Source organism: Sturnus vulgaris, chromosome 4 (assembly GCF_052056855.1).
Source record: "Sturnus vulgaris isolate bStuVul1 chromosome 4, bStuVul1.hap1, whole genome shotgun sequence".
Taxonomy (NCBI): Eukaryota; Metazoa; Chordata; class Aves; order Passeriformes; family Sturnidae; genus Sturnus; species Sturnus vulgaris.
Window position 1 is genome coordinate 73,382,275 of NC_142246.1, and position 273,513 is coordinate 73,655,787.

General features: G+C 47.4%; 11 protein-coding genes and 3 long non-coding RNA genes across 30 annotated transcripts; 7 read left to right on the top strand and 7 right to left on the bottom strand.

Annotated features, from left to right (window-relative positions):
* Positions 1-3,372: 3,372 nt before the first annotated feature.
* On the bottom strand, positions 3,373-112,821 carry SHROOM3 (shroom family member 3). 3 transcript variants are annotated; one of them, XM_088164326.1, is made up of 12 exons: positions 111,840-112,821; positions 81,262-81,416; positions 29,572-29,700; positions 21,865-21,996; positions 18,437-19,748; positions 16,523-18,358; positions 14,341-14,417; positions 10,606-11,493; positions 9,124-9,618; positions 8,240-8,390; positions 5,319-5,591; positions 3,373-4,787 (listed from the first exon to the last, which is right to left on the bottom strand). In XM_088164326.1, exons 1-12 carry the CDS (start codon positions 112,002-112,004, stop codon positions 4,428-4,430), a joined length of 5,973 nt encoding a protein of 1,990 aa, XP_088020452.1. In that variant the 5' UTR covers positions 112,005-112,821; the 3' UTR covers positions 3,373-4,427. The 3 variants fall into 3 exon arrangements, with proteins under 3 accessions (XP_088020452.1, XP_014740364.2, XP_014740363.2); XM_014884878.2 differs by having other exon boundaries at positions 9,124-9,615; positions 16,523-19,748; XM_014884877.2 differs by having other exon boundaries at positions 16,523-19,748.
* A 4,130-nt stretch (positions 112,822-116,951) lies between these two features.
* LOC148224109 (uncharacterized) lies at positions 116,952-122,847 on the top strand. The gene is made up of 6 exons (XR_015803587.1): positions 116,952-117,161; positions 119,103-119,139; positions 119,485-119,562; positions 119,692-119,791; positions 121,648-121,762; positions 122,312-122,847. It is a non-coding gene; the product is annotated as an uncharacterized LOC148224109 (long non-coding RNA).
* A 2,021-nt stretch (positions 122,848-124,868) lies between these two features.
* LOC148224110 (uncharacterized) lies at positions 124,869-144,654 on the top strand. 2 transcript variants are annotated; one of them, XR_015803589.1, is made up of 6 exons: positions 124,869-126,164; positions 127,004-127,071; positions 128,157-128,259; positions 129,030-129,137; positions 130,135-130,254; positions 143,751-144,654. It is a non-coding gene; the product is annotated as an uncharacterized LOC148224110 (long non-coding RNA). The 2 variants fall into 2 exon arrangements; XR_015803588.1 differs by lacking the exon at positions 127,004-127,071.
* Positions 132,541-134,123, bottom strand: STBD1 (starch binding domain 1). Its single transcript, XM_014884862.2, has 2 exons — positions 133,883-134,123; positions 132,541-133,780 (listed from the first exon to the last, which is right to left on the bottom strand). The coding sequence occupies exons 1-2, from the start codon at positions 134,121-134,123 to the stop codon at positions 132,984-132,986; spliced, it is 1,038 nt and encodes a 345-aa protein (XP_014740348.2). The 3' UTR covers positions 132,541-132,983.
* A 778-nt stretch (positions 144,655-145,432) lies between the features above and the next one.
* SCARB2 (scavenger receptor class B member 2) lies at positions 145,433-161,898 on the top strand. 2 transcript variants are annotated; one of them, XM_014884893.2, is made up of 13 exons: positions 145,433-145,634; positions 150,327-150,484; positions 153,827-153,974; positions 155,074-155,262; positions 155,790-155,881; positions 156,125-156,244; positions 157,002-157,180; positions 157,323-157,441; positions 158,088-158,161; positions 158,921-158,972; positions 159,545-159,703; positions 159,859-159,929; positions 161,005-161,898. In XM_014884893.2, the coding sequence occupies exons 1-12, from the start codon at positions 145,518-145,520 to the stop codon at positions 159,886-159,888; spliced, it is 1,437 nt and encodes a 478-aa protein (XP_014740379.1). In that variant the 5' UTR covers positions 145,433-145,517; the 3' UTR covers positions 159,889-159,929; positions 161,005-161,898. The 2 variants fall into 2 exon arrangements, with proteins under 2 accessions (XP_014740379.1, XP_014740378.1); XM_014884892.2 differs by lacking the exon at positions 159,859-159,929.
* An 806-nt stretch (positions 161,899-162,704) lies between these two features.
* NUP54 (nucleoporin 54) lies at positions 162,705-174,638 on the top strand. Of its 3 annotated transcripts, XM_088164328.1 has the most exons (13): positions 162,716-162,877; positions 164,382-164,543; positions 166,550-166,633; positions 166,739-166,879; positions 167,516-167,745; positions 169,855-170,042; positions 170,494-170,690; positions 171,439-171,493; positions 172,043-172,136; positions 172,584-172,691; positions 173,065-173,184; positions 173,400-173,510; positions 173,842-174,638. In XM_088164328.1, the coding sequence occupies exons 1-13, from the start codon at positions 162,826-162,828 to the stop codon at positions 173,968-173,970; spliced, it is 1,671 nt and encodes a 556-aa protein (XP_088020454.1). In that variant the 5' UTR covers positions 162,716-162,825; the 3' UTR covers positions 173,971-174,638. The 3 variants fall into 3 exon arrangements, with proteins under 3 accessions (XP_014740381.1, XP_088020454.1, XP_014740382.1); XM_014884895.2 differs by lacking the exon at positions 164,382-164,543 and having other exon boundaries at positions 162,705-162,877; XM_014884896.2 differs by lacking the exon at positions 162,716-162,877 and having other exon boundaries at positions 164,126-164,543.
* A 1,092-nt stretch (positions 174,639-175,730) lies between these two features.
* PPEF2 (protein phosphatase with EF-hand domain 2) lies at positions 175,731-188,414 on the bottom strand. The gene is given in 16 exon segments (XM_088164338.1): positions 175,731-176,295; positions 176,519-176,606; positions 177,127-177,290; positions 178,176-178,282; positions 178,639-178,781; positions 179,454-179,639; positions 180,361-180,696; positions 181,386-181,535; positions 181,616-181,698; positions 181,701-181,902; positions 182,293-182,339; positions 182,638-182,752; positions 183,753-183,928; positions 184,404-184,461; positions 185,002-185,129; positions 188,254-188,414. Coding segments are annotated over 16 exon segments (2,226 nt in total). The 5' UTR covers positions 188,315-188,414; the 3' UTR covers positions 175,731-176,113.
* On the top strand, positions 181,884-202,548 carry LOC148224111 (uncharacterized). The gene is made up of 3 exons (XR_015803491.1): positions 181,884-183,077; positions 186,535-193,612; positions 202,426-202,548. It is a non-coding gene; the product is annotated as an uncharacterized LOC148224111 (long non-coding RNA).
* Positions 194,315-203,096, bottom strand: NAAA (N-acylethanolamine acid amidase). 2 transcript variants are annotated; one of them, XM_014884894.2, is made up of 11 exons: positions 202,855-203,096; positions 202,568-202,732; positions 201,017-201,143; positions 200,198-200,288; positions 198,419-198,495; positions 197,781-197,953; positions 197,403-197,465; positions 196,783-196,849; positions 196,289-196,317; positions 195,370-195,466; positions 194,315-195,054 (listed from the first exon to the last, which is right to left on the bottom strand). In XM_014884894.2, the coding sequence occupies exons 1-10, from the start codon at positions 203,022-203,024 to the stop codon at positions 195,391-195,393; spliced, it is 1,038 nt and encodes a 345-aa protein (XP_014740380.2). In that variant the 5' UTR covers positions 203,025-203,096; the 3' UTR covers positions 194,315-195,054; positions 195,370-195,390. The 2 variants fall into 2 exon arrangements, with proteins under 2 accessions (XP_014740380.2, XP_088020463.1); XM_088164337.1 differs by having other exon boundaries at positions 198,419-198,492; positions 202,855-203,093.
* Positions 203,097-203,731: 635 nt separating this feature from the next.
* SDAD1 (SDA1 domain containing 1) lies at positions 203,732-215,009 on the bottom strand. The gene is made up of 22 exons (XM_014884882.2): positions 214,823-215,009; positions 214,624-214,728; positions 214,372-214,470; positions 214,151-214,261; positions 213,577-213,648; positions 213,393-213,493; positions 213,059-213,116; positions 212,798-212,872; positions 212,342-212,443; positions 212,026-212,095; positions 211,526-211,629; positions 211,011-211,068; positions 210,437-210,495; positions 210,034-210,110; positions 209,627-209,724; positions 209,159-209,235; positions 208,691-208,823; positions 207,689-207,786; positions 207,004-207,200; positions 206,442-206,526; positions 205,892-206,053; positions 203,732-204,413 (listed from the first exon to the last, which is right to left on the bottom strand). The coding sequence occupies exons 1-22, from the start codon at positions 214,910-214,912 to the stop codon at positions 204,363-204,365; spliced, it is 2,082 nt and encodes a 693-aa protein (XP_014740368.1). The 5' UTR covers positions 214,913-215,009; the 3' UTR covers positions 203,732-204,362.
* A 3,564-nt stretch (positions 215,010-218,573) lies between these two features.
* On the bottom strand, positions 218,574-224,053 carry JCHAIN (joining chain of multimeric IgA and IgM). The gene is made up of 4 exons (XM_014884900.2): positions 223,973-224,053; positions 221,205-221,340; positions 220,333-220,413; positions 218,574-219,699 (listed from the first exon to the last, which is right to left on the bottom strand). The coding sequence occupies exons 1-4, from the start codon at positions 224,034-224,036 to the stop codon at positions 219,498-219,500; spliced, it is 483 nt and encodes a 160-aa protein (XP_014740386.2). The 5' UTR covers positions 224,037-224,053; the 3' UTR covers positions 218,574-219,497.
* A 3,983-nt stretch (positions 224,054-228,036) lies between these two features.
* UTP3 (UTP3 small subunit processome component) lies at positions 228,037-229,745 on the top strand. Its single transcript, XM_014884897.2, has one exon. The coding sequence runs from the start codon at positions 228,084-228,086 to the stop codon at positions 229,680-229,682; it is 1,599 nt and encodes a 532-aa protein (XP_014740383.2). The 5' UTR covers positions 228,037-228,083; the 3' UTR covers positions 229,683-229,745.
* Positions 229,746-233,135: 3,390 nt separating this feature from the next.
* Positions 233,136-263,806, top strand: RUFY3 (RUN and FYVE domain containing 3). Of its 10 annotated transcripts, XM_088164332.1 has the most exons (19): positions 238,356-239,045; positions 246,127-246,180; positions 249,352-249,525; positions 250,213-250,330; positions 251,744-251,845; positions 251,963-252,086; positions 252,285-252,346; positions 252,441-252,506; positions 252,609-252,678; positions 253,626-253,718; positions 254,149-254,229; positions 254,612-254,779; positions 255,472-255,569; positions 258,171-258,290; positions 259,382-259,484; positions 260,133-260,209; positions 261,297-261,324; positions 261,576-261,650; positions 261,964-263,806. In XM_088164332.1, the coding sequence occupies exons 1-19, from the start codon at positions 238,868-238,870 to the stop codon at positions 262,105-262,107; spliced, it is 1,935 nt and encodes a 644-aa protein (XP_088020458.1). In that variant the 5' UTR covers positions 238,356-238,867; the 3' UTR covers positions 262,108-263,806. The 10 variants fall into 10 exon arrangements, with proteins under 10 accessions (XP_014740372.2, XP_088020455.1, XP_014740370.1 ...); XM_014884886.2 differs by lacking the exons at positions 238,356-239,045; positions 246,127-246,180 and adding an exon at positions 233,136-233,436; XM_014884884.2 differs by lacking the exon at positions 246,127-246,180 and having other exon boundaries at positions 238,236-239,045.
* Positions 263,807-263,914: 108 nt separating this feature from the next.
* Positions 263,915-270,620, bottom strand: GRSF1 (G-rich RNA sequence binding factor 1). Its single transcript, XM_014884860.2, has 10 exons — positions 270,426-270,620; positions 270,183-270,327; positions 269,378-269,533; positions 268,978-269,118; positions 268,026-268,155; positions 266,147-266,307; positions 265,903-266,030; positions 265,201-265,336; positions 264,892-264,975; positions 263,915-264,138 (listed from the first exon to the last, which is right to left on the bottom strand). Exons 1-9 carry the CDS (start codon positions 270,582-270,584, stop codon positions 264,917-264,919), a joined length of 1,215 nt encoding a protein of 404 aa, XP_014740346.2. The 5' UTR covers positions 270,585-270,620; the 3' UTR covers positions 263,915-264,138; positions 264,892-264,916.
* Positions 270,621-273,513: the final 2,893 nt, after the last annotated feature.

The window sequence follows — 273,513 nt, forward strand, 5'->3', positions numbered from 1 at the left end:
ACACTTCAGCACTCACTTCACAATGTCAGCCTCAAACCTTGTGCTGTGTTCCCTCAAAACTGCTCTGGGGCAGCACATAGGAGACCATAACCACACCATTCCCCTTTCCCAGGAAATGGGGATATCCTGGGATGGGATATTCCTGGGGTCAGATGGGTACAAAGCCTGTACCTGTCCAGGCTCAGACCCTCATGGTGTGGGCACACTCCCATGCCCACAGGCCAGCACACTTCAGAAACCGAACACCTGACACTCCTCCTTTCCAAACCACAGCCATGTTTTTCCCCCTTGAACCTCCAATCTAGCTGCATGACAATCTTCCCCATGAAGGGGAGAAAAAAAAAGCATAAAAAATTTAGTTTTACTCACCTTTTCAGAGCAGGCTTCATGCTGAGCTGTGCGTCCTCCTGTGCTGCCTCAGGGTCTGTCCGGGCCGGCTGCCCCGGCCCAGCTGTCCCTCGTTAGCCCTGTTTGTCACACAGGTGTTGGCCCTCAGAACACAGCTGGAGGGCGGCCAGGGAGCCCTGCTGCGCTTTTGGGGGGTTTTGGAGGTTTTTGGGGGTTTTAGAGGTGTTGGTGAGGGCTGGGAGTCCAGAGCCCCTCACCAAGTGCAGCCCCCTAAGATGGCGGCGGGGCGGGGGCCCCTTTGTGAGGTAAAATGGTTCCCGCCAAAAATCCCGCGTGAAGAGCCACGAGAAACTTCTACTGAGGGCCCCCTTTGTCTGCCAAAACCTCCCTTCACAGCTTCTCATATCCCAGTTTCTTCCTTGCTTAGCTTTTTTTTCGTTCTTCCTTCTATTTTTGTTTGGGGGTTTTTTTGTTTTTTTTTTGTTTAATCAGTTTTATTTTACCTCAGTAAAAGCCCAAGTACCTCGTGAGCAGTTTCCCACATGTTCCCTCATGCTTTCATCAGCTTTTACACTCCCCAGCTGAATTATGTCCTTTTTTTTTTTCTTCTTTTTTTTCTTTTGTGTTTTGGTTCTCTAAGTTCATTTAGTGGTATAATGAAGAATTTCAAAAGTATGTCTGGATTTTCTCACTTGAAGTCGCCCCGCTTCTCGGTGCAGCCATAGCCTCAGGCTGCAAACCACAGGGCCAAAATCTGCCTGGCTCACATGTGCCCTGTTTCCTGTACGGTATAGGGGAAAACAAGCCCTGTTTGCCAATCCCAAAGCAGGCAGAGCCACACTGACACCTCTCTCTGAGAGAGCAGAGCCTGGCTGGCTCCATCTCCCCGACATCTTGAAACGGGCAAGAAGCAGGCAGATTTCTGCAATGATTTTTGGCACTGAGGCACGGCAGGCTGCACAAAGGCTGGCCACAGACACACACGCAGTTGCACAACACAAAGGCTGCTTGTTCAGTAACACACGGACAGCAAAGCCCCGTAACGCAGCAGAGCTGCACAAGGCCTGGCTGGTGTGCTGAGGCACGGGCAGCGCTCCTGTGGGCACCCAGCCAAGCCTGACACTGGCCACAGCCAGGACACAGCCCCTCTGCACGGGGATAAACAGCTCCTGTCTCAACACTGCCTTGGGCACGGGCTCCACGAGGCACAGGGAAACCTGGGATGGGGTCTCAGTTTGCTCACACTGATTTAAAGCAGGAGGTCTTGATGAAAAAAGCTTGTTCTGTTCCCTGTTTTGCAAAGGACAGGATTTATGTGGAGTGAGTATGGAGTGCTATCCAGTCTGCTTTACTTGCTTCTCTTAATTATTAGCCTAAACAATCACGACAGCAGCTGACTTGTGAAGATGATGGATAAACTGTCACATGAACTGTTGTGCTGCTCTGGCTTTGACCAATTTTATAGGCAACCCTGACAAAACGTCTTGTGTGCAAACTTACAACCAAGAGACCCTGGTATGTAAACACTTCCTACTAGGTTTAGTCTTGAGGAAAGCATCTGATGTGAATTCCTTGTGACTGTCAGTTGCCCAAGGGCTCTGATAGAAAGAGGCCAATTTTAAGTTGGATGAGTAGATTTTCCTGGCATTTGTATCACATGCATGCTGCTAAAAGCACGTGAGGCCTTACTGAGAGCTGGCCTGCTTTGACTGGAGATAATCATTTAAAGGATGCTGACCCAGGAAAAAGGCTGTTCCTAACTAATGTGCAAATGTAACATAATGGTATTGATTTTGTAGAAGGAGATTTTACTTAGAACTGGCACCACGTGTCACAAGTGTAACTGCTTTGTCCTTACCAGGGTTTTCCTCAAGTCACCGAAGGGAGATCCATGTTTTCCCACTGTGCCTGTAGCCAGCTGAAGGTGGCTGTCACATGGTCCTTCAACAGTGCGTGACTTACCTGGAGACAGCTCTGGACAAGGTGCTTCACCCAGGGACCACAAACTGAAGGAGCTGGGACTCCTTGGGAAGGAGCCCCACCCATTGTTACCTACAAACAGAGGCCACCCAGGCTGGCAAACATCCCTGTGCCAAGGTGGCATGTAGGGCATTCCTCACCAATATCCAAGCCAGACGTTTCTGTTATAAAAATAAGGCTCATTTTGAGCAAAAATGAAAACCCCTTCCCTGACATGTGTTTTGGGGAAGGGGTAGCACAGCAGACCATGCTCACTGTATTTGGCTTTCTCTACTGCAGCCACTGCAATACAGGTTCCGTTTTAAAAATCTCATGGAGCCAGACCCAAAATGCAGATTTGTGTCAGTAAATATACAGTAAGGGTAAAATTCTATGTCTGATATTCCTGTCCCATGAAATCATGTAATCAGTCTGGGAATTTCTGGGTTTCCATTATCCTCTAGTTTCATAGCCACAGGAGAAAAGCACGGTGGGATAAAGAGCAATGAACGCACTCCCCTTTTTGCCAGAGGTAAAAAAAGTAAATCTTGTTGCCTGAGAAGTAAATCTTCAGCCTTGCCTGATGTCTCATTACCTTTAAATACATATCAAGGTGTACTTCTTCTAAACTCAGTAAACTCTGCAATTTTCAAACAAAACTGTGCAAAGAGAGTTTTTCTACACTTATCACAAAAACTGTGGCTTTAAGTCATTTCTCACTTGAAAATATAAGCTGTTATTAAAATATCAATGACTATCACTTGCCTCATTACCTGATGTTTCTGTGTACTGTGGGAACACACACAGGACTTGCCTTATCCACCCCAAACTTGCTGGAGGTGCTCCCCCTGAAGCCATGTGGGTTCCTGGAGTAAACAGGCAGATCCTGTTTGGATGGAGCCTCTTCCTGACCTGGGGATAAATGGCAGGACTTGTATTTTTCAGGAAAGAACTCACTAAATGGAAAATACACAAACACCTCCCCTATCTACCATGTCTTTGCGAGTTGTTTTGGTAAGTATAAGATGGAAGGGTGGCTGCAAAAAAAGATCTGAATTACCAGTGTTTTAAAATCTAACAAATTAAAACAGCACCAGTGAATAGGATTTTATTTTTTTAGGGCAAATGAAATGTGTTGATTGGATTGAAACAGCTCCCCCCGCTGTTTCTCTGAAACTCTACTCAAAGAGGGGCCTATAAATCATGGCAGTAGAGATCCTTGTCATACCTGAGGGAAATCTTTCAGGCTGCAACAAAAGCACAGACCACACTGTGAGTATTCAAAATAAAGACAGAATTTCCCCCACATTCCTACAGTGAATTCCTTGCTTCATGCTAACTTGGACTCCTGAGATGCAGGTTGCCATAGAAGATGTTCGAACTCCAGACTCAGCTCATAGGATCCAGAAAAGGAAAAATTTGCTATTTTCATGGTCAAAATTTCCTTTGTAAGGCCACTTAATGGTATCTTCAGCATGTGTTGAAACAGGATGAAGCTGCTTCTGGTAGCCCTTTATTATATTAAAAAACAACCACAACAACAGCAACAAAACCACGATGAGATGTTTCAAGCTACTGCATGACTATCTTTGGGGTTCCCTCTTTTTGTTAAGGTCTTCACAAAATACAAAATTAAATGTCTTTTCTACATACAGAACAAAGTAGAATCAAGTAACTGATTAGACTATGTACAAAAACTTAGACATTCTGTCTTGTTCTTTAAAAAATATAAATATCAATAATGTTCAGTAAAATGGGTTGGTTTTATTTTTAAGGCTTCATTCTTAGATCCTTCATTATTTAATGAGGTGTCAGGTAGGCAGAAAAGGGAGGGAAGAGAGGAGGTCATGTTTTTTATTAAACGTCATGTGTTTAATTCCTGTGAGATTCTTCCTCATCTCTGGCAGGAGGAGATTTCCCTCCACATGGATTTAAGTTTCCAGGAAGCAGAGGTGGAAGGAAAGGAAAATAAAACCTTTATTATTGCTATTTTTTTTTTTCCTTCATTAAAATCTCGGTTTAAACCTGTCTCTGTCCATTGTCTTTGAAGAGGACCATCTGCCAAGCCCCGGGATCAAAGGGACTGGGGCAGGGCTGTACCCAGCTCCACCTGGGCCAGGTTAGAGTGAGGAAGAGGCTGCTGGAGGTGTTTTCCCACCGCCCCCGGAGGAGGTAGCGAGTGCTGCAGCCAGGGCAGCTGCTGCTGCTGCATCCCTGGGCCGGAAGTCTGGGGGGAGACTTTCCATCAGGCACTTGAGCTGCTCCTGGCCCAGTTTGATTTTGTCGTCGAGCTCTCGCTGCTCGATGAGGAGCGCAGACTTCATCTTGACAAAGTGCTGGTAGTCCTGGAGCTGCTCCTCAGACAGGTAGTTGCCCAGGATGTCCAGGACCAGCCGTTCCCGACGGTCCAGGTTTTCCTTTAGCTCGCGGGCGTCCTCGTGCTGGCCAGCCAGCAGCTTGCGCTTCTCGTTGAGGGAACTCTGCACACCAGAGACAGCCCTTGAGTACCACAGGCCCTGAGCCCCGTGCCTGCCTCCCAGCACCACGCCTGCCGCCTCTGGGGATGGCTGCTAAGCTCCCACAGGGGCACTCAAAACCTGGGAGAGGAGGAGGAATTCCTCAGTGCGGAGTGAGTGTGAGCCCCGCTCAACTGGACGCTGAACGTCCTTGCAATGGGAGGCAGAAACTGCTCCCATCAAGTCAGGGAACTTCGCCTGAAAGCAACAACTACCAGGAAAATCTGGTTTCAAAACCACCCCAAAAACGTTAAAATGTGGCTGTCTCACAGCAACGCAGCTGCTCTGTGTCCAGACAAAGGCTGCAAGATCCCAGCCGTTTATACAAACGGGGATTAAGATTGCCAGGGACAATGTCCGAGCTCCTGCTGGTACCCGAGCACCAGGAGCGCAGTGCTCCCTCCTGGCAGCCCCTGGAGGTCGCTGTGAAGCCGTGCCGGTGGCGGCTGTGCCCCACGCCCCAGCAGGCCAGGGCTGTGCCCATACCATACCTACCCGCTCCTCGCTGTCGCCATTGTCCCCCAGGCTGCTCAGGACGTTCTCCACGCGGGCCAGGCGTCCCGAGAGGGAGAGCAGGAGGTTCACCACCTTATCCAGATCGCCAATGAACATCTTGTACTTGTCAAACTCGTTGGGTTTGCACAGCGTGCTGATCAACAGCTCCACCTCCTCTCCCAGAGCATTATTCATCTTAATGTCTGTGAGCAGGCCCTCCTTGGCTTCCTTCAGGATTTCCAGCTTGTGGGTCAAGCTCCCGATGAGCTCAGCCTGTTGGAGGGGAAGCATTGCCACAGTGGTTGTTACCAGCATCACCCTGCTCATATGGGTGATGACAAGAGGATATGGCTGAAGTTCCTGAGGAGCAAGGTCAGGTCAGCAACAGCTGACAAAGAAGGGAGGAAACAGAGAAAATACTGGAACTCCCCCCCTCGTAGATAACCCAAGTAGCCCATCAGGCTGCACGAGGATATCTTTGTTGAATGAACATTAATAAAAGAGATCTCTGATTTGGTGCACCTGTTCTGATACCCAGCTGATACCTACAGATGTTCTTTAAAACCTCTGAGTCAAAAAAGCTGCAGCCATGTCTCTGATGTGCTCCTCGTGCCTAGCCTGAAACACCTTGAACTGCACCAAACAAGTGCCTTGCACGCAGAGGCATCAAGGAAGCATTCACACCTAAGATGCTCTCAATTTACTCAGTGTCTGAGCACAGAGCACACAGCCATTTTGCAAAAACACTGACACCTATTTCCCTGACAAAGAAAAGGAGGCTCCCGGGGTTTGGTTACTCCAGGAACAGCAGTGCTGCATACATGCTGGAGACCCTAATTTCTGCCAGGATTTAGTGGAAAGACATATACCAAAGCAAGTCTCTGGCCTAGGGCTTGCAATTCTTGCTTCTGTTTACTGGGAACTGAGAGCACAGCAAGCAGGAGAAGCTCTCCATACAACGGGTGAGGATCCTTAGTGTCTCCAGTTTGTGCACTGCTGAGGCACAGACATCTGTGTGTTCAGCTACTCTGCACACAAACACCGCAGGATGAAATGAGTCAGTCACGAGGTGGCCTGAAAATATTTTCTCAAAGTCCCCTTCCCATCACAACTGAGCGTCATTCCAGGCAGGAGGCAGTCCCACTTCAGAGGAGGAAGGATTTTCAGACAGTGGTCAGGCTGGGGTCACTGAGCTGGCCCTGGTGGCCAGGGTGGGCTGGCAGTGGGGCTCCCAGGCTGCTTTGGCACTGTATGGCCAGGCACCACTAGATGGAACACTTGGGCACGCATTGCTCTGTGGCTGCACTACAGCCGGCTCTCAGCTGCCACACACGTGCAAAGCCTGAGCAAAAGGCCAGTAACACTCCCTGCAAACAAACATCCACTCCCTGGAATGACCTCCACTGGCTAGCAGGGTAGCTCAGGGGAGAGGGAGCAAAGGTGGTACTAAATCCCACCTCCTAAGGGTCAACCAAAACTCCTGTATGGGCATTCTTCCCTCAGAAGGACCCAGAGACAAAACCCAGCCCTTGCCCTTCCCTGGGGCTATGATTCTAATGCCCCCTTCCAAAGAAAGATCCTCAGCAGCTGATTGCTGGACCAAATCCAGGAGGAGCAAAAGCAAGGATCCATGTTCAATGGTTACAGTTAGGTGGGGAAATCTCTATGGCAGGACTCCACAGGGTGGTCTCCAAGTCTGGCATTAACCTCAGCAAGTTTTCAGGTGGACGGAGCTGCAGGGAACTGGCAGCTGTTCCTCCTTGCTCCAGGAGATTTATCCTCCAACTGAAGCAGGAGGCTATGGAGCTCCTGAGAGTGAGGTACCTTTGCTCTGAAGGCCTGGGAGCTGGAGGTTTGTGACTTAAGCTGTGACTTAGGTTTGTGTTCATTAACCAGTGACTCTCCTGCAATCCCAAATACTAGCCAATAGAGCTCCTTTCCATATTTTCCTTTCCTTTCCATACTTACAGTGGAAATGAGCTTAGTTTAACCAAATGATCTCCCAGAGGAGCTGCCTTCTTAGGTAAGCCTGTGCAAATATTCCTGCACACAGGCCATGAGCAAAGAGGCCAGACTGTGCTGCCTGGGCCTAATCCCTCCCATCTCTTTGTGGCTTTCCGGGCAAATGTCACCTTTGAGGCCTGGGACTTGCCCTCCATGGCAGGCTCATGGTGCAGCATCCTTGTCCTGTTCAGTCACTCTGCACCTTTCACCGTGTTATGAGCAGGCAGGTTTTGAAGGGAATCCAAGGAATGCTATGGATGTGGCAGGGGCTGCCATTCCCTTTGGAGCTGGGTGCCCACAACCAGTGGCTTGGGCCAGATGGTGAAAGCAGCAGGCAAAGGCCCTGGGCAAATGCTTTTGATTAGTGACCCACCTGAGTATTTGTGACCCAGAATCTGTGTAGGGCCACAGAAAGATGAGGTGCTGAACAGAAAATGAAATCTGGGCTGTGCTACTCTGTCTATGGCAGTGTGGGATGGTTTAGACTTAGGTAAACTGGCTTCATGAAGAGGACAGTCCTGGGCAAACATGTGCTGCACTCAGAGCAGTCACTAGCTGGACTCTGTTCTTGTTTCCAACCCAAGCTGGCCTTGCACAACTTGCTTCACCTCTGCTTTTTCCTTCCTTGCTGCAGAACAGGGCTGCTCCTGACAGTCTGTACACTCAGCATTTGGTATGATGCAGGCCCGCCTCAGGGTGGTGCAAGATTGGTACTCAATTTGCAGTGAGTAATTCAGATTAACTCTCTTATACAATTTGGGTCACTCTAACGAAGCTTCACAGGCAGCCTAATCACTCCCATGCAATTTTGGGTGCTGCCAAAAGCTGACATCAAATAGAAATGCACTTTACTTCAGGGCTTATTATTATGTCAGGAATGTGAGCAGCAAAAAAACAGTGTTGTGTGCTGAATTTACCTTTTTCTCATTGATGTCCAGCAGCTCTTCTTCCTCACCTGCTTCTTCTGGCAAGTCCTTGATTTTATTCAGCAGTTCTGCTTTGGGTGCTGAAACGTTGTAGTAAGCAGGACAGGTGACGAGGGTGACAGGAGCTTCCTTTTCTTCTCTCCTACACCACGGTGAAGAAAAAGGAAGAGTTCAGTCTGAGCCTGACTTTTCCCACATGGTTTTCCAGGACTCTCGCTTTGGTACCTTCCCAGTGTGATTACCCACCAGGACAAGGCAGATTCCTGCCCTCAGGGGCTGCTATCACAGCACAGCATGGCCACTGAGTTTAAAGGTGAGTGGACACAGCTCTGCACAGAATTTGATTTTACTTACTGAAGGTCAGCCAGCACAGCTCACCTGGAGGTGACCAGACTGACCTTACCTGACTTCTGGACAATTCTCCAACTGCCACTTGGAAGTCTCTGTCTTAAAAAACCCACAGTGGGGTACTTGGGCTGATCTTGTAATAAGTAGGTACCCTCATCCCTCCTTCTAGAATTTTGTTATCTGTGTGCCTGCCATTATTTTCATCCTGATTTTACTTTTGTATCTCTGTTCCTTTGCTTTGGGCTCAACTGCTTCAGACTACTAAGGTACAGACAGCAAAATCCAATTATATCTCATGAGATGTTTCATTTCCTGCTCTGCTCCCAAGCTCAGCATCGTTTTCTACACAGCCCAGAGAGGTGAGCTCAGAGCCCAAACAGAGCCCAGTTCATGGGAAAGCCTGTTTGGAAATGCCTCACAGCTCTGAACTGCAAAACTCACTCTCACCTATAGACATGCAGAAAAAAATTTGGCACAGGCTGCCCTTAGAAGCAAAGGAGCAGGGAGTTGTGCACAGCAGTGCTTACGTGTCACCCGCCACTGCCGTCCTGCTGCCTCGTGTCTGCGACATCTTCCTCTTCATGTTGTTCTCCTTCAGCACGCTGCTCCCACCAGGGAAAATCCCTTCCATCAAGTCCATGGTTGTCTTCATTTTGGAATCTGGATCCAGGATATCAGCCAGAGACTTGTCCTTATGGACAATTTCTTTTGCTAGAGCCTCTGACTTAATATCCTCTGGGGTCTTGTTCTTTGCCTTCCCTGGGGGTGCTGTGCTGGTTATCCCGGAGTCCAGGCTGGCATTTTCCAATGCTGGCTCTCTGGGGTTACCTTCAGGCTGAGTTATGGGCTGGCTGTCAGTGCTCTGAAGCCCTTCAGAAGAAGCAGGGGACTGGTGCTGCTGATCCACAGCAGATGGAGAGCCAGTCCTCTTTAATGGGGTTGGCCAATTATTTTCATCGGTGCTGGTGCCCAGCCCTGTTATCTCCCTCTCGGCCAGGGCATTGGGAAAGCTTTTGAAGCTGCTATGGACAGAAACATTCTGTGAGATAAGAGAAACCTACCACTCAGGATCACTGTGAACACAAGCTAAAGGCCTACAAGAAGTGAGTTTTCCTTCTCTCTCACTTGTTTTTGTGTCTCGCTTCACATTCCAATATGGAGGGCCCACCGTGTGAAGCCACTGGCACCAGAATTGTTTTGTCCCTTCACCCTGGGCACTGCTGGATTGTCCTTCTAACAAAGAAAGAACTAGTGAACACCAAGTCACTTTGTTTCCTGCTGGCAGGCTGGGATGTTGTGCCTCCCCACCCTGGAGTGCCATCCTGAGCAGCCTCTACCCATTTGTCCTTGCTGTGTTGGAAACACCAATCACTACTACAGCCCCGGCCAGACTGTCCCCACATGGATATCAGAGCAGCTCCCTGGGAGGGAAGGAAGCTGTGCTCAGTTCAACCACCTGGGCACCTCGCCCAAATCCTATCCTTCAGGAGAATTTCCCTATATACAGCCCGACTTTGACATATTTGCATTGTCATTTCTTGGCAGACAGTCACCGTTTTGTAACAGCATTATTTTGTGCCAGGTCCAAAATATATTCTGGGAAATACTAAGTGTTTGGAAAAACGCATTACGGATTTTCACAGCTGTCTCTCAACATCCAGTAACTGGAAGGAGCCAGCAGCCATTCCAGCTCTGTGCTGGAGAGTCAGAAGCAAGTGCACTGAAATCTGCCAGGAGAACCAGCCCAGGAGTGTTCCCCCATGGTCCTGTGTCCTGGGGGCTTTGGGAGGCACCTGTCAGTGCACCTGCTGGTGGACCCTTGAGGCCCTCCTGGCAGGGCAGCAGTGGGTCTGTCTGTCCCTGTACCCTGACAATGTGCAAGCTCCCTGCTCAGCCAGCAGCTGGGGGTCCCCGAGCCCGAGGGACGAGCCCCACCTGTCCCAGCCCTGCATATCTTACTGTATATGGCCCTGCAGCGCCCGAGCTGCCGCGCTCCAGCCTGCCCTTACCTCACGCTGGCCTCCTCTGGGAGCCGGGGGGATTTGTCTCCAGCTGCCCCATGGCCCTCAAGGGGAGGGGGAGGAGGCGGGAATTCCTCCGTGCCGTTGGCAGAAGTGCAAGAGCTCGGCTCGGGGAGAGGACGGGATGGCGGCGGCGGGGAGAAGGCTGTGACAAACACCTCGTCGTCCTCCTCGTCCTGCAGCGACGGCTGGGGCGTGAGCTGCAGCCCCGACTCCGAGATGCGGAGCTGGGTCACGGCCTGGGGAGAAGGAGTCTCTGGGTCGGAGGAAGTGCTGCTCTGCGTGGGCAGGGACTGCCACCTCTGCGAGGCCTTGGGCCCGGCCGCCGGGGAGGACAGCACGGCCCTCGCGTAGCTGCCGTCTTTGGCCGAAGGAGCCCACGCCACCTTGGGCGGGAGGGACCTGTGCAGCAGCCCGGCTTTCCTCCTCCACATCACCTCTTCCGTGGCAGTCTCGGGGGATCTGTCCTGGGCAGCATCCAGAGGCTGTGCCTGACTGCTCCCGTTGCCCTCAGGGGGAACAGCCTCTCCTCGTTTGGCGTGCTGCTGTCTGGGAGCCTGGCTGTCACCTGCGCTCTGCAAGTCTGAGGGAGCCTGGGCGGGTGTGTTAGGGGAAGAGTGGCCAGACCCAGAAGGAGTAAGGTTAAGGAACAAGGGTTTAAAGCCTTGCTTTTGCTCAGGATAGTGACTCCTTGCCTCGGTTGGGGCTGGGAAAAATGCAGAAGTCCTGCTATCCGGCCTGGAAAGTTCTGAGAGCTTGTGATTCTCGGCCAGCGTGGCAGGCCCGGTGACAACCTCTGTACTGCGGAGGGGACGGGGATAGCAACTGGTGAGCGCCGTTTTCTCTGAGAAGCTTCTTTCCTTCTTGCTGAAAGACCTAAATACCAAGAGACAGACCACAGTAAGATTAATAACTCATCAATGAGCAGGAAAATTTACTGTGCACCTCCTTCACGGGCAAGTTATCAAGACTATCAGAGGCCAGCGTCACTGCCAGCTGGTCTATGTGAGGTACAGCTGTGCCTTGAAACTGGAAGTGAAATCCTGAGCCAGATCCACCCCCTCTCACCACCTCCCATCGTTTTCAGCATGTGCTACATCACACACGTAGCAAGCACCACAGCAGTAACTCGATGGAAAAAAATATTAGGAAAAGCTAATGCCTGGCTTCCTTTCCTGCTCTGCTTTCCATTTCGTTTGTTACAGGTGGAGTGAGTAGCAATTGTTGTAAGATAGACTATTTGACATTATCTGCCATCAAACTCCATTCTCAGCTGCTTGTAATCTCAAGAATTTCAGCTCTATGGGCCAAATATTCCCATGATGTTATCTGCTCCATTTGGAAAAGTGCCATTAAAATGATTCAACTGTCTCCAAGAACAAAGCAAGGCCAAAAAATGCACTATTTTGACTATGGAGAACACTGAAAAAAGCTCCTGCAGCCTTGGAATCCTGTTAGAAGAAAGAGCTCCTGCAGACAGGCAGGTGTGACAAACACCAAAGCCAACACATTCCAACTGCAAGAGGATGTTAAGGCTGCAAAGCCAGCAGATGGAATTATTCCTTCCAAGTCTTTTAGAGTGTTCACACGTGAGCCTGAGAAACAGCGTCTGGCCCTTGGAGCGAGGATCCTGCTTGGAATCTAGAGCCAAGACTATTTGCCTGTCTGGCTGTTTAGCTGTAAAACAAACTGAGCAGTAAAAATGGCACTGGCAGATGCAAGAGAAGGTGGCCTGGAACCAGGAACCACGAGGCCATACCATAAACCAGTAAAACACAAGGAAGCTCTGCTGCCAGTGCATTTTGTGTTCTCGAGATGCATTGTTAAATAATCCCCGCACTGCCAATCTGTGATGCTGGAGACTTGAGCCCCAAATTTGTTCTCAGATGTACTGGTACAAATGAAGAATAACTCTGTCAAAGACATGGGTCGTTCTGGCTTAATTCTGGTGTGACTGAGAATAGAATTTGGCAGCCTGTGCCTGGGGGTGGGGAAACTCTCCAGACAGGCTGCTCTTGGTATTGTCTGTGGTTTCTGGACAGTAGCAGTGAGTAATCTTTTCAGATGCTCAGTGTTTGTCGGGAACACCAGATGGCGATTCTCTAATTCAGAGATCTCTCCTACAGAGAAAGCAACTGTGGATTCTAAACCTGGTGGAGCAGTTCCCAATGTCGTGTGACACCTGGGGAGCAGAGGAAGAGCACGTGTGACTGGACCAAGTGACTGCTCACCAAGGTTTTCCTCACTAACCATCTGACTGCTTCCCTCCTCAAGCATGAGAGGTAGGAGGGATGGTCCCATCTCCTCTCCAGCACGGGGGGCAGCTATGTCCCACACAAACTTAGAAACGTAATTCCTACTGCCTGGCTTGACTCCTGAAGCACGGAAAACATTTCTATCCTTTTGTTTTATCTTTTGGGAAATCCAATTCCGAGCAAGAAGGGAAAGCAACCTGCCATCTCCCAGCAGAAACGTGCTTGTGAAGCACACGGGATGCCTATGCTGCACAAACATCATAAAACTGTTAATAACCAATAATCTTTGTGCTGTGAAGCATGAAAATGAGAAACCTGCATTTCGTGCCCCAATAAACTTGTTTTCAGTCTGGGTGTTCAATCCCATTACTTGGAAAAGAGGTTGGGGAAAGTAAAAAAATAAAAGGAAGGCACAAGTAGTGATTGAGCAGCAGGATGAAATGCCATCTCTAGGAGAGAAGGGGAGGTAGGAGGAACTGAAACAGCTACATTGTTCTCTTAGGAAAAAACATGGAAAAAGTTATTCCAAATCAAAGTAAACCAGTCTGTTTTAAATAATCCTACAAGGATGTGCCCGAAGGCAGATTGAGTCCCTCTAAAACAACATTTATGTGTTCTTAGAGGCAAAAATGGCCAGAAGTAAGATCAGCCAGAGTAGGAGCCTTGCTCTGCTTCCAGCTGTCACTCCCCGAGCCAGAGCTGCATGGAGAAACCTTTGGAGACAGCAGTGTTAACTCCCACTGTGACCACAGAGAGGACTGGCATTTACTGCAAGTTTGTGAGGAACAGAGCTCCTTTGTGACCAATGCTTTCAGTCCCTCTTGATGGCTTTTACTGTAATGGGAGTTAGCTGTTTGGACTTAGGGCAAACATCTATTTATTATTTAAATGTAAATACAGCACGATCAACTTCAGTTCTCATTAACTTCAAAACAATCCGGGGCTAAGTGGAGACTTACATAAGTCCTAAGACATTGAGTTTTGTGCTTACACTTTTCTATTTTTAAAAGCATTTCTCTCTCCCCTGTTGCTGAACAAAACATTCTTCCTGGATGAAGAGAAGCAGCCCAAAGGCCAGCTCCCAGTTGAGCAGGACTTTTGGGGAGGCAGCATCCTGGGTGGATAAAATCAGCCAGAGTGGGACATGGAGGTATTTCTTCCTTTAGGATCCTTCAGTTACACTATCATCCAGTGTGAGTTTCAAGAGCAGATCAAACACATCCTAGAAGTTACATAAGTGGAAACTTGCTGCACAAACATGCTCCACGATGACATGAAGAGGACTTGATAGTAAATTCATGTCTGTAGTGAAAGGAAAAGCTTGTAGCAACTCCTCCTAAGCCTGCTGGGCACAGAGCACCTGTAGCTGTGTCTGTGCAGCTCTAGACAACCCATGACAGCTGCTGCTGCCAGAGGGATGGCCAGAGCTGGCCCTGCAGTGACACAGGGGACATGGACATAGACCCACCTGGCTCCTGCGCTCACCACGTAGAAGGGATCTCTCACCATGGGGCTGAATTCACTGCTCTCCCTTCTCAGCAGCTCCTGGGGTACCAAGGCAGCGTCAGCAGCGAGCACAAAGCAAAACAAAATACCAAAACATGGATGAGAATGCCTTCCAAAGCCTGAGAGCAACTCATTCCCCATGGCTATCCACTCCTTCCTATCTCTAAACAAATTCCTGCAGTGACAGTGCAACGTGATTTGTATGCAGCCTGAAAGGAACATCAGGCACTGTACACAAGGCCCTGAAAAATGAACAGTGAGTGAGGCAGAGAAGTCTGCTGCTAAACTGGAAATATACATTTCCCACAAAAAAATCTGAAAAGGCCAAAAGAAATCTAATGAATAATTTAAAACCCCCCACCCTGTCGGTTTGGCTTTGACCCCCATGTTTGTAGCTGTGGGTTTGCATTGGAGATGGGTTAGAAACAAACCTAATGAAGGTTAGGTTAGCACTTCAGCATAGACTTCCCGTTCAAACAGACCCTTGGGATTGGTGTATATGCTGGAAGTCAAGTTAGGATTTAAGAACAGGATTTTCACATGCTGCCTATGGGACTAATCCTTATTCCACAGGTGGTTACAGCTAAATCCCTCTGGGAAACAGCCATAAGGGCTCTCCCCTCTTCAATGCCTGAAATAAGATCCTGTGAGCACGTCTGTAGTGCTCTTCATCCTTCCCCAACTTGGCTTCCAACAGGCAAAACCTCTGGTTTGGCTGCTGAGTGTATGAACAATTAGAAATGAGCCAGGAGGGGGAAATAAAGATCTCTAGAACTGCCCTGTACCTCCTGCCTGATAAGAGTTGGAGAAGGAAAAATGAATTGGGGCTGCTTGTCGTCCAACCTGTCACTGAAAAGAACACTTTGGTGATTTTTGTCTCTCTGGATGTCTGGTTTTGTTGCTGCTCTCACCAACATTGACAAAATGGCACAGCTGGACCTGATGCCTGGCTGGGGTGGAAAAATACTGATGGTGGGATGAGCCAGGGGTGGTTCTGGAAGTGCATTCCGGTCACTTGATATTCACAAGCTGCTTTTTCAATTCACTCTATTTAAAGACGTGGTGTGGGAGCTGAGGGCTGCTAAGGGAGGATGCACAGAACGAAGCACACAATGAGTTTGGGAGGGGAGCTTCTTCCCCCCACCCTGGTTTGGTCCATTTGTGAAATGCTGCCCAGAGCCTCCTCTCTTGTCACTTGACTCAGGACCACTCTGGTGCTCTTGGACGATCTGCTCTGGGCCAGCAGCAAGTGCAGGAGTAGAAGGAGATGTCCTGGATCCCAGCTGCTCTCTAAGTATGTGAGCCTCTCCAAATGCTCAGCCTATTTGGGGCTAGGAGCCTGTCCACACATTTTGGTCATTTGCTGCCTCTCTCTGTGATGAATGGAGCCTGGCATGGAAAAAATAGGGATGGGGCAGCAGACCCGGCACTGCTGTAAATGCATGTGGCTCGACCAGTTGCAGTTTCCTAAATAGGTCTGAAAAGATTTCAGCCAGCTGAAGGGCAGTTGTTCTTTAAGAATTTAGCCTGGTTCTACTGTTTACCATCATTAGAGTCAGCCGAATTCCCCATTTGTGACATCAATGAGATGTTCCCAACCACCAAGCAGGGGACATGGGAGGGCCAGGGTCTCTGTTCAGTTTTTTCTGATGAGATGTTTCCCTCCAGGGCTGGAGGCTAAACATAATGGTTATTTGGCTGTGCCTCTGCCCAGCACTTCCCAGCACTGTCAGCCACAGTGGAAGCCAAGGCAATTCCACGCAGCCTCTAATCCTCTCTGCTTTGCACTGAGGGAAATCACCATCCTAGTGGGACACTCCACCAGAAAAGTGCTCAGTGCTTCTCCAGTGCTGCTGGCAGGTGAGGACAGGACACCTCAGATAGGATGTCCAGAGCAGCAAGAACATAGCAGCATATGCACTGTCATCCCAGCATCCCTGACACAGCCCAGCAGGGAGAGAGCTGAACCTCACCAGTGATCTGTTAATTAAGGTGCACTAAACTGCCTCAGCACGTGCTGAATCCGTCTCTAATCAATGGAGTCCTAGCCATGACTGGACATCAGCCCGTTCCCTGATATCCTCCCCCATTCCCTGGTGCTGAGAGCCCCACCCGTGGGTGCACATGACCCTGCTCCCACATACCTGGTGTTTCTTATCCGCTGTGGGAGATGACCTGGAGCGCACGTGCACGGGGACCGGCCGATTGTCGTACCTATCGAGCAAGTCTTCCACAGACACGGATTTCCCAGATTTCCTGGCGGTGGAGGGCGCTTCGAAGACCTGCTCCTGCTTCCTGTAGCAGGGCTGGCCCTGCATGCCCAGCAGCTCTGTCTGCGTGCCTTTGGTGAGATCTGATCTGGGTCTGTAATCCCGGCACCTCTCTGGTTTGGGCCGGCTGGTGACCAGGCTGTCCTGGCGCCCCGGCCCCTTCTCATCTCCACTGGTGTCCAAGCAGTCTATGAGCCCAGGGGGAAGGGTGGAAGACATCCTTCCCGTCCTGGAGATCCGCTCTATGGACTCCCTGCGGCGGGAGAGGTTCTGGTCCTGCAGGGAGTTCATGCTGGAGGCGGAGGAAAGGCTCTGGCTGTCGGGACCGCCCAGCTGCAGGTAGGAGCTGTGGGAGCGCTCCCGGAGCAGCCCCATGTCCTGCGAGGACGGCCGCCGCCCCGTTTTGCGCTCGATGTAGTCGGCCAGGGCGCTCTGCTGGAGCTGCTTGAGCTCCGGCTTGGACAGGCTGGCTGTGGAGGAAGCTTTGCCATCCCTCTCGAAGATCTTGCGCCGGTCGGCCACCGTGTTCTCTGGGAAGGTAAAATGGATGCTTTTCTTGTGGAAGGAGAAAGGTGATGGCTCCCCGTCCGACATGCCCACCTCGTTCATCTTCTCGGGCTCTGAGTAGGAGCGCTTCTTCTGCTCCGCCGTCAGCCGCTTCCGGCCCCCGATGCGCAGCACCTGCTGCGTCCTGGTGTAGTCCAGGCTGGAGAAGCCTCCTTCCGTGGGGGTGATGCTGTGCCTCTCCTTGGGGGTGTGTGGGGACGCCGCCGTGCTCCTCATGCCCACGTGGGCCGAGGCAGGCCTCTGGGGCACCCTCTTGGGCGTGTTCCCGAACGGGGGGCTGATCCGCCGGAACGAGGTGGCCCTCAGCACCCGGGACTGGGCGTCTTTAATGCTGTTCCTGTAGGCCCTGTTAAAGGACGTGTCCAGCTGCGAGCTGTGCACATCCTGGATGTTATCCTTCCAGAGGATCTCCTTCTCAGGCTCGCCTCCCAGCTGGAATGTGCTTCTGCTCCGTGGAAGCTGAGCTGCCCTTATTTGCACCTCATTTTCAGGACACGGGCTGTAGTACTCACTGGGTCTTGCCTGCTTCACCGAAGCCACCATCTGCAGCTCCACGGGGTGCCAGTCAGCCTCTTCCAGCTTCCCATTCCTGACAGACGGGCTGGAGCCCCTGCCTGGCTCACTGGGCAGTTTGCTCCTCATGTCCTCAGGGCTGTGCACGGAGCACCTCGTGCCGGCGGGCTGGCTCGTCCTGCTCGCCCCATAGTGCTGCCCAAAGCTGGGAATGCCGGCGCTCTGGGGCCGGGGAACGCTCTGCTCCCGCTGCTCAAACTTGTTAACCTTCTCCAGCACCGAGCAGCGGGGCTTGCCAGCCTCTGGTTTGCTGTAGGAAAAGCTTTGGGTGCTGCTAGAGCTGAGCCGGCTCCTCCCGAAATCCAAGGTCTTTGGGAGCTGAGGAGAAAGGGGCTCTTTGCACTTTGGCTCAGCAGCATGGAACAGAGACACACTTGTGCTCTCCTCCTCTTGCCTCGTGAAGGCCTGTGGGTCCACATCGCTCCACTGTCTGTGCCCCTGCTCCCTGTGATCCTTCTCCTCCCTGCTGCTGCTGTTCAGGAAGGACAGTTTGGTGCTGGAATAACCCTCGCCTGGTTGCATCTCTCTTAGCTCGGAGCTGCTTTGCCTCCTGGAGCTCTCTGGGATGTTCTGCAAGGAAGAGAAGCTATACTGTTTGGCCTTGCTGTGACCCCATGGGTGGGGAGCACCAGTGTCTCTCTCGTTTACCTGTGCATTGCCGTTTTTGTCCTCCTGGGATCCAGGTGTCCAGTCCTCTTTGGGCTGGTAATGGGTTTTCCTCTCACTACCATCCCTCAGCTGGGGTTGTGGACCCTGGAAAACAGGCTTGGAGGGCTGTGTGGTACCCGTGGTGTCTCGGTGGCTGTGTGCTGCCTTGTAAAGGGGTAACAGCTCCTCCTTCTGCGACACAGCCTGGAAGAGCTCCGGGCCGGCCACGCTGGGAGGTTTCTGCTGGATGAGTTTGGCTTCGTGCTTCCTCTCAGTGGCAGGGGGCTGATAGAAGACGGTCGACCTGTTTGTAGTGCTTTGGTTTCCATTCTCATCCGAGCCCAGGGTGCTGCTGGCTGTGGCCTTGTCGTAAGAGCCCGGGAGGGCTGGGGAGTACCCGCTTTCTTTGGCCAGAGCTGGGTAAAGCGTCCCGGTGCTGCTGGCGGAAGGCCGGGGCACCTGGGCGTAGTGCGGCTCTGGGGAGGGAACGGCGTAGACACCGGTGGGCAGCAGGGGCTGCCCTGGCTGGGCTGCCTGCGAGTAGCTCTGCTTGGCCTTCATGGTGGGGCTGCTCTCCGGGCTCTTCTCCAGCACGGTGTGCAGGTGCCCTTCTCCGAAGGACGGTTTCAGCAGCGGCCCCTGGGGCACGGAGCTGACGAGCGGTGCCCAGGCCCCTTTGGGCTGGGTCCGGCCGGGCTTGCTGGGCTCCAGGCCGAGGCCGGAGCCGGGCCTCTCGTGGTGCCTGATGGCCGCATAGCTGTCGCTGCGAGCGGGAGGCAGGGGCGGTCCCTTGGGGGACAGCTGGCTCTTGCTGTCCGGCTGCGCCCAGGAGGAGGAGGAGGAGGAGGAGGAGGCCGCGCCGTGGCGGCCCAAGGCGTGGGGCCTGCCGTGGCCGCGGCCGTCAGCGCCGGGCAGCAGGGCCGAGGGCGTCACTTCGTACTCGTGGGACACGCGCTGCTGGGCGTCGTACACGGTGCGCACGTAGCGGATGTCCGCCTGCCGCAGGGCCTCGGGCAGCGCCCCGCGGGACTGCGCCCCCGCCGGGCTGCCCGAGCGCTCCCTGCCCGGCACGGCCACGCCGTACTCGGGGATGCTGGAGTTGGTGGAGAAGGAGCTGTAGGCCGAGTCTCTCTTGCTGTGCAGGTGGGACAGCTGGTCGATGCTGTTGGTGGATTTGGCAGGGGACAGGTGGCAAGGGTGGTAGGCAGGGGAGGAGTGGTCCAGGCTCTCCATGCTGCCCCGCGAGCTGTACTGGTCGGGGCTCCTCCTCAGATAGCCATGCTCGTACGCGGACAGATCGCTGGTGGAGGAGCTGGGGGACAGCGGGAGAACAGTGAAAACCAGCAGAGGAGAGGCACGACAACTTATAAGTGAGCTCAGAAGCAAGATGTTTAGTTTTGAGATGAAAACCCATATTTGGGCCTTGCTCCATCCCCTGTTTGGAGTCATCCCAGTTCACAAAGAGGAACTGCTTGACATTGCAACACATGGCTCTTATTTAGCACAGAAGGGTGGGAGGGAAATACAGACAGAAAGATGGTGCATCCCTGGAGCCAGGGAGGATCAACCCCACCCAGCAAACCCATCCAAAGTCCTTGGAAAGCTGAATGAGCACCGACGCCACTGAGGAGGAGGAGGAGAGGAGCACGAGGGGCGTTCTGGGGAAACATCTAATCTCTTTCTTTTTTTCCCCATTTCATTTCTTTTTATGGAGATGAAGGCTATGCCCTGGCAGGATTCCTGGAAGTTCAGCTGTCCCAAGGATAGTTTGTTTGCTGCGAGAAAACTAAGCTGACAAGAAGAGGAGAGATGTATGTCCCTGTGCCTGGAGGAAAGCAGGGTGCAACCATAGAAACAGTCTGAGAATTCCCAGGAAGTCTGCACTGCCACTTCTTCTTGCAGCTTAGCAGCTGCAGGTACACCTTGGCACTTTCTCTGAGGTGTCCAAAGAGGACTCATGGCCATCAGAAAAGTGATCAAAAAAGAAGAATATTCAGAGATCTTTCTATCCAGGGGAAGGGAGCTCTTTGTGCCAGTCACAGTCCCTTTTTTACATCTCACAAGGGGATATCACAAACTTCTGCAGAGTTTGCCCTGGCTAATCTCCCCTTCCACATTCAAGCGAATACACTGAGGACTGGAGAGTGTAGCCTGAAGATTTCGCTTTTTCCCTCTCTTCCCAGCTTCCCTTCCCAGCTTCCCTTCCTTAGGTATCACTTTCTCTAGTTCCCTGTGCAACTACATGTGCTGTCCTGGCAGAGCCACAGGGAAGCAGCAGGAAGGGACGGGCTGTGGCAGGGCAAGGCACAGAGCTGGGAGCTGGCTCCAGATCACATCCCAAACAAGGGACAGATGCAGGGGAGAAAGCTGCTAAGGATGAGCAAAGGCAGAAGGAAGCCTGCTCACAGGAGCTCTGCAGAGAGATGCAGAGGAACACAGGCAGGAAGAGATATGGCAAATCTCGGGATGAAGCTGATTTCCTCATTTAAATGCACCATTCTATTTTGGATGCAAATCAGCTTCTCCCTGGCAATGCCCAGCACAGCCCCAGCCAGCTGGCCACTAGATGTTCCCCGTGCTCCTCCTCAAGCACCCGGGAGACAGAGCCATGCTGCCAAAGGCTCTGCCAGGAACTGCCTGGGAAGCAAAGCCCCTTGGTGGGAAAGGAGTACACTCCAGCATGAGCTGTGCTGAGGCCACAGACAACACACTTAATTTTCTGCAACCATCTCCTCACTTTCTTTAATGCTCTTTTTTCTCTTTCCTCTCCTTTGCCAAGGATCAGTCTTGCCAGTAGAAGTGATGTTTCAATCCCAGAGGCTATAATGGAGAGTTTCAAACCCTCCTGCCTCTCCAGGGAAAATCTTTCAATGGCAGAATTTAAACTTGTCCTTCCTCAAGCTGCCCTGCACGTTCAGCTGGGATAGAGCTGACTCCTGCAGAAAGCCACTGCCAAGCCAGGAAATCCCTCCCTGAACTCCTCACCCTGGGAGCACTGTTGCTGATGTGCTGTTGGCTGCTCCATTACACTGACAGGCTCTGCTACCCACACCCTTTTCTTCCTTTTTTCAATAGGCCAATTTAGACTTTGGATTTCTTTTCCTTTGCTGGGAAAACAACCATGCTGTGTTTCTCTATGGGGGCATCCACAGAAAGCTCTATCAGCATCCTGGCAATGGGCTCCCATCTTCACAGGAAGGGAGATTTTTAAAGCAATTAATTTCCTAGCTGCTAATCACCTCACAGAGCACTTACAGGAGGAAAGCAAAGCCACTTTATCTGGGAAACCAAACAGGAACTGAAGCCTTCCTAACTCTAATCTGAACCCTGGCTGTTTGTACACCTGTCCAGCTGTATGGAGGTGACTGGTACCATTTTCCCACTGCACCTTTCCCCCTCCCTTCCCTCCACAGCTGTGCAGTGCTTACCTGGAGTGGTAGGACTGATGCCAAGGGGTGCCAAGCGTACCCTGAGATATTTGCATCATGCTGGGATCGGGTTGGTTCTCGGCAAGTTTGGTGGAATGCCAGGAGTGAGGTCGGCCTGGAGGCTCACTCCGCCTAGGGGAAAGCAGAAGGGGTTTGCACATCAGCACCAGGCCAGCTCTCCCAAGGAGGATGGATGTGAACTCAACACCGACATTTCAAACTGCTCGTTTGAAGCTCATTTGTGCTTCACTGCTGTGCTTTTGTCCATTCCAAGCAAGTCCCACAGTGCCCATGTGTGCGTGTCCCTGACATTCCCACAACTCAATCCCTCTGGGGTTTGCACAAGTGGCTCACTGAATGCCACGAGGGGGTGGGAGCCTGCAAAGGGACTTTTGATCTCTCCTCGGTGCTGCTAAAAATGCAGGATGAGACGTGACAACCAAGCCCTGGCAATGTGTGTCCCGTGTATCCCACCCCGGGCAGACAGCTGTCCCCAGGGTGTGTCCCCAGGCGTGGCACGGCACAGCTGCCCTTTGGTGCCTTCAGTCAGCAGCGCCAAGGCCTGTGTCTGTCAGCCCTGGGGGAAAAAAAAACCCACTGACACCTTATTTAAAGCACAGAGGGCTGCAATGGAAAGTCAAAGCAGGGGATTAGTGATCCAGTCCCCTGAAGAGGCCACACAGCCTCTGGGCTTGTCCTTAATCCTCCTGCTGCTTTCCATGAGGGATGGCTCCCCTGCTCTAGCAGTCACTTCCACAGCTTCTCATTCTCTCCCCGGGAGAACGAGGAGCAGCACTGGACCTGTGTCCTACTGACATGTGACAGCTTGCAGGACAATCCTGACTGCAATAAATGCAAGAGGAGGATATGACACATCTCTAACCTTTCTCTCCCTGAAAAATCCACAGTACAGCACGTCCTGAACACATCAGCACGTAGATTAAAATGCCCTTGGCACACAGACACTGAGAGAGCACTGCCTAAGATTGGGAAAAGAAATGGCTCAGGAAAGTGCAAAAAGTTACAAGTGCCTTTTAGGGTCGGGTCCTTTCCTAGCACCAGTTAACATCAGCACTCACTGATGTCCTACAGCATGGAAAAGCATGGGCAGAGAGTGAGAGCAGAGCCATTCCTCCAGCATTGTTTCCATACACATTTCAGAAATGCTGGTTATTTTCTCATCACCTGCTAAAAGAAGGAAGAAAAAGGGACATACTTTTCCCTTTGACATCTGTTGTGGCAGGACTGTCTTAAGGGAAACTGGACTGGAGGTCTGCAAAGGGCAAGCTGAACTCAACACCATTTTACCTTTACATGTGCAGGTGTGTTTAAGACAGAGCTCTTCTGTTAAGCTCCTTGCCCAGAAAAAAAAAGGAATCTGGACACTGCCAGATGGGAAGCTGGCAAAACTGTTAATTAAGAATAACCCACATGCTTGCCTTTTCCACTGCAGACATTTAAAGACTTTAAGCACTTGAGTGCAGTACAAGCCATCAGCATCAGCTTTTCGCTTGGGAAAATGAACGATCCTGTGCAAGGCATGCTATGCTTGGTTTGACCAGCAGAAACAGTGAGGGAGCTGTGTAGCCAATGATCTGAGCCACGGGTATTTCCAACTCTTTTGTTTGATATCCTTGTCATAGTGCAGCACGTGGACAGCTGTGACTTTTAGGCACAAGACATGGTACCAGCTTACCAGCTCTGTGTGGGATAACCTCACACTGTTTCCCCACCTTGGAGATGTGGCAGATCCTGACTGATCCCAGACAAACTGGCTGAGAGATAAAACCTGCAAATGCAGCACCTAATGCCTGACCTGAGTGAAGACAAATAAATCATTACATCTTTAACTGGTGTTACTTTGGTGCAGCTAAGTTGCCTTCAACAAAACCAGGACCAACAGGTGACACTTTGGCACAGAAGGCTGTAGAATTTAAAACTGTAATAATTACAATAACAACAAACCAACCTCCACCACCTTATCTTTTATATATTCTGTATTGTACTTGTAGAGGTGCCTGGACAACCTTATTACTGAAAAATTCTCCACTCCAAATAACAGACAAAGTTGTAAATGCCAAGGCTGGAAAAAGAGACTGCTGGCTCCTCATGGACACTCCCAGTGATCAGATAACCTGGGCATCCAGGTCAGGTTGGCATCAGGACAAATGCCTGGAGTGAAGATACGTGTAGTGGTCAGCAGGACACGATGCAATGCTGGCATCTGAAGGGCAGCTGTAACACAGAATATAGACCAGCTACTGCTAGTTCACTCTGGACACTGGAAAACCAAAGGGAAAGGGATGATCTTGAATCTCATGCAGCTGCTCTTATCTGGGGGCTCCCTGTTGCTATGCTGGTCCCAGTGTTTGCAGATGGAAACATGCCCAGCTCCTCGGTGGCAGCCTGGCACACTCTGGGAGCAGTCTGGGCTGCAGGGACCACATGCACACCTCTGAGGCCCTTCACCAGCAACTGCTCTGCAGCTCTCTCTTATTAGGAAGAGCTGAGTGTGCTCTTCTCTGTAATCTCTGGAGATTAGTTTTATATTGCATGCAAAACAGGAATGGAACTTTACAATTACACTTTGGCACTAACTCTACAGATGAATCAGCATCTGAGGCTTTCTTCACAATATAACTGAAAGGTTATCTTCTTCTCAAGGTCACAAAAACTAAAAACATCCAGAAAAGGGTAGTCAGTGAGATTGCTGTTCTCCACATACTGTTCCCTGCCAGTTCTGGAGTACATGTATAACCTGAGTGCTCTGCAAGTTCTCAAGTACCTCAAGCCCAGCATCCCTCAGGAGTGCAGTCCTGCAATGTGACAAGTCCCATCTTCAACCAGAGCAAGCAACCCGGCTTCTTCAAATTGCCATTTGCATTTTTTCCACATCCTTAGAAAGCTACTAAGTGAAAGCCAGCGAGGGATGTTGTGGCTGATTAAGCAGCCACTCAGGGTCATCAGTGCCCCAATAAACGAATCTTTTTCTACTCCCACATAGCTCGTGGGGAGCTGTTTTCATCATTCTCACATCCATCACAAACATCATCCAGGTGGCTGAAAAGAGAACTGTGGACAATGCTTCTTGTACCACTGACCTCGTGGTCATTTCTCTCTGTCTCCACAAGCTCCAAACCCTTCCTCAGCAGAGAAAAGGAATGCTGAAGATAAAAGCAGCAAAACCTTTCAAGGAAAGCAGAATGCACCTGCAGATCCAGGCAGGAGCAGTGGTCACCAGGACACATCTCCATGACCTGAGGGCATGGCTCTGACTAGGGCTGCTGTTAGTGTGTCCAAGGAACATGGGATGGGGCAGAGAAGAGAAGTAAGGCCAGAGGGTCACTCTGCCATCACTCACAACCACAATCCCTGGCCAGGTGGCTGTGTGGGAGCTGGAAGGGATAGGCATGGCTGGAAGGGAAGAGCCATGGCCAAGCCCATCTTGTGGGGAGGTGGGAAGGGATGGGGGCCCTGCAGCACAGACCCTCCTCCTGCAGGAGAAATGGAAGATCTGGATGCAAGTGCAAAGCTTGTGCCTCCTGGATCTGATCCCAGGCACTGAGTCACAGGAGAGAAAGCCAAGAGGGCAGCTGCCCATCCTTACCACGTCATGCTCACAGCAGTCAAGATTCCAAGCTGGTTTCAGATTTTTAGATTTCAATTCTAACCTAACAAAACCCACATGACAGGGGCACTATATCCTGAGCCATATCCTGTGCATGTAGCAAAAGGATCCTTGTACAGGGAGAGATCCTGATCCCAGAAATTCACCTGCACCCTCCTTGCAGGGTGAGTGTGCACCTGCACCAACACAAAGCAGAACCATCTGAATTCCCACTGAAATAGGCCTGTCTCCAAGACAGACACATCTAAAGGAGCAGAAGCATGACAAGGAGATGTTTTCCAGACATCCAAACATGCTGCTGCAGCCTCTCTCTTCCCATCTATTAGGCAGGAGATGAAGGAAAAGTAAAGCACTCAGAAGCCTATTAGGATTTCCACAGAGTGAGGCCACAATCTACTCAAAGCAACGTCGCTCTTAATTAAGGTTCAGTCATGGTTCTAAAAATAAGCAGAACAGACGAGGCCAATTAGAAAGGAGTGGGGCCAGAATGGCGTCAGCTTGGTGTGTCTTTCACTAAATCTCTCTTTTTAGGCTCACAGAGCCCTTCTGGGAAATTCTGGGGCAGGAAGGATCTGGAGTGAGCTCTGTCCCTTCACAAGTTTGACTAAAAAAAGGGAAGACTCATTAGAAAGACCTGAAGTCTATGAAATGATATTTCACATCATGGATCTTGGCCAATAGTCTCCTCATCTGTAGGGGAAAGGGAGAATTATGCCCACCCCCCACCCTTTAATGCTCAGATGAAAACTTTTCCAAAGTAAAAAACACACTGAAAAACCCTTCACTTGAGAACATTTGGGTGAAATGTTTCAATACTCTCAATATTCTCATACCAGGACACAACCTGCTTTTCCACAATATGTTCATTTTGCAGCTCTTAGAGGACAGCTTCCCACCCAGCAAATCCCTGTGGACTCTCTCACGGTTTTTGACAGCCTCAAAACAAAAAAAAAAAAAAGAAAGAAAAAAGAAAAATAAAAGCTGTAAAGGAAAACCATTCAGGGCAGTCCAGGGCTGTGTCCCAGACTAGTCCAGCCTCACTGCTCTCTCCAGCTCCTGTCCCAGGGGCAGAGGCAGGTGTTGTGCCTGTGTGGTGTTTCCAGCTGACGTGTCAGACACCACTTGTTTTCCCTCTTTGATAAGCATCACTGGGGATGTCTGGGTTGCATCAACCATGCCCTGAGTGCCATGTGGGAGCTGGAACACAGGTACCAATCTCCCTGAAGTCTCTCTGGGATCAGGATGAAGGCAATTAGAGGTTTCTGCTCAGAATTCCTACCATTACCATCACAAACCTTTTAGAAAAAAACTTCCCACCATACCACTGAGAAGAAAATCCCCGTGTGGAAGCAGAGATGACAACCATGTGTGTGGATCTAGAGACAGATTTTTTCTACTGGCTTTTCCTGACAGAAGTGCCCCCAAGCACAGGCTGCAGATGGAAGTGCTGGGATGGCTCAGAGGTGATGGCAGCTGTGAGCAGCAGGCGCTCCTTTGCTGAACTTAGGAACAGTCAAACACTGTAATTAATGATTATTGGTCCTGCAAGTCACACCTCTGTTATCACATATCTCTGGGAACCCCCACGCTGTCTTATCCAAGAAAGAGGCATTTTTCCAGTGTCCAGCAAAGGAAACAAAGAGTGCAGGGCTCAGAGCTGGGCCATGCACCGTGGCTCCATCTTCCCTTCACCCCAGAGCAGGGCTGACAGGCAGTATTTAGATTGAGGACTTTTCCCTCCACAAAGAAAGGGTCCCACTGGCATTCCCTGACACTAACCAGACACAGGTTTCAACAGGAACAGAGGTGATGTATACAAACTTCACTCTTCTTGATTACTGGCTTCAAGGACTTGGTCCTACCAGGATCTTCTGACAGCTTTCTATTTGAAGACAACATTATCAAGCAACACACTAAGTTTGATTTAAATTGCAAAATGAGGAGTATTTCACATCTCTATTTTGAAAAGTGCTTGCCCCCAAGATAGTCCATCTGTGCTGTTCCCACAGGACTGCAGCTTGGACACGGAGAAGCCAGGGGAGTCTTCAGCCTGATACCTAGACCATGCATAGGTTACAATGAGGAGCAGAGGAGCACTTGGTTAAAGACTCTCTGCAACTGTCTTCTTCCTTCTATAATTTTCCTCTGTTTCCTTTGCTGGAAAAAGAGGAAGAAAGAACAGAGATGGAAAAGAAGCAGCTGACTGACTTACAGTGTTTGAGAAAGACCCTATTATTCCCTGTCTCCTCCAGGGATTCACATCATCTCTCCCAGAGCAAGGGCAGAAAATCCTAGCAGCCAGAGCCTGCAGTGGCTTCCCTGCCTGCAGCTCTTCAGAGCTGCATTGATTTATCCAGACTGATGAACTGGCCCCACGGGCTCAATTCAAATAATTTTTCCTCATTCTTCTCCAGTCAGTAAATTAGTTTAAAAGACAGAAACCCAGGCATAGCTTGGATTCTTTCACAACCCGATAGCCAACACACAGCAACTTGCAACAGGAGAGATTTGGAAACAATGGAAGGAATGTGTTTTCCTGGCCACTTTCAGTGCTTAGGAGGAACTGGGTGGCACGCTGCCCCGTGAGGCCGATCATCCAAACGGAACGTGGCCAATGAGGCACGGCAGGTAACCAAGGGGATGTGCAGGGCAAGGCTTCGGGCTGCAGCTGGGCTCTCCTCTGAGCTGCAGGCCTACAAACCACAGGCAAGGCTCCTGGACGAGTGATAAACAGGAGAGAAGCAGCAGGGCCTTTAGGAGGATGTGTGGAGTTAACTGCAAACATCTTCCTAAATGTTACCCCATTTTGGGGGGTAACAGGGTGAGTCAAATATTCTGGGGAACTGCATCTGCTGCCTGGGCCAAAGCAAAGGCTGCTGAGTCTGAAACACCCTCCCACAGGCACATTCTTACACATTGAAGCAGCTTCCTGCTCGTAACCAAAGCTCCAGCCCGGGTCAAACTGAGATGTGCAGACACAGCCTCCAACACTGCTGGAAAAGTAAAGCACAACATTGGCTCTGCAGCCAAAGGCAAATTTATCCAAGTGAAACTTTGGAGCTTCTGTGAAGAACTGCTACTAAATTGATAGACAAGAAGGATTTACACAGGGCATATGGTGAATGACTCACTGTTATAGGGAGGTGGTGGACGTAGGGGAGCTCCTCTCCCAAATTCCCTGTGAGTCACATACCTGGAGAAATGCAGAGTCCCACTCCTCAGTCAGAGCTCAACTTCTCCTCAATAAAATCAGCTTGAGGAGGTATTTCAGCCTCTAAAATCTGTTCTTCCCGAGGCCAGGCAGGGTCAGCATCCATGACTGCCTACAGTGGCCAGAAGCTGGAGCATCTCCACTAAGGTCAGGGAGGTTGCTCCAGAGGTGCATCCCTGCTGATAAGATCGGAATGTGGAATTCCCTTCTCAGCTGCTCACTCACAGGCACGGGCCACATTTTGATCAGCTCTAGGGAATCACTATAGCTTCTTGACTTCAAATAAGTCAAGGTCTGGCCCAAATGCAATGCTGCAAATAAAAGCCACTGCTTCGACCTCATGGTACAAATCTCACAAGACTGAGACACAAAAATCTATGAGGCCACCCAGATTACACCTGACTGATGGAAGAGGCTCTTTTGATGCTATCAAAAGCTGTGCCTGAGTACATGCTGTAGGATTTGGTCCTGAACTGTGTGGCCAAAGGAGAGGAGTCAGGCTCAGCCACAATACCAGCCAATCCAGGGCAGTTCAGCAAATCGATTTCTGAAGACATTTGATCGTTCAAAAATGCAGACAGAAGTCATGAATGCCAAACTCCCACTCAAACTCCCAGACTCTGAAGAAGCCAGGTGATTTTGGAATGCCAGGCACCTGAAGCTGGGAGGTCAGAGAAGACTTACACCACTTCCTCAGAGGTATTTTGGTTCAGCATTTCTGATGACCTTTACCAGCACTGACAAAAGCTTCTGAGGAGAAATTTCAGCACTCCTTCCCCATGAGTGCCCCTCATGGCAGCCAAAGCAGTACCTGTTTGTTGCCCTGTCTTTGCAGATGTTTCAGGGACACAGACAAACACATTCTCACCTGGTCTTCAGCCGTAACTTGACTCCTGCTGCCCACGTGCCTTTGCTGGGCTGGAAGTCAGTGGTCACGCAGTCCTGGCTGAGCGGGCTGGGAGACAGCTCCGTGCATCCCTGTGCTGCATGGGTGTCCCTGCCAAAGAGAGCAAGGACAGGTAAGCACCACCACGCAAAACCTCAGCCCTTTTAGCCAAAGCCTCGTCAGGACTTGAGGCAAGAAGGCAATGCACAGAGCCAGAGGGCAAGGCAGGGGCATCAGGCTAGTTTTTAGAATGTGGGAAGTACATGTCGCTGGCAGCCATGTGTATCCTTGTTGTTCTCTCATCTGGGCAATGCTTGGCTCTGTGGGTGTCCCTCATGACTGTTCTGGAGGAGCTGCTCAATCCCACGGCACAAAACTCATTATCCTGCAGCAGCATTTGGGGACACTAAATCCCCAAGTGTGGAGCTCAGGGGTTCCACTGTGGAACATGCTTTTTCCACATTTACCACCTTACGAGAGCTCAGGGAATGCTCTGAACACACAAGAGAAAAGCCGAGAGAAAGGGTCACATAGGTAGAGGGAGAATGAGAAACCTGTCCTGCTCTCCCTACTGATACTTCCACAAAGTCAGCAAACACCTATTTACCCTGCTCCAAGTCACACAAACACAGTGTAACCATCCTTTCAGCTCCTTCCTTTCCCCTGGAACGCTCCGCTGTTCCCACTCGCTGCCGATTTTAACCCTGAAGCGCAGAAGAGATTTGAAATTTCGGCTCGCCCAAGGAACCCCCAGGCTGAATAAAAGCGCAGTGAAAAGCCCCCTGCGCCTCTCCCCGGCCCGGGATAAGCTGGAACTGCGTCTCGTTGTGTGCTGAGCCCACATGGCGGCATGCGGGGCTTTGGATAGCTGAGATGGCTCGGATGCCATTGCGGTGAGAGACCGGCCGTCTTTGTGTCCGCCTGGGTCCTCCCCCGCGCCCCCACGTGCCACGCAGGAATGTTAAGCCTCGCATTGCGGATGAGATACAGCAGCGAAGCGCAGCAGCACTTTCACCTAGATTAGGGAAAGCGACTGCTCCGGAACGGGTTGCTTGTTTTTTGGGGTTTTTTTTTTGCTCACCCTGCTTATCTTCATCCATTTTTTACCCCAAATCCTGCCTTGGCTGCCTTTTCTTTCCATGTGCTGAATCCCGTCCTGCTTTGTCTCTGCCAATCCTCTCCTCTGAGATGATGTCAAATCTCTGATCAAACTTGAAACTTTCCCTTCCCTGCTCCCATTCCATACTCCTGTACACCAGGAGCACAATCTCCTTTATTGCAGCCAATATCCTTAAATGTTCTAATTCTCATTGCTCACCAAGCTTACCGTGAAAAATTACAAATTTCCAGGAGAGATTTCACTGAAGGAAAGGACAGAAGACGTGTGACAGATGAAGATTTAAAAGATTGCATATAAACAATTTATCCATACAATTTTGTGAGCAGACTATATTCACAGCTTCAGCATTTGGAGGACAGAGCCCTGTGCTTCCCTGCTCGTTTCCTGAAGAGCAGAGTTTGGCTCTGGCCAGGCCACACCACAGCAGCACTCCTGCAGTGGGGAAAGCTGCTCGTGCCTTCTCCAGCTGTCTCTGAGGGAGCCAGTGACAATATGTAGGGCTGGGAAATGGCCCCTGTGCCAAGAAAAGAGTCATCAGCAGCCTGAGGAACTGATAGAAAGGACTAGTAAAGTGTCTACAGCTCCCCAGGAACCACAGCCTAGTGATCTATCAGCACTTCAGCTCTTCTTCCTTTTTTTAAAGAAAAAACAGCTTTTGAAGGATGCTAAGAAAGCAAGAGACAGCACAGGATCTGAAATGCTTTGAGTAGAGTTTTCTGAGTGAGTCCCTCAGCAGCTTGGGTGTTCCCTCTCACAGAGCACCCCGTGCTTGCCAGCATGCACAGCTTTGGGGTTTTACCTCGCCAAGACAAAGACACATTAATTAGCGGCTCCATGGGCTCCGGAGGTGCTGTTGGGGGAAACAAGGAAATGCAACAGGAGTTTTTCCCCAGTCTCTTAAAAAGCTGTAATTGCAGAGCTCTGTGGTGCATGGCAGGCTCAGTCAGACACTGCAAACTAATCAGCCACTCCAGAAACAACACCATGATTCAGGCCCAGTGGGGCACACGAGAGAGGAGGATCCTTCCACCTGGGAAGAACACCCAGGGTAGGGCCAGAGCACAGCCACAGGGACAGTCCCCATGCAGGGCTGTCCCCTGTGAGAGCAGGGCTGGACACCTCCCCAGACAGGACCCCAAACCCAGCACCTGCCCTCCCCTTGCAGCCTTCTGCCTCACCTGGCTGCTTATCCCAGAACATTTGCCGTGGCATTTCGAAGTAAGGCAGCTCAGTCTAACAACTCTGTAGGGTGTCAACCTCTACAAAGACACTTCTTCCACCATAACATGGAGACAGCCACTCTTGTGCAAAGGTGTTGAGGGCCTACCTTTCCTCCTGGCTGTCCTCACACCTTCTCCTTAGAGTGGACCTTCTCCCAAAGCTCCAGCTGCCCCGGGACAGCTCTCCAGCTCCCTGTGGCAGCACCCTGCCCGATGGGATGCTCTTAAAGCCTGAGGCTGCATTTTATTTTGGGATGCTGCAAAGGGCCTCACAATTCCATAGCTAAAAAGTATCCCTGGCAAGGAGGGGCCTGCAGTTGTTCCTTTTGTTATGGTGTTTCTAAAGTTCTCAAGTGGGAGACAGGAAACCCAGCACACACAGTCTATTTAAAACTCCTTTACCTCCCACCTGAGGCTGGCAGCTGCCTCTGAAATCTTCCCTTTTCAGCAAAGTTGCTGTTTAATTATGAATTGTTATTTATACTTGCAGCTTCCATGGTGCCCTTGGTATTTAATACCACACATGTCCATGAGTACCCTCTGCTCAGCTTTTCCCTCATCTAAAAATATGGTCTGCTTGGATGTTTTCCTTGCTGCTTGCTTGACAGTGAAAGAATACAGTGCTAGAGATCAGGGGCTTTTTTCAAGGAAAACCTCCCTCAGAAGTTTCAGTGCCCCCTCCAGAAGAAAGGCAGCACCTCCTGACCCCACATCCATCTCTCCCCACACAGCCAGCACAGCCTTTCCACAGCAGGCATCTGGGAACCTCTCTCTACTTTTCTCCACCTTCCTCAGAGCTCTTCAAGAACACATGGGTGGCCTGATTTTATATGAATCAAGTCCCCTGGTTTGCCAGTGGCTGCCATCTGATGTCACAGAACTCGGCTGCTGTTTCAGGGAGATCCTTGGCCTCTGAGCAGGGCTGACTGAGCTCCTCTGGCCACCTTATCTGCCTCCCGTGCTGACCTCCCGTTACCTGCATGCTTGGAACGTTTCACAGCACTTATCTTAACCTTTTGGGCTCCTGCCTCTTCCTCCTCACTTTCTTCAGTCTTCCTTATCCTTATTTACAACCTTCACATTCCAACAGAGATAGATTTTCTAAAGCCAGCCTGGACAGAAAGTGTGGGTGGGTGCCTCTGCCCAGCAGCTCTCCCCACAATTATCTGAGTCTGCAGAGATCATATTCTTAATTAATTAAACTCCATGTTTCATAACAATAGTTCCCTGAGTAATGGCAGCAGCATAAATCACTGCTCTCACTGAGGAAATGATGCAGTTCAGGCTCAGCTGCCTGGCTGTAATTCCCAGAGAGGAGAAAGATTTTGCACAGGGAAGCAGCACAAACTCAGCTTTGTCTGACATAGCATTTCTTTTCCAGGACAACAGCATTACAGCCCTTCTGGCTGCACTACCATCCTGTACTCTTGGCTTAGCTGCCTGTAGTTCCAGGGATGGATCTAGGATATACCTGAGATCAGCCATGAACAGCACCTGGAACTATGACTAGAAATTATTAACTATTTTTCAAAACAAATTCAGAACAAGAATTTTTTAATAGTTCCATCTCTTGAAGCCATGATTACTGAGTTTAAACCAACACCTGGTTTGCTGTCACAGTAATAGATGACCTGAGTTCCAGAGGATCCAATCCCCAAATGTTAACAGGTTTAGTAATTTTTAGTATCTTGTTCCCTCTAAATCCAGTGTTGTTCTAGAAGAGAGGATGGAGATTGAATTCTCATTTTTAGATAATGTGGGATCAACAGGAGTATGTGTAACCACTGACAGAATTAAGAGCTATCCTAGAAACACAGGTGCTCATACAATGATGCTTCTGAAACAGAGATTAAAGCAGGGAACTCTTCTAACTTCTACAGCTATTTGTAGGCATTTCCTGATAGTCTTCCCTTTGTCTTAAATCAGGAGCTAAGAGGAAACTCCCCTCCACTACAGAAAGAGCCAACAGCACATCACAGACACAAAAATACAGAGAAGGAGCAACAAAGCCTAGCTGGGCTCTGGCAGGCAGGAAGGAGCCAGAGGAGTTAATGCTGCTAGTTTATCCTCATGGCACCCCACGTTACACAATGTCACAGGCAGCCTGACATCCCCAGCTCAGCCCAGTGACACAGGGAGAGCTGGGCAGCTTCACCTCTGGCTATCCTCATCCTGCAGGCAAGCTCTGAGCAGCTCATGAGCTGGAATTACATCTCCTTGGGAATGCCAACGGCACCTCCTGGCAGAGAACAAGCCCTCCTGTCTCCTCCATGCTGTCAGGGAGAGGGGGGCAGAGCAGGGAGAGACCACACTGATCCCAGGCACAGAGACCACACTGATCCCAGGCACAGAGACCACACTGATCCCAGGCACCCACCTTGGCTGTGGCCATCCTGCTTGGCAGATCCTCCCTCTCGGCCTGCAGTGAAAAGACTGCATTGCTTACGTATTTCTTATTTTGTTACCTCCCGTGGCTGTTCCAGAAATAGCCTCTAATCCACATCTCTGTCACGCTCCCAGAATCTCCTTTAGCTGTACTGGAAGGGCCCCATGTGTCAGAGCACTAAGGCCCAGGTGCTCTCCTGTTAGCAGCAAGGCCTGCACAGGTTTGTTACTCTGTCCTCACGGGACCCCCAAGCTACACCAAGAGACAAGGCCAGGTGGAAACATGTGGACAAAACAGCTTTTCATGAAAAAAAAAAAATTCTAAATTGCACCAAAACCTCTCACACTAATAATCTGTAAAACTTTTTCCAGAAGAAGTCTCGGTCCCTGGGTAAAACCTCTAGCTCATGACTTAGGATATTCACCTGAGATGGGAAACAGCCAGGTTTAACTGCACAGTCTTAATTAGGCACATGAGGAATTCAAGTCTGGTTCATGAATCCAAAGCACAACAGGCTCCACCTGTGTAACTCCTGGAAGCATTTTCATCCTAAGCAGAGCAAGACAGAATTTGAAATCTCAATAAGGCTCATTGAGCACATGAATCTTGGGATTGAATTTACACATTCTTTCCAGAGATTCACAGCAACTCCAAGTTCTTAAGTAGAAATAATAATATCCATGTGTAGGATTCAGATGGGTCAGTAGAGCTCAGGGAAAAAAAAAAAAACAAACACACAACCCAAATCCCTTCACAGTGCTGCTGGCTACTGCTTCTAAGAAACAGGGCTACTTAATGCACATTTTCTGTACACATCACAGGCACATCCACCCTGCTATCTGATAAAACAGGATTACTAGAGCTGATCTCTGTGCCATAAGCCAATCCCCAAAAGGGAAAAGAAGAATTTTCCCAGGAACAGTGCAGAGGGGTTGCTTTTCCACCTGCACAGGCCGTCGCTTGGAGGCAAATGACAGAAATCACAGGATGGTGAATTTTAGATGGATACATTCCCCATCAATTTCAGTCTAATGGCTCCTACATGGAGATTCTGAGCACGCAGAATTTCAGGGCAAAGCAAAGAGGCTGAGAAGTCACCTGGAATTAATCCAGACTCACAGCTTTCCTCCTTGGAGGGCTCTTCACTCAGGCAACTGCGACTTAAACAACCTCAATGAGCGCTGACCTTCAGGTCCACGGAGAAAAAGCCTGGAGAATGGAGACCACGTTTTCCCTGTGCAACACTGTCTAGTCCTACTTGTCCAGCACTTCTCTGGCTTCCCCTTTTCTCTGGGACTGGATGGGTTTTAGTTGCCCTGACCTCAATCTCACAATCTGGCCACGCTGTGTTTGCACAGCCCCACACAAACCAGCTGCTCCGGCGCCGTACCTGTTTGCAAGCAGAGAGCTGAAAGGAGCCCTGGCATTCATTTGGGTTCCTCACTTCACTGGCCAAGGGATCTTTGAGAAAATGAACTCCCTCTTTGTCTGTGAGAGAGCCCTAATCCCCGTTTTGCCCTGGAGGATTACTGGGTACTTAGAAAGGCACTCACATGCACATTTTTGGTTCGTGCCAGCTGCATTTGCGCCCACAATATGCAGCGTTCCCTTTGGTCTTTAGCTTTGACAATAAGCATTCCATTGCACCCAAACCTCGACCCGGAGACTGCCACCCCTTTAAAGGCACCCTAAATTCACGCTTTCTGAATTGGGGGCCTCCCCTGCTTTGCATGAGCAGTTGGCCCTCGGAGGCAGCTGGGCACACAGCCCCACACTCCTTTCTTGTGCTGCCCAGCCGGTGTCAGAGCACACAGTTCCCTGCACAGCTCTGCCAAAACGACCTGGATCCTGGCTGGAAGGGAGAACCTGTAGGGCTCAGGCATTAGCTTTTATCCCTAGTGAATTCCTGGCTTTTTGTAATAGCAGTTTACAGTTATAATCTATCCCAGCTTGCTGTTTGTGCCCCAGTACCACCCAGAGAGACTGTTCCCAAAGTGTGCTCCCTGCAGCTCCAGCCCACATCTTCCTAGGACTGTGGCTTAATTCTCTGAAGTTCTAATTCGAGATGAAGTTCAATGGAAGCAAAGGACCCTGAAGCAGTACTGACTTGAGCAGCACCTTGCCTGCTCAGGGGAGATCTCACCTTCTCAGGAGGAGGCAATTAAGAGGTGACAACTGTCCTGGTCTGTCAAAAAGTGATATCCATCCTGCACCCCACCTCTACCTGCATGTGAAATGCTTTCCTGCATTTCCTTGTGCTCAGAGAGATTTAACCCTCTCAAAAAGAGATCTACCTACTTATTGTGTCAAGACAGCAGTAAAACCACAGAGAAATGACAGTTTCATTCTTTTCTACCCCACAACTAACAGGACTATCCTATAGACTTGCTCTTGACAATTACCAAGCATCTCTTAAGGTTTTTCAGAGATGCCTGTGGGGTCACTTCAGGATCAGCTTGGGGAATCAGAGCATTCCCTCTCCTCATGGGCTGTTGAGGACCAGGAGGCTGTGAGGAACAATCCTTCAGACCTGGCCATAAACCATTGGGATCAGCTCTCTCTGTTGTGCATCAGATGTGTTGGGCAGAGGTGCCTGAGATGAAGATGATGCAGCGCTCAGACAAGCACGAGGGTCTTTCACCTGTCCCTTTAACCTGTAAGGGCCATGGCCACTACACACAGGTAAATCAGCATCCTGACAGCTTCTGGGGTGTCCCCACCCTGAATCACGTGGATCTAAAGTCCTGAGAAATGATAACATTTAACTTCTCTTACATTACACACACCAAAGCACTAAATGCTCTAAAGGACAAGTGTAAGCCAAACAAAAAATGTACCTGCAGCTCCCACAAAGAAAAGCACAACAAGGAGGAAGGCAAAGTCATACTCATATAACATAAAGATTAGTTTCCATTTTAGGATTTGGGAATTAAAATGATTCCACAGGAAAAGCCCAGAAGCCTTCCATGCTGAAATAACAGTTATGTTCACAGTAAGAGATGCAATCAGCAGAAGGTATTTCCCCACAATTACTCTTTTACACTCACCCTTCAGAACAGCAATGTTTCCCAGCTACAGGAGGGCCATCCTAGTGGGAATTGAATGTCAGGTCTCACGCGGGACCTGAAAGGCAAGCCCAGCTTTCACTAGGAAACTTTTCTGCCAGCAGCTTGGAGCTGGGACCAGGCTGCATCTGCTGGTGCAGCTCCTAAAATGTTCCATACAAACCAAACTAGGTCAGTTGAGACCAACTATTTAAATGGTTTAAAGCTAAAGATTAAGGGAGTGTTTACAGGAACTGTTCCAGTGGCAGATGGATGAGGTCTCTGGCACTATGAGCAAGTGAGGCATTAATCTCTTCAGCCAGCACAGCTGGATTTCTCTTCCTCACCTGCACTGGTGACACCTTGCACTTTAAGGAACACACCCTGAAATTTTAGCCCAGCAGTTCTCCCACGGAAATATGGATGTTACCAAAGGGCTGCAACAGTGGCTCAGCTGCTTGTTGAAAACTGGTCTCTGTGATTTGTACTAACAGAGTGACAGTGTGAGTATCTCTTCAGAGGAGGCAGAAGAAAACCTCATGATCACATTTGTCACAGGCACAGAGGACGCTCAGCACCAAGAACTCAGGTCTGCAGCAGCTGAGCTGTCTCTCAGCTCTCTAATCTGAGCAGTGCTTCCTGGTATTCCAGATTTTAATTGCAGTTACTTGAGGGGTGGAGTGTACAGGTCTAAATCTTTAGATTAAAAGTGTAGCAATGCTTAATCCCCAGAATATGAGCTGCTCCTCCATCCCACACCAACCTCTTCCTGGACAAATTCCTGAACACCTTACTCAACACAGCATTCCATTTACTTCCTGGGGATTTTCAGCAGGAGATTTGCCCAAGTAAGAAGTGATGATAGATTGATTAAGGAGATGGGGACTTGGCCAGCTCAGTGAGAGAGCCCAAGGCAAGTGACAGAAATGCTGGCTGCTAAGCTAATAAATATCTGTCACTCCAAATATTTTTAGCATCTGCCAGTCTGGCAGCGATGAGCTGGGAAAAGGATGAGGGCTGCAACCACAACATGAGATGAGGGAGGAATCCTTGGCCCCTCTCACCTGGTCCTACACCTCAGTGCATCCCCATGGTTCTCACACAACCCCCCCAAAGGGACAACTGGCCTTCCTGACTCCACTCCCCCCCAGCAGAAAGCCATTTTAGCAGCATCAGCAGTCATCTGCCATCCTTCTGCTGAGGAAATGAAACCATGAGCATCCTTCCTGTGCACAGCCCTGGGTGTGGGACCTCTTCCATGTGCCCTGCCAGCAGAAAAACTCTTCCTCATCACCCTGTCAACTGGGTTTTGGTCTGATGATCCTGAGTCTAAACCCAAATCATACCTTGGGCTCGAAGCAAGCTCTGAGGCTGGGAATTGGGATGTTCTCTGCAAGCACTGCAGAGCTGGATTAGCACCTGCAGAGGCTGTGGGAATCTCATCTGGATGAGGTTGTGGCTTCCCCAGTGATGCTGCCCTCCAGTACCACTGAGGTGAAGCATTCCCAGGAAGAGACAAGAGAAATTCCACTACAGCTTAGCATAAGGCTTTGAGCTCCAGGGAAAAGTCTCAGATCCTCCTGGGTGTTCAGGAACATAAAGGTGCTCCTCTGCAGATGCAAACCTTTCACAGCTCTTGGGAAACCCAGAAAACCCCATGTAGCCTAAATGCCTATCAGCTTTTAATGGGACTTTCCTTGCTTCAGACCCATCTTTAAAATGTAGCCAAAAAACACTCTGCAAGAGCATGAGCTGCATTTCGTTGGAGTGGCCACCCCCAAGCACACTAAGGAAGCACAGAGAGGAGCACTCACAGCACTGCCAAGTGGCAGTCTGACCTGAGCCCTTCACAGCAGTTACAGGCTAACAAGACATCAAAAACTCTTCTTCCCCAGTGGGAAGAGCAGCACCCTCTCAAAGGAAGCTACACCTTCACTAGGGACATGCAGTGATTTGGAGTCACAGCCTGGAAATCTCTGCATATCAAGAGGAAAAAAGGGAGCAACACATATCCCCACTGCCAGCCTCTCCTCGTACACAGCACACACCATGACCATCATCATCACCAACACCCCTCCCAAAATGGAACCCTGGTGGAGCCAGTCCCAAACACAAATTCAAGTCACAAGTGCCAAACTCGTTTGGAGAGAAAGCAGCAAACCCCAAGCCTATTAAGCAGCCATCAGTGTCAATATTTACTCCTCACAAATCAGGGACAAGTAGCCTAATAAACAGTGTCAGGCTGAGCCTGGTGAGATGGAAGAAGAACAGAATAGACAGACTTGGGGAAAGAACATGACATCAATCAGTATCACCCCTGCAAACCTTTGACAGAAACAAGGTAGTAAACTCAGTAACCACTTAGAAACTAAGCTCCCTTTTTGCTTCAACAATGATAGCCCCCAGTTTCCAGCCTGGAGGTTTGGCATCCTTCACAACAGAGCCACTGGGGCCCATAAAACCTTTCCTTTTCAATCCACCTCTCAACATACACCTCTCTCTGTGGCTTAACCACTCCCTCCCCAATACCAAGCAGATCCATCCAAGGTCTGGCCGGCAGGGAATTAAGCACTCCAGCCAGGAGTGAGCGGGCTCCTAGGCAAACAATGTCTGCACAGGAAGACAAACAAATCAAACCATGATTTCACAAGGCAAACTCCTTGGCTGCAAGAGGCACTTCAAATATCCCAGCTTCTCCTTCTCCCAGAGGATCATTTCTGCCCCTGGGGGTGCTATATGCCATTGACTTCTCCCTAGCCTGGATGGGAAAACACAGTACTGGACAAACACACTCCAGGCTTGGTATTTCCATCAGGGCTGTAGCTGAGTTTTCAGAGCTGTGCCTTACTATAGCACATATTTGCTCTCATCCACCCAGGGAAATTGAAGCTGCCAGAGCACGATGAGGATGCAGCCATCGTGCAGGGGGGCTCTGGCCCCATTATAACTGTACTGGCCACCAGTTATCATCACGTCCTTTGCTTAAATTAGGCTGAAATGGAGTCTGTCTCCAGCCTGGAGCCCATTTGTAAGTGCAAAGGAATCTGTGCCCTCTGCAGCACACAGACAGGATTGGGTCACTGCTGGAGAGCACTTGGCCTGGCTATTTTTATTGTCTCCCTGAATACTTTTCTTCAACACCGTTTTGAGTTGCTGAAAGAATAGGAAAGATGAGATTTTTTTTTTTAAATAACAGACACGCTGATAATCCATAGGAACCACGTCCTTTTAACTTTTGGATGTTTCTCAAGTCTCTGCCCTTGTTGCCAGGATGCTGAAGGCATTTTGAAGGCACAACATGATGAAATCTAATCAGGGTGAAGTGGGCTGGTTTCATTTCCATCAAATTCCTCTTTCAAAGGCATAAATTTACCCTTCTGATCCCAGCCTCTAGAACTGAGCCAATACAGCAGTTACTGCTACATCAAAACCCCACCCAATCCCCTGCCCTCACGAACAACTGATGACTGAAATTCCTCATGCTTCTTTAAACCCAAGGACGTTGCCACTAATTTGAGCCCTGGTGCAACTCGAATGTAAAGGATTAGGGAAGTGGCTCTCATCTGAACAGAGGCAAGCATGCAGCAATGCAGCACATCAAGGGTAACCAAGCTTTTCATTCCAGTTTAACTTGAGAACAACCTCCTAAACCACGGTTTCAAACACACAGGTTTTCTTTCCCACTGACTGGAGCACCCTAGTAGTGTGTACCTTGAGATACTGAGTAGTGTGGCTACAGCCTGATCCTGCTGACCATGAGCCATTCTCCACTCCACACCCATTAAAGTCCAGCAGCTTGCCAGCACCAGCCACAGTCACTCTGGGCCTGAACAAATGTTAGCCAAGTGGGAATCACACAGGGCATTATAAACACCTTGTTTGATGTCATATCCTCCTGATTTATTTACTTACACTTCTGCTGGGGTGAACAAGCCCAGGGATGGGATGGACCAGGCCCCATCGTGCCAGCTGCTCTGCAAACACCAAGTGAAGGATGGTTGCTCAGCCAGGGGGCTGACCATTAAAGCAGGGTTCACCCTAACTAAACAAACGCAGCAAGGATGTTTTCCCCATCACTGCTCTTCCCTCTGTAGCCTCCCCCAGTCCATCAGCTCACTGATGCCAGCTGCATCCTCCTGCTAGAGCCCAGCTTTTCTCCCCCTGCTGCCAAGAGGAAACTCTACAGAGGGAGAAGGGCTCTACAACACCCTGCTTTTCTTCTCATAAAAAACTGTTCAGGCCTGCTGAACACAGGGGCATTTGTGGAGGCCCTTGGCTGCTGCAGGACCACAGCTTGCCTGTCTCCCAGAGGCAGGGCTCCCACGTGCCACGGCAGCAGCCCTCTCTGCAGAGCAATGCCAAGTAGGCTGCAGCTGGTCTTTTATGTCCTTATTGCCTTTTGAGCAATGTTTTATAGTTAAACTTCTGGCCTGCTGACCTCTGGAAGATAAGCCTCTGTGATTATTAAATGAACTTTCCCTTAAAATTTACAGTAATCCTGATTTCAGTCGAACTGAACTTTCCTCTTCGATTAAAGAACCAGAGGTGCCAAGCACCATTTAATGTGGGCCAACAAGCTCTCAATCCTCTAAATCCCCACATAATGGACGTGCAGAGCACTCCCTCCCTCTCCTACTTGTAGGCTGGCCTGGACTTCACCTCTCTCAGTCAAAGGAGTTTTAGGGCATTGATTTTTCCCTACTGTTGTTTCTGCTGGTGTCGAGGAAAATCTGGACAAGCACCTTGCAAGAGCAGTCAGGCCCCCACAAACACAGCCAGCTGCTGAGCTTCACCCCTCTGCTGACTGGGCTAAAGATGAGGCTCAGAGATGAGAAATGAAAGTGTGTCAATGGGTGCTGCTGGTGGCACCTAAAGCCAACTAAATTTAAGCCTGGGTTTTTTTCGGCAGAACATAATACCGAGATCAGACTTTAAAAAGCATTACAGCAGGGAATGAGAAAAGCAGACCTTTGGACAGAGGAAGTAGGGGAGAAAGTTGGAGTGAAGGCAAATGAGGTCTGCGGGTCACATTCCTCCCAAATTGACAAAGAAAAACGCTGGCTAATAGTGTTACATCTGAATATAATTCTCTTCTTAGCCATTTTAAGGAGCCTGTAACCAGGTGATAAAACTTCTCAGCTTCTGGCCCGGTATCTCGTTGCAAGGTGCCTGCCAGCAGAACTCCCTGCAGGAACACTACACTGCCTACTAAACCATGCAACACGGTGAGAGCGCACACGAAACGTCCCGCTGCTCTGACACCCGGCAATTGCCTGCAGACACAGAGGAATAAAGGCAGCCTCAAGCCCGCAGCTCTGGCCCAGCTGCAGCCGGACAGGGGATGATGCAGCTCCGGACGTGTCCGGGCAATCACAGCACAACGACGGCGTTTAACTCCCACCTGGAGAACTGCTCCGAGTAATGGGTTTCACATACGGAGAGAGGGAAGGGCGGCACGGCGGGGTCTCATCCCACCCCGCTTCCCTCCCCGGCATGGAGAGACCCCGAAAACACCGACCAAGAAACGAGCAGCTTCTCCGGGAGATTGTGCCGGTGCCGGCCGGGCTGCGGGCTCGCCGCCTTTTGTTATCCCGCGCTGCCCGGCCCTTGGAGCAGGAGCGCGCCTGCCCCGCACCCCAGGCTGCCCCGTCACGCCGGCTCTCGTCCCCCATGGCCCCTCCAGCACCGCACATCCCCGCGCACTCCTCCCGCACTCACCGTGTCCCGGGCCGCGGACGGCTCCGCGCTCGCAGTCGCGCCGGGCGAGGGCGCCGGAGCTCGGCGGTGCCTCCGGCCGCCCCCGGCAGGTGCCGCGCCGGGCAGCCCGCCCCCAGCACCGCCCCGCACCGGGGCAGCGCCCCCGGAACGCTGCCCGCAGCCCCCGGAGAGCTCCCCCATCCCCGCCACCGGCCGGGAGCAGACCTCAGAGATGCAGGCTCCCTCCAAAGCCCCGCCGTTCTTCCCCGGTCCCTGCCAAAGTCCCGTCGCACCTCCCCAGAAATCAGAGGCCGCTGCGGGTGCTTCCCGCCTCGGGAGCGAGTGTCACGGGCCACAGCAAAGCCACGGTACTGCTGTGCTGCCTCTAACAGCGTCTGCTGGCACCTGCTAGGGGCGTTCCATACAGGACACTTAACCAGTAAATGAGATACATGAAATTAATTTTAAAACTACACGAGCTGTGGTGTCTCACAAAGGAAGATGACAGGCAGACACAAAATAAATAAACCCTTTCCATTTCTCGTATCGTTGTGAAAAACTAAAGGAAATCCTTCATGCAGCACAATGATTTGTGCCACAAACAGGAAGGTGTTCAAGTTTCAAGTAAGGATTCGTACTTGTAATGCCGTGCTTTGGGCTGGCATGAAACAAGCACGGTGCTCTCACAGAGCCAAGCTGGTTCGTGCCTGGGGAATTAAAGTCTTCCTGGCTCAAGACTGCAGGATTTCATTTTCCCGTGCCCAGTGGTGACAGATTTTGCAGGTGAAATGAAATCAGTTTCTGCTTTCCCACCTTGCCACTTGCCATCCTCCTTCCTGCCCTTTTGATGCCAAATACCTCCCTCTCCCTTTCTGCTCTTTAAGATTCCTGTTTTTTTCTCTGGCACCTGTTTCTTCTCAAGGGGTGGCTCCATGTTCATCCCTGGTTTTTGGATTTGCACGTGGGTGCAAACAGAGCACCTGCTCCTTTAACAACCCCTCAACTCAAACTTCTCTGAAACCTGCTGGCAGCACCAGAGAGCTGTGAAGAACAAAGATGGCAAGGGAGGAATGTGAAGGAAAGAAAACACCTTTTGAACCAAAAGTGGTGACTGAAGGAGATGCTGGAAAAGTTGATCTTCACAATGTATCTGGTCCATAATGGATCTTTTATCAAGGAACATCCAAACATAAATCAAAATTATCCCTATTTTATATAGAAAGAGACTGGTATTTTATAGAGTGGGGGAAAGGGATGAGATCTTAATCTGAGCAGGAAAGAATCCCTCTCCCAACATGCTCTTCACAAGAGGCCCTGGCCTCCCTGAAGCCATTTGTTCACCCACTGTTAAGCTAACAACATGTTACATAGATAATTTTACTTCTGTTTACATGTAACTTTATTCTGACTTAGCTTAAAATGGTTCCTGTTGGTCTAATTTGAACTAAAACATTGAACAGGTGAAATTATGCTCAGCCAGTGCCACTTTTCATGTTGATGTCTCTCTCCCTACCTGCACACTCATAATCAGCAGCCTGAAATGTTTAATACTTCGTCAGCTGCAGAAATCATAGTGATAAACCAGTGTGGGAGATGCAGAAAAAACACCTGGGGTGAGGTTACAAAGGCAGTGAGCATGACTTCTGAGTCCTAATGACGAAGCCCATCATCAGGTGGCACCTCTCTCAACAGATTAAGGGCCATTTCCTGCATTTTTTCACTTGTGCTTCTTAGGGAGAATATCTGGTCTGTATAAAACCTGGGGTGCTGTCACACACCTGTCTTTGAGCTCTCTCAGCTGGTTTTCCACCAGGGACAACAACAGACCCCTCCCGTGCACGTGCCTAAGGGGATGTGTCACCAGCATGGGTTAATAATTTCAACAGCTCTAGATCACTGCCTTGTGACACAAAAGGGCAGGTTTGGGAAGCAGATTAAACAGCCTGGTAATAAGATGACTCAGGTGGTGCTGCCTTCCTGTCCCCTTTCAGAAGGGCAAAGGGCCCTTTCTGACCCAAGACGAGCACGCCCATCACGCAGCCCTAGAGCTGATGTCTGTACCACCAGCCAGGGTGACCCTGCTGCCAGCACAGCTCCTCTGTGCAGATGTCACCCATTGGATAGCCTTTTGCTATCACCTCTCCCAAAGGCAGGATTTCTCCCCTCTCTGACTGGAAAGCTACATGGAACACTGAATATTCCCACAGCAGCACGTGCAGTGTACGTCACCTGCTCAGGATCATTCCATTAGGACCCAGAAGGACTCATGATAAATTGCTCCATGAAATGACTCCAGATGGTTTTATTGATATTTTAAACACTTTAAGTGTACTTTGCATCTTGGCCAGCCATTTGGCAAGATACTGAGTGGCAAACAGGGTCACAGACGTTACCAGGCAATGAAACAAAGTCCGGGTTTGGGATGTGATCGTAAGAATCCATCAACGCTTGTCCTTGTGTGATAAAAACAACAACAAAAACATTACCACCAGCAGCATAAACCTGAGGCTCCCCATAACCTTGGACTATTTACTAAAGCATGATGGTACTTAGGATAGCACAGGGACTCGCCCTGAGGCAGAGGACAGGCAGCTAATCCAAGTGGGAATTTACTGGGAGGGATCACAACAAGCACATAGTGCTGACAAAACGAAACCTTCAGCACAACTTCCATCCCTGCTGGGATGCAGCACAAGTGCAGGGAGCTCTGGCTGGTGGCAGCCACATCTCAGAGGTGCTCAGTGTCCTGGCTGGAATGCCTCACTGCCCCCTAGACAGATAACCCATCCCAGTCACACCATGGCCTTTGTGCAATTCCCTCCTCTCCCTGCTTCAATGGACAAGTGTTTGTTCCCTGTTCAGTGGAGCAGCCCCACACGGCATGTCCTGTATGGGACAGCACAGCTCAGCTCTCACTGAACTGCCTCCAGAACTTCTTCCAGCAGGACCAGCCTAAATGCCCTTCAAGATTAATTCTGGAAGGAAAAGCCCTTCCATACAAAAAAAATCAAAGTATGTGTGTAACGAAGCAGGATTTCTCCACTGGTGCCTCCTGTGACCCCTGTATCAAATATCATATCCTGCAAGGGGTAAAAGCCAGGGAGAGGACTCAGAGGGCTTTTTAAAATTTTTTTTTTGCAGGATTTTGGTTTTTTACATGGTGTTTGCTTCCAATGGCAGTTTAATGCTATTTCAGCTCAAGAGCAGAGGTCATATAGTCTCCCTCAACAATCACGGGTCTTTTGAAGTTTTCTTCTGTCCTGCTGGTGTTCTCACTGCTTTGAGAACTTGGACTTGCAGAAAACCTAAAGCAATCAGAGCTGGACCCTGCAGCCCGGATGGATTCCTGACCTGTGTCTCCAGCTGCAGGAAGCTGCATTGGAAGCAGAGTGAATTATGGCAGAGACAGATATGAGCTGGTGTCTGGAAGGTCCAGTGAAGCCCTTGCCCATCTCCCTGCCCTTTCCCACCTGCATCAAAAGCATGCAGGTAGTTTCACTTCAGCTCCCACATCACAGCAAACAGGCAGCATACACACTGCTGCCATCAGCTCCTGAGCTGCCAGCTGGGCTGGAGCAGGGACAGAGAGCCTAAAAACTCTGTGTACACACCTCTGTACATTGCCTTTGCTTGCCTTTGGGAGTAGATGAGGATGCCCTAGGATATGGCTGGTTCACAGAGATGGAGGAAAGCTGTTATTTGAAGGATGAAAACATGAAACAGCCCTAAAGGACCCTGTCCTGTGGCTGTTCCTCGTGCCCCTGGCTTGCTGGGCACTGCAGATGCCAGGCTGCAGCACAGTAGGGCCCATCCTGCATTTGCTCGGGCAGCTGGTGTGAAATGTGAGACCCTTGTCATGTCTGCTGGGGGAGGAAGGGAAGGCGTGGGATGGACAGGAAATGGGGTTTGGAGATAAACCATGGGCTGCACTGGAGAAGGATGATTTCCTTTGAGGAGTGTTTGCAGTGCTGACCTACCCACAGACCATGGAGAGTGAGAGCACAGAGGGGCTGGAGCCAGGGCCATCAATCAGGGGGGAACAGAACCCCCAGGGAGGGCTCTGGTTTTCCAAAACGTGCCCAGCCTCCTTTTGGTTTGGAAAACTTGAACCATGAGTTGTTCAGAGCCAAGACTCTTTGAATCCAAGCCTGTAAAGCTGGGACAAGTTTAGAGAAACTCCCTGTCTTGGCTCATCTCCAAGTCAAATTAACTCCTGGAAGGTGAGGAGGTGTTCAGATAAATATCAAATCCCTCTCTAATGGGTCAAGGCCATTTTTTCCAGCGAACAAAAAGGATTTTTATTGGATCTCTCTTACACTGCATATCTCAGACTCAAGATAGCTGTGAAAAAAATTCAGAATAAGGAAGTCAAATCCTGCAGCAATGAATAAAACCCATTATTAAATTTCCTCATGAAGACTTCACCCAAATAAACCAAATGAAAAATCAGTTTAAGATTGAACTGAGTCTGGATGCAAGAGGTTTCTATGGAAGTGCACTGTTATGAGGAAATTCTAAAGATGATTTGGAAAGAAATCACACATTTCCATGTGCTGACGTGGGGAAGCTAATTCCTAATGTTTTTATTCAACTATCCTGTCCTCTGCACTGAAACTTTCTAGACTATGCCCCTAAGTTTGCCCTTGGTTCTTGGTACTGCAGTCACTGTGAGCATCTCTCTGTGAGTGGAGATATCCCTAAGAGAGAAATACATCATGATAATAACGTAAAGAGGAAATAGTAGAAGGCTTTTAAAACATTCCAAGGAGAGGAAAAGTGCAGAAAATAGATGTGAGTCCACTTTTCCTCCAAAATCCCAGAGAGGTGAAAGAAAGGCAGAAAGAACGGCAGTTTTCTCTGGCAGTGAAAAACCCCTCTTTCCTTCTGAGCTACTGACAAAAAGATTTAGGGAAGAGGAGAAAAGGACATTTGTACAGCAAAGAGAAAAGGGAGAAGGCTTTGAAGACCTAATTAACAGACTGTCCCGAGTCACTTCAGTTCAGCTGCATCACAAAAGTCTGACAGAGATCCATGGGACCACAACAACCTGCCCAAGAGAATAAGACACTGTAAACAAAACCAATCACTCCAAAAACCCACCCCCCTCCAAATCCAGGGGGCTGGGAAGGGGAGGGGGCTGCAGCTGAGGGCCTGTTTTCCTGCTCACTAATAAATTTAGTTTACAGAACCTTTTGTGAGTTCTTTTTAAGGTTGTTTGTTGATTAAAGCGGCAAACAACAAACTTAGCCTTAATTTATGCTTCTTTAAACATTTCAAGCTTGGGGGGGTGCTTTTTATAGGAGTTAATGAGGCAGAATAGGTTCTTTAAGGGGAAGATATTTTCTCACCAAATTAAAACCTGTATTGAAAATAAAATAATGAGATGAAGGTGGCTTTTCTTTCAGAAGTAAATAAATCTTGGAGTAGGAAACTTCTCACGCACTTGGAACTGTCCTTATCAGAGAGATCTGAGAACAGCAGGTTCACAAGATGTTCTCCCTCTCCTTTTTTTTTAATTTATTTTGCCTTCTTCCTTTCATGTAAACAGTAATAAAGCATTACTTGCTCTCAATGTGCAAACAGTTCCAGCATGTGAGAGCAAGGAAACACTGGGAACAGTTCCTCTTTGCCACGGCAGAGCCGTGAAAGCCCAAGGCAGGGACTTGGCCCCACCATAACCCAGGCAGGGCAGAGAACTGGGCCACATTGTGCCACCTTAGACACCTGGGCAAGTCTCAGAGTAGCTCCCAGCAAGATCCCAGGTCAGGCTGAATTTTCCAAATTAAAGCTTGCCTCAAATCTACAGCATTTTGGCAATGTGGTGTAGCAGCACAAGGAAAATCAAGTACCAGAGTGGGCAGTGCTGGAAGCTACCGTGACACCAGTAATCAGCAGCAGATGTCATTAACTGGGGACAAGCAGGTACAACAAGGTCCTGATGTGATAGGAGATCATCGAGCCTGGCTCCTCTCACAAATAGGGAAGAAAGCCTCCCTTTCATGGCAGCTCCAAGCACAGTGGAGGAGATAACCCTGTTTGTCTTCACCGGAAAGGCTGCCTGAACGCCGGCTCTGCAGGGACAAACTGGTCTGTGCAGTCCCTGGACATGCAAGTGCACTTGGGGGGGATTCTGGTATTCAGTGAAATATCAGTATTTTCTCTGGAGAGAAGCCCATCTTTTTGGCTTACTCCTTACCAAGAGGAATTCGGATGTTTGTGGTGTTTTGATGAATTATCCCTACTGTATGGGTAAGAACAGGGCTGAGCCTGCACTGGAGTGCAAATACAGTGTTGTCCCTTCCATCTTTGGAAACGTGCAGACAAGGCATCCACGAGCAATCTGTAACTTCCCCCAGGATGCTGGGAGCTCTGCAGGAAGGCTGTGCTCACCCTCCTGCTGCTGGCAGGCTGACCAGGGCTAGGCAAGGCCAGTGCACCTGTGGGAAGCCGTGGCAGAGCCGGTGCCTTATGCAATTGAGTGACAGCTCACCTCGAATTTCAAAGCAGTTGTAAGACTCAGCAGCATGAGGAGGGTATGAATGGGGCTGTTTTCATATCTGCCATGCAGATGTCTGTTAGCACAGCAATGTTATCCGTTGTTAGCCACAAACAGTGGGATTTTATCCGCCGGCCTCCCTCTCTGATCGTGGAAAATGTATACACAGGATAGCCAAAGGAACCTGAGCTGCCAGCCAGCCACTCCCCGTGAAACCACATACTGCAGCAATGAGAAAAGGAGCTCAACAGGCACCAAAAAGTCAACACCCAGGGGAATTCCAGCCTTTGGTAATGCTTGGGAAGATAGGGCCCTGCAAACCCAAATGCTGTGTGGAGCTAACCTGCAAAGCAGCTGTGAGAGAGAGATCAGCCAGAGAATGACTAAGAGAGAGAAAAAAGAGAAATTATGTGCTCTTCTCTCAGTCCATGAAAGCACAGCAACAGTGCCCTGGCATTAGCTGCAGACATGCAGCCATGGAGAGGCATGGAAGCACTTCACAGCAAGGAATGCATCAACAACTCTCCACAGAGGAGTCTCCAAAGGCAGGCAAGCAGAAGAGAGGGTCTCCAAACAGAGACTTCTGGTTGGACTGAGGTGTCAGTGTCTGAAATATCAAGAAGAAATATTTTCAAGCTGTGAGCCAGCCAAAGGCAAGCAATGGAATATGAAGATAAAGCAGAGACTCTAAGGGCTAATATCACATAAACTGGATGAAAGCATTTCCAGCATGTTGGAGTCTGGAGGGATAGGAGGCAAAGCTTCTTCATGAACTTCTCCTCTGCTCTGTTGTGCACATATCCACAAAGGGCAGTATGAAATTCCCCACTGCACTGACCATCAGCTGGCAATGTTTCATGCGCTCTCCCACTGGAAATGAAAATCTAAATAAAGGACAAATCCCTCTTAGGTGCTGTGGACATGATGCCTGCTCTAAAGCTGCTGAACAGAATGGAAAACCTTTTGCTGAGTACCCGTAGCTCCCCTCAGTTATGCCTGCTCTGCACAGCACCTACAATTTCATTTCTAATTCAGAGCCATGAACCAGACTCCAAATCAGACAGTGGCAATCAGCATAACTCCCTTTTTCCTCTATCTCTGGTGGTGCTGGAAGGGAAAATCCCTGTGCTGCCCGTGCAAGTCCCAGGTGTCCCAGTCACAAGGATAAGCTGCACCTGGCTGCAGACACAACCCCCAAGAGCTCTGCTGGGCTGTGGAGGAACAAAATTGGGCCCACGAGCTCAGAGTTCAATCCTCCTTCTCACAGGGACTCCCTGCCAGGCCAAGGCATTGGACCTTGGAATGGGATTGTAACTACAGCTGGTCAAAAATTTACTGCAGACTCTGGTTCTGTTCAATGAAATACCTGCAGGAAACGTCTACTGATTCACTCACATGGTTAAAAATAAACTGAGCTGTTTTCAGCTTTTTTGGAATGGAATGAGAATCCTCCAGATGAGCCTCTCACATGAATGATTTGTTTTGTTTTTTCTCATCACTGAACCCTCTATTTTAGACTTCAGCTCCTTCATTCACTGGGTTTTTTTACAACTCTCTGACTGTCAGTTCCTCCCCCACAACCTTGACTAATTTTCTTCTTTTCTAAGCCCTCTTCAAGAACGGATGCAGTTTTAACATAAAACAGACTTTCACTGTAGCACTTTACATTTTAGACATTATCATGAGTGAATAACCTGAAGCAAATTTGCTCTAACTTTTCCCTCCCGGGATTGGTTCTGCAGTGCTAACAATTATTCAGAGGATTCAGCATTTTATAATCTCTCAGACACACTCTGGTCCAGCCCTCCACCCTCAGTAAATACATGGTGTGTGTAAAGGACTTTGGATTCACCTAATAAACCAATGGATGTCACTGTTGCTCTATACAAACCAGAATGGGAAAGCAAAGAAAGATGATTAAACCAAAATAAAGTTACAGGACAGAGTTCTGTGACCTGGTGTGTGCTGGTTACACTGGGCAATTCTTTCAGGGGCTTCCTAAGTGCATGTCCAAGGTATCCCACTGTAACTACAGAGATAAGGTCAGGCTAACAGCTGGGTGTAAAAAAGGAGGGTTTCAGGAAGGTTCCTGCTGTTTAACCCCTTCAGTTGCCCATGAAACCTCAGCAGCAAGAGGCATCTGTTGATGAGTTTCCTGGGAAGGACCCACCCTTGTGCAGCAGGATGCTCTGGGCTGGGACAAAGTAGGTCACTTCAGCTGTGGCCAGAGCTGCAGCTGCCACATTTCTAGGTCAGTGCTCACTGCTGCTTTAATGGGCTGATAAAGGTTTAAGAAACAAGTGGAGGTTTTGGTTGCATCCCTGTGTGCCAGGCAACAGCTCAGCATCTGATGAGAGCTGCTGCCACTCAACAATCGCTGCTGCAATGAAGGGTGGTTTACACTGAATTACTGACAGAGCTCAGGGAAACCAGGAGAGAAAGGCAGGGTCACCAGAGCACAGAAAATACGGCCCAAAAGTAGAGATAAAAGTTTTGAATGCTGTGAGGGAAAATGAAGAAAAATGCTTCAAAAGTAGGAGGAGTGTGAAGTTTCTGATCCTGGTCTAGTTCTGTCAAACTGTCCTCAGTCAGAACTGTCCCTCATGTACATGGACTCTGCCTCTGTGACAAGAGCTCAAGGCAGCTGAAATCTGTTTCCTGAAAGGAAGAATATTATTTGATCAATTGGGGAAAAAAATGCCTGAGGCTGGTTCAAATTTAATATATTTGGAACTAAAATACACTTGGGTAAGTGTAGTTATTCCCAAGTGTTGGTAAGAAGAATAATTCCATTTCTTGCACATGCTGTTTATCAAGTAGGAACTATGCCAACCAATAAAGCCAAAAAAGGAACCTCAAATGCCAATCATTTAGCACTGGGAGCTGCACAGAACCACTGGACCACACTGCTCCCACCAAGCCAGGAACTCAGTCTGAGACATTGTCAAGATGCCAATGAAAGAAATGAATTTGTTATCCTGTGAGATCCCTTAGGAAGATGTCTGAGCCCAGTCTCAGAACAGGCTGAGCTCGCTGAAGTCTCTCCCAGGACCCAGAAGCCCGTGAGTCACCTAACTGCAGCACCCAGGAAGGAGCCTGTGGTAAAGCCTGTGTCAGGCACAGCTGCACTTACTGTTTGTGCTGCTCCAAGGACACGGGGCTGTTCCACACAACCACGACTCCCTGTGCTGTGCCCTGTCATTAGTCCTCAAAGAGACACCTCACCAACGCCTTCCTGCAATGACAGCTGCACCCACCACGTGTGTCAAGGCACACTTACACTAACTTTTGGTTTTTTAACTTTCAAAACCTGCAGACTCAACGTTCAGGTGCCCGAATTCCCTTTTATAGGAATTTGATAAAAGTTTGGCTTCCTCTGTAGGAATAAAGTCACTATCTGCAAGTCAACTGGTCTCAAAAACCTTTGTGTCTGCTTACGTGCAGTTTTCCAGAAGTTTTGCGATGGCACTTTTGGAACTGGCCATTCCCACCCATATCCATCCTCGTGGTCTGACAGCTGTGGCAGAGGGAAAAGCCCAGGGAGCCACTCCACATCATAACTCTGATGCTGTGATACCGTGATGTTGTTCACCCTGTGCTGACGTCAATGAAACTCTTGTTAGCTTCCAGCACTAAAACAAATTCTGCTTTGTTTACATTGGAAGAGGCCGAGCTGAGGAATTTGCACTTAACGCTTATCAAGTAAACAGCAAAAGAGAAACACTTGACTCTCCAAGTGATCGAGAATGACATAACCTAGACTTGGGTAAAACAGGTAAAAACAAAAATCTTAGACACCTAAATAAAAATGCCTCGATATAAGTATGTCTACTCACAATAATTTCCTTGGGATTGTCATGGATAGTAAACACTTTTGAAAAGCCAAGCCAGGTATATTTTAATTTTCAGATATTTGGTTTGCAAGGAAAGTAATCACTTGAACAGTGATGTTTTCAGGCATTGCACAGTAATTCAAGACTACGTGACAAGAGAGCTCTGAAAGAGGCATCATTTAATGGCTGAAAACAAGCCCGTGCCCTCAATCTGCTCTAAAGAGAGAGGCCACCCTGCCAAAACCCCAGAGCAATTTGCACTAAGTACAGTGCCACTGGCAGGCACGGTGCCCTGGCAGAAAAGGAAGGTGTCCTCTAATTTCATAAGGTCAAGATTAAATTATAAGATACTCTGTTGCTATAAAACAAGGCTGCTCTACACCTGCTATCATTAGGCTCTAAATCGTGTTGGGTGAAAATCCTCAGTGCCACCACAGTTAATTATGCACCCATGCAAAGGCAAAGAAGTTGTTTTCTAGAATTGGATCGAAAGGACTGTAAACTCATTGTTAGGTGTGGAAAACAGATCTCTCTGCAGTCTTTTGTACTTCAGCTAACTCCTGGATCTCACCCCCACCCCTGGGCAAACACACCAGCAAATGGAGCAAGTACCATGCATGTGATAGGGAGGGTGACCAAGCACACAAACGGAGCCAAGGCAGGACTTGTCTGAGTGACACAGTGCCACCTGTGGTCAACCTCCCAAGTGATATGATGCTGTTCTGATCAGCTTGCCATCATCTAAACACCAGAAAGACAGATTCTCACAATATGGAGCCCACACAGAGCAAAGCAGCCAGCAGAGCGCCCCACTGACAGCAGCATGCTCAGGCTGGGGCAAGCTGGCACTGCCCCACAGCTAAATGCCATCTCCTGTGCCCAGCCGGTTGTGCCAGCACAACAGATCCAGCTGTGCTCACCGTACAGGTTCAAGTCTAAAAGAACAAGCAAACGACAGCAGAGAGAACGAGAGGTGACAGCAAAGTGCAGCGTCGCAGCTCACCGAGTCTCCGAGCATCCCACCCCTCACCAAAGCAGGCGGACAAAACAAGCAGCAGTGAATTCCTCTCCGCTGTCACCAAAGGGAGCTGAAGCTTTCCCGAGAGGTGAGGAAGCCCAGGCGGGGAGTGCAGCGGCACAGCGATGTCCCCGATCCCGCGGAGCCGGCTACGCACGGTTGGGATGGTCCCCAGAGGGCCAGGATGTTCCTCAGGACGTGCAGGTGGGGCTGCATGGCAGCGCTGCCCGGAGCCCCCTCCCAGCCCGTGCCGGCAGAGGGGACGCAGCGCACGGGGAGCCGGCCCGGGGGCAGCAAGGGAAGCAGCCAGCCCCGCTCAGCCTTTTAACAGGCACGCAGGATTAATGACAGAGCCAGCAGCCAGCCAGCCATGGCTTTGCAGTAATTGCCCTTGCTGCAGGCACCCAGCTGATGAGACGAGAGCACAGCAGAGCCAGGTGACTAAACCAGGGCAGGAACAGCAGAAGGGATGCAGGAGGGAGAAGTTGCCTTGTTGTTACCCCCCAGAAAAGCACTGCCATGGCTCTGAAGCTAAGGCGGGACCCTGTGTTTTAGTGATCCTGAGTAGTTCAAGCTCAAACACACCAGTGCTGCCTCAAAGACCTGCACAAAGGAGTGATGGCTTAGCCCAGCCTCATCCAACACTTTTTCCAGAGCCTGAAATGATCTTAGAACCGTAAAAGCTCCTATTCCAGTGTCACAGTGGAGTCACAGCTTCTTGGGAAATGATAACAAAAAGAAGCCAAGGTAATGCCAACAATTCTCCATCCTTGGTTTCGATCAGCTCCCTGTGTGATATCCAACACCCATGAAGAGAGCTCAGAAACACATTTTACTGCCAGTTTCACAACCACACCTAGAGGTGCTCTCAGCCCAGCCCTTACATCAGGACCACGGCTGGGTAACAGCCTGATCTCTCCTGGCTCAGACACTGCCTCTTCAGACACTGCGTTTCCTTCTCCAGCAATGAGAACCAGTCCTGGGAAAGCCCTGTGCTTCCTGGTATGGAGTGATACTGCACAGCTGACTGGGGAAAAGCTGCTGTCACACCTATCCTTCTTCTCTGCTGCTGCTTCTCCTCTGCCCCAGGGGGAAAGGGATGAAAAAGGAGCAGTAGGATGAAATTAATAAGGAAACGCCAGAAGAAATGAGAGAAACCACAAAGAAGCACAGAGAAAGGCAGACAGGGGAATCCTTAGAGAAAAGGTCACCTAACAGAATCACACAGGATAACCTTTCTGTGCATATTTGGTGCCATCCTATCAAATTAACCACTAATTGTCTCATAGAAGGTACATTAAAACATTGATTAAAAGGATTTAATGCCTTATTATATTCTGAAAGGTAATGTCTCAACTAGGTGTATCTTGTACCCATCCACATTAAGTTAAATAAGGGCATTTCCCATCCTGGAGGAAACAGGAATTACTTGACCTGTCATATGGATAGTGAAGCTGAAGCACTGCTAAATGTATAGATAAAGATCTTTAAAAAGCAGGTGCTGAAATTCACGGTCTGAGTTCCAAAGCACAGGGCAGTTTGCAGCCCCCCACTGCCTTCAAAGAGTCCGTCTGGCTATTCACACAGTTTTGGAAAAGTGGAAAAAAAGATAAGAATCCCTTCTGAAGAACAGCTTGTGAGTCAGGGCTGGGATGGCAAACAGGGTTAAGCAAAATCAAGGCACGTGACAGGCTCAGCTCCAGTGCCCTGGTACAGTGTGTGTTTGCTAAATGTATGGTTGTTTTCCCATCCCCGTGCAAGGAGGCTGTGTCTCCTCACTGGGTCAGTAACAGCAGATCAGGGTACCTCCTGCTTGGTTAACCATGGGCTGAAATCCAGCATGCTTTCTCTACAGGGTACACATGCAGCAGGGCACTGCTCCCTCTTTGATCTTCAGCCTGTTCCCTCCGGCATCACTTTGGATGTTCAGCTCCTCCACATGGCCCAGAGAACGTGTCACCACAAAACAGGAGGACCAGAAACAAGGAAAGTACAAATAATCCCACTCCCAAACCAATATATTCACTGCACATCTCTGATTACAGGCAGCCAGTTCTGTAAGCCTTGTGCTGGAGACAGGAACGTGTTTAATTACACATGGTTCCCAGACTGCCAGGTAGCCAGCTGCTCTCTCAAATTAGCCTGGTATGGCTTTTCCCTCTTCCCCAGATACATCTCTGGAGCTGCTAATGCTGAAAGCTACAGCCTGGATTACAGATCCCTGTAGATGCCAACCAGGACCTTGTTAATACTTCACTAGATGCTTTGCTGGATGGGCTCTCCATATTGCTAAAGAAAAAATAACATCCTTATAATATAACTTCTCACTCAGTCAACTACATGCAAAATGATTACTCGGATGAAAACCCTATTTTCCCTTCCCTTCATGTTGTGAAAGGGCACAAAGGCTAACATCTAACATTCCACCTCTTCCCACCAGCAGCACAGTAAAATTCCCATTCTTTGAAGGCAACATGATTTCTGAAAAGAGAGCATGAAGGCAACCTGGCATTCATCACTTCCAAGACACAACACAAGGAAACACTTGTACTTAGGTTAGCCTCAAGTGCATGCCCAGGGGCCTTGCTTAAAGCAGGCCTGGGATTCCTTATGCAAGTATTCATCCATAACTGGTGTGGAATTAAAACCCTGTCTGTTAATTTGGTGCAGTATTAGCTATGACCTTCCTGTTTCCTCATGGCAGAGATGCTGCAGAATGACCTTCAGCCATGCTGGCAGGAGTTGCCAGTGTGCTGGGAAGGTTCAGGAAAGGCCAAGTCAGTGTGTATGATGGGTGTCTGACTGCTAAATGATGCTGTTCCTAAGCTTTCACACTTCTAAGAGGAAATGAAATTTCAAGCTAAAAAGTAAATGCTTTGTTTGGAGCAGAAAATGATAATTATTTAAATGAGGAAAGCCAGTGCCATCCAAGCTCTGCCATGGGAATTGATACCACAGCATCCTGTGCAGGTTGCTCAGTTACCAGGTTTGGCCAGGCAGCACCTCTCAGGATGGAAATGGTGTTGGGCTTTTTTATTAAAGCTTGGACATGTGACCGAATATTTCCAAAGTTCAAGCCTGAAGCTTTTTAATTTCTCCCAGAGATGATGCTGGTCTTGTGAGCTGGGCTGGGAGCAGAGATGCAGCATGCCATTACCACGAGAAAAGTAGTAAAAATGAAATAAATTGACTGAGAGTATTTGGAGTGACCTAGGTCTCTCTTTGCAAAGGCCACACACTCAAGGTTTTATTATGCCCTGCATATACTGTACCAAGGGAAGCACAATCATTTCCCATGTACTTGAGAGTAAATGAGAACAGAATCAGACTCCACAGTAATTGAGAACTGGTAGTGAACTTGCTCTGTAAGTCTCTCTAAGCCCCAAGCCACCCATCATGCAGACGGTATTAATTTTAAGGGGATAAATAATGCAGAGCAAAGAAAAAAAAAATCTCACAGTCAACCCACAACATTCCAGAGCTATTTACTGTGTGGGGTTTTTTGTCGTTTTATAGGTTTTTTTAACAGTTTTAAACACTGTCCTCTTGATTCATGAGTTTGGTCTCCAGTGAATAACAGGAGGTTTTTACAAGACCAGCAAACACTCTGCTATTATATTATTTTAACCCCAGCTGTAGCAGTGGTGATTTGTGACAGTTTGATAGCTGATGTATATACAGCGCTGGGGCTTAATTTTTTTTTTTCCTTTCCTCCTTTTTTTTTCCCCCTTTTGGTGAGAGCTGGGGCCAAGCCATGGCAGACAATCTTGTAACGTGCTGATTTGTTCTGCTGGCATCTCTCACCCTCAGCTTGTCACATGTACTTTTCAGCATGCTCTAAAAAACTAATCAAAACAATCCTGCAGCGTGAAAGGTGCAGGCAGCGACTTTCTGACACTTGTCAGGAATTGCCATCACTGGGAATTCTCATGCCCCACCACCCACCCTGACTAACCTTCATAACAAAACAGGGCTCAATGCCTTCAGAAATGATTCAGGTCAGAGCAAATGTTGCTCATGTGTTATCACCCGGGAAACTCAGCCACTTTCCAAGAATGAAGTTCTGGGAGCGGGGCAGGGAGGGAGCTGGGATGGACTGTCTGCCCTAGACAAGGAGCCCTCAGTGTCAAAGCAGCACGTCCAAGGGCAGGCAGAGAACCTGCAGGACACTGCTTACAAACAGGTGCCTGAATGCTAAAGAAAGACACACTGAGAGAACAAGCAGCAAGACACAGGCATGAATGGAAGAGATTTTACAGCCTGGCATGAGGAATTTAAGGAATTAAGACGGTTCTTTTTTGTTTCCCAGCTTAGCAGAAGTATTCAGGCTTTAATTATCATTTGTCTTGCTGATGGAACATAAATCCCCAAGAATCCCGTTCTGGGGCACTCTGCAGTCTTTGACTTACCTGACACCCAGAAAGAATTTGATTTTGTGCCTGACATCGCTGTCAGCAAAGAAGAGAAACCGGTGTTAAGAGGTTTTAGCCTCCTTTGTTGATCTTGGCTTACACAGTTTGAGGACTTGAAGCAGATTGGCATTAAACAAAAAAGTCCAATGTGCTTTTGCCCTAAATTCCAGGGTGCTACTGTGTGACAGGACTGCTGGCAGTGACCCCTCTCCCTTCCTCCAGCCCATGGCCTCTGGCCCCTATATCCAAGGGCTTGATCCTGCAAGGCTGTGCCCGCTGTCCCCACACCAGCACCAGGGTAATCCAGAGCATTTCAGTGCAACTACTCACACTCTTAAAGCTGATCATGACCTGAAAAGCTCTGCTGGATCAAACCAGAATATGTGGCACTCAGTAATTTGGGAACCACTTCTTTTGGTGAATCGTATTCTATGAGCCCTTTTGCTTGAGGAGCCCAGCAAACATCCCCAGTAAGAGATAAAGGCAGTGAAACCATGAGGGCAGCAATTGCCAGAGTTTGGGAAGAGTCAGAGCTAGACTGAATTGTCAATCATCAATTTTTGGCTCGCCTTTGGCTACATCAGTACTTGTGAGTAAAGGAAACCTCCCGACCTCCAGGCCTGGAGCAGCTCACTGAACTGCTGGGGACTCACCACAGGATGCTGCAGGTCTGAGCCCAAGGTGAGCAGAGCACTGAATCTTCAAAACCCTGTAGCTCAAGTTTCAAGGAAAATCTCCCTCTAATTCACCTTTGTTTCTGTTAGAGTCCAAAAGGGTTTAAAGACAATGTCAGGTGAAAGATCTGCAGGGACTTAAGGCCCTACTGACAGGCTGACTTTAATCCCCAGTGGTGCAAGATGTGCTTGGGTCTTTGGAGCTCTGGCTATTCCAGCCACATCCCAGGAGCTGTATTCCACCCCCTTTGCTCAGGCTGTTTCCTCCACTGGGATCACAGGAATGTGACTGAGAATAAATCTGTCAGCTAGAAAGAAACCTTCTCTTCACATCTCTAAGGCCTGATGGAGTTTAAGCAAAGGATTTAGAGCAGTTCACTCTGTTGTTCCTGTGCCCTCTGGCACTGCACATTGAAGGCAGGAGCCAGGTTTTATAGCATAAACAAAGCATGTTGCTGAACAATTGAGCTGACAAACTGGTTGGAAAGGTTGCATTTCCAATTTGGCAAAGAGGCAAGCTTGTCCCTTGACCTCGGGAACAAATCCTGCCCCTTCTTTTAGGGAACAGATGTCCCCACCACCCTCCTGTCCTGTCAGGTGATAAAGGCAGGTGATCAGTACTGTTAGAGATCAGGTCCTGATCAGGAATCCTGCAAGGCATTTTGTTGGGGTTTTTTTAATGCTGGGCTGCAACGTGGGGACATCTCCCAAGGATCCTCTTTCCAGTCTCTACCCCATTCCCCTCTCTTAGTCTAGAAGAAGGAAGTAGCAAAATATCTGCCTAAAGGAGAAGAACCAGAGGCAGAGCTCAGGAACTGGGAAGAGCAGCACAGCTGTGCATCATCACAGTGAAATCTTCCTAAAGGCAACCAGTGTATTCCTTTCCTGGAAAACTTGTAAACTTTACTCATTCCTGCCTTATGGCACCATATACCCCCTCCCTTCAGCATGAACTGTGATTGCCAACAAGCAATCCCAGCAGCAGCTATTACACTGCATTCTTCATTTCCCTGCAGGGAAGCTGGAATGACAGTGACACTGAAAAATAAAAATCTTTTCAACGAGCAAATTTGATTTGTAGTGAATCCAGCTTGGAATGCTAGCCCCTAAGAGCAAAGGTTGGTAAGGAACCTGAAATGTGACAGCATGAACTCCAAGCTGGCAGATTTGAACCAGAGTCATTTTCATTAAAAAGATAAGATCCTTCAGAATTCTTAGGCAGCTTATGGTAACTAGGAACCCCTATTCATTCTTTAAAAAAGCCATTTGTCACAAACTCTCATTCACCCCCCCGGAATAGGGGAGAGTCAGATGAAAGATGTCTGCCTGTTAAGCTCCATGACAGAAAATATGTTAATAACTTTGAAATTAAAGCAAGACCCTCTTACAAACACCTTGACTATGAAAAAACAACGCTCAGCTCTTAGGCCTTTTCCTTAGGCAAAGGTGAAACACAACTCGGGTGCTACCCTGGAGGTGAGGGGCAGAGCTGGGAGTGCAATGGGATCTCCCATGTCTGGCCTGCTGAGAGGAAGGCTGCAAGGGTCAGTGACACCACCTCTGACCAGCACAGAACGGGAGCTACTGGTGTTTGTCAGCCACCAGCAGAGTTTTCAGAACTGGCCTCACACGAAATGTCAGTAATAAAATAAATGTTCACAGGCAAACACTCTGTCAGCAGTAAGCAGTGAGTTGCTGACTCAGCCCTGCAGATTCCCGTAATGCCCTCCAGGCTGATGCTGACTGCCTGATGCCAGACCTGGAGATTGCTGTGCCTCAGGGCCTGGCTCGGATTTTGCTCAGCTTTTATGGCAGCAAGCACTGCTGGCTCCTAACCCACCTGTTTGTATGAGATACAACCACGGAGACAGCAATGAGCAATAACTCTAAGCCAGAGTCCTGATTCCTGCACCCAGCACATCTCTCTGCAGGGCACTGCTTGCTTACTTGTCAAGTGTTTGGTCTTAATCTCCTCACTCCAGCACTGATCCAAAGCACCCACTGGACAGGAACCAGCCTATGAAGTTGACCAAGCTGTTTGTAAAAAAAGATTTAGCACATTGCAAAGAAGTTGCTCCAGCCTGCCACCTGCTAAAACTGAAATTTGGGATTGGTCATTAGTGCCAAGGACAGCTGACATTGCTGGACCCGTGTCCATTATCTGACTGCCCATCCCTCAGAGGCTCTGACAAAACTGGGACAAGGCACAAAGCCCCTTTCACCCCAGAGCATGTTGTAGGTCACAAGGTCGTAAGACACAGCTCAAATTAACATTTTGTCTGCTGCAAAAAGGTTCAGAGCCCTGGAAAATAGTGCTCTGCTCATGTCCCAGATCAGTGCTGGGAAGAATAAACAGGAGTGTGGGCAGCTCAGGCCGGCAAGCTTTACTCACATGAGCAACCCTAATGTCTGATGAGTCTCACTGCACCAGGAGGGAGGGGGTGCCCATGCAGTCCTGCAGGAGGAGGGGAAGAGCCCTTAGCCATGGAAACTGTGCTGAGACATGCATGGGGGCATTTTATCAGCCACTTCTCCTCTTGGGCCTTGGCTGCATTTCCCAGTCCACCCCTTTGCTTTTCCTCTAGTATTTGATCTTGTCAGTGAGGCAAAAGCCCTTAGCAAGTTTTCCTGATGGCCCACACAAATCACAGGCAGGATGTGCTGTGTAGCAATGTTATCATGGAATCATTTAGGTTGGAAATAACCTCCAAGATCATCAAGTCCAATCTTTGCCTCCAATCTTTGATTACCCCCTTGTCAACTAATCCACAGCACCGGGTGTCACATTCAGTTGCTTCTTGAACACCTCATGGTGACTTCATTTCAATGCTTGACAACCCTTTCAGTGAAGAAATTCTTCCTGATGCCCAGGCTGTGGCTGTTCAGTTCTCTTCAAGCTGCATCACCACTCACAGGGCCAGTGCAGCACTTCCTGCTGCCCTCCTAAACAGCATAGGGAGAGGAAGAGGCTCTTGCTTCCCTACTTTCATTGACAGACCCATCTGAGCTGTAACTTGCTTGTTGTGACTTGCTGGCCTTGTACATGTAAATTACATAAGGAACAAAATACCCCAAGAGACAAATGGGCAGTTTGCAGAGCAAAACCCAACTCCACATTGTGCCTCACTGCTTTTGTCCCAGCACAGTTCCCTTTTGGTTTACTCTGAAGCAATACATGTGCCCACACCCACCCACACCCATTCGCACACTAGGAGCTGTAAAAGAACTTCCAGCCCCTTGGCTTGTGATTTATCTTCTACTGCAAAGAAAGATATAAAGGAAGGCATAAAGCTGAGTTTCTCTGGGTTCTGCTTTGCAGCAGAATTGCTTTATGGTATCTCCTTTATGGTTCTTTGTCATGTGTTCTTTATTCCTAGGGAACCCTGTGAGCGCTGCAGAATCCTCAGGGACAGCAAAATGCTGGAATTAAAAGTGACTTCCAGCAGAGATCTCAAGTTAAGCAGCAAAACTTTCAGCCAAGGTCTACTGGGATGACAGGAGCAGAGCAGTGTCCTATTTATTCTCACACTTAGGGAGAGCTACAGGCACCTGGGGTCTCTGTTATCCATACTTTCAGAGGCACTGGAATTATGAGGCACATTTGTAGTGCTCATGGTGGCAGCCCCATTCCAAAGAGACAATAACCACTCAGTCACTGAGGCAGAGGTGAAGCAGGAAGATGAAGGAATGGGCCTGTGAGCAGAGCTCATCTTTCAAGTCTTGGATGGGAGGGAAAATGATAAAAAATCTGTTCCTCTTTTTGCTACCAAAGGCTCTTTCTTGGCTGACTGCAGCAGGGGAAGGCGATATTTTCTTTTCTAAGAAGCAGTTCTCACCATCTACTTAGCAGGAAAATCTGGGCTGCGGTTACAGCAACCAAAAGTACAAAGACATTCCTCTGAAAATTAGAGAGAAAGACCTTATATTTTTCCTTTAATTGCCTTTTCATACCTTCAGGGGTGCAGTGTATTTTACAAAGTGCACCACACATGGCAATTAAGCCTCACAACATCCCTCACCTTAGAAAGAGCTGTCACACATCCTGCCTGGACAGAGAAATGGAAATGCACAGCAGTAAACATCTTGCCTCTCATCCCACTGTGACTATGTGGCACAGGCAAAAATGAAACCCAGGCATCCTGGCCCTCTAATAGTTGCACACCTACTAATCAGGCTTTACACATATAACTACAGGCCTTTAGTTTAATGCTGTCTATGAGGAAAGAAGTATACTGCTGATTTTTTAACAGCAGATATTAATTATCCTTTCCTTAATCTTCCACGGGGATGAAACAGTGAGGAAGAATACTAGCTGCCTTACCCCCAAATTTAAATGTTGAGTGCTGACAGTTTGTGTTTTTCTTTGCCCCTAAACATTCCCCTGAAGGGTTGTTGTGTCTGTGCAGAGCACAAGGTACTCCCACGTACTAACAGTGTACACAGGGCTTATTGAAGGGCTCCATCTCAGACACACCAAAATGCCTCTTGTCCCCCATGGTGCAGAACTGGACTGTGAAAAGATGATAGCTTGGCTCTGGATAAATGGATCAGGTTAGATGCTTCCCCTCAGACACACGCTCAGGCTAGGCTTAACCTTCACACCCTGCCATAAAAGGCACCACAGACCTTCTTAAAACAATCCATGGAATTCTACCCTTTCTACACAGACATGACCACTTCTCCTGCCTGATAAACTGGCACCCCATGTCAGCTTGTACTTATGTCTAATAAATACCCAGGGCTGAAGTCACTGAGATTTGTTTCTGGAGGGGTAAGGTCACTCACTGCCTTGATCCCGGGCCTGGAGCAACATCACTTGCTCATGTCTTTAATGACATCACAAAGCTTGTGCCTTTAAAAGACTTCTTAAGAGCAGCAGGAAAAAGAAATGCCTGAGAGGTTCCAAAAACTCATGTCTGAAGGTTTAATAGGTTGATTTATGGGTCTGGGTCTCTCCCACTGTGGCTCTAAGTAAATGTTCAGTTAGGATTTTGTGCAGGGCTGGTGATCATTTCCTGCTTTGTCAGCTTTACTGAACGGAGCCGCCGCTGTTCCCCTTCCAGAAACAAGGCCTCTCTGATAAGAGTAACTTGGAAAACAAGAGCAGGTCAAATTCCAATAGCACTAATTCATCACTAAGCCCAAACTCCTTTGCATGACATCATGTTTAAAAGTCTATGCCAGGCAAGGAAGACAGAGCTAAAAAACCCAGAATAAAAATGCTTGGATCCTGAACAAAACACAAATGTGCTATACGTGCACAGAGAAAAGGTCACTTTTTACCTGGCAATATCCAGGAAGAACAAGGCAGGGGGGTTTCTCAGGTGATGAACATAAGACCCTTCTGGGGACATAGCATTTGGAAGTGACAAAATGCCTCGTGCTCTCTATGGGTTCACAGCTCTGTTTCCACAGTGTGGTTACTGTGAATAAAATTTTTCCTGCTCTCAGCTGGGCACAATGTATGGGAGGCACATCCCAGGATGGGACATTCACAGTAAACCAAAGGACAAGTGGGCCCTGAGCTTTTACCTGGTTAAAAGCCAGGCTGGGAAGTGTCACAACCAAGCCGGTGTGGATTTTGCTCAGAACCTTCTTGTACAAAAGCTGTTTTCTGAAATGTCACAGGGAACCTCAAGCGTCCTGGAATTTACCAGCATCATCCAAGAGGCACTTAGATGTGTAAATAAAGTAGCTGTGCACTTAGTCCTGGCTCCCAGTGTGTAACCCCTGTGTAGGAACAAATGTTGTCAGCTCTGATAAGGACACGGGCTGCTTACACAAAGGTGAGTGGCCCCACAGACGCACGCTATGAACCAAATGAACTTTACATGGTTTAAGGGCACTGCTCAGTTATATTACTGTATAATCCAAGCCTGAAGCAATCCAAATCTACCATAATCCCAGGAGTTTTGGTTTGGATACACTGGGTACATGCATGTGTCTTTGGAGGACACCTCCTCCTGATTTTGAAGAATTCCTGCTTGGAACGTGTCATGTTCAGGGCTCATCATGCTGAGATAAGCAGGCCAGTGTGTGGCCTCTAAAGCCCAGATATGAAATTAAGCAAGTGCTTCTCTAAGAATGCCTGAAGAAGATGCATATCCCAAGAAACTCAGGAAAACCACAGCTGAACTGATGCCAACAGTGCAACTGAATTACAAAAAGATAAATAACCTGAAGGACCACAGGTAGAAGAGGTGTGAGAAAGGCAAGGGAAAAGGTACAGAGCAAGCTGATGGGCTGTGGCTAACTTTTCCAAAGATAAATCCCTCTAACTATTAATTAATAAAAAACCACCACATCTTTTTCTCTGATGCCCAAATACTCAAGAACAAAAAATGACACTTGGGCTTTCCTGGCTGCACCTGAAAGGCCCCATCACACAACTCTCCTCAAGATGCTCCAGGGGAACTGGAAAAGCAGCAAAGAAATGGCAACATGAAACCAAAAGCTGAGAATTATTCACACTAAATAGTCTCCCCTCAGTTGTCACTCCCAACCTCTTGCTCCAGCAAAGTCGAGTCAAAAACTGCCCTGGAAACAAACCCCTCCCTTTGTTCTCTAAAGACTAGAAGTCTTTTTATATTTAAATGAAAATCTGTCAAACTAATTATGTGAATATGTAATGGTCTCATTTTGTACTCATTAGAGAACATGGTAATGGCCATAAATTCCTCTGACAGAGCGTGTATGTGTGAACATGAATGTCTGCTAACGTCTCATCACCTTCAGGCTGGACCACGGCTTTTGTCTCCGGGTTAGACCTCGTGAGCCAAACAAAAGCCCCAGTATTGCTTCAATGAGATGCAAAGTGCTGTGTTACAGCAATATGATAAGCATGATTCTTGTGCACACAAACAGCCCAGGGATGGTTCCCACCGTGACAGAGACGTGGCCCCGTGTCGCTCGGTGACGTCGGCCATTGTCCCCGGCCATGTACAATTTTCTGCTTCAGGATAAATAGGCACTACAGCTGTTGCTGTGGATTGCTCTGAATGTCCCGTCAGGAGGACCTCAATGGGATGTGGCATTCCTGGCATTTTTTGGAGCTTTTGATAGCCACAGATAAGAAGAAAGAAATATGGACAAGCAGCACCGAAATAAATGTCTATGTATTATATCTCATTTATAATTCACATTCTTCTTTCACTCATTTCTGTTTATCCTCACGTATTGATGTTGAATAACTTTTGAAATAAAACTGGGTTGGCATTAAAATGGATCCTAGTCTGAATTAAACAGATGCAAGGAAAAAAATCGCCATCAAAGACCATCCAGTGCAACATGTTGGAGCTGAGGAAAAAATATTGAAGAACACTGACAATTCTGGAGACGTGCTGCAGTGTAGGAACAGCAACAACAGCAGCGACGTTTTATAGGGAGAAGTGGACTCCTGGGCAGGATGAGCCAGAAGACACAGACTGTCTCAGCAGACTCAAGCCTGCATTCCTAGTTTTGTTTCGAAATGTTATTCTGAATGGTACAAAGAACAAAACTCGTGATAAACATTGAAGAGAGAGAACGAGATTGAATCTTAACAGCCCTCAGTCATCTCCAGCCTTCCTTTGCTGATCCCACTATCCAAAACCAAAACAACCCAACTTGGCTTCTTTCCCTTCCAGCTGGAGCATTGTGGGAGCATCTGTGCCTAGATCAAAGATCTTATTCCACATTACAACAGCTTTCAAGTAGAGAATACAGCAAAGATACAACCTGTTGCTAAGGTACAGTTAAATTGAGCTAGAGTTTGTGACTGCTCAGTGCAGCTCAGAACATCCCTGCACAGCTGGCTCTTGCTCTTGGCTTTTCCCAGCCAAAACACCAACTGCCTTGTGCCTGCAGTTCAGGCTGGCAGCTCACAGTCCCCTGTCCCCAGCAGCTGGGCAAGAGATCCTGGGGAGGAAGAAGAGGCTAAAGAGGAAGAGAGCATTGCAGGACCCATAAGAATACCCATACTGGCTCAGTGAAGAACTAAACATGGCTAAAGACACCAAGTGCTTGATTTTAATTGCTGTTTTCCCCACCCCACTCCCCATGGGGGTTTTTTGGGGTCATTTACTGGGAAGGAGGGCTGCAAAGAGCAAGGTTATGACTGAGTAAGCTTGTGATTAAAGCTCAGATCTCTGGTTGCAGCAGCACTGCCGTTTTCCCTGAATGAGATCAAAAGTAAGAGATAAAACATATGAGGAGGTGAAAGGCTAATGGCTCCTGAAAATAGTTTGGTGGTGATAGGACTGAGATTATTTCTTCGAACAACATTTCTCTCATTAAAAGCAGGTAGGTATCAGATTTTAATGACTTGTTTTTTCCCATCTGGGTAGGGCCAGAAAGACTTTACTCCCCTGTTCTCCACAGCCGTCTTTCAGAAGAAATGCTTTACCTGCCTTCTTATCATGGTTAAATGATACCTGTGCTTGAAAGCAGGATTTCTATCCTTCCCTACAACCTTAGGCAAATATACCTCGTTCTCAGAGAGCTGACAGGAAGGCAAATCCCTTACTGCAAACTGACAGCTGTCAAGTGATAATAAATACCTGTAATCGGGAGAGTTTTATCCCTCCTCCCTGTATGTATCAGCTTTCACTGAAATTATACCCTGCTCCCTGTGATCAAGCCACTGTAGCTGTGTGCCCAGCTTCAAACACAGCCCTGAACACTGGGGGAAAAACTACTGGGTTTCCTCCCTCTCCTCTTCATGACATCTCTTTACAAAGGGCATGAAACTGCCAGTTCTGTGATTCCCTCTTGTCCATGGGGGCTTCTCTGCAAATTCTGGTATTTATTGCATGCTGTTATGCATAGAAACAAAATAGAAAAACAACACTAAAGAAACCAATATATGGTTTGGGAAAGGTAAATACCCCTCACTTCTGAATGTCTCACGTCAAACTCTTGAAACACTCATGTAATTTATGGCTTACAAGTCCTCATCTTAAGGGAATTAAAGCACTTAAAAACAATCCACTTTGCTGAGTCACAGCGAGAGGTTGAGCAATGTGCAGGAATGAGGCCTCAGTTGCTTGACAGCAGGAAAAAAAGGTTAAAGTGTGGGGAGAAGAGAAATCTGCATTTCAGAAGGGAATTTCCAGAGGAAAGGAAGGAGTAAAACCATTCAGACAGACTGACAGACAGTCTGTTCCTGCCCCTGCTGACAGAATAAAGGCCCTTTCAGCACCAACCCTTCCCCATGGCACGCCGCCTAACACTGGTGAACAGGATAGAGAGTTGTTATGTGGCAAAATCTTCCCTGGAATAAAAGCTGGCATCTCTCAGTACCACCAGTGATGCTGAGCTACCTGTAACCTCAGAGAATCCATTCCCACCACTTCATGATGCAGCAAAACCCCTCAGCCACAACAGAAGAGCTCTGGGACCAGAAAATGATGGGCACGACAAATCAGTACACTGGGATTCTTTACATCAGTTATAACCTTGGTATTTGTAATAATAAGGCAGAAGTGATCTCTGTTTCATTGAGGACAATCAAGTGGTTGCACATCCACCGGAGACTTTACTGACCTCATGGCAAATACAGCTTCACACTTGATTTGCATAGAACAAGATTTTGGCAATTAACAATAAATTACACACATGGGCTCATGTCCCAGCACAGAAGGGAAAACGCCTCACCAAACCAAACACAAGCTGAGCTCTGAAAGCCCTTTCTCCTCCAGCACGCATCACTCTGGAGCAGGAATCCCAGCCCCGCTGCTGCTTATTCATGAGTGTGCGCATGCAGGAGCGGGGAAGAGGGCCGGGAAGAATTTCTTTACGGAAAAAAAAAAAGCGGCAGCCCCATTCCTGAGCCGCTGTTGCTATGGGCCCGCGGGGCTCACAACAGATGGCAGGAGAGCCATCCCTGCGCCCGGCTCTGAAGCTGTCCACTCAAGCATGCCATTCGCATTCCCCACATTCCGGCGGGACGTGGCCCCGGCGCAGGGCGGCCGGGCCGGTCCCCGGGACACCGCGCCGCCCTCTCCTCTCCCCGAGGTGCCGGGATGTGAGGAGCAGCGGGACAACTGATCCTGGCGGGATACAGCATTGCGGTACTTGCTCTTCCGAGAGTTTCACTGACTGGGAGAATGTGGTTTGCGAACCGGAGGCTCGGTGCTGGACATTGTCTGTCTCTGCGTCCTTGTAGTGGTCTGATTGGGAGTGAGAAAGCAGCACCCAAGGGCCTGATCCAGACCCTGATGTAGGGCTGTGCATCCTCCTGCTCCCTGCATGGAGGGGGCAGCAGCCCTCAGGATAAGGGCTTGAGCTGGGGAGGGCCGGACCGAGGCACGGACATCCTCTTTGCTGCAAAGACATTGTCGCATCCTAAACACTCGAGGGGACACAGTTCAGAGCCAAGGCCATGGCCAAAAAGGATTCACTGTCCAACAGGTGTTACAAACAGCTGAAAAGCCTGAGAGAAAGTGGGCAGAGAGAAACTAATGTAAAGATGGACTAAGAGAAGCGGTAGTCGGGAAAAGCATGATTTAAGCAGCAGACATGTTCAAGTGTATAGAAAAGGGACACCAAATGCAGCAGCCAAAGACTTCAGGTACAGGGTTCTGCCTTGCTGCTCCATCTAGGCTGGGGTAGGACAAGATTACCTGCAAGAGCCCCTTTAGGATGCAAAACCTTGTTGAGGGCTGAACTCCGCATACCCGGGGAGTTCATGGTCCCCGACTCCCTCTTTTGTGCCCTGCAAATCCTGCCTGGGAACCAAAGCGTGCCTCTGACTCCCAGCAAAGCTGGCGCAGCTCGCAGGGCAGAGCCAGGCTCAGGAGAAGGCGATGCACCGCCGTAATGGCAGCGTTCTGGTCTCCTACACCCAAACAACAGCGGGGCTGGCTCTGCAGCGAGGAATTTGAATGTGATTTGCCTGTCGCTTGCTGATCACACAGAACGGGGCTCTTTGGGGCTAATTTGCATTTGGCTGCTGAAGTCACCGGGTTTTCCTTTTTCTGGGGGGTGTTAGAGCAAGGATGCTGGAGACAAAGGGGCAGATGCTGTGGGCTGGCCGTGTGCAGCTGGCCATCGCATTGTGCTGAGCCGCGGGGCTGCTCCCAGGCAGCCTGGGAAATGTGCTCCCTGCTCGCAGGCAGGCTCAGCCCAAAGGCAGCGCCACTCTCCTTCAGGGATGGGACTCGCCTGACCCTCCTTAATGCCGTCCTCCCAAAGCACCGCAGGGATAATGTTATTTTCTAATGCTATTTCCTAATGTTATTTTCTAATGTTATTTTCTAGCTTCTTTTATTTCCAGTGCAGACACGGAGCAAGCCTTAAGTTGGAGGAAAGAATGTGACTTTTGCTAAAAGTCATTTGGATGGCTGCATGTGCAGTCTTTTCTGTGCAGGCATGCAGGAAATTTTCCCTCCCTCTCACACACACAATGGTTTAGATTTGGTATTTACGAGCTTAAGTTAGAAATAAAGGAGGAATGAGGTTTCCAGGTGGCTTTTTCTTTCTTTAATCTTTCCTATGTTTCTCCCTCCCTGTCTTTTCTATCAGTCTTTAATCAAATTCCTGCTGTTACTTTTATTGAACAAAGGAGATGCTGGCACAGACCTGAAGTGCCTCTGTACATGGGTTGCCCTCTAACAGCCAAGTTGCTACGATTTATTACTAAATGGTCCCTGCAGGCTGTAATTTATGAAAGGCAGAAAGAAATGTCCAAGCTTTGGCAACTGAGGTAAATGCTAATATCTGGTAATTCTTCAGCCATTTGGGTTTCTGTGAGGTATTGCCTTTAGCCCTTTGAAGGCATCCAAAAGACTTCTCTTTAACACAGTATAAAGCACACCAAAGAAAACAGTAGCATCAGCCCGATGATTTTTTTCAATTTGCTTGAAGGGGGTGACCACCAAATCTCTTTAATTCAGGCATCTCTTCAAATTTCAGATGGGAGGTTCCTCTCATTGCTGCAGCCTGGGAACATGCTCACCCCTGTAGGCATCAGGCCTGGCAGCAGGGTGATGGGATCTGTGCTGTGAAACAACCTCTTCCTTTGTGCTCTGGATCCATGTCAGCTATGCTGCCTCAGGAATCCTTAGGGATACTCCCATGCCCACTAATTTTGCCCCAGTATTCCACTAGCACTGTTACACCATTGCTTTGACCTGCCCTGCCAACTTTCCCTAAGCGCATTGGATCACCACAGTTTGGAAGAAAAACCAGTTACAACTTCACTTGAAGTGCACAGCTAAAGCTTTGGCCCACAGTCAAAGATAAAACAACCCCAAACAAACTTCAAATCAAAAATATCCTAATAGCAATGAAGCAGCTAATGAGTTTAAAGATTAGTTAATGGGTTTACTAAAGGAGTTCATGTGTCAGAAAATAATCAAAACCAAATCAAAGTACAATGAACTTGGTTTTATGATTCACGACCAATCCAGAAGGGCAGATAGGTGTGTGTACAATGTACGACAGCTCTTCAAGGAATGCAAATTTGTGCAGGCCCAACCGGAGCTACAGTGATTGCCAGCACTGGAGCTGTACTAATGGCCATCTCTCTTGAGCCAGCCCCTTTCACATTCTCCCTCTGCTCCCTGCAATGCTCAGATTGCCCAAACAAGAGCAAATTCCGGATTGTGGGGCTGGTCTATCTCTGCTGAACAGTGACGTAAAGCACTGACCTGGTATGACACTCATTTTAAATGACTCCCAATTTATAAAAGGTGAAAGTCAAAAAGAGTGCCACGAACTTCTGCATGGATTCTTCCAGACTATAAAACTGCAAACTGCACCCTACAGATCGTGGTGCGGACGTGAGTCAGATCCCTGCTCGCGAAGACTCAGCGTCCCACGTACCCTTGGACACGGAGGGTGGGGATGGCCCTAAACATGCTCACAGCTCTGGAGGCTCTCCCAAACTCACCTCTCCTGTGAGCTTCTGGCACTTTTCTAGCCTCAAGTCTGACAGATTTACTTGGATTGCCCAACAGCCTCCCAGTGACAGACCCTGAGCGCCGGCGCAGCACGGGCTCCCCGTTCGCTTAAAACATCGGCCGAAAAATGTCCCCCCCGGCACTGCATGAACACTCATTCGCTCTCAACTTTACGATGCTCGTGACGTTTAGGACGGAGAGAGCCCTTAAAATTGCCGCCCTCCGTTTTCCCCAGCCCTGCGGCGCGCTCCAGCTGCCGGCCCCGGCACGAAGCCGTGTGTGGCTGGCTCTGCCGTGGCTGGCTCTGCCGTGGCTGGCTTTGCCCTGGCTCTGCCGTGGCTGGCTTTGCCCTGGCTTTGCCGTGGCTGGCTTTGCCCTGTCTCTGCCCTGTCTCTGCCCTGCCGTGGCCAGAGGCCGCTTACCTTTGGAGCCCCCAGAGGCAGGCTCAGGTGTCCCCATGGCGCAGCCCGGCCGAGGGGAGCGCGGTGCTGGGAGCGGGCAGTGGCAGCAGGCTCGCAGCGCCGCACATACAGGTGCTGTGCACACAGGCACCTCGGCGCTAATCCCGCAGCAAAGAGCAGGACGTTGGCTCGGCACAGGCAGCTCAGATTACTGCCCTCCTACCCAGCAGTCGTCAGCAGGCCTGACAGACAGGAGCACGGACCGTGAGCAAAGGGGGAATGTGCTGAGTGAAAGTGCCAGTCCCGGCTCCCCGCGGGTTTGGGCTTGGCCCCTCATAATTAACACTGGGCTTTGCGGGGAGAGAGGAGAAAAGAAATTATATCCAAGGAAAAAGTGTTTCCAGGCAGCAAGGAATGATCTATCGTTTCTCTCAAAGTTCATCCCTTAAATTGCAATTGAAAAACGTAATTGGGGGTAAGGTGGGGGATAAAAACGGTGGAGGAGAGGTGCAGCAGAGATGTCGGTCCCTAAATTGGGGCTCAGCAATCGACTGCAGGACTAAAAAAGATCCACAGGAGAAAGCTGTGGACACTGGATGAAGTCCATGGAAATAATCAGGAAAGCACATGGCCCTGAACCCACTGGACCCATCCTGCTACAGAAGAAGTCAGCCTAATGCAGCCAGGGAGGTTCAGGTGCTCTATACCCAGCCAGGCTGCTTTAAGATCCAAGAGAAAGCTGAAAACATCCGTTAAATATATTAAAATAACATGCTTTTCCTACCGGGAGCAAAACGGTTCATTTCAGGCACAAACAGAACACACAGTTGTGTTTCCATTTAACCCTAAATAGTTCTCTTTTCCAGCCCGGCTGTAAAACCAAACCTTCACAATCTCACCCCTACTTTTCACCACATTTTCTCTACTCCAATATCCCCTTTACTTCAAGTAAAGGGAATACATTATCCTCTTCCATGCAGTTACCTTCTTGAATGCCTCCACTCACCCCCTGACATTTCACCTAACAATTGTAATCATTTTTAAAAGCCTGGTAAACACAAAAGCCTAAGTGGTAACTCTAAGCTAACAGTCTCTTTTCAGCTCCTGAAACATGTATTTTTAACCACTATTTCTGATTTTCATTTCCTTATGCATTCTCAATAGGGGAAAAAAAAAAGGTTATGGGTTATTCTGCAGGTATAACCTACCTAAAAATGTTTTACATACATGCACTGAAGATCAGCCCTGCCTCCCTTCTAATGCCAAAGTCAGGCAGCAAACTGAAGAAAGGGGGATGGGAGAAAAAAAGAGTTCTATATTCTTTGTCCATCTGTGTTTGGGTGGGTTAGTCAGGCTGCTGTGCACTACACACAGGAAGAGTTGTGCATATAAAAGATCATTTGATACTGTCTGTGCAGTGTCTGCTCCTCATTGTTCTTTTGCCTGAGATATTCCATGTATCCAGCCCTAAGGGAGAATCAATACCAAGGGATTTGGATGACCTGTACAAGCCCATTCATAAAAAACGTAAAGGAGTTACAGTAATCACTACACCCTAACATCTGTTTTACTGAAGTAAATCCAGGCAAACACAATTTATATGAGTAGGATTACATCAGTGTTCATTAACCTCTCCTGACCCCACCTCCCTTTCAGAGAAAACCTTGGACCAAGCAGGAAAAGCAAAGATTTTGTGAAATGATTTTATATTAGTACTGAGCAACTAAATATTTAACCTGGCTGTGACTGTGTACACATGTACATCTGTCCACATCAGTGCCACCCAACCAAGGAACCCCTTATAAATCTATATTTATAGTCAGGTCCCAGCATTAAAGCCATGCAACTGCTCCTTACAGCAGGGATGATGAAATGCAGCTATTCTCAGCTTCCCCTGCAGCTGCCCAGTGAAGGTGTCACCCTGCACCCCTCTGCACCTGGCCAGGTAACCAGAACCCCTCTCCAATCCAAGTATTTGCCCTGTGGACTAAAGGTCACCCCAGACACCATCCCAGATAGTGAACGATGCACGGAGTGCTGAGACAACACATGCTTGTTTGTCTGAGTTTTCATACTATTGTGATCTGATCCAGCTCCAACCTAATCCTTGGGAAATTCCAAAAGAAGGAGATTCATGCTGTAAGAAGTACTTTGTACAGCACTGGCAGAATTTCCCAGCTTTTCCAGAGTCACTTGCTGACAAATCCAGCCCCAGGTTGATTATTGCCTGAAGAAGGCAAACTAATCCACAGGCACTGGGTGAGAGGAACAGCTAATTGGAATGGCAGTGGCTGGAAATTCCTGGGTTCCTAATGCAGCTTCAGCTGAGGGATCAGCCTGTAATATCCCAGAGGTGATAACACATCATGGTGGCTGGCATGTATTCCAAGGTATTTGCCCACTATCAATGACCTACAAGGTTTTTTTATTCAAAAATTGTATCTAGATCTTCCTCACATTCTTTACTCCCTGTGGAAAATTTCCTAAAAGCCTGTCAGTCCTGAGCTGAAGCTAACTAAATCTTAGACAGGGAGGATTTGCCAGTGATTTAAAAATTAAATTCTTGTCACCTCTCAGGTCTGTCCCTTCCTAATGAGACAGGAACTGCAAACATTTCAATGAATGCATGGAAAACTCCTCTATGAAAATACTGATGCTTGAGGTATTAAAGACTGACCAGTTTGATCCAAGACACAAAGAAATTTTAAGGCCTTTCCTTACCAGGGCACAGGGTATACAGGCTTTGGAAATCCCATCCAAACAGTGGGTGAGGCCCCTGCTGGGCTTTGGCTGGTCACACCCATTGGCATCACATGAGGAGCTGCAGACTCCAACCAAGGGCCCAGTTTTTTAGCATTAAAAAGATGCACTTTAAAAGAGCTGAGACACAAGGAGACATGAGCAGGGGCACGCTGCAAAGCTGAGGAGGAGTTCACAACAAACATAAAACAGTGCTAGACACAGACCACCCTGCCAGCCCTTGAATGCCAGCTTTGGCCTCTAAGCTGTCAGTCTTAAACATTCCCTGTGCATGAAGCCTCCCTTTCTGCCTGTCCCCCAGTCATCACTGCTGAACAAAACCCAACCACACCACAGAGCAGCTCTCTGGGAAGGAGCTCCTGCCCTGCTGCAGAGCAGGGTGTGGGCCAACGCCAATTCTAATTAATTTCATTCACAAAACTTGGATTTATTCGATGCAATTTTTTGGCACGCTGTCAAATACGGTACAAAATTACATTAGTGTCATAAGAGGAAAGGATTAGTCGACAGACTTCTTTGAAGAATTGTGTTGGCACTTGTCTTTTTGTAAAAATGCCAGCAGCTTCCCCTCTCTCCAGGAATAGCCCATTTTCTCCTGGTCAATGAGGGAAATCACTGCTCAGTGAGGGTCTGAGCCAAAGCCTTTTGGAGTCTGTGGGAATCTTTCCACCGATTTCCATGGGCTTGAATCAGCTCTGAGCCGCAGATGTCAGCTGCACTGACATCTTCCTCCCGCCCTCGACACCTCCACAGGGTCATTTCTCAGGTGGAATGGAAGACTCTTCTCCTTTTTTTTTTCCTAAAGCCTTAGTTAGAATAATTTGCTGCCAAACGAAGAACCACTCTGTAGCTATGGTGCTGAATACTTGCTAAATGCAAGTATTCAGGATGTCTGGGTTTAATTCCTGATCTTGCCACTGAGGTGTTTAAATGAGTTGATTAGAACCAGGTCTGTCTGAAAATACAGCACTGGCCCTAGGAGGCCCACCCAGCCCAGCACCTTCTCACTCCCAGCATCTCCCCCAGGTCCCAGCATTCAGGCAAAGGGGCCCAGGGACAGGGATGCACCAAGAGAATAACCCAAATAACACAAGTGATGCAGGAAATCTGTAGGGAAGCATGAAAACAAACATGCAGATTATGGTCATAGCCAAGGATAAGCTTAATCCTTCCTTTTTGTACAGTTTTTTAGCACAACAGGAAAAGGAGGATTTTTTTCTATCCCCACTCCTCCTTTATTTGACTTGTATTTTTAGTCTGAGGCTCTTTGAGAAGGAAAAGAATTGCAGGCACTGCTAAGCCTGAGGCAGACACAAACCACTACCACTGAAAACAGAAAATCAACCACCTTGAATACTCATCTTCACTAGAATATTGTGTATACCACATAAATAATACTTGAACAGGCTTCTTGCATTCGCTGGTGTCAGAATGACTGGATATATGCTGAGAGCACACGTGCATCTTGGAGTAAACAGTTTTGCTATAAATCACAGCTACTTTGAGATTAAAGCTTTGTCCAGTCTCACTGGCTCTGCAAACACAAGTGTCCCCATGAGAGGCCCTTACATCCCAATCTGTGCTGGCCTGAGCCTTGAAAGCAGCACCCTGGAAGAGATCTGCAGGGCCCTTGCACCTTTGTATGGGCAGAGCAAGGGCCTAAAACTGGTAATTCTCTGCAGCACACCTTCCATCTCTGTTCCACCAGATAATAACAGAGCTTTGCATTAATTAACCCAGCCCGAGGCCGGATCCCTGCACAGTGCACTGTCCCCTCAACAAGAAGGGCTCCAGGTGCTGTGCCCTCTGCCTGCCCTGCACACGAGTGGCCTGTGGGAGGCCTGGCTCAGGCATGTTTGTGCTGGAAAGGGTGTGTGGGACATGTCCCCTGTGGCCCTGGGTCCCCACCACGCCTGGCTGCCCTAATTGCTGCTGTTAGGGACACGCTGCATGTCCAGCCATGTAAACAGTGTGATGCTCCCGCAGCCATTCCTGCCCACTGACCTGTGCAAAAGCCTATTTTTGGCAACTGCTCCAGGCCACTTTACTGGGGGGGCTGTAAAGCACACAAGGCCATGCCCAGGGTTAGAGCCTTATCTTCAGCTGATGAAGGCATGCACAACACAATTAGATCAGCCTGATACCACTGAAAAGAGTCTTTTTTAAATTGCATCCCACTCTGCTTGGATACTGCAGTTGGAGAAGAAGCAACAGAAAGAAACCAGGTTGGAAAAAATTACGTATTTCACAACCAACCATTTAAGTCTTACTGCTTTTGTAGCTGTAGCTTTCAAACAGCCTCTCCTCCACCTGGTTAAAGATCAACTGAGTATCAAAACCTCTGTAAGGCCGTTTGCTGAGGACAGTAGCCAGCCTCCTAAAAAATCCAGCAAACTGGTCTCTCCAGTTTCCCACTGTGATTCACACCCACTGTTCCAAATGGGCAAACCCTGAGCAAATCGACCTCCCCAGCACCAGCCTGTGAATTCCTCAGGCCTGATGAAACTGGTTGTGCTCATGGCCAGGTGAGAGACATTTGTCTCCTGCTGTGATTCAGGCACACTGAGTCACTCCTGGGCTGCAGAGCAGCTCCTACTCCAGCTGGTTCTGGCCTCAGCACAGTGGAGTGTGAGTGGCAGCAAGGTCCCTCAGAGCACACCAGTTGCAGGCCTCAGGTGTACAGGAATGAGCAAACACACACATATCTGAGTCCATTGTCCTGGAAATGAATGGGCAAGCGAGGAGTGGGCAGAGAGGCAGGACCTGGCTTTGGGGACAGCCTTTGAAACAAGGGAGATGTGAGCAGCTGTGCTAAAGAAGAAGAGAAAATGGAACACTTGAAAACTGTCAGTGAGGGCTTCTGAGCTGGGGACCAGACAGATGAAATGCAGCTAGAGATCATCCCTGAAAACTGTCCAACATTTATCTCCCGAATAAGGACCCTCTGAGGGAATAGGCACAGGATTTACCCAGCACTGGGGCTCATTAGCTCGTTCTCTGCCTCTGCCCTACTGTAAGTCTGTGAACAAGGAAGCAGAAAGTGTGTAAATTCACAGCTTCATGTCTCTCCTCCTGCAAGACAGGACAGCAGGATATTGGCACAGAAGTGAAAGACAGACTACTGTCTTAATGTACTAAATACTCTGGTGCTGGTCATTTAATTTAAACCATTGGAATTTATTAATATTAAATATCCTTGTGAGACAGATAATTTTTCCTATCGTTATGTATTTTAGCCTTTTAGCCTTTCCTCTCATCCTGAATTTTCCCTGATTTTGCCTTCATATTCCCTTCATTGAAACTATTCCCACTTTTTCCCTCCATTACACTGATCAATCAAACCTGAGTTGATGAAGACTGATGATGACACATCAGTTCTGACATGCCAAAGGAAATACCACATCATTGCATCAGCCAGTCTGCAGACCTGCAAGGTGTTGAAACATCTACTTTTGCTTAGTAACACACTAAAGGCTTATCTTTGTCCTGAAATAAAAACCAAGATTAAACAGAAATCTGAGTATGCTCTGTGGGCTATGACACAATACATCTGATTTTAAAAAATGTGTGTGCCTTCTGTCTGCTGTGATGGTTGGTGTCACCACTACACCGTTACAGAAAACTTCTGAGGTTTTCATTTGAAAAACAAACAGCTAAACCTTCAAAACCATGCTGACCTGGAATATGCTCTGCAAAGAACCAGAACCACATAAACCAAGCAGGCTTTGCTCTTGTTTGTATATGACTTTTAAGGAGTAAAGTCCATGTCTGTGGGAGTTTGTGTCACTCCATAGGGAAGCATTTCTGTGAGTACTGAGAGCACTGATGAAAAATTCAGGTCACAAACAGGCCAGGAAGTTTTCAAACTGCTGGTACTTGCAGCATGCAGCCCTAATCCATTTAAATTCAATCATTATGGCAAATTTTAAAAAATCAGCATCACAAGCATTTCAAAAAGAATTTATTTTCAGATGATGTAGTACTTCAAATATCTTCTCCAACCAAGCAAACCTGACCCCAGGTGGGAGGCAGGTTAGTACTGCCTTTACCAGGCTTAATGGCTAAACTAATTCTGTCTGGGGTCAAGGTAATCTGCACCTCTTTTCTCACCATTCTCCTCTGGAATCCTTGTTTTATCCCTTCTTACTCTCTAGAACTGGAGACAAAAATCTCTTCTTCTACCCTGGCCAGTGTGCTGAGTCTGGCCACCTCTGGTGATGGGGAGAATTCACAGAAACTTGTGACCCACTGCCCACAGAGCAGTCAGGACCTCACCTTTTCTGATTTTTTCTGCCTTCATGACAGTACTGCAAGATTAGCTGGGACTAGGTCACATTACCTGAAGGCTGGGCTCTTAGCTCTTAATTGCAATTTTCCAGTTGTAAATTTATGGATTATCACTGAGCTTTAAATGTGCACAAAGGACTCGAAGTACCTTGGCAAGGGGATGGTATGTGAATGTAATACCTCTAAAATTTAATGTGCTTGATCCTTCTAGTGGTCATGAATGAAGCCATGAAAGACTCCCAACCAAATTTTCTTCGTGCTCACTACAGTAATCCAAACCAGAAAAACATCAAAAACCCCTTGCATGCTCTTTAAAGAGGTGGTGGGGGGGTGGGGGGTGGAAAGGTCTTGGGAATATAAAAAATGCAGAGAAACTATTGCATTGCAAAACAAGCAGGTTCTGTTTCCACAGTTTTGCTAAGTTAGCTTGAATTAAACATTTTGTTCAGTCAGTACAGTTGGATTATAATCTACATGGGCTTAAAGTAAAAATCATGTATTTTTGGGAAACACTCAAATTGCAATGAACTCCTTTTGCAAATCCTCTCCCAATGGATGCACAAACCATGTAACAGTTCTGTATATGAATATTCAGAATTTGCTGTAAGGTTACCAAAAGATGTTTTAGTTAAACAACCAAATAGAGTCAGCAAAAGCACAAAGTACAGCCCAGAGAGCAGGAGAGTGTTTGAGCTGGTCATACCTGCCCAGCTCAGGCATCACCACTCAGATGTTTCTCAGTTGTTCCAATTTAGTGACCCAAAATGACACCTTTTGTTTAACTAATGACAGCTCCCCAGCTGTGCTGATCTTTACCCAGATTCCTTTTTGGCTAAGTGTGGAGATTGAGGACAGAGCACTCCATAAAGTGATACCAGCTATCACTTAACTGGCACAGAAAGAAACTGGACATGGCCACAGCAAAAGACACAGGGGTAGCATTTCTATTAATGTTTTAAAAAACCAAACAACACAAACATCTTTGATTCAAAATCCTCTATCACTCACCTGCAGAACACCAAACAGCTCCAAATCTTGCTGAGGCCAGTGGAAATGTTTCTGTCATACTGACAACATGCAGCAAATGAGGCAAGAACTATGTACAGAACTGTCACCCTTTAACAGGGAGCCCCGAGCACTTGGGAGGCAGATGGGACTGCTTGAACATCACTGAACAAGGATCCTGGAGTGTCATGTGGCAGAGGAGCAGTGCAAGACAATTGGTGTTTGACATGCTTGGATGTAACAGTGACAAAGGAGTCCTAGAAATATTGGCTGGAAAGAACAAGCATTTGCCCTTGGGCTCATGCCTATGTGCTCAATACAAGGTTTGTGCTAAGATTAGGCCAGGATTCTGTCTCCAGCTGGAGAAGTGAGGGGCGTGGCTGGGTGGCCTGTGGGGCAGAGGAAGGCAGGGAAGGAATGATTGTGGCTCTTGCCTACCTGCGGACGACAAGCTTCAGCTTCTTGTAGGAGCCCTTCACCAGGGAGATGGCTTCTCTCCTGGAGCTGCTCAGCTCCACCTCGTTGATGTTCACCACTTCATCACCAGCCTGCAGCTTGGAAGGCAGGGAATCTGCCTTCCCTCCCTCTTCGATCTGCACAGGAGAGAGGGGAGAAGTGAGATGGGCCTGACATGGTTTGGCTTTCACCTGCAGAGTTGAGCATGTGTTTTTGTTGAACAAACTGATCTACCAGTCCCAAACTCTGTTTATGTATTAAAAAAACCCCTGGTTTCCCTTTTCCAGCCAGCTCACTCAAAGCTCTGTGCTTGCTACCCTACGTTTCATATAGATGGGAGCTTGGAATCAGCAGCCAGATGAGTTCTGCCAAGAAGCACTGTTTAGAATAAGCCTGAAAAGTCTTTGGTATTTGGAAACACTAAACACCAGCAAAACAGCCATGGAACGAATGCCTCTTGATAAGAGCACCCAGGCACCAGCCCAAGGGCAAAGCCAGGATTAGAAGAGTTTGGATGTGATTGTTTTTTTGTTCAAGCTCCCCTTTGGAATCCAGATGCCTGAAGAACAACAGCTTCTTTCTTACTGGCCAGCAGCAGAGCAGGAGCACTCAGGTGTAGGTAGCTACTGAAGTGCAGCATCCCTATAGGGTTTTTCAGCTAGGGAAATAAAGAAAGTAGATGATTATTTGAATTTTATGAGAAAGTAAGCAGCCTCCTCCAGACTATGTAATGGCAAAGCCAGAAGTTCTAGGGCACCTCCCTCTGCTTTGTAGGGCCCATCATGTACACGGCACAGGGACTCCCCATCCATGTGCCAGCAGAAATACATCAAATCTGGAAAGAAGGCAGTGACAAGGCAGAGGACAAGAAAATCTGGCCCAGGATCTCTGAATTGCACCCTTGTGCATTAATGCTCTCTCTCTGCAAAGGCATACACTAGCATAGCAGAGGGCTGGGTTAGGCACTGCAAATGCTGAGTTCCAGGAGACTCAGAGTGCCATCAGTTCCAAGTGCAACTGATAATTACTGTGACTGCACAGCTTGCCACCACAAAGTCTGCTATTCAAAGCAGCCGGCAGCCCCTGCTCGGCAGAGGCTGTGACCTGTGTTACAGAGGTCAGGGGACCCTCAGTGCTGTGTAACATCTCCTGGCACAGCAGTAGAACCACCTCCTTCAGGCACTCACCTTGGCAGACATGCTGCTGAGACAAAGGGCTGCGTCTGGATTGGATTGAGGCAGGAAGGGCAGCTCTTTGCAGGGGTGCCGTTTTCAGGGCAGTGAAATTGCACACATACTTCTGCAAGTTGCTTCTGTTTCAAGTCACGCCAAGCAGTGTGGAACTGAGCCGTGCCCCACACGTGTAACTCAGCACATGCAGACACACTGCCCACCTTTTACCAGGGCACTCGTTTCGGTGTTGAATGGTGATTTCTCACAGGCAAAGCCGGCCTGCTCGTCTAAACCAAGGAATTCCAGGCCAGGTACCTTCTAAAATGTAAAATCTGACTTCACCGAACATCAGCCAATAAATTCTCCAAACTCTCTCCAAAGGGAGGTAAAAATCGTGTCATTCATCTCACCAGGAAGTCATTCCACTGATGAATGAGTTTTTTCTTTTCTTCTTAAGAATGGATAAAACCACAGGAATGAGCCTTCCCATAAAGAGCCTTGTATCACAATTACCAGGAAGGGTGAGAGATGAAACATTAGCCCTTGCTGCCAGTATAAATAAATAACAACTGAAAAATGCAGTGTTGCTGCAGTTTATTGCTGCTGTAAAGCAGAACAGGTGGGTATCATTTCAATGAAATACAATAGTGGGGTAGTAGGGGTTAGATTAACTTGTGATATAGTCAACAGAAGGGATTTTCTGTTTGTTTTTGTTTTATGTTAGAGCACGTATACTGGAGAAAAGTCCTGCCTGGAAAAGTATGTTCTGTAACAAATACCAGCTACTTCAAAGGCTGTGATACTCATCAGAAGCATTTGCATTAACTTGTGCCTGGATGATCCCTAACCTTAAAAAAATCATCAGAATTGTGATCTGTGCTTTACCATCTAACAATTCCAATTGTAATTATATATTTGAGGTTTTTCATTTCACAGGAACATTGTTTTAAGGTTCTCTTTGCAACTACATGGGCTAGACCTTTCTTCTTCTCCTATTTCAGTGAAAATGGACATTCAAATTCTTCCATATTCACCTTTATAAATAACGTGAAATCAAACACTTTCAGAGAAGACGAAACCCTGCAATACTTCTGATAATGCTGATAACTTTATTAACTGCTCTGAAAGAAATCTTTCTTCAAATCCTGATGCATTCCAGCTTATCCCTACACCAAAGGCTCTTACACTGAAGCCTGCAAGGCCAAGCAGCCAGCCACAGCACCAGAGTAAAGGATGCCTTTAAGGAAAGTTTGTGAGCTTGAGTAGAGTCATTTGCAAGTTACTCCAGAGGCTGAAAAGGACTTGCTTTGCTCCTGTGTACTTAAACTGTGCATGAGCAAGACCTAAAGCTAGACCCACATTCTGCCTTTGGAAGCTATTGATGGCAGCATCAAACCTGTATTACTTACAGATTTAGAGAAAATACAAATGGAGATGTGGATTTTTATTTTATTGTTGACACAGTTCGCTCATCTGTTACGAACCCGTCAGCATTCTGATCTGTCATCTATCCAGCTGGGATTACCTGGATACAAATGCCTGAAAGTTCCTGGAAGAAAACATTCACAACAGGCCTGTGATCTGCTACTATTGCTCAGAGAAACAAAAGAGGCAAAAAGACTCATAAGGTTCCATCAAAAGTCCAGAAACAAGGCCTTGTCTCCCAAAGCAAAGCTCAGATGCTCCATGTCCATTCTTCCTCTTTGTATGCCTCTGAAAATATTTGTGTTTAAGGAGTGGTGACATTTCATGGGAAGATTGAGTGATTCAAACAAAACAAGCTGCACTATAAACACAAAGCTCTATCACAGTGTAAAAATTATCAACAAAGCAAACAAACCTCAACATGGAGGTAACCTGTTTAAATGAACACCTGCTTCACTGCACGAGGGTGCAGAGTCCAGGACGGATGTGCTGGAGGCATGGAATCAAGGATGGGAGATGTGTGCACACCACAGCAGCCAAATAACACCAGGTGGGCACCTCTTCTGCCTGTGCTTCCCTGCTCTGAACGGCCTGTGCATCAGATCCCAAGTGAGAAGTTTTCCACTGTTCCCTAAATCCCCAGTGGATCTCAGTGCTGTCACTCAGCCAAAAGCACCCTCAATAATCACTTGTGGCATAAACGTGATGGCCATAAGTGACAGGACCTGGTGCAAGGGCTCAATCAATAGCCAGCAAGACCTCCTCAGGTTTATTTAAGCTGAGAAAAACAAGGTGAAATGCAGCCAGCAAACCTTGTGGGTGTAATGATTGTCACTCATCCATCAGGAGCAGGAGGAGCCAGCAGGAGCCAGCCAGGGACTGAAGTTTTTTTCCTTTTGGCTGAATTAGTCCAACTGCTCTGCCAAGTCAAGCTATGAGAGGTGACTCTGGCAAGTATGGGGTGGAGGAATACCTGAAAATCAGTCTGGCTTTGAACCTTTGGGGCAGGATTCAGTGGCTGGTCTTACTACAGGTGCTGTGAACAGAGCCCAGGCAGTGCCAGGAGGGGAGAACAACTCTAGTCCTTGAAATCAGCAGGAGCATCAGTACAGCAAAACATGTCAATAGCATAAAGACTCTTGTTTTCCACACCTCAATTTCCCACCTGGAAATGGATACAATTGTTCTACCTTGCTCTGTCTTGTCTAATTAATGTGTCACCACTCTGTGGGTGGTGATGATCCAGATCTTGGCTCTTATTCCAGATGTCTCTGCAAATCCCTAGCTCCCAGTCCCTGGCCCTGGGGAGAGTCCATGCCAATTAGAAACATGCAAAGTATCCCTTTCCAGAGGGTGTTCCACCACCACTACTTCTCGTGAAATCCCATCAAACTTCTATGATTCCAGCATGTCCCACACACCTCTTTGTTTCTCCTGTGCACCACAAACCCATCCAGCCAATTCTTTCAGGTTCTTTAGGAAGGGGAGGACAAGGAGCTCCCTGCCAAGCTGGCCTCTCCTAAAATACACACCCTTCAAAAGCCTCCACAGTCTCGTCAGGCTGACACAAACTCCAGTCCTGCCGCTGTCTTTTCTGCAGTAAAATCTTCCATGCCCACTGCCCGCCCTTTGCTGAAAATCCCAAAGGCCACCCCTGGTCCTGCTTTGCATGAACATTCCAGACCATTTTCTTGCATTAGAGGAGGCTTCTTGTCACTCAATAGATCCTGCAGGAGACTTCAAACCCATGTGTTTCCCTCTTTTTTGGCTTACTGTAAAAGCAAGAAGTTGCTTAAGCAGATCACCAAGGATACATAAGACTTACTGCCTTTTGTTTGGCTCACTATGGTTACTGTAGGTTAGTGTAGGAGAACACTGGCTGAGAGCCTTTCTTGATTATTTTAAAGAAGTTTTCTTTATTTATCCCTCTCCTCCCTTTCTTCTAGGAGCTTTTGTAACAACAAATTCTCTGCAGCTCTTAAGATGGATTATTCAGTCTTTGTGTCTTTTCTATGATGAATGGTACGTGTGATTCCTAAGCTGCAAACTTACTTGCTTGAGTTTCTCAACAAAAAAAGAGGAGCAATCAAGCAAAGATGTGTGCACACTGTATGCAGTTGCACAGGTGAGAGCAGAGCCATGCAGCAGGTTAGGACAATTCCTGGGGGACACCTGGAGATGCCCTGGAAAAAACATCAAGCCAGCATAGCAGGGTGTTGACAGAAGCAGCAGCAATTGCAATGACAAACTACTGCCCTTTTCATATCAGGTATTATAGTGATGGGAAGAGAAGCATCAGAAATCGACTGCTGGAGGTGGCTGTTCAGAATTCCTGAGCTGCTGAAAAAGATTTTATAGGAACCGACAGGGTGAAAGAGGAAGAAATTTTGTCCCACGAAGGAATAGAGAGAGGGAGCTTTCTCTAATGCAAGGAGTCCTTGACTTTCCCAGGAGCAGCATTACAGAAAAATGTTCTCTGCTTTACAACTCTTGTTTTCAAGTATTTTTCTGGAACCATTTCCATTCCTTCCAGTGGAAAGATGTGCTTCTGATGAATCTGGGGTTTATCTCTTCACAAGGTCATTAGCACCAGTGCAATGTGAGGGAAAGAGTTAAAGCAGAAAATTTGACTGTATTCATTTCAAATTCAACAGCCAAGGTTTTAGCTACTTTTCAGTGCCCACACTGGAACTTCAAACTGGGAAGACTGGGATATTTCATTTACCTGTCCACTATGAGGTGTAGCAGAGCCACAGCAGACCAGTTGTGCATTGCACCCAATGCAGAGCAGGGCTTGCTCGTATTTTGGCTTGCTCAGAAAACTTGCTGAGTTGCTGAATTAATGTGGGCTTTGTGTTGGAGATTTTTAATCCCCTGTGGAGTTCAGAGATGGTTCTCAAACCTAAAAACAAAGTAGCAGAGCTGCTGAATGTCTCCAGAGGTTATGCTGCTCCCCTTAATGCCATGTCACAATTTGGGGGCAGTGACATGCAGCAGACAGAAATTCCTCCCCATTGTGGCCAGCCTCTGTGTCAGCGTGACAGAGCAGTTAAGACAATTCAATCAAGAAATAGTTAAGTCAAAGGTCTCCCCCTGGAGCCATGTCTCTGCTGGATTTCCCCATCCCTGGTGCATACATGGATCTTGAGAGAATTCAGCTATTGCCGTTTACTCCCAGCTAAAGACAGAGTTTCCAAATTAGTTCTTGTTTTGTGCTGAAGCTAAGCAAGGTAGGCATTTTTTCTTAGTGTTCTGCATTGTTCTACAGTGACATTTCTGCTCCCAAGTACAAAGCATAGTAGTGTGCAGGCTAATTTATTCCAGGTAATCATACGAGGTTCATACTGAATGACTTTACCTTGAGAGGCTGAACTTTATTCAGTGGAAGAACAAGGCAAACTCCACAGTTTTGAAGGGCTAGCAGTGCTCTGAAACCTTTCCAATAGTTTAAAGTAAACCTGTTCATTAACAAGGGCAAAAGAAGGCATTTTTCCCCCCCCTCAGTCTGAACATGTTAATGAACATCCAGGATGTGAGTGCCAGTGGTACAGATGGTACAGTGACTGTGGCACCAAAGCTGCAATCCAGCTGCAATCCAGCTGCAGATATGCCGGCAGGATCCGTGCAGGAGGGATGCAAGTTCTGACAAGTGGTGAGGATTCAAGGTCATTCCTAGGACTGCCCTGCAGGCTCCAACACTTCCACACCTTTCCATTTCCTTCCTGATTGTTTCCTGCCCTGGGAGCAAGGTTAATCTCAGCAGGCAGCCCCTCAGAAAAAAGTGGCAAGAAGTGAATGGAAAACAGATTGCTGGCTTGGGCTCCAAGAGATAAGGAGACATGCCTGGATGCGTTTGTCTGACTCCTCTTGGTGACTCTAAATTCCTAAGCCAGTGGAGGAAAGAAGGCTTAGCTCTTAAGATAATTTTCCACCTTCTTAAGCACAAAACTGTTAGGCTCCCACAGAGATTTCTACATTTAAAAGAGGAAGGGGCAGGGAAAATCAAGTCCTCTTTCAACTAACGAACAAAGAAAGATGGGCTTGTGATGCAGCTTTGAATTCAGGCCTTCAAGAAGCATCCAGGATCTTTTCTGTAACAAAAGGCAAAACTAACAATAAATTTTCTCCACCCTTTTTCGTATATACAAGACAAGGAACTAATCTGTGTTTGCTGTGGGTAATGCCTTGAGCCATATCAGGTCCCGTTTCTGGAGACTTGGTACAAACATCTCATCATGGGCAATTCCTGCCCCAAGGTTTGACCAACAGAGGGATAGAAAACAGATGTGGAAAAGCTGTGATGAGCAAGCAGAGAGGCAGCACCAAAATCAGCTCTCAGCTACACACTGGCAACATATGGACTGAACTCTGGGCAGGGAGAAGAGCAGCTGCAGGACAGGGCAAAGCCAGCTGGCTCCCAGCCACCATAAATCCATCACCAATGCCTCTTCCTGCCTTCCCCTCCTGTTGCTTTCAGCCCACAGCAACCAGGCAAGGCAAGGAAGGAGCGAGGTGCACCCAGGTCCGCTACAGACCAGAGATGCCAGTGCAGGTGCAGAGCAGTGCTTGCCCTTTGAGGGACCACTTCGTCCTGTTCTTCCTCTGCTTCTGCTTCCAGCTCCAATCCCAGCCTGCAGAACACACCCTGCCGGTGCTCCTGGGAATGAGAGCCTTACTTCTCTGCTCACTGTTTGGTTTTTGCAAACAATCCATTCCAAGCATGCCACAGAGGGTATAGCACCAGGTGACACAAATATTGGGGCCTGGAGCACGTTAACCTGATCCTGTTTGGTCTGTGGCGATTACTGGCCAATATCAGCTCAAGGGGCTACAAGAACTCGTTCCCTGCTCCTTTGCTGTAGCTGATACAGCTCCAGAGCACACAATGCCACTGGCTGCACATGGCTCAGAGTTAATATTTGCTTTGCAAAGGGAGAGTTAAAAATAGCTGTTTGCCAAAGAGTCTGCTGGTAAGGTCTTCTGCTCTGCCCCAAACACGCCCAAGGATTCCTTTTTTTCACCCTGCTTTGCCATCCTGCCCCAACCTTACAGTCCTTTCTCACAAGGTTTCAGTAATCAAAAACCCAGTTCCTACAATGTGACAGCAAGCCCATTACAGCTTAGGCAAGAGGCTAGCAAACTTGTGGCCAGCCAGCACAGGAGAGAGCAGTGCCTCACAGCTATGGAGCTGTGGCACTCAGTGTTCCTCACTCAGTGACGTGCATCCCTCAAAAATGGAGCTGGGCCTGTGGAAGCAGCTGTAATTACTAAAACTGAGGTAAGGTGCTGTTCAGGCACTGCCTGATCCCAACACATCTTAGGACATAGAGTCAGTGGCATTAGCTGTTCCCTAACCCTTCCCACAGGCAGTGTTCAGAGCACACACACCATCTCCAAACAGCCCTCAGTGGTTGCAGTGTATCTCCCAAACTGTGGGATGCTGCAGACCACCATTCCTCACAAATGGCTAAAGGTGCAAGAGTCCCACCTCAAAAATGTCCCCTTTGGCACTGAGTATCAGTACAGGAACATGTCATTACTTGTTTCTGGTGGTAGATTCTTTTGCTGTGCACTGCAAGACCTTCTGTACCTTCCATCCCCTCCCTCTGGCTGCCCTTGCCATCTAGGAAAGCAGACCAGTTGAAGATGTGTCTGCAAAATTCTACTTGTTCCCTACTCCAAGGACAACTTTTCAAGGTTTGGGAAAGCCAACCCTAGCATCACAGGAACAGCCATAGAAGGAAATTCAGTCACTGCTTTAATCTTCTGGTTGTTCTAAAATCAAAGTGTAAGCAGCCAAGTGCCCTTCTCTACAGGATGTTTAACAAGTTTTCCCAGGCTTTTGTATTACTTTTTTTGTGCTTGCTTTTATGACCTATATTTCTGTAACCCCCTGAGGCTTGACAGGGTGACCAACTGCCAGGAGACTTTCTTGGGATTGTCTCATTTTGGAGTAACTAGAAAATATTCCCAGGTAAGAAAATATGGGATCAGTCTGGAGGAGAAAGGAGACAATCAGCAGCTCTCAAAGTACAGTTGTCAAGGGTTTTTTTCATCACATTATTAGGCAGTGAACTTCCTGCATTGGCATATTGCTCACATGAATTCAAAGCAGAAATGTCAAGAAAATCTGCCCTGCAATCAGGTAATTCCATAAATTAGATGAATCTAAAGCTATGGGATTTTCTGGCTGCTGGAACAGGTAGTACTTATCGTTCCTGTAGACAGATCCTTGGCCCCAGCATGGCCAGTTACTGCTTTTGATGTTTGCCACTTCTCTTTCCCTTATTTCCCTTCCCCAATATTAACACTTCCATTATACCTAGTATAAATAGCAATAATGATAGTAATGAAAACAGCAGTAATCATCCTCAAGAACTTTCCTTCCATTAGCTAATTTGGCCTTTCAACACCATGGGGAGACAGCAGGAAGTATTGTTCCTAAATAGAGAGGAATAAAAACAGGAGCCATGTTTATGTAACTTTTCCAGGGTCACAGAAAGCAGTTCTGGAGCCACACTCCCTGCTCTGACTGAGGTCACAAACCAGATGCCAAACCAGACCTTTAATATTCCATCCACGTCCCCAGCACTGGGGCATTTTGTGTCACAGCAATGTTCCCTTTCCTACAACCACGAGGAAGGGCTCTTGGATGTCCTTCCATCATTATTTCTGGTTTCCCACTTGTCTCCACAGCTTTAATTTTCCTCTGCTGTGGTCATCCTCTCTCTCATGATGCTGTAATTTCCCTTTTTACCTTTTGCCCTTCCTTATCATGTTCTTCATCCTCCCTGAGCCCAGTAATACAAACCATTAAGCACTGAACAGTCCGTATCTGAGAGGAAATAAAAGCAGATGATGCAGTTGATGAACCAACTGGAGCTCTTGCCAGGATTCAATAGCTGCCAAAGGGATTTAGGTATGCACTTCTCCCTCATTTTAATGAGAATCAGACATCAAAATTTTTAGTCACTCTTTGAAGATCAAAGCTTAGAGAAGCCAACAGCCAATAAAACTCAGTTCAGCATTCAGAGAGGTGTCCTTCGGGGCAGGAGAGTACTGCTGGAATCCCTAGGGATGAGAAGGAAAAGCTAAGGGACGTTCCAGAAGGAGCAGGGCCGGCTCAGCCCAGCATCCTGCCCCGGTGCCAGGTCACACACCCCGCACAATGTCACAGCCACAGCTCCCCTCGGAGCAGAGAATGGGCGGCAACAGCGCGCGGCTCAGAGCGACGGGGCCGGCACAAAAGAGGAATTTCACGCTCCAAACCATTGTCATCACATCACTCCTGGCAAACCCTTTCTTTATTCCCCCAGCCTTCTGTAATTATGAAAAAGTCTTCTCAAGTGAATTTAGTGCCCATGGAAGATGCCAGACTCACAGCCCGGGAGATTCCTTTTCCTTGCCCACAAATCAGCTTGTCACCCCTCCTCTCTGCCACCTTCTCCCCACTTCCTTTGGTCTCCAAGGAAGACTCGTCCTCGGAGATCTTCAGGGATGGTCAGCTCCACGAATCCAAGTGTAGCAGCTAGTTTTATAAAACGGGCATTTCTGTGTAGCAGGCTATCCAAATGGAAAAGAGCACGGGAACTGAAGCTCCTGTTCTTGCTCTGGCCGTGTGGATGTCTTCAAGTGCTTCCTGGTCTTCCTGAGAGCAGGAGAGAGAAGGAGCAGCACGCGGGATCTCCCCAGGAGGGTGATACCCAGCCCGGGCCGCCCCGTCCCTGCGGTCCTATCCCTGTCCTCTGCTGCCACCCCGCGGCTGCTCCACATTCAGGGGACACCTGCTTTTCCACGGAACTCCTTCTTCAGGGGAAGTCATTTTTCACTTATTGCCGGTGGTGTGAAAATAGAGTACTGCTGCACTTAAGCCACAGAAAATATATGCAAGGTTCAAAGGCAGATGCTTGAATAAATTTTATTTTTGTGGGAAAACAAGAATAAACTTTTAACTTTAAGAAGTGGTATTTACCTTAGTCCTCAATTTAAATTCTGAAAACCCAGGGAAGCTGGTCAGGAAATGCTGCAGTCCTCTGTGTACATACAAAATGAAAGGAAAGGGATCCTGACCCTTTCAGTTTGTCTGGCTGATACCTTTCAATGCTTCCCACTCTGCCAGACATGATCTCTGAGCTATCTTTTTCCTGATGGTATTCACCTTGTGGCCCAGAGCACATTCCCTATGAGTTTGTCCTGAAAGCACCTTATGCTGCTAAAAATTATTTAACATTCATGTTAATAAGCACTGAATTAATTTTGTGTGCTCTGTGTCAATTCTTTAACTACTTCTCCAAAACCCCTGAAATTCCGTTGTCCACATGTCAGGAAAAATGTCTTTAACCTGCATGGGAGGGTTTTTCAGCAGCTCAAGAGAATGTTGGAGCAATTTGGAAATTAAGATGATAAGAACGGGCTTAGCTAGTGATTAACAAGGCATTTCATAGCATTCCAGGAACTTTCTTGTTAATTTTATACTGCAGATATGGACATAATCATGCAAAAAACTGGCAGAGTCTGAGAAGAGACATTTGTTCTCTTTTGCCTTTAAAACAATCCCTTCAGAATGGGTGGCAGGGACAGGTGCTCCCCAAAGCCACTCTCACCATCACACACAGCACCTATCCCTATCTGTGCCTGAATCCTCTGAAGTAGCCACATCCTGCCTGCAACTGCCTTATCCACACATTTTAGGGAGGGGAATTTATACCTGCATTTCCAAGATTATTCATTTACCAAGCCAGACACATTTTGGCAAAACTATTTTTAGCTGCACACAGATGAATTCAGCTGCAGTTCAGGTTGAGAAAGGTCCAAGTTTCCAGAGCTGTCAGGTGCCACGGAGATGGATGAGGTGCACAGACCTGTAAAAACACCAGGCACGTTGCCCACTGACTTCCTCCTTCCTGCATGCTTGGATTTACACCTTGCCCTGCATCTCCAGGATGACATGTAAATGCCTTTCTAGAGGAAGGGTTTCAAATTGTTCTTTTACCACATTGTGCCAGGGACAAATCCCACACAGGCATTGCAAACACAAATTGAGCACAAGCATTCCCTTCCTGCCTTCTCCTCCACTTGGTCCCATTTCCTGGTTTCTCACAGTTCTCTCTCTCTTTTTTTTTTTTTTCCTGCTCTTCTGTTTCCAAAAATGTCATTGAAAGTAAACTGATAGGACAAACAGCTCCAGGGTTCCACTAACAAGGGTGATGTGAAATGATGTGTTTGGCTCTTGGCAGAAGAAGGCCCTCGATGTCAGGAAAGAATTGGATTACAAAGATTCCATACTCCAGTTTTATATGTAACTCCTGCATCATGACAAGGCCATTTGGCTCGCTGGCTTCCTCTCTTCTTGCATGTAGTGCCAGGTTTTGGAGGTATTGTTACAGCCATGTGGTGATGATGAATCTGGGTACAAGGAGCCCTTCATATCCAAACAGTGCACGCCTTTTCCTTTTTCTTAGCTTCAGCCTTCAGCACTGAAAAATCATATTCCCCCTTCACACTGTTCACACAATGCACTGGGAACTTTACCCTGGCATCCCGGGGTGGGAGGAGGAAGGAAAGGAGCAGGAATAACTAGAAAGGAAGGGAATGTGCCTGCTAAAGCCAGCCACTACACAGCATTTCTTTAATTGCCGTAGCTCCAGGGGATAAGGCAGCAGGCACATGTTTTTATAAGCTGAATTATACATTAATGAAAATCCTAGGACATTCCTGCAAGAGCAGAGGCATTAGTGGTAGCTGGGATGCTGGCCAAATTCCAGTGAAGGTAACTACACTGTTTCCCTATGCTCTCCCTGCCACTTCAGTGAATGTGGTCAATTGTTTCAGCTCTGAGTCGCTCAGCAGCATCCCTGGGATCTACAGTTCTCTGGGATAACATTCTCACCTAAGGAATCTTGGCAGAATTTAAAAATAGATCCTGTGAATGATGACAATGTCCTTTCTGGCAAACAATTTTGCAACAACAGCTTTGAGACAAACAAGCTGCAGAAAACTTGAAGATTGCGTAAAAGTTCCGAGAGGAAAGAACAGAAAGTACACTGCAGACCTCAAAGCAGAAATACCGTGGCAGACACTGCTCTGTTTGGAATTAGGTTAATTAATATCCTTCCAGGGACTTGACCACACATTGCTAAATTCAGTACATGCCTTTTCCATTCCGTGAGGTTTGGATTAGGCCTAGACAGAAGTGTTACCACTAGCACTCCTTTGCACCTGCCTGGGGTCCCTGCATCCCTCATTAGCACAACACACAAGGATTTTTCAGGGAAAAATCCCTCTGTGAGAGGACTTGGAATGGATATTTCCTTTGCTATGGATACAGAGGGCCAGCAGCAACCCTTCCTCCAAATTTTTAAAGATGCTGTTTCTCTCTGAGGAATTGTCTTTATGTGAGTTGGTGAAAACCAAGCACTGCCTTGACTGCATCAAAGCAGACTGTGCTGAACTTGTGAAAAGCTGGGATGAGCTTTGAAGATCAGCTCACGTTCAAAGGGCCTGGCAGGAGAAGAACAAAACCACAGGGAAATGAGACAACAAACCTTAAAGCTGCAAGGGTGAGTTTCCAGCTGACCCAACAGAGACTTTGGGGAACACTAATATTGAACTGCTGCTGTTTGCTCTCACCCTTGCCAACAGAATAATTAAAAATGTGCCGTGCACAGAGCTGCACAGAGCACCAGTTCCACTAAAATCCCAGCATCTGTTCCTCAAGCTGAATTAGGAGCAGAGCCAGCTGACTCTTTTAGTTGAATCTCCCTGTTGCTGACAGGACAGACCCCCAGATTTGAACAAAGCCTGAGCAGTCTGATTGTCTCCTGCATTCTGGCCCTTACTGAGGTCAGGATTAATGCCTTCATTGCATGGAGAGCCAAAATACAGAGTATGAAAACAGCACAGTGATCGTGGTGGCCTCTTGACTGTTCCTGTTGGATCCTAGAGACCCCTATTAGATTGCAGATGTAACTCTATGCTGGTGCTTGTCTTCAGAGCAGGGATGGAGTCCCTCCTCTCTACTTGCCACTGGTATTGTCACCATTTGTCACAAGAACTGCTAAGTCTGGATGTCCATCTGTGGGGAAGCTGGTTTCAATCACGGATAAAATCCATAAACCCTAGAAGGCAGCCATGGCTTTCAGAGGAGCCCAGGTGATTGCAGCCAGTGCATGATCTCAGCGATGTTTTCCAGCCAGCCATCCCTGTCCTGATTGATTAACTGAGAGAGGACTGAAGGAGCAGCATGCAGTACTTAGCTAATTACACTGCCCGAGGTCTTTTGTCCTGCTGCTGCTGGATCGCCTCAATTGATCCTTTCAGGCCCTAAACAGCTTTGTGGGCTGCATGCCTGGGCAGAATAAGGTCTTTTGTCATACTTTAATGAACGAAAATGTTTTAAATCCTCTCCTTCTCCCACCACTCCAAGTAGCAGCAAGGGTAACCGTGGTGCAAGGACAGCTCTACTGGCTGATGGGTGTCTGTAACCGTGAACATTCTCCTCCTCCAAGGCTGTGGGAAAGCTTCCCAGCGTCAGCTGTCCCATCTATCCAAGGTATCTATTGCTACCTCCCTCTCTAAGGAATACTGGGGATGTAAGTCTTGAAGACTTCTAAAATACAGCTAAAAATGTGTTAAATGGATGAACATTCAGCAGGATAACACAGGTTCATGGGTAATTAATTCCTGCATATACCAATCTGAAACTTATCTTTTTTGGGAGAAAAAAATTAAAAATAAAAATCCCACCTTCAGTTTAACCTTTTCCCTTCAGCAATCAGCTACTGGTGATGTGTTTTTGTTTGTTAAACTGAAAACACTTAATATTCCATTTAAAACATGGGATTGGCAGCATCCTAGTGAAGATCTCCACAAAACATCTCCTAGTCAGTTAATCTAATAAACTTCTGCGTGTAATGAACACTTTCTCAGCATTGTCCAGAGTCATGAATCCTGGCACATCCTCCAAAGTACAAGTAGTGAAACATGGATGTCATGACTGAGCTATGAGCTGATCATGTTGTGCTTTAGGTGCCCAGTCTCCAGAGCTGGTTATTTTTCAGCTGGCTGAGTTTTAGATGTGAATTAAAGTGATTAATAAATGAAAAGGCTCTTATCATCCATTCCTGTGCTCACAGTCCCTGAACAATTTTGCCCTGCCACTTGCCAATGAAGCTGTAATAGCTCCCAGCATATGCTTCATCACTTCATGGTCAAAACTCTTAATCTGAGTAATAAGGGCAAACCCCATTCCTTTTTCCAAAGGAATGGATGTGGGGAAGGAGAGAACACCTTGGGACTAACAAGCAGTCGTTAACCCACCGTGATCAGAAAATAAAGGCGTGCTGCTCTTTTGAGACTGCTGTTTACACTGAATGGGCTCCACGTCAGATTTGTTCCCTCGGAGTTCAAGTGAGTTGGTTCCAGTGCCAGCTTGGCGTGTCTGAAACGCTAATTGTCTTGTTTCCATTTCACACATCATCATCACAGTAACATTTCTGGAACTGGGAGACAAATGCCAGTTTGACTGGAAGGCAGGCTGAAACACAGCCAGAGAACCTGCAGGTTTAGTGTAACTCCAAGTATGGCTGCTCCCTAACCCAATAAAGAAGTAAAACACTGGTGAAACTGCAGCCTTATGCTTTGTTTTAAAAACTACTGTTTCAAACAAAGGCTTTCGCTGAAATGCTTACAATGTTTAGGTGTCTGTTTGTACCTCGTAGTCCCATAAAAGCTTCTTTCATTCCGGAAGTACAGACAAGAAATGAGTGTCTAAAAGCCCAGGTCCCCAAATGCACACAGGTGAAATCCATCTGGAGCTAAGTACCAAAGCATGCTGATTTGGGATATTGGCCAACTCCCAAGGGCTGTGCTTGGATGACTTTGCTGTCGTGTCTCCCTTTCTCCAGGCAGATAATAATGCTCATCCATCACACTTAAATAGCCAGAACCAAATTCTGCTTCAGTTATGTCAGGGTGCAGCAGAAGAAACGCTGCTGGACAATTCCAAGAGCAGATTGCCACCCTGACGGCTCATCAGCCCCTCACAGAGGCACTCCAGGGCATTTCTTCAAAGCCCTTATTGTGCAACACCCCAAAAAGCCCTTTGTGTCCATCTTGTTCTCATGGCCCATCACCTACAACTAAGACTGTTAGGTGTCTGTTCTTGTCTTGCATCTCCTGTGTGCCAGCAGGAAGACCTCGAACGGCCCTAAAACAGAAGTCAGGTAAAAGAGGGCACAAGTGGGGCGTGAGGTAGGACTGGATTGTGAGCAGCAGCTCCTTGGTCCTGCTGCAGGGCCCCTTCTCTTGAACCACGCTGCTTTCCTCACTGCCCAGGAATTAACCTGCCCAAGGCCACAGAAAGCACAGAAAGGATCAGGCCTCTAAGCTGGTTTTACTTTTATTATTTGTTCCTTATCTCCTGACAGTTCCCACGCAGGTACTGAAGTATCGATCACCCCACAGCAAAAGCTTCCAATGAACAATGGATCTGTGGTTAATGAGTCCCAGGAACTCCTCTCACCTCGCTCCAGCCGTTGGGGTGAGAAAGTTAAGTGCTCCTGTGCAAGCTCAAGTGACTGCTCACCATTTCCTTAATATTCCACCTCTTTGTGTTTTGTGGTTTGCCTTCTGTGAGCTAATGTTTATTTTTCCAGAGAGCAGTTATTGTGGTAAACTGATATCAGAGCAGTAGTGTGAGATATAAGATTTCATCTCCTGTACTTCAACACTTCATCCAGGAAAGCAAAGAGAGCCAACCTAAGAGCCTTCTTTGTCTTTCACAAGGATGACACCTTGTTGGCAGTGCAGTGGGGATGGCTGTCACTCCTTGATTTTCCACAAGTGATTTTCCATGATTTAGATTCTGTGGCTTTTTCTAATGGAGAATATATCGCATTCCCCTCATTCCAGTGTGAAAATCCCTTGAGCACATCAGCATCTGCTGCTGTTGTCTGGGTACTGGGACACCAAGACCTCTAGGAACATGATTCTTTCCTGTTTGTTCATCTTAATCACACCCTTGAGCATGCTTTACTTTACCCACTTAGGTAATATTAGAGAAAATAACGGGATTTCTGAGCTGAGATGGACCAGGCCCCATCTGGGTGTTTGTAGACCTCTGATATCCAAAACTGTGGAAGAAAAAATGTCCTTTTACTTTTGCAGTTGTGGAGAGCAGATGATTCTTTATGGAAAATATAACTCTCTAAGAATGTTTTCTATTCTAATCTTGCTGACTAATCTTTCTTCTTCTAAAGTTTTAATCTTGCTTAAGGAATAAATGTGTGACATTGTGTTAGAAAAGCCAATCAAGTGCTCAGGCTCTAGCTGGGAAGCAATGCGAGTTCCCCTTTGTACAAGCTCTTCTCAAATGTGATTGTTTCCCCAGTGTCAAATTCCACGGATTTTAGCAGCTGAATGGGTACAAAATTTGACATGGTCAGAAACGTGTGCTTATGAAAACTTATTACCGTTGAATAGCTGGTGCATTCTTGGTGCACTCATGTGCAAAGTGCCCTTGGAGAGGCCGGGCTGGCAGCACCTCTGTGCCTCATTAGCACACACACGCACCCATCCCAGCTCCCTCCGGCCCCGTCCCGCTGTTCCCATGTGCCGTGGGCAGGCTGAGCGGAGCCAGCGCCCTCGTGCTGTCCTCAGTTAACCCCGGGGCTGGCCCAGGCAGGCACAGCCACCAGGGCTCCTCAGCCAAGGCCAACCCCGAGAGCCAGGCGGCTCCGGAAGGCTCCCGTGCAGGGAAATGCAGCCAGACTGAGAACAAACGCCAGGTCTCGTGACCTTCCAGCTGACACTGCTGCTCCAGGGTTCTGGTAGCTCCCATGCCCACAGCGTGCTCCAGCAGGATAATCAAGTCCAGCAAGGTGTGGCAAGCTACAGGCACACTTGGATGCCTGGGCCACTGTAATCTATGGCACCCATGCACGTGGAGCCCACAGGGCTGTATCTATCTTACAATTACCGAGTGGTTTGGGCTGGAAAGGACCATAAAGGTCTTGCCATGTACTTTCATCCCCTTCCACTACCCCAGGCTGCTCCAAGCCCTGTCCAGCCCAGCCCTAGACCCTTGCAGGATGCACAAAGCCACACACACCACACACAAGCACTGGATTGGTTTGCATGCACCAGCTTTAAGAAAAGCTGCTTCACTCTCACAAGTTGCTCCATGGACAAGGCCTTACAACACCTAAACCTCTTTTCCTGGATTAGTGCTATCCCTAGACTTAGAGACAAATCTCATAAGTTATTTGGAATAGTTGAAATAACAAGGTTTGGGCAGCTGGGGCTGTGTGGGGCCCAGGTTAAGCACAGATGCTGAGCACACAGTGCCTCCTTCCTGGCCTTACCCAACTGCTGCTTAGAGCAGAGCTTTTGAGCTCAGGCAGAGGGAACTCCAGTCCCCCTGACAGACCTGGTCATCACAGGATGTCTTTCCCTGCCTCTCTGCACTGCAGCATTCATGGGCAAAGGGCCACAGTATCCCCTCTGGGTGCAAAGGCATCACGGGTGACAGCTCTGGCTTTCAATAAATATGAGCAGCTGCCAACAGGGAACTTGAGTGACAAAGCCAGGTTTTTAATGAGTGTTCAAATAAGGACCAGGGAAACCTCTCTGGACACTGAGTTTTCCTGCAAATCCAGTTCTCATCTACTTTGCTTTAAAGACTGCTCAACAACTTTTCTAATGCCTATGTGACTTAGATGATTAAATCCAACTGGTGTCATGTTAATAATGAAAACACCTCCCAGCACACACTGATTCCGATAGGATATTCATTAAAAAGAAAACAGCCTGAGGGTCACTATTTTTAAAACAAAAAGTTACAATTTTTCAATTTAAATTAAAGTGTCATTATTTGATTTGATTTTAGTAGTTGAAGTTATCTCTGGGAATTGTCAAGATGAAAAATGTTATTGAAACAAACCATCTGAAATAAGTACAAATATTTTTTTAACATCCAGCGGCCTGAAAATCCATTTTTTGCTTAGCTCCAGTTAGCAATAATAACAAAGAAAGCAAAATATCTTTCTCCATTAGAAATATGACATGCACAGGAATAATATCCAGTGATTTCATCACATCCATTCCTTTATGAAAATTCTACCTCACTACCTAAGTTATCCTAGGAGCTAAAGATATCCCTTGTCCTATTAAATCAAGGTCTTAAAGAGGGATTCTGGCAAGGTTCAGCTCCATTTCACCAGAAGACAAGAGGTCAAAATAAGCCCCAAAGATAATAAGGAATGTCATTCATAGGTGGGGTGAGAGCTAAATTACTCCACATTCAAGCAGAGCTTTAGTTGAAAAGACAAGAATGGGGCATCCTTATTTAGCTAGAGGGATTTCAGTGGCAAGAACAAGGCTGCTTCCACATGCAGGTTAAATGCAGTAAAGGGTGTTGATCCCTAGAAGGCATGGAAGAAAGAATAACTTTGAAGGGTTGAAACTTTTAACTTTGACATTTTTAAAGCAGAATACTTCAGGTTTGGTTTTGGTGATAATTTTCTTTTCAAAGCTCACCTGCATTTATTATACATGGTCAAACAAAACTTGTCTGCTCAGCACAAATCCCTCTTTTTTTTCATTCTTTCCATCTTGCCCATTATTTTGCTTCAGAGTCCACAAGAACCAGTGTCTCTATACAGGCCACCAAACCAAGGATATTTCATATTTCTACGTTCTTTAAGTTTTCCATGTATTAAAAATTAGTATTTGTGCTGTGGTCAATATGCTGTGAGTAAATAAAAACTGCAAATCCAAGTGAAACCAAACTCCTGACGCTGCCTGCTCCAAATACACAACTCCTCCTATACTGCTCCCAAGACAGCAACGCACACATATCCAGATACACAGAAAGAGAAAAGGAATTTCATAAGTCCCTAGGCCAACAAAATTCCTTTTCTGTTCTCCTCCTGACCAGGGTCTTTGGGTTTCCAGCATTTTTCTTCCTGGCTGATGTTAGTTTTGGCAAGACCAGTAATACCACTAAGAAGTTACAGACTCTCTGTTCCATTCCAAAACCAATTTAGTTAACTTAAACCAGCAAAAAATCCCCCCACACCTTCTTATCAGATTCCATTTCCACTAGTGCCTTAGGGACAGAGGAAACCAGAAAGCACACTACAACACAGCAGGAAATATTTCTGACCATGATTAATGCTTCCTTTAGCAGTGCAACAGAATCCTTGCAGATCTTTGGAGATCCTTGGAAGAATTCCATTTACTACTCTGCAGGCCATATTTTGCTGTGAAAACCTTATTACACAAGAGAAGCATTAAGGGATTCAGAGTAAAATAAGAAAGGATGTATTATCCTAAAGATTTGGAGAACAGGGAGAGAAGAAGTTAAGAAAGGCACACAGGGTCTCCCTTTCACTCCATGTGATTATGTTGTGATAATGCCCACTACAGACCTGTCCATCACTGGAGGACTCAGGTCAGAGAAGCTCTCTGACCCGACCAGCTGGGTGACACCAGCCAAACAATGACAAATTCAGCTTCGGTTGCTCTTGCCAGAGGGATCTCAGGGTTGCCTGTTGAGCAGCTATGAGACAGCCACACTTTCCTTTTATCCAGCTTGGTTTGTTCTTTCTCTTTCTCTCTGGTGTTTTTTTTTTGTTGTTGTTGTTGTTGCTGTTTTGTTGTTGTTGTTGGTTTTGGCTAGGGAATTTGCAGAGATAGCTACAGAGCTTGGAAAGGCCCAGTCTGTCATCTCTAACTTGGGCTTCCTTACCTAGCTCCCACATTGCCAACTTTTAGCAGATAGAGGTAATTGCCCAGAACTACCTCGATAGGAAGTACTTTCAAGCCATCCTCTGGCACAATAAACTCACCTTGCAGATTTCTAGGTGCTGCTGTGAAGCTGCCCACTGACATCCTACAGGGATGCAGGGAGCCACCTCAGCTCCAATTGCCACTGGATTAATTTGCTCCCTTCCAGTCATCCAGGAATGCCATGGCTACAGGCATGATAGAAGATAATGCTTTTATTGGAATGGCAGGATACTAGCCCCATTTTCTAATTACCCTAAAGAGAAGCAGCCTCACTCTGGAGTGCTGAAGAGTCAGCAACTAACCAAAGACATTTGACTGAGAATTGTGCTTGGTCTAAAACAGGTCACTAAAAGTGCAGGGGCAGACTACAGCCCCCTGTGAATTACAAAGAGGGCTTAACGTGACTCAGGAAGAATCAAGATGGTAATGCTGCTGTTGGCATGTGATTTATCCCGACCAGAATTTCGCTTGTGGCATCACATTTTTTCCCTAGTACAATATGCCATCGCCTGAGCTTCTGTAATATCTCATCACCAGAGGCAGAAGGTCTCACAGAGCAGTGCTATCACACCCTGTCCCCCCAAACCCCGAGGGCTCAGTGATTCAGCACTGACCCAGAGGGAGCAGGACCACAGACTGAGCCACTTTGTGTCATTTCTCTTTGCCTTGCAAAGTCTCCCATCCAAGGGGTGACACAGACCAACCTGTCAAGCTAATGAGGGCTGACAAGATCCCAACCTGAGAAGAATAAAACCTACAGAACAATAGATGCTTACCCTGGTTCTCTTCAGCTCCAACCAGCACACGAATCTTTTGCTTTAGCAGCTGATGAGATATATAACAAATTGTAGAGACACTGAGTCACTCAGGCACACTTAGTTCTGTTTCTCCTTACTCCTTTCTCCAAACCTCCAGCTTCTGTTGGTGTGTCCATGGCTCAGTCTCCATCAACCTCCATCAAACATTGATATAAACCAGGAAAAGCCCATGTCCCTGGGGGGGCAGGGAAATGTCTAATTGCAGTCCATAATTAATGTCCAACACTTGGTTAAATAACAGCCAATCTTAAGGAAAGCATGGATGAAGGCTGTGTCCAGATATTTTTTTGCATAGCACCAGTTTCCTCGAAATCTTGGATGTTCTCTGTGCAGGTTTCTCAGCTCAGACTGTACAGAGCAGTCTCCCCACAGTCCTACTGCCTTTCCACACTGGGCACAGGAAAAGAAAGGCTGAAGCACTGGCAGTTCTTGTGCCTGAAGTTTAGAGTTGCTACCCCAAAGGTCTGGACTCCTGGGAGAGAGGAGCAATTTTTGGATGTACCCTTTAGTGACCAGGTGAGGACACAGGTGCTGCTGGCAGGTCATCATGTGTTGCTACATTAGAGGCACACTCAGGAAGAAGCACAAGAACTTCTGTTCCCAAAGCAGAAGGAACTGGTAATAAATTGGAAATCCAAATTTTTTCCAGCTGTGGAGGTATATAGCTGAGAGTGGCCTCTGCAGAATGGCACAGAGGAGGACAGGGACCCCTGGGCCAAACCCACCTGCCACTGGCTAAAGCAGGAGCAGGAAGAGGCCTGGGGCTGGAAAAAGGGGAAGCTCTACACTTATGGGCAAGGAGAAGCAGGGAGTCCCTCCCCTCCCATGTCTGTGGCTGTGTTTTTGGCCTAGCAAAAAGGCTAAGTTGCCTCTGATGAAGCTGTGATGGAAAACTAATCCTCTCCAACAATAGCCCAGTGCTAAGAAACATTTGTGGATCTGGGCAGGAGAGAAAGCAAGGACCTCTTCTAAGGGCATTTGTTTCTCCATCAGTCTTTTGTGGTGTCTTTCCCTCACCCACCTCCTTCCCTGCTTGGTTATTCCAGCATTAGTTTGCACAGGCTGTTTGCAGAGACAGAACAACAACAGAGGTCTGCTTGGAAAGCCAGCAGAAACCTCTTAGCTTGAGACCAGAAATGTGCAGAATCCCCAAAGAACAAAAATGTTTGAACTTGCCTCCCCAAAAGTGTTGTATTCATTGACTTGCAAGCAGGGGGAACAGCCATAGTAATTTAACCTAGGGAAGAGTGCCAACAACTTATTTAATTGCAGAGTTTGTGCCAACAACCCCACAATACAACTATTAATACAAGTCTGCAGTACAAGACTAATTCTGCTAACCTTTTGCTGTTGCCTTTTAGTCAGGTCAGTGGCTGCATCCCTTCTGTGCTGACACTATTCAACAAACACTGGCAACTGCTTTTAAGTAAACACCAAATGGAGCAGGGCAGGAGGGAGAGGAGAGGGACCATTGAGAAAATGAAGATTCCTCCCAAGACCCCACCCCTCGCTGTCCAAATGTTTCACATTTCTTTCTCCGTCTCAAGCCCCTCTCTTGAAAGTGGGGATGTGTCTTGCCATGTATTTGCCCCTGGAAAACAGCCAGATCTTTGGTCTGGATTCCATCAGCTCATTTCCCAGTTTCTATGAGACTGCATTTGAGAAATGTGGGTCTATCTCAGTCCACTGGCAAGACTAGTCATCAATCAACATACGAAAACATGAGGTCTGACACTGGGGACCAATCCACTTTTCTAAATGCAGAATTCCTTTAAAGAACGTGTATTTTTACAGAAAAATTCAAAAAGAAAGCAATAATGGATGTTGCACTACTGCAAGTTTCCACGGGCACGATTATTCCAGCAATTATGTGCCACTGTAAACACCTTAAAATCCAGTATCAAACGATGGATAAATCTCAAGCAACATCATTCTCCCTGCTGCATTTGCAGACTCACTCCTGCTTCACTCTTCTCCCTTCCTCACGTTTGGGTTTTATACTTGTATCTCGTGACTGTATCATAACTATAAATTCCAACCACCTGGGAGCAGATTTCTTTATTACACTCATAAAGAGCATTCAAGGGCCTGTAGCTTTTACCTTTATCCTGCTGCCACTACCATGATAGATAAAATAAATCCTGCTCACAAGCTCAACAGAAAACCAAGGTAAAATCTTCCATGCAGCTACAGTGAACACTCCTCAGGAGCTCAGTAGTTCTCCAGAGGATTGGGAAATTTCCAGCCCCTGCTGATCCTAGGAACCAATTCCCCAGCTCACAAATGTCACGTTTAGGAAACGCCCCGCTCCCGAGAGCGGCTGTTAAACGCCGGTATGTGCTGGATCTCTGGTGGCCGGGGCTGGAACCACGGGAGGGGCGGATGCGGCCAGGCCGGGGCTGCACAATGTGTGACTGAGCCCCGCTACAAGAGCCAGCCACGGCATTTGTCAGCCCAACTGCCCATTCCGCCGGGCCTCGGAAAATCCCATTCTTGCCCGAGAATGGGGAATGGCTTTCAGCCTGGCAGATTAGCTGGTGAGTCTGTGGGAACTGCAAAACGCTGCACCTGCCTGAAAAATGGCACCAGCTCAGCACAAGACGTTTCCAGAGGGGAAAGTTAATATATGGGAGGAATGCACATAAATCCTGTTATTTCTTAATGGGATTTGGGAGCTTATTTCTCACCCCATGCTTTGAAATGTATCCCACAGCCTATTCTATTAATGAATTTAAGCACAGTGATTTTCTTATCAGCAGGAATCATTCTTCACTGAGGTTTGATATTTTTTTTGTGGAATTTTTTAATGCAAGTGTGAAAAATTAATATTATGCTTGAATACCAGTTAGGATGTTAACAAGCTGTGTCCTGGATAAGCTGCTCTTGTTCTGCTCCTGATGTTCTTTTCCTAATTTCAGTTGACCAAGAAATGTGGAATCATTTATTTGTTGGGGGGTTTTTTTATGATCTAGGCAGTGGCTGGCTAAAAATGCAAAGACGAGAACTCTATTTCCAGTTCAGCTGTGTGAATGAGTGGACACCAAATTTCTCTTATTTCAAACAAGCAACATTTGTAAAATTTTTTTCCACCTCTCAGGTGTACTCAGTTGGTACTGATGGGTACCAACATCTTTCAGAGTTTCCTGGCACTGCCTTGGATGCTCTCTCTGCTGCCACTGGATGGGGATTCAGTCAAAGTTTTGGAAACAAACAAATGAGTTACAGAAATTTTCTGCCTTAACAGTCTATTTTCAAAGGCCTCTGGACATTGTTCCTTTGACTGCCAGTGTTCGTTGGAAAGCAAATTACAGTTCACCTCATTTTCACTTTCACAGATCCTTCCCATTTCCGACTAGTTCAGAGAATATCCTGAGCTGGAAGGGACTCATAAGGATCAAGTCCAACTCCTGTGTCTGCACAAGATCACTCTGAGAATCCCACCATGTGCCTGAGAGCATTTTCCAAGCACTCCTTGTGCTCTGGCAGGCTTGGGATCCAAGGCCACTGCCCTGGGGAGCCTGTTCAGTGCCTGACCACCCTCTGGGTGAAGAACCTTTTCCTAATATTCCCAAACATCTCCTGACACAGCTCCAGCTGTTCCCTGGGATCCTGTCACTGGTAGAATATTTCCCATGCAATAGACCTATGCTGGATTCATGCTTCACAATTTTGAGCTTCCTCAAAAGCTCCTGAAGGCAAACACCAATGAAATTTGAGATGAGATTAGCTCAGCTCCAGTTCTATTATCAGTTATGGACTTTCTTCCTATGCCTTGGGCTCCCAAGAACTGTGGGAAAGGTTGAAAGTAGTGGACCCTTTGACAAGCAAACATCTATTGTGTACACATCCTGAGTTAAAGAGTGCATTCTCTGGGTCTCATTTTAGGATCAGTTTTTAAACCTCAACTCCAGCTGTACCTGCCACAGCCAAGGGAACAAGGGTATGTGGCATTTTTCTGTCTAATCTTTCATGTAAGCTAAAGCCAGGGCAGGGTTTATGAAGGCTTCATTTCTTGACCCTAAGGATTACATGTTATGTTTCATCACCATGGGATTCCTCTCTGTCCTGAGAAGAAAATATTTCTTCTATCTTTCTGTGACTTTGAGGGACTATGCTGCTGTGGCAGCAATGAGGGGTGGAGACCTGATCTTTCAGAGCAGCTGTCTGTGGGGATTTAGGCCAAAACTTCACAGCTTGGGCTGACCTCTGCTAAGGAGCAAACTCTAAAGCATGACTGGACAACCAGACACCAATCCCTGGCAGATGCCATCCCCACCCCTCCTCAGCACAGAGAAATCCTTTTTTCACCATTTCCTTCCATGGGCACGTTCATAACTGAATTGTCTGTGGCCCTTGGGAATCATAGCTTGGGACAAGCAAGGTATTCCCTGTAGCCAGGCTCCCTGTGATGGATCAGGGCACAGCTGGCACTGCCCCCTCAGCAGTGTGGAAGCTGCTCCTGACCCTGCTGGAGCAGCAGCAGTGCCCACCAGGCCGTGCTCACATCAGGCACCGGGTTTGCCTGCGGCTGCTCATTCAGTGCTGTGCTAGGGAACAGAGGTCTTTTTGTGCTGGAGAACGCCGGCAGCCTAAAGGAGGGGCGGACAATAGAAGCCTTTTCATGCAGCAACTCCCTCGCTTTAAGAAAAGGTAGGGATCCTGTCCCTTGTGCTGGCATCAGCAGTCTTTGGAGAGGCCCTAATTCGAGCCCTGAGAAGCCAGGAGGAGCGGTGAGGAACTGCCTCCTGTTTCCTCAAACAATTACAGCAGCAGCCAGTCCAGCATCCAGATTCCCTCGAAACCTGGGATCACACATCTGCCCTGTGCACTGCCTGCCACAAGAGTCACATGTGCCAGCAGACCTCTCACCATCACCAGCCCACTTGCAGAATACTGGAAGATCAAGGGTGAGAAGGGGTGCTTTTTTCAACATTAACAACACAGGCCCCAAGCTATTCTTCAGCAGTAAGGAGAAAAATCAAGCACATATAGACAGGAAATGTTCAAAGAAAAAATGAAAATAAATTTTTAAAAAATCACAGAAGATGTCACTGTACCTCTGGCTCAGTGTCATGTCCTAATGCCCAGGCCAGCAAGTCTCTCATGACTCTGCCAGCTTCAGAGAAGCCTCCCTAAGGTGAGCATGGGCCATGGGTTTTGTGCCTGCAGCCCTACAAAAAAGGTCTGCCACTTGTCACACCAAGGGATACAGGGAATGCATGCAAAGAAACTTTGCCTGTCAGTGCATCAGGTAATTTTGTTTTGTTTATGGGACTCTGGCCATTCCAGCAGGAAAGCTACGAGCTCTGGGTGCTGGGAGAATGCTGATTCCCAGTGTTTGGAGCAGAGACAAGGTTAAGTGCCTGTGGACCAGCTGGGTACAGAAGGGCCTTCTGAGTTCTGTTTTGTCGTGAATGGTGGAACAATTCTCATTGCACGTCACTAAGTGCTCCAGGAGCTCTCTCAACCAAAAAATACCAGAGAAGTAGCACAGGCAGGGGAGCCCTGTGAAGGCAGCCAGGTCCAGCTCCTGCAAGCACTGACTGCTGTTCATTGCATCAGCATTTGGATCAGGCTCCAGACAAGGTTTAAACACCTTACACGAATTCCGGATTATTTCTCAGGCTCTGTCCCAAACTATTCCCATTATTATTAAACTTTTATTGCTTCCTACATCCCTGCTGAGAGGTAAACCTCAGAGTTTGTGTCATGCTTTTGGCATGAGGTCCCTGCAAACGACCTGCCCTTTTGAGTGAAGGGAACCCATGAACTCCAGCACAGCATGTGAAAAGTGTTCCCACACAGCCACGGTCCCAGGGAGAACGCTTTGGATGCTTTAATTCCTAGGCAAGAGAAACAACTCCTTTGTTAGCATTGTCAACACTGAGCTCAAAATAAAAGGGCATTTCAGAGGCCTACAACAGCCAGAACTGTTCCAAAGGTTTGTGTAGAGAGGAGAAACACACCACAGAAATACCTCTCCTGGCTCCAAAACGGTTGAGACTGATTCACATTAATTACCTTAGGTTAAAAATTCTTAGAGAAAATTGAGAGGGAATGAAACCTTCTGTTACCAGTTTGCCTTTACTGCCTATAACAGTCAGGGCTTTCAGTTTTGCATTTTTTGATCTTGCAGCTAAGGGTGAGCCAAAAAAGTAATTTGGAAATAGAAATCTGGGTTTTCTTCTGCATATTATCATGATTTTGAGGCCACAGAATATTGGATTCTAATTAAACACTTGGCATCACCTGCAATCACTTTGGCATTTGTTACAGAAGTTCTATTTCCAGATGAAGAAACCACTTGTTTAATGAAATTTCCACTGCAAGCAAATCTCCCCAAATCGGGCCAAAATTGCAGGCTTCTAAATTGCTAAACAGGTATAATAAAAAATCAGAAATTCAACTGTAGGATCCAAGGTCTGGAAACAGAGGAGTGGAGGTCACTTCAGGGAATCTGACTCGTACTGATTTTGAAGCCTTAGTGACACAGGGAGGCCACTGAGTTACTTTTTAAGCACAAATGTGTTGAAACACGAAAAACAAAACAAGCAACTGCCCTGTCTTTTTAAAAAGGAAAGTAATTAAAACCTTGAGAACCTTCTTGCCAAAGGACTATATGACAACATGTCATTGACCACATTTCATACCAAAGAATCAATGTAAAAGGGAAAATACACCGTGTCCATTTGCCTCTTTTTGGGCACTGTCCCACTGCTACCCAGGGACATCCAGGTGCTCCTTTAGGTACCAAATAACTTGTTCTCATTTGGAAGGCAATACTGCAAAGATACACTAAAATACACTAAAGCTCTGGTAGCTGGCTCTCTAAACCAGCACCTTCTGCCAGCTGACAATCCAGCCCTGCTTTTTGCACTTATTCTCCCAAAGTGGCTTCCCTCACTTTTGGGGAAATTCTTGGCATGTTACCTGTGGAGGAACGTGTCTTTGCCAAGGGCTGCCCTGGGCTGCCACAACCAGTCTTTGTGCATGTGGGCCTTTTGTAAATTCACTCCTGTTGGTTTTGAACTTCCATTACAGCCTGTGGTCTGTAGCTGAGACACATCACTACTCTGGGTCCCCAGCAGTTCCTGAGGGCTACTGTATTCACACAGATCTGTTATCCCTCTGCCATTCCATAACAATACATCACTGTTACTTTGTTTTAAGTCATGTTGCAAGCTGTCACGGGCACCAGCTTAGATATTTGCTGAAATGTCCACTTTTATTTACTCTAAGGCCATTTAGCATCACTCTGTCAGTGCAAATAGACAGGTAAGTAGACATAAATGTAATTATTTGCCAATAGGACAGGGAGCCAAAACAGAAAATAAAACTTCTTAATTATGAAAAAACAGAAATTAAAAACTGACATCCACATTTTCTAGTATTTATATGTAGTATTATTTAGATCTGTTGTTGGATCATTCCCAGTGCCTGCATCTTTAATGGTCCCTCTTAACCTAAAACTTTCTGTGATTCTCCAAGCACTCTTGTACAGAATTAAACCTGTAACATAATTCATCATTTCCCAACAGTTCCTCATTACCTCACAGTACGCTCAGGCGAGGAATACTGAATTAACTAAATGACTAATATGCAATTAATTCTGAAGAGCACATAGTGAATTGAAGCACCAGAGGAATTTCTCAGTTGAAACTGGAAACCAGGAAACGAGAGCTGCCTGAATTCCAGAAAGCAGAGCTTTCACATGCAGCCATTCTCCAGCTTTGCATCACCCATGCATGAGCAAAACACTGAAATGCTGACGCTGATAGCACAAACCAAGCAGGGACTACAAGGAGAAAAAAGGGAAAACCCAACCAAAAATGAAACCCAGCACATTTTTGCAGTGTTGTTTCAGCAAAGGCAGGCACAAGTCATGCAGCTCCCAGTGGCACTATGCACGCTCCAGGAATGTTTTACATTAAGGGGCCTGGTTGTTGTGGAAACCAAATCCCATAGATTAATTAATGTTCAGCAGCCACAGCCATCTTCCATCCTCTCTGTCCCCCTGCCCCCAATTAAAAAAAAAAAAAAAGAAAAAAGAAAAAAAAAAGGAAAAAAAAGGGGAGTGTGATTTTTACATCACAGAAGAATGTCATAGCAAAAAGAAAAAGAAACTTTCCTCACAATGGCAGAACACTGAAGAGCCTGTGTTAGTCCCAAGTGTTTATAAAATAAAATTTATAACACCATTTCAGCGAGGCTGCTTTTGCTGTCTGTGGCTATGCCAAACTGCCTCCAAGAAGGTCCTGCAAGAAAGATGATGGTGTGAAATCTCTAAAATCCCTTTATGATAAAAGGACTGTAATAGGACCCCTTTTTTTGCTTTGAACATATAAATGTAGTAATCACAGCTAATTTACTTCAGTGACTGACAGTCCTCATGTGAATGTGTTTGCACAGGGAGCTGCAAGGGGATTTGATATTGCAAAGGATTTGAACAACATCGATTCTGAATATCAGCATTTTCTTTTATCTGCTGCTGGTTCTGATCCATGGAATTCCCCACGTACATCCCAGTTTGCAGGAGGGAGTAAGACTGGGCATAAGTCTCTCTGTGCATTGGTAGCTTGACATATATGCTATAAATACAGAATGCACCAGATTGATGACACAGGACAAATGTGGTTAGGACCCACTAGAGGTGAAATTTCAGAATTACCTACATCTTATTGTCAGAACAGTTTTAGGGTCACAGGTCAAACATATTTCAGATATTCAAAGATTTAAGGTGATGCTTTTGAAAATCTGTGGTCTTCAGCACCTGCATCTTGAGGTACCTGGTAACAGATTGGTTCTGATGAGAACAAGGAATTCCTTCTCCCATTTTTCCCCCTCAAAATATCTTTGTGAGCTATGCTACTGTTGAAAATACCCCATCATTAAATAATAAAAATCTTGAAGGCACCCATGATTCACAGGTATTTAGTAAGGAGGGTGAGCAAACCACTAGCACAGCACAGTATATACACTTACCAAACAGGTGCAGGTGGCTCCTGCACTGTGTCACACACACACTCCTAATTAGCCAACGTTCCACCGGGTGACTGAAAGCATTCACTTTGTTGTACCTGAGGAGTGCTGGGGATGGATTGCTGACCATGTTCAGATATGCCACGACTTCACAATACAAGATCACTTCACCAGAGTCCCCTACTCCCTCCCAGTCATAGCAGTGAAATAAACACAGCCAATTTTCTGCAAGCTCCTGAGCAAAGCTGCTGACTTCAACATGTGTTCAGCACTTAAAACCCAAGGCAAACACAACGACACTTATAACATTTCAGTGTGACTTGAGTCGGGCGCCACTCGCACCCTGTTTGCACGGCATAGAAAATGAGCAAAGTACCTTTGAGATGATTAATGGCTGTCCGTGCTCCAGCCCGCCCTTCAGCGTGAATCCCCATGGAGCCCCTCCGTGCAGCAGTGCCTCCAGGTAGATGTATCTTCCCTTGTGCGTGATGCTGCACTCTGACGGCGATATGCTGCTGTTAATGTTGTCTAGCATCCTCATCTGTCCTAATCACATACTCAGGCAAACCAAAACCCACTCAGGCAGTCACAGAGAGACCAGGTTGGAAATCAAAGTCCCCAGAAGCCCACCACAAGTCATCCCTGAATAGGAGAAACGAGAAGAGCCCGAGGTGGAAAGTTCTGCTTCAGAGCCGGAGTCCAAGGTGATGGGTTAAAAACAGCCCCATCAACATTTCACCACGCTGCTTCTCCCTCAGGATTTTCGTTTCAGCACTCAGCTCTCCCCATTCCCAGGCACTCTGGGCATGAGAGAAATCTTTGTCAAGTTTTCTCTTCCTGCCTTCAGCAGATCAAAGCTGTGGTTTTCAAGACGGGGGCAAAAAAAGAAAAAAAGAAAAAAAAAAAAAGAAAAATAAAAAGTTTATGGATTTAAAAGCCCCTGGCCAGTAAATTGCCAAAATCCAAACGAATGCTTCATTTGTGATTGATTATCAGTCTTTTCTTCCTTTCTGCCTGCGATTTACCATTACAATGGCCTTTTTGCCTCAGCCCACTGCACTAAAAGAATGGAAGCGTCTTCTCCCTCTCAGCTCTCAGTTACTCTGTTCGCTTACTTCACAATTTTCTGACTTGTCAAAAAAAAAAAAAAAAAAAGCTGGGGGAGGAGGAGAGAGCAAGTCCATTCCTAAAACCCTTTAGAGGGGTTTAAAATGTGAAATAACTCCATACTTATTGGATTAAAGAGTGAAAAAAAAGCTACTGGGAAAACTGGAGAAGCAGGTGAAATGAATCCTCTGGGAAAAACGTTAAGGCGAGAGCTGAACTCTTTTCATTTTCGGTGCTCTCCCCGATGAGCTGCCAGAGCTGCAGCAGCTACTGCTGCTCTCAGGGAGGGTGAGGAAGTGAGGGGGGGAGAGAGAGAGAGAGGGAGAGAGAGATGGATTAAGGGAAGTGAGGCAGTGCTGCCCAATTGTGCACATCAAGCACGCAATTATAAAATGCAGTGTGCAAAAGCTGGGGCTCACCCTTTTATTATGCCCCCGGAAACCACCATCTTTCTATTGTCCTTGCCAAGGAATTGTAACAATCCCAACTGCCAGTTGCTGAAAACACAATGGACCTGTTCCAAACCAGCTCAGTGGAGCACTGCTAATAATTCTGCTCTCATAAAGCACTTTTCCTCTGCATGGAGCATACCAGCTTCCCAGGACATATTTCTTTTCCCCATTTACATTGCCAGAAAAGCCTAGTGCTTTCCCAGTAAATGGAATAAGAAAAGACACCACAAACTCTAGATACTTTATTACTGTAATGTACTATAGTTTCCTACTATAGTACATGTGATGTGTGCACATCTTCTCTTCCTTACGTGCACGAAGACGTAGGGACTTGGCTCATCACTTACCGTATGTCCCAGCATGTGTCACTGAAGGTGTGCAAAACCTTGCCTGATTTTTAATTGGATCCAAAGGGGGCAATAGGGAGAGGAGACCAGAGCCCACTGCCCTTCCTGTTGGCAGAGCTGAGGAAACACACAGTAGTGTCTCTGTCTCTAAGGCACCCATAGCTTTTGACCTCACCGTGCCTGGGATGTGCATTATTTCTCCTTTAGGTTTTGCAAGCTCTCAGAGCCTTGTGTTAACAAAATCTTAATGAGTGTGGGGGAAAAGTTTTGGAGCTGGGACTCTAAACCCAGGGATCTTTGCATTTGTTTGTGCCACCTCATTCCCATTCCGTTCTCTTTAAGATGTTGCAGGTTCCCAGAGCCTTCTATTTGCCTCATGTGTTCCAGGTTTCATTCCCAACAGCCATGGAGACAAATACAGGAAAGAGGCCCCTCGCTTTATTTTTCATGGTAGATGATTCCTCAATCCTTGCTTATACTGAGCTTTCCCTCCTCAGCTTCCCTCCCAGGGGCTGAGTTTTCATTAGCCTCACATCCTGGTCAGGCTCACGGATTCCTATTATCCAGAACTCAGCCTGTAGTCGGCCTCAAATCAGATTTGTGAGGTTTTACACTCCTAATGTTTCAGTGTGACAACCCTCACTCCAAGCCTCCACAAAGAGCAATTCATTTCCACGCTCTGCACAGCCCTTCCAGGGACGGGCAAAGGCTCTGGGAGCTCTCCTGGGGCCGGGCCTCCTCCTCTCCACAGCCAGCAGGGCTAGGTAAGGCTGTGTAAGGACACACCAGGCCTGTGCACAGGCCGAGGCACTTCTCTGGATTACATCCATTTCCCATTCAAAACGTTTGTCACCACACCTGTCTGCAGACACCACATGGCCAGTGAGTGCTGGATTTCTTATGGGGCCTGCTGAATATGATGATTAAAAGTTATCAACAGATTTCTGAAAGACATTTTTACTTCTCCTCCAGCACTGTGGTTCATTTCAAGTGCTGCATCCAACATAATTTTTGTCAAAACCTCCATCAAAATTGTCACCATTGCATGCAAAGAACTTTCTCCTCTTACCACGTCCAGATCTGCTATTTTTTCATCCTGCTAATCCAGCTCTAAAAACGTCACATTCAGGCGCTCCCACGTATTGGAGACTCACAACCAGCTAAGGAAAAGGGTTTGATCCATCACCCCAACAGGGATGCCTTATTCCACACAGGAGTGTCTCTCAGGACAGAGCTGAGATACTCCTTGATGGGATGCAATGAAAAAATACCTGGGCTCAGAAAAGTGCTTTCCACACAGAACAATGTATGTGAGGTTTTGCACAGTTTTGGTGTAAAGGAAAATAAATTTGGAAAGTCATGCAAGAGCCCTTTCCCCCATCGAGCACTACACTGCTAAAGCAGGAAAAATTACCACTGATTTCACTTTTCAGAGGTCCCAATCAAACCCAGTATTTATCATCAATCAAGGCAGCTGGCAACTGCTCTGTCTTTTCCTAAATTCCTTCAAATATTCCACGTTTCTTTTGCAAATGAAGTTCACCGGAGCAATACTGCCCCCGTCTGCTGAAACCAGAAATTGTCACAGTTTAAGCCGATCGATTTACGTGCTAACATTTCCTTAACATTTACTACACTTTCAAAAATGAAGCAGCATCTGACCTGAGTGTTCAGAGTGCCTGATCTAGTCAAAGACAGGAAATTCAGCTCATTTTGTACACACTTGTTACTGCCCTTTTGGCAGGAGAAATAAACACAAAGCTTAGTAGATTTAAACTGCTGCTTAGTTCTATCCTGTAAATTGGGAGGAAGCAGATTCACCGTTTGTCTCTAAAGAGAAGTTTTGTGAAATAATGAGGGTCCTCCTACCTTTCACAGACAGTGACTTGCTGATGGCCATACAGGAAGCATGAAAAGGCTGAGAAAGAAGTGCTCCTTTTCCCGTGGTCCCTGGTTTTATCCCTGAAGAACTTCTCTTTTCCTTCCAGACAGGGCTCTGTGTAAGCTGAGGAGCGTCAGGAATTTTAAATAATGGACATCCTTCAGGCACCAGTGGGCCCAGCTTCTTCCTCTCCCCAGGAGTCCCGAAGCCATTCACCTAAATCTGCAGTAGGATGGAACAAAACACAAGTGTCAAAAGACACAGCTCTCCTGGATCAGCCCAGGAACCCTTCAGGAATGAATAATTCCCTCCTGGGATAGAAATTCCCCTGGAAGTTCATTATATAAAAAAATCAGGAACAAATAAATAAAAAATATGGCTTTTCTATACTTACCTCCAGTCAACTGGGGCTGACTGTAACATATCTGTCTCCTTAGCTCTGGAAAATGTCAGTCTGGTATCTAAAAGAAGAAATAACAGGAGGGAAAACATGTTGAGGCTCTGCATGGTACCAAAGGAATTGCAATCGTCAACTAATGTTCAAAAGGTGTTTCCAGAGGAAAATTCCTAGGGCTACACAGGGAACCTCCACTCAGATTCCCAGTTGGATTTGAGTTCATCTTCCTTCCAAATCACAGAATAAGCTTGTTTGTCTGGATAGGCCTGAGGTAAAAAAATGAAAAATCTGACAGTGAAAGGAAAGAACAAAGCTGAAAAACAGAAGTAACCTGTGAAATCAATGAATCCACATCCTTCTGGTGTTGGGAAAGGCACTTGTCTTTGAAGTCTGAAAGGAAAGCATTTTCTTTGGAGAATAGGAAAGAGATTCTCCATTTCATATTGCCTCTGGCACAGAATTGCTGTGGGTTGCTCAGTTCCTCAAAGCGAACTGAAAAGCAACAAGCCAAGGTGAGGAATGGATCCATCCCTCCGAGGAGAGCACAAGTGGTGCCACAACTGAAGGATGTGATTCCAGGGCATTTGAACTCAGAAGTGGAGGTTTTCCCTCTGCATCTGAATTTTCATCTATCTGATGTCACTACTCTGCTGAAAACAGAGCTCAAATCGGGAACCAGGAATCCAAAAGAGTCATCACAGTACCACATCACAACAATACAACATTCCCACCCCAAATAAGATGATTACTGAACAGTCCAAGCCACTATCAGAGCCTTTAACCCACTCTGAAGTGGCTGGTGGGTATGGCCCAGGTATCTGGGCTGCCATAAATCACTCCAATCCCATCCTCTGAAGCTCTATTCCCTCCCTGTACAGCTCGCTGTCCTCTCTCTGGAAAAAATGTGTTATTTTAAACACAAGCAGTTTATATTTGCATCTCGATAACTTTTCAGAGGTATTCCCAAATAGGAGGAAAGTTACACAGGAATTTGATCCTAAGAGAGTTATTCTGTTTCAAGAGTGACAAAGGCTGCTGGGTGCTGCAGACCTGGACTCCCAGAAAACACGGGATAAAAAAAAGCACCTGCAGCCAAGACAGGGGGGTGTTCTGCAGAAAAATCACCTTGCCAGGATCTCGATTGGGAAAAGATATTAATTTTCCCGCTGAAGCCAGGCTTCGAATGACACTTGGGAGAGAAATCAAGCCCTCGATAGGGCGTTTATTGGCTCTCCCTCATGCACATGATCGGCTCCTAAGGGAGGAGCTTGTTCCCAAGGCTACCGAGTTAGGCAGAGGGGCTGGAGGAAGGAGCAGGTGGCTCTCAGCAGAGTTTGGGAAGGTGAATTGCCAGCCCGCAGCACGGAAAAAACAGGAGTGAAAGTGGGGTGATGAGTGCCCCCCTTCTTTCCCAGCCCCACGGTAAAGAGCAAAACCTCAGTGCCCTGTCCAAAATCCCAGAGAAACAAAGGCCAGCACGGCCTGCCAGGGGTAGGTGCTGGCCCCCTCCCAGGTGAGTTCTCATGCTTTGTTAACACCTGGGACTGTTGGAGCATTAAAATCTCCCTTGAGGATATCGTAGAGCTACAGGATATTGTAGGGTATTTTATTTACCTAAACACTCATTTGCCTCTTATCCCTGTGGATAAGAAAAATCTTTTTACTGCTGCAATAAAAGTCCTTTCCTCGAGCTGTTTTCCACTTGGGATTGCAGTGAAGCAAGGAGAATGGAGACCAGAGGTCTGTTTGCAGTTGGTTAGTTGTTATTTCTCTGTAGTAGTCCACATATGACCACTTTTCTCCTTTTGTCTATATTTCAGCACTAGGTGGTTGGTTTTTTCTCTTGTAAGTGAAAAGGATGTGGTACCCTTGAGGAATGGTTATGTGAATTTCATACTAGTAAGACATTTAAATAACTCAACATACCTGTCTGTTTCTCGAGTTTTCTCAGACTCAATCTCTCCAGCTGAGGATTTTGTTTTGGGCCCATTTCATACACCTGCTCCTGGAAACTTGTATCAAGGTGGTCTTTTGAATAACCTGAAACGAGGGACAGCCTATGGACACCTGTGTGTTCTGTTCTTTCCTGAAATCGAGATCCAAAATGGCACAGTCAGACCCGTAATTTCCTGTGATCGCCTCTTGACTCTGCATCCCTCCCTCACTTGAAAATACCAGGGAACACAGAATGTTGTCCTCTCTGGCGAGATTGGTGTAAAAATAAAAATATAAATATACCCGTTTTTATTAATGAACTGGAATGAGGGCAAGATGCCTTGGAATATTTTGGTTTTGACCCTCTGGGCCTTTCTTTAGCGGGAGAACACTCACCCCGACTTCTGCCTTCAGTCAGTTCACGGTCACCCCTCCAAAATGTGCCACCTTACTGGCCAAATATCACATGGAAAACGATCCAGGCCCTTCCCCTATGCCCCTGAGAGGATTTCTACCTGCAGCCTCAAGCACGGCATCGCGAAACCACCTGGGCCGCCCGACCACAAAATGGAGGCCCCGCCGTGAGGGGGCAGCCGCCATGTTGGGGCTGAGGGGCTCGGCGCCGCAATTCCCGCTGGAGCGGGCGGGCGAGTCTGGCAGGAGCAGGCGGCGGGGCTGGGCTCGGGATGGCTCCTTCCCGAGGAGGAGCAGGACAGAGGAGCATGGCGGGTGTCCTCAGGGCGGGCCGTGTGGGCAGCAGCAGTGCCCTGCGGAGCTGCGAGCGCGGTGCCATGGAGCGCTGAGGGCACGCAGCTGCCCGGCCGCCCCTCACGGCCCGCGGCGGGAAGGCGGGAAAGCGACGGGACCAGTCCCGCTGCAGGCAAGGCGGCTCCTGCAGCTCCATGGGAGCCCTGAGGGGATTTTCTCCTCTGCTCGCCTTTCTGGCCCCTCACGGCGGTGCTGGGGGCCCAAAGGCTCCGCTTTTCTCCGCGGTGTGCCCACAGAAAGCGCCCACGGCGCGGCCGTGGCAGGTTTGCTGAAGGCCTTAAGCTAACCAGACATGGCGGGTGCTGCCGGAGCCGCCTCTGGGCTGCGGTGGGGCCACAAGTGCTCCCGAGGACGAGGAACACAGGAAAAATCCATGTAAACGAAACAAGAAACATGTCAGTATCATCTGATTTAAAACTGCCGCTGAGTAACAAATTTGTCTCTTTCCTTTTCCTTCTTGTCTCTTTCCTTCTCCTTCTTGTCTCTTTCCTCGTCGTCTCCTCTTTCTCATCTCCTTTTCTCTCTTTGTTCTTTTCCTCTTCTTTTCCCTCTTCGTTTTTCTCTGCTGTCTGCATCTGGGTTTGTCTTGACAAAACAAACCAGGAGGTTTGGAAAAGGAGATAAACTCACCTCCCCTTAAATACCTTTAAGTCCTCCTGCAGTTTTAAAATTAGATGGGTAGAATTAAATTTTTTACATCAAGTTGACTCTTAGTAGATTAAAAAATAAATACATATCTTTTTCTTCACAGGTGCTGTTCCAATGAACGGGAATACCCAGGAATTAAGGTATTACAAAGGATTCATTTGCTATTAGAAAATTCATGTCCCTGCTACGTCATTGTATTTTTCCCCCCAGAAGGGAGTGCTTGAATTTAGTGATTTTTATATAATGTTGTGTATCTAATATTTGAAAGTTTCTCCCACAAAAGGGTCATCAATGAGTTTCAAAATTGATGGCAAATTGGCATTTTACTTATTGACTCACTCACGCTGACACCACACCCTCAGGAATGGAGCAAATAATCCATTGCCTGATCAATTCTAATAAAATAACCCAGTGTGAATGGGCTCAGGTTTGCTTCCTTTTGTGCTCAAGGTTTTATATAACCAAAACCTCCTCTTATTCTCCAGTTTCTCTCAGAAAGGTGGAGATGTGCAGAAGAGGCTGCATGAACCGAGTTGAAATTTGGGGCAGGTTCTTAAATGTGGGTGAGTCCTTGTCACTGCTGGGTCTTTGGGCAGTTTCACCAGCATTATTTTGAGCAGCCTCTTTTTAATTTAGGTCATGTCTTGAGTATTTTGTTGGTTTAGTTTGGTTGTTTGCTTTTTCTCCTTTAGACCACTGAGGTGTGTGAGCAACAGGAAGTGTGTTCAAGTCTGATTGGCAGAGCAAGCTGGTGGAAATGCAGTTGGAAAGAGGTGCACTTCAGGACAGCAGGTATGAAGGCTGAGACAGATGTAATATCTGTGAGCTTTGAGAGGCACAGCAGGCCTCCTCAGGGAGCAGCTTCCCTCCAGGAATAACACTACAGCAACATCAAATGAAGTACCCATTCTCCTTTTTTAAAAAAATTCATAAAGCATATCCAAACAATTTTGTGTATTCCACAGAGAAATCCTTTGTGATGATGATGGTATTTGGGGTGGGGTGACTAGGGGCTAGCAAACAATGTTTTTGTTTTCAATAATTCTTCCATTAAGATGTTTATTTGCTCATGACTTTCTGCTGCTTTTCCCTTCCATGCTGGCAATCTCCTGGTTTATTTACTGCCACAAAAATTCTGTTTTGGAATACTCTCTGCACCTTACTTTTTCAAGTGTCACTTAAGAGGACTCGTGGAATTTGTTGAGACACCAGTTCCACCATTAAAATAAAAAAAACCTGAAAGTAATTTTGGTGATGAAATCAGCTTTTCCTTGCTGGTTTCACTGTGAGTTTTGTCCATGTTTGAGATGTCCTAATTTTGCCACGCCATCCACTTGAGTTATACAGTAACTTCTTCAAAGTAAAAAATATCCATACCTTGATACTTAATAACAGAACACAGAAATGACTACATTTCTGACAAGTGAAATAAGTTACTATTTGCCGGGATGAAATTGTAGCCAGTGCTGTCTTTCGGGAGGAGGATTGAGCAGCTAAGAAATGAGCGCGAGGTGGCAGCACTGCCTCGTGAAGCTGACAGTGCCTGCAGCTTGCAAGCAGCGTCCAGAGCCTGGTGGAGACACAATATTAAGCCTGGGCTTTGATTAGAGTGTAGGAAATGTTAAGAGGAACCTTAATTTGAGAGAAAGCTTATGCTGCTCCTACACTCCACTCTCTGCCCTATTCTTTTGGTTTCTCAGAGCTTTTTGCTTGCATGAAGCACTGGTTGCACACACTGTGAACTGAAAAGGGGAAAAAAACAGAAACCCCACACACCCACTCAATACAGAGGAGACACAAAACATCCATGAAGTGTTAGGCAGGCCGAGAATGAGGAGGCTGGGGCTGTTTCTCCTTTGATGGTTCTTGCAGTTTCTAGTTTCTCCACCTCAAACTTCCCCTAGAAAACAAGCAAGAACCCCAAATTTGGTGCATCCACATGGAGTCTGTCACCTGGAATCCACAGTTTGTCAGCTCTGTTCCCAGTTAGGAGAAGTGAAAAGGATCTATGGAAACAAGGCGTGTATGGATTTGCCTGTTAGCATTGGTGCCAGGGAAAGCAAATGTGTGGAGATCTGGAATGTTCCAGAGACAAGAGGAAAGTCTTTTGATGAAGGATTGCTTCAGAAAAACTGTCTGGATAATAGGATAAATTACATTATCTTAAGCTTTGCCCCTAAGAGTATTTAATAGCCTTGTAGACTGGTCCATCATCTCATACACAGGCAGAAGTTGCCTCCTTGCAGAGAAAGTGAACACTACTTGGTACAAAACCTGTTTTTCTGGAGACTTCTGAATGTAGCCATGATGAAGGAATAGTCCTCTGTGAAAAAAGATATTTTTCCTCCCAAAGTGTTATTTTACCATTCCAATCAGCATTTATCTTATAAATAAGGGACTTCTGAAAAGCTCTGTATCAGGGTGGAAACCAAATTACTCTCCAGAACCTCAGTTAACTCTGAAATGGAACTGAGCTTAATCACTAAAAGAAGACAACACAATTATGATTACACCCAGGCAATAACTGCTGGGCCAAAACATTTGTGCTTCTTTCAAGTAGGACCTAGAAGAAAACTAGAAGAAATCAAATGTACTGTTTAAATAGGATACTTTGAGATAATTCTTCATGAATATTTGCCTTTTTCTAGGTCCAAGATCTTGAGAAGCAGTTGCACCTAGGTCTTTCTGAGACAGCAGAAGCTCAGACAGACCAGGCATGGACAGAAATCTGGAAATCTAAATGACCAGATTCATCTATTGTTGGTAAAAACAAGTGATAGCATTGAAAAAACTTGCTTTCTACAAGCCTCTCCTTACTTCTGGTGTTCAGACTTGCACCTTGCTTTGTTTCCCCTTCTAATTAACTTGGAGGATTATTTATAAGTAGAAATTTGAATTAGCTGTGAAAGGCCCGAGGGCCTTTGCCAATAGCAATGAGGGACATTCAGAATTAAGACTTAACTTTGATATAAATTTAAAGCCACAGAAACCTATGCAAATCATATAAAGATGCTGAGCTACCTCCACTTTAACCTCTCAGTTTAGATTCCTCTGTTAAGGAGCCTTGGTCCCTTAACACATATTTTGCAAGACTTATCCAATATTCTAGCAGTAAACAACAGCAGAAGTCATGTTTAGCAGAAATGCCCATTGGTAATTCTGTTTTGGCCACACTTTAAATTCATATTGTTGAAATTAGTAGCTGTGAAATGTGTATGTCAGTGGTTATAACATTATTTACATTTTAAATTATCATTAAGAGAACAAAAAAAATCCTAAATTTATTTAGGAGATGACTTTAATTTCTCATAGACTGAACTTGACTTAAAAAGAGAGGAGAAGAAGTGATTTGAGATCAGAACACAGATAGCAGCATCCCCATGGAGCAGCTCAGGAGGCAGCTGGACAACAGAAACATGCAGAGCATGGAAAAGGCACTGAAGGGAATGAGGATGGAGTGCCAGGTTGGTGGTTTTGACTCTAAACCTCCAAAATTGCTTTTTGTACATTTCCAGAGAGTTTAATGCCACCACATCGACCAAACAAATTGTTGAATGTGTTTTTTTTCAGCTCTGAGCATGTCTGTAGGAGTGGTTAATAAGTTAAAGGCCTTCATAATGCTTTACTTCATGCAGCTTTACATAAAAACATCATGAAGTTTGTGGTTATCAACCAGTGAGTGCTGTGTCAGAAATCCTTCTGATAAAGTACTAACTGCCTTTACACTCCCCTGTTTTCCAAGCTTCAGCCCCTCAAAAATGAGCTGTAATTAGATAACCTTCTTTGCATTATGAATAAAGATACAGGTGATTCCTTTATTTTCTACCAAATCATAGGCTTGAGCTAACTCAGACATATTTTCTCAATCCATTATTTTTTTGTTGAAAATGTTCCCACCAGGAAGTTCACTCTTTTCTTCTGTTTGTGCTTTGCACTATTACCAGTTTCTGAATCACAGTACTTTGTGCTTTGTGCATATTGCTGCTTGCAGGGATTAAATCAGTAATAAATTATTCATATAATTGTTTTTTCCCCTAACTTCACAGAGCAGCCAGTCGAGTTTTTTCACTTTAGCCTTAAGTGCTCTGAATTTTGTATTAACATTGCCAGTTGATTAACTTCTTTTTGCATCAGTTTAACATTTTTCATTTCCTGTGTTTACAAAACTAATATTCTATTTAGTTAATAAATGGAGAAAGAGGAGCAAGAGCATCCTGACCTAATTTTTCTGCTCAACTCAGGTGTTGAAGATGTACTACAGAAAACCAGGAATGTGTCAGGACATTCAAAAGGTGGAAATGAACAAATCTCTTGGTTGATCCTTGTGTTGTTACTCTTCATGTGCTGATAGTGTTCTGAAGAATGTTGAGCAATGCCTCTGGAATTCTAACAGCACTCAGTTAGTAGGGCAGAGGAGGATAATATTGTAATATTGTAACACTACCACTAGCCATGAATAATTGTCTGGTGAAAAGCAGCTGCCAAAAGGCTGGAGTGAGCTGGAATGACCTGGGTGAGATGAGTGTCCACGCCAGAACAGAACCAGAAATGCCAAGTGTTACTGAGAAGCAGCAGACAGGCAGCACCCAGAATTCCCAGCTGAGGACACTGGTTATTTCTCAGACAAGAAGTACAGGATGTGGTAGTCCCATGCAGGTCAGCATCTTCAGATGAAAAACCACTCCAGACAGGGAATTCCATCCTCGTTTGAGTGCACCAGGGGGGCTGCTACAAGAGAATGGAAATCATGTTGATATACTACACCTGGTAAGGCTAATTATTCTTTAAAGCCATCAGATCCAATTCTGCTGCACCCTCTTGGCCTGCATTAGCAATTTTCACACAACTCATTGTTCTGTTTCGCTCTGGTTTTCTTTCTTGCCCCAAACTGGGGATTTAAGTAGTGGTGTGCACACATCTTTGTGGTTATTTGATGTAATTATGTATATCACAGGCAATTGTTTTTTATGTAAGCAGAGTGCAAAGGATGAGAAAGAAGACAGAATATGTGAAATGGAGGCCAGGCTGAGCAAGCTGGAGCTGGAAAGGTTTCAGCTGCTTAGCACATGCACTGGGAGGCTCCAGGCACTGACTGATGCAAAATTGGAAAAAGATGAGCTCCTGCAGGAGCTCCAGGCTGGCCAGAGGGAACTAGCTGGCCTTGCAGGTAGGGAGCCTCAGCTCAGCTCCTACAGCTGCTAATTTGGGCTCATGTTAAAAATAAAAGAGCAGCCTGCTGGCTGAATCCAAATATGGCTGCTGGTACAGCGTGGGGTTCCTGCCAGCACAGGATGGTCAGATTGCTCCAGGGAGCTGTGACATGGTGGGGGACTCTGGCACTCAGGGGGGGAACACAATCTTCATGGCCCATCTCACTATGGGCAAAAAATATGTGAAACTGCCTGAGTCAGGAGATGGAAACAGCACATCTAGTAAATCACAGAATAGAAGCCTGACCCTTTTTTTCAAGAGGGGCATGTAAGGGCAGTACTGGATCCCATTAACCATCTATGGTGAAATTATAGTGAAACTTGGTTTTGTTGTAAATTTGCTTCAACAACGTTATTAAGAGCTGATGCTTTAACTTCAATGTTTTCACAGCTAATGTGTGGGAAACCCCATCAAGATATATTATTAAAATATATACAGATGTATAAAATTCTAAAAATAATACTTCTGACATATATAAATATATTATTTAAAATTTATAAAAAGCAGGATCTGGACCCAAAGCAGCCACCAAAATCCAAGGATATTCTGAGTTAAATCTGCATGGCAGCTGGGTGGATGCTGCTGGTGACATGCTTTGCACTCTGCACACCTCTGGACTCTCAGGAAGTACCCTTGGGAGCACTGCCTTTATCACAAGTTGGCAGCAGATCAGTAATCTCAGTCTAGAAGAACGAAAATTTTTTGGTCACTCTAATTTCAATCTTTATTTTCTGTCACCAGAGGCATTTGAAGACTTGAAGAGGAATTATCAGGGTGAAATCAAGGAAATGGAAAATACAGCAAACAGACTGGAAATGCAGTTGAAGTTGGCCCAAGCTGAACTGAAACAGGCCAGGACTGCTCTAAAGACTATGGAGGGATTTGGTGGCAGTGGTAACCATTTTCTGGTTTACTTCCTGATGTGGTGGCAAACATGTACATCAAGGAACAAAGGCTAGTTCCTTCTGTGCCATCCCTGCAGCATCAGGCACTCTCATTCTCTTTTCTCTGAGTTAATCACTTTATACTTGTGAATATAAAGAAGGAAAAAGGACTGACTTTTAATTTAGTACCACAGTGACGACCCAACAGGTTGCAGGAGCACTTGGGTCGAAGTCTACTTTAATCTTCTTGGTTCCTGCATCAGTAGTTATTGTACAAAATGAAGCAGCTCCAACACTTGAGACAGACTCTACCTGGGTGATAGTCTGGTTTGCTAGCTGCTATGTGGAAAAGGAGGATTTGTTCTGATTCAGTGTCACTTTGACCCATTATGAAGCTGAGGATTTGTTCCCCATATAAGCCCTGCTGAAACCAGTGTGTTCACATTAAAAATTACCTTTTTTTTTTTTACTGAAAATGGGGTAGCAAAATGTTTCCAACCAGTTCCATCCCCAGATGGAGCAAAAGTCAGTGGGAGCAGTGCTTTGTACATGGAAAATACTGAAAAATCCAGTTCTCAGCAGTGAAAAATCCAGTTTTCACTGGAAGGAAGGGTTCTTTGAACCAGGCCTTTGCCTCAAGTCCTGAGCAGTAAAATGAGAATAATATTGCACTTCATGTGAGATGGCTGTGACAATAAAGGGGTTTGCACCTGCAGACAGCTCAGCTGCTGCAGCAACGAGTGCCTGGCAAACACCCCCAGGTGCTGCTGTGTCTGTGCCCTGCACAGCAATACCTGGGCTCAAGGCTTAAAAAGGACAAAATCAGAGTCGGGGGGGGAAATATGTGCATTTGGGTGAGTTGAGGTAAGAATTGACGACACGGTGCCTTTGTAAATCCTTTTCAACTGAATTATTTTGTTTCAGAAGCCTTCCTAGATGGACATTTTGGAGGAAGAACCACTGCAGGATCTAAAGGGGATTCTTCAAGAATTAACAACTGACATTCCCTCTGTGGATCTCAGCAGCCATGGTGGGAGAAAATCCCCTTTAACAACCATGAAGGATGCAGTGTAAGAATAATAGATTTATTTCTGTTGTGTACTTACAGTGCCCTCTGAAACTGGAATCTGGCTCTTCATGTGCTCAGGAGCAGTGTGGGATGTGTTTTTGCAAGGAGGTTGGGTTTACACATAAACTTGAGATAATCTGGAAGCTTCTGTTGTTTGCCAGGTTCCTCAGATGCTTTAGGTGGTAGGAAAACAGAAGGTGACCACAGCATTTGCCTTTAGTGCTGGCTTTTATTTTTGTTCAGAACTCCTTTCTTCTTTTCCTGCCATATGTAAATATCCAAATGCAGGAATTTATTTTTTTTACCAAACACCTGATAAATGACAGTGGTTCATGAAGCTGAAAAATCAATACAGCACAAATTCTGATGTTTCTAATCCAGAACATAAGGATACTTCATAAAAGAAAATGTAATTGGTGAATTTTGATTAAATCAAAACTTCAGCTGGGGAGGCTGCTATTGCAAGCACAGTGGAAAAGCACATTTTAGGAGAGTGAGAAGTGCTTTCACTTAGCTGAATAATCTGCTTCTTACAGTACTCATTTGAGGTTCACTTTCTAAGGCTTTTTTAATATAGCCCCAACCCTGAGCTGGTTTGTATTGTTTTATTCATAATGCTAAGAGCTTCCTGGGAATCATAAAACAAAGCTTTGATGTCACTTTCATCCCTCTAAGCAAGAGCTCTGAAACATATTTATGTTGTTTGCTTTTAACTTCCATGTATAAGACCTGGAGACTCCATATGAGAGCTTCACATTGGTCATGCTAGCCAGCATCCACAGTGACAAACTTGAGCATAATCCTTCCAGAATGCAGGTTTTGCCCTCACTTTGCTTTCAGGGTTCCTTTCTCCTCACCTCCCACTGATCTTCAGTCCCAGGCTGTTTCCCTGCTCCTTACATCCCTTGGTAAGTTTTCACTGGCAGCACTGGAACATTACAGAATATTATAAAGAATATAATCCCAGTACAGTGTCTTTTCCTAGGAATTTACTCAAATACCTCTTAGCAGGTGCTGTTACAAAATCTTGATGGCACTTGCTGCAAAATCTGTATCATGTTGGAAGGCAGCTCCTCAGAGGCTGACACGAGCACACCCAAAGTTGATAATTTCCATGTTGCTTGTGTCATTAGCATCAATAGCATTGTCCTGTTTTTTGGAGCCTAAATTTAGCCTCTTGAGTTCTTTATTTGGATATTTAGGTATGGATGGGCTTTTTAGGGGAAGAAAAAATTGCTCTTGGTTTCCTTCTGTGTACTGGATGGTCAGTACCTTTTAAAATGTGATGACATTAATTTTGTTATCTAACAGAAATATGGGGATGTGGCTTTGAGCAGCAGGGTTTGAAGATATCAACCCTAATTACCTTTTCTTTTCTTGCCCATAGATTGTGTGAAAACTGCCTGCAAACACTGATACTGTTCTCTCTTTAGAGTTCAAGCCACTGTGCTTCAGAGATAGGCTCTGTTCATTGTGAGGAGTAACTGCTTTGGGTGTTCTTTTGTACTTCTGAGTATTAAAGAAAATCTCCTGGTTTGCCTTCTAGCAAACCAACTGCAGAATCCAGGGATTTTCCAAAACAGCTGCAAGCAGGGGTTTGATGTAGAAGACTTGACAAGTAATTGAGCAAAGGGAGTTTGTAATGGACAGGGAGTCTTGGGTTGTGAGCAGCCATGATATTCCCTGTTTGGGAAGTAAACAAGGAATAGTGACAAGATCAGTTCCATGCACTGCTTGTTTTAAGGCCTGGTCAATTGATATATTCAAATTAAAAGGCTGTAAGGATGATTGACATAAATATTTGCAGTAAAAAAATAGTTGTAATAGCTGTTGTGGTTCCTGTAATACATTTAGTAAAGTTCTGGGGTTTAGTGAAAATGTTGGTGTAGATTTTATTTCATAAGAACTTCAATTTAAAGGGAATGTTTAAATAATTTATAATGGCCTTTTTTATTATTATTGATGATGATAATATTATTATTGTTTTCCCTAGGTTCTCAGCCCATGGAAACTAGTGAGCCCACACCAAAGAAGCTACAGAACAAGATGGAAAGCCTGCAAAACCTGGTGGAACCATGACAGATAAAAATAACAAGGTGCCAGTGTTTACCAAAACTATTCCTGTTTTATTTAAAAAAACCACACACTCTTCAGAAACTGTTCTTGGAACCTGCCAAAGCACTACCTGTGCTTTTACTAGCACACCCTGGTTTTACCAGCAGTACCCACTTCTGCATTATCCTGCTCCAGGGAGAGTAATTAGATTAACTCCACAATGCCCCTTAACTCTAATGAGCTTCAGGATCCTTAACATGTCAAACCTGGCAGCTGCTCAGGGTGTCCTCGTGTGCTGTCATGGCCAATCACAGGGAATTTTGGACAAGTTGATGATGCTTTCATGGAAAGTGCAAGATTTCCAAAACTTACTTGCATGAGCTCCTGGAATACCAAATGAGATGGGGTTTATTTTCTCTTCACTTTTTCTTATTGCCTATCCAGTCTCTTCCCCTTTTCTCCTTTAAGTCTCATTGCACAGATTTGGGAAATTATTTTCCCTCATCACACAGTGCATTTGTGTTAGGGACATACAAGTGACCTGATGTAGGTAAAACAAATTAACCTATTTTTATAAATAAGTCAAATTAAGTGTTCTCATTTTTCTTCTTTGCCATCCATTAATATCCTCAGTGGTTCTTTTATATTCACATAAAGAATTGCCAACTGAAGCTGCATTTGAAAGGGCTTGGTAGGCACAGCACACCTTGTTATGGGAGGACTTTTTCAAGGTTCAGGGGGCTGCACCTGAGTCCTCAGCCTTTGCAACATAAGGTGGTGTTCAGCTAATCCATTCTTCTGCTATTTTCAGCCACGTTTGCAATGATCAGAACTCGGGAGGTGAAGACCAAGAAATCCAAGGAAAAGGAGAGAAAGCTGTCCAAGTGAAGGCACTGCATGCATTAGTGATCACTTTCATGTAGGTACATTGTGTTTAAAATATGTTTTTAAAGTTTAATAATAAAAGCCCTTACAGTTTCTTAACTCTTGTTTATACCTCTTATTTTAAATGAGCAGAAAGTACAGAGTAGAAAGGGACCTGAAGGATAATGTCATTCCAGCCCCTTGCCACGGACAGAGACACCTTCCACTGTCCCAGGTTGCTCCAAGCCCTGTCCCACCTGGCCTTGGACACTGCCAGGGATCCAGGGACAGCCACAGCTTCTCTGGGCACCCTGTGCCAGGGCCTGCCCACCCTCACAGGGAAGGATTTCTCCCTAATATCTAAGCTGAATTCTTCCTCCTGAAGTTTGAATTCCATACTGCACCATGATTCATTTAAACAGAATGGACTCATCAAACTTTAGTTTGAGTCTTGTTTGGGGAGAAGAAATTACTAAGTTATTCCTAAACTGTCCTCGTTTATTGCCAGCAGTATTTTAATTGGAGGATTTTTTTTTTGGTTTCCTAATAATTTTTTTACAGTGTTTCTGATAGTTTTTGCAACCATGTTGCAAGCTCAGAAATATTAGTAAGACCATCTCCCCTTTCCTAGGAATGGGTTGCATTGAAAATGAAAGGATTGGTTTACATGGTGCATGTATCACAGTTTGGACTTGCCACACACCTTGGCCAAATCTTCCAAAATTTTCTTAAGAGGAGAGCCAGGTGCAGAGAATAAGCCCTGGGAAAGGTCACTGATAAGTGCAGTCCCAGTTGTGTTCAAGGAGCCAAACTAAGAAGAGTCTGAGAAGCTGCAGCTGTGTGCCAAGGGCAGGGAGGGACACCTACCATTCCAAACCAGCAGCTTTACATCCTTTTGCTGGAATCCAGCAGAGCTGGGGACAGGTCTGGGCTGCCCCCCCTGCCACCAGCAGCAGGCAAGGAACAGGCTCATAGACACATGAGCCCCAGAGCAGCTGAATACATGCTGGCCTCGGCAGCCCCAACAGCTCTTGTGATTCCATGTCATGCAGGTGGATGGCACAGGAGGGCTGTGAGACCAAGCTTGCCCACAGCGAGGACACCACAGATGGCAACCAACCCCCAGGAGAGAAAACCTAACAGCAGGAAAATACGTGGAGAGACTCCAAAGGGTAAGTTCAACTCCCAGAGAGAATGTGGGATGGGCATGGATTTTGCAAAGCAAACTAGCTGCAGTGTTGATTTTTGTAGGAGACTTTGAAATGGTTTATGCCCAGTCCCCTCAGGCTGCTTGCACAGCTCACCATCCAGCTGCAGCACTCAGCATCTGTGCACCAAACTACTTCACACAAAGGAATAGTTTGTGTTTCATATAAGAGTAATCCAATTATCTCATGTCAGAAGTTTGCTGTCAGAGGTATGAGTAGGTGAACTTTAAAGGTAGCTCTGTGGTTGCAGGCTTTGTCAAGCTGTGAGTGAGACAGTTTATTGTTTGCTGGGAGATCTCCTGAGCCACTGGCTGTTAGATCCACACAGGAATGTCAACAGTAAGTTGTTTCTCACATGTAGCTTCACTGGTCTCACAACCAGGACATTGTATTAGACAGCTATCAGCCATTCCAGCAGCATTTTTTTATCTTTATTTAAATCTACTTTCACCTTTGAGAAAATAGATTGTTCAATAATAAGAAAACACCCCTGTGAATTTGGAGAAACTACTAATAGGTACCTCCAGAAAAAATGAAATCCAGATTTCTTTCTTTCACTATACCCAAACCATTGAATTGACATGGCATGGGTCCTGCTGGGGAAGCAGTGATGGCAATGGCATCATAATTTCGAGGCTGTAGCAAAAGCTCAGTGCAGGTCTTTGTAGAAACTGCAGCTGATCATTCAGCAAGATGATACAATCATGAGGTCAGTGGGATCAAAGCACAGGGTGTTTAATTAAAAAAATTAATTGTTCTCACTTGGAAAGACTTCTCAGGGTTGGTCTGTTTGACATGTTCGCCACTGCATTAGAGAATCTATTCTAGCAGGGGTTAAGTAGCTTTCTAGTGAATAACTTAATCTAATAGCACAGTTAATCTCCTCAGACAAGCCTCCAGCGTGGGTATAAATACACTCAGGCAGCAGCACGACAAGTGCTTTTTAACTTGACAGCATCTCACTCTTTGAGGAGCTGGCATTAGAGGGGAAGGGATTTGTAATCACCTTGAATGAAATGTTTTGCTTTGACTTCAGGATCCCCTTCTATTGCTGCTGTATATTAGCTATAGTATCCACTTCAGTTGCCTGTTAGAAAAGCCAATTGCAAAAAATGCAGCTGAGGTTGTTTTACTGGATAAAAATCAGAATTCCAATTTGCCAGAGCACTTGTTCCTTAGCCTGTCTGCTCACCCTCCCCTCAATACCCTTTTAGGAGTTCCTTGAGCTGTTTTGTGGCCAGGAGCAGGCAGCCCAACCCACTCTCATTGAGCAGCTGCTATCAAACTCCCAGTTAGAACATTTCCAACACTTGTTCTTCCCAGCAGCTCCAGCACTGTCCCACCAAGTGGATGCCCATGAACCCACCAGGTGCACGGGGTCAGCTTCTGAAGTTCATCTTCCAGTCTTTCACCAAAGCCATTCTATATATATTCTATATAAAATATTATCCAATTTATTGCACACATCCCCACTGCTCCACCACACAGAGCAGGAAGGGACTGGGAGAGGCATTTAGATCAGTGATGTGCTTTTTGAAGTACATCTTCCAACCCCAAGTGCTCATTTGTACACTACAGAACTCTGCTGTGCCAGACCAAGCTCGCTCAAGGGAAGGACTGTTTGCAGGCCAGAGCTTGGTTCAGCATTGTGGAAAGAGGAGCTTGCTCAAGTGGCAGCATGTATTTGTACCCAAAAATACAAAAAGGCAGGGAAGCAGAGCAGCTTTCTGCTTCTATCATATACAGATACCAACTAGCTGAGGCTGGAAGTATTCTACTTCATCTGGCTTAACAGAAGGCCACAACTTAAAATAAATTCAAGCTGAAAAACTTAGTCTTAAAAAAATATTTACAGGTTGAAGCCAAGTATTTGCTAACAATACTGTGGTACTGTTCCTCAGTATGCCACCTGACTCTGTTCCAGCCAGAACCCTATTCCCTAGCTATCACAGCATTCCAGGTTTTTTTTAAAGCCTGCTCCCACCCTGACAAAGTAATTCATTAAGCCGAGACAGTCCTTTGTGACCTTTGCTCTCCCCTCGGCAGGAGTGGAGCTGCCTGCCAAGCCTTTCATTTGAGCCGAGGTGATTGCTGGACAGTAGGGGGTAGAGAATGAACTATTTTGGGGTTCAAGCTTTTGTTACTTGCAAGAGGGAGGGCCACTTCTCAGTAATTACTTAGCACTAAGATTTCAGGTCAAGTGGCTCACTTGGATCAAAGTTACCAAAATGAGTGAGGTCACTGCTCAACTGATAATGAACTGTCAATCTGAAAATGTTTATTGTTTGCTTAATACATTACATCAATTAAAACACTTAAGTTCCTGTTACAGTGTCGGTAACCAAGCCTCCCAGAACGCTCCCCAAGCCCAAGCAGTGGGTACCAAGAGGTATCCCATAGCCCCACTCAAAGCAGCACTAACTCAAGTCCAGGGTCAAGATGCACAGGCAGGTGCTTGGGATGCTGCTTGTGCCTTCTTAGCCTACCTTGTGTCTCTTCACTCAAAGCTGATTTTTCAGGTTGCCAAAAGATTTCCTAAAGAGATCTGCTGCTTATGTGGTTCGATATGGGATTTCCAGAGCTCTGCACTTGAGAGGATCTCCTAGAGAAGAAGAGGAGCCCCCCTAAGCTTTAGGGGCTCAGTGATTCACCTAGGCAGCTCTGCCATTAGATTAGCAGCTTCCACCTTCCCATTAATGGTGTCCCCACCACTGATGAACAATTTGATCTTCGTGTTCAGTCACCAGGGTCCTGTTACCGCATTCTTCCCAGCGTCTGACTTTCCCGTTCTCCACCAAGATAAATTTCCACTCTACTCTGGTGTCTGCGGGCAGGCTGATGGATTCTGACCAGAAGCCATCCTTGTCACACTTGAGGGGGACGTAGCTGTGCCACTGGCCCAGACACTCGTGGTCCCCCGTGACCCCGATGAGCTGTGCCTCGGAGTGGGTGATGTAGTGCACACGGAAAGCCACGTGGATGTTCTGGAACATGGGGGGCACGGCTGCAACTCTCTTGGCTTTCCAGTCCCCATCACAGCAGTCTCCTTGTTCCCATTCCTTGCTGTCTGAGTCTTCCGTGCTGCCCTCCTTGCCATCCTCCCCTTGGACCAGGTGCTCAGAAACAACTTCCCACTCTTCGTGGTCCAAGTCCCTCCTCGCAGCTGGCTGACACGGCTGCTCCTCACTTCTGTCCTTACAGTCATCGTCAGAGGCTCCTGCCAAGTTCATCACGCACCATCCGTCACTTGCCTGTCCCACCGGGGCTCCCAGTTCGCCTGCCTGGCTGCCGGCCACATCAGCCGGATGCTCCCCCGGCTCCGTGACACCGCGCTTCGGGATCAGCTGCTCCAGCTCCACAGCTTCGCCCGGCACTGCCCCGCTCGGGACGTGGTTAAGCTCTTCCCTTGAAACAGTCTCCAGATCCTCTCCTGGCTGCCGAGGGCCGGACGGGGCAGCACCCGCCGGCTCCCCGCCCGTCGCAGCATCCTCTGCAGGTGACATTGAGGGACAGGGGGTTAAGCCGAGCGCCGGCGAACCCAAGTCCTGGCAGGCTCGGGCAGCCCGAGCCACCCCCAGCCCCATCCCCGTACCTGCGGCTGACGCGCTCGCCCTCCGGGGCCCCTCTGTGGCGGCCGCCGCCTCCTCGCCGCCCTCCTCGGCTCGCCCGTCGCCGCTGCCGTACCAGAGCCAGGCCACCACAGCGGCCAGCAGCCCTACGAGCAGCGCGGGCCACAGCCCGGCGCCCAGCCAGCCCCAGCCGCGGGGCTCGGCGGGCAGCGCGGCGGCGGCGCCGGGCGGCCGCAGCACGGGCGGCCCGCGGTCACGGGCCATGGCCGGAGCCCGCCGGGGCCGCCCCTCCGGGCCGCTTTAAACCGCGCTCCCCATCCGGGGAGGAGCCGCTCCCCGCCGGGCGGGGCCGCGCTGAGCCGCGCCGCGGAGAAGGCACGGACTCGCAAAGTCAGGGCGGAGAAAGTTTGCGCTATTCCCGCACTCACACCGCTTTTCTGACTTGTCTCAGAGTTGACAGCGTTGCAAGGGACCTGTGGACATCATCAGGGTCACGCAGGGCAGGTTTAATTCTAGCAGTGCTGGTGGGCTTAGATGCTCCAACAGGGGTGTGCTGAGGGGGACTGATTTGCCGGTAATTTTAATGCTTGTGCTGGTGAAAATCCTGTCCTGCTCTGGTATCTTTGGGAAGCAAGAAGAATCCACTATTGATTTTGTGACCTCTTCGTCATATTCTAATGACTATAACTTTGTCATTAACATTTATTCCTTAACATTGCCCTGCTCTCCCAGCTTCTTTATTATGCTCAGGAAGCTTTTTGGACTACTAGGACTTCAGAGTCTATTAGTGCAAAGGATATTTGGTGTTTGTTTAAGTTTACCTTCACTTTCCTACTCTTGAGGTGATGATGTCAAACCTCATTTCAAAATCAAGACGTTATACAGATAAAACTCACTAGAAACCCGAGAAATTTCGTAGATGCACCTTGGGACTTTGTGTTTTGAATTGGCAGTTCTGGAGTGACAGACTGTGAAAATGTTGATAACACCAAAGATTAACACCAGGGAAGGAGTGAGGGGAGGCAGTTCCACTCGGTTCTGATTGCTGTCTTTTTTTAATCCATTCTCTTTATCTGACCAAAGGTGTGCTCACGACTGGATCTCTAAAGCCCACTGATGAGATTTTGCCCACTATCTCATTAGACAAGAGAGTGGCTAAGTGGATGTCCCAGTAATTCTATTTCCAGTGTGTGAACTTCTTAATCTTTCAGTGCCAGTCCGAGCAGCACTCCCTCAGCTTAGTGGGACAGTAAATGTCAATCGAATTTATAGAAGCACAAGTGTGCAGCCTCCGTGGGGCAGCTCCCTGGCTGTCATGGAGGAGAGTGGCTGTGCAGAGACACAGAATTCATGATCTAAATACCTTCCCTTTCTTTGCTTACCACAGTAGCTGAGGAACTGTCTCCTCCAGAAAAGTGCTGAGCTGGTGCATAAGTCAAAATATCTATTTTGGTACTTGGCTGTCTGGGCTGTGTCCTGACATGGGCTGAAAGTGCACTGCTCACATCTGCTCGGTGGCACAGGGAAGGAAAGAGCTGTGGAGCCAGGAGGTGCCAGGGCTCTTTTCAGTGACTGAGGGCTGGGGTCACTCTCTTTTACCACTGTCAGTGCTTCAATGTGCTGCTCAGGCTTGCTGCTTAAAACAGACCCTTGGCTGTAATGGGCTGTGTTAACTACTGAAACTTGGCAGAGTAGGTGATATTTTTACAGTTTACTTACATTCCTTTTTTTTCCTGGCCTTCAAAACAGCCAGTTCCCTGCTCTGTGTGTGTGCACCACCTTGCTGAGCTGGGATTGCCAGTTGGGGCACCTACACACTGCTGTTCTGTAAGTACTATGTGTGCACTGCAATTTAGGCTTCCCAGTCACCTCCCTGCAGCACAGCAGACACAACCCATTAATTATTGTAGCATTACACTGGAAGGGCATCCTCCTGCCAGCCCTGAGCACAGAAAAAGAGAGAGTCTTTGCAGCTGCTAACTTCACATTTCTTTCCTTAAGCACATTGGATAAAACAGTGTAGGAAGGAAGAGACATCAAGCAAACAGCCTAGAAGAGACTACTGCAGTAATCCTTAAGGAAAGGTTTATTTTGAAGATACAGAAATGCATAGGATGAAAGGCAGGGTGCTGCTTTAATGAGTAGAGCAAAAGCCTCCTCTGCTATTCATCTCCATGCTCATTCAGGCCTCTTGTGGTGCCAGACTTTCTTACTCAGTACCTGCAGAAGGAACTAAAGCAAAGCACCCCCATTGTTTTGAGTACTCAGGGTAATTGCTGATACCACAAATGCGTTTGGATCATTACAAAAAGAGACAAACTTGCTGCACAGCCAGGAAGGGAAGGACAGCTGAATAATCCATATTTCCAGAGCAGTCTTGCATAGTCCCTCTTTCCCTTGAAAGGGGGGATTTATGTGTGGATATATGTGGATGTAATGGGTTTTACTGGTGCCTCTAACAGTGATCACCTGCACAGGCAGCAGCCGAGTTGTTCTCTTTGCAACTCCTCTTAGGGTGCCTAGAATTCATTTGCTGTCTCCTGTTTTTGTTAAAGAAGGGTCTCAGTGAATTCTAAGAGTGGAACTCCTGAGTTGCTGATCAGTTGCAGAGTGTTAGAGACAGAGATGCTGGGCAGGGGAGATCTGAGAAGGGTCACTGAGGGCTGAGGCTCCTCTTCTGAAGCGAATCATGGACCATTGCAGACCATAACTTATCCCTTTAAATCAGGCTTTGGTCCCTTCCCCTCTAGGAATTCTTGAAATGCTCATATCCTGTAGAACTTGGAGACTTCTGTCTCCTTAGAGGATTTCCAAAACAGATAAACAGAAATGTTCCAAAATGCAACTGAGATTTTTTTTTTTTAAAAGCTTTCATCAGAACCAGATATGGTGTCTGTACGAGAGAGGGACAAGGAAACAAATTCTTCAAGTCTCAGGGATATAATTCTGTTTCTGATTAATTCAAGATTTCTGTTTGTTCTCACAGTTATTCCTGATGTAGCATTACTTTGGAGAGCAGTGTTCTGTGAACGAGGCTCCATTGCACCTTTGTTTGTTCAGCAAGTGGGAGAGCACTGGAAAAGCAGGAGAGTATTTGGAAAAGCCACATGGGACTTTGTGGAATTCCCAGCTGGCCGGCCCGAGATCAGGAGCCCCAAGCCTGACACGTTTCCAGAGGTGTTGGAAGGGCTGGCCCAGGGGCAGTGTCTCCCAGGAGCTCTGTTACTCTGTCAGCTGTGCCATCTAGTGTGGTGACAGGGAATGTCCACGGAGAAACGGAGCTCCTGCTCAGCCAGACCCGTGTGCTGCTGTCCCACTGTCCTGGCTCTGACAAAGGCCCTTGGGGATGTGTTTGGGGAGCTCCTGTGAGGCTGGCCACCATCTCATCCCGGGGACAGAACGCTCCTAAAGCCTGCTGTGTGTACGGTGCTTCCTCCAGTTCTGCAACAGAACAGAATGGAAACGTGAGTAAGGCAGAAATATAAATCTGGGAGCCCTGCTGCTCCCTGTGGATGTGCTGTTGGCTCCTCTGGAAGTGCCCCAGGCAGCTCTGTTGCTGGAACAGATGCCAAGTGATGGTGTTGCATCAGTGTGCTTTGGGAGATAGCCCTTGCAAGGTTCAGCACCACTGATTCTTTCAGTGTGGGGAATTGCTCTTCTAGTTTAACTGGAAACAGTCAGATGTTAAAAGGAAGTGGGAAAAGGAGGAATGTCTCATCTCCTTCTTCCCATTTTTACCATAACCCGCAGAGCTTAGGTTAAAGTAGCCTCCCTGGGAGCCAGGTTAAAATTCAAATTCAAGGCTGATGCCATGGAGGTTTTCCAAGCATTTATTTGACACTTGCTGTGTTGGATCCCCACCCAAGCAGGTAGAAAAACGGGAAGGGCAGAGTATTTGTGTACTTTGGAGGAAACCATGACCCTGACTGGCATTCTGCCCATCCCTCTCCCATATTATTTGGAGTATCTCAATTGTGAACACTGGACGCTGCTGTGCAGCGTTGCACAGCAGTCAGCAGGTGGCACAGGAGGAGTGTGGCTGGCAGGAAGAGCTCTTCCCTCCCAAACAGAGAGGAGATGCTTCCTCTCAGTTGCTATTAACTTCTTCAAGAGTGCTTGGTTAGTAATGAGGACACCCCAGATCCAGACCTGCTTTCCATGATGAGCCATGAAAATCTGGAAGGCAGCTAAAAGGGACCTCAGGAGTCTCCTTTAAGCCTGATGTCGTTCTTCTTTAAGAGCAGTGACCCAGTCTGGACACAGATGTCACCCCCAAAGCTCTTACCCAGGCTGAGAAGCACACAGGTTTCCCACCTATTTTTAAGGACACAAGTTGTGATTGTGAGTTTGCTCTGCTGTTTTTCCATGTTAGAATGCATTTCATCCTTGCTTAGCTGACTCAAAACATCTAAGAGGTCTTTCCTGCTTACCCATAGTAATCTGCCTTGGAATTCCTTCTTGGGTTTGAGGTAGTGCTTATTGCTTGCCCTGCCAGTCTGTTTCTGCATTTCCTGTGCTTTCTCTGGATTTCAGTACTGTGACAGTGGTGTCAATGACACTATGCCAGTGACAGCTTTCCCTACATCCCTTTTTCTGCTAGATTTGTTTCCCATGAGCCATTATTTCTCAGCTTTTTCAGTTTATTAGTCACTCTGTGCAAATCACACTTTCTATTTTGTTGTTCTTCCTTCTCCATTTCCCCAGCTGGTACAGCTGCATTCCAGGTGCCCTTTTATGGTTGGTGCCTGTTGCTTTTTACCTCTTCCCAAGCATAAACCAAAGTATAATATATTTAGCTAAATTGTCTCAAGCTCATCTCAGACTTCACTGAAGTTGTGGTACTCAACAGCTCTTAGAAATGGAATCATAACTGAGATTTCCCAGCAAAATCCTGCTGCCAGCCTCTCATGGTTGTTTCACATCCTGGAGACATAGTGCTTTGGCTTGCATGGGGATTCTTTACATTGTCAGACCCATAGGAAAATGCAGCAGGAAAGGCAGGTGAAGTGTGGTGTTATTTCCACTCTCTTCCTTTGACTTAGGGCAAACCTTTTTAGAAATTCTGAATATAGGTGTTCATGTCCCCGTATTTTAGATGCTGCTTTCCTGAAAACCGCAAGAAAGTTTTATTGTTTTATAAATCACGTGATTTAATTCAAAATGGGGGAGGTTTGTTGTTTTCTGTGTTGCCTGGCTGCTTACCATGTGGGGATTCTTGGGAAAGGATTGTACCAGATGGTCTGTAAACTCTGATGGTAGTGCATGTCTTCATGACCTGAGTGAGTCTGATTCCAGGCCTGCCATCACAGAGCTGCAGAGAGATGCCTTCACTGGTGATACATGTTTTTCCTCCCTGAAATAACAAGCCAGGGATATAAAATAAGGCCAGAGCAGGGGTCTTTGGTGTGCCTTGAAGTGCAGTTGTACTGCCATTGAATCCGTGTGTCTGCTCTGAATGTGTCCCTGCCAGTTCCTCTTTGCCGGGTTCACTGTGTGAGGGGGGATGGCACTGATCACTTGGTCATGTGCTGCTGGGTCTGGTGACAGGGAAAGCAAGAAGTCCTTTCCCACACAGTCTTGTCAGAGGGCAGGGCCGGCCCTGAGCCAGCACCTGATACAGTGGCTCCATCCTGGGGCCGGAGTCACATGCTACAACCATGGCAGGGACACTTTTGTGCTTCCCCAAAGTGTCCCCAAAGGGACACGGCTGACCTACACAAGGTATTGCAGGCTGTGCTGGAGCCTAGTGGTTCCCATCCTAGGGCCCAGCTCTGCTTTTGGCCTATATTTAAGATATTAAATACTCAGAATTGAGGCTGGCAGGCACCCAAGTGCAACAGGGCACTGGGACTGGAGCCTGGGATCTGACAAGGAATGGGGACAGAGGAGCTGGGTTCTGGAAGAAGCACAGACCTAGAAATAGCCCAAGGGTGCTGGGTTGCTTGGCTTTGCTATCAGGCACCGTTCACCTTCCCTTTCCCCCTCAGTGTTTTCTCCTTCTGTGCTGAGCAGAGGACATGAGCAGCTGAAGGCAGCGTGGCTGTCAGCAGCTGTGAGCAGTTCTGGAGGGAGCCTGGCATCCTGCCCACCCAAACAGTTCTGGGATGTTGTTTACTGCACTGGGATAAAACCCAGCCCCGGTGCTGGCACACCGTGAATCCTTCTGCAAGGATTCAGAGCCTGGCTCTGCACTGCCCTCAGGGGCTGGGGTACAACTGGTCCTAAGGTAGGAGACTGCACAGCCTCCCTACCAGGATTAGACTCCTTTGCTCCTTTAAGCCTTTGCAGCTTTTCCCTCATCCTTCTCCCGAGCTGTCACTTGGGACCTCCACCTCATTTCCAGGGGAGCTGCTGGCTGCCATGCCCTCGGGCAGTGCTGCCCTGGCCCGGGTGGGAGCTGAGGGCTGTCCCACACACAGCCCCCTTGTCTGAGCTGGCTGACACGAGCTGTTTGTATCCAGGCTGACATACAAAGCATTTGTTTTCCAGTGGCCAGCTGGGATAAGGATGACTCATTCCAGGCCTAGCAAGTGTGCATTTAAGTGCAGTGGACAGAGGGAATCGAGGGGAGACTTCTAATGTGAGTTTTTGGTCTTTCCTCATCTGTGGTAGTGAGTTTGGTGCATTTCAAGGATGGACACCCCAGGTTTTGTGCTTGGCTGTGCTGCTCTGGAGCCACTGGTGCTGCCAACTAGAAGATACTTACAGTGCAGAATTTCAATTAGAGTTAGTTGATCACCCAAGTAAATCATAATGTGCTGCAGGCTGGCAGGATCATCTAATTGCAGCCTTCAATCCCTATGTTTACTTCAGGAGCAGGGGAAGATCTCAGGCTGTGATATGAGACAGGCTCAGAACAAAGCAGACTCTGATTGTAGGTTTGCAGCCTCTCTCAAATGCAGTCAGCAGAGACTCTGAAAATCCCTGGCTGTGCAAAACCTCCACTTTTCCTCAGTAAAACAGTATGCAGAGCTAGTGTGCATCTAGGCTTTAATGCAGCAGCAGTGTTCCAAGGGCTGGAGTCTGCTGTTGAGCTCATTCAGATCAAAAAGCAGTTGAGAACAGGCTACAAAAAGGTGAAAATGAGACTCCTAGAGTCGCTGCTGTGGAGAATCCCTCACCTTTGCATGTTGGAGTGGCATTTATGTAGGACAGGACTGTCAGGTGAGGGAAACGTGTGCCATTGGTTTGCTCATTTTACATGTGCCCTCCCTAGTGCCTGCAGTTCCCTTAAAACTGGGTAGAGGTTGAAACTCCAAGTCCTGAATGGAGCCATGAAATGGAACAGGTCTCTTTCTCTGCCCCTTCCCTTCAGGAAGGTCTGTGCCAGGGGCTGGAGTGCTCATCCACTGCTGTGGGATTTGGGCCCTGAAGTCCCACTGGGGGTTGGTTGTAGATTATAATCCTCCCCTTTTTAGGAGGCGTGCCTGCCATAGTATGGGGAAAAAGTGTGTGTTCACCATGGCTTCTGTTTGAATGAGAGGTTCTTTGTAACATCTGTCATCCCCAGCCTTACCAGGAAAGGTTTTCAAGGCTGAAGGGTCAGGTCTCTGCTCTGCAGTGTCAGGTATTGATGGGGAAGTGTGTGACTGATCAAGCACCTGGCCTGCATGACTAACCTGCCTCTATTAGCCACCTGTGTCAGAAACCTTGCCTGCTCTTTATAGCTCTCCCTAGAATAAAAACAGAGACACATTTTTATGGTGATTCAAGCTTTGTTGTCTGCTTCTTTGTAAGGCAAGAGTGAACACAATCCTGGTCTGGTTTTGCATTTCTCCGGGCTGTTTTTGCCAGGTTCTCCTTTGCTCTACTGCTGGGAAGAGCATGGGCTCCTATCAGCTGTGTTTTTGGTTCCTCCCTGGCTGTTTCCACACCTGTGCTTATCCCTTGGCGTGCAGAGGATGTTCCCAGTAGTCCAGGGCTGTTTGCAGCACTCAGCAGCAGCAGAACAAGTCAACCTGGTTCATCCTGGAGCTGCCTCAAGGGCTGGATAGAAAACTGTGGGCTTGGAAAACTGTGTCAGTGTCTGTGGGCAGTGCTTAAGACTATCAGATCAAGCACTTGAAAAGACAGCGTTCTTCCTGCTGTAATCTGCATTGCAGAAGATAAAACGTGAATCAAGGTAGTAAAACTCTGACAGGAGGAGCTTCCCTGATGAGATGGGCTTGGCCCTCAGCAAACCTGTCTAAGTTGCCAGACAGTGCCCCTTGCCAGAGCCTCCCATCCATCCCTGTGCAGGTCCTGCTGTTTTCTTGCCTTCCTTTCCAAGCAAGGTCTCTGTTTCACAGCCACTGGTGACATTCTCCCACCCCAGAAGGTATTTCCTGGCTCCAGCACTACTGTGTGCCAGTGCTGGGCAGGAAGTGTTTTGAGTGAGGGGTTCAGCTTTGGAAAAGCTGTGTGAGGACAGAAATCTGTGTGGAGAGGATGGTGAGGAAAAGGTGGCCTGGGGTGGCACTCAGTCCCACGCAGGCAGCACAGCTTGGCACCCCTCAGTCATGAGGCTCTTGCTGCACAAGCAGATGAGTCAGGGGAGCAGCAGACCCAAGCAGAAGTGGCTGATGGGTGTGAGTGGCTGTGCTTGCTGATTTTGGTGTAGCTGAAGTTACAAGGAATATGTTTGTGTGATTATAAAATGTGCCACGTGGCCTGCCTGTATCACCGTTACCACGTGCATGTGTGTGTGAGTGGTGCACAGTCCACGAGGGCTGCAGTTATTTAGCTGAGAAGTGTCAAAAATACGAGGGTCAGCCCCAAATTTCAGAAGGAAAACAATTTTTGCTGCTAATCTCATAAGAGACCTTCCAAGGTCACTGATGGACCCAGTAATTGCAGCATAGCTCTGCCCTACAGTGAACTGCTTTCCTGCCAGCAATTAATTTCCCTCTGTGGGAAGAATAAATTGAAGCTTGAGACAGTGAAATGTGATCACTACCCACTTACAAACCTTTCAGAAATGTCTCAACTCTCAGCTGAAATCAGGATCTTATAATTAGGTTATTATTTTATTAATTAAGCATAGAGTACTAGATGCCCACAGTGTGTGTGAGTTCTCTGGTGACAGGGATATGTGTGACCTGTGCAGGGAAAGAAGGGGGAAACCTCTGGGAACCTTTTCCTTGTGTGTCACTGATGCACTTGGGTGTTTCCCAAGAGCTGCTCCTCCAAGGCTGAGAGTGTGCTCTGCATGTCAGGCTTGTGCTGCTGTCCTTCTTGGCCCTTGCTGTGGCACTGCAGCCAGCATGGGCTCTTGGCCAGGAAACTGGGAGTGGGAAAGAGCTGCAGGTTCCCTGCAGTGTGTTTTATGTCATGTGGGTGAGCTGGGCAGCCAGGTACCACAGATCCAGCAGACTGCAGGCATCATGCCACAGCAGGAGATGAGTGGGCAAGCCTACCCACATTGGAGATGAGACAGAAACTGGCAGAGTGTTTATTAGGTAAAGCATTTTCTAGTTACAGCTGGTTTTCAGCGTTGAGATGAAGTTGAGATGAAACCACACTGGGTGCTGGAGAGGCTGTTGGATGTGTGCCCTGAGGCCACAGCTGCTGAAGGGAGCAGTGCAAGGCCTGGGTCCGGGGCTGTGAGCAGGTCTGTCAGCAGTGGCAGATGAGTAAGTGAGGGCAAGCACGATTCCTATCTCGGGTGTCAAAGTCCAGAGATCCATCAAGTGCCACGGACACACAGCGGGAGAGGAGGAACACAACCCCACCCTCCCGTGTGCTGTTCCAGCCCTGGTGTGGGCAGCACTAAACATCCCCTGAGAAATGTCTCACAGTTACTAAACCACACGAGTAGCATGAAGGATTTCTGGGATCTGTTCTGATTTAGCTGATACTGTGCTGTGTGATTTCCTAATTCCTTCCCTTACAAGCTTTTCCTGCCTTGCACAGACTCCAAGGAGCCGAGCACCTGGTGTTGCACAAAGTGAAGGAGCCACATCACAGCCTCGGTAAGTCTGGTTTTTTATGTTTATAAAAGATATTCCTAGTGCATGGAACAGAACACTTTGACCATGGCCATGCTTTCCAGAATGTGGAAAAGCCTCTTTTCTCAGTAACATCATCATGGTGCTGGCAAGGGAAGATGTGCCTCTGCTTGTTTCAGGGATCTGTAATTATGACACACGACTGTGCCTCGAGCCAGCAGAGCACCCACTGCATTCCCAGGCTGCACTCCAGAGGTGGAGCCACTCCTCACAGGAGTGTTTGTAGTCTATCAAGGCTGGTGAGCACTTCCTTGGCTCCCAAAGGTAAAATAATTTGCCAAAATCAAGAAAATAATTCACACTGAGAATCTAGAAAATATGTATGGAGAAACGATGTGATTCTATGCATCACATGGGTAGATTTTTGTGGAAAGATAAACCAAAAAGCTGAATTAACCAAACCCAAAGTTCTGTAGGAGTCTTTGCTTGATCTATAAATATTTATGCCAGGGCTCAGCTAAAGTATTTTACAGTGGAAGGGAAGGTTTATGATTTCAGAGAAAGAATTCCCATGGAAGAGTCTTTCTCAGGGGAGGGTTTTATTGCTGTAGTTAAATTAGCCTTCAAAACCAGATTCTAATTATGTATTCTGGTTCCTGGTTTTTGGAGAAAGGATGATGAAACAGGGCTAAGAACACCACTCTGGAATGAGAATCTAAATGAAAGAAAGCTGCCAGAACAACCTTTTTTTCCCCCGTTGTTTTGGTTTTTTTTAACTGCATGGGTGGAACCACAAAAATTCTGTTTTTCCAAACAACTGTGACCTCAGAACCTTTCATAAGCAAAAACATCCGAAAGGGTACATAATAACATAACACTGTTGCTGCAATGACAATGGCAGGAAGAAGTGTTTATAAGGGAAGGTGCTTCAGTCCATCTTAGCAGGAAATCCACCTGATGGGCCACTCGCCCCCTTGCTCGGGAAGGCTTGGCTGGGGCTGCAGCTGGCCAGCTGCCGGCCTCGAGCTTTGGAGAGGAGCTGGGAAACACCAGAGCCGATGGGACCTGGGCTGGGAGCGCTGTGTCGCAGGGCTTTCCTTCCTTCTGTGCCACAGGAAGGCCGTGGGGGAAAGGGGCTGGCACGGTGTCCCTCGCTGGTTGCAGGTGTCTTTCCCTCCTGCTGGCAGTTTTGAGTGGGTAAGTGGAGCAGTACGTCCCCCTGGCTTTTGAAAAAGCAGGTGCATTGATTTGATTTCTTTTTTTCAAGAGCGGCTTAACTGTGTTATTGTCCGCTGAACTGCGCTGAATTGTGGCAGCATCCGCTCCCTGCCATGCTTTATTCAGTCGGGAGGCGCTTCACGCTCCCCGCGTTTCCCCCCAGCAATCTCGCAGTGGAATTCCTTCTCTTGTTTTCCAGAACGCCCTTTGTTTGGCGCTGCCTGCCGCTCCAGCAGCGCCATCCCCAGCGGCCAGGAGGCTGCCGGCCGTGGCAGCAATCCGTGCGGCCAGCAACCACGCCCCGTCACTTTGGGATACGCCGTGCGGGCCCTGCAGAGCGGGGAGAGCATCCATCCCCGGGAGCGCAGAGCATCCGCCGGGCCCGGGGCGGGGAGGCGGCGGCTCCTCCCGGCGCTGGCGGGCGGGGCCCGCGGTGCGCCCGCCCCGAGCCCCGGCCCGGCCGAGCCCCGGCGGTCCCTGCTCGGCAGAAGCGGCGGGAGCGGCGGCCACAGCCATGAAGTCGCTGTGTCTCGTCACCGTGGGGGTGCTGGCCATGACGCTGCTCATCGCCAGCATCTCCCTGCTGGTCGCGCACGTCTTCCAGACGGTGGTGGATCTGCAGGTGAAACAGGTAAAAGCATTGCCGCCTTCCCGTCTCGGTCCGTGTTTACCGGCTTGTTCCTTCTGGAAACAGCCGAGGGAGGGAGGGAGGGAGGGGGCTGGCTGCCTCCTTGCAGCAGCTCTGGGTGAGTGGGGAGGAGCATCCGTGGACCCCCCCTTGCCCAGCACCACCCGCCTGGGCTGGGGCTCAGAATGGAGCTTAGGCTGTACTGGTCCCTGGGCTGGGTAAAAATGGGGTGAGGATGGGTAAAAACCTCTTGTTGAGGCAGCTTTGCTGGCTGTGGGGCAGCAGCTGTAGCGAGGAGCCGTCTCCAGAGCAGCATTACCTGAGGAGAGCAGGGGGCACATAAAGCACCCCTTCTTTTTGCCATCTCTGCCATAATTTGCTCGCAGCTTTCATACTTGTTCTGCTGCTCCATTTACTGGTGCCTCTGGAGCACGGCCAGGGTGCTGTGGGCTGGAACACGTGGTGTCTCCCAGTTCCCTAGGCTGGGTGATGGCAGCCAGGCATTCCACCGTGTTGTTCCCCGCTTGGGGACACCCATCCCCGAGCTGCTGTGGATGCAGAGGCCTGCACTGCTCCTGCTCTGCCTGAGCTTTTGTTTCTCTCCCACTGCGCATTTATCCAGTGGTCCAGTGAGAGAAAGGTCAGCTGTATTAGTAACTCTCTTGGAATTCCTTTGTAAATGAAAAATTATTTATCTCTCTGAGGAATATCATCTTCGTTCTTACTGTGACTGAGAAACCCGGAGTGCTAACCATTGTCTAATTGGTGCCCAGATCATCTGTGATCTCCTAATCTACTGTTCTTTCCTCTAGGCTGTTGACAGGGAGCATTTCCTACCATGGAAACTGCATTGTCTCAGCTTAAATCAGTTTGGTTTAGCAAGCCCAGTTTTAGGTTGGTGAGCTTACAGCAGGTTGTTCCACTTGGAAGTGCAGCTCCATCCCCCTGATCTTGGCTCTTCCTGGGAAGCCCTCCTCTGCACCCCAGAAGTTTTATTTGCAGCTGTTCTCCATGCAGTTAGTGCCTGAGCAGTGGGGTGGAAGCCGTGGTTTGGAGCAGGACTGTCGGGAATTAGGCGTGATCCTCCTTACAGGCATTATCTCCTGGCTGCCTGCTCCTTCCCCGGAACGGAGCCTTATGTAACAGCAAGTTGGTATTCGCGCAGCAGGGCTTGCACTAATGCAGGATAAAGTTTCCAGAGCTCGCTCCTCTTCCTGCCTGCTGCTCTCCAGCTCCTTCTGGCACACATCTGGATTGCAGGGAATGAGGTGTCCGGCTCCCCGGAGAGCTGCCAACTTCCTGAGGGCCTTCTCCGGGAGCCACACCCCCAGTCTGGGCAAGCACAGCTTTCAGCCCCAAAGCAGGGTGCTCCCAGTCACTCTGCTGATCTGGCTTCTTTCCACATTTGCTTTATCCCACGTGAGCTTCCCCTCATTTGTGTGGAGCCTAGAAAGCTGCTGTCTCTTGTGTAACCTCGTGTGTAGCTTAGAAAATCTTGTGCAAATAGACAAATCTCCATTTGCCTTGGAAATGGGGCAAGACCTGAGCTTTTGCAAGGAGTTCTTGTTCCTTTGAGGGCTTTCCAGCCGTCCTGAAACGGAGCTGCCTGGCAGTGAGGGGCTGCCTGTGCTGTCTCAAGTGCAGCTGGAGTGGAAAGCTGTGTTTTGGAACAGCTGAAGCACCTGTGTCTCCAAACCCAGCACCTGGGAACCACTGAGGATGGCTCTGCTTTCCCTGGGGGCTGTGTGCAGCAGCCTGTCCAGGATCTGGGGTGCACAGAGGGTGTGGGAAGAGTGGGAATCCAGCCTGCTGACACACTTCACATCCCCTTGGAAATCAGTGGGCAGATGTGTTGTGACATGAACACTGACAGCCCTTTTTCCAGACGGCATTCAAATCTCATCAACTTATTTTTTATTTTTATTTTTTATTTTATTGGATTTTTGTCAACTAAACTCTAGGAGTACCATCCCAATCAGATGGCCAAAACCTGTTTGTTAGAGTAATGGGAAAAAAAAAAACTCTAATGAGCCAGGATGAATCTTCCCCAGGAGAAAGGCATTCCCAGCTGCCAGTGGTGTTGCCTTGTGCTCTCTGATGGTAGGTGCTGGTGTATTTACTGCCATAGGTATACAGGTTATGAATACAACCTAGTATCATATATATATATGTATATGTATAGCTGCACACACACACAATCAATCTTGGAGCTATGCTCCTAATTCCAGACTTGGAAGTCAGTCAGTCCTTTGGCCCAGGTGTTTCTTTCACACCACATCCCTTATGCTGAGAATTTTAGAAAGCACTTATTCCTCAAACCCCTTGAAATTCCACTGGACTTGTTGCCAGCCATTTCTCGAGCTGAGTTGGCTGCAATGTTGCAGGCCCAAAAGGACAAGGAAGATGTTTTCTCCTTTGATTTAGCTGATGTGTTGATAATTTTTTTTGCTGATGTTGTTTAATGCAAAATCCTGGAGCTCTCAGGAGAGTTGAGTATGAAGGTTTAGATGAAAGATCCATGAGGATGCTGCTTTGGGGCAGGGCATATCCAAGGTGCAGGAGTAGAGAGAGCTGTTCATGCTGGTCTGAGCACTTAGCCCTTCACCTTAACAAGCTGCAGTTAAGCCCTGTCATGTATGTTGAATTAAAATGTTTAGGGGTTCCAGGAAATAATAATAAAGGAATTAAATTTTTTATATAGGTTTCAGAAAGGTTCAGTACCATTTCCCGTCCCCACCATCACTGCCAGTAGTTCTATTTTTATTTCCTGTGTGTAAAGCACGGTCAAGGCAAGGAAACAGCAGCAGATGAGAGGGCTGTGAGTTCAGGGCTGGCTGATAAAGGCAGTCAGCAGGAAGGGTGCTTTGGAACACTGGAAATGAGCGTGAATTCCACTTGGAAAGGAGAAACCCTGATGGCCTTTAATATCATGTGATAGACTGAAATATCCCTGGTAACATTTGGTGGAAATCAGAAGAAATGAGCTCACCATGTTTCATTATTTGACAGTTTTTGGGAGTCTCTCTGAATCCAGCTCAGAAGTTTGTGAATCTGAGTTTGCTGTCACTGTACAGTGCTTTAAATAGACACTTAATTTCTGTAGGAGATGCAAATTGTGCCATGCAATCCAAGAAATAAATCTGGAATGAATATGACCAGTGGATACTTGTGAATACAGATATGAGTCTCCTTGGCATAAATAATAAGAAAACAGGATCATATGCATCAGGTTGTGTAGGAAATTGTATATATGAGGTGTTGGTACTTCTAGAGAAATGCTCCAAGCTCCCCAATGTGTCTGAAACAATAATTTTTGAGGTGTGCACAGAATACATGGGTTTAATCCTATGGGGAAAGCAGGCTGCAAGTGCCAAGTGCCACCAGCTGGGCTGGCCCTCACTGCCACTCAGCATTACTGCTGCCATGCCAAGCTCCTGCCAGTGAGTTTGTCTTTGAAACAGTCTTCTCTTTATCTCATCCTCCAAAATTCAAGTCTGCATGGAGAGAAAGCAGCTCTTTAAGTGGGAAGGCCAAGAATGGGTCCCGAGGCAACTGTGGCTGATAAGACCCCGTGAACATTGACCACGAGCTGGCAGCTGTCCAGCCTGCCCTGCCTCTGAGCTGCCACTCACAATATTCCACTTGTTTTCTCACAAGAATGAAGAGAATGAAAATTGCATTGCAAATCATTGCCCTCCTCCCTTTCTTCCGCCTACAGGTGATGTGGTTTTTCACAGATAAGAGTTTTCTTTGTGTTTATTCCTGAAAATTCACTCTGCCAGCCAGATTTCTCTGTGGAACCCCTGAAGCAGTTCCAGAGTTAAAACTACAATGAATAGTCTTGATTTTGGTGGTGGGGTGAATTTTATCCAAAATAGGATAAAGAGAGAGATTGAGACCTCTGTTGCAGAGCTCTACATGACAGGTGTGGTTGTGACTTTCCATATATCATGTAGATACTGATAAGGGGTATCACTGAGGTAAGGGAATTAGTGGGTCATTTCTTAAGTGCTTCTGTTATAAAATCCTGGTTTATAGCTTGGTTACAAAATAGACTGACAGACTGTGGGTCTGGAGATGCATGTGCTGACATTGCTATAGGAAAGAAATTAAAGACAGAGGGCAAACAATCTTTCCCCTATTCCAAGACCTTGGAAAGGCACAAATCCTACAGTGCCTATGTGAAAGAAGTTGGTCATTCACAGTTTTTCTCACAGGCCGCTGAAAAACAAAGTCTAATTGCTTTGGAAACACAGTCTCACAGCTGTGTTGGAATCTGACATTCTTGGGCAAAGAAATCATCAAGGCCAGGGCTCTTCTGGCCTCCCAACGTTGAGTTGTACTTTTATCTGTAATGTTGGCACGTTTTGTGGTGTCTTGCACCAGGTGGAGGATTTTACTGATGCAGGAAAGGATTGCTGAGTAATAGCTGAGCAGTCTCCATTGTGAAAAATGTCATTCTGAAAAATTGTCTGTGGGGAGAAGTGGAACTACAAAGCAACCAGTGCTGCCCCTGGCCTGTGGCCAGGAGAGCAGGTGCCTGGGCTGGCTGATATTGAGTGAGCTGCTTCCAAGTAAAGCAGACCTAGAGCTGGAGTCTTGAGTCTTACTTTCTGCCTATGCTTGTTCCCAAGGCATGGAATTCCTGTCTCTGCTGTCAGTATTAGCAGCTGATGTGCCTTTCTCTTGTTTCAGGGAACAGTCTTGAAGAATGGCACAGAAACCTTTGAGGCCTGGGAGGACCCTCCCCCCCCAGTCTACATGCAGTTCTACTTCTTTAATGTGACAAATCCTCTGGAAGTGCTCCAAGGTGCTACTCCTCTCGTGGAGGAAATAGGACCATACACCTACAGGTAGGACCCTGTCAGGAGTTCCACCCTTGACAAAAACTGTGATTTTTGTGTGAGGAATCCAGAAGGCTTGGGATCCCGTTAATGTGTGAGGGAAGGTTTGTCCAGGGGAGCATGGTCACAGCCCACACAGACAGCACTGACACTTGTGACTGCTTTCAGATGAAGCCAGGCACTTCTGTCAAATTTTGGGCAAAGTTTTGCTGGTGTGCTGCTGTTCTTCACTGCTGAACACAGAGGAAGCTGGTGCATCCTGGCCTGCTGTCTTGTGAGCTGGGTGATGTTTGGGAGGCTGGGGAGAGGAGTATTGCACAAAAGTGTGACTTGTGCTCACTCAGGAATTGGTTCCTAGCTGGAGTTGCACCATCCCCATGGCTAAAATGTGGCCAGAAAAATACTTGGAGTGGTGCTGAAAGGGTCATCCTGAGCCAACCCTCGCTGAAAAACCTGCTTAGGTTTTAAACCTCTCTGTCATTTTTACTGATGGATTTACTGAGACCACGTGCAGTGTTAGATATTACCCAGCTCCTAGAGTTATCCTGTGTGGCATGGTGAGATTTTAAAGTCACCTTAGACACGAGTTTTCCTTTAGAGCTGTGTTCTGCTCAGCTGCTTGCAGCCGTGTAAAGCAGGGGCAGCCTGTGGCAGGAAGGGCTGTGGTCCTGGGAGTCCTGAGTTAAGAGGAACTCCATCACCACAAGAAGGTGGGTTCCTGACTTTCAGCCTCACTTTTGGGCACACAGGCTCATCCAGGCCAGGCATTGGCTCAGTGCCAGAAAGAGCTGTCTTTACCTAACCTGCAAAATTATCAGAAGGTCTTGAGATTTGAGAAAGTGCTGGAATGAAAGTAGGAGCCTTTGTGGGAGCCTTTCAGTTTTCCTTTCAGTTTCCTTCTTGACACAGCTCAGTTTTGCTTCTCTCTCTGCCAGCAATCCCTTCCCCTGTCTCCTCTGCATTCTAGTCCTGTGTCTGTTTAGGCCTGGCAAACTCTATGTGGTACTTTGGCAAAATCCCTGCTATTACATGAGCCATTAGAGCTGGAGAAAAGATGATCCACAAGCTCTGAGGTTCTCAGGCTTTCCTTCAGGTGTGTGACTCTGGGCATTAGTCAGCAATGTGTTCTGTGTCAGGAAGATGAACAGGACCAGGCTTCACAGGCTGGTATTCAGTCCTCTTTGCCAGCTTCTTCTTTTCCCTTCCCTCAGCTCCGAGTCCCTCCTGGGTGTCACACTCAGCCTGCTTTAGGGAGCTGTGCCTGGTCCATGGAGGAGCTCAGCAGGGTGGATGGGGCTGGTGCTGTGCTGGCTGGGCTGGTCCCTGCCCCGGGGGAGGCCCAGCCTGAGCTGCTGGTTTGCTGGGAGAGCCTTTCCCTGTGTCTCAAGCCACGGGCTGGCTGTGAGTGGATCCCTGGTGCTGGCCCTCCCTGCAGTGCTCTTGGTGGGGACAGGGAGGGAAGCAAAGAGCCTGCACATTCCAGTTGCTTCTGGCTTGTTTGCTTAGCCTGATTCTTGGCATGTCTGCACAGGATTCCCCTGTGGTCTGCTCTGTCTGATAGAGGAAGGAGGAAAAGCTGGGAAGTGGGAGCTCTCTTGCAGCAGATTCCATAACCCTTGCCTGGCTGTGGCTGTGCATGGCCCCGTGTTTTTATAAAACAGGGACGGGCTGGGAGTGAACTGGGCTGGACAAGCAGAGGGAAAAAATGCAGTCAGTGACAGGCAGGAGGTGGGAGGGCTCAAGAGAGTCTGTTCCTGCAGCTCAAAGTTTTCACCAGCATACATTGTAAAGCACTTGAGGCAGATTCTGTAAAAAAAACATAGTGCTGCTTTTTTTTATATCCTGGAAGTTGAACTGGCAGCATGTAAAATAAATAATTACAAAGTGCAAGCTGCCTATCTGCCCAAGCCTGCTGAGTCCCAAAGAACATTGCAATATTGCCTGGTCTTGCACACATTTACAACTTTTTAACTTTTAACATCTTAGAGCCTCCTATTCATATCCCTCATCAGGGAGTATTATTTTCCTCTCCAGAGCTGTAGAGGTGTCTCAGGTTACCCCTGGCCTATTTTAGGAAGGCATTTCACAGCTGTCCATTTCCATCCCCTCACTCCCAGCCCTGGGCTGTATAACAGATTGCTGTCCAAGAGGCTCTTGCCAAGTCAAGCTGGAAGTGTTGCCACACCAAAATGTTCCTGGGTGGCAGGGATGCTGGGAAGTGGTCGAGACCCTGTTTGGGTAAGGAAGATGGGAAGTGGCTGGTTTGTAGTAAGAGCAGGCCTTTCCTGTGTGCTTTAAATGTGGAAGCTGAGCCACAGCAATGCAGCCTGTTGTGAAGCTGCCCTGATGGATGCAGAATCTCGATCAGAGCACAACGTCTGGCAGAACAATTCTCCCTCACATCTTGTGACTTGAAATTTGCCCAGGCAAATGTGAAAGTCAACAGCCTCCTGAGTCACTGCAGGCTGAGGAAATGGGGAATTTCACCTCCTGTGTGAGCAGCCCGCCTGCCATTTCCCTTTTGGGGTTTATTGTGTGTCAGCCTGCTCTGCACAACTGCAGAACCCTGCCTGCAAAAGTGCTAATGGCAATGAAAATTGAGTTGTGCCCCTGACATGTGTTTCAGGGTAATTAGGATCTGACTTCCTCGGTAGGCCAGCAGGTAGCACTTGATGTTCCTTGCCAATTGGACTGGTTTGTCAGCAATCCTGAGTTTAATCCTGCTGTCTGAGTGCTTAGACAGGAACAGCAGCAACCTCCCAGGCCATGGCTAGTGAACAGCAAAAATGCAGTTGAATTTCGTTTGTGCCCAGGATTCCTGCTCCAGAATTAAAGGAGAACTAAAGTCAGGCTTGTCCTGTGGTCATGCCACATGTAACCCCTAGTGCCAAGTGCTCTGAAGCCAGCAGAAGGATTCTGGTGGATTCTTAGGTCAGCTCCATGACACACATGCAGCCTGCATCTTTCTGGGAGTAAATTTTGCCTGCAGCAGAGGTTAAAGTTTCCTTTTCAAACTGGACTTCAAGGTCAATCTCATTCATATACAGTGCCTCTAAATCCCTTTGAGCCATCTGAAATTGTTGTCCTTCCTTTGAGGTTTTTAAAGATGAGGCAAAAACATGAAGTGCAGTTAACACTCAGGGTGGCATTTTTGGAAACGCCCTGTGAAGTCTGACTCAGCTGACACTGACAGAGCAAGCAGTTTATGTCAGTGAGAGAATCTACTTCCAAAGAAGCGAAAATGCCTCCACTGAAAATGTGCTTAAAGCAGTAGAACAGCCGTAAATTAATTGCAATGAATGCTGTGTCCACTTGTTTAACTCGATGAGAGGAACAACTCTTGTCTTTCAGGGAATACAGGCCAAGAGTGCACGTCCAGTTTTTGGACAATGGAACCAAAGTGTCTGCTCTAAACCCAAAGACTTATGTATTTGAACCTGAGAAGTCAGTGGGAGACCCTGAAGTGGACCTGATCAGGACAATAAATATTCCTGCAGTGGTGAGTTCTCTTTCATTCCTGCTCGGAATTCATCCTGGCACACTTGAGAGGGAGCAGTGTGTTGCTTCATCCTGACTCTCCTGTTGTGGTAGATAAATGTGATGGAAGAACAAGAGAGGCAGCTGGGCAGGTGCTGCTCTCAGTTTGGGGCTGGACTGTTGTGGGGAACTTATTTTGTTCCTCCCTGTCCTCACACCTCTGCAGTGTTAGTGCCTTCCTGTGGGGCTAGGAGATCACACACTCTGCAGGGACAAGGGGAAATCAGGCTTGCTGGGCTTCCCTGAGTCAGTGAAACCGGGGAATTAGTGATGTCAAATGCCCAGGAGGAACTCCAGTGTGAGGGAGTTAGGAATGCTTGGGATTGTTTTGTCAGAATTGGAGAAACTGCCTCCAAGTCTGCTTCTCAAACCAGAAACAAACTCCAGTAGAGCAGTTTCAGACAGAGCTGAATGAAAAGGACCTCTCACAGTATTAAAAATCCAAAATGCACCCTCAGACTGTGTTAGGTGAAAGAGAGTCTCCTGGTGATCACAGGCAGACCATTATTTCGGTCTTACACAGGGACAGCATGAGCACAAGCAGATCCAAAGCTGTCACAGCTTCCACAGGCACTCAGGCTGTACTCAAATACTTGGGGGTGTGATTCATCCTGGTTTAGTTTCAGTTGCAGAGTACCTTCATTTCAACTTTTCCCCCAGCATTTCCAAAAATGCCTGATGTTGTGAATGAGTACAGAAGTATGTAGCAGTAGATAGGACCCAGCTTAGTGAAAGTTGCAGACAGTACCAACACTGTCTTTTCAATTCCTCCCAGGCATCTCGTGGTGGTAAGGATTATCTGTCCTTCAGATTTTTGGCTGTGCTGTACTGTAACAGGCAGTATGAGAAGAACCACAGGTTGGTTAGCCCAAAGAAATGCCCTTGTTTTGTGATGACCTCTGCTGTAAGCCCACTTATCAGCTAGAAAGGAAATAAACTCTCTTCGCGTTGGAATTGTGGGGAAATGAACGTGCAGTGGTGCAAAGTGTCTGTGTCTGGAAGCAGATACTTCATTCCCCAGTAAATCTGACCATTGCTCCCTCATTGCAATGCCCTGGCAGACTGCCATGGAGTGGACCAGGTCGACCCCTCTGCAGTTTGCCACCGAGGTGCTGCTGCTGCTGTACCAGGAGTCGCTGTTCACCGTGCGCAGCGTGCACGAGCTGCTCTGGGGCTACAGGGACCGGCTGCTGTCCACCATCCACGTCCTGCACCCCGAGATCGACCCCGTCTTCGGGCTCTTCAGCAAGGTACCTGCATGGCCACGCCTGCTGCTGCTCGCCCTGGGCAATGCTGGGGGGTGAGCCAGCAGGCAGGGATAGCAACTCGTGTGCAAACTGCTAAAAAACGTCCTGTTTTCCTCAGTAATTGACTGAAATTGGGTGTTATTTTGGTGCTGGAGCCATTCCTGGATTGCACAGTGTTTCTGTCACTTTGGTCTGAGGGGAATCCTTGCTTCTTGGAGATGTGTGCAGTGCTGAGGTTATTTCTGTGGGGTTGTTTTCTTCCTGAGTGCTCTATATTCAAGGGAGCTCTCAAAGGCAGAAAAGGCCCATCTGGTGTTGTATTTCCTGCCTTTGAGAGGTGTAAGGATCTTGCCTGGTCACTTCCACCTCGTTCCTGTTCAAGGTGGAGTTCAGTGAACTGCACAGATCTCAAGGGCAGTGCATCACTCCTGGGGTGGATTTGGAGTGGTGACAGCTTCACCCCATGGCAGTGACCAGCCAGGTGCCACAGGACGAGTGGAGCCACTGAAAGCTCCTGTGTCTGTTTGCAGATGAACGGATCTGATGATGGAGAATATGTTTTCCTGAGTGGGGAAACGAACTACCTGAACTTCTCCAGGATTGTGGAATGGAAAGGAAAAGAGTAAGTTTTTCCACATACTGTTGCCTCAATCAGAATCTGCTCCTTGCTTGCTTGGTGCCAGTTCAAAGAGAATGCAAGTGCAGCTTAATAAAAAGGATTGAAATGGGTTTGTTAGCAGAGCTGAGGCAGGAGGAGTTGGCCCTGTCCACATCTGATTCCCATTTGCTTAGGCCAGGAGCTGGCATTGCCTGACTGCTGCAGGACACCTTTTAGCCCTTGCTCTCTGTGCTTCCCTTTGTTCAGGTCCTTGAGCTGGTGGACAACAGAGGCATGTAACATGATAAATGGCACGGATGGGACATCCTTTCACCCACTGATCAGCAAAGATGAGAACATTTACATCTTTTCTTCTGATTTCTGCAGGTAAGGAGAAGGCAGCGGCACTCTGGCTTCAAAGCAGAGCGTTTGTGTCCATTCCTCTCGAGGTGTCATGTTAGGCTGGTGGTTCTCCTCCTGTCATTTCACTGAACAGTCACAGTGCTCTGCATTTATTCGTGGTGGGAAGGATGAGAGGAACAAAAAAACCTCCCAGTCTGCAGTTAAGGATGTATTATTTGAAAATGAAGATTTGTGAGGTAAAAATTTGGAACAGACTGGACTGCAAGGATAGTAACAAGGCAAATGGAAGGATTTATATAAACTTTCCTTAAGCTTCTTTCCTCCAAAGCCTTCCTCTGTGCTGTGCTTTTTTAGACAACCCAGGTTGCCCTCTTCAGAGTTTCATGACTTCACATGATGCTGTCTGAAATGTACCAAGGAAATCTTGACATTTCCTTCCTTATGTTTCACCTTGTGTCCCCTCTTGCTGATTTCCCGGTGTGTGAGGAACAAAACCGACCTGAAATTATTGAGTTGAGGATGAAATGAGTTCAGGACATGTCAGATTGTTCTGTCTCTCCTTTCCTGGTCCCTCTCAGCACTCACAAAACATGCAGCAGTGATGTGGGGACCGTCTGTTTTGTGCAGCAGCCAGGGTGATGGGATTTGTGCTTGCTGATCAGAGCCTATTGAATTCCATACAGAAAGCAGTGGGAATGCAGCCCGGGGTGCACACTGGGGCATCAGCAGGGATTCGTGTGCTGCAGCCTGACACAGCCGGCTCTGCTCTGCTTCCCCGCAGGTCCCTGTTCCTGGTGTATGACAGCTCGGGAGCCGTGGCCGGGGTGCCCACGTTCCGCTTCGTGCCCTCCCCCATGGTGTTTGCCAACACGTCGGTGAACCCGGCCAACGCCGGCTTCTGCGTGCCCGCCGGCAACTGCCCCGGCACCGGCGTGCTCAACGTCAGCGTCTGCAGGCAGGGTACGGCCGCCCGGCCCACACACACGGCCTCTGCAGCTCCTCAAGGGCCTCTTCCCCTCTCCGGCTCCGAGCTATGAGGGCTCCCAAGGCTTCTTGCTCAGCCTTGCTTTTTTGGTGATGGCTCTGTGTTTTCGCATTCCAGGTGCTCCGATATTTCTGTCAGCTCCGCATTTTTACCAGGCAGATCCGAAGTTTATAGAGGACATAGAGGGCATGCATCCCAGAAAGGAATACCATGAGACGTTTCTGGACATCAATCCTGTAAGTGCAGCCTTTTTGCAAGGGTTCTTGAGGTTAATGGATCCAAGCACCTGGATTTAGGTCACCTCCTTGGATGGTGTGTACTGGCACAGTCCCGTTGACCTCAAGGAATCTGTAGCAGTTCCGTGATGCTGGATGGAATGAGAGATCCCTCTGGGTCAGCTGTCCTGTCCCTGTCCCCTCCCAGTGTGTCACACACCCCACCCACCCACCCACTCACGGCAGGGCAGTGAGAAACAGCCAAGGCCTGGAGCTGTGCAAGCGCTGCTCAGCTGCCACGGGAACATCCCTGTGTTACCTACGCTGTTTTCATCACTGTTCCCAAACACAGCCTGATACCAGCTCCCGTGGAGAAAATTAATTCTCTCCCACCTAAAACCAGTACAGCACTGATCTCTACACCCCCACAAACAAATGTGGGTCGAGGAAAAGAGCACAGTCTTGACCTGCCTGGTTTACAGAAACAGTGCTCTGACTCATCGGGCTGTTATGTGCAGCTAAATCGGGAGGACATTCCACAGCTCCTCTCCTGAGGTCCAGGGCAGACCCTGCTCTGTGGTGTGTACCAGGTTCTTCCTGCATTCCCACAGTTCTCATTCTTGCACCTTTACTGTTTTGTTTAACACTGATCTCTTTCATTCCCCAGCTGACAGGGCTCGTGTTGCAGGCTGCCAAGCGGATGCAGGTCAATGTTCACGTCCGAAAATTACCTGAATTTTTGTGAGTGTTCTCTGCTGCTGGGTGGAGTCTCGTATCTATGCTGATACTCAGCATGATTTCTTCTGCAGTGTTCTGGTGGAATATGGGTTGGAGGGAGCAAGTGTGTGAGAGAGAAGGCCAGCTGAATCTCAGTTCTAAGGGGCAGTATGCTCCCCTCTCACACATCAAGCAGATCCTGTAGTTCCACCTGCAGAGTAAAGAATGCTGTATGGTAGCTACTCCTCCTGATGTCTATTGGCACAGCTTGGCTGTAATCACTACAACAGAAGTGTTTTATGTGCCCAGTCCCCTTGGGAGACTTCAGACATTTTTCCCAGTGCCCAGGAGCTGTTGCAGTAACAGAACTCCTGCCTGAGCTGGGATTCCACATGTGCCAACTGTTGGGGGATTTCTGCTGCTGTTGCTTGGACAATAGTTCCTGTGTTTTACAAATAGGAGTAACCTTCAACATCAGCTTAGCTCAATTCCTGCTGCCTGGCACAAATCTGTCACTCAGTTCCTAATGAGCTGCCGATGGATCCCTGTCTTTCATTGCCCACCAAGTCCCAAAATACACCCTGCTCCCAAACCAGAATTTATCCATCTGTGAGACTGAGATTGTCCTACAATAGCAGGGAGGTGAAAATCCACAGCAAAAAACAACAGCCCAGAGTTTTTTTAGGGATACTTTCTTTGCTCATTGTTCTTTTATAATCTGTCCTCTCAACCCTCAGGTGAAAAAGTTCCAAACCCATAATTTTATTTTTTTTTTCCACACAGTGAAACTGGCAACATCCGAACGCTGATTTTCCCAGTGATGTATATAAATGAGGTAAATAGTTTTGCTATGTCCTTCCAGCATTGTGGCATGGTAATGCTTGCAAAAATACCCTCTGAGCTAGGCAGAAAAGAAAATGCTGATTTTTCTTGTTGCTTGTACAGCGATAGGTAGGAAGCTGTTGCTGTTTCTTCACTAACATCCTCCTGCTGCTTGTTGTAGTGTTATGTTCAGCCCTGCCAAACACTCTCAGTCACACTCCTTTTAAACTCAAAGGAATTGGCCATGAGGAAAAGGGGTGCTCAGACACAGGCAGGACTTGAGGAGATCACACCTCTTTTTGAGTCATCTGTTGTGAATATTCCCGTGCTTTAGTTGGATCACTGAATCAATTGGTATTAGTCCATTCTCAAAAGTTAAAAATCCCTGTTTTCCTTTGAAATACAGGCTGGGTGATCCCTCTGCCCCCTGGAAGATTTTTAGGGGGGAAGTATGCCAGGAAGCAGTGAAACAGTAGTGGAGAGTTGTGAGGGTGCTCTTTCCTGCCCTTCATGGAAGTGATCTTATAGAAAGCACAGAAATAAATAAACTTTTTTTTTTTTCTTCTTCGTTTCTCTCTGCTCCAGAGTGTTCTGATTGATGAAGCATCTGCCAGCAAACTCAGGCACGTCCTGCTGGAAGCCAGTGTTGTGACTGGGATCCCCTTTGTAATCATGGCTCTGGGGATTGTGTTTGCGATTGTTTTCACTGTGCTGGTGTGCAGGTCCCAGAGGATACGTGAAGAGGTAAGCAGCACCTGGATTTGACTTTGTTTGCTGTCCATCTGCCTGCATGTGTTTTTTTGTTTTTTTTTTTTTTTTTTTTTTTGTGGTTGATATTACTTTTTTGTATCTTTCTGCACATGTTTTTATATTGTTTTTGTTGGGAATGACCTTTCTAGGGAGGGGAAGTTTTAATAGACTCAGAATAAACACGCCAAAGCAAAGGAGCGGAGTTAATCCAAGAAGCCTGGTAAGGCAGGTCCTGTCTCTGTGCCCAGTTCCCTTGCCAGCAGTAGTGAAATAAATCAGCCTGTCTAGAGGACCCTGGGGGATAAGGTGAAAAAACTCCACCATATTTGAGGACAGACTTAGTTGGTGTCAGTATTCTCGGCAGAACTGTGTTGTGCCTAGTGGATTATTTTCCAGAATCATAGTGCAAATTGGTAGCCAAAGAACAGATGAATTGCACAGGCAGCAGCAGCAGGAAGTATTCTGCAGTATTGTCTATTTACAAGACAGCCTGTAAATCTGTTTATGAGAAGTTCTGTCCCAAGATGACCCACTGGCATTAAGGTGCCTGTCAGGGTGAAAGCTGATGGCAGCATTTCACCATGACAGGATTCAGATGACACCTTTGGTTAGAGGAATAGCCTGGGTTCTCTAGGAGGCTGTTTTCCCCTCATAGTTGCTGTGGCCTAACTATGGTCTCGTGTGTTTGGTGTTCCCTAAATGCTGTCTAACAACTTCCCTCTGTGCCTGGGAGACCCCTCTAGATCAGTGGGTCCCACTGCCGTCCCATCCCCATGGATGACTTCAGTCTCCTGTGCAGGAGAGACTGGCCGTTTTTCCTTCCCTTCCCTTCCCTTCTGAGCCTGCCTGTGTTGTCAGTAGCTCAGCTAGAGTGTCAATCTGTCCCACTGCCCAAGGCCTGTCCCTGGAATTCCTGCCTCACCCTACATGCCCAGCTTCAAACCAGCTCTCTTGGATGTGCTGGCACACCCTGTGGGGGTCAGAATGACAAAGGGTCACCTGCATTCCATGCTTTTCCTGCTTTGCTTTTGGTTGCTTTTCCTGCAAACAGAGATAATCCAGCAGTTCGCAGCTCTTCTTGTGATGCCTGGGTGGCTCTGGCCTTCCCTCCAGTGTCAGGGGCTGCAGCAGCTCCCTGCCTGAGCTGCCACCCACCCTCTGGTGCTTTCCTAGTGGGAATTGTCCTTAGAAGCAGGAACTTTTTCTTTCCCTGCTTGGAGTCTGGGCAGCCCAGCTTCCCACAGTGGAAAGTCCCTCATGTCCACATTTAACTTGCTGTGGTTTTGTTCTTGCAGAGCACGGAAGAAGAGAGGTCCCCACTCATCAGGACGTCTTAGTAGATTTTCTTTACCCTGTGAGCTTGGAGAGTGAACGATTAGAGCTGACCTAACACCAGCTGTCCCCTGTGGAGACACAGTCGTGTCCAGCGGCACTTTTGGTGGGACAGAAGTGGAAGGGAATCTGCACTGTCAGCCAGGGAGGAGACTTCTTTCTCGCCAGCTATGTCACAACTCTCAAACTCCATTTTAAAACTGCTCCAGATCCTGCTTTTCTCAACCCTGCCCTCTGTTTGTACCCACACTGGCAGCCACAGAGGATCATAACCACTGGATGGGCGACCACAAGCCGGCCTGATTCCCTGCAGGAGCGACACGGGGGGCGAGTGTGGACGGCCTGCTGGGAGCACAGCGGGCTGCTGGATGGCCCCAGGACTGGGACAGATGTGCTGTGGGCCGGGTGGTGTCCTGTCCTTAGCGTGTCCTTACTCCAGTGTGCACTGAGCGTTTGTAACTCACGTCCTGTCCCAGCTCGTCCTGCCCACAGCCAAGCTTCCAGGCGGAACCGAGCCAGCAGCTGGAAGTGCTTTTCCATGCAGAGCACCTCAGTGTTCCCACTCTGCTTGCTAGCCAGGCTTTTATCCTTCAGGTGTGGGGTTTGTTCTGCAGCTTAAGGCACGGCAGCTGAGCGTTGTTCTTGGGGTGGAGGGGACAAATCCCCTGGGTGGTGGTGGTGTGTGGGGGGGTTTGCTGGGAATGTGGACTTGGCATGTTTGGGATGAGAGCACCGTTCTGTGTTATGGACAGGGTCCTGAGAACTCCTGACACTTTTTTACTTGTCAAGCAGAAACTTGTGTTAAAAGTCACCAAGGTTCCTCCCCCCCTTCCTAATTAAAAGAATATTCTCATTGAGGAATGTTTCCATTAGATAGTGAAACGTGTTTTTCAAGTGTGTAATTGTCTTCTGAAGAGGGGCATTGGGGTTTGCAGGGCTTGGGCATAGTTTGGGGTCTTCTTCCTGGCTGCTCCTATGGGTTCTTCCCTGTGAGGCCTTGGAATGGATTCCCCAGAGAAGCTGTGGCTGCCCTGGATCCCTGCAATGTCCAAGGCCCGTTTGGACACGGGGGCTTGGAGCACCCTGCGAGAGTGGAAGGTGTCCCTGCCATGGCAGGGGGCAGAGCACGCTGGGCTTCACGGTGCCTTCCAACCCAAATCCTGGGATTCTGTGATAACGCTGTCACCCTTTCTGCTTCTTTCCCCCAAATGCTGCTTTCTGGGACTAACCTTGGGACAACGCGGTGGGGACTGGCTTTGCTCCGCTTGTCACAGCACCGTGGGATACTCTGGGTGCAGATGCCACAAGAATTGTGTCCAAAGGAACGAGGGTCGGGGATCCAGGGAATGCCCCCTGAGCTGATCCAGGCAGGGGAGACCTCTGCTGGGGTGAGCTCAGGCTCAGCTCCCAGCCGCGTGGAGCTGAGAATATTTTCCTTCGCGCGAGCCTTTGTAATCGCCGTTTAGCGCAAAGCAGGACCTTTCTCCCCGATACTCGGGGCAGAGCTAGCTGTTCGGCTTTATTCTCCTTTTATTTCCCCGCGTCCCTTGGGACATTAAACTTCTTCACGCCTCCCCCCCCGCCCCCTCCAGCTTCCCGCAGTGGTACGGTCCGCTGGCGCGCGCCGCTTGCGTCACCGCACGGCGCCTGCGCCACCCGGAAGCGCTTTTGGCGGCGGCGGAAAAGCGGCGCGTGCGGCCGGTTTTGTTTGTGGCTGGACCCGCCGCGGGGGCTCGTACGCGCCTCCCGCGGGGGCCTTCGCTCGCCGTCTCACGATCGGCCCCATGGCCTTCAACTTCGGCGCCACGGCAGGAGCCGGGGCCGCCAACCCGACCGGTGAGCACGGGGGGAGCGGGGCGGGGGGAACCGAGCAGCGGGCTGCGCGTGCCCCCCTCGCTCTCCTGGCCCGTGAGAACAGCGTCCCTTTCACCGGCCCCCGCGTGCCCCCCCACCAGTGGGAATTGCGGTCCCATCACGGACCCGCGTGCCCCCCCACCAATGGGAATCGCGATCCCCTCACGGACCCGCGTGCCCCCCCCACCAATGGGAATCGCGATCCCCTCACGGACCCGCGTGCCCCCCCACCAATGGGAATCGCGATCCCCTCACGGACCCGCGTGCCCCCCCACCAATGGGAATCGCGGTCCCCTCACGGACCCGCGCGTGCCCTGCGGCCAATGAGAGCGGCGGTGGCCGGCAGCGCGTGCCCCCCGGCCAATGGGAGCCCCGGCCGCCTCAGAGGCGCCGTCCCGCGCCCCGCCCGTCCCGCGGCGGTCCCGGGAGTTGCTCTTGAGACGCTTGTGATGAGGTGGTGCAGGTCCCTCGGATCAGCATTTTGCTTGCAATAAAATCGTCGTTTGGACGAGATGCCCTTGGAAGTTCACTTTTGAGTAAGGTAAAAGACAGGGGTTAAGTTGTAAAGGAAGACTTTTTCCCTCTTCTGTCACTGTCAGTCATGGTGAAGTGTAAGACAGAGTTTCCCTTACCCTCGCTTAGTAAAATAATTAATTGTTGGCTCCGAGCAAGTCCTTTGGACAGGATTCGTCTTTACTGTAGTTAACCTGAATTTTACTTTCTCTTTCACTCTGGGACTTTTACACACAGTCTTTCTGGTCCCGTATGAAAATAAAAAATCGCCTTGTGCTCCCTGTACACTGTGGCAAGGTTTATGACACAGACCAATATCCTGAGGGACACCTCAGGACTTCCCGTTGTCTGTCCAGCATGAACCTGTTTCAGCTGCATCCCGGGGGTGCTGGATGCATCAGTAAATCCAGCAAGGCTGAAGTGGGCAGATTTTGGCAATAGAACTTGGATAAGTCTGCCCTGGAGTAGCTGAGGCTTGTGTGGTGCCTCAGCTGCTGGAGCCGAGTTTCGTGGTTATTCGACTGTCACGTATCTGAGTGTGTTATTTGTATGAAGATGATTTACTCTTGCCTTCCTGATAGTTTATGAGTTAATTTTGCTATTATCTGTTACATTTAACATAGATGCAGCTATATTGCGTATATAGGCTTTAAAAATTACTCTTAATGTGAATATTGAATCACAGAGATGGTTTCATGTATGGCTTTGAAATAAGGTGGGGAAATGCTGCTGCTTTAGTCTCAGTATAATCGGAAAAATAATGTCCTTACAGCAGCAGTGTGTGGAGCTTTTAACTGTCCTCATTGTGTCCAATAAATAGCGTTTAATGCCAGTTAATACCTTCTACTCTTGTTTCTAACTATGCTTGTCTTGCCCATGGGAGTGGAAAAATGCTTCAGCTTTTCTTTGCTGGGACCTGCTTTTCACTCAGAACTAATGTTGCCTTGCTCTTTTTCTGCTTCCCGCTCGTCAGGATTTGGTGGGCTTGAAACTGCAAACTCCACTGCCAGTGGGTTTAATTTTGGGGGTTTCGGATTAACCGCTAATCCCGCGGTGAATTTTAATATTGGGAATTTCGGTGTTTCCACTACCGCAACTCCGCCGTTCAATTTTGGTAACAGTCTGGCAAGCGCAGGTAGATAATGTGTAAATACGTGTTCTGTGGTGAATGTTACCAGCAGGGGTCCAAGAATTGCATCCCTCACCGGGAATCTGTGCCCGCTACTGATCCTCATATCCAGTGAACACTGGCTGTAGGAGCTCTGGGAATGGAATGGGTTGGAGAGCCATAGGTTTGGAGGGGTTTTTGCCTGTTAAATTCTCAAGGAATAGCTTTTGAGGGAAAACAACCCTGTAGCCAAAAGTCCTTGAAATGGGAATGGAATTAATCCAGGTGATCCCGAGCAATCCCAGAGCTGGTCCCTGTGCCACGTTTCCTGACATGAGATTCTTGGACTACTGCAGTCATGTTTTCATCTTCCCCCGTGTCTCCTCATTGGCCTTGCGTTGGCTGTCGTGATTGCACCACCAGTAGTTTCTGTGGAGAAACAGATTGTATACGACCGGCACCAAGTCAGAGCCCACCCGTGGCCTGTTCCCCAAAAAACTGCTGTGCATCCCGAAACCGCCCTGCATCCCTAAACCACGCAGCCCCGGCTCTCCAGAGGCACTCATGCTCCAGGGAGGCCCTGCCTGGGATGGCTGCATTGAGGGGTGGCTAAGGAAGCCCTTGGTGGCCCCATGGAGATCCATCAGATCTGAGCGATCTGCTGATGTCATTTAACCCTAAATATGTCCCAATCCCTCTAAAACCACTGGGCTGGGTGGATTTCTAATGCTTTTGTGGGTGTGGGATTAGCCTGGGGGTCCCATTGCTGCTGCTCGTATAGGAATTCCATCCATCCCACAGTGCCATCGCTCTCTGTGTCAGCGCCTCTCATCTGTTGTGTGCACTCCAGGGATCTCACTGGGGCTGATTTGCTGTGAGCACTCTTGGGCTGCATTTCTTTGGCTTCATTTGAGCTGCTGCAGAACACACCGTGGATAGTCCACGGGATATTTAATTTGTACTCTCAGGTCCCTTTTCACAAAAGGATGACTAAATAAGCTGTGAGTACAAAGGTACCTAAAAACGGTGTTATCTGCTGGTTGCAGATCTGGCCAGAGTGTCCTGCTCACAGGCAGGACTGAAATATGGGTGATACAGGGAACAGTTTCGTGTGCCCACTCACATTAAGATATTTGCTGAATGGAAATGAAATGCAATTGCGTATCAGCTTTGATTTATGCCTTTCATTTTGTTTGTGGGCAGGAGGACTGTGAGTGTAATAGATCTAAAGAACCCTTTTTTTTTTGCTACTGACATGAGAGTTAAGAGAGGCAGCATCTTTGTGACAAATCCTTTGTAGCAGACTGTCTTTTCTCATTTGAACACGTGTAAAAGCAGCATGAAACACAGAGACTTTGGTTTCCCAGGCAGGTCAGCGCTCCACAGGCTGCACCTTCACTGACACCATGGCACCGCTGGAAGTCAGGCACTCACTTTGTTCCTCTTCTGCTGGCCCGTGACTGCTTTTCCTGAAAAGCTGTGGAAGGCCGATTGCTTTTGCATCCTCCAAATAAGACGCAATGGGGGAATCATTGAAAACCAGGCTTTAAAAAAAAAAGGGACCCTGTAGAGTTTTATCTGTAAATTTTGCCTGTAAGCACAGCGACTGTGTGTACCTAGCCTCAAGCTTTGATTTCTTAGGACCATTTGTAAAGTTCACAAAACATCAGGTTGCTTTCTGAACACTTAGCAGTGACATTGACCAGAAGTATTCGTGCAAGTGAATCTAAGAAACAGTACTGTTATTTGTGTCTTGTCACTAGGGAAAGCACATCCCTCTGTAAAGGAGCGAGATGTCAGTTGACTGCTGCCCTCTTGTTTGCTTTGTTGACACACCATCCCAGTTGTGGCTTTGTGGTTTGTTTTCTCGCCCATTTCCTTGGAGGATGAGCTCGATGCCATGCTCAGTGTGACGACATGCCTGTGCCCCGTGCCATCCGTCTGTCAGCACCGTTCCCATAGCGCGCGGGGTTGTCACGCTGTGCCCGCCTCGGGGCCGTGTGCCGCTGCCTGAGCGCAGACTGTGTTTGCAGGTGCCTTCGGAGGCTTTGGGACCACTACCACCACTGCAGCGCCGGCCTTCAGCTTCTCTGCTCCCACCAACACTGGCACCAGCGGTAAGGGACTCGAGGAGTGACTGCCTTTACAGCAAACCCAGCAGTGCTTTGGGCTGCCTGGCTGCTGTGCTCTTTTTCTCAGTCATCGTTTGCTTGTTTCCCCAGGGCTCTTTGGTGCTACCCAGAACAAAGGCTTTGGATTTGGTACTAGTTTTGGCACAGGAACTGGAACTGGCTTGGGTAGTGGCTTGGGAACTGGGCTAGGCTTTGGAGGCTTTGGAACCCAGCAGCAGCAGCAGCAGACCAGTGAGTATGGCCTTTGGATTTACTCATCCCTTAGCAGCTAAAGCGCAAGACTGCCACCTTCAGTGGCTCGGCTAGTGGGACGGAAGGGTATTGTAACAGAGTCTGTTACACTTAAACTCTTGAACCAGGGCTCAAACAAGTCCCTGAGCTTCACCCTTTAGCTTCCAACAATATTTACCCCTTTGGTTTAATGCTGGTAGAAACTATCGTGAGAGAATTGATGTTGCAGTCACAGCATTGCAAGAAGGGTGAGGAAAAAGGCATTGAGGTTAATTTAAATGGGAGCTGGATAATAAGCAGCTTCGGGCTCTGAGTCCACTGAATTTGTAATAGCCAGCCTGCCTCTCAGATTGAGATAGTGAGGGTTGCCAGATGATGACACGGGTCAATACAGGTGTCTCTTTAAAAAAAAAAAATCTTCTAATTTACCGTTCAATAACTTCTACTGTAGATGAAGAATGGCTGTAAAAAGACACTTAAGAAACATGATCTGATTTTAATTAATTTATTCATTTGGTGTTTTTATTTTGCTTCTCAGAATATGATAAGAAGTGATGCCAGTATCAGGCAGATGGTAGGTGACAGCATGGTCATGGCTGGCGAAGGAGTTCATTTGTTTCTCTTCCTCCCCCCCAGCGTTAGGCGGCGGGTTGTTCAACCAGCCTGCCCAGGCACCTGCTCAGTCCAACCAGCTCATCAACACAGCCAGTGCCCTCTCGGCCCCGACACTGCTGGGAGATGAGAGGGATGCCATTCTGGCCAAGTGGAACCAGCTCCAGGCCTTCTGGGGCACGGGCAAAGGCTACTTCAACAACAACATCGCTCCCGTGGAGTTCACGCAGGAAAACCCCTTCTGCAGGTTTAAGGTATGCCATCGTCCAGCTGCCCGCAGAGGGCGCTGATGCCTTAACTCTGCTGAGTCTGAGCATCTCGTGGGTGTTAGATCTTGTCACTGGCGAGAGTGTTCTGAAACAGTATTTTTCCAGGTAATCTGCACAGTTCTGATGCATACTCATTAAAAGGTTCGAAGATGCTGGAAATCTGGGTGGTGTGGAGGGACTAGATAATGAGCCCAGATGTGGATGATGAAAGTAACATTTTCATGTGCTAGCATTCAGGTTAGTGTGTGTGTGTACTTGGAACAGATATATGGAAACTAATTTTAATGTGTATCTGTGTGTTACAGTAAGACAGAAACAATTAAAAATAACCTTCTTGTCTGAAAGAAACTGTGAACATTTGGAATAAGAACTTCAGGGTCTTTCTTCATTGCTTTGTCTAGTTTAAAATAACCCTCTATGAACCTGGGCCGTGCCAGGTTTAAAATCCACCAGCCCTCAGCCTTGTGCTTTTATCCTTGCCAGTGCTCATGCTGACTCCATTCCCTGTATGGAATCGTCAGCTGTTCCAGATCTTGCTTCTCATGTGGACATAGAATTCGTGGCTCTCCATCCTCTGCAAATCCTGCACCTGCTGACTGTGTTGCTAAGCCTCAGGCTTGTAGGGGGATTTGGGGCAGGGTGGTGATAGCCTCCTTCCCTGAGCTGATCCTTTGGAGTGCTAACTTTGTGACTTGAATGTAGGTTAATACTTCATTAAGTCTAGTGTTGATTATGCACATTATGAGACTTCTGTAAAATTTTTGCAGCAACTGTGCCTGCCTCACAAATATTTGGCTTTGTTGCGTCACCTTTTTCAGTGTTACCTTGAACATTTTGTTGGCAATGCACTTGAAAACTTATTTTCTTGTAAGCTGTTGTCTGATGTTGCTTTCACAGTTCCTGAGCTTTGAAAAATTGCCCAATGTAAGTTGTGTGATGCAAAATCAGTTATTTTAGAGTTTCATATACTAGAAAGAAGGTTAGACAATGCCAGATACTAGGTTTACTCTTGTCCCTGTGACAAGAGTAAGGAGTGTTTCTAATGCCATGGATTACGTGCCTTAAATGAAATACTGACAAGTTCCATCTGTGCCACCAGTGGAAGATGCCTGCAAAAATAGAGGAGAACGTGGCACAGGGATAGGAACAAAGCATCATAAGCTAGTTTGGTTATTGCCTCTGGAAACACCTGGCATCAGATAAGAAAGAAGCATTACATGAAGGGTTCCATGGGAATCCACTTGTACACAATTCCAGCCCTGGGAGACATGAGAGGCATGCAGCTCAGAGCAAGAAATGCATGCTGCTAAGGTACATGCTACAGGCCCTTGTTTGAAGGATCATAGTAAAGTAAAAAAATCTATTCTAGTTCGAAAATGCTGTGTTGCATAAAGAGATCACGGAAGAGTTAGTTATTTAAAGCAGAAATACCAAAGGTGTCATGTGCTTAAAATCAAATTCTTCCTTCTTATCACTGTTGTGCTCCATGACAGGAGGGCTGGTTCTGCAGGGCTCACCATGACGGGGGATTACCCTCTGCTGACAAAACTGGGCTCCTGGGCACGTCCTCAACTCATTTCTCTCTTCAGCTGAACTTGCACAAGGGGAAAGGTGCAGATCACCCACCCACATGCAGTGTCAGGGCCTCACAGAGCCCCCGCTGTCTGCCCTGTCACCAGGGCTGTGTTGGGGTGACGGCTGCTAGCAAGAGGAGGTAAAAGCTGCCACCCTGCTTTAGCTTGTAATAAAGTCTGATCCTCCAGTTCCATTTGCACTTTGGAAAAAGGGTCAGTTTGTAAAATGTTCCTGATTGCTGTCAGCTCTGCTGTGTTGGCAACTCCTCTGATGGGAAAAGGATACTTAGGAATTTTTTGTAAAAGTCCGAACTGTTTCAAAAGCTGCTCTGCTGATGGCTGTGTGAGAGAATGATTTAAAAGTGGATTGATTTTATGTTTCTGCAGCTCTGAATACATTGTGGGTTAAATTCTGGACCAGTTGCTCTAAAAATGGAGGGATTTAGCCCCTCTCCTTCACGCCACGAGGATATGGTTTTGCTAAGTAACGTACCTTCATTTTTCATTTGTTCCTTGGCAGGCTGTGGGTTACAGTTTAATGCCCAACAACAAAGATGAAGATGGCCTCGTGGTCTTGGTATTTAACAGAAAAGAAGCAGATATTCGAAGCCAGCAGCAGCAGCTTGTAGAATCACTACACAAAATTTTGGGAGGAAACCAGACCCTCACTGTCAATGTTGAAGGTGTTAAAACGATGCCAGATGACCAGTACGTGAACTTCCCCCAGGGTTGCCCATTTATATTGCATATTAGAAAGGGTTGGTGCCTAAGTCTCCTGTCTCCCCTTCCCCTTGATTTTATATCTGTTCACCCTGAGTTTGGTTTGTAGCTGTTATTCCTTCATACAGTTTTTCTTATGGTGTTAAATCCAGTACCACCTTTCCAGAGATTTCAGGTTATTCTTAATGTAGTACTAGTATCACCACAGAATGTGGTTGTTAAAACTGGAGAGAGCAGGGAATGTAATGGTATTTACAGCTTTTCTCTCTCTCCCTTGCTGCATTAAACGCTGCAGCTACTGGTACTTCACATCTCACTTTGCTGAAGAGTTAAAAGTCAGCTGGAGAAGTGATAGCTTGGATTTTGGGTGGTTGTGTATTGTGTTAGCTCCTAAGTGTGGCTGGCTTTTTCCTGATGTTCTGCATTTGGCCTCTCTCAGGACAGAAGTGATCATTTACGTTGTGGAGCGCTCACCCAACGGCACCTCGAGGAGAGTTCCTGCAACCACCCTCTACGCCCACTTTGAGCAAGCCAACATCAAATCATCCCTGCAGCAGCTGGGGGTCAGCCTGGCCATGGCCAGGACAGAGCTGTCCCCAGCACAAGTCAAGCAGCTCCTGCAGAACCCTCCTGCCGGTGCGTGGGCTGGGCCCTTTGGGCTCTCCGGGGAAAAAGCAGGTGTCAGCCTGCTGGAAAACACCTTTGAAGAATAAGAAAGAACAAGTTAAAAATCTGAATAATTGTGTCCTGTACTCGCTAGTTTTCAAGTGGGTCTCTCAGCTTGCCTGTGTGGCCACAGACAGTGAACATAGTGCTTTATTTTAGAGTAGTTACGGGCTGTTCGTGGCATTGGATTAGATGACTTACCTTTGTGGCTACAGCTTTTATATGTGTCTGTGTTTAGGATATGAAAGGTTATGAAATCTAGATGGGAAAAGGCAATAGGCCTAGTCTTGCAGAAAAGTCAGAGCTAACTCCTAGTGCTAGCTGATTTGGTATTTTGATCACTTAGTTACTGAGTTTTCAAATATTTATTTCACACAAAAAAAGGACAGGTGACCCAAGTGTGGCATACTGTGGGAGCAGTAGGAATTTCTCCCTATAAAGTATGGATTATCCAATGGGAGTACCCATGAGTCATCTCATTCCCCTGCTTCCAAACCTGCAGGAGTGCTTGACGGCCTTTGGATCTGAATTTACTGCCCCTGCTCAGGACCAGGACTTACAAAGAACTATCCTAGTTTAATTAACCTTAATGTGTGTAACAGGCATTCAAGTTAGCATAGTTCATAGGGTTTGTGTATTTCACAGTATTTTTTCCTGGTTAGCAGCTGCAACATCTCTCTATTCAGATATCCATACTAAAAATCCTTTTTTTTTTCAGGTGTTGATCCTATTATATGGGAACAAGCCAAAGTTGATAATCCTGATCCTGATAAGTAAGTCCAATAGTCTGTCCAAGTATTGAAGTATAGCAGCAAGGCTTGGAAAGGGGGAAAAAGATAATCATTGCATAGTACCCTGCAGGTAACTTGGAAGAAAGTTACTCAAGTACAACTTGGCCAAGTGCTGATCCCCTTGAAAGCAGTCAGGATTACTGGCAGTGCCTTTCTTAATCCTTTTACCCATTTAGACGCTTAGGAGCTGTCTGGATAAAGAGTCTTACTTGGGTTCCTTGGAGGTGTGGTGTCCTCCATTACATGGATTATTATTGGGACTTATTTTTTGCAATTGCTGAAGGTGATGCACCTTTGTACTCTCCAGTGGTTACAGATAAATTGGGCTGGTTTCTTCATGAAAAAAGAACAGATTGTTGGGAATATTGAGGACTCTAGAGCTTAGCAAAAGAAGATACGGTCATATCTTCTTATATGTTAATTTATAAAAGACCAACATAATCTGTAACTTTATATTAAATTCTGTTCATAATTCTTAATCCTTACCATGTGTATAAAAACGTGTTGTAAGAAATATTTGTGTTCTCATAGGCTTATTCCTGTGCCAATGGTGGGTTTCAAGGAGCTGCTGAGAAGATTGAAGGTCCAGGATCAGATGACCAAACAGCATCAAACTCGATTAGATGTAAGGCTGCTCATCTTCATCCTGACTTGCTATTGCCAAAGGATGTGCTATTAAATGCATCTGCCCCTGTGTGTTCAGAAGTGAAACGTGAACCATGTTCTTAATATATTCCTTAAATAGATCTCTTGCCCCAAAAACTGAGCAGTGTGGTTTGGCTTTCATTTGTTTCAGGTTCAAGCTTACTCTTTTGTTATAGGCTAATCCACACCAGCTCCATTAAGTTGTCATAGACTTGTTTAAATTGGGCAACCAATTTTCCAGTGCCTTCTGAAAATCCCAGTTGCATATAAAAATAAACACAAAGCAGAACAGTGGAGGTAGAAGAAAGCTTTCTAAAATCATCTGGGTGGTGTGGTGTCATGAAACTCACGGTTTTAAATCAGGCTTAATGTGTTGTGTTACCAAAAACCTTCTCTGACTTGCAACTGACTCCCATCTCCCCTGCAGATAATATCAGAAGATATCAGTGAGCTGCAGAAAAACCAAACAACAACTATGGCAAAAATTGCACAGTACAAAAGGAAACTGATGGCACTCTCGCACAGAACTTTGCAGGTAACAGGGATAATCTAAATACCTCCTTTGACACAGTCTAGTGCCACAAGCATTCTCAGAGGCAAGAAGAACTTGTTCCATCTTGTGCAGGCCAGTGCTGAAAATGATTCTGACTTCAGCCAACAGGCGTTCATTTAAGTATTAGGCAGAGTTGTCAGGAAAAGCTTCAGTTCTGCCATACTTGGGAACCTTCTCTCTCACTTAACCAAAGCCACAGGACTGCCCTGAGGGCTTAGAGCAGCAGGCTACATGACACAACAAATCCAGTGAGAAAGAGGCTGAAGGAAGGGCAAAGAGATATAGATGGGCTGGTGGGGAGAGGGATGGGCCACATGTTCTCTAATGAATGCCAAAGGCTTCTTTTCTTTTGTAGGTGCTAATAAAGCAGGAGATCCAAAGGAAAAGCGGTTATGCCATTCAGGCAGATGAGGAGCAGCTTCGTGTACAGCTGGATACAATTCAGTGTGAACTGAATGCACCCACGCAGTTCAAGGTGAGTGGCTGACAGTTTGGCTAACAACTCTGGCTTTTCCTCACTAAAAACACATCAGTTTTCCAAACCGTGTGTGTATGTTGGAGTCCCTTACCTTATGCGTGTCTTCCAGAACATCTAAGAATTGAATGAGCAGCGATGCTTCCAGCCCTGGAGACTCAAGGAATGGAGCTGTAAATGAGTTGTGTTTGACTTAAACCTGTTTCTCTTCCCAGGGCAGACTGAATGAGCTCATGTCCCAGATCAGGATGCAGAACCACTTTGGAGCAGTGCGGGCTGAAGAGCGCTATTACATAGATGCAGACCTCTTAAGGGAAATCAAGCAGGTAAGTATTACTGGGTAGAATCCTGGTCTACTCCTTGACCTTGATCATTTAAGCCAGACACACGCTGACCAGGTCTACAATGTCATGTTCTTGCCTTGTTTGACAAAGTCATCCTTTTAATTGGTCTCAGTGCCAGGGCACCAAGCTATTGTACAAAAGCACGCTGTGGAGATAGGCTGTTGTACAGAAAACGTTGTTATTCCTTGCTCAAAGAAACCGTGCCAGGCTTATCAGTGTGCCAAGGCCACCAGTCATGACACTTTCAACAATTATTACCTAGTAAGTCTGTGAAGCTGAACAAATCTCACACTGGTTTCTGAACTATCTGCAGCACCTGAAGCAACAGCAAGAAGGTCTGAGTCACCTAATCAGCATCATCAAGGATGACTTGGAGGACATCAAGCTAATAGAGCACGGGCTGAACGAGAGCATTCCCATCCGAGGGGGAGTCTTCAGTTGACTGGTGGAGGTTTACACAGAACATGTAGTCGAGTTCATGGCTCACCTTCCAAGGCTAAAACTGTTGAGGTAAAATAAAACACTTATCCTGTAGGAGCAAAATGGTATTTTGTCTGTTACTTTTAGAATTAGCAAAGCCTCTTCTAAGCTTTTAAAATTGACCTTTGGAAGGTTTATATTTTATAAAGCTGTATATGCTTTAACAAAAGAAGGAAAACTGAATCTGTTCAGATACCACTTTACTATGAAACTATATGTACTATTGTACATTTTTTTCTTTTATTACAACAGCATTGTCCTAAAAATGCAGTGCTGAGGGGATTGTTTCGGTTTGTGGAAAGCTTAGCCTGCTTCAGTGTTTCTGTCAGAACAATCAATCAGCACCATTGTGTAAACAGCTAATTTAAATCATTACGGAGATGGTTGTTGCTGTAACTGTGTTTTCTCTGCAATACCAGTCAATTACTGGGGCAAGCTGCAGAAAGTTCATGTTTCCAGTATCTGTCCTTCCTTTGGACTGCAAGGATCTGAAGGTTATGTTTGATCGCTTTACGTATGTGAATTACACAAAGCTTTGCTGCCCCTCTCAGTAACGGAATGTCTGGACGTTGTCTTCTGCCTTTTTCTAACTTGCCCAAGAGTAATAAATTCAGTCTGACTTTGTAATAAGTGGTGTGTGGTATTGGCTCTCAGTGACATGAGCAAAGTGGTGAGGCAGCTCACAACTCCAGGTAAGTGCCCTTCTCTGCTCCAGGCACTGCAGGTAACAGGCTGTCAAAGCCAGTGCCACAGAGCTGCTTGGCAGCCTCATTCCCCAAACCAAAATCAAAGGTGTGGCCCTTAGATCCTGCCTGGGAGCAAGCACTGCAGAGCAGGTACCTCCTCACTCCATGCCATGGACAGAGACCTGCTTTTTCCCTCAGTAGCAAAGTCACTGAAAGTAAGTGAAACAAAAAACAGTTCTGTGCAGTTAGGAGTTTGTACATCAGAAACAAACGTGGAAGAGGCAAAATCATTTTTGTTCATTAGCCAAAATTTCATTCATTAAATTTGAAGGAGGGAAAAATAGAAATATAGCTGCAATGTCCTGGGACTTGTACTGTGCATTTGAGAGGGTTTGTGGAAGCATGATTCCATTACAATTGGAAAAGCTTATGTGGAACTCTAGTTAAGGGAGAACAGAATTAGTTTCCTTTTGGAAGCATAGTTCCAGTTAATAGAGTGTCTGCCCTGGGCAATGAGCTCTGTAAGAAATCCAGTGAGACTACAATCCTCTTTTGGGGGCTGGGGTAGCAGTCCTAAGTGAAGTCTTGTGCTGTGGGGCCCCTGCCAGACTATGCTGCTGGTATTTGACAAACATTTCTAGAACACTGTTTCTAGTTTTGCAAACTCTTCACATTCCGCCCCACTTCACAAGCTGCACTCCTACCATGCTTTGAAAGTAAACTGAATCTGCAGCATAGGCGCCCTGCAGGGGGCTACTTGATCTACTGGCCTGGGCTTTGAAAATCAAATTATCTCAATAGATTTCTTAAACAAGTCCCCCTGCTAGAGCCAGTGTTGCACACTTGAGCTATTCTTCCCAACATTTGGCTCTACTACATGCACTTAATGGCTCCAAACTTCCAGAACAAGCTTACCACAGCAGAGGAACACCAGCAGGGAAGTAGGTATCATCACTGGAACAGCACTGCTGCTCACAGAGTTAACTAGAGAAGAAATGAAGAGCCAAGCAACAGCAAGCTAGAAAAAACGGTTTATTAAAAGGAAAGCTGTGATCAAACAGGTGCTATCTCTTTAAAACAACGCCTACAACTAATACATTGACTTCAATTTTACTGCTCTTGAATATACCTGTAACATTTCCTCAATGGACAAGAGAAGCTAAGTTGCATCTTCCCTTTGAGCAGAAAACTACTTAAAATGCAGCTTCTTTTAAAAACAGTCCGAATTGCAATGCAGCTCATCTGTTTCACCTGTTACCTTCCCCAGATGGGTCACAGCTGCTGCCTACAATGATGGCTGTTTTGGGCACCTGCCTTCCCTTTCCCTGTTTGCCGTCTGCAGGCACGCTCTAGGTTAGGTGGGACAGTGCTGGCTTTGGAGAAATGAAGGCATGGGACGTGGCAGCCCTGGGCAGGCTCTCACGACGGGCACTGTTTGACCAGGCGGAAGGCTTCCAGGAACTCGTTGAAGTCAATGTTCCCATCCTTGTTGAAGTCAATGCTGCGAACCAAGTCGTCAATGCCATCATCCGTGAGTCCAATGTTCATATGGGAGCTGAACAGCTTCCAGGTTTGCTGGAATTCCTCAAAGGAGATGAGACCTGTGGAGGAGCATTTTACATGCTGCAGCTACATCTCCTCGTGTGGAGAACACTGGCTAAAATACAACTTAAAGCAGCAAAGAGACATAACACAAATGGACATGTTAGAAGCGTGGGAGGGAGCAGGAGGACCCAAGCCTAAACAAAAACACCTCTATACATACTAAAGGAAGCTCCAAAGCAGAAGGGAACTCAGGCAGTGATCAACTGCCCACCTGCTTACCTGAATGGTCTCTGTCTATGATCCTAAATATGGTCTCTAAGTTGGATCTGTTTCGATAAATGATTTCCAGCAAGCTCGACTGGATGTGCTGAAAGACATGATCACAGTTATTATCCTGACACCTCTGCTCTCTGAGTTATTGCAGATGTCTTCACAACTAACAATATATTTTGCTCTCAAGAACTTGTCAGCAGTGCCTTATCAGCCAGGTGTGCGATGACTGGAGCCTCTGTGCAGCTGCAGAACAGACCATCAGCAATTTATCCCTTCCCAACAGTGCTCTTCTGGGCTAGCAGCAAGCCAGGCTGCATTTTATAACCACTGCAGAGCTGCTTTTGCTGGGCACAATTAAGAAACTACTACTTGGAGAATGGAATACAATTTTCCTTCTCACAAGCCTGCATCTAAAACTACCTATAAATTTAGATTTCACATCCATCATCTATTCGTAAAATGGGCTGGGTGCCTCAGGACTCTCTGAGCTCAGGCAAGACTTCCTATCTACTTCAGAGTGGGTTTGGATTATGCAGCAACCATCCACCGTCTCTTGGTACCAAAACTGATTTGCACATGCTGGGGATCTTGGATGGAAGGGGCTGAGTGCTTACCTCCTGGCTCCTCTGCTCCATGGCCAGGTCATCCAGCCAGGATTTGTATTCCAGCATGCCATCCTTGGTGCTGCGCACCAGCTGTGGCCTCAGCATTCGCCAGGGCAGTCCCAGCCGCAGCACCGACTCCACTGCTGTCGCCCAGTTGCTCAGTGTGATCCTTCCTGTAGGGAAAAGGGAGACACCTCTGGCACACCTCTGGTAGGGGAAAGCACGTGAAGGCAAAGAACAAGCTAAAACAGTGACAGTCTAGGTGCTGCTGACAGCACAGCATTGTTTTGCAGTGCAGGCACATGCACACTTGCCACCAAGCCTCAGCAAGCTTTTCATCATTGCAACAAATCAAGGATATGAGGCTGCAAACTTCTGAACAAAGGCAGGACGCTAACTTTGGGTATTCCATTAGAAATTTGCAGCCCACTGCCCATTTTAGCAGCTGCTGTAACAACTGAGCTGAATTCCTATGAACAGTTTTGCTGCCAGGAAAGAAAGCAAGAAAGCAGTTCTGCCAGCCACTCTATCCCTTTTCTCCCCCAGCCCACCAATGGACAGGTCTCAGTGGTCACTGCACCAGCACAGCACTCCTGTCTGCCAGAGAAGTAAGAACTCTCGACTCTTTCCTTAAGACTGACAGAGAAAACTGCCATGGAAGACATCCCTCACTTTCCTCTTCCCAGTGATTTTAGACTCCAGGGATGAAGGGGCCGTAGGGACCACCCAGCCCTTCTCAAGTGACACAGACATGTTCCAGGTCATCTCTTCCAATGCTTCATCAGTACTCCAGCTGAAAGGAGTTCTTCTAGGACGAGCCTCAATTACTACACATTAGGTTAATGACATCCTGCTTTTCTAGCACCCCCACCTTACGGTGTCACTCAGAGGCATCCACAGGGACTGAGTAACACAAATGACCTCTGGCAAGGTCTGACACAACATCCCCATGACAGCTGGTGACAGCTGTCAGTGAGCAGTCCCCCAGCCAGCCACAAACTCAACTTAGTCACTTCAGCCCCATCCAACCAGGCAAGGAACCCTCAGCTCTGAGTTACCTGTATTGTCCATGTCGTAGGCCCTGAAGGCACTGATGAGGGCTGAGGTGTGAGCAAAGAGCTGCTCCCGCAAGGCTCGAAAGGCTGACTCCTCTACTCTGCTGATTCTGGAGGATCCACAACAGAGAGAAGCACTTGAAGGATTTGCCATGAACCACAAGAAAAACTGCACCTTACCTCCCAGTGCTCTATCTGGCTTGTCCATGGATTGCCCAGACCCTCAGACAACTGAAAAATCAGTAACCTTTAGAAAAATCCCCTTGGAATTTTGTTAAATTCCCTTCTCAACCCTTGAGCTTTCCTCAGTAACTTCAAGTAAAAAGCTTGGTCCCTCCTTTAGAGCTATTATTTAGAAAACCAAGCTGTCAAAGTTCACCTCCGGAGTCAAACTTTCTAAAGGCTCATGAAATTTTCCCTCTGGGAATTTTGATTTGCCAAATACAGAGCAACTGGAAAGTCTTGCCTTTGGGTCATAGTGAGCATATGGGCTGTCTTGTTTGCTTGGTACTGTACAAAGTGGGGAATGAGGTCTGGTCCCAGCTTCACATAGGCTCCTCTGTTGCTGCCAATCTCATAGTAGTTTGAGGCTGAAAAGATGGTCAGCACCTAATTGCAAAAAAAGAGGCATTTGCAGTCAGTACATACATCCTGTAATATTTATATACATGTGAACAACACACCTGATCCCCTCCAGAGTGCACAGACTGTGAAAGCACCGTGTTTTATGGAGAAGAGGGGGAGTCAGGTGCCAGCTGGCCTGGAGGCCTTGCAGGTGTGAGCTCCTTGTGAGTGGTACTGGTCTCACGTGGTTCTGGCCAATGCTGGGCTTCTGCAATTTTCCTGGGCTCTCTCCCAGCTATTCCGCTCTCCTGAGTCCGAGTGCCTTGACAAAGCCACTGACCTGACTGTGCATGTTCTAGGAACAGAACCTGGCTGCAGCAGCTCAGTAACACCCGTTTGTAGCTCATCTGCAGCAACAGCTGCACTAAGTGGGGGCCATGTCACGAGTGAGTTCAGATCTTTACTCGAGCACCACACACAAGGACACTGTTTGCCTGCACAGCCATATCCCTAGCAGAGCAGGCAGCTCCACATGGCCCTGAACTAAGACTTCCGATGGAAACACACTTGAGTTACCTCCCAATAGGCCTGTTCAAGGACTTGGCATGTGCTTGAAACCTGCTGGGAGAAACACAGAACTGCGACAAGCCACCCCCGCAGAAATCCCACTCTGGCAGGATGGAAACCCAGGTGTCCTTCACAGCACCCCCAGCTGACCTTGCGGTTGTGACAGAACTCGTAGCCTTCCTGCTTGCACTCGTGAGAGCGGATCAGGAACTGCAAGCTGTACTTCTCAAGGAACTTCTCTGTCACATCAGGCCCAAAGTAGCAGCCACCACCTCGCACCTTATTCTCTCTGCAGCCCTCCTGAGGCATGGGGTCACTCCAGAGGATGTCTAAAATCTGAAAGGATTGGACAAGTTCACTAAGTAAATACAGTTCAGTCTCTGAATCCCTCCCTAGACTGCTGCTATAACCAGAGTGCAGGGGAACAGACATGTTTGCTGCATTCCATATGAAGACTGTCACAGACCTGGGCCACCTGAGAAGTGGCAATATTGTTGGCAAGGAGCTACTGGCATATCCAAAGTGTCTGGGGAAAGAGGGACGTGCATAAGTCAGGCCTGATACAAGCTGTGTCTTCTAGCTTTAATATGTCCAAGAGCTTGGTCTGTCTTCCTCCATCCCAAAACACAAGTCCTGGGGCAAGAACAACCAGCAGATCCTGAGGCCATTTAGCAGGCTTAGTATTAAACACCTTTGTTCTCTAGCCAGGACATTCTGCAGCCTCCAGACATACAAGTGCTAACTCAGTAACCACTGTTTGGATTAAAGCTTAATCTCTTTAACCCTGACTTCAGTATATATAGTGCTATAGTGAAAAGGTGTGCAGCACTGCAAGGTCACAGGTAATGTCAACAAAGTAACTGTGGTTTCAGAGCACATGGATGAGGCTCTCAGGCTGGAAAAACAAGGAAAGGAAGTTCCCAGCTGCTCCTCCCAGGAGGTAACAAAGGCACCCAACAAAACATCCCCATGACCTTCCAGAGCAGCCTTTCCTGGCCACCTCCACTGAAGGACCAACTGCTGCAGGAACACGGCACACCCAGCTCAGCAATCTCACCTGCTTCCACTCCTCCTGGCGAGTCCAGCACGGCTCATCCACGTCCTTCAAGGAGACCATGCTGGAATAGGTGAGCTCCTCTGGCTCGGACTCACTGATGTCCACCAGCCGGCGGCACGTGTCAATTTGTTCCTGCACCGTCTGCCGGAGCCACCTGGAGAACTCCGGCCTGTTGGCTGTGCTGGGAGCCTGGGCTGGCTGGGGCTGCACAGATAACCTGGGAGCTGCCTCCTTCCCTGCTGCATCACTGCCCGATGGGCTCTCCCCATTTATGGCCTGAACTTCTGGTTTTCTACTCGACTCCTTTCTTTTCTTCAGCCTTAACACAGAAATAAACTGAAAGATAGGATAGAAATGGAGCTGATAACACAGCATGAAAACCCAGACCTCCAGCTCTAATGTTCCATTGGCAGACTTCAAGTGATCCAACCTCCAAGCCCCACTCCCTTCTGTCATCAACTGTTTGCTTGACTGTGAGGAACTATTAGTGTCATCCTCCCAGACAAGCCATCCTGGATTTACAGGGGGTTTACAGCTGGGCCCCACATTCATCACATTTCACTTTTCCTAATTGACTTCATGCACACAGATTTCATCTCCAATGGGCACTATGCAGCAGAGCAAAGGAAGCATTAATGACTTATGCAAGGGTTGTCATTATATTTGGAGAAGGAAAGTGGTACTTCTCAACTAGAGAGTGAGGCAGAGACAAGTTAAATGATGTATCAAAATCCTTCTGGAAATGTAGGGGGTAAAAACAGGCTAAGGAACTGTGGGACAGCAGCTCATCATTGCATTTTTACTTCAGCACCAGCACATATTCCAGGAACCAACAGAGCTTCATCCCTTCACAGCTTATGCACACACACTAACAAACCAAAGTCTGTACTGAAACACAAGCTTGTCTAGGAAGACCATCTCTTAGAACTGTCTTGTCAACAGCTAAGCTGATGTGTAGAAATGAGCTCCTCACCACAAATCAGCAACACTGTTGTCTCTTGGAATAACTGGGAAATAAAACCTACTTTGTCCCTTTGAATTTTCTCAAGCATGTCCAGGTCAGTGGTATCAGAGATACCCCCATGAATAATGAGGACTTTCTGATCAATCAGAGTGGCCAGGGGCAGCCAGCAAAAGACATTCTGAAACATCCTCAAGATTTTCTTCCCATGCACCTGAGAGAAAGAAACAAAGAGTTAAGGCATCTTCTAAATGTACGTCTCACATGGTCAAGGAGACGCAAACATAGGCCTACCTTGTATTTCTGCATCACTTCCTTGGTGAAACCATAGCTAGAGGAAGAGGAGAGAGGAAGCTCAGTGGGATTTTGCACAAGGCCCTGGGCACCGTGCTCAGCCCTGCACAGAAGCCGTACCGTAAGTTCACCATGTGGTCCTCGTGGTTGCCGCGGTTGAGATGAACCTCCTTGGGGTAGATCAGGAGGAAGGTAAAGAGGATAACAAGGATCTCCAGGGACTGCTTGCCTCTGTCTACAAAGTCCCCATTGAACACGTAGGACTTGGAAGGGGAAGGAAGGCCATTCTGTTAAAGCAAGGAACAGGCAGATGTCACCAGAGAGGCCTCCCCAAGGTGTCTGTATGCCCTCCCCACAGCTGCAGTCTCTCACTCCTCCCCCATGCTACAACAGATCCTTGCTCAGCTTTATCCTGTGGGCCCCAGCAGGGAAGCTGGCAGTCACAAAGAGCTGCCATTGGTATCAATCAGTACTACAAAAACAGCCATTGGCACTAATAAAACAGACGTGGATATCAGATTTCCAAGTCAGCAAGGGGCTGATTTGTGAAGCCATTTAAAACAAATCAAATTGACTTGGACAATTGCATATGAATGGGCCAGTTTTGCAAAGGCTTCTCAACATGACCCATGGGATACAATGCCTAGACAGCCTCCCTCTCCAAATTTAGTGCCTACCTTGTAAAAGATGAGGAACAAGTCATCCAGCTGGCCATGCAAGTCTCCTGACAAGCACAAAGAGACAAGTCACAGTGTTTATCTTGAACTTAAAAAATGACCTATGCATAACTTCCTACAAACTATGTCCTTTATAAGTGAATCACCACTGAAATACTTGGGGAAATGCAAGCCTAGAGGAAAAGGACACGATGTAAGGCTTGAGCTCAACTCACACACTTTGCTTACAGAGAACATTTGTGTTCCACATTCAGTACATGGGGGCCACCGTGCTCTCGCTACCATTTTGTCTCTGCCCCGCCCTCCCACAGGAGCATTCCACCCCGGGGGCTGTGAGGGACCCACCACACACAGTGACCTCCTCGCTGTAGCAGGTGGAGACGTGGCTGATGTTTGGCAACTGCTTGAGGTGCTTCCTGGTCTCGTGCAGGAGGTTTAAGACATAGCGAGCGTGGAGCTGCTACTAGGAGAAAGTGAAGGGATTAAAGCAGGAAATCAGTGGCCTCTGAGCAGCACCAGTGTGGCTGCAAAGACCCCACCAGGATAGCCTGGATGGCAGAAACTCTCCCTGGGATGGCAGTCTGTGCTGACTTATGGGCTCACAAACCAGATGAGGGGAATATTGGGAAACAGCAGGATGGCAGACACTTGCCCAAGGCAGCCCAGCCTCAGCACTGAGAGGGCTGGCAAGGCAACCCTGAAGTCCCAGAACCTTGTGGACGTGGCTGTACCCACTAGGCCACACCACCTCCAGGAGCAGCAGAAATGCCAGCCCAATATCACAGGTAAGAAGCTGCCCCTCTAGATCTTTCCTAGCTTTTCCACATTGAAGCAGTGTGAGCTTCCACATGTCCTGCAGCGATAGATATGCTCAAAACCAGGCTTGGGTGGGGACATGAGACACCATTGGTTTAGTTGTTCTCTTTGGACAAGGGATGTTCTGGTCTATTTCACAGTTCATCACACCAGCTGAAGGATGGCAGCAGAACACTGCAGTTGTATGAAGGCTTGTCTTGTTAGTACTGGGGTGGTTCTCAACTTCCACATCAAAGAACTCAACTTACATTTTAAATCAAAGTCCAAATTGCATAGCACAAAACACTATAATTGGCTGTTTCTCTCTGGGCCATACTTACTTACAAATTGAGAAATTTGAAAAAAAATGATGAAAAGTTTCAACATGAGCTGTTGCTGATTTTTCCCTTTAAAAATGAAATTCAGGTTAATATTGGTACACTCCTAGGTAAAGTGTTCAGTTTTATCAGGAGTATATTTTCAGAAAGAAGAACGCTTCCATGGCATTAAGAAATATCATAGTTTCCAACCCCATTTTGTTTAGCAGCCAGCCAGCCTGTTATTCCCCAGTCAACTGAGCTTGGTAAGAAAGCTAAGACCAAATTATCTGTGTTCCACCTCTATTCAGCAAAGGGGAAAGCACGGTACCTTTTTGGGATCCTTACTTGTTTCTGTTGAAAAGCTTCCAGCAAGGCCGTGGCATGGTCAGGGAGGAGAGGGAAGGAGAGCCGGGGTCCGATGTAGGAGTCTGGCACCTCTATGGATTCATAGTCACAGTATTTTTCCAGCTCTGCCTCTTTGTAACTTTCCCCACTTACAAACATGCGACTGATAAAATCCCCTGCACAGCAGATCGGTTGGGTTGATTTTTTTTTTTTTAAGAAAAGAAACAGACAAAAAAGTAGTTAATTGGCTCCAGGCACCATTCTAGTAATTTGCTACAGAAGAGCTGTTTGGTTGGACTGGCACTCAGAAGCAGCCACAGCCATGAATGCTGGGTACTGCTTGGTGCTGCTACAAAACTTGCAGTGGGGGAAAGGCTACAGAGACAAATCCCCATGTGCAGTGTGCATCATTCTCTGATAACATAGTGAGCTTTGATGCCTCCTTCCACCTCCTAAGAGCAGGAATAGCCCCACATGCCTTACACAGCTCATAGCCTCCAGACAATTCACTCTCTAATCCTGATGTCATCACTCTTGAGACTCTTGGCCAGATGTGCCATCCTGAAGATTGCCCAGCACTGGGCAATGAATAGTACAGGGTGCAGCCTTTGGAGCTGCTGTGCCACATCTACAAACAGCACACAAACTTACTCTCTTTGCTGCTGCTTGGTGTGAACTGGTCCATGAGGTAACTGAAGAAGTTGTGAAGCTGCAGGAAGAGGGAGAGCCCATCATTCACCACAGAACGAAGTTCAACAGAGTAGCAACTTATCATGATCTTCTTTCTGGAAGGTTTCCTCTGCCCTACTCATGCTGTCTGGTATGTACAGCAACTCTCATTGCACCAATTCAAGTTTTGACTATCTTGAGATCAAGTCAAAACAGTGGCTTTACCTTCAGCCACAGGCTGAGCTATGAGCCCTTCCTGACCCTGAGAGCAAGGCAGACATGTAAGAGAATTTTAATCGAAGTTAAAAATAACAAACAAAATAGACTTGCCTATTGTGTTCAGACTCCAGAAAAGCTCTGTTAAGTGGCTATTAGGGCGTGCTTTGGAGGGTCATTACTTTGTGTTTTATGCAACACAAGCAGGCAGGGAATCCATCCATAGGTTAAAAAGGGGCAGGAAACGTAGCCCCTGGCCACTGAAGCACTTGGAGAGATCCCAGCCAGCAGCCAGAAAGCCAGAGACTGGCACCGAAAGCACCTTGCTATGTTTTGCTTGCTGCTCTTTTCCTTGGCACCATACCTTGATCTGGTCCTGCTCGCAGGCATACTCAATGGACTGAAAGATCCTCCAGGTGCAGCGGCGCCGCATTTCCAGCCGAGCCACGTGGCGCCGATACCACTGCTGGATCAACACAGCTGCCTTGAAAGCTGGGGGCCAAGAACAGAACCAAGCTGCTGAGCAGCACTGCCTGCACCTGAGGTACCTGCAACAGCTCCTTCCCCCTCCCTGAACATGGAACAGAACCTTTCCTTTTCAGAAAACAGTTTCCAGGAATGGTATTCTTGTGCCTAAGGGCAAAAAAAGCCTCTTCTGTTTGATTTCCTTTTTGCAAGAGGTTGACCTGACCCTGCCTGACCAGAGACCTCTGAAGTGCTTCCAACCATTGCTGCTGGTTCCTCAGCACCAGCGTTAACAACAAATTATTAGGGCCTAAAAGCCCTAACATCCTTCAGTGTTACTGGACAATATCCTCCCTTTCTACTTACCTTGATCATTTTTATGTCCATCTTACCATCTCTAGGTTCTGGGGCTTCAGGAAACCAGAAATTTAACTGGGGCCATGCAAAGAGTTGGAGGAAGACAGGATGCCAAGTTTCCTTCTAGAGCCTTAGAAATATGGGGGGTTTCTACCTCTCTATGCCAGATAAATACCTCAGGTTTTGCAATTGTGAAATTACTTTAAAAGGACTCTATTGTGGCATAAAGATCAACATACCATTACCTTACAATAAAATAAAGACAAAACTACACCCACAGTGAAAGTAAGGAGGCAGAACTGGGGCCATTTCATTACACAGAATGACTGAGATGCCAGAATTTCCAGGTGCCTGTTTGAGGTTCAAGCCACAGCCAGCGCTGACACCAGGTGCTTCTCACCAAATTAGGGCTATCTGCCCTTTGGTCTTTAGAACACAGCCTCTGTATTCTCCCAATTTCAGGGTGTTCCCTTCAAAAATTATTTCAGATGCAGCATGTGAATCTTTCAAGGTGCAGTTTCACATTTTCTTTTCCAAGTTCTGCCACAGAACTCTATATACCTCAAAAATCTCTCCTCTTCCTTAGCTGGCCTTCATCCCACTTGGACCAACCACTCCTTTCTGATCCCTTCCTGTTCCTTTCTGGAGTCCCACCTGCGAGCCCTATATTTAAATCATCTTCTAACGCTGCTTCTCTGTCATCCTTACCTAAGGGGGGAAAGAGACGACTGCTTATCCACAGGCTGGCTTCAAAATCCAAGGGAAACAACACAGGTAGGGAACTAGGCCTGCTGCAGAAGGTATAGTCCCTTGCCACATTCACCAAAGCAGGGAGAACAATGGCAGGTGTGTGGGAAAACCTTCATTGAAAAGAGGAAAATCCCTCACATCTACCCAGAGGCTGCTATACACTGGCAAGAGACAGGTCACAGTAATTCAGTCTGCTTGCATTAATTTCACAACAAATGGCCATCCAAGTACTTCAGCAGGAAACAGCAACCTTGCCCTAAAGAAGCTATCTCAATTAATTATATAATGAAAATATTAATCCTTTAAAATGATGATTCTCTTTCAGCACTGGGAGTTGCAGAGCACAAAAAGGAAGATCTACCGATCTGCACTGGGGCTAAGACACTCTGAAGTTGTGGGCAAGAAGGTAAGATTTGGCAAGCCTTAACTCAGGAATAACTTGTGTATTCTTTGTCTTCTCTCTTCCTGACAAAATGCTTACTGATCTCCTGGGCTTTGAAAAAACTCCTTGTGATGACTCCACACATACCAGTGAAAACAAAAACCTTTGAAACAGTAAAAATTCAACCTATGAAAGACAGGTTATCAAGTGCACAGTTAACATAAATAGCATCATCCACAGCATTTAAGCCCCAGATAGCAAAGGCACTGGTTTTTACTCTGCTTTTGCAGAAACTGACTGCAACTGAAAAAGCCAGGTATTCTAATTTAGCATCTTACATAGTCGAGTTATACCTGGCAGTGTTTGTATCAGTGTGGAAAAACAAAAAAAAAAGGCAACAAAGAGAAAGACTTAGCCACCCTTTCTGATGATCCAAACCATAGGTGATCTAAGCTGCTCAAAGCATACCAAAGTGGCAGCACTCAAAGCAGACTTCACTTCAGGCAGGGCCAGTTGAACTGCTCTGCTCCTACATGGTTTCCATTGAAAGCAGCCTTCAGACCTTGTACAGGGATGACATCTGGCACACTGCCTTTGGGCACAAAGTCCTAACCAGCTGCCCTGGCCAAGTCTGAAGGGTGTTGAGAAGCAAAGGCTAGAAATTCACAGAGGCTTTACTGCCATGGGAAACTTGCTGAGCTATCAGATGCAATACCAGGTTTGAAATATAAGTAACTAGCGTTGTCTTACACTTGATCATCTTAAAATAACCCTGAACTTGTTGGGAAAGTCCATGGACCTCTGGTGCTACGGGTGACAGGTAAGTCTAACTTAAATAAAACGTTTTTCAACAGTGGACAGTAAAAGTCTGAGTCACAACCTTATCGCCAATTTCATTTCTTTCTTTTTTTTCCCCAAGTACATGCAAACAATTTGCCCCATCCTTCTGTTCTGCCAGTGCTCATGACTGCATGATTCAAACATAGAAAAGACTGTTCATTTACCTTTTAACTCTGCCTTATATCAAACGTCTCCCTCATCAACTCCCTTTGTTCCACAACAGACACAGGTGCACACCCACAAAAACAATACCATTACAGAGGGCTTCATACATATAAATCACCACAGCTTTCAGAGCCATAAACAAATCTAGATTATTAGCAGAGATTAAGAGCACTGTGCTGACATCACTAGACAAAATATACACTTTTTGCTTTACGGTTTTTCGTAGCCACACCCTCTCACCTTCTTTGCAATTGGATTCATTTTGACTTTGCTAACGCTTCTGCTAAACCACTCCTGCCCCAGTAAGAGCCTTGGAAAATAATCCAGGGGAAGCAGCAGGGTGACATCTGTCTCACTGTCAGCAAACACAACACCTGCATTACCCAGCAAGTGTTTAATCCAGCAGGTGTTGGTACTAGCTGTTGCTTCCTTTCTGGTTAGGCTTGGGTGGATTTTAACCTACTCCTCATCTAAATAGCTGTTACTTCCTGTTGTCTTCTGCCTGACACCTGAGAATCCTTGTCACAGGACACTGAAAGACAGAACCTCACTTCAGTGTTATGAAGAAAACCCAGAAGAGAAACACATTCAATGCAACCTCCCAACAGCATATGCAGGAGAAAAGAAGAAAAGATGACTTTTCTAAGAATCACTCACCATTTTCAGACTTCTGCAGGGAGTACTTGTACTGGACATTTACAGAACTACCAGATCCCATGTTCTCCAACCAATGCTCCAACGTTGCAGTCTGGCCCAGTGTCACCAAAGCCACAAAAGGGATGCAGGGAAGACCATTTGGTCAGAACCAAAACAGCTGCAACACGTCCCACAGTGCCAAGAATCTACAATTAAATATATTAACACTTAATGATCAGATGGCCTCTCTTGTGCCCAAGTACATTTTCCACTACCAGGTTTCTCCAGCTACTCTCAGACAATCGGATGAGGACTTCTGTCTCACTGCTTCACGTTTCAAGTGAGCTTTATAAACAGGAATCAGTTCAGCACCTTGAGCTACTTGCATAAAAATAGGTACTGTGGTTGTTTGGCAAACATAAAAAGCTTGTCAATAGTGACCAAGAACTATTAAGAAGTCATTAAGAAGTAGTATGTACAGACAAATATTCTGTAGTATTCTGTAAACAAATAGTCACCTAGTCCCCTGTAAAGGATAACTCATTATAAGGGATGAACACACACCTGATATTTAATCTAACCACAGGTAGCAGGAAGGCAAGTCTAAAACAACAATTAGCTATCAGAAGAAAATAACCAGCTTTGTTAAACACTGCTTGCCTTCATCTCATGCATCTGCTCGGGTGTGGGAGCATATTAAGCCATCAACTGCTAATATCAAAGGTCGGACATCCAGACTTCAGTAAGCTCGCTGCTCTGGAAGCTCTGGTTAGGATAATCAGATCCTAATGCAAGATGCATTCAAACTCTGAAGTCGGTTAACTTTGAGGATAACCACAATGTCATTCACAATCAGATAATTTTGCTCTGGAAAATAGCCACATACTACTGCCAAAGCAGCCCCAGGCTGTATCACTGAAGAATTTAACAGGTTTTTATTTTCCTCTGAAATTCAGAGAAGAGAAAGCTGAGAAATGGAAGGAAGGAAATAAACACCTGTAAAAATGTTAAGACTGGTGTTGGCAGGAGAACACAGCTCAAAGTATGTTGAAGGGTCAGGACAGAGTAACTACAGAGGCACTTCTCCCCAGGAAAAGGAAAAGTCCTCCTCCTTTACTCACTTCCTGCAATCCTTTTGCCTCCTTCAATCCCTTTCACCTAACCCAGGTCTTGGCTCTCAAAATAGCTCGGATCCGCAGAAACGCTAATTGAAGGAGCGCGTCCGGTGTTGTGTAAGGTGAGCAATCCATGTTTGCTCAGGAAGGTGAGTCCTGCTCAGCCACACTGCACCATGGGCAGGGTCTAAAAAGCTGCAACACTCTCCCTTGCTCAGGATGCCCAGCTACACCATGGCATCCTCACAATGCCAAGTGGGCGACAACAGGGCTGCAATGCTCTCAGCAAAGAGCCTACATTGTTTTATTCTCACAATAGCATTTCATATCAGTCACAAATGGCCTGAAAACTGCCACATTACACCCAGTTTTACCTAGTGCCTTACCTTCTTTGTGCTCAAATAATGCAGGTACTCTGACGGCTTATTAACTGCTCCAAGGGACAATTGCACACAAAACTTAAAATTAGAGCTGTTGTTTGTAACCTCCTGCACCAGGGAAATCATAGTTCAGGAAAAAGTTCAGAAGTTTTGAGCATAGGCCCATCTGGCCTATCCAAACAAAAATTTCACTTAAAACAGATCTGAGGTTTTCAGCAAGTTTTAGCTTTCCAGAGAAGCAATGTTACAAGTGATTCATTCTGCATTGGCCCCTTTCCCAGGAACTAGAATACTTGTATGTTACTTTTACAACAATGGAGAAGAAATTTGAAGCCAACACTCAAGTATGGTATTCAGTAGTTTATCTGTTGAGGATGTGTTCAGGGGTACCACCTGCCTAAAAATAAAATGTGAGTTTGGATTTGAAGTCACCTTTGGCAACAATTTTTTTCTCAATTCCTTCTCTCCCTGCCAAACAAACAAGCACTTATTATTTGGGCAGCCCTACTTGAAACATAATTCATCCATAGCGAGGGATATGTGCCCTAATTATCATATCACAAGGTTTCTCAACGGGTCCCTCTCAGGCAATTCCTGGAGCCCTGAAGTTTTTCATTTGCTGCCCTCAGATTTTTGTCAGGGGCACAACCTGAGCAAAGGAGCACACAGGACTAAGTCAGGCTCCAATGGAATCAAACCTGTTCCAAGGCTGGAAGGACTGAGGAAGAAACAGAACCAGTCCGACTGCTCAGCACGTGGGATCCTTCCTCATCCAACAGTGACACGAATCCTTCCCTTCCTAAATTTCTGCACCTAAGAAAGGGAAGACAAAATGGGAAGACCCATCCAGGCAGAGCCTCAAAGACTGGACAAACAGCAGCAGCATCACTTGAGGTACACGTTATACTGAATTCCCAAGTAAGAAACATGATCCATCTAGGAAACAGTTAGCTACCAACCACTCCCTCCTCATCTTGCTCTTGGCTCAAATAGCACTCCTGCAGAGATAGTTCATTCTCTCTGATGCAATTTAGCAGGCCTCTGCAAGAGGTTTTCCTCAGACCTTGGCACAGGGCTGTCCCTGGCACACACCAAGGCACAGAGCACCTGCCAGCAGACACCCACACTCTGTAAAGCCAGGTGACAAAAGCCAGTGTACACATTTCAACCACCACTAAAAAGTCATGGACTCGTGAGCCCCACACGGATACAGACAATGGAACACCAAGTGTTCACCAAGTGGACAGTGGACTCTAAGTTCAGGCCTCAGGAGAAGGCCACACACACACACAAGATGCACATTTCCTGACCACCAGAGGTAATGTTTCACAGGCAGGAGAGACAGCAGATAGAATCCAGGCACTTCTCGAGCCATTGGGTAACACAGTTCTTGCAACTCTTCAAACACAAGCAGAGGACTTGTTCAATAACACCATCCAGTAGCCCATAAAATTCAGAAAAGGACACCTTGCACAAATCCACTTGAGTCAATCACCCCAAAACACAAACAAAGCCTAGGTAAATTTCCTGGCTTAGCCTGATGATTTTAACTTCTCTGAAACTAAAGCAAGGGACAGTACTCTGAACCAAATCCTACATGCTGGGAACTTGTGCACATCATAGATGTTGGAGAATGTCATGCTGAACCCACAGGACCTGCCAGAAATAACTCAGCTAATGAGAAACCTGCTCCTAGGAAAGATGTTATTTCATTTATCATGAATAGGATGCCCACTAACCTGACAGTTTTATAGACATTCCAGCAATGGAGGGAACAGGTGAGCAGAATATGCAAGGCAACAGGACATAACAGACTAGGAAGTTTACTAGGGAAAAACCTAAGGGAGAAGTTGGAGGAAACAAATTTTAAGTTCTGCTAAAAGAAACAGCAAGAGTTGAAGAGCTACAGATAAATTAAAAAACAATCAAATGCTTGTCCCAAGGATAAAAATGCTAGCTGGCACTAGGGACAGTGATGATCCTGCCTTGCCTCAGAGTAAATACCTATGTGTGGCCCACGTGCACACCAGACCTGGCACCACTCGTAGCTGCAAACAAGATGGTCAAGTGTGCTGTATTTCAAAACACACCCACAGTTACTGCAGTGCCAAAAAGGGAAATTACAGATACAAAACTCCCAAATGCAGTTTTATACACCTTGGCATACAAAAAGGATGTTTTACCTCAAAGTATAAGCTATTTCTGAACACAAAACCCCGTTGCTAAGAATTAAAAAGAAAAACTTACCTTGCCAAGTCCTGAGGTATGGATTTGTGGAGATAAACACAACAGAAGCTTTCCACCTGATAAGTTTTGGTTGTATTCTGTACTCAAATGATGGATGATTTCTGATGCTATTGGCTTACTTACAGATGCAAAATCTCTTCCTCAGAACGCAAATAATAAAGTAAGGTGTTCCCTTGGGCAGGCAAAACAACAGGCCATGTCTCTGTGCACGTGCAACCCAGAACTGGTGCAGACACTTTGATTTATTTACTGCCCAGTTATGAACAGTCTTAAGAATCCTCTACCATGTGATGCTTAATAAAGGCTACAGATCTCAACTGGATTAGGATTACTCAAGGGATTATGAATGAGAAACACAGCATGTTGGCCTGTCTCATCCTAGGAGTCAGCTCTCACACACTTTCAAGCTGCCCTCTGCTAAATGTAAACTTCTGGAGGAAAAAGAAATCAAGGTTTCACTCCTTATTTGTGTCAGGCTGAAAAAGGGTTTGGGGGTTTGTAGCTAGGCAATCTCTAGTGCAGAAAGGAAGGGATGTGGAAAAAACAAGGATAATTTACCTCATTTTATTACTCCACAAATCCAAGGATTGAGAAAGCAGGAAAATAACTGTTCTTTCCAGTCTTTAAAAAAAGTGTACACACAAAGCAGAGGAAATCTCAAACAACTGTGATTAGCAAGCTATTCAAATAACCAGCAATCAGCTTCCTTTTTTAAAAAAGCCATGTTGATAAAGTCATAGAATACCAGGCTAGAGAAATACCTTTAGGATGTTTTGGGCCGGTCTTTCTTGGGAAAAATTCCCACAAAACATCCAAACCTACCAAAACAAACCAATCACTGCTACATTTTTATATTTCCAGCATTAAGATGGTTTTCTATTAACCATCACAGCTCTGCGTTTTTATCAAACTTCAGATACTGAGTATCTTATCACAAGCACCTTAGATACTCACAGTCTGAATTACCTAAGTTCTAAGATGTATCACTTACCAGTTCATCGGTATTTTTATTTTTAGCAGGAAGTTATATATTCTTTGGTTAGCAGAAAAGCGTTCAAGGTGGCAGAAAGACTTGATTTTATAGTTAACCAGCGTTTTGGAGTGCTGGTTACCACAGAAAATGCAAGGCTTTCAAGAAAGTAATTTATAAGGGAAAAAACCCACCACATTCCTTACTGGTTTAAACCTCATAACCCCAAGCAGCTGCCAAACCACAAACACAACAGTGGAAGTAAATTCTTTCCTGAATATTCATAGGTACTAAGAACTTTGCAGATTGTTCGTACACATTGAAACAAATACATTTAGCCAAATTTATGTACCAGAGGGTCTGGGCACACCCCTGCCAGAGGATAATCAGCCTAATGCTGCAGAGGTCAGGAGACTACACAGAGCCACACCTGTAAGGATCCTGTAGCTGTGGGTGGCTGTTATTTAAAGAAAACTTGGTGGGATGACAAATCACTGCCTACTCTGTGAATTAAAGCAATGGCATTCTGGACTCTCAAAGATAGTGACCATTTTAAAATCTTCCTCCAGGAACTCCCAATTTCTCATCTAGCTGCTGTACATGGCTGTCTAAACTGGGTCAAGGCAAAGCTGGCAGCACTTTTATCCAGGCAGGAGGAGAGGATGCAGGTAAGTAGGTTATGAGACTCAGCACAAGGAGATAAAGGGCCCTCATCTCCAGAAGGTGTTCTCAGAGCAGCTTGCATAACCCCTGCACACACACCACAGCCAGCATGGCATGGATCTGCAAGTGATGCTCTGTCACCTTCACACAGGTGACATTTTAGCCGGTAAGGAAGGGCACTTAGCAGCTTCACCTGAAGGTACACACTGGTCTTGACTCTTCATATCCCTCAGTATTTCTGGAGCACACCTAAGTGTCTAAACTCAATAAACAGTCACAGCACAAAAACCCACTGCTCTGCACTGTAAAACAACATGTTAGCTTTTACTGCAGGTAACTTGATCTGAATCTACAAAAACAAATTCAAAACAACTGTTTTTTAACCTCACTGCTACCCAACACAACCTCCTCTCACCTACCAAGGAGTCAAATGCATTACCACAATTGCTGAAACAGCTCCTCAGTTCTGATAAATAAAACACCTGTAGTCTACAGCTGTGCACCCTGCACACTGCTGCATCTGCCCCTGCTAGGCCCAGGATCAACAACTCCTCAGAGATAAGGGAAAAGGATCATGACATAGAAGTAACCTCACAAGCCCCCATACATCAAGCTGTCAGCTGAATATTTTTATTTAATTATTTAAGCAAATAATTATTAAAATAAATTATTATTAATTAAAATGAATAATAGACCTACAGGCTATGTAAATTACAAAACGTATTTATTAGTCAGCACAGAAGTACATTGCAGTTGCACAACTCTTACCAAAATTATACAAGCCATTTTTACCCATCAACATCTACTAGAGCCACAATTTAGTTGCAAGTTTCAAACTTCCATTACAGGCCATTAACAGGATCACCTGCAACACTTGAAAGAGTTAGCAAATCACTGGTTCCTGAATGGTTCACATCAGTCACAAACCAAAGCCACTGTATTGCTCCCAGGAGTGATTTTAAAAGCATTTATTAGTCTTGCACAGCTTCAGCTTCTCACTCTGTGTGTTGAACTAGAAAAATAGGCAAGAGAGCACAGGTTTGTTCAAAGTTAAGTGAAAAACAAGTTCTACACAATCTCTAGAAGGAATTCCTCTAGCTAAAATCAGATCTGACAGAACTGCTGTAAATGTAATAGCAATAATATTTTTTTTAAAACTCTTTAAACTGGAACTCAGTTTTTTGTGCTCTTGCCGAGGCCATGTAACCAGTTTCTTGGTAGAGGAATTCTCATTTCTCTGAAGCTGTCCCATGAGGCACCTTCTGAGCTCAAGAACTTGGACATTTTCTGTACATTCTCAGGACAGAGCCCCCAGAGGATGCTGCTCACATGCAGTCACAGGTGAGCAGCCATTAGTAACAGAGCTTGATTTTTCTTCGTGTTAAGTGCACCATCCCTTCCTGTTGGGATTCAGTTCCCTCTGGCAGGGCTTCCCATAATCATCCACCTGGAAACAAGCAAGTGCCACAGTGAGGAGTGGTAAAAAGAGCCAGAGAGTGCTAAAACATTCCTAGAGGGAACCTCTACTTTTAGGTGGCAACAACCATCCCTTCCTCTCAGATCAAAACTCTTAAGATCATCTCCAAGAGTTTCACTAAGAGTCAGTATTTAGCTCCCTCTAAAACAAGGGAAGGTGTTTATCCAAGGGCAATATCCAAGCAGAATCAGGAATTCAGACTGGGCCACCAGAGTGCCACTGCAATGCTTGGTCCCTGAGTGAGTCTGCAGCTCAAATGGCTGTGTAAGTACAGATGCCACTTACACGTGTGCCACTTGCTCCTCTTCACTCCTCCGTTCTCATCCACGTCTGGTAGCGGTCTGGGAGTGCAGCGCTCATCACTGTGGTGTACACTGTGTTACTGGCAGGCAAAGAGCAACACTGAGTGACATTCCAAAGGCAGCGAGGGCAACTAAGCTACCCAGCAAAGCAGTTGTGGATTAGGAGAAGAGACTGATCGAATTAAAGACTGGTGGCACTAATTTTTAGTGTTCTTCCCCCCATACAGCACAACAGACCAACTGTATTAAACCATTGGTACTGTGTCTGTATCACCGCTGAGATGAACCTTTTCCTTTCCCCATTTCCTCACACTGACAAGACAGAGGAGAGGTAGAGAAAGCCATTGGCAAGCTCCAATGACAATGACAGACACAGAGAATATACCCAGCTCCAGGTCAAAGCAAGCCGTACCATGATAACCTGCAAAAGTGCAATTTCTGGAACAACCCAGAAGAATGGTATACTGAAATACATCTTTTGGAAACCCAGGAAATTGTATCTAAAAGCTTAAGCCCACTTACTTTATTACATGGAATCAGAGCTGTATCAGAACATGCAGAAAAAGGTACTGTCAGTGTTAACACCAACCCAAAAACGCAGGCAAAGGCGTCAGTGTGACACCCAGCTGCTCCTCCAAAGGACTCATTTGTTTCACTACTCCAAAGCCATTTCCCATTACCAGACTGAGCCCAAACAAGGGCAGCTCCCTAACTGAAGTGATAGATCCAAAAGGAACTGAGTTGTGGAAGTGAAAATAGAGGGTCATGAGCACAAGCCCAAATCTAAGCTGGGAAACAAGACTCAGACACCTAAGGAAGATCCTAAGGAAGTTTGGTGTACTTTCGAGCGGCCTGAGGCACAGCATGAGGCACAGATGAACATCTCTCAATCTAATACTTACTTGTTCAAGACTGGCTTCACTGACAAGACCTGTACAGAAAATTTGAAGAGTTGTCATTTGGGTAGGCAAAGAGGGAAATAAATGGCTATTTAGAAACAGCAGTAAGATGAAGTTATGAAAGGAGTAACAAGGTCAAGGACTTGTCCTCTCTTTTAAACATCAGAACCTTTTAAAGAAGTACTTCCAAAAAAGCCCTCTGAAAAATTCCAATTCCCAAAGCTCACCATGTTTAACACTGAGTGCCTGTGCTTGAAATAAGAAATTGCTCCAAAATGATGGGATTCACCTCCTGAACTGGTCAACTGTTACAGAAGGCCTAAATACGAGTCCAGAAGCCTTTTGAACAACTTTCAGTCTTCAACCCCCTACAGATAGCTGGGCAGTAAACCTTGTTCCCCACAATAAAGCACAGCTTTTACACCCCTGATAAAACAACACTTCTGCTTTGTGAAAGAACTCAAAGAGCAACTCACAAGGCAAAATTTGAGAAATACCTTGAAGAGTGTATCAAAGTTGATGTTGTGCTGTCCAGTAGCATTGAGAGCTTTGATGGCTGCAGTTCTGTGGGAAAGCAACACATTATCAATTAAACACACTTGTCCGTTCCAAAGGCTACAAAGCACCAACACAAACACGTTACTACTGAAGGTCTTGACACTGAAATGCCTGCTTAGGTCTAAAATAACCCCAAGTTGTGTGAGTGGATCTCATCTCACAGTGTTGAAGCTCCCATTACTACTCCATTGAGTACATACCAAGAAGGAACCTGCCAGTCCCTTTTTGCACACTACACAGCCTAAAAATCCCATGCAAGCACCTTCCTAGTGTCATCCAATACTTTGGCACTGTCAATATAAGTCATTTACCTTCTACTAAATTTTGCTCTCGGAGCAAGTTTTTGGCTTATATTTGCAATTTCTTGTTATTTATGCTAATCATCGTGTCACACTCTTTCCTCTGGCATCTGTGAATACTGTGTACACTGTATGTATTCCCTTCAGAGGGCATTACAGGGACTGCATGGGCTGCTTTGCCAAGGAGCAACCACCTGCCCATACATCCAGCCACTTTCAGTACACATGTTCTCTCCCCACAGAGCTTCCAGTCAATTCACCTGCGATCATCACAAGGAGGAGGGGTGGTCCAATGGTCATAGTTGGTCTCCACACGAAACCACCTGTAAGAAGCATACAAGCAAACAAAAGGTGAATCAGTAGGTAATTCATTGAGTCCAACAATCAGTTTCCCTATATTGCCAAAAGGAAAAAACTCCCTCAAAAGGCAACTCCCTCTGCTTGCTGCAAGCCCAAGGGCTCCATGCTGGTAGATCTAACAGCCTTTACCATGAACTAAGAGGAACAGTGGGTGAGCTCTCATCTCCTGCTGTAACCACAACCAAGAGGTGCTCCCATCTCTCAAGGAAGTTGTGCCACTAAGCCAACCACTCAGAGGGGAATGTGAAGCTAAAATAAAGGAGATTTTTCCTACTTACTGTCCATCTAAGGGATTGAGAGGCCACAGATCTGCTGGCCCTCTTCTATTCCTCGTGATGACCATGCCTTCTTTGGGTGAGACACCTCCCACAATATAGTAAACTTCAGCAATGATGGGAATGCTGGCCAGTCTGAGAACAGCAGCCTGGAAGTCCTCTGCTTCACTCAGGGTCTGACACAGCAAGGAGATGACAGTGAGGTTAAGCACAAAAACAAGCACTGGGACATCCTCAAAAAAACAAAGGTCCAGCTTTATACAAAATGGTAATTGACTCTGAAGTGTTACTTGAAAATATTATTAACACAGCAACACAAGAAATAATGTAAAATAAGCCCTGGCACAGGTATTCACCATCTAGGAGGACAGCTGTCTTAACTGCTCACGACACAAGTCACAGCTAGCTGAAACACTGCCTAGGGAGCAAGTCTTGGCATAGCTTCTCCGGGACCTTTGGCACTGGAGGTTGCCCTCCAGAATTGCCTCATTACTGAATACAGGGTCCACACTTCATTTCTCCTGAGAAATCCACTTGCTTATCAAGTTGCTAAGTCTTCTATGCCCCTGATTCTAATTTACTAATGTTTAAGGACAAATGTGACAGGACTGTGAAATGCACGAACAAATCAGTGCACTTACATCTCGCACAAGCCAGCTGACAGGGTAATTCCTGTTGAGGAAAGCAGCTATAGCATTTTCCCACCAGCTACCACCTTCTGGGGAGAAAAGAAAATTACTATACATAGAATTTATATACAGTGAGACAGGGTAGGTGCCAAACAGCACAAAATAACATTTTACTGAAATGTCAACAAGGAGCACAACCTTCAGGTGAAATATATACAGCCAACATAATTCCAACTGACAGTCAGCCACAGCAGCTGGACTAACACACCTGCATTCCAGAAAGCATCTCAGACCTGTCATGACAGGAGTGATAATCACCTCATTACTCATCTTACTGAAATATTAAAACAGGACTAATTTCACAGAAATAATAAAACAACTAAAAAAGAGGTAGTAATACCATTTGTGTTACTGAGAAAAATGAGCCAAGTGCAACAACCAGAAGGCCAAGTTTGGTACTACTGAAACACTCCTACTTAGCAAAACACAACAAAAAAACCAAAACAAAAATCAGTCTGCTTGTCACTTGATAGACCCTGATTTAGTCATCCTGCTTCCCAGGCGTAGGTCACATGCTCATTTCCCTCAATTTGTAGTTCAGTTGGAAGGAACTGAAAACAGCTTTCACTTGAGATAAACCATCAAGCAGTCAGCAGCAGCCCATGGACAGGACTGCAGCACATGTGGAGTGAACAGAGGATGTGGAGAGACAGAGGACTTTAGTATTCCTCCATCAGGCCTTTCCACAGACCCAATAAAAACTTAATACTTGCCTTTAAGCTGAAGTAAAAGCAGTCTGCCCCAATAACTGGAGCCCAGGGCACTCCAGTTTCGAAAGGATTAACTAACTACTCTGGAATCGAAGCAGTGTGCATGTCAACTATGGGAAGAATTTAGTGAATCCAACATGAACAAAACAAACACGAAGCAAGAGGTGCAAATGCTCCATAGCAGAATCCCTACTCAGAGGTAATGTCCTGGTGCAACACATACAGTGAATATTGTTTGCACAGCTAAAGAGTTGAAGAACAGACTGTTCAAGATGGAAAAGAAACATGCTTATCACCATCACAAGGGAAAAATAAACATTTTAGATGGTGGTTCTGAAAATACATTATTGCCAGTTCTCAGAAAAACCTCATAAAGAAAAACACAGCTTCTTTAAAGGAATAAGGGGTAAGAGCAGACAACTTGCCAAGCTTTGAGTTGTGAAACTGAAGTCCTGATGAACAAGGAAGGCAGTGACCTTTCCATGCCTTCCCCATTGCTACAAGTGTTACTTCTCAGTAGTGACATCCCTCTACTCTGCTCCACCACTGATCTTGCTCAACTGCCTTTCCAGTGTCTCCAGGCATTCCCCCAAACCCTGCTGCCTTTGCCCTAGATTTCCCCTCCTCTCTTTCCAGCTGCCTTATGGCAGTTATGAGGCCAGACAACCATGGAACACAGCAAAAGCATGAGAGGAGCCTTTTCTTTGCTGTCCAAACTGCATCTTGTTATCTCAGCCCCATCTCTGCACCACACCACATCTGTTACAGCATTCCCAAGCCTTTCCCCATCCTTGGATGCTTTCAGCTCAGGTGACACTGCTGACAAATATCTTCTCCTACACAGAGCCAAAACCAGGCAGATGTGCTTTCACTCCCTGAGGGCAAGGCAAGGCAAGGCATGGAACTTCAGATCCTTCCTGGCAACCTTAACCTCATTGTTCCCTCTGAGAGAAAAAGGCCAGGGCAGGCAACAACAACAAAAACAACACACAATATGTACTGTGGCAGACATTTCCTTTACCTCGTTCATTTCCAGAGATGGTGAACTTGTGTGGACTCTGCCCAGTCCATAAACCCACATAACCAAGAAATGTGGTGCCTTGGTACGCAACCTGAAACCAGGAAGGAGAGCAGTTGAGCATTCTGGAACAGAACACAGCTGGAACCTGCAGCCTCTACTTCTTTTTATAGCTGTCATACCTATATAACTATAGCACTCTGTGCCTTCAGTCACAGGAAAACGTGCCAAGTGAATTATGAAGGGACTCAGGTCTCAAACTCACAGCATTTCAGTTGTTTGTGATCACCAACAGCAACACAACTTACACTCGGGTAAAACTGCCAAGCAACAAGCAGCAACTTTTCCATTTAAAAAATGGATTAATCAACATTAAAAAAAAAAAATCCGACTCACAAAACGGCACTAGCAATTAACTGTTTTTTGGAAACCTATGTCAAAAACAACACTTATTCATCACAGAAATTCACAAGGTCTAAAGAAAAGTCTTAGCATTGGTTCCTACCAAAACTGACCTCTCTGCCCTATTCTCTAATATTTCTTGTCTTTTTTAGCATCTTGACATTTCCTTCTTCGAGCATCTTTTAGAAATAGTATCTTCAACACCAGATTAAGCTGTTCTACTTTTTCCAGTCTATCACCATGAACTGGATTTCCAGAAAGCAAAGAAAATCAGCATTCATCCCACACTCCTGGAGCATAACTGTGCTGCTCTAACAATCCAGTATATCTGGGATGGGAACCCCATCCCCCATCTCAGCAGCTATAGGGCTGTCCCATTCTTCACAGATCAGCCCCAGCCACGACATCCCCAGACCATACCTGCCCACCCTTTAGAAACTGCACATCCACTGTGATCTTGCTCAATATATCGACAAAAGCGTAATCCAGGTTGCGGCCGTGGTAAATGTTCCCTCTGTCATCCTGAGCCACAATGCTGGTACAGAACCTGCAAACACAGCAGGGCAGGCCATGACTGAAGGCACAGCTCGGAGTATTCTAGCTGTAAGAGCTCAGCCTTCCAGCAGCAATTGAACTGATGCTCTGCTAAGTGCTTTAGTCATGTTCCCATACAACGAGGAGTCCACAGCAGGTCAGAAATTACAGCGCAAGCAGGAAGCAGCACTTCTACTCAGGATAAACAATTATTTCATTTCCCAAGTCATAATAAAAAGATGACAGCTAAAAGCATCCATAAAGTGCTGCACTTTCTGCATTTAATTCTGATGATTTCATTTCCATTTGGACTCCTGGATAATTTTAATCACAAGTATCTAAGTTCAAATGAAGTCCCATCAATGAAACGGAAAAACATTGGGTCAAGTATCAGCCATTTCAATAACAGACTATTCTCTAAAACAGGAAGAGTGCTCTAACTCCTTGTGTAACAAGTTTAGTTTCATTAAAACAGTTTTTTTGGTGGAGCATATTGGATTAGCAGGGAATTAACTTATTTTATCTGTAGTTTTGAGCTGGTCATTTCAGTGATGCATAACTCTGCCTGTTAAAAATATAAAGGTAAAAAATTCTTCACATAGGTAGACTATTCCATTTGATGGTGGTCTTTTAGTAAGCAGGCTGAGAAACTGAGTTCACCAGGATGAAGTATGGCAAGTATCCTCTGTGAAACACTAAACCAGCCAGCACTCAAAGGTATCATATTCACTATTAGTCCTTACTAAAAAAAGACTATAAACTGAGTACTACACATTAAGAAAAAACAAAAATACAAATGCAAACAAGAGGCCACATGCCTTGATATTTTTAAAATGTCTATGGAGAAATATTTTAGCCTCCCCAGAAGCAACACCAAGTGTTGGTTATTCTCCTACACGATGTTTCTAGAGGAAAAAAAGAATGAAACTGAGGATTTTTTCACTGAGATTTTGTTTGTTGCTATAAATCTACTACAGTAATTTTCCACTGTTCACATCAGGTAGTGATCTTACGCAGCCATTGTGAACCAAAAAGTAGTTTAGTAGTAACTTGCTCTCAGACAAATAAGAGAGCAACTAATTATTCTAGCCTTCTTTTTGGAAACTTTTCAGTAACAAGGAACATAACATCATCTTCAAACATAAATGGTCTCTACTTTTGGATGGACATACCTTACCAGCAAAAATGATTCTCGGATTTGAATACATTTATCTAAGCGTACATGCACGAAACCATGACAGAGATGCTACTTGTACTTGCCAATAGAAAACATAACTGTTTCTCGTTCCATCCAGCATTCCACCTGCCGAAAGAGAATGAGCCCTCCCGGCTGAACAGATGAAGGGGTCTCAGTGTGGATCCCCTCCACGTGCCTTCTGCGCTGAATAAGAGCTCTACACCCACCCGTACGACACCGGGTAAGTACCCCACACTTACGCAGTGGACTCATAGGCGAAGTTCAGCAGGATTCCATCTCCGAGATCCACTCCCAGTGCTTTGCACATCCCCGCGATCTCTCCCGCGAAGGGCTGCGGCATGAAAGCCTCCAGTTGTGCTGCTATGGGTTGGATGACCTGGTGAACCCATCTCGGTACCCTCTCGCTGCAAGACACACCGAGGGGTTAGCGGAGAGCAGGCCAGCGGCTCCCCCCCTCCCAGCCGGCAGCCTGCCGTGCTCCGCCAGCCGTGCCGAGCCCCCGGTGCCCCCGGCCGGCCGCACGCACTCGATGATCCGCCGGACAGCGGCGCGCAGGAAGGCGGGCTCGAAGTGCCGCAGCACGGGCAGCCAGCGCTGCTCGGCCGGGCTGTCCAGGCTCACGTTGCAGCGCAGAGGGGCCGCAGCCGCCGCCGCCCCGAACAGCAGCGCCAGCAGCGCCCACGGCCCGCAGCCCATGGCGCACGGTGCGGCGGCGCCGCCCCGGGGCCAGCCCGTCCTTCCCCGCGCCGAGGGGCCCGCCCCGGGGCGTCACCGCCCGCCCGCTCCCGGCAGCTCGGGACACGGCACCCGCAGCAGCACATACACGGCACCGGGAACGGGCAGGGCCCCGGAGAGCTGCTCAAAGCCGGTCCCACACTACCGCTTCCACTGCGAGGGCAGAGGGGACAAAGTCACGCCTGGCTGAGCTGTCAGCACGCTGCCTCACACAGCAAGGCTGTCAACAAGAGGGAAAAGGGAAGAGACGAGACTAGACACTTGTCCTCAACCGCGGGGGCAAAAAATTACCCCTCCCTTTCAATGTCAGAGGTTACTCGTTTCTGGACACAGGCACAAGAAGGGAAACTGCTCAGCTGTTCAGCCGGAAAAACGCCCCCACCAGTACAACTGTGGGTTACAGATTGCACTTTGCTTCTCCCCCTGCCTTTGGCTGCAGCCCCTGCTCCAAACTCCATCCCTACAGCACTCCAGCTCCCAGCTGTATATGTTCCTCCTCCACCTGAGAGCTTCTCTGCTCTCCTTGCCCTTCCCTCAGCAGGAACACATAATTTGGATTAAACATACAAAGCTGTAAAAAAAATTCTACTTATCCCTTCACTCCCTGAAGCCTCTCAAGATTTTTTTTTCTCTAGGAAGCAGTGTGACAACAAAACCAACAAAACAAAAACCATAGAAGAAAGAATTTAAGTTAATACAAATATACATTCAACAAATAGCTAAGTGAATTCCCACATGGGATATGAATGTTATTCTGGCTTCCTAAAAAGAAAGGAAAAGAGCACAGATAAATTTAGTATTATTAAATTGGCCAAAACCAGCTGCTTACACAGCAGCTCACTCTGTCTGCACAGTCACTCCCCTAAGACAGCCATTATACCCACATGATATGTGACACATGACAGATACTATATCCACATGCTTTATAGACTGATCAGAATATTCTTTTTCCTTTCTGTTGCTTGTCATTAATTGCCTCAAATAGAATTTTTACCATACAGTTGTGTATTTTAATAGTTACATATACAAAACCCACTGTAAGTAAATTACATTAATTAAAAATCTAATTGCTTTCTTCCCCAGAATGCTTTAAAAACAAACTCAAATTCTCCAAGGATTAAGGCCTCTGTCCTATTGATGCAGTATCCATTAGCTTGCAAGAGTTCCATTTGCATTTCCCAATAGATCAGAGCTAAATCCATAAGGCACCACCGTCCTCCTTGTCCTCAGGGTGGTGGTGGGTGGAAATAAGCATCTTCAGGGCGATTTCTTCAAAGGTGATGAAACTCTCTCCAGCATTTATTTTAGCAGCTGTTTTCTCTTTTTCAGAAGTGCATCTCTAAGAGCCAGCTAACCACAAAACAAGAGGGGAATATTCAGGTAAGGAGCATAATAACTGAACAAACACCAACCACCACAATTACCACATCACAACTCTTTGCCTTTTCTTTAGCCTCTGATCAAAACACTAAGAGCTCATCAGCTCAAACTGGGAACAGCAATGCAAATACTAACAATTACAGTGGCAGAAACACTGGGGTTATTTACCTCAACTCCACAGTACAATTAAAGGGTGGGGCATCACCAAAGCCTATGCAATGAAGTTTAGAACAAACTATTCTATTAACTCATTTGAAACGAAAGGGATCAAAGTTACAGTTCAGCTGAGAGGTAAGTCAAATTGGGCTTTTGTGAAGGACTATGACAAAACTACTTTTCAAGGGGGGAGGAGGAATTTTTATGAGTGCTATTATCACCTTTAAGAGATATTATTGTGCTTCAAACATGTTTTAAGCTAGTAAAGGAGCTAGCTCTGGATTATTGCAAGCAGGCCATTTTATCTTACCACCAGGAGGTGCAGCAGAACGCAGCACCATACAACTATGAGCCTCCAACCCACCCAAAACACTTCTGGTTAACAGACTGGTGCTGTAGCCTAACTTGCATGGGAAACAAGTATGAATAAATACTGTTCAGCCATTACATTTGAATTTAAAACATTAATAAAGACAAAATCCTTCAAGACTTTTTTTAGAATAACTGATCCAAGTGTAACTATAAACAGCAGTTTCCTCCAAGTGCCTGGATTGTTCATTTGCAGCCTATTTGGTGTGTTTTGAGACGTGCTGTCAATGTTATCAGCCTTAACTGAGGTGAAGCAGAATGATGTCAAATAAACATCTGGAGGGTATACTAGTCCACATCCCTCCTGCCCAACAGAAAAACTTCAGGTATTCTCTACTGAGTCTACTAATAGTTCCTGTGTTGCCCTTCCTAAGCCAAGAAATTGCAGATAAACCTCATTTAGATAACATGTATGATCCTGGAAACAATACAAAATTCAAGCAGCATGTAAACACTTGCACAAAACACAATCTGGGAAGAAAAAAAAACGGACCACTGGATTATTCTACAAGTTTCTTCAACGCATTTGGATGAGTGGAGTTAATAACACCTCGTAAAACCCTGGACTGGCAGGGCCTTCACCACTGAGAGCAGCATCTGTGTCACACTGTTTGACTGAAATAAATTTTTTCTTAACAGCAGCTACAAGGAGTTAATAAATAGCATTTGCATCTATTCCTCAGGAACATTTGTGACAAGCTTTTAGATGACTCTGGGCCAGGAGAAATGAGTCTGTGATAGAACAGTAACAAGAGAAAGGTCAGGGACTATGGAGAGTGAACCATCATCTGCAAAGTAGCTCTGCCTCTGGGGCAGGACTCGGGCAAGCCAAGCCACAGGCTTTCTCTGAGTTCCAGCAGCACCACCCCTGCATCACAAATGAGTGCTCACACTGCCCCATCCATCTCAACATGAAACATTACCTGTTTCTCCCTAAAGGAACGCTTGTTCTTGGTCCGGACACTATGGCTGTATCTCATCATCATGAAATTCTTCTTCTTCTGCTTTTCTTTGTTGGAAGAGCTGGCAAATGGGTTAATTCTGGTTTTCTTTTTCACAAATTCTTTTCTGTCTGTTTTTCCAGCCTAGAACAGACAGTGCAATAGAGCAACAGGGAGTCATTTTCCTTCACCTACCATCAACATCTCCTGCCTGATGGTAACAGGGTCTATGGCAGTAACAACAAATCTGGGTTCAGGATGACTGTGTTCATATATGCCTTCTCCCATAATGGCTGTATTTATTAAGTCACAGTGACAATTGGATCCGTTTGCCTTTTCATGGTCACATGTGACCAGCAGGACATGGTTTATTTGTTACAGCCAAGATGCAACAGCAAAGAACCAAACAAACCACCTCAAAACCCACACAGCAGCTGGGCACCTATCTTAGATGTGCAGAAGGAAATGCTGAGGCTGCATAAGACAGACCCAAACCCAGAAGGACACGATGCAGAACGTGCTGGTTCCTCACCTTTGCAGTTGCCAATCTGGTCTCCTTGTCTGACTTGGGCTTCTTATGCAGATGTTCAATATCTCTGAGTGAAAGTAACTCCCCCCTACACATAAAACCAATAAATGTCACCACACAACTTAATCTGGCAAGGAAAACAAGCTGCCCTCTTCACTCTTGGTCTCTCAGCCATCTTAGGCCACTGTCTCACCATTCATTCAGACACAAACACTTCTTGTTCCCTTTGCACTGTTCCTTGTGTGGGATATCCGTTACAAAAGTCAACCACTTATTTTTCAAGTCCTACTTTTTTCAACCAGTTTAAGAAACAGTGGAGCTATAACCGGGCAGCTATTGCTACAACCCCCCCTCCATGCCTCTTGGCCTGAGCAAATCAAACAAGCTCCTTCCATAAGCTCATGTCTTTTTCCCAGTTATAAGCAAACCCCCAGCCCAGAATCCATTCTAAGCTGTGGCTGTCACCATGGAACACTGATCAACAGCAGAGCTCTGTGCTCTGCTGCAATGAAGAGCTTCATCAGTAGAGGATAGCTAAGAAAAGTACTCAAAGGCCATATCCTACCTGCCCTCCTCCTCCTCTTCATCTTCTATTTCAATATATTTCCGCTTTGCAGCTCTGCCAGGAGCAGAATTAAGTTCTTTGGAAAGCTGGGCAAGACGTATTTTCTTGAAGTCTTCCTGAGTTAGCAGCCTGCTTGTACTGACTGCTGCAGCTTTGGCTTTTCGTTCCTCTATGGGCATGCTTTTCACTTTTTCTGCCTTTGGAAAAGGGGAAGGTACAAAAGAATCTGAGCTTGGCAAACCACTCCTGTGCCACAATCCATGACCCTCGCCTCCCAAATACACATCATGCAACAGCAATACTGTTGGGAAGTGCTACAACCAGATGGCAGGATTTTTCCTTGTCTCATATCCATAGTGCCTGAATGGAGCACGTACACCAGACTTTGGGAGTAAAAGCTCTCACCTGATTATCACAGCTCTGAAAACATCTGATGAATTTCATGAAAACATTGATGAAAACACAGAGCCCTGAGAGAGAACTCCTTCTCCCCTCCCACCCTAACAATATGTATACTTCAGCAGTTCTGCTGAACAGCACTTGAGCCTCACTGCTTCAGGACAGCTCGCTCTCAAGGCCTGAGTGGGTATTTAAGAGCAGCTACATGAAGGTGAAGAGCAGGAGGATCTGGTCTGTGATTAACAAGACTCATTTCTATTTGGAATAGCGAAGACTTGGTACTCACTACTTGCTGCTGCTCCTCATCTGAGGAGTGATGCACATCGATCCATTCTCCATCGTCATTGTCCTCCTCCTCACTCAGACTAGCACTTTCCCAGCCATCTGCTCGGGGAACAAGTACAGAGCTGTCAACACAAATTCATCTTCACTACCCAGATTGGCAATAACTGATGCTTGGATCACCTGCTCTTGCTGCCTTGGATTTATTTCACCCATCTCCCAATTGCATTTTGCCCCAAGATACCCATGCTATGCTCTGCAAAGCTCAACTCATCTCCAGAGCAAGATCCTGAAAGCAAGGTGCATTTGGACAGCCTGAAGCACCACAGAAGTTAACAGACACACTGATTATGCTCCTCATTAATAGTGTTCCCCACTCCCAGCCACCTAAACCAAGAGGAGAAGTACTGTGATTTATAGCTGGCTTAGTTAGGACAGTCTAAGCATTGCTTTTCACTGCTGTGCTGGTTGATGTGCTGAAGTTGGCAGCTTCAGTAACCAAGCCCAGTGTTAGAGTGATCACTACACAGCCTGTCCCATCAGAGCCTTCATTCCTCCAGCACAGCTCCTGCAGCATCTTCAAGGCACTCACACTTCATTTGCCAAACTGCCTTGCTTTTAAGACTCTTCCATCTCTTTTCCCCAACTTAGGCAGGGCTTCCAGGGTGTGTAAACCATTTACACAGCAACTGAATAAGCCAAATATTCTATCCAACTACTATTTTGGTGTTCTATAATATTCAAACATGGCTTTATTTAGGAGAAGCTGTACACAAAGTTCACAGCTATACTGTCTGTCCCTCTGTTTCCCCATCTCAGTGTGTATCATAAAAAGCAACACAGCACCAAACCCCACTGACAAATTGCACTTACTCAAGGATAGACACATGCAAGCCAAGGCACAGCACAGCAGGAAACCAAATGCATCAACACCAGGTTCCAATCCACATAACATCATAGTGGCAGTGATGCCCAAACCAGAGCTCTTAAAGAAAAACAGGCTAACCTTCCTCCTGGGTTCCTCCCTTTTCCTTTTGATCCTCAACCTCCAGTACTTCTGCTCCTGGAATGTAGTCTTTGGCATCCAGTTCTCCATATTCATGAATCCTGGCTTCCACTGAGGCCTCGGTAGGCTTACCCTGTACATTAACAAAACATTTATTAGGCAGGCTGCTATTGTAACATCCACCAATCCAGGAAAATACCAGGAGGAACGGGAGACTGTGGGTCATTATTTCATATGGCAGAGTTGAACTACTCAAGTTGAATACATCTTGGAAAACAGTTGAACTTCTGGAGCATGATGAGTTACATGAAGCTGAACTAACAAAATGGGGATAGCACACCATTTCCAAAGGCAGCAGGCACAGGAAGAACAGACACTTGACACCACCTTCTCAAGAGGATATGAGACCAAGTCTCAATTTTTGAATACATCAGATTTTAGTGAGTGTACAACACACGAAACCCTTACCCTGAACTTCTTCTGCAGCATCTCTGGATTCAGAGAGCGGAACAGGTGTATCAGAGTTCTGGCAGCCATCATCACATCTGCCCAGAAAGTGAGAGTCAGGAAAAAAGCAGAACTCTGAGCAAACCAGAAGACCACACAGATCATCAGCATTTACAGCCCACTCATGTCTTCTCTGAGGTTATGGCTCCCTCTAACTTCCCTGGTACAGAACCCAGCACTTCCTCAGGGCTAACTATTCTTAACAATTCCTTTCCTTGCTTTATTTCTGTCCATTAGTTCCCCTGCCATAACTACCCTTGATTGTTTTGCCTCCCATGGCTACACATTCCAAAGAGAGAGATGGAACCCAAACACTGAAAATGGTCTCAGCTCCTAAAAATCAGCACAGCACTGCCATGAAGGCTGTAACTGAAGACCACATAATACAGGAAAAAGAGCAATTTCAAGTCATATCCACGTAATACTTACTTTTATTTTTATGTGTCTTGTACTGAACAAGGTCTTGGAGCAGATCTTCAGTCATGGCTAAGGGACACCTCGCAGTGATTTCTTTTATTGCATTGATCCTAAAAACATGGAAAATTAATTATTTTCTCAACACCAGTTAGGAGAAAGTGCCACTTAGAAACCGAATTATCTGAAACTTGAAGTATCTTATAGAGCATTTATATAACATTTGGTATAAGAAGAGAAAATAATCATAAAACACTCGCAGCAAAAATAAAGCAAGCTGAAGCTAACATACTTTTAACTCAAGCAGCTTCCTGAAATCATAGCACAAGTAATGGGAATAGGATGCAAGTGCTTTAAATATATATATATATCTATTTTACCACATTCGGAGTTTGACATGACTCATACAATTCTGCACTCACCCTACAGTCATGACCTCCCCAGAATTCTTGTCTGTGACAAAGTTGTTGGCAATGGTCATCAACACTGACTGGATAATCTGAAAATAAGAAAAAAAGGCATATTTAATAACAACACACTTAGATGTTGACAGATCTTTTTTCCATGGAAAAAGGACACACATAAAGGACATGCCAGTACAGCCCACAAATATTTGGTAAAAAAGAATTTTCTTGCAGAACATTAAACAAAGATCTTCCCCCCTTATGAAACAATGCCTCAGAACTTGCAAGAACTGCTGCAGTTACCATCAGCTTTTTCAAACAACCTGACCAAGTCCTCTTCCCTCTCCCCCCACACACACTCAGTTCCATTTCCATGCTGGCCTGCTGCCCAGTGAACATCCATCACAGGTGCAACACTGACCTCGGGTGGTACCAGCTGATGTGAAGCCTGTGCAGCAAACAGAAGAATCCTTGTCACTTCTGCAAGAAAAGCAGGAAGAAGATGGCCCAACATATTGCTGCAGCTTGCTCCAGCCAATAAACACATCCCTTAAAACTCAACAAGCTGCTGTCAGGCCCAAACCATTCAGCCTGAACTTCTTTGGGACAACTCTTTCTCCTCTTCCCCCCAAGCATTAGAAACTCCTCTGGCCTCCACCCAGGTAAAGCAAAAGGAAATGCTCCAGAACTGGAGTCAAACACCAGTAAAAGGATGCAGCCTAAGGCAGTGATGCTCAGGTTAGCTAGTCAGGATTAGGGACTCAGATTCCTTTTATTCCTCTGCTGGAGCTCCTCAAATCCTCAGGTAAAGAGCCCTGAGTGCACAGAGCCTCCACAGAAGCATTTGGCACTTCTGGCAGTCAGGAAGTTGTACTTTCTTTGTCCCCACTGGACTACTCCTACTCCCCATACCACTGCTGCCTGTCCATTTTCATTGCCACTCCCATCAAAGGCCTGGACATGAGGGATCAGCAGAACCCAGAGTAGCTACTTACCCCTCTGATGGGGCTGGAGGAACCTCTGAACAAAGGGGTAGAAATTAAAAAGAAAAAGCTGCAAAGCAAATTGTAACATATTATCTTCTTGTCTTTGAACTTGACATCATCTTCACAAGCTGATATATGGTAAAACCATCTCATTTGTTACTAGGTAGTCTGCACAAAACCGTGCAAGTGCAGGAGCTGCCAGCTCCCCTCTTGTTCAGTACCACGACTGATAACTGTGTGATCAGCATGAGCAGCTTCCCACGAAGGTCTTGGAAGCATTGAGCTCTCTTCTCTTCTTTAGGTTCAGCTCAGCTATTCCAAACCAATACCCTTCTCCTGGAGAGCTCACAAAGTCTGCACCACTGTGCCATTCCATGAGGCCTGCTGGCAACTCCCTGGCCATCCCTATGCCACTTTGGACACACAGAATAATTAAACCTTATTTCCCAGAGGCACAAGGAGCTGCCCACACCCAATCCAGGCTGGCTATCAACTGACCACCATAAAATGATCCAAGTACATACCTCATGTATTCCAACAAGCCTGGATATTAGGTCCATGAGCATCATCTTCACTTCAAATCGTTCCTTGCAGTTCTCCAGCTGCTTCAGCAGTTTCTCAGCAAAGTCTGGAAGAAGCAAAAATGGATTTGCAGTAGACCAGAAGAACACAACACAGAATTTGAATGAGATTACAGTCAGAAGAGGCAGCTTGATTCGTTCTTATTTCAAAGCCCCAGTGCCCTTTCACAGAAGACATTCAGGGTGACCAAAGCATTTATTCCAAGAGGTTATTTTACTCCTCATATGCCTAAAAGCCCTGCTGTGCACAGGTTCAGCAGAAGAAACTGGCAGATGTTCCCCAACACCATAAGCACCGGGTCAGCATTGAAAACTAAATTTTTAGATACATTTTGGGTTGATCTGAAAAAATGACATGCCCAAGGTTCACTGGAACAGACTAAAACCAAATCAAGTGCTGTTAGATTAACACCAACTGCCCTAAGAGTTCACTTCACACTCACCTTGGGGATCATGAATCAAGTGAATGGCAGAGAAGTTGAACACCTCTGGCTTGCTCTTCTTTTTCTGCTTCTGCATGGAAATAACATAACGAGACATTTCTAAGATTAAAGTGATTCAGTTTCAAGGCTGCTATCAAAAGATTGCTGCCTGTTCAATGACATTATAAAAACTATTCCAGGATTTTAAAAACTATCCCCATTTTCAACCACACAGCCTCATTTGCCACCTGCAGCTAAACAAGCAGGGCAACAACTGGACTTGTGTACCAAAAGGATTAAGCCAAGAAGATGGGAATTCAGCCAGCCCTCTCCTCACCTTGAGGACCTTCATGGCTTTCTCCAGTTTCTTCTTGCGCTTGGTGGTTTTCTTGTTGGTCGCGTAACGCATCATCAGATCTCTGGCCGTGGGGCCATCATCCTGGGGGAAGGACCACAACACTCAGGTAAACGGGGCTTCAAATGACAGTCACAGAAACAAACTGCCACACACTCTGAAAACTACCTTAAGTGTCAGAACACATAGGGACCAGCATCTAAAAAGAAAAGAGCTCTTAGCATTTCACTTCTAACAGAAAGCAAAGACATGCTGCCATCACTCGGGGCCAGCTGTCAGACAGTGAAATGGTTTGTGAACCACAGAAACATCTGGAAACAGCTAGGGCAGGACAGTGAGTAGCACAGAGGCAGCCAGACTGGCAGAGTCAAAGACACCAAGATAACAGAACAGAAAGGGTCTGAAAAACAGAAGGGAATATTTGGTGACAACACCCACCTCAGACTCCGACTCACTGTCCTGCTTCTCATCCTCGTCTTTCCCAAGGAAGAACTTCAAACCAGCAACTAACACCTGAAAAGTAAAGTGAGTTCATCTGGGACAAGCTGAGAGAATTTACAGCCACCCTACACCCACACCTTAAGCTGTGCAAAGACCCAGACATTTTTTCTTATAGGCATGGATCTGCTCAGAAAACAAACCAACTTACAGTATGAAAACCAAGATAACATCCAGTGTATCAGTGATTCCTGTTCTCACCTTGGTCACTTTGGAAAAGCAGGCAGTTGTGATTACATTGACTGTTTTGGCATCATTCCTAGAAAAAAACAAACCACATCTTTTATTTCAAGTTTGGCAATTTCACATTATTCCCAGAAAATCAGTTTTCAGCAAATGTTTAAGTAACTCATTTCACACAAGACATCATTTCTTGTCAGCTAAATTCCATGCACAAGTTAGAACTCCACTGGACTAAAAGTAAGAAATCTATTTAAGTCACCATCCCCTGCATTGTGTTTTAGACCATGTGCCACAAATGATACCCACGTGCCCCACAATAAAGGGCAAACTAACACAAGCCTGCCAGACCCACCAAATATTCCTTCTGTAAAGCTCTATCATCACATCCAGAGATATCTTGGCAGCAGTGGGATTGCTGTCTCTCAACATTGTGTACATGAAGTTCTGCAGAGCCTAAAAAAGTTGGAAACATCTTGTTAGAGGTCTGCAACAGCAGGAAGTCAGTTCACAGTACTCGTGAAAGCCAAAGCACCTACCGTGTTCACTTTATTGTTCTTGTGTTTAGCATTGACATTCTTGATGTCGGTCACAATGTGAGTGTACAAGGTCTGCAAGAGGACAGATGACAGGAGTGACACACACAGAGGGAACCCTGTGCCCAGCTCATCACCTCTGGGTACATCATTGAGTTACAGCAGGAAAAAGAACAGGAAAGCATCCTCTGAAGACTCATCTATTTGAAAACCATATTGAATTTACAGTACAGCAAGACAGGACAACAAACAGCATCAAATACTGCATAAATCCTGCCCCTGCTTCATTCAGGCCTGTTCTGACAGCGAGGTTTTTCACCTGCAGACACGACCAAACTGCTCAATCCCAAACAGGGCAAGGCTACAACCTGCAAGAGCAAGGTGTTTAAAATAGCTCAGCTGTTTCAACAGTCAGTGCTGGAGACAGGGCTCTAACTCTGTGTTGGACTAGTAACTGAATTCTGCTGCTGTCAACTCTATTTTCCCAACCAAGCAGAATAGCTGCCTATTCTGGCATGACCTCTGGGAATTTATTCAAAACGCACTGGAGATGCAGATTTTTGTCAGCACACCTTACCTTTCGTAGCAGTTTATCATGACACCGCAGCAGCTGAAAGAAGAGCTCCAGCAAACTCGTGGGATTTATTAGATTCTTGTTTCTCAGCAGGATCAGAGCCTTACAGAAGGTCTGTAAGAGAAGCCCAATTTCACATTGCTCTGCAGCTCCCCTTTACTGACAAGCAAACCACAAGCTCTCAGCTCACACAAAAGGCAGGGGGAGCCCAAGGCGGGTCTCACCATGCGCAGGTCGGGGTCCAGGACCGTGTGGTGGTAGGCGAGCAGCTCCTTCAGCTGCTGCGGGAAGCTGGCCATGTGCTCGGGGTAGCAGTGGGCCACCTGCAATGGGCAGGGCAAGAGAAGGCTCTAGAGCACACCTGGGCTTACCTCAAGGGCCTGGTAAGGGGCACGCAAGCAGTCGGTTTAATTATCTGTACATCGGTAATTGTCACTGAGGCCGGTTCCCAGCAGGGCTGGGGCCCAGGGGCTCACCTGCGCCAGGAACAGCAGCAGTTCGGCCAGCTCCTTACTGGGCTTGTCCGGCTGGAAGGTGAAGATCTCCACATGGGACTGGTAGTGGTGGTACTGCTGCAGGAACTGCGCACACAGAGAACAGCGGCAGCTCAGCAACACCCGCCCGTACCGCCATGCCCGTCCCGCAGCCCGCCCCAACCACTCTCCCGGTGCGCACCTCCTCAGTGTAGGAAGTGGGGTCTCGCTTGATGAGGTTCTGCAGCTGGGGCAGGTTGCTGGGCAGTTTGTTGCCCTGGCGGCCCGACATGGCTACGGGCACCGGCACCGGGAGAGCACCACGCGAGGACTCAGCTGGCCGCCACCATATTGGCCCGCCCCGTCCCCGACGGCCGCCGCCGAGGGACAAACCTGTGCGAGAGGCGCGCTTCGCTCAGCGCCTCCCGGCGGCGGGAGCTGTCAGCAGGGAGAAGCGGCTCCGGGCTGGGATCGCTTCCCGCGGGCTTAAACACGGAGCGGGACACGGCCCCGAGCGCCTCTGCTCCGCCGCAGCCTCCCCGGGCACCGCTCGGGGCACTCCAGCAGAGCGCTGCCTCTGTGCTCTGATGTACGCTTCACACTACAGCTCAAATAATCACTACAGAAGTGCTCAGCGGTAGAAGGGAATTCTCGTTGAGGAACAAGCGGTAACTCTAGTTTAGTCTTTGTTAAGTTTAGCTTTTGATCAAGAGAAGAGAAAGCTGACCTCTTAATTTCCACAGCTTGTACTTCTTGTAGGCAACTGCTTCTTTACACTGTAGAAAAACTGACATTCCTTCATGCAGTGTACTTAACAAACAGCACTGATTAATTCCTGTCCAATAAATGCTCTTATGTTCAAGCCAGACAACATCTATCAGAATAGCATCAAGGCTTAAACATGGTACAGTCCAGAACCATTAATACAACTTCTCATTTAGGTCACCAACACTTCTGTCACTGAAAAGCTTTTTGCTCTGTTGGTAAGCATCTCAGAGCCAGCTAGAGCCTCCTTAGCACACACCTGCTAGTGGGTTACCAGTGGCAACCTGAATGTACCAGCTCAGGTGAGTTTGGGCTGCCCTCTCTCTCTTGAAACAAGAAGAGCACATCCCCTTTACATATCTACAAAACTTACAAAAAGAGACTTTAGCATGACTGCAAAGGTAAGAGAAAAACCTGTTAAGTGCATAGAACAACTGCAGGCCCTCCATCACCAAAACAATTAACATTTAATACATTGACCTTGCCAGCTATGAATTTGGTTCGTTAGCATCTAGTTTCAGTCAGCTTTGCTTCATTGAGCACTTAAATGACCCAGCCAAGGAACCCACTCAACCCTGCACCCTCCATGGTCCCTTTGTATTTCAGGGCCTGTAGCTCAAAGTTTAGCAAAACTAAAACATCACTACACACGCTTGTTCAACCTAAAAAGCAGAAAAAGAGCTCAGCTTCACACTAAACTACTCCAACACTGACTAGCTAGAGCAAAATGTCTGCACTTCAAGTGAGGAACACCCACATGCTTCAGAAAGGCATGGAGCCAAACAGCCTTATACACACTCCAGAGTAAAGCACTAAATATTTATCAGCTCTGCAGGAGGAAGGCTATTAATAAGGACAGACAAACAAACCAATTCTGTTTCAATACATTCAAATACAGCATTAAAAAAAAACATCTTCCTAAACAAGTTAGTTACATTTATTATTACATTTCTTTATTATTAAATAAATTATTTATTATTAAATTTACATTTAATAGTAAAAGACACATTATTAAACAACTAGCACATAAAAGAATATTCCCTATAGTGCCCTTTAATGAAAAAAATCCAACTTTATGGGCCTTTTATCAAAGCTTTTACTGAGAAAGCCAGAAAAGTTAGATCCCTATAAAAGTATAGCCTAACTCCTGTACTACAGGAATTCACAAAACTACCTTTCATAGTTAATCTGACTTTCAACCAGCATCTTTAAAAAAGCACAAAGCAAACACTTTTTATTGAACAAACAAACCAAGAGCCCCTTAGCACCATCTTTATTATTCCCCAGAGAAATAACTGGGGCCCTGGTGTGAGCATTTGTACCCCAAGCCTGTGTCCCTGCTCACTGATTGCTGTGATTTCCATTGCTCACTGGGCCAGGATTGCTTACATTCACCTGGAGAACAGCAGCTGCTTCTGCTGTGGGGATGATGGCCTTGTGTCAGGGAGCCTAATTGCTAATAGGTGGGGAAAACCTGTCACTTGGACTTCTTATGTCACTTTGGCAGCTAAGTAACACATTTTATTATATTTGCTTAACTAACGTGTTAAGCAAGGAATTTATAAAAACTACTGGTGGTTGCAGTATGGAATAAAAGGTAAGTTTTTATGCTTGCAATTTTTTTTATGTTTATGAGTGTTTTTTAAGCTTTATTTTTTCTTTTCTGAGGATGAGAAACCAACTGGTTTTTTTGCATTTTATTTAAGCGCCAAAGAAGAGCTGGATTTTTTCTTTAAAACATTCTTTTTTGTTTCTATTCAAAGCTTCTAATCACGGATATGGCTGTAGTTTGGATTATAAAGGATAGATAGATAGATAGATAGATAGATAGATAGATAGATAGATAGATAGATAGATAGATATAAGTTTGGAGTTTTTCCTTAATTTTTAAGTAATTATTTTCCAGTATGGAATTATTACCTATTGTAGGGACTTTTTCTATGACAATGTATTGGAAGGTTTTTCTTTTGTTGCATAATTGATACATGGGTTAAACATGCTTTAAAAAAAGCAAAATAGGGAACCAACACACTCAATCTTGAAAGACTGGGTTTTGTTCTTAAGGTAAATTAGATTCTATTAGAAACTGAGAAGAAGGGCAAGCTGTTACTCAAGTTGCTTTGAGGGCACTAAGGTGTTTCTGTGCACTGTATTTCTATATTTTTTCAATCAGTTTAGCAGCAGATGGGGCTGCAGAGTTCATGGATGGGGCAGAATTGCATGGGATGTTAGGCTGGGAATTTGGAGATGGGCAGCTCTTGGCTTTCTTTTGTTCATGCTGCAATCCACAGGTCAGAAGTTTTTATCCCATCAAGAGCCGTAGAGTTGGAGTTTTTATCATATCTGGGAAGTTTTACTTGAGCACATTTAATGTACTTGATTGCCAACATTTCATTTAAACTCCACATCAATGCCTGACCCTTAATGGCTATAGGGGATTTGTATTTCTGAACTTAATACTTGTAATTTCATAACTGAGAACAGGGTCAATGCTGTTTTCCTTAAAAAAAAAGTCTCTAAGTCCAAAAGAAGATGAGAATGTCTTTAAGAGAAATTTTGGTGAGTTTTACATGCCCACTGCAATACTTAGGCTCTCAAGAGGCTCTTTGCTCTTGGCATTTCTTTGAATTGGCTGATTTTTGCATGGAGGAGGGGGGGAATTATATTTTTACAAGTTTGTTTTTCATAATTCTGATATAACATCAGAATGATTCACGTCAATCCTTTTTTATACCTTTGCTCTTCAAAATATGGCCCCATAAGGTTTTGTTCTTTAGGACAGACACCTTTCACATGAAAGAGTATCCCCCACATCACCTATTCCAGAAGTATTTTATTCAGGGGTAATGCAAACTTCTGATGTGTGGATTGCAGTTTCAAGAGTTAATTTAAGTGATGTTGGGATTTTGAGACTCTGATCCTGCACTGATTGGGAATCAAAGCAGTGATGGGAATCAGCTCAGTGATGCAGAGCTGATCCTAAAATGATAAAGCAGTTCAGCCTCAATCTGTCAGAGGTTCTGCAAGTGCATGGAAATATTTCTATTCTGGTATTTTGGGAGACTTTGCCTGTAAATATAAGCAGTTATTTAGGGAGAGTTTGATTAACTGTGAAAGAGAAAAGAATGTGATTATAGGTTTGGCTTCTTTTTTTGCCTTCATATTGAATTTGAATAGAACACACAGACTGATGCAGAAAAAAGTTTATTGAATATTTCACTAACAAAACTACAATTGTGGGAATAAGGTTTTTGCTGTTTCATATCTCCAGTTCTGAACCATGAATTAGGAACTGCTCTAGCAGTTTATATTGCCTTCATAGAATTTCCGAGGTTTTAAATGCGGGATGAGGAACAAGAAAAGAAATTTGAGCCAACTTGATTTTTTTTTTTTCAGCACTTGAACCAAGAGCAGGGGTGGAAGAAGGCAGCAATATCAGTGAAACAGTAGGGAAAGTGAAATGTCCAACATATCCCAGAAGAGTTGAGTATTCCTGGCACAGCTGAGGGCTTGGCAGCTTTGCAAAACACTTCAGGGTAGAGGAGTCTTTTGATCTTCTCTGTATCTGGGAGAACTTGCTGGAAGCTTGCAGATGTCCAAGTGCTAGAAGGGTCTGTCATCTTTTCTCATAGCTGTGGTTTTACAACTCTCTTTTAAGGGCATAAATGCTGCTAATGTCATCAAAGGCTTTGTATGAAGATTGTGCAGAGGTCACTTTAGATTGCTCAGGGAGGGAAGGGCACAGACACTCCTGATGTCTGTGGCAGCCTTGCTGGGGAGACATGCAGGAGACTGCAAAGAACAACTTCCCCAGAGCTGGAAATCAGGATAGTTCCCTGGACTTGGGGGAATGACTGCCTTAGATGTGCTGGGGATCTGCTCTCTGTGGTCTGAGACACGGCATGGCATTGCCAGGGACATGAGAAGGGACATGGACAGCCAGGAGCTGCTCCTGGGAGATGGCGCGAGTCTGAGGTTGCAAATGGGAAGAGACAGGTTGGGTTACTGTAGGAGCTGGCATTGGGGTGCTGTCATCCAGGTCCTGTGCTGCTCTACATAGATTTGGATAGGAACGGGGGCGCTGCAGGGCTCAGGCACAGCAGAGAGCAGAGCTACTGTGCGAAGCAGGAGTCGGGAGTCAGAGCTGCTGGGACGTGCCTCACCTCCCCGTGGTACAGCAGCGGCACGGGGGAGGTGTAGCACTCGTTCCTGTTGTAGGTGTAGCAGGTCTGCGGCTCCTCGCACGAGTTACCCTGCTGGACCTGGTGGATCTCCCCACCCAGCTCAATTTCCATGGGTTCACAATTTTTGCAGCTGGAAGAGATGGAAAGTAGAGCAAGTGTGAGGAGTTAGATGAAAAGATACTCCTGCTGTGATGCCTTGAGGGGAAATGATGCCTTGGGTTTTAGCTTTTATATTTTTCAGATTCTCTGCTGCTTGGTGAGGAACAGAAACTTCATATTAGATGTTAGTAAGTTCTCTTTACGGGGTAGAGAATCAAGGACACCACTACCCAAAAAGCAGGAACGACAGCTAAGGGAAGGGAGCAAGCCAGGGGGCTGAGACTTCTTAGCCTGGGGCTGTGGTTGGATAATTAACCCCAATATGTAGATGAAGCAAAACTTATAAAAGTGTAAAAACTCCTGACTGGGATCCATCTCGGATTTGATTTGGGTGTAGCCCCGGCCAGGCTCTTGCACTGCCCAAGGTGAATACTTTCAATAAATTTTCCTATTTTATTCCTTTTGCTCTGCCTAGTCTCTGTTCCAGCTCAGCCTTTCCAGGCATCAGTTCAACCCCAAATCTTTCTTGCTCATCTGCACGTAGAGCCAGGAGAGAGCTGTGCCCTTTCTAGGTGTTCCAAGGGAACATCTGGCCCTCAGGCATCTTTTAGAACTCCTGTGGGTTAAGTCTAGGAAAGTGAAGTTAGGAAATAAAACTACTTACAGGTCACTCATGCGATAGCGAAAAGTGGTCCTGAGCGGGGACAGGGGGTCGGAGATGTTCTCCCGAGCCTTCAGAGGGACCCTGCAAAGGTGGGAACAGAGGCACTCTCATAAAAACTGCTTATTAAACAGAGTCTGCTCTGTTGTGAGCAATTCTCAACTCTCATCTTCTTCAGGTTTTGTTCATTCTGACCCTTCTCCAAATCAAATCCCAGGAATAGGAGATCTTGATCCTCTGCACCCTCAAAGGCAACAACCCGCCCCGAGAGCACTGCAGCAACTGATGTAAGGGCCACTTGCAAGGTGACAGGGAGGCTGATGCACAGAGATGTGTAATTAGTGGTTCTCGTGCCATGAGCTCTACAGTACTCCTGCAGCTCTGGGGCTGGAGGTGGTCCTTGTTTCCCAGAGACACACACACTTCTGGTACATTTGTGTGAGTGGAGAGGGCAGGACAGTCTTGCCCTTGAACTGAGCTCTGTCCCATGGGAGACAGTTTAGGCATTAACTATTTTCCTAGGCTTTCTGTCAGGTCAGGAAATCAATCCAGTGTCATGGGCCCAATCTGGTTTCAGGTTAGATCGACTTTTGACAGGTCATTATCTACCTCCCCAGCCTATTCTGTTAAGTTAGTACTGGTCTGCCTAAAACATGGAGATGCTTTTTGTGTCTGAAGGGACAAACACCAGAGAGCTTCATGTGAGGCAGAAAAGCACTTAGCAAAATGAAATAGTCAGGATACCACAGAAAGCAGCTCACGTGACAAGCTGTTCACTTCATCAGTGCTGGGACATGAGAAACAATACAGAGAAAACTGGTACAACACTGCATCTCCTGCTCAGCAGTGCTGTGAAATTCTTGGCTGCCACTTACATGATGCGGATGTTTCTCACCAGGATTTCTTCATCGGGATTTTCTTCAGAGGGCACAAACTTGGAGGTCACTGTTACACACTGACACTTATTATTGACCAGCACGTACTCCTCATCTTTGGGGCTCACTGGATAGCCTGCAAGCACAGGATAGGCAATCCCAGAATCAAGAACAGAATCCTTGAAAGCTGCTCTAGCAGATACCCACGGGATGAAAATGCCAGCAATGCCCCATTCTGGCACCTGGATGGATTAAAGTTGAGGTTGCAGCAGGTACAAGTGATTCTCTTAGCAAAGATGAGTTCAGCTGTCTTCCTGCTCAGCTCAGTGTGCTGCTGTATGTAGGAGTGCTGGGGCTGGGAAGGACAAGATTAGAAACCTGGACACTGTGGCTGGTGAAGGACAAACATGAAGGGATTGCTGGTAAAACGGGAAGAAAGTCCCAGCCACACCTGGTGAACCAAGTGCTCTTTTACTAGGAATTGGTTATGCAATCCCACTGTCATGCACCAAGGCTACTCCAGCAGTCCAAACCCCAGACTGGGTCCCATCTCTAAAGAAATGTCTCTGACCTTGCCAATGAGGCAGATGTGTCAGTTTTCCTTGTGGGGTATTTTGTCCTTCAGGTTCCTGGGGGAACAGCTGCCAAAAAGCACAGGAGGACTCAGCAAGGAGGCGGCCCCTGATGTGGCAGCGAAAGGCAGGTGGCCCTGGTGATGCTTGTGGTTTGCAGGGAAAATTCCAGTTCTGGTTTACCTCTCCAAACTGCTGCTTGTGGCATGCTACTCGATATGAAACTGAGTCAAAGCAGCCTAAAACATGCCAGGTGTCACTCAGAGGCTTTTGGGCTGTTGCTGATGTTGTGCAATGTTCCCTTACTACAAGCAGATGGATTTGAAATAGTTCCTTCTTTGCTGCTTTGTTTTCCCCAACCCAGATCTTCGGTTCTCTGCCCCCATAAGAAGCCAGCCTGCTTTTATGTGTTGTTTTTACATCCCTCTGTATTTCTATTTCTGCTGAAATCAAGTTCACAGCCATCACTTGGCAGCATCATTCTTGCTACAGCACCTTCAGTCTCCTTAGAAGTACCAGACCCAGTGATTTTTGTCATATGGGGGCAGTTTGTTTTGGGCTCAGAGGGATCTCTGAGTTCTGGGGACTTGCCTGCTCTGCTTGTCCCTTAGTTTAATCATAGAGAAAAGGAAGAAACAGGCAGAAAAAGGCTGAGTTAGTCATGTCTATAAAAAATTTTGGAGTTACTTGGATTTTAAAGCTTTGGTCCTTCCTTCCCCTATAAATATCCTGGTCTCATCTGCTTCCATTCCAGCCTTTCTGAGATTGTTACAGGCACAGTGACTGTAGAAAAGGTACCAATACTGTGTGAAATGATGCCTCAGTGACCCTAGAGTTGACCAGCTGGTTACAAGTGCTGTTTCTGTGCCCCTTGGCAGCAGTATACCTGCTGGATAAGATTCTCTATGGAGTTCCTAGCTTGGGAGGGAAATCACTTTGCTAGCTTCCTCTCCAAGCTTCTTCTCTGCCAACTCATCATTGCACATCAGCTCTTCTCTCTGATGCAGAAGCCCCCAGAAAAGCCTCTCTACTCCCTGGCTCCTTGTCTTGACCTCTCTTTTGGCTCAAGGGAAGTCTCTGGCTTTTTGTCCATCACACAACTCTTCCTCTGCTGTCTGTGCTGCATACCACATAACACTGTGTGCAGTTCTTTCCAAACCCTTCATCCAAAGCCAATGTTCAAGTCAGATCCTATTGGCTTTCAGGTTGTCCCAAAACCTCTCAGAGCAGGCTTTAATTCTAAAATTAGATTAACACAATCTTATGCATATGCAGGTTTTTTGACTGCTCTAAAAATACTGCCCTGATTTAATTCTTTGTGTTATGCTCTTGGCTTCACTGTTCAAGTTACTGGTACTCCATCAATTTTTCATTTAAGATGACAATGCTAAAAAAATGTGATTTTATCTGCAGTATCTCCATGCATCACCTAATGCTGTTGTAAATGTCCCCAGGTTGGATTCCCTGGTGCCTGAGTTACTGCACTAAGCTGTTCTCTCCCTCCTCAATGCTTATGTGGCTGTGTTTTGGACAAAACTTCTCACCTTCCAGTACTGCACTGTCCTTTGATAGCCCGTGAAGCCCAGGAGAATTGTCTGGGGTAAGCAATAAGATGCCCTCTTCCAAAAGCTGCAGGAAATGCAGGGCTGGTGCCGTTGGGGCGATTATCCCTGAGCACCAATTGCATCCTGCACAGCAGATCCACCATGAGCTGCATGGATTCAGACTGGCTGGAGACCTGAGACCCACACTGAGGAGTGTGCTGGGAGCACAGGCTGAGCTCAGCTGGAACCAAGAGTTTCCAAGAACTTCAGTGGAGTTACATGATAAGCTACAGTTTAATCAGAATGAGTTGGCTGTATGGCAGGATCACCAGGAAGATTTTGGAAGCCTTTAGATCCAGCAGGTAAGCTCTCTATAGGACTGCAGCTTATTGCTTCAGAAACCTGATAAAAAATGGCTAATTATCAAGTCTTAAATTTGGAGCTAGTCATCACTTGATCCTCCAGGAAGCAATTAAAACCACACTGCTCTGATGCAGAAACACCCTGAGGTGTCCAAGCACCACTGAAGCATGGCTGCTTGAGCAGGCTTTGAGGTTTGACCTCTGACTGTTAGAATAATTCAGGCTAAATGACAGAAAACCTGCCATTGATGTCTTAATCCCAGTTTTCCATCTCTTCATTGCTCACCTACCTGCCACAAGGATGATCCCCGAGGAGATGGCCAAGGCAACACGCAGCAACAAAGAGCTCTTCATCTTGCCTTCCCTTCTTTTGAAGAATGTGAGTGGGGAGCCTGACTCTGCCTATAAGGGCGTGTGCAAATTGGTTTCCTAAAATAAACAGCCCAGCCAATACTGGAAAATGTGGCTGGGGACTGAAACCAGGTGTGTTAATGCACCAAGACCTCTGGCTTTCGGAGGGGAGCAGGGGGTTGCACTTGTACTGTGCTTTTTTCTGTTCTTCAGCAACAGGCAACAGAGCTGCTGAGTACAGGGATGTGCAAAACCACCCCAGCCCTGAGGGGATTGGTGCCATCAGGGCTGGTGGAAGGTGAGAAGGTCTTAGAGCCACAGCTCTCTAATTTTGAGAAATCACACTTTAAAATCCCTTGAGTCCTATTAAAAAACTGCATCAAATCCTGTTTGGACCAGCTGTGTGCAAACCTGAATTAAAGGCTGGACCTGCCCCCAGAGAGCCTGCAGTAAAAGCAGGAAAGGTGGCAGAGCAGGGGTGAAAGAGGTACAGCCACTGCAGCTCTGCCCACTGCATTGAGGAGTTCATCTTCTCGTGAATGGGACTTGTGGCTTATGAGGGGTCCCGAGTCAGGTGCCAGGAAAGCCCTGGGGTGTTGGGCATGCAGTCTTTTCCTGAAGGAGGGTGGTACTGGAGAGGGCCTGGGATTTTTATTTTTGGTCCTAGACTTGGGATAATTTGTGTAATTTCTGAACAGCAAATGTAGCCTATAATGGCCAGAGCTGTCTCTGTAGCACTTGCATGTGTCTTGCCAAAAAAAACGAAAAGAAAAAAAAAAGAAAAAGCCACTTCTTAAGGAAAGCCCAAGCTTAGCAAGGGCCTGGTTGCTCTTGCCAGGCTTCTTCAAGAGGCTGAACTCTTTTGGCAATGCTGCCAAGCATCCTGGTTCCTGTCACCTTGGAGGATGTCTCCCTTTTCCCAGCCCCTGCTGGCTGGGTCCCTAAGCCCAGAACTGTTCCAAGTCCTTGGCTGTGTGCCCTGAGCTTTTTCCCCAAGCACAAACCCCTCACCCTGCAGCTGCATGGTGCAATGAGCTTTCAGGTTGCATCAGCAGTGCTCATGTGCAAGGGGAGCGTGGGACTTTGTGGGGGGTGATGGGTCACAGCCAGCTCCTTTCAGGGCATTGGGTTCTTCCACAGCTCTTTACAAAACTTGTGTTCTTGTAGCAGAGAAAAAATGTGGGGTTGTTTCCTTTCCCCATCCCAGAAAGCATTGCTTAGAGTTTATGCAGCCCTCTCTCTGAGAGAGGGGCAAAATGTTCTCTGTGCCCCGTTTTTGGCAGAAGGTAGAAAATAAATCTGCCTCACCATTGCTGGCAGGGGTGTCTGTCTAAAAGAACTGCTTGTTTTAGTCAGCCTTTTTTGTAAGAATTTCTCTAGAATTATACAAGAAGAGAGGATACCAGCACCAGGATAGAGAACATGCAAGGGACACTGGCTCTGATCTGTTTTGCCTAACTGCACTAACAAAAATATGGCAGTGGGAAGATTCAGGGAGAAGATTTTCAATTGTCAGGGCAGAGACAGAGCAGCATTCTAGCTGTGTGTTTCTGTTCACCGTGGTGGTTTTCCCTGGCTGCTGGTGCTCAGCGTATCTGGATTTCGGTTGCTAAATCTACCCGTGTGTGTACAGCCCCTTGGTCTGGATATGATGACACCAGAGCTATTTTCAGTCCCTTCAGCCACCTGCAGGTCTCTGGGGATTTCTAGCTAGATCACAAGCTCTTGAAAGGAAGGTTTATGTTATGGACTGTTATTTTTATGGATTACCACTGTTTTACTGGATGAATTCTGGAATTTTATCTGGGAGAGCAGGCCATTGGCAATGGGCTGCATGGGGAGCTGGACTCCCAACCTCCCTGCAGGGCAGAGTTTAGAGGTGGAATAATTGAGAGTTGGAACTAGCCCTCTGGTTTCAGTCTCTCTCCATGTCCTGTGCTTCCAGTTGGCCTTGGACATGCTGAAGTAGGATTTTCCAGGTCAGAAGCTGGGAGGTGCCTGAGTGAAGTGAGATGAAATTGTTGTGCTGAGGGAGTTGGACAGCACCAAGGCACAGGGCTTCTGCACAAAGCAGCCCATCCATGAGCAGTCTGCCCTGCTCTGCTCTTTGCTCCTCCTTTCTCACTTGAGAACCAACAGAATGGTGCATCTAAACAGACCAGCAGCAGCACATGATTGTTGGCTTGGTAGCAGCGATTCCACGATGCTTACAGCAAACTGGTTTGGCTTGAGCAGCTCCTGGTTGACTGAATCAACTAACTCCTGCCGAAATCATCTCCAGCTTCACCACAAGTGGCTGATGTTTTCACTAAGTCCTGGAGAAGGTGTGAATAGATACGTTGTTTGCTGCTCTTGGAAATTAACTGTGGGTTGGGAGACATGTCAATTCTATTTAAATCCGAGAGAGTCCAAGTGGAAGTTAGTATGCTAATTTTTGAAAGGGCAGACTTGAAAAAAATTAGGGCACTTAAGGTGGAAACTCTCAAGGTCAGGGACATGAGAAAGGCCTGGGCTTGTCTAAGTCACGGATGCAAAAGCTACCTGGAATTTTCACCTGGCAGGAACTGGCTGCAGATATCTCTGCATGGATTCACACAAAAATCCAGCAGGATTGAGCAGACAGATGACAAGGCTGCCCCTTGTCCCCCAGGACAGTTGTATTTAGTGGCCAAATATCAAGTGAGGTTTTCCACTGAGGTATAGGGAGCAAACGTAATGAATGCTGTGTGTCTTCAGACCAAAGTTACTCTTGTTGCTCTTTCTTCTACAGGCCTGTATCCAGGGAGGCAATGGCTGAAAGCTGGCAGGGATGGATTTGGAAAAGTGGTCCGAGGCAAAAACTCTATGCAACAAAGTTTTGACCATGGAGGTGACCATGTGAAGAGGGTGAGTGTGTCAGAAAGTCAAAACTGAGACTGTTTGCCATCCGATCAATCAGAATCCAAATGAATCACCAAAAAGTGAGTAAAGCTGTGCACCCCATTCTGTTTGAGCTAATTTGAATATCTGCTTGGTCTGGGGTTTTTTCCACAAAAAGGTGGAATAAATTTATAAATACAGGAGCATTTATAAATACACCTGCACCTGTTGTGTGGTGAGAAAAAAGCCCCTGTACTTGTATGCAGAGCTGCTCTTTTTGGGGCGTGTGCATGCCTCATTTATCAGGCTCTGGGTTTCTCAGCTTGGACTACACTGGTTCCTGTGTGTGATGACTCTGTTCTTGTGGCAGGGCTGCCTGCAGCTCAGAAAAGCAGACTGCTTCCCTGTGGCTCAGAATTAATGTCATTTTCCCTTGGGAAGGGTGGGAGGCTGGGCTGCTGCTCTGTCATGGCTGACAGACCCACAAAAACACAGCATGACAATGCAGACGCGAGTAAGTAGAGACTGCATTAAAAGCCCTCCTAGTGAGGAGTCCCCAGGTGTTGAAAAAATGAGAATTGTTCCGTTTCTGGGACGCAGGGATGTCTTGGTATAAGGGCATAGAAGGAGTGCAGAGGTGCTGAGGCAGCAGCTGCCGAGCTGTGCAGGCTGAAGCTGCCCCGCAGCCCCCGGGAACGGGGCTGGCTCTTGCCGGGAGCTGCCTGTATCCCGGTGAAAGTGCGATTCCATGACGGGAAAGGCTCTGAAGAGTTCGTATTTAAACCTCGGAGGCGTCCAGGGAGGTTTGCAAATACTTCTGCTTCTCTCCGAGTTGGATCCGGTCGTAGGGAACTGAGTACCAGGTTTTGGTTACAAAGGCACAGCTGTCAGGTGTGTTTTCCAGCTGTTTTTTTCCTCGCTGCTCTAAGATGACCGCACCGACAGCAGCTGCACTGGCTGGACTTGTAGAGGAAGAAGAAACCCTGAGGACGAAACAAAAGGCTTTTTGTCTTTTGTTCCACGTGGCAGCACTGCCCGCAGAGAGCGGCCACGGCAGAAAGGCTCCTCCCCGCGGGCTGCCCGGGACATCCCCTGTCCCGGGGGCGCGGCACAGGAAGGAAGGGCTGCGGGCGAGCGGAAGGGACGCAGCGGAAGGAGAAGCGCGGCCGGGGCTGTGGAGGTGCCGCAGCCATGCGGACCCGGCGCGGCACCGTCCTGCGGCCGCGGGCCGAGTCCCCCGAGCCCGCCGATGAGGCCGCCGACGTGCCCGGGCCCCGCGCCGGCCCCGAGGAGCTGGCGGACGACGTGGAGCGCTTCCACGAGGAGCAGTTCCGCACCGTGATGGCCGCCCTGGACAGCGGCGACGAGGCCGGCGACAGCGAGGAAGAGGAGGAGGAGGAGGTGCTGGGTCTGCAGCTGCCCGAGGACAGCGAGGAGGAGGACGAGGATGAGGAGGAGGACGAGATACAGGACCGGAATCCCTTTGTGGAGTACAGCGCAGAGGAGGATGAGGATGGGGAAGAGGAAGAAGGTGAGGAAGATGAAAATGATCTGGAGGATGGAGAAGAGGAAGGAGGTGAGGAAGATGAAAATGCTGTTGAGGATGAAGAGGGGGAGCTTTCCATGGAAAGCGACTTGGAGGAGCGCCATCCAGAGGCCAAGCTCCCCCATGAGCTCTCCTGGGGCCAGCGCAAGCAGCTCTACTATGACACGGACTATGGGAGTGATGCCCAGGCCAAGGGCAAGCGGAGCCAGCAAGAAATCGATGCTGAAGAGGAGGAAGAGGAGCAGGAGGCTCAAGTCATTCAGAGACGGTTGGTGCGGGATTTGGGGGAGGACGATTATGGTCTCGATATGATCCAGGGCTACCTGGCTGAGCAGCAGAAAACCCAGGATAGCAAGGGGCAGAAGATTGATAAGGATCTGCAGGCCCTTTCCAAGAAGGAGCAGCTGAAGCTGCTGAAGCAGGAGTCCCCAGAGCTGCTGCAGCTGATGGAGGACTTTGAGGTGAAGCTCATGGAGATCAAGGATGAGCTGCACCCGCTGCTGCAAATGGTGAAAGACGGCACTATCCCCCAGGGCAAGGGCAGTCGCTATTTGCAGACCAAGTATCATCTGTACCTGAACTACTGTGCCAATATCAGTTTCTATCTGGTTTTGAAGGCCAAGAGGATGCCAGTCCACAGTCACCCGGTCATCGAGCGGCTGCTGGCCTACAGAAACATCATCAACGACCTCGCTGTTATAGACCAAAGGCTTTCCCCACAGGTCCGCATGCTTCTCAGGAACTACTACGACAAGAAGGAGGAGAAGCTACGGAAGGAAAACAAGTTCTCAGTGTTTCTCACCATGGATGGCAAGAAAAACAAACCAAAACGTGCCTCTGTGCCTGTCAATGGCCAGGCTGCTGCTGCTGCTGCTGAATCGTCGGATGAGTCGGAGCTGGATGAGGAGGCTGCCCTGAAATACTACAAGATGATGGAGGAGAAGCTGGCACTCAAGAGGAAGAGAACTGGAGACCAAGATGTGCTTGAAGAAGCAGCGGTGTCAGAAGGAGAGGATCCCAGTAAAAAGAGAGGGGTGACCTATCAGATGATCAAGAACAAAGGCCTCACGCCCAAAAGGAGGAAGATCGATCGCAACCCCCGGGTGAAGCACCGGGAGAAATTCCGGCGAGCCAAGATCCGCCGCAAGGGCCAGGTCCGCGAGGTGCGCAGGGAGCTGCACAGATACGCCGGCGAGCTGTCCGGCATTCGCGCCGGCGTCAAGAAAGGCAGGAAGCTCAAGTGACAGTCATCTTTTTGTAAGAGCTGCCAGTAACAGTACTGAACCCAATAAAAGTTTTATACACCATGTTGTGGGGTTTATTCTTAAGGAAACTGGGGCTGGGGTGGTATTTGGTTTTTCTTTTACAGGGGGTGCTTTCTGGAAGGTGCCATCTCTGAGTGGCACAGGGCCCTTTGCACACCTTGCCCATGTCTGAAGGTATTTCCTTGTGTTGTGATGCTGTCCTATTTCCCTGAACAGGAAGCCTTGAGAGACTGCCAAGAATGTATCAGGCAAAGGGAATCAAATGGGCCTGGTAGGGAGATGGGATTGGATGGATGGACCTTTTGAGGGTGGGTTGAGAAAGGGGTTCAGCAGCTGTCACTCGCCTGCTCCGTTTTGCTGTTTTGTTCTGGTCCGTCCTGCTCCTGTGTTGAGCTGCAGAGACGTGGTTAATAGTAGTTTGGGTTTTTTTCTGATTAATACTTTTGTTAGCTCTTAAATGTAAGTTTTTAATTACTTAGTCCCATGTGGTCTGAAATACTGTTTCCCATCCTGAGTTCAGTGAGAAGCAAAGCCAGGACTTGTCTGGATTTTATAACTGTATTAATTTCCCTTATGATAAATCTTAAGTATTGTTCTGCTGCTACAGGACTAAGTAGCATTGCTGCTGGACCACCTTACAGGTGGGTGAGGTGTTACAGCTTCAGTGCAGGTAAACTTTGAGGATGCTCTGATTACTTCCATGCCTTCTGGTGGGTAAATGCATTTTAACCCCACACTGAAATGCTTGCCAGGAGCTGACTGAGTGGTCAGTTCCAATCTGGGCTGTGAAAGAGGAATGAATGATAATTTTTCTGAAGTTTAACAAAAATCTGTCTGGGACAGATTTCAGGGAGCCCATGCTTTGGTTTGTGTACCATATCATCTGAAAGGTATTAATTTTCCATATGAAATTTCAGGAAGGTAATTGCTTTATTTAGTAAGGTGATTGCACATCATGGGAGTGTTCTGTGTGTGTGATGGTCTTGGGGGAAGCCAAGAGACGAGTGTTTGCTCTTGATATCCTGGGTCAGGTTCTATCATAGAAGAATGTAGGTGCTCTGCAAGTGAAATGTGCTTTCATGGGGTTCCTGTGTAAACCCTAACAGCCCAGGTCTGTTTCTGCTAGGAGCACGCTGTTCACTGCTGGCTGGAGAATTTTGTGGTCATTTTTCGGGCTATTTGTTGAAGGGAGAGATAGAAACACAACAAGCGTAAGCTGGACAGACAGAACAGCCCTGTCTCAGGTGCACTGAACAGGTGTTCTTAGATCTGTACTTACCTGCCCTTACTATAAGCAACAGTGTTGGCTGCTCCTTCTTCCCAGAGAGAAGGGTCCCAGCCTCCTGAGGAGGGAGTAGAATTTTGCCACCTTTAACTCCCAGCTGGGATCATGATTGGAGCCTGCCACTGATAATGCTGAGCTATGCTCCAGAGGCTCTGCCAAGAGGTCAGTAAGGGCTAAGATGCTGGGCAAAAAAAGCAGCTTAGGTGCTTTTTCTGGGGAGGGATGGTCTTGTGTAACAGGCGTCACGTGGGGTGTGGAAAATAGCCAGCAGAGATGCTCCCTGATCTCATTACTACAGAACCTCCTTGTGCACGTTTCACACTTGATGCAAAAATGAAGGGCTGATGGTCTTTCGTGGATCTGGCTTTGAGCTTCCTTGGAAAGCTCCGAGCAGCTGGCAAGCACAATTCTGGCCACTTCTATCTGAGCAGTAAATAAGAGAAATAACAGATTGGTGTGCCATTACAGACACATTCCCCAGAAGCTCTGGGATTAGAACGGAGTGTCAGTGGCCCCGCCCTGCCTGCCGGCAGATGGCACAGCACAGCTCCCGGGTTAATTAAGATTAACCAGACATTATGTCCACTGGATTAGTTCAGAGATTGGACAAAGCCATAAACATAATTCCTCTATGCTTTCATGTATGGCTAATCATGGGAATGCTGTGATGATTAATACTGTGGGAGGGCACCACACTGTACAGTGTCTCTAAGAAATACTTGGAGGAATGTTTTGTGCTGCAGGGAAATTCCTGGTGAACAGGTTTTGAAAATCCCTACAAAAATGGACACATGAAATCAAGCAAGGACCACAGGTGATCAGGAAAAGAAGCAAGGAGTGGATCTAAGTCCTGGTTAATGCTGCTTTTTCCCTTTTCCAGTACTGCTTTTGGAGAAGGTGCTGGCGCTGCCAAGAAATGCTTCAGCCATGAGATGGCACTTGTCCCTACCAGGGTCCTGCTTGGAGAGGACTGGCAGCCTCAGCAGCACCTAAAGCAGGTGAGGACTCACTCAGGTAACAGCTTTGTCTCACCTCTGTCACACTCACAGCAGTGGAAGTGCCTGCCCTGTGTCCTTTGCAGCCTCTCGACTGGAGCACAGCAATCCAAAGTCAGTCCTGCCCACACCTGCACTGAAATGATTCCTATTTAACCTGACATAGGCCGGGTGTACAAAGCTCCGAGGTACGAGCTAGTCTTTTGTTTTTCTGCACCTGGAAGACAAACGCCTTGGGGGATGATGAGCATCCAGAGTCAGCTGGGCTGCCTTGGAAGCTTGGGCAGAAAAGTACAGTGGCAGAGAGGGGGACAATGCTATCAGCATCACAACCTGAAATTTCTATTTATACTGGGCAAGGAAAATTGAATATTGAATAACTCACATGGAAATACATCTGTTGCTGCCTTAGATTTTGCCAAGGTTTTCCTTGCTGTGTGGGTTTTCCTAGCTGTGTTCCATAATATTCCATCACACACACTCTGGGAATTGTTTTACTCTTGTTAGCACGTAGAAATTCAAACGTTCAGCTGCTGAGATTTGTAAAGTGGATTAAAGCGTCTGTTCAATTGGTTGCAACATGTTGCATGACTTGGGGCAACCCTGGAAAATCAGTCTCCGGATATCAGTAGCCTTTACAGCTTTGCTTTTGCAATTTTAATGTGAGATTTAAAAAGAAAGCAGCAAGGTGTTTCGGCTTAACCCAAGTGCACAGAAGGCAGGGTGTTCTTCAATAACTGGCAGATTTATGTGCTACCTGCCTGCTGACAACACCACAGTCCACATTAATTGCCTTGTGTTCTGAAAGAATCTCCCAAGTGAAATTCCCAGTAGTACGCTGTATTTGGCAGTTTTAACACAAAAGAATATACTTGGACTTTGTCCCCTTTTGTCCCAGGCTTTCCAAGCGCTGCTGTCCATGAGCTCCCACGCCGGGAGAAGCCGAGGGGAGGCAGGAGATGGTGCCCTGGCTTCGCTTCCCGGGTAAGGGCGCCGCACCATGCGGGGGTGGCGGCTGTCGGGGCGCTGCCGGCTGCCGTGCTCCCCGGGCTGGGGAGAGCCGCTCCCCGGCGGAGCGGGGGGAGCCCGGGGGCGGGGGCTGGGGCGGCCGCGGCGCTTCCCGGCCGGGGCGGGGCGGGGGCTGGGGCGGCGATGGCGGAGGCGGAGCGGGCAGCGCTGCCGCCGCCGCCGCCGGCGGAAAGTTCCCGGGACGGGGCCGAAGCGGAGCTGTCCCCCGGCATGGAGCGGCGGCCCGAGCCCGGGGAGGCGGCGGCAGCGGTAGCGGAGGAGGAGGAGGAGGCGCGCCCTGCCTCGCCGCCGTTCTTCCTCCTCTACCCCGGCCATGGAGGCGGCGCCGCGGCCGCGCCGCCCGGGCTGTGGAGACCCCCGGCGCCCCGCGGCGGGGCCGCGCTGCCCGTGCTGGTGCTGAGCTACCCGGGGCCGGACGGAGCCCGTGAGTACGGCGGGGCTGCTCCGGGGCCGGGAGCCTCCCTCGAGGCGGGGCGGGCGGCGGGCCGGGGCTCCCGGGCTGCCCTGCCCCGAGCGCTCCGGGCGGGCGGAGCGGTTCTCGCAGCCACGGGCGCGCCCGGGCTCGGGGAAGCCGGCCCGGGGCTGCCCCTGCCCCGCGGGGCTGCGGGGGGACAAGGGAGCTCCCGGCGGCGGGGAGGGCGCGGGTGTGAGCCGTGCTGGCCCAGCAGCTCAGCAAAACCAGCCCCACAGAGAGCCCTGTGGCGAGAATCGGTGCCGCCCTTGGAAATCCAACAGGCTGTCCTGGACACGGGTGTAGTCTGAGGGCTGGGGAACCCCCGCACGGGCTTCCCCCTGGTGTTGATGCCGAGAACAAAACCGAGGCGAGGGCACTGCACACTAGAGACCTGAAGAGGCTGAAGTGCATCGCTGTATGGGGCGTGTTGGGTGGCAAATAGCGTTCTCTTTTGTAAGATTCTTTATGGTGTTCTTGTGGTGTATTTGGGGAAGCTGGAGTACTCTGAAGTACTTGAGTGTGTTGTAAAATCAAATGAGTAGTACATGCATGGGTGCATGTAGAAGAGATTTCTTTTCCATCCATCCTAAAAATAACCAGCAGCTTCATCCTCTGGGCTGATGCCAGAGTGTGTGTGACTGAGCTCTGGGTCTTTGCTTTGTCACCTCCTGTCCCAGGTGAGCGTGCACTCACTCAGGAGCTGGTTTGTTTGGAGCGGGTGTCTGTTTTTTTCCTCCTTTGGAAGCTGATGTACTTGAAGGCATTACTCAGCAGAGCTAGAACCAGTGAGGTAAGAAGTCCATGTCTGTAGTGCCAAGAGGAGGTGAAATGCCCTGACTTTGCTCTGAGCTCTATGGCAGTCTGTGACTGCCAGCTTATGTCCAAAGTCCCTCTCTGTTAAATTGTTGTTTGAAATGACAGGCCCCTGTCAAAACCTTCGGTTTTACTTGTAATTTTTCCCTAATCAGGACATCTTTACCCATAAGTGAGCCCTGTGATATGCACGCAAGGGGTTGATCTACTTCTCATAGAAAAGAAGGCGTAAAGAAAAATATTTAATCCTAGCTGTTCAAACTTTGTGAGAAGCTCTTCTCTGGAGGTGGGCATACTGAACCACTGAGCACATTTGTGCACAAAGACTTAGTGGAGAAGCTCAGTGGTTGAGCGATGCTTTATTCCATATCAACCTTATTTTGCAGTGGTTGTTCATGTAAGCTTTGTGAAAAACCTTTACAGGATGCCTATAAAAGTTGCCTTGTTTTTGTGAGCCGTGGAGGTGGAGCTGCCTGTGCAGTGTCGTGTGTCACAGCTCGTTCAGGGACTGACTGATGCTGTGATAGCAGTGTCTGGAGGGAACAGGCATCAGCATCTCTTTTTATGGTGTCTTGGACTCGTTTTCTTCTGGGGCAAACACTTTCAGTAGATCACTTTTTCCCACCATCTCTATTCTTGTGGGTTTTTTCCACTTCTCACATTTCTAAGAGCGTCTTTGAATTGTTCCCACAGAGCAGCAGGAGCAGTTGTGCTGCAAAGGCTTAGGTGTTAGAGGAAAGCAGTGGCCAGTACACCAAAAAGTCAATATTTCACAATATTTTGGAGATTTATTTCAAGTCTTTTTTCTTTCCCGTTACAATACAACTCAGTCCTTGAACTATTGTGTTGTGTTCTCACCTGATTCCAAACATCGGGTGAAGGCCAGAGCTGCTTAGGGAAGGAGACAGCAAAAACTCTTCATGGCAGCAGCACCTGCTTATTGTTACAGGTGGTTGCAGACAGAAAGAACAAGATGATCAACTTAACATGCTGACCTGCAGAAAAACCTTAAAAACAATAAAAGCAACCTGATCAGGCTGTCCTGAAAAAAAAACTCCAAACCCTTAACCAAACTCCAAACCATGATACTTGAAGTAGTCTTTTCCTTCCATTTCCTTCAATTATGAGAGTTACTTTAATCCTTAATATCTCGATGTTTCACGGTAGGTCAAGAAAAACTTGTCTGTCACTTCTTAATTAAGAAATTGTTACTGATTTTTGGGTTGTTCGTCTTCGTTTTGCCTGTTTGAGCTTGCAGGGTTGGGAGTAGCTGGTCTTTGAGGTAATGTGCATATCTGTGCTGGCAGAGGAGTCAGAAGCAGACTTTGCCATGTAGATGCTGTGTTGCTAATTTTATCTTTTTAGATTACATTCCACGTCAGAGATGGCTTTGTCCTTTTTGCTTTGCAATCTCTACACAGTGAGGGGGAAAACTTTCTCCTAATGATAGAAACATGGGTTGCTCACAGGCTCTGAAAATGAAAGTACACCCAAAGATGCTCCCTGGAGTCCTATGGGTGGTTTAGAAATTTGTTTTGGTTTCTTTGTGTTGATGATTCTAATTCATTCAGCTTTGAACGTCACAGTACTTTGCAGAACAGCTGAGCTCCCCAATACTGGTGGCTGATGGAGTGCTTGGTGTTCAGGTGGTTGGTCTTAAAATTCCAATGCAGTCAGTGTGTGATTGTTTAATCTTAAAAATGTTTTGGCAGAACCCTGCTATGTTTTGCAATCTAGCCAAAGCCTCTAAGGGCTTGTGCCAAAGTGTAGCTCACAGGAGAGTTTGTAGGACCAGTCAAGGCTGCCTGACTGGTTTGAGATGGAGAAAGTGGTTCATCCTGCATTCCCTCCTCTGCATTTATCCGTGATTTGGGATTTCCTGTGTCCGTGACTGTCCTGGAACCCTGATGGAGCCTTATCAGGTGCCCTTGAGTTGCCTGGTAGTTGTATGAGAGGTTTCATGAAAACACAAATGTTTGATACCTTTCTTTTGTTTCTTCATGAGATGCTTTGTTGCTTTTATCACTTTGGGGCACAAGATGGGCATAGGGGAAGGTTTGTCTTGTGGTTTTCAGGTGGTGATTAAAAGGCCATAAGTCACTAAGTTAAACAAACCCTGTTTGGGGTTTTTTGGGTTATTTTTTTGGTTTTGGAAATAAGTAAAATTTAAAGAACATTTCCCAAGTACTTTAAATATCCCCGTGGAATATTTGCAGCAGGATCATTGCATAAAGGAGCCTGAAAATAGGACTCAGCCGGAAGGGAATTACCGGCTTCTGTTATTTCTGCATGTTAAAAGCAAACCAATGGAAGTTGAATGGTTCCTAATTTTTTCACAGACCTTCCCTGTGACGCTGATGTGCGGGGGCACTTGCCTGTGTTCAGCTAACACCCGTGTTGTGACATGGGAGCTGCAGGGTTACGCCCAGTGCTGTTGGTGTTTCTAATTGCTTTGAAAACAAAGAAATTCTGCTGATAATGAGATCAATGAGATCTGTTGGATAATAGCTTGAGCAATAGCTTATGGTGCTTGTTGATTCCGAAGGGTTTGTTTAGACCCTGTCCAAGGGTTAGCCAGGGCCAGCAGCTGTTCTGCAGCAGTTGGTACACGGCCACTTTGACTGTGCTTAGAATTGGGGGTGGTGTGATGTGGATGCTGCAACTAGAGGCTGTGATTGCTGGAAGGGTGTATAAATATACGAGTTAAGATGCTGTCAGCACGATTTATAAACTCTGTTCTCTTGGGGAGAAGAAACAATAGTAATTCTTGTTTTCTGTGAAATAATTGCCCTTTGCGCCGCTGTCAGAACGGGCTGCCTGGTGCTTGGTTGGGTTTGGCCTAATGGGGAAAGACTTGCTGAGTCAAAATGTGCTGCACTAAGCAGGAAATTTTCACTGAAAGCAACTGCTTCCTCTTGGCAGCCAGAAATAGCAACTCTTAATCCTTTTTGCCAGTTTTATGAGTCTTTTACGTGATGGGTGCCATTTTTTTCTGAAAGCTGTATGCATTGGCACGCTGAATTCTGTATCCATCAATCTGTTTTGGCATTTCACATCCCTATGAAACAGATGTACATCCTTTTGAGTATTTCTTGGGGAAACAAAAAGCAGGGAGAATAATCAAGGTCCTGTACATTGGGCACGTGTTCTTAACATTATATTGTTCTGGTGACAGCCTGCTCCAAGGCTGACTGTGCATCCATTTCAGATGGATGTTACACATCTGCTCTCCTCAAATATTTTGGAGCCACACAGCAATGAAGTCGGATAAGCTCATTTATTGGTGCCTGATAGCATTGTTGAAGTGGGTGGTGACACTATAGCGATCTTGGGAATGACAAGTCTGTCTGGTGCCTTCTTGTCCCCCAGCACCAGGACCATGGGTGGGCTGGGGACACAGGCGAGGTTCAGCCAGCCAGGAAGGGACAGGGAATGCAGTGCTCTTGTTATCAAGTACTATTATTATATTATTGTTGAGAGCTTGAAAACCTGTTTCCCTTCCTGCTGACAGTATTTCTGTGCCAGCCTCGCTAGAGCAGCACAATTTTCAGAGGAGAATTTTAAGGTATGAGATTGGTCACAGTGTTTGTGGTCTTCTCCTTTATTGTCCTTCCATGTGCTCATGCCCTGCTGAAAGAGCTTCATCCTCAGTCACTGGAGTGCTTAGAGCCAGATAATTTTTTCTTTTCTGTTACCCTGAGACAAAAAATCCGTCCTATCATTTTTTGTACATGGGAAATTTTAGCTCCGAGGTGCCCTCTGAGAAGGTGGCAGAGCGAATAAAACCCAAACTGCGGTTCGCACAGGTCCCGTGAAAACAAAGGTGCCGATTGAATTCCTGTAGTGGCATGCAGGGGGATGTGAGCGGAATACAAATGCGGCTTTGTATTGCTGGCGCCGCTCCTTTGTATTCCGGGCCGATGCGCGGGGGGTGCGGCGGAGCTCTGCCCGCTCCCAAGCGGGCTGGCACAGCCCGGCCAGGAGCTGCCTGACTGCGCGGCCCCGCATCGGCAGCGGCTCGGCAGCATCCTGGGAATCGCAGGCGATCACATGAGCCTGGCTTTCCAGCTCAGTTCATTAGTCAGCCATTTTGGTCGCCACCCTGCTCCCTGCGCACAGCCAATCCCGGCGGCACTCGCTGCCCGGGCTGCGCCGGGAGACGGCACCGGCGCTCTCAGCTCGGCACACCGGGACGCTGCTCTCCGCTCCTCCTTTGTTTTTTCTGGGCTCATCACCAGAGGAACACGTTCTTTTTGCTTCTACGGCCTTTTTTTTTTTTCCAATATATATTTTTACTTGTTTTTCGCTGCTGCCGCCGGTGAAGAAGCCAGGCTTTCTGTGGATGCTGAGGATCAGCAGCCTCTAGCATAGCTGGAGACGACGGCGGTCGGTGCGAAGGAGGGAGGCAGAGCTAAGCGGGAAGGAGCAGCGTTTTTACCTTGCTTGATCTATGAAAAGGCCAGAGCAGCCTCTGTGATCCTGAGCAATCTGTCCTTTAATCGCAAGGTATTTCTCCTTTTCTTCTTCAGAAAGCTTTTGGTTTTAGTCCTTATTTTGCCCCCGTTGTTGTTGTACCAGCTGAGTCATCATGTCTGCTCTGACGCCTCAAAGCGACATGCCAACCCCCACCACAGACAAGATCACTCAGGCTGCCATGGAGACCATCTATCTTTGCAAATTCCGCGTGTCCATGGATGGAGAGTGGCTGTGCTTGCGCGAGCTGGATGACATCTCGCTGACACCCGACCCCGAGCCGACCCACGAAGGTACGGTGCGGCCGTGCCCCGGAGCCCCGGGCCGGCATTGTCCCGGCATTGTCCCAACGTTGTCCCGACATTGTCCCGCACGAGTTGGGAGGGGGCGTCCCCAGGAACACACGCTCGTGTCCTGCCTGCGGACACCGCACAGCCGCGGGCACAGCGGACGAGCCAAATCGCTGCTTCAGGTAGCCCTCGGAATTTGTAAGGCAGCCTTTTAAGGAGGATTTGTGATGAATTATCTCTTTAGCTGTATCGGGGTTGTGCATCTCAGGAAGGAAGAAGGCCGTGATGTGTGCTCAGAGAGAACATGTAATCGAGATTTTTGCCCTTAAAGCGGGGCTGACAGCTCTGTTAGGGAGCTGCCAGCTGGGAGCGGGGGAGCAGAGCAGCGGCACCGCAGCGTGTGCAGGGTCGTGGGGAGTTTTTGGAAAGCCCCAGCGATTACGCAGCCATGCCCATGGTCAGGTGACGATGCCATCACAGTGGCCCGGCTCGCCTCTGATGAGCTTGCTGCTGTTTGTGTAGAGATGGAGCACATCTCACTTTGCCCTGGAGAAAGGATCATCTGGGGTGATCAACAGTCTCATACCAGGGCGAGGATTGAATCCTCTGAGAGTACTGAAAGCATGAGGGGACATCTGCGTAGTGCTCTGCCTATAAACAAGTGGGGAAGAAAGAGAGGTGATGAATTTCTGCAGGTGCTGAGGTTCTGAGTGCCCTTGCTGGATGCCCCTTTTGTTTTTGGAGCAAGGAGGCCCCAGCTTCTCATGCCTGACTTCCCAGTAACTCCTGAAATGCCACTCCACCAAGCAGTCTCGCTTGACCCGTTTGATGCTGCCTGGTTAAGTCAGCAGTGTCTTACATTGTCTTGCTGAATGAGGCAAATGAAATTGTGGTGGGGATTTAAGCTTTAAAATCAATTTCCTTGGGATAATTTAATGTCCATTTGACAGCTGCTTTCAGTGGCAGTAGCCCTTGGGTTTGGATTTGGCTTGCCAAGTACTTAGTCACGCAGTGGGATACCAGACAGAGGTTTCAAAAGGAGAAATTTAACATTTTCTCTGAAGCATATCCCAGAGGTTCAGGAGGTGAGGACAGGGTGAGCAGGAATTCAGTTCTCTTCCAATTCCCATGTTCTTGTGTGTGACGCTGAGACCTTCCTTGGTCTTAGTCCAGTGTTTTTCAAGGTGTCATTACAGTCTTTGGTGTATACCAGAAGTGGGTTAGAAAGCAGCATTTGCTCATTTCTTTGCCATAGGATTTAATTCATATGTCAAAAATAAATGTAAAAGAGCAGTAACCTTAACAACCTTCCTGGAGATCGTTCTGCATGTGTAGATGAAGGTTGCTCGTGGGTTGTTTGGGGGGTGTATTTGGATCCAAGTGGTGTTTTGGACAGGGAAGGTCAGGAAAAGCATTGACAATAGGAAAGCTGACACAGCTGTATGCTGCTGTTGGGTCTGGTGCTCCTGCATCAGCACTGCTGCTGTGTCTGCAGGGTGTGCACAGGTCAGGGGCACAGGAGCATGGGCTCGTGTCCCTGGGACTGTCTCCATAAAACAACAACAGATGTGCAAAGGTAGGCATTATGAAGAAGGCAAAACAAAGCTGTAGAATTCTGCCCAAGGCATAACAAAGGGGGGGACAGTTTTTTTCTTAGAAAACAGGAAATACGTGAAATATATATTGCAGTAAGTACCGAATCCAACAGCTTGTTGGAATCAAGATTTCAAGCCTTCCATTTGCTGTTCCTCAGCTCTTGCTGCTTCTGGAGAGTTTTGCCCCTGGCCTCTGTTCACCCTGTGATGTGCTGTGCTCCCAGCCCTCAAGCAGCCATCCTGCCTTCAGAGCCAGTCACAGCAATTCCAGTCCTGCACAGAGCTGGAGCTTCAGAGTAGCTCAAGGCAGAACTTTTCCTCAAATTAAAAGCAAGCAGCAGATACTGAGTTGCTTGCAACTGTCTATATTCCATATGACATGTAGCATGGCTGCTCGCTTTAACAATAAAAGCAATTAATAATACACTTTTTCAGTTGGTTGAAACAATTCTGCGTGCACATGAACATAAGCAGATTCTGCTGTTTACTGTAAATCTGATGGATTAGGAAAAGAACTAATTCTTTTAAACAGGCAGTGATTGTTAATAAGACTGTCAGAACCTTACTGTGCTCAGCAGGCCACTCAAAATTAAAAGTGTCATTTGGTGGTTGTTAACCTTGTTTATTTGCAATGCATGTGATGGTCTTTGAGGCAACTTTAGGGATGGAGGTAAAAACCTTTGGTTTTGTATTTCTGTTGAATGTTGAACTGAGTGTGTGGATGGATGGCACTGAACACAGGTCTCAGCTCTGAGGAGAAGTTATACAAAATGGCCTTTTTTAGGCGGTTTTACTGCATGTTACATTTCTATCTTGAATAATAATGAGGAACTTCACAGTAGAGCTGTGGAAATTTTTGTCCTCTTGGGATCACCTTGTAATAGTATCCAGAAGGAATATGAATGCTAACTTGAGACCACTTTCAAGAATTACAGTATTCCTCTTTTTATTAATCCTCCTCTATTTGCACCTAGAGGAGCAATTGGAATTAGAATTTATAACATGTGAAGATGAAATTATCTTTGCTATAGGGCAGAAGCTAAGGTCAGATTTTTTTCTTCTTTTTTGACCAGTAATTTAAAAGTTTTAGTTTCTAACACGTGCTGCTGTAGAATGCTCTGACAAGGAGTTGTACAGCTCTTCAGGAAAAGCAAATGTTCTTCTTAAAAATCCCTGCCCATTCATCTGTTGCACTGGCTATTGAATCATCTGTCAGATTTTTCCTTTTCTCTCCATTTTCTATCCAAGTGTTTTACCATGTTTTTTTGCATAACTCAAAATGGTTTAGGGAAGCAGCATAACCATAAGCATAAGCTTTTGTTAGCTTGGGTTTAGGGTTTCTGTAGTAGTGTGGAATAGGAACAGTAAAGTCATGATAGAGGTGGAATTTTTCAGTGCTTTGGGCCTTTCCCATTACAAAACAAATCTAAATTGTACTGGGAGTGGCAGGGACCTTTCAGGTGTGGACAAAAACTGCAGGAGATGACTCTGTAGTTGGAAAAAACCTCTTAAAACACATCTGGTGATAGAAACCTCTAAATAGATTGAAGTTTGAAGGAGCTGGAGACCAGATTTAATAGAAGAAATGTGAAGTCAGTAAATGCAAGTTAAATGAATTACAGCGTGTCATAAATCTTGGGAATAGCAGTTAGGTCATGTAATCCAGACTTCAATTCAGAAATTACTCTTAAGAGTTGTTTTCTTGGCTCTTTTGAGCTGTGTCAGTCTAAATGAAGTCAGAGCTGGGCAACTCAGGGCAGGTTTATATACCCTCAGAGGTGGTGGGTCGAAAGTGCTGCAGAGAAACCATTTGGGTGTCAACTGAACTGGGAAGTGAGAGATGAGGAAAAAACCTCAAGGGTTTGGGTTTTTATTTTCTTGGTGTAAACTATCAGGGACTAAAATAGGATGAGACAATTCCCATTGCAGTTAGTCATGTGTTTCCCTCTGAAAATAGGCTGGTTGTGCAGAAACATTCTGTATAGCTGCACACAGTTGCAACATAGAGAAACTGGGTAATTCTTTGATGGTGATCATGTGGAGATGAGAGTCAGACTTAGGGTGGGATTAAACTGAGACTTCATGTGATATACACTAGCTCTTTGATTGTCCTATAGGTGTAATGGAGAGTGGGCTGGGGATTTTCAAGCTGTCTGTACTTCTTTATTTCTTTTTATTTCCTCCTGGTTTGTTGCAGATCTTTGACTGCTCTTCTTTCTTTTTCTTTTTTTTTTTTTTGTATGCAAAGCTCTCTGTATATGTGTATAGAGATGGAATTTTTATGCAGTGGATTTTAAATAGCTGTTTTTTTAAGCTACTTTGTCCTGAGTAGATGGTTCCTGGCATTCCAGGCTGCAGACTGCCTGGTGGCTTCCCTGATTTTGGGCTTGCAGGGTATTTGAACATGATACTGAAACCCTTTGCTGGTTCCTTTTCTTTGTCAACAATTTGTGATCCATCACGTTGGCAAACCTAACCTGAAAGAAGTAGTCAAGTACCTCCATAACATGAACAGCATCTACCCCATCTTCTTCCTTGGCCTCGTTATTTGCTATTAAATGTATTCTTAAGGCAACGAGTATCAGAATGTAATTTAAGTATAGTAATGCCACCACAGATTCCCCTTTCATAATAAAGGGACATTGCCAGATTTGGGCCAAGCCTTTCCCAGCAGCCCCAGCAGCAGGGCTGACCAGGCACCATCACTCAGGACTTGCTATATCAAGCTCAGTTTTCACTTCCCAAAACTGCAGCCTTGGGTTTTTTCAGGTTATTTTACTGATGGCTCAGCTTCTCCTTACAAGTCTGTTTAAAATTTCTGTACTTGAAAATGTCAAAAATCCTGACCTATTTAAAAACTCGTGACCTTTTCTCCCTGATGGAACAACCTCTTCCCTCTGAGGGTGGAGAGCCCCTGGCACAGGGTGCCCAGAGAAGCTGTGGCTGCCCCATCCCAGCAAGTGTCCAAGGCCAGGCTGGGACTTAGAGCAACTTGGGATAGGGGAAGGTGTCCCTGCCCATGCTGGGGACAGAGGCAAGGCCTTGGATGGGATGAATTTCCAAGTCCCTTCAAACCAAAGCAGTCTGGGATTGTATTTCATCTGTCTTTGGAGGAACTTGGTATCAAGATGCTCTGTGTGAGGTGATGCTCATTGGTTCAGAAAGGCTTCAGTTCTCAACTCTATTTTAGCCTAATAACGTCAGCCTTTAAAAACAGAGTAAATGTTGAGCAGCAGTGTGAAATAATTCTGATGCTGTTGCATTCTCCCCTGCTTCTTTAGTGAGATGCTGCTGCTGTGGCAGCTAAGGGAGTGATTTGATTGCAAACCCCTCCATTGTCCAAATAACAGATGAGATTTTTGTGATTCATGTATTAGAGACAAGTTCTCCTGTCCCTTCCTGAAGAACTGGCTTGAGTGTTCATTCCAATGGAACATTTAATTCCATAATATTAATCTTCCAGGGCATCTGGTTGGAATGAGTTAATCGTGTTACGGAGACCTAAAAGCCTTGGACATCCTGTTTTCTAAACTTGGTACATACCGAGTCAAATAATTTGCATCATAATCAAAAATATTGAATTTTTCACTTCCCATAAGGACTAATGAAACTATAGAGTTTCAGGTCTTTGTGATCCTTCTGTGGGAACGTGTTTTTCCCCCACTGTTGCTCGGTGAAATTTCCAGACAAGTGGGAAGATGTACAAGGCAAAAGAAGAAATGAACTCTATGCAAAATGCAGCTGGATACATGGAGAATGATGAAAATAAGAAAGAAAGAGCTAATTAAATGTGTGCTTTTGCCTCTAAATCCATGCAAATGCCATAGTACCAGTCATGCAGTTCCTGCTAGTAGGAAAATGGGATTATGGCTTGTAGGGATAGAAGAGAAGAAAATATTTGTAACTCCTTTGGATATTTCTCAGGGAGCTTTACATGGGTTACTTGCTAAGGGTTAAAAATAAATGAGAAAGATGAAATAAAGCCTGTCAGTTGTCTCTGTCCCTGTTACCCAGGTACTGGTAAATCTGGTTGTGGTTATATGTTCTTCCCTGTGTATGCTTTGGATTAAGACAGAAATCCAACCCGTCAGTATTAGACAAAAGCCCTTGCAGTGGTGCTGTGTGGCTTCCCTTACTGTGTGCAGGTCGGGATTCTGGGATGAGTCCCGTTTGTGAGCAGGGTCCTGGGCAGTGTCAGAGACAGCTCCATCCACCACAGGGAGATTGGGTCTCCTGGCCCTTGGCAAGCTGCAGCACTGTCAGGAGAGACCAGAGGCCATCAGTGGTGCACGTGGGAGAGAGAGCATCACACCAGGGCTTTGTTCCTGAAACCACAGGGCTTTCCTGCAGGGCAAGGCCTTGCTGCTGCTGCAGTAGTGCTCAGCCCAGGGCAGTGTTGGTGAAAGGCTGTGGTTTGGAGGAAAAGGGTTAAAAACGTGCTGGCCCAGTGTCAGCGTGAGGGGCTGCTGCAGTACACGGGGCTCGCAGGGCTCAGCTCTGAGTGAGCCCAATGGCCCTGGGTCCCCCCTCCCTGGAGGAGCAGACTGGTACCGAGGCTGGGGCAGGAGACTGGGGCTGGAGGCTGGAGCAGGAGGCTGGCGCTGGCCGTGTGTAGGAGGGAGGGAGGAGGGCCCGGCAGCCTCTGGACTTTGCTCAGGACCGGGGCAGGGGGGATGGAGCCTGTGCCGTGCTCGGGACGTTCTGCCCATGGCGGCTCAGCGCTGGGGAGCGCGGGTGCGTAAGTAGGGAGGGAAAAATGCGCGGGGGCCGGGCCGTGTGTCTGCCTTGGCTCGCTGGCTTTGCAGCAGCCACTCCGTGGGTGTGCTGGAACCAGTTCTCCTTGTCCTGCCTCTCCTCTCGCAGGATTCCTCCCTCATCCCGCCCAGGAGAGAGCTGCTTCCCTGCCCGAGTCCTTAGGGGATCAGCAGCAGCCTGTGACCCGTGCAGGGCTCAGCCGGGTCAGCTCGGCAGGATCTGTCCTTTGGGGTGAGGGTCATAACAGAGTCTGAGCTCTGCTGAACCTTTCAAATGCCCTCCGTGCGTGTTTTCCCTGCTTCCCACGTGTGGCTGTTTCCCTGCCGGCAGTTCTTTGGGCTGAATATGAGGAAATAGAAGCAAAAGCTGACGTTGCATAAATATCACAAGTTTAGTGCTTTTATCTTACAAATAAAGTAATGCTTTTGTTGCTTTTCTCTTTAGGATATGCTTTACAAAAATGTTGCTTGTGTTAGTGCAGAAACAAAGCTTCTGCAGCTTTACTGAAGCCTGTCCTGGTCTGACTGGGAGAAAAATGCTTTGCTCTATTGCTTTGTGCAGACTAATGAACCTTTTTGACTTGCAGATGTCTTGCCACTATGAATTAAGTCTTGTATGATGCAAATCTCCCTTTCAGTTATGCTTTTCTTACACCTTGATTTTGAATCTTTCCTTTAGATCACGGCTTGCATGACGTTTTTCTTTCTTTTCCTTTCCTTTTGCTGTTTGCAAAGACTCTTGGGAGGATTTGACAGATGTGGTGGAGCGATTGCGCGATGATTCCGAAGGTGCGTTCCACACCCACATCTCACAGCTCTTGTTTGTGCTAATCGTTGGCTTCTGCGCTATTATTTTGAGCCTGAGTGCAAAATGCAGTTAGCTTTCCTTTCCAGTGCCAGTAGCTGTGGCTTCCTTGCATTTTCTTGGTGTTGCTTAAATGTTTGCGGGTTTTTTGTACTATTTTGACTTAAAGTGGAGGTAGAAGAAGTGAATCAATAAGGGGTATTTGCTTTTTCCTAAATGCTTTCAGAGGCAGTAGTTTCCTGAGCCTGGCAGAAGCACAGTTTAAAAGGTTGCAGCAACATATGGAAGCTGAATTTTAAAAAATATTTCAGAAATCACTCTGAAGCTACAGATTTTTTTTTTCTTCAGATTTTCTGCCAGTATTTGCCAAGGCTTGGCAAAAATTATTCTAAAACTTGCATTGCAAATTTTTTTTTAGAACTTGTGAAGTACTAAACGAAAAACTTATTTATAGGGCTTCTTTGTTGATTTTTAAGAAACTGTGCAAATATGAAATAGTTGAATCCCCAGCGTAGCAATCGGTCAAGCAAATTGGTACTTGGATGATTAAATCAACTGCAACTGCTCCTGCTTGGGATGCAGGTGTTGGCAGCACTACAGGCTGATGGATGTTCTCATGCCCTGAGCACACTGGTCCTTGCTGCTCATCTTCCATCTTTGCTGCTGTGCTGGGTCTGTGCCCGGGTGCTGCCTGCAGCCTCCCCAGCCACAGGCCACGTCCTCCTCTCCTGCCACAGCAGCCCCTGCTGCTTCCCAGACAAGGACATTTTCCAAGGCAGCCTTTAAGGGAGAACAGCGGGTCGAGACTTCTTTTTTTTCCATAAAATATTGTCTAAGTTGTTGTGCATTTATTCTGTCAGATGGGAGGTGTTTCTCTGCCACATGGAAGCAGCTGTACTGAATTTCAGGTTACTTCAAGTTGGTGTCCTTGATGTAAGATGGAGAACCGTGATGAAATGCTAATGAATTGGCATTGCTTTCAATGGGTTTGTTCACTTCTCCAGTGGCTCATCATTCCCTGCCTTTGATCCAAGTTTTAGCTTCATTTTAGTTGCTTCCTCCTTGTTTTAGAATAAGTATGAGGAGTGATAAAATTTACTGTCAGCAAATGAGAAGTACGAAGACCAGTCACAGCTTAACCCTTTGAGATCCTGCATTCCATTGACTCTTTGTTGACTTTCAGGTTCCTGGGTACAGATTGTATTTTTAAACAAATTACAGGGTTCTTGAATGCTTTTGGAAACATCTTCCTGGAAGCAGCTGGTTAGAAAACATGTCTGCTCTGTAGAAACTGCGATATTTAAATAACAAAATGTCCTGAGAGTTTGATTCCTTCATTTGAAACCCAAACCCTGTGGAAAGGCCAAGGTGAAGGGCTGGGGATTTACTTTGTAGGGTTGGACGTGGGCTGTGTAGGAAAGCCCAGGCAGGGGTTTTGCAGTTAGAGGCAGAAGGAAGTTGGAGAAGGTACTGGCTCAGATGGAGCATGCCAGGTCCACACCAGGGTTTTTATCCAGTCTCACACTATATAAGCTAATTGGTTTGCAGGGTGAGAATCTTGGATAAACTGCATGTGCAGAGCACAGTTGCTCACAGCAGACTAAGGAAGCAGAAACCTTGGATTAGTGTGATACAGTGAAAATATTTTTCTGTTGAAATTAGCCAATAACCACAGCCAAAGGAACATTTTCCTTGGTGCTCTCTTGTACAGTTCATTTAATTCTATGTTAGGGATTGGTTTGCCACCCAGCAGAGTCACTGTGGATGCCTTGCTACCCATCAGCAGCCTTGGCCAGTGAGGAAATGTGATGAGAGAGAGTGAGGAGGAGGTCTCTGTGTGTTGGCAGTGCTGTGCCTGACTTTTTCCTGGGTCTGCATTCCTGGTGACAGTGACTGTTAGCTACACTGCAGGTCATAAAGTGGATTGGAAATCCAGAGCAGGTGAGGTGCTCAGGGTATCTCTAGATCACCAGCCCCATCACCTGCAGGCTGCAGTAGTCCTGAAAGGCAATACAAACACCTCATCAAGTTGAGTCTTTCTGCAGTCCAGTGCTGCTCTGAGCACTGCACTCCTGAATGAGTATTTGGAAGTTCTCTAAACCATGGACATAAATTTAGAGGAGGAGACTTCTGGTGCTGCTTCACTCTGAGGAAGAAGGGGAATGAGAGAAGCTCTGTCCTGAGCTGCTTTTGGAAGGACTGAACAAATGAGCTGTGGTATGAGGTTTGGATGCTGGCACTGCCCCAGCTCTTCCCTCTCCCTGTGCTGGGGGTGTATTAGCTGTGCTCTTGGCTCCCTTTTTGGCTGGTGCCTCCTGCTTAGTTCTGTAGTCTGAGGTGTCCTCAGGTCAGGTCTCTGCTGCCAGGAGTAAATTCATTCGTGGAGGTGGCAGCTTGGTTCAAGGGTCCCTGCTGTTTGCAGCAGCCCTGGATAAATGGGCCTTACAGGGATGAAACTGCCTGCACCGAGAACTGGAGCCCAAAACTTGGGTGTGAGTAGCAGGTCTAAAGGCCTGGATCTTTATAATATGGTAGAGGAAGGATATAATCCTGGGAGATCTGAATTTGGGGATTTAGTATGGCCTGTCAGGAGCCATGAATATCTGCTCCTCACTGGTGAAAACCAGTGGCAGCGTTAAAACCAAGAGAGGGAAGTGGTCCTCGGCTCCATGTTACATCTAAGCTTAAAAAAATCGGCTTGAGGAAGAGAGATGCAAGCTGGGATAGAGCCACATGTTGCTGATTAAGTGTGAGGAAGAACAAGCCACAGGTGGAGGATTCTTACCAGTTTATAGCTGGGGATGTGGGCTGGAACAAGGGATGGCCCTGACAGTCAGAGACACCTTGTCAAGGTGCAAAGGACAGGATGAACACCAGGCTCCAAATGTTTTTCTTGAAAACAGGGAGCTCCTGTAGTTATTGGAAGTATTAAGGCACCCTCAGTATGATACATTGTCTATTCCCATGCCATTGTGGCTTTGGCCCTGAGCTGCTAGTTGATGTTGATTTTTCTCCACAAAAGGCCTGCAGAGTGCCTCCTGTGAAACTTGCTGCCCCAAAAATGCCTTCAAAGCTGAGGCAAAAAAGAGCGAGGTGGGGTGTTACAGTGATAACAGCAGCTCTGTTGCTCAGCAGCATTTCCCTGCTCGTTGCAGACCCGAATTACCTGATGGCTAACGAGCGCATGAACCTGATGAACATGGCCAAGCTGAGCATCAAGGGGCTGATCGAGTCTGCGCTCAACCTGGGCCGCACGCTGGACTCCGACTACGCCCCCCTGCAGCAGTTCTTCGTGGTGATGGAGCACTGCCTCAAGCACGGCCTCAAAGGTATAGCCCACGCTGGGGAGCAGCAGGGTGGGCCACACACAGAGCTCTGCAGCCTGCACCACACCACGAGAGGCTGGGCACGGTCCCTGCTGTGAGCACAAGGGACCGGGCAAGGCACAAAGGCTGCTGCAGGGGGAGGCTGAGGCATTGCAGCTGCTTGCCATCTTTACAACAGCAGTGCAGTTGTCCTGGGTGAAACTCGGTGATCAGGGATTACGTTGGCTTCTGGCAAGCTCGTGATTCCTTTTTCTGTATTTCCTTGTGCTTTGGGAATGCATCCCCTTGCTGGGAGAAGAGCTGCAGCCCTGGAGCTCCTTTCTCAGTAGCTCTGTCTGAATGGAGGGTTTGGGCTGTGTGCAGCTCGTGGCTTGAAGCTGCTTTTATAGCAGAGCCTGTGTTTGTGAAATCCTGAGTCACAGCTCAAATGGCCAGGTACAGACTGTCCTTTAGTGCTGCCCTTGCATGGTAGTAGCTGGAGGTGGGAAGCAGAGGGGTGTGAAAACGGGTGATCTTTAGAGCCCTTCCCACCCAAACCATCCTGAGATTTCAGGATATCAAATGCCTGCCCAGCAGCAGCCCCAGAGGAAGCTTTCTGGCAGGATTTGGCTCATTTGTTCACTTGTTTGAGAATGTGTTATATCAGCATAGGTCTAATAGGCTCACTTTTTATTTCTCCTTGTTTTTTAGGCAAAAAGACTTTTCTTGGGCAAAACAAGTCGTTTTGGGGACCTCTAGAATTAGTAGAAAAACTTGTTCCTGAGGCTGCAGAGATTACAGCAAGTGTTAAGGATCTCCCAGGGCTGAAGTAAGTACACTCCTGTATTGCATGAGTGCATAATAGGGGTTTTATTGTGAAAAGGATCCTGGAGAAGAGAAGGAAGGGCAAACAGAACCTTCAGGAATACATCTGTCACCTTCTGCAGATAAAAATGGATTGTTGCTCCCTTACTTTTCATCAAGGATCTGCAGCAGCAGAGCACAGGATATATTCTTGCTCTGTTAAGAATGTGGCAACTTAGGGGCAGCAGGGCATTTACTGCTTGTGCCTCAGGCATGGGAACAGCCTTTATTGAGCATTTATGAAGTCAGATTCAAGAGGAAGGGAATTAACAGGAAGGTGCTAGCAGTTTAAATAGTTTTGAGGCTGATGTAGGTAATTCTTCTTTTAAATAACTTCAGGTAAAGTGCATGTGAGAGGAAAGCTTAGGCACCAAGCTGGAGAAAATGGTAGTTTGTGTTAAAGAGGGGAGGCAAAAAGCCACAGGAAGCATATATTATTTGTCAGAGTTTGGTAGGAATTGCAGGCTTGCCTATTTCATAGTAAAAGAAACTGTAAGAAGCTTTTAGCTTGGAATAGAAAAAATGGGTAAGGAAGCTTTTTGTATGAGCATCAGGACTAAGGATGGAGTCATCTTTGCTGAAAGAATAGGTGTATAAATTCAATAAATTGCTTTTGGGTTAGTGCTTAGTCATGTACATGTGTACAAGTGCTTTCCTGGAGATCTGTGCAGCAGCTGACAGGACCAGTGCTGTGCCAGGACTCCTGGTACCTCTTGCTGTTGTAGAGCATGGTAATGGGAATTGAATGGAAGTGAAGAACAGTTTGAGAGTGTTTCTAAGCCTTGTGTTCACAGTGACCCTTTAGAAGTGCCAGGTCCTGTTGGGGAGTCAGGAGTGGGCAGTAGTGGCCATGGCTTCCTTGGGCTGCTGCTGCTGTGCCAGGTGAGGTCAGACACGCAGGCCAGCATGTTAGAGTGCTGTCACCCCAGGGGCTGGCAGAGAAGAGGGGCAGGACAGGCACTGTGGCATCCTGTGAGGGCCTTTAGGGACAGAGCAGCTGAGGAGAACAGAAGTGACTTGGTGTTTCTGAGCTGTCTGGCCAGATTGCCATCCAGCTGGCCCACCCCAAGGAGTGGTGTTGGGCAGCTGTGCTGGTTTGTGCATGTTTCTGAGACTTAGGAGAACTGGTTGTGACCTGAAGCAGCTGATCTGTCTGGCAGCATCCAGCAGGGATAAAGCCAGGCAAGTCTTTTTAAAATGGCAACAAAACCATCATGAGTTAAATGACAAACAGTGGTGGCTTCATCGGTCTGTTTCTCTGCACCAGTGCCAGCTCTGTCTTGCAAGTGCAGAAACTTGAGGTCGGGTGGGGTTATTAGAGCTGCTGGTGACTGTGCCTTGCAGGGTGTCTGGAGGTGTTTGTTTCTGCCCTTTGCAGGACACCTGTGGGCAGAGGAAGAGCTTGGCTTCGCCTGGCTCTGATGCAGAAGAAACTTTCAGAGTACATGAAAGCCTTGATTAACAGAAAGGATCTTCTCAGGTGAGTGCTAGACTCATTCTCATGAGTTAGGTTAGGTTCACTTCTGCTCTCCTGGTGTAAGATCTTGATCATGTTCCCCATGTCACTGCTCTGTTTCTCTTGCCCTGCATCCCACAGTGAATTTTATGAGCCCAATGCACTGATGATGGAAGAGGAAGGTGCCATCATTGCTGGCCTCCTCGTAGGCCTGAATGTCATCGATGCCAACTTCTGCATGAAGGGAGAGGACCTGGACTCTCAGGTATTGGGTGTTCAGTTAATGGGTTTGTTCTGCTCATTTCAACTGGAAAAAAAAATTCATTAATTTTGCATAGCTTACTGATGTGATGAACCCCATCAGCAGGTGCTGATGTTCTAGCTATAAACTTCCACACCTGGCAATAGTGGGTTGGTCTTAGAAACCAAGTGTTTAATGCAAAAAGCATTTTTTCTTCTCCAGGTCGGAGTTATTGATTTCTCCATGTATTTGAAAGATGGGAACAGCACGAAAGGCAGTGAAGGGTAGGTGCACACACAGTTGTCTTGCTGCTCCTCTCTTGGGAATGTGTTCCCAATGTGTTCAGGTGTTCCAGACTGCCCTGTTTCTTTTTTCCAGAGATGGTCAGATAACTGCTATTTTGGACCAGAAGAATTATGTGGAAGAACTCAATAGACATCTAAGGTGAAACGTGTTCTCTTGGCTCTTTATTATCTCGGAGAGCAAAAGACAAAACAGGATTTTAAGAACTTTAAGAATTACTGTAGGGTTTTTTCTCTTCCACAGTGCTACAGTAAACAACCTGCAGGCCAAGGTGGATGCCTTGGAGAAATCCAACACAAAGCTGACTGAGGAGGTAAGTGTTATGGAAAACCACGGGATTTTTTGCCCTTTGGGAGTTAGGGATTAACCAGGGAGGGAGGGGTTCCTTTCAGATGTCTGGTATAAAGAATGAGGGGAGTTCAGTGATGGAACTGGAACAGCTGACCTGCCAAGGAATTCACTGGCTGCCGCTACTGAGCACAAGCTGGAAAATCAACTCTATGTTTATGTAAATTTGCAAAAAGTAAAGGAAAAAATGTCCTAAGTGAGATGTCCAGCAGATATGTGAGGCATAGGTACAGTCTGTGTTTTACCATGGGTCTGCAGCTCATTACTGATGGCATAAATGTCATCATGTTTTGGGGCCAGCTCCCTGGCCAATGGGTGGCAGGTGTTAGCTGACAGAATGAGTGGCTTTTGGTGTATGACCTGCACAGTGTGGTACCAGGAGATGAATTGCAGTGGTGGCTGCAGTTTTGTGGGGGTTTGGGAAGGAGGGTGCCAAGGGAAGCCTGCAGTGTGTGCAGAGTGAGGCTGCAATGCCAGCACACGCTGTGCCAGGCAGGGGGTGGGTGATGAGCTGTGTCACATGTCACAGCTGTGTGTGTGTCGGGCCTGGGCTCTGCCAAGGACTCACACTCGCACCCGGGAGTTGTGTTTGGGTTTGGCACAGGATAGCAGGGCTGACCCCTTTGTCTCTGAGCTGCTCCTGTGTGTGAACCTCAAGTGAGTTGGGAGTTTCAAAGCCAGAAGGAGTTTCTGAAATTCCTTTTGCCTTTGACCACACACTTACCATGAATCTGTTGGTCTGCAGTGCAGTCTTCCCTGGGAATTCCTCTGAGCCAGCTGTCCTGTCCCTAAGAGTGCTGTGTGCTGCTTGTGCTCTGTTTCCAGCCACATCTTCCTCTTCTGGTGGGGTCAAGAGAGAAAAAAGCCAGTCAAGTACGGTTGTGGTGCATTACTGTTGTGTTTTGTTCCCAGCTTGCAGTTGCCAACAACAGGATCATTACACTGCAGGAGGAGATGGAGCGGGTCAAGGAAGAGAGCTCCTACATCCTGGAGTCCAGTCGTAAGGTTGGTGTGTGGGTGTGGGTGTGTGAGGATTGCTGAGCCCTGGGGCAGGCCCAGCCTGAGTGCCTTGTTTGGAGCGGGGTTTATTTCCTTGTGTGTCTCACACAAAGCCCACAGTGGATTAGAGGGATGGCAGGTGGGCCCTGTGCAGAGGGAACAGATGGGCCCTGGCCACAGGGAATCCTGCCTGGCCATAGAGATGGAGCAGGGAGTGTGTGCAGAGCTGGGAGCTCCCACAGCTCGCTGGGCAACGTGTCAGGGGATAGGAGGGAGGGAGACTTACTGTGAGGAGGGCAGGAAAATCAGGAAATAGGGCTTGTGCTGGTTTGTCCTGAATTGTTGCAGAATTCCAAGTGTTGGGGAAAAGCCAATAGCGAGGCCAAGCGAGGACTGGCAGTCCACATTACCAAGTGAACCGTGTCTGTTCCCTCAGGCCACCAAGGACAGAACTGCTGACGGGCAGGCACTGACTGAGGCACGGAAGCAGCTCAAGGAGGAGACTCAGCTGCGCCTGGTGAGCACTGCAGGGGCTCGGGGCTCACCCCACAGGGCTGCAAAGGGTCACTGCTGGATACATACATGGGGAGCAAAATGCCTGATGTGAAGGTGTTAAGGAAATAAAATCTGCTGCAGGAAATAAAATTTTTGCTTAGACCTCTCCATGCCAAAGACAGGCCCATATAGAATTCCCTGACTGTGCTAGCCATGCTGCACACCTGGCTCTGATACTGAAAACGGGGGAGTTCCTCTCCCTCAGGCATGTGCCAGATGTGTGACTCTGAAGCTGTGCAGGGAAGCTCACTCGTGGGGAGGGACCGTGTGGGCAGAAGGGAAGGGTGGTTACCCTGGGCCATGAGGGGAGCTCCTGGAAATGCTGAGGGCTCCTTGTGTTCCAGGATGTGGAGAAGGAGCTGGAGGCGCAGATCGGGATGCGGCAGGAGATGGAGCTGGCCATGAAGATGCTGGAGAAGGATGTCTGTGAAAAGCAGGATGCACTGGTGGCACTCAGACAGCAGCTGGACGATCTCAGGGCTCTAAAGCATGAACTGTCTTTCAAGCTGCAGGTAGGGAGCTAAGGAAGTGCAGGGAATTGCAGATGAAGGTGAGAGCTGCAGTGCATTTATTCCTCCTGCCTGTTGGAAAGGGGCTGGATGTGGAAGGCTCACAGGCTGTGCACACTCCTGTCCTGCTGTGAGAACATGGGAACGTGGTGGAGGGTAAAGGCAAATGCAATTTCTTTTGAACAAAAATCCCTCGTGGTCCAGAAATTTGTGTGTGAGACAGGGGAAAGCATCTTGTGTGGTTCTGTGGTGTGAAAAGAGTGATGGGAGCTTTTGTGTGTGGCCCCTGGTGTAACTCCAGTGTGGTGACACAAGCAGACTCTCCCAACAGCAACACAATGCTCAGAACAGATCCTAAAACCAACTTGGCAACAGGAAGGAGTTGCTTTTGGTCTCCTTGAGTCAATGGCTTTGTTCAAAGCAGCTGAATTATATTAAGATATTGAATATTAGCAGGCATTGCATCATGCATTTTCCATATCCAGGAAGATTCATGGATGGTGGCATTGCTCTGTTGCAGGGTCCAGATGGAACCTGCGAGATGTTGCTCCTTGCAATACTGATCTGGCATTTACCATTCCAGCACTTTTTCCTGCTTCCTTGCCTTCTGCCCCATTCCATGTGCCAAATGATTTACGAGTGTTTATCTGGGATTTCCTGTTCCTTACACAACTCCCTCCTGCTCCTTTTCCCAGAGTTCAGACATGGGAGCGAAACAGAAGAGTGAATTAAACAGCCGCTTGGAAGAGAAAACAAATCAGATGGCTGCCACCATCAAACAGCTGGAACAAAGGTAAGACAGGAAACTGAGCCATGATCCACTCGTGTGTCCTTTAGTGTAGTGTCCCATGGATCCAGAACATGCCAGGGGAGAGTCCCAGAGCTCTGCTAGACAGAACTGCTGAGGGGAGCAGTGGGAGCAGCACCTCTGGGACTTGGTTAATGAGGAACAAGGCATTGCACTCGATTGGGTGCTCTCATTTTAGGGTTTTTGTTGGGAAGGGTTCTTAGTAAACAGGGTGGTTTTCTTTGTAACAAGTTAGTGTTTCAAAATGTTGCATGATACCTACTGAGCTAATTCACATGTTCTTTTTCTCTTGCTGTTCTTATTTTTTCTGTTTTCTCATCATCCTCATTCTGACTTACTTATACAGTGAAAAGGATTTGGTGAAACAGGCAAAAACCTTAAATAGTGCAGCAAACAAACTGATCCAAAAGCATCATTAGACATTTTTATGTCTGGCCACCTCACAGCTCTGCCATCAGAACTCATTTATGAGGGGAGAACTTGAGAATTGCTAAAAGCAACTGTTAAAATGTTAATTGTCACCTAAAGTTGATTTGGGATTTGCGGAGTTTTTAAAATCAGTGAGTTTTTCTGCCGAGATTTAGTCGGGTTTAACAATCCCCAGCCCTGCCATTTAAACCATGTTCAAGTACCAGCGAGCTGGCCATAAGCACCCCGGGAAGGCATCGGGAGCGGGGAGTGGCCGTGCCCAGCAGCACAGCCGGGACCGCGGCCAGCTCGGGACACTCAGCTCCTTTTCTGTCTTGCCCTTTTGTGAAGTAGATGAGAAATGCATCCCTGGAAGTTGTTGACAGTAGTTGTGTGCGTAGCCCAAGCCGTTCCCCGTTCTCTCCTGTTCTGTGGGTTCAGCCCCGAGTCCGAGCCGAGCGGGCGCGACGCTGGCCCGGCACCGGGAACAGCGGCCCTCCCGTAACCAGCCTGCCTGGATTCTGCCTTAGGGACTTGGGGGGAGGGTGGGGACTTATCCTTATTCCTTTCAACTTCATGTGTCCAGAATTAGTAGCTGTAGGTGTCTTAGAGTAACACGGTAGAGTGGTAAGTTCAGTGGAAACCTCCTTCTCTTTGCATTGCTTCTACCTCCGCCAGGAATCCCTCCAGACGGACCCCGTGGTCCTTCCTGACCCAAGGAAGTGGAGGAGAGGTGTTTCGGGAGGTCTCTCCCCTTCCCAGAAAGGGAAGTTACCGGTTTTATAAAAAAAATAATCTGATCTTTGTTTAAAGGAAACAAAAACACATTAAAAACAAGAGAAGGAACCCGGTGTGCAGCAGTGGGGAGTGGAGATGGAAATTTGGTCCTTGCCCTTTTCTTGTCCGAGTAGTTGGTGGCTGAAAAGAGTTGCCTTGTACACTTTTTGCATTTCTTCTGAGTTTGCTCTGCTCAAAACAAATGGAATTTGCTAATGGAACAAGAGCTAAAGCTTGGAAATGCCTCTCAATAGAAAAATAATTGCCAGTTTAACACCCCAGTGCAAAATCTGAAGTAACTGTAGCTTGTACTATTATAAACTAACGTTCTTTGATCACTGAAGTCCCTGTGCTGGCCTCTTGCAGGCTTTAGGTTTCTAAGTGCTCCTCGAGATGTTTTTCTTTTGGAAGGTCAGATTTGGGGAGTTCCTGTGTCAAATAAGGGGTTTTTGCTCTGGTGAGATGGCTGTAGTAATTCTTTGGTGCCAGTTCTCCCTTTGACCTCTGGGACGGTGCTCCTTGGGTGGCAAATGTGACAAACACAGGAGGGAACACCTCCTCAATGTGTTTAAAAACCCCCGGGCTCAGCCTGGTCCCTGCAGATGTGAGCGTGGGCCACTGTGGGGCTTGTTCCCTGGGCTCCCAGCACAGCCCTGCTGGGAACCTCCCTGCCCCGCCCGAGCTGCATGCTTCAACCTATCCACTCACCCTCTGTAAGCTGCTACTAGAAACTCATCCTAACTCCCTGGAGAAAAAATCATCCTGAGGGAAAGGTGCAAGCTTTGATCGAGGTGTGTCAACAGCTGCTAAGGGCAGGAACCCCCCTGCCCCTTGCCACAGTTCTGCTGTAGGAACAGGGGGTTGGATGGTGAGGTTTGTGCAGAAATCAGACAGCTTTTAAGGATCTGGCTGCTTCTGATGTCAGGCCCCGAGTGGGAATGTGGTGGTGTACCCATGTCTGGGGCTTGAGCCAAGGTTTCCATCCCTGGGAGAGACCAGGAATATGCACTAATTCTCAATAGAGTAGCTACAACCTATCTTGCAAGTTCCAGTTACCTGTGCAAAGCTGAGATGTAACGTACATTAAACCCCAATTGGACTTAAAATTCTGTGTACTTGAGGTTTGCTTCGAATCTGGATAAAAGTGATGTTTTCTGTTTCTCATCTAATGGCTGTAAACTGTAGTGATAGAATAAAAACTATTGAAAACGAGAGCTTCTGCCTGGTTCACCTACATTTTGCTTTGCTTTGAACTATTTTCCTCCTTTCCATTGTTTTTACCATTCTCTTTTTTTTTGGCTTTACCTTTTCACTGGGTTTTTTTATTTGTTGGTTAAACTCAGTCTTCCTCCCCACCATGGCTTTTGTTTTTTATCACAAGTTCATGTGGCTCAAATCCAGATTGCGACAGGCAGAGAAGGAGCGGCAGCTGGCCCAGCAGGACAACCGGCTCTTCAAGCAGGAGTTTGGGGACAAAATCAACAGCCTCCAGCTGCAAGTGGAAGAGCTCTCCAGGCAGCGGTGAAGAGACCCTTTTCCAACCTCTTTTCTGGGCTCTTGTTGCTGTGTCTGGGGGAGAGCAGGTGGGGTGATGGCAGAGGGAGCAGGGCATGGACAGGGAGCGTGTTAGATGGCACGAGTGTAACTCCAGGCAGGGAAATCCTTGCTAACAGCATCACTTGGACACTGGCTGCCCACAGTAGTTGTGGATGCCCTGTCCCTGGATGTGTTCAAGGCCGGGTTGGACAGGGCTTGGAGCAGTCTGATCCAATGGAAGGTGACCCTGCATATGGCACAGGGTAGAACAAGACAGTCTCTAAGGTCCTTTTCAACTCAGACCTTCTGTGATTCCGTGATAATTGCAAATCCAAAGCTAACATGAACAATTTGCTGCTCCTGGGCAGGCATTGAGCAGCCAAGTCTCTGTCTGGAGCAAACACTGAAGGGGCTGGAGCAAGGGCAGCGATTTTGGTTTTCTTAACTGACACACAGTACTGTGATGTGGATTTTTTCCCCATTGAAACTGCTCTTCGTTTTGCTGGAAGCCAAACAGAGACCTTGTCAGAAACAATCACATTTTCCCCTGCAGCCTCATCACTTGAGCAGTGTCAGGGACACAGACAAATCTCTTTCCTTAAAATAGAAGAGCATCTCCTGCAGCCTTGATGCATCTGTGGCTTGTTGCAAGGTCACTGGGATGAATTCTGTGGGAGCATTGATGGATGCACAGAGGTTTTTGTCCCTTCTTCCCATCCTGGCTCAACTTTTTGTTTCCTTTTTCAAAAAGCTGCTCTGACAACCAGAAAATGGCTTTGGTCAGCAATTGGCACAAGGTCCTGGGTGTGCATGGGTGAACTTAGGAGGGCATGGCAAATGGGTCTGGTTTTGCATCACTTGCATGCTAACTTGTGCCACAATTAGATGAATGACTTGTAGATTTTTCATCCTGGCACATGATAGCCAAACACACTGTGAGACAGACAACTTTGGGTTCCAAGAGGCAATTTTAGCTCTTGAGTTAGGGGTGTGAACAAAGGGTCAAACAGTTCATCAGTTGTCAATGCCAAGTGTCCCAAACCATCCTTTATTCACAATTCCACCTGGCATTCCAGGAGCCACCTAGAACTGGAGCTAAGGCGGGAAAGAGACAGATGGTCTCACAGTCACCAGCGCAGCCAAGAGAGCAAAAAAGGCCCAAAGAATTGGCTCAGACAGGTAATGTGACTTGGGTTTTGGCTCGGCTTTGAGCTACAGTTTCCCTTGGCTTGTTTGCTTTTCCTGAGCTTTCTCGGGCAGTAAATGGGTGTTGTTCATGTGCCACAAGCAGAGGAGCTTTGGGAAGATTTTTACATGCTCTGAACAGGCAGTTGGAGTTGTAAGGAGAACTGTGCAGTGACAGAGATGGCTTCTGCACTTCTTTGTTTCTCCTTGGTCTCCTTGAATGGTGCAGTTTTGTCTTTTTTGACCAATATTACACAATTTCAGTGAAGTACTTTAGGCCTTATGGCTCAGCTGTGACCCACATCTCAGCTGTGGAGAAGGGGAGGATTCTTTTCTTTGCTGACTGGGGAAGTTTGGTCAGGTTTTACAAAACCTCTTCAACCCGTCCTTGTTCTCACCCTTTGCTCTGCAAATAAGAACTGGTGACTGTGGTGCTCCTGGTAGCAGCAGGTCGTGGGACCCCCGCCCACCTCTGAGAATCCCCTCTCTCAGCACTGAGAGCTGCTCCCAGGGGAAAGTAGGACACAAATACCCCTCTGTGCCACGGAGGGGCAGAGCAGTATCCCAAAATAGCAGTGTGGCAGGAGTGAAACTGGAGTTCTCCTCTGGTGCAGCTGATGGGTGAGTGTTTCCTCTTGGCAGGATGGGAAGCTCAAAACGCAGGAAGAAAATGCTAAAGTGAAGGAGCCACTGAGAGACAACAGTGTCGTGTCACACAGGTAGGGAAGGAGACAAATCTCAGCTCTGCCTCTCCTTTCTCAAGTCCTGCTTTCCCTTCTCCCATTTCTGTGCCAACAGGGAGTTTGGAATAGTACAAATTTCCTTTTAAAGAAAGATTTCCAACTTCATGCCCTTTGTTGAGTTCTCTGCTGCTTTTCCATAGATCTCAAAGGGAAGGAGGAGGTTGTATTGTTTGCCATCAGTGTTTGCAAATGGGAAAAGCTCTGTGTCTTTCCCATTTACCTTGGAATTTTTTTCTATGTTTATCTGCTGTTTACTCATTTTTCTGACTCAGGAATCCTTGGTAAGCCAAATGCAAGACCTTTGGAACTCGTGTCCAAAGTACCTTTGGTGAGGGAAAGGAGAAGGGTGTTTGGACCTCCTAAAGAGCAGCTGTTGGGAAAAAACTTCAAGTCAAATTTTAAGTTGGCTGTGTAAGATTGTGGTTCAGGTCACTTGTTTCCAAGCTGAATTATTACAGAGGAGGGTTCTTGTTGCAGGATTTTAGTAATTGGTTTTAGGAGGTGTTTTCCCAGCCCCTGGGCTGAGGCTTTGGCTCGGGGATGGAGCAGCCCATTGAAGTGCTCTGACTGGGCTCTGCTGCAGTGTCTCTAGTGCCAATGGAGAGGCACTCTCCCTTGAGTTAATCAGGAAAATATCCTCTAAAAATAGCATAAAGCACTTCAAATCTGCTTTGCCAGATACTAAAAACCTTCCAGGCCTGAGATGCTTGTTACCTGTTTCACCTGGAGTGTTTAAGCCAGTGAGGGTCATGCTGATGATTTACAGGCCTCGTGGTGCTTGACTGCTGTGTTTGCCAGCGGGGGTAGGGATCAGCAGGTTCAGACTGTTTGGCTTTAGCACCTCTACAGTCTTGTCTGTGTTCGTGCTCCCTCTCTGCTGCTTTCCTGAAGGCATTTTGCAATTTTTTTCTTCTTCTTTCCCCATTGGACCAGGAGTGCTATTGAAAAATCCAGGGAGGGTTTTAGAAACAGGATGAAGGAATTCCCTGCTAACACAGATGTTTTATTTAAAGGCTCTGCTGATGGCAGGCCTGCTCCAAGTGACACTGTTGTTCCTTTGTAGGTCATCCAGCAACACGCAGGAAGAGCAGGTGGGTGATTTTTTTTCTTGGTTGTTTGCTCTTTTCCTGTAAATCAGCTGGACCAAAACCCTCCATGCACCCAGGAAAGCACAGCCAGACCCCCAGAGTGCCACTGGGATGCCTTGTGTTGTCTTGTCCACTGGGAATTTCTGCTGCTGTCAGCTTGTTCCCAGTGAAAACCATGCTTAGTTTCCCCCTTGTTGCTGCTGAGCTCTGCCACAGGAGCCATGTCAAGTAGAATGTCTTGGGTTTGGCTTTAGGAGCAGCTGTCAGGGCCTGGGCACGCCGAGGTCTGCCAGCTCTGCCAGGAGGAGGCCAGCCGGAGCCAAAGAAAGGTGAGGCCTGGACTTAACTGGCATCTCCCACATCCAGTGACTGTGAGTTCACTCTGCTTTTTGTTGTGCAATCTCAGATTCCTGCTGGTGGTTTGTACCAAGAAATCAGCCTTTGCAGGCCGCTCTGCCCTTAATAGAACTTGGTTAAATGCTGATGTGGTGATGGTTCCTTGCTCTGCCCTGCTCAGTGGTTTGCTTTTCCTCCCCCTTAGCAGCTTCTTCCCTCCTATAGCTCAGTGTTTGTTTTTCCCCGAGTTCATCTGCCAAGACCTGAACCTCTCCTTGACTCCTCTGTCCTTTTCCTGCATTCCAGAACATCTGCAAGAACTGTGGGGGCACCTTCTGTGAAGCCTGCTCGGTGCACGAGCTGCCCCTCCCGTCCAGCATCAACCCCGAGCGTGTCTGCAACCCCTGCCACCAGCGGCTCATCCAGCAGTATTCCAGCAGCCCCTTGTAGGGAAGGGGTGCCCCAGAAGTGACCAAGAGCAATTGTAGCTGAAGGTGTTTCTGGAGCTGTTCAGGGGGAATGTGAAGAACTTGCCCGTGTGCTTTGGAGGTCGGATGGGAAGCAGCTTCTTGGTGTTTAGAATCTCCTGTTACTAAAACAACAGTCTGAGCCCTTCTCTGTACCCAAATCAGCCTGTGGACAGTTGCATTGGGAATGTCACATGGAGCAGCCCCAAGGTGTGCCTGAGCAGTCTCAGGACTCTGGGAGTCCCTGCCCAAACCAGAGCTGTTGTCTGCATGGAAGTTGGAAGTGTTCTCACCCTCACATGTGTGGTGTGGGTGTGTGCTGCTGCTGCTGCTGAGCAAAGGCTCCCCACAACCCCACAGGAGCACTGGTATTCCTGATGTCTGGCTGCACTTGAAATCCCATTTGCCCTTTTCCCTTTGCCCTGGATAGGCTGGCTCATCCTGGGAACCCCGGGCCATGGTGTGAGCAGGGCAGCTGGGCCACCAGTGAGCACATCCTCCCTGCATTTCCTTGGCTCAGGGCTCTCACCAGGGGCTTAGTCTGCGTAGGGACACCCCAAACCAAGCTGTGAATGTTCTGCTCCCCCTGTGTGCTTCAGGGGCTGGGCTCAATCCCCATCACACAGGGGTTTAGGGCCACTGGGGTCCACCTCTCCACCTTAGACACATGGAAACAGTTACAGTAAACAATAAACCTGGCATTTCACTCCTTGTTGGATCAAAACTAAATGGGAACACTTTTCACCTGTTAGAAATTTTAATTGCACACACAATTCAGAGAGGTTTCATGGTTCCTGCCACATCATTCCTTGTTACTGTTCCCTCAAGGAATTTTGTTAGTCCAGAAAGGGGTGGTGGCTTTCTCATGTCACAGGACTGTTTACTCCTTTTCCTACGGGCAGTCTCTGAGACCCCAGAATGTCCTGTAGTTCACGGAAAAGGGATGCACTGGTGTGACAAATGCACTGGGGTTTGTACTGATGTTTTTAGGGAGTTGTGGTTAATTCCTTGGAGGGGATTTTCTAGTTATTAGATTGGCTGGAACCACATGAAAAAGCCTCTTGGAGGTGAGGTACTGATATGGTTGGTACTTCTTTGTACCAGGAATCATCTCTCCTAGATCCATTTGGGACTTGGCATGTTCAGCCACCCAACTTGGACACTTCTCTGCTCTTTTGACCCCCAGGGCAGCTTCCTGGCCCATTTCCTTGCTGGTATCCCCAAAAGTATGGCAGGAGTTTTCAACAGTGTTGAAATACCAAAAGCCTGGAATTCAGGTGAATTCCTGAGCTCTCTGAAGGGGTGAGACACTGGAGGTGGATGGAGAAAACACTGAATGTAGTGTCAGTAGTTTTGGGTACGTAATGTACACATCCAACAGTGTGAACTCCTGAGGAGAAAATAAGACCCAGGTAATGCAAGGGAGCATTAAACTGGAAATGGAGGAATAGACTCCCTGGAGCAGGGAGGTGGCTAAGCCTCTCCAGAGCACAGCACTGGTGGCTGCCATGGGACTGGCCTGTGGGAAGGTGGGAGTGGGACCGTGCTGGCTGCCAGCTCCCTTTGTGCTCAGGTACTCTGTGTGATGCCAGGGTGGGCTCACACCTGGACCTTGGGAATGGGGGGGCAGGTTTTCTGATGGTAATTTCGTTTCACACAATAAAAAACAACTTGATCATCCATATCCTGCCTCCTGAGTGCTCTTTCCATTCCATTCCTCTTGAGCTCGAGGTATGAAAGGGTGCAGAGCACCAGTGTGCACCTGTGTGAGGACTGAGATCACTCAGCTGTTAATTGGCAATCCTGGTGTTTTATTCACGTAACCTGATGCACCTGGAGCCCAGGACTGCTCCACCCTGCAGCCTTGGCCATTCCCACTGCTGCTGGTGCAACTCCTCACATCACATTTATTACAAGCTCTTACACAAGGCTGATCTTAGCTTGTCCTCCTCGCTCAGTGGTGACGCTGGGACCTGATCTTCGTGCTCATACCCACGGAATGTGTTTGCTTGGCCTAAACACAAAGAAGAGGAAAAATAAAAATCACTCACTCACTCCCTCACTGTGGCTTACTGTTTTCCTTCTCCAAGGCCCACTGCTCTTTATTCCCAGTTAATCTTCTATTAGAATGACATTGTACATTTGGGCAATAGTAAAATACCAAAGACTCCAGGTGGGACAAGCTCAGGTGGGGCTGCAGCACAGGCACACGGGGTAGGGGTGTTTAATTCCCCCAGCACAGGCACCAGCAGGAGGGAGCTGCCAAGGAAGCGTGAGATGCAGGTAAGAGGTTGGAGTTTGCATCCTGACCCTGCCCCAGGGATTTTTCCCTGGCCTGGATGAAAAGTCCAGAGTGGGTGGGCTGCCCTCCCTGCTGCAGGGCCCAGGGCCTGGGGAACAGTGACCACCACCTCCCACTTTCTGAGGGGAATTCATGGAACAAGCTGTCCACCATCCTGCATGGTCACATCACCCCCCACCCCATCTAAATGACCAATTACTACACCCATGTGGTAATGGGAAATGTTTAGCCATGTTTGCTCTCCTTGCCAGGAAATATAACCCCATCAGAGCTTTCCATGCTGCAGGACTGGCACCTGTGGAATGTGGAGGTGCAGTCTGTGGGATCCAGGCTGGACACGTGGTGTCAGGCTGGGGGTGGTTCCCTTCTGCCCCTCTATGTTTTACCCTTGGGACTGGTTTGGAATACTGCAGATTGGGAGCGTTGCCATAAAGAGAGCAGAAGGACAGAGATGGAGGTGCTTACCAAACCTGCGCCTGTGCTGCTGGCACTAGCAGTTCTCGTTGCCCTCAGGATGTTCATTCAGGAACAATTCAATGGCACAGCTCTCTGGGGAACGGAGGAGAGGTGGGTTGAGGTCAGATACTTGCATGTGTTACATTGTTTTGTTGTTTGTTTTTTTTTCTCTGCCAAGCCCACTGCACATCACACCTTGGAAAGCTACACTCAAGTGATCCCTGTGCAGAGTGCTACAGTGGCTGGACGAGCTGTGCCAAACCCCCTGAGGTCTCTCAGTCCCAGGGCTGTAGGATCCCCTCTCTTCTTCTGACTTACCCATGTGTGACCCCTCCTTGGCCATTGCTGCGACTGCATCCTCTTGGCTCTCAAAGTGCACATCCGCCTCTCCTGTGGCATCTCCATGCGAGTTATATTCCACCAAGATCCTTGTGGGCCTCAGTGGAGCAAAAAACTGAAAAGCAGCAAAGAGTTTAGTGAGAAAGAAGTAACATTAATGCACCCTATTCCCCCAGAAACAATGCTTTTACCCCAGAACTCGCCAACCCATGGCGGGGACTGAGCTCCTGAGCAGCAAAAGGCTCCCTGAGCCATCGGGGTGAGGCTGAGGCACTCCCCAGGCACCTCTCCCACCCCCTGAGAGCTCCTGGCATAGGAACTCCTGCCAGGAACAAAATTCTCACACCAACCCCATGCTCTGTACACATCACTGCAGCTCCATGTACACTGCTAACATTTCTCTGCAGTCAGCTACTCTGAAATCTGCCTTTAGATTCTCAATGGCTCCTCAAGCCTAGTGATGGATATTAACACATCCTAGCAAGGATTCATTCCTTCTTATTCACGGAGAGGAGCAGATCCCTGTTATGCCCGAGGCCACAGCAGTCCAAAGCCACACGGCACTGAGGACTAACAGACACTAATTAATTAAAAGCCTGCAACTCCTGCAGCCGTAACAATTAACTGAGGGTTTGCACAGGTAATGACAGAACCACACTTCATCCATAGCCTGTTACTCACATTTATTATGTCCTGGGCACTAGCTTGAGAAGGAACACCCCTCATGTGGACAAAGTGCTGTGGTGGCGATGAGACGTTCTCAGACTCTAGAACGTTCCTGGAGCTTTCTGTTCCTTCCCTGCACAGTTCTGTGGAATGGAGGGAAAAACCATCACTAGTGCTTGCAGTGCCCCCTCCCTCGTGTGAAAGCTGTGGGGTGACACGAAGGGGCCTTGAGGAACAACCAGGGCAGGGAGGGACTCACTAATTTCTCTTTCAGAATAGGAGCCTCCAGTGTCTCTCCAGCCCCTGTCTTCAGAGATGGATTCATACTCTCTCCTCACCCTGGAATAGGCCATCACCTGCTTGCTGTAGGGCACGTGCCTCTGCATCTGGTGCTTTCTGCTCACATACACTTCTATGTACCTGGAGCCAAAGGGAAAGAGCACATGGCACACCCTGCACTCAGGGCTTGGAGAAGGCACCTCCCAGGGATGTGCTGCCTTGGCTCTGCTCAGGTACTGGGGCTGGGCCCTGCCAGGGCCCACCAGAGCACTGAAGAATTCATTCCTTTCACTGGCACAGTTCTCTCTGAAGCCATTTTCCCTCGCTCCTGATTGCTACAAACCCCTAATCTAACACTCTACCCCGCCCCAAAACAGGTCCCAGAACAGGCAGAACCACAACATGCACCAGGTCACAGGAAATACTTCAGCGGAGCCCTGAGATTTTCTGTACGCCTTTGAAATTGATGGGATTTCACTAGCAGTGTTAAATCAGGCAATTTCCAGAGCACTGGAGGAAGAGTGTGATGAAAAGGAAATACAGACATCCAAGGGAGGGGGCCTTCCACCCTTCCTGAGGGGAGCAGCCAGAGTAAGGGAAGTAACCCTGTGTACAGGCTGACAGAGCTGAGAGCTCAGCCCCCCACCGAGCCCCCACTCAGCACTGGGCACTGCTGGAGATCAACTCTGGTAAAACCAGGAATAATGTCTGGGAGCAAGCTGCCAGCAATTTTGAAAACCCCTCCATTTCTTGGTTAATCACATGGAAATGGAGGTGTGTGAGCCAGATGGGTGAGTCAGGTCAGCTCTTGTTCTGGCAAAAAAAACTAACAGTAGATTTGGAACTAAGGTCTACTCAAGAGGAAGGGAGTCATATTAATTCAATTAATTAATTAATCACATTCTGCCTGTGGAGCAGCTGTTTGCTTTTAATATTATTGGGGAGGTTAACAAACACAAGGAAATGCAGCCTGGAAACAGGAAGTAAGGAAAAAAAAGAAAGGGAGTTTGTGTGCAGGAGGAGAGGTAAGGTTTGGAAAAGTCTTTTATCATGTGGAGTACAGATAAAGTTTTATTGATTCTTGAAGTCAGAAGCCCAGCAGGGAAAAGGAGCCTTGGTTTTGGGTATTCTTTTTTGAGCACAGCTCATTTAAAAGCTGTGTAGCTGTGGTGCTTACAGACAGGGTTTGGGGCTGGGCTGGGCAGTGTTTAGGTCAACAGTTGGACACAGTGATTTTAAAGGCCTTTTTAACCTCAGTGATATTATGACTTGGGGAAAAGGTGGGCTTGTGCTTGTTAGAGAGGTACAGGGCTCAGTGCTCTGGAATAAAGCAGTGTAATTCCCAAAGGGGATGTGGTCTCTCAAGAGGTGGGAGATGGCGTGGTGCTGACCAGCAGTTCCTGCTGGGAATGGACTCCAGCCAGGTCAGCCATGCCTCAAACAGGAGCTCCTGGAGAGGAAGCACCGGCTGTGCTGGGCACTGGGCTGAAGGGTGGGAGCACGGCTCCCAAAACTGCCCAAAGCATGGAGGAACCTGCTGGAAATCTGGCAGGATCACATGTGTGAGGGAGGCACAGGATCACTGTGCACTGAGGCCTGGGCAGACTGTGTCTATCTAACACTCCCCACTCTGGAGGCTGTCACCCCTTTTCACTGGGATGAGAATGTCTTCAGGAATACCTGAAAACTGGAGGCTTTCTGAGAGGCCTCAATACCCCCCACACTCTGAGTGCTGCCTCTGCCCCCCTCAATGGCACAGTGAGTGTGAGCTGAGCTGTTCCACCCAGCAGGAAGCTCTGAGTCACACAGGTGTTTCACACCGTGTTCTCCTACCCCCTGAACTCCAGGGAGGTACTCACCTATTTCCCATATATTCCCTGTGCCGGAGCAGGGCCTTGGCCGCCATTTCAGGAGTCTCAAACTGCACAAAAGCTTCTCCTGTTCTTCTGTCTCCCCGGTAAATGAAAGCTATGTCTGTTATTTTCAAACCTAGAGATGGCAGGGGACAAAAAGCCATTGACTGTGGCAGAAACTTGTGCTATAGCTCAGAAATCCTTTTCTGTCACGTATTTTTCTGGTTTTTGACAAGCTAATTGGGCAGGTAAATAGTTCTGAAACAATGGCTTATGCTGGCCTGAGTACCTTCTTTAAACTCCAATTTTTTTGCTGTAAGGCGGTTTGCACAGAAGATTTAATTTAAAAAAGGAATCACTTTGAGGCTTCAAGTAAGTGAAACCAGGTTCTGGACAACAAGTTGTTCCAGAGCACACATGTTCTTGAAATTTTCTCTGACTAAGGTAGGGTTTTCCCTGTATTTTCAAAAACTCAGGTCAGATTCAGTGAATTTCACCTTCTGTGCTGCAGCATGTCATCTTGGGGAGCCAGGACCCAGACTGCTCCAGCACTGAGCATGGCATGAGGATTCAAGTGGCACATGTGACCTACCCATCCTGATGCCACAGCTGGGAATTGCATTCACCTGGGCTGTAACTACCACTCAAGCCTTTTTCCTTCTCAAGTTTGTCACATTATGCACTGGTAGCAATCCCAACTGCAGATCACAACTGCAGTCCCTTTCCTTTGCATCCCCTGGCTCCAAATAGGAGTGCTCAAAGTATTCATCCTGGGTTAGACCTGCACAAGATCAGAGAGGCAGGGAAACTCTGCAGGGTGCTCAGAAAGCCTGTGTGGCTTCTGGGGAACAGCAAGTCCTTATGGTGTTTAAGGTATTTGAGGCTGCACGTGTTTTGCCTTGTCCCTTGGGGAACAACAGCACCAAGTTAAGGAAGAGCGTGGCCCAGGCTGAGTTACCTGAGAAGAAATCTGCAATGTCCTCCTCGGTGGAGGTGAAGGGGAGGCCTCGGAGCAGCACGACGCCGTCGTTCATGGCCTGCGACTCGTCCCGCAGGTTCCGCAGCAAGCCCTCCACATCGCTGTCGTGCACTTCAAAAACTGCCAAAGGAAGGTGGCCACGGAGCCTTTACCCACATGGCACCGGAAGCACTGCCCTGTAGACACTCTCCTAAGGCAGCTTCCCCCCTGCAAAGCTCCATCCTCTGCCCCTCTGCTTTCCCCGGCCAGCCTAGGACATTTTGGCCCAGTGGTGCATGATGTGCTGCTGAGCTCCACCCCTGCACCCCTTCACTAAGCAAGGAGTTCCCATTCCCTGGGGAGTTTCACTGACACGTAGCTCCTGCTGCTCCAAACCCACCTTTCACGTAGCGTGGGCCCATGTACCTCAGGTGCTTTTCCAGGGCTCTCTGCACATCTGCTTTGGACTCCAGCTCGATGAGGGCATCCCCCCTGCGCCTCCCATCCCTGTTTAAGAGGAAGTGTATCCCGTTCTCACCGTTCCGAATTCTGCAGGCTGCAAAGCAAGGGACAAACAGGACTGCGTCGGACACGGGCATCTCTGTGTCCTGTACAGGGCTCGGGGCTCATCCCCTCAGCACTGCAGAACAAAGGGTGGAACACTTGCATTTCTATCATGAAGCCTAATGTCAAACTGACTTGCTTTAGTTTGGCAGGCTAGCAAGTAATTTATAAACTTGCATCTGCCCCCTGGGAGGATGCAGCAGCGTATGACAGTGGGGAGGACCAGCCCTACAAAGGTATGTAAGCTATGAATTAGGATCAGAAAACAACGCTGCAGTTTAAACTAATTCGCAAAAACTCCGTCCGATTTCTTAAAAAGAGGAGTTTGAGCCAGCCATAATGGCCTGTAATCCATCACTGAATTGCATTTGCCTTTGCTGTGGAGACATGGATTAAGAAGAGAAAGACATGCCCAATTAAATTTAAGAGAACCTAAGGATGAGGTTCTAGTCAGTGTCCAGCAGTCTGGATGTTGATTATTCCCTTTATACGTGTCAGTTGTGAATAATTTTAAAGCCCTAATAAGTCCTCATCTTTCTCTGTCTAACGATCTCTCAATTATCCTTCTGTTAGGTAGTCATGAACTAACGGGCTCAATACCAGCATGCAGAACAGTTAGGCAGGAAAATGAACACCCGTACTATCAAAGAAGGTAAGGACATCTTCCTCGGTGCACGAGAACGGGAATCCTTGTGCCCTGACGAGGTAGACAGTGTCGCTTTCCGCCTTGGGTGAGGCGGGCTCCTGCTCTGAGAGGCGACCTTCGTGGGACGGAGCATCTGTGACCTGTCACGGACACACGAGAGAAGGCCCCGAGAAGGTGAGAAGCGGGAGGCCGCGGTTTCCCGCAGGGGTGGGAGCCCGCCATTTTCGCGCGGCCGTACCTGGCTGTATGCGCGGAGGGCGGCGCGGAGCGGGAGCGGGGCCGGGAGCGGGGCCGGGGCCAGGGCGGGCCGGGGCAGGCGCAGCGCGGGCGGCAGCGCCGGGCCCCGGCCCAGCAGCAGTGCGGACAGAGCGCGGCGAGCAACGGCGACCACGGCCATGCCGGGGATCGCGGCTCCGCCCCGCGACCTTCCCTCCTCCCTTCCTTCCGTCCCGGCAGGCGCTGCACGGGAAGCGCTTCCCGGGCACCGCCGGCTGCCTTGGGGGTGCCCGCGGCTCTGCTGTCACCGCTGGCTTTTCCTGCCACAGAGCTGTGGCTTAGAAGGACCTGGGTTGGAACGGAACTTAAAGATCATCCCGTTCCACACCCTGCCACGGGCAGGGACAGCTGCCACTAGAGCAGGTTCCTCCAAGCCCCGTCCATCCTGGACATGAATGCTTCCAGGGATGGGGCAGCCACAGTTTTTCTGGGCAACCTGTGCCAGGGCCTCGCAGGGAAAAATTGCTTCCCAATATCCCATCTAACCCTGCCTTCTGCCAGTGTGAAGCCATTCGCCCTTGTCCTGTCACTCCAGGCCCTTGTAAGTAGTCTCCATCTTTCTAGCAGGCTCCCTTCAGGCACTGCGAGGCCACAGTTAAATCACCCTGAAGCTTTTCTTTCCCAGGCTGAAAACATCCTAATTCTCCTAGCTTTTCCTCATAGCAGAGGTGCTCCCTCCCTCTGCTAACCTGGGCGGCCTCCTCTGGGCTTGCTCCAACGGGTCAATGTCCTTCCAGTGCTGAGGACCCCAGGGCTGGAAGCAGCATCCCAGGGGGATCTCGCCAAAATGAGCACGGCTGATTTTCCAAGAGAGATGATTTTCTCTCCCTCACTCCCCTCCCCGCTTGAAGGTCTCAGAGGCAGCACTGGCTGAACCTGTTGGTGAAGAATATTCTCCTTCCAGGTGGTCTGGGAAGACAGTCCTGCAGTCCTTGTTGCATCCAGGAGGGATAAGGGGGCAAGACCTGCCACTAGCCTCTCCTAAGTGCACACGTGGGGAAGATAGGTCCTGCTGAACCCAGAAAAAATTTGTTAGGATTTGGTAGGCATCCAAGCAGCTGTTCAGGTGGAAGATGGGCCAGGCCAGGCAGGACCTCAGCATCAGGAACATCATGAGAGCCAAGCCATTCCTCTTTTCCAGAACCCTGTAGCTGTAGCGTGGGGATCGCCAAGTAAGAGTTGTGATTTCCAGCCACTGCAGACTATCACACCCAAAATACAATCTTGGGTTTTCCAGCACAAGTCGTTCATCTTGTTGTGCTGCCAACACACTCATTTATCAGAAGCCTTGAACGTTTCTTATCACCGTTTAGAAAATGTGAACAAGCTACTTTAAGTCACCCTCTTGCTGCTGGCTGATGCTTTTGTAAACGATTCCTTGTAACAAACTTTCACATGACAGACTATAACCCTGAGAATAGCACGGCCCCTTGCCAACAGCACTCTCAACCCTCCTGAGTTTTCAAGGTAAATCTCGTATTATGCACATTTTCAAAGGAATGTTGACCTTGGTGCCCAAGTGGTTCACATTCCAGTCTTTCATACCCTACTTACCAGGTTTCTCTTCAAAACCTTCTTTAAACAAGCAAGCAAATGTTATAGGAGGGGAGAAAAATTAAGATAACTACAGGAATTCATCTTGAGCACTTATCTATATCTAGATTGGCTTTTGTGCTTTCAGTTTAACTGAATAAGCAGATACCTAAATCTTAGGGTCCGAAAGAATGTTAGGTGCATTCTTCTCCTGTGACCCATGCAGGGTGCAAGGGAGAGTCTTTTCCACCCATTTTTCCTTTGATTTGCTTGCTTCCCAAGTAGAGGAAGAAAACACCCACTGCCGCTTGTCTGGCAGCTTGTCAGGTTTGTGAGAGTTACCTTTAGAGGGCACTGTGCTGTTGGGCAACTGCTGGCAATGAAGTTTCCATGGAATCTCAGAGCTTCCTTAGTTACGTGACTGGATCAGAGCCTCTGCACCTGTGGGAGAATATAAAGGTCATGCTAGGATAAGAGAATTTGCATTTATTCACTTCGACAGAACCGCTGTTTAATGAAGTCGGCTTTAGGAGAGGGAATCTGCCTCTAAAAATAGAAAATCTCAGGACATGTCTCCATACTGCTGTGGACCAAGAATTTATCTGCCTTGGAAAATTTATCTACCTGGCAGGATGCCTTTTTCATTATTAATGTTCAAGAGGTTGTTGTTAAGAATAATCGATACTAGCTATTCTTTAGTCTGATCAGACTAAAAATGATGATCAGAAAATCATCAGCTGTGATACTAAAACAAGTGCTTCTTTTAGACTGCGAAACACTCCTTATCCCTCTGTGCAATCTGCTGTCAAGAAAAACTGACCTTCTGTTCTCTGGTGGTATTTCCCAAAATTATTTATATGCTGTGTTATTTTTGAAAACGAAACATCGTTTCCCTGCTTTGTATTCCTGATCCTATATACGGGCTCAGTAGTGTGGTCTCATCTTTGATGCCCCTTTCAGCCGGAATGTTCTGTGTTTACTGAGCTGTGCTGAAGAGCTGAGAACTCCAGCTCGGGACAGAAGCCCTTTGCCAGCCGGAGGGCTCTTCCAAAGGAATTGTGTAGGCTCTGCAGTGCGCTGGTTAAACGGAGATGACAGAGGCGAGGCCACGGGAGCGGGTCTGCCCTTACGTAAGGCTGCAGCTCCCTGCCAGCCCCTCCGAGGAGGGAGGGAGGGAGAGCCCTTCATGTGACCCTCAGCCGTCCCCAGCAGCCCAATATTAATGTGAGACATAAAGCCTGCACGTTACATAAGCGTCTCTCCTGGCCAAGCCTTTCCTACTGCAGCAACCAGCGTTTAATTTTAACTTGCCGCTAAAAGAAAACGTTCTGTGGGTAGAAGGAAGTGTATGGGTGGGAACAGAGAATGGAGGTTATTCGTGTCCCAACAGGAATGTGCCAGAAACATCAGTGATCTATTTCTCTTTGATTTACGTGGCCAACTTAGTCTGACAGCATCTGTTACAAAGTGCCCCAAACGCCTGGCCGAAAGGGGAACTGCAAACGTCGTGAAATGCT

Excerpts from the sequence above, each read along its gene's own strand:
- SHROOM3 (XM_014884877.2), bottom strand. The coding sequence starts at position 112,004 with ATGAGGATGCTAGACAACATTAACAGCAGCATATCGCCGTCAGAGTGC. Across the intron at positions 29,701-81,261 it reads CTGAAGCTTGTCGTCCGCAG|GGACACCCATGCAGCACAGG; the intron begins GTAGGCAAGAGC and ends TCTCTTTGGCAG. Across the intron at positions 14,418-16,522 it reads CAGCGGATAAGAAACACCAG|GAGCTGCTGAGAAGGGAGAG; the intron begins GTATGTGGGAGC and ends TTGGTACCCCAG.
- STBD1 (XM_014884862.2), bottom strand. The coding sequence starts at position 134,123 with ATGGCCCGTGACCGCGGGCCGCCCGTGCTGCGGCCGCCCGGCGCCGCC. Across the intron at positions 133,781-133,882 it reads GGCGAGCGCGTCAGCCGCAG|AGGATGCTGCGACGGGCGGG; the intron begins GTACGGGGATGG and ends TGTCACCTGCAG.
- SCARB2 (XM_014884892.2), top strand. The coding sequence starts at position 145,518 with ATGAAGTCGCTGTGTCTCGTCACCGTGGGGGTGCTGGCCATGACGCTG. Across the intron at positions 145,635-150,326 it reads TGGATCTGCAGGTGAAACAG|GGAACAGTCTTGAAGAATGG; the intron begins GTAAAAGCATTG and ends CTCTTGTTTCAG. Across the intron at positions 150,485-153,826 it reads ATAGGACCATACACCTACAG|GGAATACAGGCCAAGAGTGC; the intron begins GTAGGACCCTGT and ends CTTGTCTTTCAG.
- NUP54 (XM_014884896.2), top strand. The coding sequence starts at position 164,270 with ATGCTTGTCTTGCCCATGGGAGTGGAAAAATGCTTCAGCTTTTCTTTG. Across the intron at positions 166,634-166,738 it reads CACCAACACTGGCACCAGCG|GGCTCTTTGGTGCTACCCAG; the intron begins GTAAGGGACTCG and ends TTGTTTCCCCAG. Across the intron at positions 172,137-172,583 it reads AGCATCAAACTCGATTAGAT|ATAATATCAGAAGATATCAG; the intron begins GTAAGGCTGCTC and ends TCTCCCCTGCAG.
- NAAA (XM_014884894.2), bottom strand. The coding sequence starts at position 203,024 with ATGGGCTGCGGGCCGTGGGCGCTGCTGGCGCTGCTGTTCGGGGCGGCG. Across the intron at positions 198,496-200,197 it reads CATCTCTGGAAATGAACGAG|AAGGTGGTAGCTGGTGGGAA; the intron begins GTAAAGGAAATG and ends TTTTCTCCCCAG. Across the intron at positions 195,467-196,288 it reads GTGAAGCCAGTCTTGAACAA|TAACACAGTGTACACCACAG; the intron begins GTAAGTATTAGA and ends TTTGCCTGCCAG.
- SDAD1 (XM_014884882.2), bottom strand. The coding sequence starts at position 214,912 with ATGTCGGGCCGCCAGGGCAACAAACTGCCCAGCAACCTGCCCCAGCTG. Across the intron at positions 213,649-214,150 it reads ATGATAAACTGCTACGAAAG|ACCTTGTACACTCACATTGT; the intron begins GTAAGGTGTGCT and ends GTCCTCTTGCAG. Across the intron at positions 213,117-213,392 it reads CTTTACAGAAGGAATATTTG|GAATGATGCCAAAACAGTCA; the intron begins GTGGGTCTGGCA and ends GTTTTTTTCTAG.
- JCHAIN (XM_014884900.2), bottom strand. The coding sequence starts at position 224,036 with ATGAAGAGCTCTTTGTTGCTGCGTGTTGCCTTGGCCATCTCCTCGGGG. Across the intron at positions 220,414-221,204 it reads GTGAGAAACATCCGCATCAT|GGTCCCTCTGAAGGCTCGGG; the intron begins GTAAGTGGCAGC and ends CCACCTTTGCAG. Across the intron at positions 219,700-220,332 it reads CGCTATCGCATGAGTGACCT|CTGCAAAAATTGTGAACCCA; the intron begins GTAAGTAGTTTT and ends CATCTCTTCCAG.
- UTP3 (XM_014884897.2), top strand. The coding sequence starts at position 228,084 with ATGCGGACCCGGCGCGGCACCGTCCTGCGGCCGCGGGCCGAGTCCCCC.
- RUFY3 (XM_088164329.1), top strand. The coding sequence starts at position 233,136 with ATGGCGGAGGCGGAGCGGGCAGCGCTGCCGCCGCCGCCGCCGGCGGAA. Across the intron at positions 251,846-251,962 it reads AACAGAAAGGATCTTCTCAG|TGAATTTTATGAGCCCAATG; the intron begins GTGAGTGCTAGA and ends TGCATCCCACAG. Across the intron at positions 261,325-261,575 it reads GCAACACGCAGGAAGAGCAG|GAGCAGCTGTCAGGGCCTGG; the intron begins GTGGGTGATTTT and ends GTTTGGCTTTAG.
- GRSF1 (XM_014884860.2), bottom strand. The coding sequence starts at position 270,584 with ATGGCCGTGGTCGCCGTTGCTCGCCGCGCTCTGTCCGCACTGCTGCTG. Across the intron at positions 266,308-268,025 it reads AGGGAATATATGGGAAATAG|GTACATAGAAGTGTATGTGA; the intron begins GTGAGTACCTCC and ends CTTTGGCTCCAG. Across the intron at positions 266,031-266,146 it reads CTATTCTGAAAGAGAAATTA|AACTGTGCAGGGAAGGAACA; the intron begins GTGAGTCCCTCC and ends TCCATTCCACAG.